Source organism: Metopolophium dirhodum, chromosome 8, assembly GCF_019925205.1.
Source record: "Metopolophium dirhodum isolate CAU chromosome 8, ASM1992520v1, whole genome shotgun sequence".
Lineage (NCBI taxonomy): Eukaryota > Metazoa > Arthropoda > Insecta > Hemiptera > Aphididae > Metopolophium > Metopolophium dirhodum.
Window position 1 is genome coordinate 19,761,535 of NC_083567.1, and position 275,051 is coordinate 20,036,585.

General features: G+C 32.9%; 2 protein-coding genes across 14 annotated transcripts; both read right to left on the reverse strand.

Annotated features, from left to right (window-relative positions):
* Window positions 1–19,007: 19,007 nt before the first annotated feature.
* On the reverse strand, window positions 19,008–22,279 carry LOC132951185 (uncharacterized; the record flags this gene model as incomplete). Its single annotated transcript, XM_061022947.1, has 5 exons — window positions 19,008–20,052; window positions 20,249–20,359; window positions 20,432–20,537; window positions 20,901–21,054; window positions 21,915–22,279. Coding segments are annotated over 5 exons (1,359 nt in total), but the record flags the coding sequence as incomplete, so codon positions are not given.
* Window positions 22,280–34,305: 12,026 nt separating this feature from the next.
* LOC132951149 (CUGBP Elav-like family member 1) lies at window positions 34,306–228,483 on the reverse strand. 13 transcript variants are annotated; one of them, XM_061022882.1, is made up of 16 exons: window positions 228,258–228,483; window positions 207,816–208,335; window positions 152,803–153,011; window positions 116,653–116,735; window positions 103,563–103,611; window positions 61,755–61,880; window positions 57,003–57,253; window positions 54,045–54,174; window positions 51,415–51,621; window positions 47,570–47,641; window positions 46,194–46,223; window positions 44,425–44,463; window positions 44,240–44,260; window positions 43,139–43,309; window positions 39,639–39,812; window positions 34,306–36,062 (listed from the first exon to the last, which is right to left on the reverse strand). In XM_061022882.1, the coding sequence occupies exons 2-16, from the start codon at window positions 207,992–207,994 to the stop codon at window positions 35,935–35,937; spliced, it is 1,869 nt and encodes a 622-aa protein (XP_060878865.1). In that variant the 5' UTR covers window positions 207,995–208,335; window positions 228,258–228,483; the 3' UTR covers window positions 34,306–35,934. The 13 variants fall into 13 exon arrangements, with proteins under 13 accessions (XP_060878865.1, XP_060878874.1, XP_060878873.1 ...); XM_061022891.1 differs by having other exon boundaries at window positions 47,570–47,638; window positions 51,415–51,516; window positions 228,008–228,483; XM_061022890.1 differs by having other exon boundaries at window positions 51,415–51,516; window positions 228,008–228,483.
* Window positions 228,484–275,051: the final 46,568 nt, after the last annotated feature.

Here is a 275,051-nt window from a genome sequence, read left to right on the forward strand (position 1 = left end):
ATATGACCATAAATCCACAATAATTTTTTATGAGCGTCTGAAGTTAAAATGTTAAAACTAATTTCTTCAATATCACAAAAACTAATAAATTATTTCTAGTTAGAAATTCATGAAAATTTTGTATTTATATCTCAACTTTTAAAATGTAATATAAGATTCCCCAGCTTTTCTACATAATAAAAATTTACTGAAAAGTCAAATTAATTTTTTACGAACTTTTGAAGTTAGACATTGGATATTTACTTGTAAATTAACAAACTCTCATACAACGGTTTTCTTATTTTATTGTTATTCAAAATCTAATAACTTAAAATTTTCAAAAAAGTTATCAAAATCTCAAAAATTATCAATTATTGTAATAAAAAACAAATATAAAATGTTCAATTTTTATAGCTAAGGATTGAAATTTGAAAAAAAATATTCTCATTAATAGTTCATACTGTAACCAAATAATCTAAAAACATATAAACAGTTATTTTTTACAGACATTTTAAATTCAAATTTGGTTTTATTAAAATCAAAAATAATGATTTTAGTTATTTTGTTGTAATTTAAAAATATTATTTGTGGATACATTGAAACTTCTTAAGTTTATTATTATATACAAATATTGAAATATAATAATATGTAAAAAATAGGTATTAATTCAACTTACTACGGCTACTGGATAAAATCACCCCTAAAAAAATTGTGTTTATGAATTTTTAATATTTTTTAAATGTCACTGTAACGATATAGTAGGAGTCTTATATTAAATTTTCAAGCTTTTTTTCCCAACAAATAAATTTTAATAGACATTCATAGAAAAAATAAACTAATAAAATTGGAAACTGAAAATGTCCGTTAACAGTTCAAACAAATCAAAATTATTTTATTATATTTAATATTTAATCGTGTATAGAAAATGTGAATATAAACAACTGGTGAAAATTTCATGTATTTATTTGTTCATTTGTTTTAGAGTCACACCAAAAATCAAAATCGATTTTTTCAAAACCCGTTTTTGCTTGAAAATTCCCGTTTTTTTGTGTATGTTTATGTTGTTTTTTTCGGCGCTTTTGAAAACTATTGGGAATTTAAAATTTTGATCTCTCAAATGGACCACTATTGGGAATTTAAAATTTTGATCTCTCAAATGGACCCAATAAGAGAATCGAACCAGTTATACTGCCCCACATGCTGATGACACAAAGACAAAAAAAACACACACATCATTGTAAAATAAATACGCTCAGAATCTAAAATATATACCTAGTTCACCCGAGCAAAACGATTGGATTTAAATAAGACTTAATTTGTCTCTACGATAATTGGACAAATAAAAGTTGTGCACCTGCTAAAATATAATGAAATTACGCCAATGGCTTTACCTCCGACACATGGACACTGTGTCACTGCGTTTTTTATTAATATCGGCGTTGACTAGTTGGGTCCCAGTAGGGGGGAGGGGGTGTTTTGGTTGTTAAAACACCTCCCCACTCGACCTTATTTATATCAAAAATATAATGTGTATAATATAGGAATACAATCATTAATTGGTAGTGGTAAAATGTATTCTGTTATGCCATATTCACACACTATCATTGTTTAAAATAAACTTTATCTAGTGCACACGGTGTCGTATTATTGCACTCGCGCAGATAATATTAAATTACACCTTCATATGGTAAAATAGAGCATTAGACTGATACTATTGTTAATATTTGCATTATAATTATTTATAATGTATTGTATAAACTACAATATTTATGATTTATAGTTTATGTCCATACAATGCGTGTTGTTTTTTTTTAAATATGATAATGACATTTTTAGCGTTGAGTAATATACTAATATTAAAGCAATATAATATAAGTAATACATTTATAATTTTATTGTTTGTAACATTATTCAGTTGATTATTTTTCAGTGATTTTATTTAAAGGCAAATAGTTTGAATGTTTGATGAAAGAAATATTATAATATTTCTAAAATGGGTTTTAAGAAACGTATGTAGGTATAATGTCTAAATATTTATATTATTTAATAACATGACAATGTTTATTCAATTATTTCCATTTATATTAATAATGACATTTCTGCTATTAATGGTTCTGACAATATTCTGTTATATGTTGACTTGTAGTTGTATCCTATTTTTCAGGATCGAGTTTCCGGTTTTGGATCCACGGAGAATCTCCGTTTTGGACTGCTAATTTTATTTAACATATTATTTTTGTCAAATAGTGTTTCATTTATTTGTCACGCCCAACGTCACAACGACATAATAATGTTTATATATTTGATACCTAACCCGTTTTTACTACTTATGTTTTAATCATTGTTTAAGTAAGCATACATAATTATAACTGGTCTAACTACTTCATCAGCAATCACCTATTGGAATAATTGATTGTATAATAATAAATTATATTATAATAATTTATATAAATAAATAATCTTTAAGTATAAAATCCTGCCCAACGTTAAATAAAATTAAAATATGATCACTATTGTAATTTGTTTGTAATATTAGTAAGCTGAACAAAAGTTAAGTAATTTTTCTTTTTTCATTTAACGTTTTATTTCCAAAATTAAATTTAAAACCGATGGCTTTTGTGACTCAAAATAATAAAAGGTATCCGTGTGTAATAATAATTCTCCTAATGAGATTATGAAATAATGCTATAACCGATCATAAAATATTTTATTCATTTTCAAAAAAAAAATAAAAAATAAAGCAACATTAATACGTGTTACATAATATATATATTATGTACAACGTATTTATATTTACGTTTAAAATTTAACCGAAATTACGTCAATGTTTTTCTTTTGCGGCAAACTTTCGACACACATTTTAAAAAAGACTCATTAAATTGATGACAAACAGATTATGGTTTATTAAAAATGTATAGCTCAAGCGAATAGCTTCTTTAATTTTTCTGGCGTTAAAAACTATTTAATGACGTACAAGCAAAACATCTGCGTTTCGTCCCGAGGACGCCAAAATCATTTTTCGATAAAATACAAAACTTTTTATGAACCCCCGACGGGATCTATGGTTGTATCCTCGCAAGTGCCTGTAAAACAGTTTTGAAGAAATTTAATACCAATATTATAATACTAAACTCCGTCAGCCACAACTAGTACAACAGTAGCTGCAGGTGGTTTACGCGACAAAAATTAATGCGCTGTATTATAATTTATAATTATCGGATTTTACGGGATAATGTGTATATGATATATAGGTAGGCACCGCATCCACGTTTTTACAAGATAATATTATACCTAACGGTTTTGCGGCTCTAAAAAAATTAATTAAAATACATAATATTATAATATCATTAAAAATATTATTAATTTTTTTTAAATGCCCACAATAAATTTTCTTTTCCTTTTTAATTCGCACGAAACTATAATGTAATATATACATTGCGAAAATTTTTGTTCGAATCCAATGTGGCGATGAATTTTTATTTTCAGTTCCACGAACTCTTCTCTTATATTTTCTCGACAACTTATCGTTATAAATAATATAATACTACTTTATAGTATAAGTCTTATACTATACGTCGCGTAAAACGTGTACAACAAGCGAACATTTTTTTTTAATATTATTATACGTCACATCCTAGCGACCCGGACTGCTTCTGTTGCGACTGTTGTCGGATAAAATATTTCGTGTATAAGTACCCCTATAACATGAATACGTTTCGTGCGCATAATGTAGATTATAATAATAATTAGCATGCAAAGATTCATATTTTACATATTATAGCGGAATGCACATAGCACATATTATATTATAATAATATAGTAACCAGCGCGCCGTATTATACATAGGTACCCGGGCACAATACATTGGAGACGGGTTTTGATTGTAAAACAAAAGTAAATAATAAAACCTTTATTACTCGACGACCTGCAGCCTATACCTACCACCTCCTTCTTCCTCTCCTCCTAATCCAACCGGCAAATAATTACTTAGCGTTACGCGCGCACTTCCCTTTAACATTTAAAGGGGAGCTGTGCCACACGCTAATTGTTTTTAAAATTCTAGCGAAAGCCATATCATTATACCGCCGCCTCGGCACAATGCTGATTTTTCAAAGGTACTTAATCCGGCATAACACACACCTGGCGTATCAAACGTTAATGTTTTTCGCTCTATACACTTATACCAATATAGGTAGTAGGTACCCGCCCACTTTACATTTTACAAGTCGTACGACTGCACGCAGCGACGAACTATATAAAAAAAAATTTAAAATACAGCATATTATTATTATTGCAATAATTATTAATATAACGTATTTCCTTTGAATGACGGAATTTTAAAACGCAGAGTGATGAAATAATAATGTGTATAGGTACGAATATTCCTTTATGACACAGTATAATTAAGTTTGCTGCAGTTCGGGATCGAATTCAATTTTGATTTTATACTCGATATATAATATATACATACGTCGCGTTCTATTGTTTGATATTTCTCATTGTTGATTAGTTTAAACTTAATTTAATTCATCTTTGGCTGAGTTATAAATTGTTCGACATTTGTATTGTAAATGCTTTTGGCACACTTGACGTGACGTGATCATCAATAATTAATTGCAAGTGCATTCGTTGTATTCGGTACATTTCAAGAAACCGAAGTAGTCTAATTAGTTTTCGGCACTCGATCGACAACAAGACAAACTCCGAAACAAACAGTGCGGAAAACGGGGCAAGCGGCCAAATTGGGAAAATTAAGTCATATTTTCCGGACGGCGGCGATAATTAGTGTAATCACTCAAAACACAATAACATAATATTATTATTAGATTTTTTTTTAAACGTTTTAATTTACGTTTGCGACCAACTGTATCACGACACTGAGGTATACATAGCTTCTATATAAATATAGTACTATATGGAAGTAAAGTACGTGTGGTCGTCATAAATAGTATTCTGCCTATGGCTCGAGTCAGCGCTCAGTACTGTGCTTGTATAGTGTTATACCCTGGTCCAAACGCTGACTTGCGAATGAATAAATTATATTATTCGATTACAATTTTGCAGAATGATATTGCAATAAACAATTTGTTCAAACGGCAGTTATGATAAATTAAATAAACAACATTGGTAACTAATCCCCTTATTTATTTCGAGAATATAGTAAAATATGTTTAATACTGAAAAGTTTTGTAGTATTTAATCAAAAATCACATCAGTCATAGTACCTATACATAATATGAAAATATAAATTATATTATTCCATACAATATATACTTATTTATATTATGTTCGACTACCAATAGATGATTTAGATGATGGTTTATTCGTTTCATTTCATTCAAATGCAGTAGGTAATTAATTTAAAAAAATAACTTAAACTAATAACGGTCACTCGAATAATATATACTTTATTTATAAATTAGGTAGGTATCAACTGTTGATGTTTAACTTAAAAATTATCTGGAGCTTTGTAATAATATTGTGCGAACTGTATAGTTTCAAAACTCATTTATTCAACTTTCGCGTTGTGTAAAATATTTACCTATACAAATGTTGCAATTAAAACATATCCGTATACACTGCAACGGTAAAATGTATCAAAACAAAGTATAATTATAATAGTATCAATAACGAGGTATAATAATAATATCATAATTGAATGTATATACTCATTAAACATCGAACAAACTAGGTATACAAAATATGTCGAAATTCCAACCGACAATTAATACACACGTCTACAATTATTATATACCTACGTAGCCTGAGATACAAATTGTGTGGCTGGTACAAAAGAGACCTCTCAAAACTATTTTCTATCCCTAACTCGCCAAAGACGATGCCTTTGTAGGATGTTTTTGCCTAAGACGTTGTTTTGACTGAGGCTATTCACAGCAGACCAAGTACGATTCACACTGAAACTATTGATAAAGTGGTGGTCAGTTCCTGTTGTTCTTGATGACTTTACACTATCGAATTTTGAAAATAGTAAATATCTATAACTAACACGTTTTAGTTATAACCGATTTTTACTTAATAATCGTGAGTGTTGAATTAGAATATTGTACTGTTGAACCTGTAATTTAAGTAGGTAAGTACAACTATTTTGATACAAATAATTTTATTTATACATTAGTACAAAATTATTATTTGAATTTAAATCGGATTTATACAATAATCTGAGACTAAGGATTGACCATTGGTGTGACCAATTACTGATTAAACAATTAATTAATTATCTTTGTTTAACCGAATTAAGTTAGTCATTTTACCCATATTAACATTAATTTGTATAGAAGTTTAATGTATTAATTGTTGATTATTCGTTTAACAACACTCATGTAATATAACACTTACTCGACAAATTATTTTCATTTAAATTATTTAATATTAAAATAATCTCTAACTCCTATTTACAACTATATTTTACTAAACATAACTGTATAACTATAATATATATAGTATAATTGTACATACGATATAACTATGAACTAATTCTTACAACCCAGAGAAACTTAGTAACAGTAAATTTAGAAAATTATCAAAATTCAAAGTATATAATATACCTTATTAATCAATAATTTATTTTCTTATAGAAAAAATGCTCTCATAATCCACTTTAAGGGAGGTTTCAGGTAACAAATTGGTTCTTTTTTGCACTTTTGTTGGATAAAAAGTAAACGTTCCTAATAGTATCTCTCTAGTACCTATATTAGAAAAAGTGTCTTCAGACAAAAATATAAAAAAAAAACACACATCATTGTAAAATCAATACATTCTTCGCCCCGCCACGAATCTAAAATAAAAAGAATATAACTTGAGCCTAGTAAGTATCTTGTTTTTCCAGCATCAATCATGTTCGTTAAAGTATTAACAAATAAAAAAAATATACAAAAATTGAGGCTTTCAAAATTAGACACCAGATGGTCTTCTAAGACACCTAAACACTCGCTGAAATCAGGATCTCTACTAACTCTCTCTCTCTCTATATATATATATATAAATACCAAGAGAGTATTACTCTGAAAAATCGGGAATAAAATAAACAGAAAGTATTGTTAAGTATTTAAAAAAAAAACTACAATTCATTTAAATGGACTCGCAGAATCTTTGTTTATTGTTCGAGCATTACTATTCGTTTTTATTTGGATTTCACCAAGATTAATATTCATGATGTGCTTTAGTCGGTAAATTCAACAAATGGTTTTTATTTTACCTTGAAGCACAAAATAGTTTATACTTAAATGTGTATCAAATGATTGTAAAATAATCGTATTGCATGTCGGCTGATAACCCACCAAAGTGCTTTCGTATTTTCGTTTCTATTTACACCTTCATCTTGCATTTCGTTGCATTCCTTCACATTCAGTTAATGTTAAACGAAATACTGTATTGCGTTCTACTGGAATAATTAAACACACATATTAGGTTAAGCACATAATTTAGGGCAAGCTGTAGGCGTTAAGTGTAGGCGCTCGTTTCTGAACGACAAATGTACGAGAATCGCACAACGTTGAACTGTCAAAGGAAACCATAAATTGTTTCAGTAAATAACCAAAAGTAATTCGATAAGGATGTAATTTCGTGGACATAGTGCCGTAGCTACTTGTGATCGCATTGTGATTGTTTTCATGGTTTTCATAGACCAATGATTCTCGACCACTACGTTGTAATGTTGATAACATATCAAATGACGAAAAAATTATAATTTCGTGCTTGATACTAGGTAATTTAATTGGGCGATAAAGCTATTTTCTTCTATTTGGAAAACCACACAGCTTTTATAAAAAGAGGAACAAGTACTCGCGGAATTCAAAAACACCGATCGCACTCTTCAAATTTATTTTAATACGAGCTCGATAGATAAGTGAATTTTGGGAATTCCTTAAAAATGAATATTCAAATGAGCTACGCAGTGTTATTGATATATTCGACATCTTAATTGTGTGAGGTGGCTTTTTCAGTGTTAAACGAAATCAAAATAAATAACAAGAAACGATTACCTAGTGCCGAAGATGTATTATGAGTTGCTCTGTCAACAAATTCACCACGTATAAATAGGTTATGTATTAATCCTCAAGTCTCAAGTGTCTCATTAAAAGCTGTTTTACCTAATAAAAATAAAAATTATACGAAATGTCAAATAATTTAAGCTTTAACAGTTCTTCATGGTATATTTATTCGAATGAATACATATCTAATAAAAATAAAATGTGTCTACAAGACTGTAGACTCTACATAGGTAAATAAAAATATAATGAAGTAAACAAAACTAATGGTTATTTTTAAAAGATCATCTTAATTTAATACATGACATGTCGCAAAGTAGGGAATATTATAAAAGTGTGTTACCGTAATTCAAATGCTGAGAATAACACTGATGTAGATGAACGTCTGCTGTTCCCTACAGTTAATATGATCTTTTTAAAATCAAATGTTTATCAAATTAAAAAAAAATATTTTTTATCAAACTGTTCAACCATCTTATTATTTTTCTTTTTATGAATTGACCCATGGCTACATAATATGCAATTGGGTGAAGGTTTTTTTTTTTAAGTTGGTTTTTTACTGTGGGGTAGGGTACGGTTGGTTTGAACACGTGAAGATATATGTGGCGAGGATTTGTCACTAAAACCCGGGTGGTCACCCATCCGGGAAATAGTGACACCGACTAGTGCATTCACTCAGAAAACGCTTTATGACTGAGGACAACCAATGTGACACAACGGGCCAGCTATCTTATTATAATTCAAAAAATATTAACCATAGAGACTGTAAATTTTTCACCATAACTTAAAACTGATGTCAGATATTATAATATTTTATACATAATGCAATTTGCAAAATATTTAAACTAATTAAAAGTTCTTTTTGCCGCGCACCAATCTATACCATACTCTGGCAAGTTGCGTCGGTACCACTTAAAAACGTGATTCAAATATTACTCTTACCGAAAAGGTTTGATTACTAAATACTAAAAAAAATTACACAAAAATAATGTCGACAAATTTATTAATTTTAAACCACGTACTACTCAAGCTCTGAAACTCGTGAAACTCAAATAATATCGACTTAAGTGTTTCGTTTTAGGGATCAGAATAATGTTTACGGTAATCAGTTAATCACTAAAAACTTGTAATCTTGTTAAAGCTCTATATTAGTTTTACCTCGTCCCGCGCACCATTTATAACTGAAATGATTTTTTAAAACTCATGAAACCTTTTTAAAAGTCGTAATTACATTACCTAACCTTTTTAATGACATTGATTAATGATATTGATTATTCTAAGATCAATGGAAATAGTATGGCCACAACCAACGAGCTCTATTATAGTTCCAATGTTTATCGCTCGTGACTAGAGTTATTAAGAAACATATTCTTCTAACCCGAGTAGATAGGTAACCGTGATCAGTAAAAGCAAAATGAAGGCATTTTATTATTGTATTGAATAATATATAAATTGTGCTGTGTGTACTATATCGCGTGCATTTAATATAGTAAATCAACGTCTGCTTTAGACCACGCCCAGTTGAATAAAAATGTATGTTCATTGATGCGCCCTCTATTTTTATGCATTTTTTCAAACGTCATATTTATCGAAAAATAGATTGTAAAATCGACTGATTGAAAATATTTTTATGATTATTAATACAATTTCACAAACACCGTAAAATATAAAAAGTAGCTACACTTCAGATACTTGCACAGGCAATCAATAAATAGACAGATAGTCTTATTTGTAAATAATGTTCTGGCCCATGCGAATGATGCTCTGGCCACCACGACATATGTATCATACTATTAAGTGTTTATATAGTAAAGGTAATCGATGTTTATGATATAGGTTACGTACCTATATATTATTATATATATATAATATATATAATATATTATATATTAAGTTTTTACGAAAATATTTCATTGGTCTATAGACTTGCCTTTGTATAATAAGTTTATTTGCGAATATGTTTCGTGTGTGATGTATACTATAATACCAGAATTTTGTTCCGGATTCGAGATTGTATTCGTAGGTAGTTTGTCATGTATGATAATATTCACTTAATTCAACACGAACTACTTTGGAACTGCCAGCCAAATATGTATTTACTATATAATATAAAACACAATTCAAATATGCCTCATGCCTGTCACTGTGCGTGTTACTAATACCCATATAGGTCGATATCCAAGCTTCATTTTTGTATTATAAGGGTTTAGAATTCCCTTAAGACTACATTTATATGTCACGTATATTGACATGTCAGCTTTTCCAATGGGGAATAAATTGATCCGATTCATATTTAATAAACACACCAGACACTACAATTAACGCCTATATGTATTTAAACATTGAATAAATTACTGCTTATGCTAATGATATTACTTATCATTATTCAATGTTTCAATATTTATTTAAAAACACACACACACACAATTATAAAGTTATTTATTCAGGTGTTTAGTTTATTTATAATATATGAACCAGATTACAACATTTTAACATGTGATGGCTGTCGTTCAATATATTATGCCATCTACCTATATTATGTATACATCCAGTACGGTATCCACGATCCACCTATAGTGTTCAACTATTTATGTCTAACCATAAATGATTTATATGAACTTTTGACACTGAGAAGTGATGACATTAGGCATGTTACAAAAGTAGGTTACATTAAATTGCCATATTGAAATGATATGGCAATGCTGTTCAGCGAACGTTATGATTTCTATCCATTTGTGTCCGGTGTGACTGACGACTGTGAAAAGTTTCACGAAGAAGAACTTTCCATTACAAACAAAAACACATCATAGGTACTGGTTTAAATACACCTGGGGAATAATTTTTTTAAAGATTAAAAGAAATGTTACCACCGGAGATACCTCAAAACACATAATAACGGGAAACGTGTCATTGACACTATCAATCTATGGAATTTTCCAAGATTTTCAACAATCAGTAATAATACAATTATTGTATTGTCGATTGTAAACTTGTATTATACGAGTTGTCATGTTTGTCGTTATTAAAAGACAGTTTTAGCGTTCATTTAAATGGTCATGACCTCCAGATGGAGATGTAATTACATACTACCTGCAAGTATTGCTCAGTTTATTACACGACAAACCATTTGATAATAATTCAACTTATAGATGACTGTGCACCGCATCCAAGCACCATGTACAGATATAAAAAGCTCATTTGCAAGTATTTCAAATGTGTCGATGTGTTGGATAGCAAAGATATGAGAAGATAACTGCCACAATCAAAAAAAATATTCACTATTTTATAATCTTGACAATCTGTATAATCTAATAGCGGTCAAGGAAAATTGGATTTCATACCGGTATTAACTCACCATTACAAAAAAAATGGGACCAAATCGTTCGACGTTTAGTTTTGAGTAGACAAATGAGTTTAGATGAATCTCATATTATTCCTTTTGATTGTGAATAAACTGCAATTCAGCAGTTTTTAAAAAAAAATTTGTAGATTATGGTTAGTTTTTCAATGCCTGAAAATAATTTCTAAATATTACGTCGCCGAATACCTCTACATTTTCGTAAACCATTAATGGTCATGACACTCAAATCGTTATGAAGTTTTCATTGAGCTGAAGTCGGCTAGTATTTACCATATCACAGAGATCGCGGAATTTCAGACAAGTTACCTCTCAACGTGAAACGTGAAACGCGACCAACCATAATGTTACAGTCCTAAATAGTATCTATTTAAATAATGGACGGGATCTATCACACACCGTAGTTTTCATCACGAGGAACAATAATATCTCCTTTTCCATGTGGATATTGAAAAAAGGAATAGACCGATATTGACACAACTTATTCAACCTAAATCACCGTTGAAAAGTTCAGCCCGAGTGTGATCTTTAAAATCCAATTCTGACACAATATGCAAACGCGAAGAGGGAGACCATACGAGTGCATGGTAGTTAATTTACTTGTTGTTAGTTTCATTAATGTGTTCTACAGAAGTACCTAAACATGCTATTATTTAAATCGTTCAGATCCATTGTCATTTATACATCAACTTTTTGAATAGTCTGAATGAGATTTTAATGATTAATGACAGACACTTGATAATAATATGTTTAATCTACAACGCAGAGCCATTCCGATAATAAGCAAAGTAACATTATAATTTATCGAATTTTGTAGAATTCCACAACTTTCTACTATAGGCCGAATCGTTTTTACTTTGATCATTTAAATATTTACGTAATTTATTACCATGTAGGCAAATAAAAAATACCGCATGTATCATTTTTATAATCCAAAAATCAAAATTAACGAAATTATAGCGAATTAACCATCTTCAATAATAATACACCGAGTTAAACAAGTATATAATAATAATATATTAGATTAATTTTTTTTTAAAAAAATCATAAATTTGTCATACTTACATTTCAGTTTTTATTCTTATTATTTAACATAATTATTAAAAAACTTTGATTTTATGACATAACTAATACTTAATTTTATCTATTTATATTTAATATAGGTATAGTCCACCCTTTTAATTCAAATCACTAAATAAATTATTATTATTATTATTATTATTACCCCACGCTAAAACAAAAACGTATCATTACATAAGTACATTACTAACTTTGTTTATTATGTGTCACTACTGATGATTGATCAAAAAAAGGAAATTTCCAGTACTTTTAGTGCTCTCTAGTGGAAAACATTAAACCGGAATATTTACGCATCACCAGTTTTCAACAAAAAAGATTTTCTTTTTTTGTCGTAATTCAAAAAGTAATAGCTTGTTATAGGGCTTATAGGTACTTGCTTTGAATTTTTACCAAAAATACTTGTATTTTACTATTCTAGACATGAAATAATTTTCAATTAATACTATAATTTACATCACGAACATATTAACACCGTTATATGATACGTCGAAATTGACTTGTAAGGTTAATGTTATCAGCAAAAATTGTACCTGTAGGCCACTGAATTAAGAAAATAATAAATAACACTCAATATATTATATAAGAAGCTCGTCTCATTCACTTAAAATATTTTTCTCCAATACAATAATGGATTTTTGTACCATAATCGAATTCAGTTTTGGTAGACCAATGACAGCAAAGTGACCTAAGTACTCATTTACGAGGTTTATTCAAATTATAATATAGGTACATCAAAGTTAGTTTCTGATTTTATCAATTATACGGATGATATTATAATTTTGATAGTTGATTACAAACTCTTTAACCTTAACCTAACCTGCAGTAATATATTATTTATACTACTTTTTTAAACACTTGAATACTATTTTAGATTAAAAAAATAGGTAAAATATGATTATAAAAAAAAAAATGTGTGAAAATAATCTCATATACTTACTTATAAAAATGTTCAAACAAATACAATTAGCATCTTCTTATGCACCATCATTGTTGATCATTGGACAGAAATAATTAATAAATAATTAATATTTTTAAAAGTTGTATGCAAATTCATTTGTAGTATTTTGTACCGAGCAATTGTTAAAACTATTTTGTTTGATATCTACTCATTGTAGAAAACATATTTTAAACATTGTATTACTGACGCGAGCTTATTACAATGGATCGAATTCTATTTATATTCGAAATAATAATAATGTACCTATCAATGTTTGAATCAAATCAAAAATGTGCTCGGTTGTTCATTAATTATAATTTATACATTTAATTGTATTTTAGTTTCTATACTTCCATAATATTACATGATTTAAATGCATAATATACCTTTTTACCTATATCTTATATTATATAGTTCAAATCGTTCGCGACATGGATGGGACATGCATTTAAGTGTGATCGAAGTGCATGATAGTTAACCAAAGTGGTTTCATGTAATTAGTTATAAGTGAAATCACAAGACAAACATTTATAGTATACTATTTTAGCCTATACATTTCAATAATAAATTAAAAACACTGACATAATAATAGGTTATTACAATAATTAATAGTAATAATAATAATATTAAAACAATCTTATTGGAGTTAATTATTTAATCAAAAAATTTGCAGTTGATGGGTTGATAAAAAAATCGTTTTTATCGTATTTAACCAATATCTAGCACCTAACCATTATGGTAAGTGGTAACTATAGTATTCGCTCACAGTATAACGTGTAAGTATATATTATAATTTATAAGGTATATGGATATCCTATATATGTACATAATATTAATTAATATTATCTATGTCACGCGTAAAATAGAACCGACCGAATCGAAAAAAAAAACCAACTGCCGATTTTCTAATAAATTATGTGAACGGTGTTGTACTGTTTGTGCGATCGGATTTAGGATCGGCTCGACTTTCAACTATTTATCGGCCGATAGTGGTCGATACTTTGTCTATAGAAAACAGTAATTAATTTTCAATCCTATTTTATCAACCATTTCGCATTCAATTACATCGTTTTCATAACAATATATCCATGACTCGTGAGAATTTTTAAACCATTCGCATAATACCCAGGAAATACAAAGTTATGATCAAATGCGCCTTTGAATGACTTATGGGCACATCGCGGCCAAAGGAAGATCAACATCCGTGCCCGGTATGCGGTACACTCGTTATGGTATAACTGGTAACTTATCGAATACCGGCGGTATACCGAGTTACAACACAAAATATATCATCAACTTCCAAAGATTCTACGATAAATCCTAGCACATGAAGGCGGGTCTGCACACGTAGTCTTATCAAATGTGTATTATAAATGAAACTGATCCCCGCCGACTGATTTAATATAATCTTAAATAATTTAAATAATATTATAATCGTATCAGTCGAACGATGACCTCGTCGTCGTTGATGGCAAAAATATGTAAATAAAAAAAATATACTGTTTCGCATTTTTATAAGATTTTAATTAAATTTTTATTACAGTGTTTCTGCGCGATTAAAACGCCCTCACTAATTAAGATTAATTATTTATCATTATAATTGAACGAATCGGACGAAGAGTTTTTATGGGAAACAAACCTTAAAATATTTATGAATTTTGGAAATCAATACAAGTCGCGGGCGAGCCCTCCCGTCTTGAACAGGAATTAATATTTAACGTTGATAACAATAAATTCGTTCGATATTATAATAGTGTAAGGCATAAACAACCGAACTTCGAAGTGGTAAGTACCTACGCTTTGTGGCTAAATCGTAACGACGAGTTAGGAAACCAATTCGTTTCGCTGAATATTAAATATATTATAATATTATGAGCAGTAGTATAATCATAGGTCATAATATGGATTTTCCATGAATCCAATCGCAGAACAAACTGTGTCGTTATTCAGACACAACAATGTAATAACTCTGGGCCACATAAGTCAAGTAACGCAAGTCACAAAAAGCAAATTTTACAGGAGAGACAAAACAAAAATGTTTTTTTGCAATGGACTTAAAATTGTATGCTTCAAAAATATTATTTTGTATTACTTTTCTTATGTATCACGCTGGACATACGTTTCTATTCTCCTATCATAGTTTAGGACTTAGGTTAGTATACTTCTTGCTATCTATGCATTTATTGTATATAAGACTTACGGTTTAATACCTTAAAAAAAATCACAAAAAGCATATTCTGATTATATAACTAACCCAAAATTTAAAATAATGGACTTGCGTTAGTTTACTTCAGCTGTAGTTAGGTTCTGTGGTATATTATGGTCTCGTATATCCGACGTCATTATAATATGTTCTTTCAGGCAATAATATTATTATCAAACGATACGTCTCGATAATAATCATTGAATATTAATTCATACATGCATGTCATACACAAAACCATAGGTTCGCGTGCAATATTGTTCTCTCCTAATTTTGCGATTACCACTGTATTTCGAACCCATCACGGTCATTGGTTTCACATTCGACGTCTGCAGACGAAATACGAACCTGTCCGTATAGCGACACAAAAAGTTATTATCACGCAAGTCCGAAAGTTTTTTTAATCAGACGGTGGGACTTGTGAAAATAAACACTTATTATGTTTATTTCAGTATTGCGATTGAAATAGACACTTGCAGGAATACTATTGTAAATCTTGTGTGACAAACGGGTCGGTGAGTAATTGTCTGTTGTTTTAAGTTGATCAACAGTCACGACTCACGACGATATACTCCTTCACAGAGATACGCATTCCTTATCTGTAAAAAAGTTTCCTACTCTTAACAGTGAAATTAAAATGTAATAAAAAATTATATACATATATGAACATTAAACTGTGGTGAAAACGGTTAACGAAACGTAAATGAAATCGCTAAGAGTCAAAATATAATATACAATAAGATATTAAAAAGATGGGTAAGTGGATGTCGCTCTGCTGTAAAGTAGGTTGCAAGTGGGTCACTGTAATGGATGGTGTTAAATTTGAATTCAATGATATAATATCATTGTATAAGAAAAACGATTCTGAGCGAAAACGGTCAGTCAGCCTATGATATTACCAAGTATATTTGTTGATATTATTGTGAATAAATATTCATCATATTTACGTGGAACTTTGTTTTAAATTTTCAATCCTTAGCTATAAAAGTTGAACATTTTATACATTTTTAACTACAAAATAATTATTAAATTTTGTCAAAATTCGATCCTTAAATGATATATATTGTTACAATAGCCTTGCATTAAATTTTCACGCTTTTTTAGACAATAAATAAAATTTTATTGATATTTATAGAAAATAAAATTAAAAAAATTGAAAACTGACAATGTCCGTAAACAACTCAAAAAGAGTCAAAATATTTTCAAAATTGTATGGTGTATAGAAAATGAAAATATAAATATTCAGTAAAATTTTCATGTATTTATAGTTATTCGTTTTTGAATTACAATAAAATAATAAAACCGCTGCATGAGAAATCCAGTGAATGTCCAATATTGTAAAAATATGAATTTCAAACGCTCATAAAAATGTTAACGGACATTTTTTGTTTGATAAAGGTAGACAAACTTATGAGAAATCTTGTAATACATTTTCAATTCATAGATTTAAAAAAAAATTTTTATGAATTTCTAACTCAAAATAATTTGCGTCATTTTTGAGTATTTTGTCAATATTTGAACTTTAAATGCTTATAAACAATATACTAGGAGCCTTTTATTAAATTTTCAAGCTTTTTTAACCAACAAATAAAATTTCATTGATATTTATAGAAAAAAAAACTAAAAATGTCCGTTAACAGATCAAAATAAGTCAAAATATTTGGAAAATGTTATGGTGTATAGAATATGCTAATATAAACATTCAGTCAAAATTCCATGTACCTACGGTACTTTGTTTAAGAGTTGCAGTAAAAACCAAAATCAGATTTGAGTACAAATTCCCGTTTTTCCTTAATTTTTGTTTTGTTTTTCATGGCGCTTTTGAAAACTACTGGGAAATTTTCACTTTTGACCCCCAAAGTACCAACTAGATTAACTTTCCTATCAGAAAAGATACTGTTGAAGAAAATCTAAACATTTTTACTGTCCTAAAAGGTGATGACTGACACAAAAATAAAAAAAAACACTAACATCATTGTAAAATCAATACACTCATCGCTCCACTCAAAATCTAAAATTGAATCAAATCACAAGTATAAATATCAGTGTGAAACAATACGTAAGAGTAGACTACGAAAACCACAGTATTGCAAATGGAAAAAAAACACCCTAGGTTATCTACCTAGCATGCATTTTGTAACCTAACATAAACCAAGTCATAATATTTATTAGGTAATTGGTTTTTTTCCTTTCTTTTATATTATTTTTCGTATCCGACCAGAACTATATTTAACATTAATTAGGATTCGGGAATATGTAGGTATATAATATTTATAATTCAAATAAGGTTTTCTTCTTGTTCAGTAATCCGAATACCTGTCTTTAAAGGAAACTCTCATTGGTCCAGTTTGACTTTACTCTGCATATACGAGTTCTGAGTTTCAATGTAATATATAATGCGTTTTGAAATAATATTATAATGGCGTTTTTTTCCCGTAGATTCCTTCATCCATAAAAGGAAAAACTCATTAACTAACTTTGAATGGCACTCACAACCGTACTTTCACATGCACATTCGCATTCATTGATCAAATAATACATAATATTCTGGTTATTCGTTTTGTTTAACTTTTTCTTCTTCGGTTAAAAGTTTTGTGAAAATTCTTCATTACCTACCTCCTATCTGCACGTTCTAAACGCTTTGAATCCTTAAAAGAAAATGTGTAAGACTACCTACATTTAATTTCGCTCATTATGAATGTACTTAAAAGTTTTATTTTATTTAATTGGGTACGTCAATTAATAATATATTTTTATCTTAGATTAAGTCCCTGAAAAATGTCATCAACAATTATTTTAACAAAACTCCTTATGTTTTTCTAGTTACTCGGAAAATATTGTACTTTAATAGGAATGACTAGAATAAAAAAATTGTATGTACATTTTCTAGCATAGAATACATACTGGTCCTTCCCAAATTGTATATTAACATCTTTCTAAATTATTAAATAACTATATAAATAATTGTAGTTATTATAATTTATTAGATATGTACCATCTTTTACATTATATTGTTATACATTTTATAATCAAAACTATCTTTTATTTATTCATCAAGCGAATTCTAGCGGCGAAAATGGAGCAAAGGCCAAAACAATAGTCGGATATGAAACCGTCCGATGGCGCCACGAATACAGTCGAAATAGTTTATAACTCTTTAAATTTTTTCTGCTTAACGATAATATTATTATTATTTGTTTTTGAGATATTTATAAAAAGAAGCACCCCTTAACCATTACTTCCCCGAAAAGACGTATCTACCTACCCTAACCTATGACTGTAATTTGTACTCGTCGTTTACGATCGTTCGACTACCAAATGCAATACTATAATATAATGTGACAACTGACAATATTATAACATAATATTATATTATTACACATATTTTATTTAAACAAATGTTTTTATTTGACAATAAAATTGAAAAGTTGACAGCGAACGGGCTCAGGACGAATGACGTGTGCTTGATGACGAGGCTAACGTAAAAGTGTAAAATAACTGTGTGGGCGGTGTGCTGTTTTTTTTCGCAAGATCGACAGGTTGCAGTACACTATTTGCAGTTGCCGGTCACCGTCCAAATAAGACATCTCTGTCGGTAGATTTTCCATGAATAGGGTGCGACAATAATATTATGTCATGATATTATATCAGTACTAGATAATAACTATATAATATTTAGTAATTATTTTATAATGTTACCACATCGTGTTGGAGCGAGTTATTTTTTACGGGGCGTGCCCGGGTTCGCGGTTGTATAGAGTTTGAAGTCGCGTCCTCTGGATAAAAAAAAATAGCGGAAAAATTATAGTGTGTGATAAAAACAGTTCGTCGGGACGTCGAAAATATCCTGTCGGACGCCTTCCTTAAGCATCACCCAGCGGGCCCGTTTGACTCGCTTCGTCGGCGGCAGCAGCGGCGGCGACGTCATCGTTATCGCGTTCGGTCCGCATCGCCGCCGCACCGCACAAGACATCTCCACGGTCGTTGCTGATGTCGCACAGGCAGTTCCTCAACATGCCGATGAGGTCCATGACCACCGAGTCGTCGTCGGCGACAGTCGGTTCGCGGCGGTCCAACGGGTCCGACGTGCAAGCGTGCGGCTGGTCGCGGACGATTTCTGCGTCCGTCCCGACCGCCGACTCCGACGACTCCTCCTCCTCCTCCGCCGGCGTCGGCGGCGGGGTCTGCTGCTCCCGCTCCGTTTCCGGTTCCGGTTCCTTCCTCTCCCGCTCCTGTTGCGGCCACTGCTTCTGCGCGCCGCTCAGCACCCACAAGGTCCACGCACAGTCACCGCCACCACCGCCGTTCACCACGGTCGTGCACGAAATCGGAAACTCCGTCGTCGGTACTCCGTGTTCGGACTTGTGCAGCAGCCACGGTGTGCGTGGCACCGAGCAGAACCGCAACGTCGCCAAGTCACCCGGTTTCTCCTCGATCTCGGACCATTTCGAAAAACATAGTTTCGTCAAAAACGGAAATCTGGACACTGCAGCAAACGGTGTTTGCCGAAAAACAAACGTATTATTTTAGGCGTACGCGAGTGACGAGCCGGAGCCCTACTCTGTTTTACTAATAAAGTATGAATACAATACAATACCGATAACATTGTATCAATTGTCGTTGAATATTTTAAGCGTATATTGTATTAAATATAATATATTTCTATAATACATAATATTCACCTGTCGATTCAATCGTCATGTGGTTCGACAGTAATACGGTCCTGGCCGCCAGCGCCATACTCTTCAATTCGATCAAACCCGTCGAACACTTGGCTTTCGGTTTTTTGGGGACTGAAAACGATATATTAAGAAAAACGGTAAATCAGTGGTGCGAAACGTTCGAACCCCGACGATAATGCATACGGATAGTTATGGAACGTATTGCGTCCGTACGACAAAGGGCGTCCGATACGGCTCTGTGAACTGCTATGCCGCAAACATCGGTCGGCGCGTTAAAAAAATGTAAAATCTGAAAAACAAAAATCTGAATATAAAACCGACGATATAATTCAGAAATGTAACTAATCTAGAAGTCTAGACTATGTTTTTATTCGGAAAAAAATTATTTTATATTAATTATTTATAATTATTAAATATTATGTAAAAAATGCAATAATATTACTTACGTACTTTGTAAATATCTCATATCATTAGAGTACAATAGATAATAATGTATTATGGCATTGGATCGTTTACATATTTTTAGAACAATTATTATCATGCATTGTATGTTGCGACTATGCAATTTATTTATAAGTATAGCAGCAGCTGTACAATTTGATCGGGCAATTTTTACACCTTTCAAAATATATGTAACTCAACGTTCGCTTACTTTGGACGGTGCTGCGATACGACGTTTGTCCGGACTCAATACGTTTGGGATAAATCTGTTCAATGTGCTCGACAAGTAAACTTTTTGAGCAGGCGTACCGTCAGCCAGTTTGTTAAAATTGACTTGATCGTGGATAAAATTATGCTTGGAATACCTAAAAAGGTCGAAACAGTAAATCAGAAAACGGTCGACCGGTGATGACCGTGTATTATATAGTTTCAAAAAACGCATAATATAACAGTTAATAATACTACAGAGTACAGTTAAGTATTATATGACTTGGCAATCGCGGCGACGAGGCGATTCAATCGATTTGTCACATCATTACCTACTTATAGCGTACGGTCAGCATTGGTTATGTAATATTGGTTAGGTTAGGTATTACATAATAAAAGTATGATTTTTGGAATGTTTAGAGCGAATGAGCGGCGTTGGAACTTGGAATACGAACGCAGCGGAATAGATAATGATAATTACTACAACTCTAACCATATATGATAATAATAATATTATAATCCCTTCAGCTGTGACCATAATAATTTGATGAATCACTCGGTATCAAATTATTCAACGTAGGACGCAATCGTTATTCAAAAAGTATTACCTAATAATTTTGAAAATATATTTTTATACGATTTCAAGTTTTTTATTATAAAATTATATTTTTAAATGTTGTATTTTAACGACTAGTAAAACTAGGTATGTAAACAATTTTTTTCAATACATTTATTATACATTTTGAAATAATGAGTGTTCGATAATAAAAGGAATCATCCGCGGTATGGTATACACTATACGGCATGATCGATCGTTTTACCACCAAAATCGTAATATTGATATTATGATTTACGGAACATAATAATAATAATAACTGTCTCGCGAGTTATATTATTCCCGAATACAGTTACTATATTATAGGTAGTCCACCGCCGTCAAGACTTTCAATCGCCCAGAACCCGCTATACTCTTACGAGCGACGTGCACCCAAATCGGGACTCTATTGCGTGGACTCACTTGACTTTCATGTTGACCTCGTCGTCCAGCTGGAGCATGTGCAAATTGGACACGCACCGTCTGGCGGCTTCCGCGTCCTCCAGCTCGACGAGCACCTTGTCGTCCCTCAGGATTTTCACCGTCGTCACGTTCCCGTACAGGCAGAACAGGTTGAACACCCGGTCGCAGTTGACGGGCACGCGGTCCAGCCCGTGCACGAGGAGCACTTTGCTGGGCTCGGGCGCGGAGGGTCGTGACTCCACTGGCGCTGGGTCCGAGTCACCGCTGGCGCCGACGCTTCGAGGATAGCCACTGTTGTTCGCGATGTCGACGCGACTAGGTCCTCCGGTGTTCCTGTCCAATGATAACACGCACCCGCGGGCTGATTATTATTTGTTTTTTATTTGCGGCGAAACGTCCCGGACGTCGTCGAGAGGACGCGCGGGCGGTAATTTACGATGGACAAAATATTAGCCACAAATAACATAATAATAGTATTATCATAAAGACGACAATACTATAACGCTGCAGTAGTAATAATGATAGTAATAATAGCGCGTAATTCAGTACGTGACCATGGTTGAGATTAGAAATAAGAAAGTATAAAGTCGAAATAGAAGCTCGCGGAAGGCGCCTGGCGGGTTATGCGGTGCCGAGATCCAAGGAAACCATAAAATCAAAAAACCATCGACGAAAACCCTTGAGAGATACGAGAAAAAGTTACTATGCAGTGCGAATAGTTAAACGAGTGCTCGTGTTCCACACAAACCTTCAGACACTTATAATAATACGAGCGTACTTACTTAGTAAATACTAGTAATACTGGTATAAAATACCATGCACAATATTTTGTTATAACATTACGTTTATTAACACGTCAGTAAGTTTAAATCAGCAGTGAGATAATATTATAAACTATAATATCACTATATATATTATATAAGACATATTCTGTTTATTTTCGAATCGATACGATTAAGGAACCAGACTGAAAGGGTGCTGGGGGGTAAGACAAGAGTATTGTCACACCCCAGGCCCAACATAGCCGCATTCCCGTGGACCGATTATTCTCGGGTGGATCGACCCTCAAATAATATCGTTGGCATGACATCAACAGCAGTATATATTATTACTATGCATTTTTAGCCATAAAACGCCTCCCCGCGTGAAACCCGTCTAAAAAATCGTCTCGTTACGAAATTCTTACAAAAAAAAGAAAAGATCTGTGTTGGAATGCATATTGTTGGTTGCGTTCTCGATAATATATACAGAGTATAATATTACATTATATTAAATAGATTTTCGCATTCGGAAACCCGTATCGAACACGCTTACACGTACGGGTTTCGATTTTAAATTATTGTTATTATTATTATACATTTCGAACATTTTTTAAAAATAATTTTTAGCATAATAAATTTTAGCACTAAGCTTATTAATATCATTATATTATTATTATTACTCTCTGCAGTTCAAATCGTGTCCGTTCGATTCCCAGATATTGTCTTGACGACAGCCGCATCTCTGCAGTTCAGTTCGGAACATCAGTCGGCCGGAACCACAGCGATTTCCACAGTATAAAGAGTTGCTATTGTCGTTGTCCATCGCAATCGTTATGCTAGGGAAGAGTATTTAAGTGGCGATGATGTTTTATTTTTATGTATTTAAAAAAAAATATGTTGATATATCGTAAGTCGTCTGTGTGAAATCACGTGTACGTTGAATAACTCAAAACTATGCTCGTCTGACAAAATCTAATTACAAACTACCATTTTTACGTATACAAAATAACAGTCATCGTGTACATGTATAAACAAATTCGTTTTCATGGTTTCGTCGTCAAAGGTCGACCGTCGTATTATTATTATTATGTACATTGTTCATTGGTTCAGTATTTAAAATATTTTGAAAAAGAAACTACAGTTATAATTAATTTGTTTAATAGTAATTGTCCTCATTCGAAAACACAAAAAAATACATTTATCTTGTATTATAGTGATGTGTGATAAGTGTTGAATATTTTGTATGTAAATAACAAGACGTATGATAAATATATGAAAATATCACTAGCGCGAAAACATCTCCATCCGTCTAATACACGCACTCCGAATGCTGTACTGCCATAGTATAGTTGTAATAACACTCAGCTGTTTAGAATACTATTTGGTTGCTGTTATTTTCGTTCGTACCTTTTAACCAAAACCTTTTTACCACAAGTAATATATTATTATAACTTACAAACGTTAGTCGGCGTAGTATATAGGCAATTCCGGTACATCGACGTGGTGGTTACATTCGAACGGCTTCTGAGTGAAACGCCCTAAGCCACCAATAATAGTTAAACTAACTACAGTTCAGTTGTAACAAACGACGGCAAATGCGCGGGTTTACAATAGATCAACAACGGAGTGAATATGTTTAGTCTTATTACTCAGACCAATCAGATTTTCGTTACAAATAGCGTATAAAGTATTATATTATATTATCATTAGAAATGCATCATTTTGACGTTGAATGAATTGTAATAAAAATGTAGGTATTTATTTTTTTATACGACGTCTGTTTTTACTGGTACAGCGATATCGATACTCAATTGATTTTGACGAAAATCTCAGAGATTGGTTTTAGAGATGTCACAAAAGTTTAGAGAGTAAGCTAAATCCAATCCGCGAATACCGAGAGACACCTATACAGCGTACCATATAGGATTTCCCTCAAAAATACTGCACACGGGCGAAGCCGTGATTTACTCAATAGAAAACCGTGAAAACGCATAAAATTAATGCATTTTGAATTCTTGAACTTATACTAATATATTATATTTATAATATTGTCAAATATCGGTTTTCGCCTGAGGTGACTTTGTCCGAGCAACGCCGAGTGGGACAGCTATAGTCTATTATTATAATATTATTATACTAGCTGACTATTACAAAATATTATTTGAAAATATTTCTCTTTCCGAAATATCACTCGGTATAATTAATATTATTATATGTGCTGTTCTACGTGAGAAAAACACACCCTAAATTTAATGTGTATGTATATTATAAAGTATGTATGGTTAAGCGTCTATTTCCTAATTTACACACAAATAAAATCGGAGAAACGGATCCCCTTGAGGTAGGAGTGTGACTACTGTCTATTATAAATAATTGTAGTGACATCTTCTTGGTGTAATAGGTACTTATCATAAATAATTCATAACAACTGTAAATATTTGAAAATTACATAATAATTTTGTTTTTTTAATGATACATAAGGTTCGGTTTTAAAGGCTCTTGAAAAAAAAGTTCGCTGTAACGTATATTATGCTATAGTATGGTACTTAAAACACATTTTTTCTTGGCAAGCATCGTGTCAAGTATTCCAGGAAACAGATACAAATGCATTGATATCCGAGCCCTAGAACTGATATACAGGGACGAACCGAAGGGGGGGGCATGTAGGGCGGGTGTTACACCCCCCCACTCGGCAATATTTGATTTTCAGTCTGCAAAATTGAATTTATTTTCACCTGAATTAAAACAATTTTTTTAAGACGAGGAAAGGAAAATTAAACAAATTGTTTAAATGTTAATATTGTTTTAACTCAATATTTTCGTAATGGGTTATGGAGCGGATTCGCAAAAGTTCTGCGAGAATCGGCAGTCGGCACAAGATAAAAACCTAATGAACGGCTCATAGCACAACACGCATGCTTATAACGATATATCTAGGTACTTAATAATATTATATCATACATATGATATACAGTAGAAATTCGACAGTCTATTTCTGTCATCCGTCATCGCATTAAGCAATGCAGATCATACGGAGCCACAGCGTATTAAATCAATAAAAAAAACGTTGCCGATATAGCGACGAGTCACCGAATTAGGTGGTCGATATACGCATGCGCAACGCGACTTCTCGCAAATTTATCCACATATACCTATTGTACCTATGGATAATTATGCGAGGAGTTGTATTGCACTTGCGCAAATCGATCACCTAATTCGGCGACTCGTCGCTATAATATAGGCGACAAAATCATATGCTGCATCTACCATCCATAGTATATGATCTAAGCATGCGGCGACGGTTGAGGTGGGCGACTATAATATTATATAATACGTTATCATGTACCTACGTATTAATTTTTTTTTGGAATATCCAAAATACTCGATAATCGCGTATCGAAGAAACACTCAACAGACGAAGATTACGGATTATCTTGTATCGTATATAATGTGTATGTTTGACGTCTGTATAACTGTAGTTGACAACAGTCTGTTGTACACCTTATTCGGTATTTTAATAATTGTGCTTACTTCGCGAGTTATTTTCCGGTACAAGGCTTAGAAAGTACCACGAGTTGCAAATTGTAATTTTTCATTTAAAACCTACCCTGTTTATTTCAAGGCTTCAAATATCTTATATCTACATAATATGATTTATCACTTTTATAATATGCGAAGTATAGATTATATTTATATAGATTAAATATAAATTGAATCACATTTTTTAATAATTAGATTAAAACCATTGGTAAATAATTAGGTACCTACATTTTATGCAAATACAATTATTAAGATTATTTTACATTTATATAGGTTATACATTTATGATTGAAGAGGACGATTCTTATAATGTAGCTAATGATTTGACAACAATAATAATAAGTGATGAATTATAATCATTACCTATTTCATATGTTTGTTGACGTTATTTCATTCTGATATAAATTAAAAATAGTAAGTTAAGTATTTCTAAGTTCCAACTTTAAATTTAATTTAAACTAAAAAATGAAACATAAGCTAATAAAGAAATTATAAATGTATAGCATGTAACTAAAAAAAACTTATTAGTAAATAGTTAACAAAAATTTGAATTTGAAATTCTAGTCGGCAATTTTGAATATTACACCACCCCCCCCCCCCATGATTTTTTTTTGTTATCGTCCCTGCTGATATATATTACAGTGATTATATAATATTATGTGATTATCATTATTCTTATGTAATTAAAGTTTGGTTAGTGATAAGTGTTTAAAAAAATGATAGTTCTTTACCCAACCCTCCTTCCCAATGTAAGGTTGACAGAGCAGAACTTAAAAGTCTGAATAAAGTATAGTAAAGTTTAAACGCGAATACTTAAATTATCTCTGACTGTCATATTGATAGTGTCAGTGTGTATACGTTTATGCCTTGCCGGCTGCAGTGTACGAGCCCCCCCGTCCGACTGTCCTCGATATTGTCCTAAATCTCCCGAAATTCCGATCGTGCTCTTTACAGGAGGATAATCTAAAAAATACAGTCAAAGGCGGATCTAAAGTAAATTTGCTTTACCCGGATTTTATACGAATTTTGGCACAGGTCCGATACCACTGCTGTATTATAGGTACATAGGCTGGTTGGTAATAAAATATCATATAATATTCATATATTATTGTATGATATTAAAATATGATTGGAATTTATGATATTCGATTTTGCTGAGCCTTCCGAATTACGAGGACCAGGATTACCAGCCACAGGGCCCAAAATGGTGCGTCGTGAGTTGTACAAATACGCCCACTTGATATTAAATATCTATAACCCCGAGTTGCGTGAAATTACAAATAAGCTCATTGGATTGAATTGACACGGCTTATTTGAAATATTAAAAGTATGGTTTAAAATAATATATTGTTATTATTATTAAGTTTATTTTATTGATCCCGCTGGCACTTCGTTGCCCGTTAAATGTACCAATTCTATATGACTCAAACTTTGTTCAATTCGTTATTTAATATTCAGTGTATGGTGTATGGTGTTCAACATTTATCTTAACTTTTCTGTTGCCCGGAATAAAAATTCTGATTCGCTGCGGTAGATCGCGGACCCCGTGCTGTTTGTACGTAAGTGTATGATTTAACTCTAAAGTATCAAAATTGTACAAAGTTTGTCATTTTTACTTAATTCCACCTTCGGAAGATTAATACGATCAATTAATACAAAAGCCTAACGTAACCGTACTAAAATCCGATGAATAAAAAAAAAACAAATTTAACACTTTTTAAATTAGCCTATCTTCTTCCCAGAGGTCTAATCTACACACAAATAATTATTTTTATCTATACTATAAAATGATAGCGTTTGTTTGTATGTTCGGGATAAACTCCGAAACTACTGAACCGATTTCGAAATTTCTTTCACCAATACAAAGCCACATTCTTTGTGAGTGTCATAGGCTAATTTAAAAAGGAAAGTGATCACCCCCGGTAGGTGCTCAAACAGGAATTTGGAGATTTACGGTAAAAATTTTATCACGTATTGGCAGTGAATAATTATAATCGTTAATTACTCCACTAACACGCAACATTTTTGAAAATCCTTTCTTATTGCACGGTGAAAATATGAGAAGAACCTCTATTCCAAATTTCGAGTCCGTACGTTAAGTAGTTTTTGAGATATAGCGATCAGTGAGTCAGTGGTATTTGGATTTTATATGTATAGATAACTAATTATTGACTAACATTATCGGACTTTATTTATGCCTAAAACCTGGTCCGTGATATCCCCTTTCATTTAAAAAAAAATGTATGACAATTGGATAAGAAGTTTCGAAGCCAAACCGTAACAAAGATTTCCTCTTTTGCTTGATTTCAGTTTTATATATATAGATATATTTGATAGTTCATAATAATAATATAATGATATCAGTCTAGCAACAACGTTTCACCACAAACGCACGCTCTTCTAAAAAAAATATTATGATATACATAATATATATATATAATATACATAATATTATATATGGTAACTCGGCGCGGCGCAGTGGCTGAAATCAATCACGCGACGTGATTAAGAGTAAGCAACGGCCGCTGCCCCTAGTTCTCGGATGGGTGACCATCCGGGTTCGTTGTGCATAAAAACCTTGTCACACATACACGTGTTCTTAACCGACCGTACCAACAGTCCCAACCCTACTGCACCAACCCTACCAACCTTACAGGCTAATGACCTCAGTCGTCGAAGCCTTAAAATCTAATAAAAAAAAAAAAAATATTATATAATATGTAGAATATATTATAACAATATTTATTCTGTAAAGGTTAGGTCTATCAATGATATATTTTGCAATATAATAATATTGTTTTAATTTATTCTGGTTGGTATTCGAATACTATATTTAACATATTATACACGCAAGTAATCGTAATTCATCAGATTACACTAGGTAATATAACTATGTACCCCCCCCCCCCCCCCCCATCACCACCACCACCACCCAAAATTAAATCATGTATAAGCCTCTGTAATATTATATCGTACTTGAGTGAAGGTTCAAAAGAAAAAAATAATTGAACGATTTTTTATTAGCGTTTTATTTAGCGAAAACCAACCTAGTTGTGTAATAATAGTCAAACCAGTAAAACTCCGCGGCTTCTATAACCCATGACGCCGATGTCGAACCTTTGCTATAGGCGTGTTTTTTTTCTTCTCTATATTATTATGTGATTCGAAAAAATAAATATCATCTAGACGCATAAGTGTAAAGTGCTGTTACGTCGAATTCTCGTTCATCTCGCGGAGTATTCACCATTCCTGGGATTATACAGGGCGTTTCAAAAAGAATTCGCCGACCTACCACCGGCGGAACAGAGACTTTATCTTTCCCAGAGCCCGACAGAATAAAGTCAGATGGCATGAGGTCTGGTGATCTTGGAGGTCAAGAATTGAGACGCTGGTCATCCTGGTTACCTGCAGGACCTTTCCTGCGGTTGTGGATATAGTGGCGATTTAAGAAGCTGCGAACGAGTTCGAATACTGCCTCGATATTGTTCATGTAATACGACGGATAATGGCCATCATAAACCCCCAGTTTTATTCGTAGCTTGCTCCCCCCCCCCCCCCCCCCCTAGAAAAATGTCCCTAGTTGCACTTACGATAGTTTTCCCGCGCATTGAATACATTTGTGGGGACTTATGAGGATTCATGAAATTGTTTATTCACTTTTTCTGTAGGTACCTACCATTTTTTAATAAAGAGTTACATAAAGACTTAAATCGGTGCATTCTTTATGAAACGCCCTGTATTTATATCGTTCGTCTACCTATCCGCCCAGAACCAAAGAATTACGGCGAGAAAAATTGTACGACACAACAATGACACGGTCAGTGTTTGACAGTTCTGCGGCTGTATAATTTTCTATTGTACCTACGCACTTTAGTACGACGGTGACCGCCGAATACGTTCACGGCGAAATCGACGAGGGATGAGCAATTATTGTATGTCGGCGGGTGGGTGGTTGCGACCACGACCATAAGTGACAGATTACCGTGGTCATACACAATCTCCGGGGTTGACGGGTACGATATGACGACGGGTGGTAACCAAATACATATATACAGACATAATGACCACAGACCGCGAAATCCACCCCCTCCCGAACATGTTATTATTGCGCGACAACTGTATATCGACTGAAACATGGGAGAGATAGAAATATGCGTTGGTGATTTCATAGAAGAAAATGTATATTGATAGTTCCTTACCCCGTAGACAGAATAATAATGTTGTGTTGTTATTGTTGTTATTATTATTATCATAGGGCAAATACATAACATCCAAAGTGTTATTATGTGTACTTATGTCTATGATATCATCGATTTAGGTATTACGATATTATAATACTTTACCAATGGTCTAAAGCTAAACGGAACATTATTGATAATTGCCAATTTGGTATTAATCCATTAAATGTATCAATTATTTTGTTCATCAACTATCGGATTGAGTAAGTACCTATTCAAAATTGATTCCTTTATACTATAAAGTTGACTTGAGCTTGTTAAGTTGAGTGAATGGTTAGATATATGAGTTAAAAGTTAACAAATAATATAGTCTAAAATAAACTCAAAAAAATGAGGACAGGTGGCCGGTACCACTCTGTAGTACGGACATTGAACTTTCTTGATTTTTAATTTTTAGAAATTTATTGACTGATAATCATACCCAAGCTGTATAACAATTTAAATCCAGAAAAATACCGGTGTGAACAGCCCCACAAAAAATCATTTTCATTTTCATTTAGTGTGATAGATCTCCAAAACCAGATAGCGGATTTCGTTGTTTGGGTACTTGTTAGGTTCACATTGGTGAGGAGAAGTGCAGTGAAGGTTTTCAGAACTTTATCTTAAATAGTTAATTCACTACAGAACATTAAAAAAAATTAAAACAAATTTTATTGGCCATTATTTGATGTTTTTCAGCTTTACAGCTTAGTAGTAAATTAACGATAAGAGATAAAGTTCTGAAAATCTTCACTGCACTTGTCCTAGCCAATGTGAATCTAACAAGACCCCAAACAACAAAATCCGTTCACCAGTTTTGGAAATCTACCTCACTAAATGAAAATCTAGCGAAAAATAACTCTTTTTTATCTGTGAAAAATTAAATATTTAAAAAAAAAAAATTTAATTCCACATTTAGTATTTACTTGATAATTACTTTTTATTGAGCTATCAACCAACTTTCTAGCTATAATAGCTTATGAGAAAAGTTAAAAAATAGAAATTTTGGGCTTGTTCACGCCGAGGTTTTTATGGAATCAAGGTGGTTATACCGCTTGGGTGTGATATTAAATCTCTCTCATTATTATTTTATATTAAAGTTAGCTAAATTACCCACCTACTTATCATTACTGAGTTAGATTTTTATTATTTCTCTATTTAACACAAATTCTTGAAGTTTACAAAATTCAGACTTTTTTCATTTCAATTACCATACTTACTTGATTAAAAATCAAGAAAGTAAAAATAGTTGAAGCAGATGAAAAATATTAAAAATACATATGCACAATTTATTTTTTATAAGGATTTAAAGTTCGAATTTTGACAACATTTATTAAATTTTTAAATTTAATAATTATTTTGTAGTTAAAAATGTTCAATTTTTATAGCTAAGGATTGAAAATTTAAAACAAGGTTCCACGTAAGTAGTTAATTCTGTTACTAAAAAATCTAAAAGATACATAAACACAGTTTATTTTAATAGCAATTTTAAGTTTAAATTTGGACGAAATTACATATTAAAAAACCTAGAATAACTATTTTAGTTATTTTATTGTATTTTTATAATATTAATTCAACTTTTATAATTTTATTCTTGGAGGAATAGTTGAACTTTCCGAAAGACCGCGGCACACTGGTTTGAAAACCACTGGTCTAGAGTTATTCCGCCGCAAGACTGGGCATTAATGAGTTTAAAAGTTAAAGTTAAGTAACTTTTAACTAAGTCGAATAATGAGTTACTTTTTTTTTAGAAGTAACTTTCAACTTAACGAGGTTAATTTTTCCATGTTATTCAATAACTAATGAGTTAATTCATCTTATTGTCACGTTAAGTTAATTTTATTCATAAGCCACGGATTAAAAATATATTCAATTTTGTAAAACTTTATATTATAAAAAATAAAATATCAAAAATCCAAAATATTAAATAATAATTTATAATAATAGTTATTATAATAATGAATATTCATAGAATATATTCATATTATATACCAAAATTATAAACAGAAATGTTATAGGGGACACGGGTAACCGCGTCATTAATAAAAGAAAAATATAACTGTTTTCTTTCAGTATCCTATACACGTCTGTATACTCATTGGTCATTATTAGTACCAGCACTAGCGCTTCTAGTGGACTATTTTTTTCCACTTGTAATTTACTCATCGTATTAATGTCCTTACACTAATTATTAAATATTATAAGTAAATAACAAAATTTACCATATAATTATTAATTTATATTTTTAGTTAACTAACATTTTAACAAATTTTACTTTACCACCGGTATAGCTCTGGATAAAAAAAAAAGGTCACCAGACCACGTGACTTGGATTCATATACCGTCGGTCGTGTCGATGGCACTTTTAAAACGGATCATTTGGCTACCATACTATCCTAAAACGTGCTCCGACCTAAAGACTCGCGCGCCATGCCTCGTCACCGGTATATACAATATTTTAACATTCTTCTCGAGTTATTTGTTTTGTAACGCTATAGCTTTGTTGGATTTAATTGCATTATGTTAATGATACACTATTCGTATTCAATTATTATTCCCGACAAAAAACCAAGTGGATTTTATTTCTATTTAAACACGGCGGTTTGCTTTACCATTGTTGGCACAGAAATCCACGATAAAACCCGGGCTGCTTTAACGGGTTCATCCAAATCAATCAATAACCCCAATGGTTTTTTTTTATTTCTCAAAACGCCGCTCTTAAGTCCGTGTTGATTATCAAACTCGTAAATAATTTTTAAACATAACATTGGAAACGAATACCTAACCAAGTTTAAATTTAACCAAGCAGCTCAAGTTCTTCTGGTAAGTGCGACAAAGTGTTATTTTACCCGCAAAATAGTAAATATTATCGTCTCCGTAAAGTTTATTTGACCAAAATATATACCTATCATTTGTTACATTAAAATGCTAAGCCATTGGGCAACATTTCAAATTATTCATTGTATGCATATTTTTTTTTTGAATTGTGAACATGTTAACCAGTGGCGCACCCAGGAATTTTGTATGGAGGGGGGGGCTAAGTATACAAATACAACGTCTTTTTTTTATTAATATTGATAAAATTCTAAGTTTAACAGTCAATGGAGGAGGGGCTATAGCCCCCTTGCCCCCCTAGCTACGCCACTGTATTAATTATACAACATATTATTAATCAGTGATGCACAAAATCACTGTGAATGATGATTCATATGTTAAGTAAAAATAAAATATAAGTTTTTCAGATGAGACTTTTGACTAACACGACAAAACCACAAATTGCTCTGCAAATCTTGAAAAATAACAGTCAGGTTTTGTGTTCGAACCACTATGAATTTAGGCTACCGCCGTCTGCTAATAATAATTGTTCGATATAAAAGTTCATTATAGATCTATTTAAAGATTTATTTTACGCGCACCGCCCCATAACTACCATATTTTGTATCAATTTCTTGTATCATTTACAAATAAAATTAATTGAAATTGATTTAAAATTATAGTTATTACTTGTTGTATTTTTAATTTTGATAGATAACATAATGAACCATATTATATTGACAGATGCACCGGATACAAAACAATAGCAACGCATTGTATAAGTACATACAAGTATTGCAGAAGACAAACACAAATATCAACTCGCAAACACCAACACACAATGTAATTGTACGGCATTATTACATGCAAATGTATTTGTATTAAGTATTCATATATTATATAACTTCATAAAAATGAACAGAAAAAAATATGTTTAAACACAAAAAACTTTTCTTTCACAAACATTAAGTGAACATCAATAAACATAATATTACAACGTGTTTTATCTAAATATATATAATAAGAGTCTTCAAAAATTGGATGGGAGAATTATTTAGAAACAAAATTAAAAAAAAAAAAAAAAACAAACAAACAAACAAACCATTTCACTTGGGCTAGATACCTTAACCTAATATTACATAACATAATATGGCCTAATGCAAAAAAAAATAAACAAAAACATGTTAAAAATCGCTTTAGCACCAAAACACTAGTTTTAAAAAATATTCAATACATTTTGACTAAGTTACTAGCTTACGAGTAGCAGTGCTATAATATATATGTATATAAATAAATATATAATATAATATTAAGTTTCGATGCTTTTAATTAATGGAAAAAAAAAACATTTTAATAATAATAAAACAAAACAAAATTAGGCTATCCTTATCACAATAATGCCTGTCAACGATCGTGATGATTGATATCATTATAAACATTTATTCAACAATATTATTACTTTATATAATATAAATGCAAACGGGACACAAGACAAAAAAAGACAAATTTTCATAATCATAACACGTGATTTTTTTTAGTGTTTTTTTTTTTTTAAGCACAAAGAACATAATAATATCACCTAAACAAAAATGTAAGTCTTTGTAGTTATTGAAAATGGCATCAATTGGAAAAAGTCTATAAAATTATTAACACATGCAAAAACAATAAATTAAAATTAATACTGAACAAAATTTAATTTTATAAGTCGTTGCAATTAAAAAGAAAAAACAAAACAAACATTATTATTAGGTAGTTATTACATAATTATGAGTATACTATTTTGACCACTTATTTTTACAAAAATGTACGCTAAACATGTAATTTTTTTGTTTTTTTTTTTTTATTAAACTACAGGAACCATTACGGGGCGTAATTCAAACGTTATTTTAGTACATTATTATCATTATTTATCAAATAAATTATATTTCTTTAGGGGTATACACTCTTAATACCCTGATTGCCGAACAAATAATTTCAAGGGTATACACGATTAGTTCGAAAACGATAAAGAAAACATTACACATTAATAATAAAAGAGCAGTCTAGAGATGTCATTTAACGATCAAAAATTAATTAATTTAAGACTACTGTTCAGTGTTAAGTGTAAAACCATACATACATAGAGACAGACGAGTCGAAACGGCGTCCCAAAGAATAATAAATAATAACGAAAAATTGGTCCTTTTGTTAAGAAATAAAAACATTAGAACAAAACAAAAAAAGAAATTATGAAAAAGAAAAACACGGAAACAAAACAATATTAATAGTCTGGCATATTCCCTTATACATATTAAAGACATATATACATATACATTAAATAGTTCAAATGAGAATGCCAGTACCTATGTCATTAAGTTATACTTCGATTTTTCGTAATTCAGTATATAGTTCTTTACATCTTTCTTTTTCGAATTGTTTTACCTCAAAAGCTGCGTTAAAAATATCCCTACCATTCTGTGTCATGTAGAATTACATATTATTTATATATTATATAGATATATATAAAAAAAATAATAATAATAATAAACGAAAACAAAAACAAAAAACGAAACAAAAGTAAAAGAAACCAAGTATTATTATGTACACACATAACAAATTTTATTATTAGAAATTTTCATGTCTTCTTCAACAAAAACGACGCGGCGCGATCGGTCTTAGTTGTTGGTCGGTCGGTGGTTGGCGCCGTCGTTAGTACGGCCTGGACGCCTCTTTGGGTCTCTTGAGCTGCACTTTCAGCCTCTTGTTGCCCACCTGGTACGAGTTCATCGTCTGTATGGCCGCCTGCGCGCTGTACGCGTTGTCGTACGACACGAACCCTACATAAGAAGGAGACAACAAAAAAAACCTGTAAGTATTTTGTACGATGCATCAATGTAGATATTATTAAATCATTGTTGTTATCAGTAATATGCTAGAGATTATTATGTATTAATCGTCGTGTGGGTTATAACTTTAGTAGACATAGAACGACTATAGATTATTTAAGTATATTATTCTGAATGGTGGTGGGTAACAAAAAAAAATAATATCATCCGTGACTGTTCTGCCCCTCCCCCCGGCTAGTGTAACGGCCAGTACAGTTAAACTTGGTTATCTCGAAATTGAGGCGAACATATTAATGCTAGGAAATATTAACGCACATATATATTTTTATGTTATTTTTATTTTTATTTTTTGATTTAACATAACATTTTACTATTGAGCGATTAAAAATATACCTAGGTAGTTATTTTTTATTGATCTTATATTATGTTGATCACATAACACGCCCGACCATTTAAATGCCCGCGCAATCATGTCGTTGTAAATTTTAACGTGACGCATGCGGTTCAAGTTTAATTCTCGATTAAAATAATGAAGTAAAATATCGAAAATCAAAATTAAAATTCATTAACAAAAAAAAACCCCCGTTAAAAATATTTCGTGTCTTCCGAGAAAATAAATCATTTTGGACTATGCCCTTTGTCGCGTATTATAATGAAAAAAATAACATCAAATGAAGCACAATAACTATATTTTTTGTTTTTGTTTTTCATACACTATTATTATATCAAATAGGAAGTACGCCGAGGACCGGACAAAAAGTTCCGAGTCATCGTAATACTCGATGACGTATTTCGAGTTGACCAAGTTCAACTGCACTATAGCTGTACACGGTTTTCACAGTAGTAAATACAAATAGATACACAATAGTATATTATTATTATTATTATTATTATTATTATGCATGCTCGCCGTTGTGTTTTAGGCGGACCCACCAGCGCGACAACCTACACGTCTCGCGCAGAGGTCTACAACGTGAATTATTATCGGATCTACGCGATAAAAAAACCAACCCCGCGGGACGAAACTGCGTTCGGGAAAAAAATATATATTACACATTGTTCGTCAGAATATTTGATACGTATGTAATTTTTTTTTTTGCCGAACGATCGCGCTATATAAAGAGGAGGTTCGAATGTTGTGACAAAAAATCAGTACGAAATTCTTATTTGCATCGGAGTCTACTGAGACCGCCCGCGACGATGCCACCGGTCGCACCGGAGTCGGGATTATCCGGGTGTAAAATATCGATAAAATTGAAAATCGACATTTCCGAAAATTACTCGTAGGTATTTCACGCGAGAGTGAAACACCCACCACCCACCCCCCTACACACGCAGTTCGAATATTGAAATGGCCTTATACGAAAAGAAAAATATAATATTAAATTCGTTTTTTGTCGTGCAGTATAATATTATTAATACTTGCGAGTCATTATAAATAGCCAACAACGAAATAATAATACAATCTTTATGGGGGACCATTTCAGAGGGAACTACGTTTCAAACGTGCCTTTTCGAATCCTGTGACTCGAAAACATTTTCCTCAGGCGAATGCGCACACGACTACGAGTAACAAAATATAAAGTATGAAATGGAATGTTGTAGTGTGAACGAAATTTACGCGCCGGCAGTAGGAAAAAACAAATATTAATTTAACCGTCGAATTTCGTTCTACGACGGGCAAATGTCCATCGTCAATTTTTATTGCAGCTGAAGTTTTTCGAAACAGTAGGTAATAATAGCGTACTTTTGTCGTGCTCGCAGGGCGTAAGATTATTAATCGCGCAATATCCGTCGTATACAATAATATCATATTGTACTCGCTGCGACGGGGACGCAACCAATTACTGAGCATTGTCCCACAGACGTATTTGTTGGTAAGACGAGGGGCGCATAGTATAATATATTATAATATGGTGTAATATTATTATTTATTACAATGCGCGATTTGTTGTAGATTCGATTATTATTATTTTTACTATTATTATATTAATATTATTATTGTTACCAGATGCGGCGATTAGATCAATACCGCTGAAAGCACTAAATAACAACTAAGTATATTCTGGAATATTGTAAACCACGGGTCTACGGGAAGCATGCATTGTTATATTATTAACTTAAGAGGACGCAACCACTCGTGTATATTTTGTCTTCATTGTCTAGCTCACGTGCAAGTACGGTCTAGTACTCCAGCAAAATATCTACGGACGAGCCCCAAAACCAAAAGTTTTGTTTCAATTTTGAAGCAAAGTATCAAGTATATAGGTAGGTACCTAGTGAAATAGTTCGTTTTTATTTCGACTACTTTTACAGTTGAAACACGCTATGGACAATATCACGTGCGCGGTTAAGAGGACGTTACACGGACATTAGTTGTGTACGTCTTTTACAATAGTGCGTAACATAGCAAATTTTAAGCTCAAAAAAGTTAGTTTAGCTCTATCAGTTTAACCTAGAGTGAATTTATCTGATATAAAATGTCAAGGTAAGATTACTATCTAGGGCGGGGCGTCTCAAAGGCTTTTTATTATTTAATTTTAATTTTAAAGTGAGTTATGAGTATTTTAAAATTGTAAGTTGTTTGTACATCTTAAAATACTCATAACTCGCTTTAAAATTAAAATAAAACAAAAAGCCTAAGGATGCCCTAGATAATAATCTTAGTTATAAATTTTATAAGAAGTAAATTCACTCTAATTTTTAAACTGACGGATCTAAACGCGATCTGTTGAACGTAAATTTGCTACGTTACTCCACTTGTAAGACGGAGGCAACAAAATATTATGTCTATGTAACGTTCTCTTAATGTTAATGACTAAAGTTACCGACTAATGCGGTATGTTAATTTATCGAACTTGCGATAAAGAAAAAATAGGTCTAATTAACGGTTGTTGCGTCTTCTTAACGGTCGAATATTGCTTGTCAGGATGGATAAACTGTATACTGTTTATTTAATGCTTATTTTTATTTGCTTATTTTTTCAGGCATGTCTATAATATAAGCATAGAATACAGTCTAATACTATTATTACTTATTATTAGATAAAACTGCACTACAGGCAAAAGCAGGACAATACATTACAACATGACAGCATAATATTATGATATATGTTTAAATTATAGGTAGTGAAAATAGGTGTACTGTAAACAGGCAGGTTTATGTTGACTGCGTAAGTGAGCAAGTGCCCCCCACCCCCTCCCACCCAAAATTTAAAAACTAAAGTCTGAAGAAACATAAATGTTGGCCGTTAACTGGAGTAAAAAAAAAATACGTGTTTCCCGTTAAAGGTATCGGTGACCAACCTCGCGGAGCACGCACGAAAGTATCGACACTATCCTCAACTATTTCACCAATCATGATTTGTTTACAATGTTATAGTTTCAATGTCACGGATACAAAATCATATATAGTATTGTTTGACGGAATACAAAACGTCTCGTGTCTACGCTTTCAATAATTTAAAAAAAAAATAGATAGAAAAATAGTGATAAAGATAATTAGTAAAACTTAACGCGTAATTTTTCACCGTTTTTTGCTCGTATAATGCGCACCTGCGCGACTTACCGAAACACTTGGACAGTTTGGTCTCTTTATCAATGTAAACCTTTGCCGATATAACGTTACCAAATGGTAAAAACATGGTCACGAGATCAGAATCAGCGAAATCCTGGGGGAGATGGTATATAAACAGATTGGCACCTTCCGGACCTTCAAGCTGCTTGCTGGACACTTTTGTCGCTAAACAAAACAATCACGCAACAACATAGTACATAACAAACGATACAACAAACACAACAGTATTAAAATAGCATAACAAAATGTAAATATAATAATGTAAGGGACAATCAACCATCTAAATTAAATATAGTGAATATAAAAATTTAAAATTTAAAAAAGCGCATTGTCAATTTAAAAAATGAAGCCGGTCAAGACGATCACAAAAGTTCGTTCAAATATAATTGATTAATTAATTATTAAATAAATAAAGCAAAGCGAAAATTTAGCAGCCAACTATAAGTATGGAAGTTTGCGATGGCGGTGTGGGAGGCATGGGGGGAAGAGAAAAGTGACGTTTATATAATTTACCAGTGAAAATACTGAGTGACTGACAACCAATGTCACAATATATACCTATATATTTTAAATACATGCATAATGAATGTACAATACGAATCCAAAAGCTAGTAATACAAAACTTACGAATTCATGCTATAAAGGTAAGTACACTTTATATATTGGCGCATTAAAACTTCTAAAATGATTTTCAGGAGACTTTCTGGTTTTACGGAACGCGTTGAATTATTTTACTTATTAACTACCCATTATAATATACGATATTAAGTTTTGTTTTGTAAACGTGACACACTCAGAAATCACAAGCATTTTCAGTTGCAAGTAATTTTTTATTTTTATTTTAAATTATTATGACCATTACCAGTCTTGAGTGTAATTATCGCGCAACAAACCCAAACAAATCGATTAGAGATACAAAAAAAAATGTATTCAGGCGAATCTAAATGTTTTGTTTTCAAATTCAATCCTTGTCAATCCTTCTAAACGAAACGACGTAAGACTGATGACAACCCACGGCGAAAACTACAGTTATTACGAATACGACTTCGAATGTTCGGCACAATAAACGTAACTGATATACATTGAAGGTTTTTATTTAACCTAGTTAAAAGATAAACACGACTGAACATAATTTGTTTATTTTATTTATTGACAAAACACATTTTGTTCGCAGTTACTTTTTTTTTATGAAATATCATTATACATGCATTTGTACCGTGTAATTACAATGTGAACTATATATAAAGGCAAGTTTTACTAGCTTAAAAATATGTGATATTCCACTGATTTTATTATAGCTTTTACGTACCCTTATAATAGTAATTTGTATAATAACATTTTTTATTTTTATATTTTAATTTTTGCTGACATTTAAACGGTTGGTTACAAAAAAAAACAATTATTTTACCTCAACAAGATAATAACTAAAATAAATTTAATAAAATAAAGAAAATTATGAATTTCGAATTTCGAATTAAAAGAAGACATCAGATAATAGTGAATGTATTTATAAATATATATTTTTTTAGCTAACAGGGATATTTTAATAGGATCCTCAGATTACTATTTTTATATATATATTATTTCATAAGATTTTAGCACTTAATATAACATACATTTTTATCTCAATATTGTATAATGGTCAACTAAAATTAACTTGGTAATTATTATTGTTCAACTGAAAATTGTAAATAAAAAATATAGTATTTATTTTAAATATTTCTATAACACGCTATAAAATTGTTGAAAACAATGGACACGTACATAATATTATTATGATATATAATTATTAATCACTAGGAATCTACATCGTATAATAACATATAATGTAATATTATAACTGAGATAATTGTACAACATTAAACTATTTAATATTTCACGAGCATAACAAAAAGTTATTTTAACATACTTTCGGAGAAACAAATACGTTTTATATAAAACACAAATGGTAATTTGTTTACATGGATTGGTTGTAACATCAAATCATCAAAAACGAACTCAATAAATAATTATGTTTGATTGAGATGCCATAGGTTGAAGATTAATATGATATACGTGGAAAATGTAGTTTATGAAAATACTTAGGGTCGTATTAATCAGGGTAAGTACTTTAACCATGAACCGAATAATTTATAGTTTATTTTTCCATAGTTAAATCCTGCGCTACATAGTGTCATAATTCAAAACGTTCCAAAGAACACTAAATAAATTTTATGTTAAGAGCATTATGAACAATGTATATTTCTCAAATGTTAATAAAAGTTTTATTTTGGACATTGTACAGTACAATCTTTTAAATTGTTTAACATTTACGTTTATTATATGAGCCTATAAAATATATTATATTATAAAGGTAATATTTGTAATCTTTATTGGAAATATCGATAATTCGGTATCACGGGCGTGTATCTAGATAGTTTTAGTTCAGAGGGATGATAAAAAATAATGACTACCACGAGGCACAACAAGCCAAGCGTAGATAACACATTTTACGTAGTCGGAAAACATAAATGCGTAGGTACTTGAATATCAATTTTTGAGAAGTTGAATTTTTTCCAGGATTGTGTCGTAATCACGTAACTATAATATTTTGTAATTCAGTTTATCCGATCAATAAAACTATTTCGAAGACATCTTAGCGAATAGGTATACAATAAATACAATAAATACGAAGGAAATATATCGAAATTATACGAGTGCCCTGCACGTACTGACAAATTAATAATCCTTATACAGAATTTAATTTGTCGTTATATTCTCAATTAATATCTTAGTACCTACTTAATAATTGTTATCATAGTTACAAAATATGTTTCGGAGACAAGAAGTCCACAACCTTATTATACATATTATGCCAGATTGTAAACAAAATTTACGAATATTCATGTTTTATATAATAATAATTAATGTTATATTTATAAATTATTATGTTTCACAACAATATTTTGGTACTATATTTCTTAAAGGTAAAATGTGGGAATTGTTAACGATAGAATCTATCTCAAACAAATAAATGTTTTTGTATTATTTCGGACACTGGGAGTTGTTTTTCCGCGTTGTGTGTACCACCACTTCATCGATATCGCATTGTTGTGTACTATAATACGAACAATGCGGCAGCCCCGCCACGCTACTCAAGAAAGTCAATAATTTATTAATCATAAAAAAGAAAAGTTTATAATAATAACTCGTTCAAAACACATCGGACAATAAAATAATTGTTCGCTTTTTGAGAAGAATTAGAAACCCTGGAACGTGAAATATAAACGCATTACTTCCAGTTGTCACGTTTACAAAAAAAAAAATAATAACCCTATCATTGTGTTATTTTATTTCTCCCTCGGACTAAACACCACGGTAGAGTGTATATATTTTATCACTTCCCCTGCTAAGCTCTTCGGATTATCACCGGCGGCGCTTTGGGCGGGGGCGCGGTAAATTTGGTTTTTGTTTCCTTAAAATACGTCGTTCCAATTAATTGTTGTACTCACGACTGTTGTTGTTGTTATTGTTGTTGTTCAAAAAGTACAGCGGCGAACTGGCCGGTGGCGATTGCGGCATGGCGAACTGGTTGGAGTTGAGGTCGGCCAGCGTGAGACCGAGTGCGTTCAGCGACGAACCGTATGTGCCACCATTCGTGCCGTTGGTGCCCGCCAGAAGACCTACAAAAAAAACAAAAAAAAACCGCAAAACGCACGAGTTTAGAACGATAACACTTGTGTTTCACGTTTCGCTGTATGTTAATGAGAAGAATTCACTCTTGACAAAAAAAAAAATCGGATCTGTGTTGATTGTGACGAAGTATAAAGTGTATATGGATAGACTCGCGGAAGAGACAACAACATTGCTCCGACGATACAATAATTATTGTTTTATGGCCAGACGTACGCAAGACACATTACACGCGTTATATCATTATTATCGTCTCGCTTGCAAGTTACACACGCTACATTATCGCACATAGTATTATTATAATACAGGGTATAACCGTGTAACAGGTAGAACTGACTTTTGAAATAACTTTTGTTCTAATCGATATTTAAAATTTTTTTTTATACATATAATTTATAGTCACTTCCGCTACACATATATTACCTATATAAAAATTATTTTTATTTGTTAACACTGAAAATTTAAAATTTAAAATTTCATTTAAAATTTTTTAGATATACTCAAAATTGCCAATTTGTGAATCTAATTATAAGAACAATTTTGATAGTAAAAACATTTATCTAAGTCAAGTAGTTTATTTTTTAGAATGTTTTTAAATATCAATATTTTTTTTGATTAAATGAATTTGGAACGTAATAACTTTTTTCAAAATATTTTTTTGAGAAATTACTGACATGAGTATATTTCTTAACTAATCATATAATTTTAACAATTTTTGTCATGCGTTTAAGTAGCATCATTTTTTTATTTTTTTCGTCAGGTCTTTCTGTTACACCTTGTATATACCTACATGTTTGGGCTAATTTTTTCGTAAGACAAAAGGAAAAACAAAACAAAAGGAAAACAATAACAATCAATGCTTATAAATACAATCACGCGTACACACACACACACACACGTCATATTCCAAGACCACTTACCAGAATTTTTCCCAAATAAAACTAAAAAAGAAAAGTATGGAGTCAAATGAGAAAAAAACAAACATACAACGAAACAGTAAAAACAAAAGGAAACGCGAGGAGTATGTATTAAAATGTAAAATAATAATAATAACCGGACATGGGAGACAAAAATATATACATAAGAAATACTAAATTGTACAAACCTGCAGCGGCTGCAGACGTAGGCGACAAACTCGACAGAGCTGAAACACAAATTCGTTGTATTAGAAACGCATCTTTAAATTTCACGTTATTATAATATGTAACAAAGCGTTAATATGCAAAACTATATACGTATATAAGTAACGTGCTAAAATTCCAAACATAAAACAAAAACATTAAATCTCATATAGGTAACATATTATACACTTTTGGATTATGTAATTGTAGGTAAGCACGGTTTGAAACATATTAAAATATTTATTCCCAGTTAATTTTCCAAAAACAAAAAAAAACAAAAAATAAAATAACCAAGTCGTAAATGGATTTCAAGCATTTACGTGAAATATAATACAAATACAAACTATTATTGATAAAACAAATCGCTAATATTATATGTATTATATTAATGTGGGTAGGTACTTAATATTATTAGGTTCCAATGGTATAATATTTACAATAATAATAATAATAAGTAGTTGGCACTTTTTACACATGACATTTCCTGAACTTCAAAAATAATGTGCAGTACAAATGCATATTCAACGGAAGTATAAATTATCATGAATAAAATTATATTACGCAAAATGTAGTACTAGGTATATTCCAATACCTAATATCTAATATAAAAAACATGCAATTTCTTACCTAATAAGTCATAAATTCAATTGTTACAGACAGGTAATTGTGTATAATATGTATTGTTCAGATGACTTAGACATAATGATGAATTAATAATAATTTATAATATACATAAAATAAAATAAATATTTTTCGGCCATTAAGAAGGAACGTAAAATAGCTGGTTATATTGTATTTAAAATTAATAGTCTTTTCATAATTATACAATTAATTACTATAATACGTATCATTTATTGATACTTAAAATATTAATATTTATAGGGATAGACCCTGTGCGTTTATTTAAGCCATCTCAAAAGTTTTGGTTAATTTCAAATAAAGCGTTTGTTATAATAAACAATAAACTTTAAATTAAGAAAAAAATATTTGTGTTAAGCTAAGTTAAATAATGTACACAGTCTTAAAACAACCTTGTCAAAATCAGGTCAAATTATCAAGCCTAGCACAAAATTATCTTTATAAAAAAAATCCAATTTACCGAAATTAAAACATACGTATGTTCTATTTCTATTTTATTTTACAGTAGAATTTTAACATTTTGCAACAAAGTTTAAAAACTATAAAATCATGTGATTGAATAATTTATATTAATAAGTCATAACTAAAAAATATGCCACCAAAAGTATAATAAATATTAAATTATTACAGTATGATTTTAAATTAAATTGTTTAAACAGATTATTTACAAATAATAATATTTTTATTATATTGATAAGAGTATTATTATAAATATATTATATAATGATCAAGATGCATATTAAGTTTCAATTATCGGCCTTTTCGGTGTAGTCTAATTCAAATATAAAAGTAAAAATATTAATTGATTCAATAATATATATATTGCGTTCATTGTTTTAATCAAAAGATAACGAATGGTGGTCGTAAAAGTAGTATTTATATGATAAAATCTAAATAATAATAATAATCGAATATTCAAGGCAAAAACATATTAATTATTGTTACACCAAATAAAAATAAAAATCATGCAAATGCATTACATTAAGCAAAATGAACTTAGAAATAATCAGGATACAAAACAAATACAGACACATAAAACAAAGTGGCCGAAGATAATTTCAGTAAAAAAAAAATAGTATATGAATCGACATAAAACCCTGTAAAATAAACCAACCTGAACTACTTAGACTAGACGAACTGGACCCTAAAATAATAAACATGATTTGATTTAATTATTGTTTTTTGAGATTTATTGTTTAAATTTAATTTGCATGGATATCTTATACAATCATATAATATTAAAACATACTTCATTAATAATAACATAGCTTTCTCGACCGGTTAAAGTGACTTTTTTAACATGCTAATAAATCACAAGTTAAAAAAAAATTATCGTTTCAAAAATATTCGTCACTGGTAGGGTACTACTCGAGCAGCAGACTCAATGTGTATTGCAAAAGGCGTGTGTATAAAAAAAATGTAGTGTTTAAAAACTAAAACGGTGGTCGTGGGTTCCACACAGCAACACTATAATAAAATATAAAAGGTGACGGCACATCGAAAAACATTTTTGAACATTGTACGCTCATATTGTGTACCAGTTATTATTCCATTTTCCTCTAATAACTTTGTACTTCCATAAACTTGCAGACGACATTCAAAAGTTTTGAGGAAAAGCTCCGATGCGAAATTGCATTTCTAATTAATTAAAACATGGAGTATGATTTCGATCGACTGACATATAACACAATATATTATAATATACATCTATTGTAACTAATTTTCGTTCAGAGTAATGTATTAAATATTATTTTATGCAATATCTGGGCTCGTTAAAAATTTAACTACACACGTCGTTTATATTCCGAACAACATTTAGTTGAGTTTTAAGGATTTTTTTTTTTTTTGCTAATTACATTTAATTTTACCAATTGTTTAAGCCAATGTCGTACCTAAAATAATATTGTGAAATCACATAATTGTTTTGTACTAAAAAATTTTTTTTTTCTTTTCATAGTTTTCGCATGACATCATTTTGACTTGATATTTAAAAAAATATATATTGATTTAATTCAATATGATTTTATATAGGTATATAATTAAATTATTATTATATGCATCAGAATAATGTCTATTCAACCGTTTTATTATTATGTCTTGTAAACAAATAAGAAATATTTTAAAAAATCTCTCGGACAATTTTATTTTTATATTGATCAATGATGGCTAATAATAATTAGCAGAGTTGATTTGAAATATTTCATCGACCACTTACCTAGTTCAAAATTAGTATTATGAATAATATCGTCGAAGTTTCGTCATATATCTAACGCCTAAAATTCGTTATTAATTCGTTATATAAAATTCAATAATTGTAATAAAAACTTAAAAACCAACCAATACAAGGTCAATCGGATTGTGTCCGTTTCACCCATCAACTTTTTAATTAAACAGAAGTCGTGTGATCGAGAAAGCACCCCCCCCCCCAAAAAAAAAAAATGTATAAGATCGATAATAAAGTATAACGATAATTTATTAATGGTGGTTTACCTGTAGGCGAGACGGAATTTGCTCCCATCGCTGCCAACGTGACTAGATTCTGCATGTTCACAGAGTTGACTACTGGAAAATAAAAAATGATTATGGTAAAACAATAACAGACAACACAGATATAACATTACATCATTATAGAACACGAGAACGTAATTTTATGAAAAACATACGCCAAGTATCGACGTGTCCGTTACCTGCTGCCAACCGATCATGAATAATAATTAATATAATTAACGGAAGCCGAGGGGTAAAAAAAATGGCGCCGTTATGTCATATTCAAATAATAAATATAATTCGGTTGACGGTGACGACACAAAGAGACTGCCAATCGACCACACGCTATACAAGGAAAACTACTTCCGGTTCGAGTATTATATATGATTATTATTATTATCGTTTGTATTATAATTTTGCTGGTGCGCGTCTCCGGTTATTTCCGCAGACACGTACACGGCAGCGGCAATGGCACACACCAGGACAGTGAATTTAATGATTGAGCATATCGATGAATTTCATTACGAATTAAAAATATTATACGAAAAAAAAATGCTATCAAATAGTCATTAATTATTGCCATACTAAATTCAGAAACACATTTAGCATACTTTTAGGCGTTAGTGCAAATAACCGTTTATTTTTTTTGCATATTTCATCATTTTTATGTAGCCATCCGAATATCCGATAGGTCGTTACCACAATAATTAAAAAAAATAAGATTTAACATTTTACTATCGTACATTAATTTCATTGTGGTATTGAGAAATATCGGGTAAAATCGATTATTCTGTATTTTATTTTACTCATCGACTTTATCAAGTAAATAATGTAGACCATTTCCTACTTAAGTGTAAAGAGCGTATGCCCACATGTGTTGTCTCCGTCTTACGAACGCTACGCGATTTAAGATAATATTTTACTTGTAATATTTCGGCTTCTGATAAGGTGACATGAAAAGACAAGTAAAAAATAATGTGTAGCGCTACATAAACGGTAATATCATAATGAACCGTAAACCTACGATTATAGATGTATAAAAAGTATTTATTGGTTCTGAATTTTGACATGGGTCGCAATTAGTTATTTTGTACAGCTATTTTGTACAGTCATCCCATCGCAAATCAATTCAAAAGCCTTTTTATTATATTGCGATGGATAACCTATATATTATATTAAATCATGCTTACGAATTTACGTACCTCATGACAAATGTACGTTCAACAGAACCAATTTTGTATTAATAAGAGTTAAATGACTTATTTATTTAACTTAAATATGAGAAATGAGAACAATATCTAACTACACTTTGTAGGTACTATTGTTTTTACAATATTTCAATTTTTAAGCAAATTACGAGTATATTTTAAATTGTAATATTATAAGACTCCCGAGTTTATTCATTTGTGTTTAGTGGATAACATTAGATTAGTTGCTGTTTTCGGGCGAAAAGGTGTTGTTATATATTTTCAACAGCGGTAGTATATTAATTGTATAAGTACAGATTATTTTATTATTTATTAGTAAGTACGCCATATCAATGCATGTTAATTAATTATTTTTGAATTTTTTGTTCATTAAATTCGCAGTCCAGTGCCACCAGACTACCAGAGTTGCAGTTATAGTGGCAGTGGTAGTAGTAGTAGTAGTAATACTAATAGTAGCGATATACGTGACCGCGGTTGTATGATATACAATACTACAATGCAGTTAAATGAGCACAGACACATTCAATTGTATCAAAATTATCGTTTGACACAAGTGAAGAGATACCGCTTCCAAATTTTCACCAGAGATGAACGACAACTTCATCTGGTCGGCTTAGTAGCAGGTCTACATTTTTATTTTCGTACGTTTGACTTCTCCATTTTCAGATCTTCGTCGGCCAAAGAGTAGCAATGTTGCCGCTTTCTCGTTTGTCAGGTGGAAGGTTCTTTTTATCACCGCAAGAGGTTCTCCCCAATTAGAGGACATTGTACAGTGGATGGTTCGTTCATTGTGTTTCACCGCATTCGCAGTTGGTATGTCATCATTCTTGCGACACCTGTCTTAAACTGTTTAATGCCTTTACTCCCCTCTCCCCGGCCCACTAAAAGTCGTGTACTTCAGGCAGTTTTTATTTTATTTACCTCACTGTGTTTTGTATTCTCATCTTCCAACCTGTTAGGTTATTTCTTTTTCTGGTGAGCTCTGCGTACTGGGTTGGATTGTGCCAATGAAACTTTTTCTGGATTTAAGTCGATATATATATCTTTGACTGTAAACGAGTCATTAATTCTTTATAACCAGGATTATGTTTACATTTTTAAATATGTTACAAGTATTTTTGTTCGTGAAATGACGGTTCGGATGTTGCGTTGATAATTAAGAGTTGTCGTCCGCATCTTGTGTCGGAAAATAATGACAGTAGTTCTACTCCACGCAAAACCGGTATGGTTTTTCTATTTAATCTCGTGACCACGCAACGACCATAATAATGGTATACCGACCACATACAACGAACTCGAATAGTGTAGATTTTTAAATGTGTCATTTAATTTATTGTAATTTTTCTTAATACTTCGGAGATCTTCGTTTAGCACTGGCTGCGTCAATAATCGCCCTTAAAAAGCCGACGCGTGAAAAAGCTACTGTTTTCCAACTTTTCATTCTTGGCTCTTATCCAAAAATAGTAAAGGCAACGGTTTTAAATGCAGTCAGCACATATTATTTCAATAGGCGTGCGGTCGTCACGTGGTTGCCGCACTTGGAATTCGGGCGTACATTATTATTAGAAACACATCGCGACGGCGACGAGCATTTATAAGAAACACCGGTGCAATCGGTCGGACGGGAAATGTGAAATGTTTAAAAGTCGGCTCGTTAAAAAAAAAAGGTTACTGTGGGCGAAAGGAAGGAAAATAAAGCCCTAACTGTTTGTTTCCTTGTAGGTAAACGAGTGAAATAAAATACGTGTATAAAAAAAGGTAGGCAGGTACAGAAAGTTCTAACGCCGTGTCATCTAAAATTAAAATAAATTTAAACTTTACGTTTGAACACATATATAAAATAAAAATTATTTCACTAATTGTATATAATTTATTTTTACTTTCTGTGCGTTACACGCCCGATACTTAACTATACACTATAAGTACGTACTACACAGTACTTAGCTCGTCTCGGGATTCTATTTTTATTGTACTCATATAACAATACAATTTTTTTTATTTAAATTCACAATTCGTCACCAGTTATATACAATGCCATTGTATCATTGTGCTAAAACTTTAAACTTTAATCGTAATGTACCAGAAGCATACTAAACCTAAATGATTTCAACTGTAAATAATATAATACGAATATAAATATAATATATTATTATAGGGAGTTTCGCTAACCAGCATGAGCCCAACGATAGTAAATGGAGTGTTATTAGCTGGTTCGTGGTTAGAAAAGTACTCGACCTATTAAACAAGTAAAATTTGACCAGAAATAAGACGTAAACCTAAACATTAAACAATAATTCACTAGACATCTAAATATAAATTGTAATAGTAATTAACGTGGAATAGTTAAAAAACAATCGTTAACATAACAGCTTATAACAGCATGTATAATGCCCAATTGAATTGCAGAAAAGTAATTATAATTATATAATTATTATAAGTAGGTATACTTAGGTATAACTGTTGATTTTTATATTATTATTTTAGCAACCTATAACGAATGTCATATTGCCCGTTATACCTATATTATGATGTGTATTATTATGTTATAATAACAACAGATACGCAAACAAACGTTTCACACAACATAACAATATAAAAACCCAACACGATAACGACAATATTATGACACGTTGTACTCACTAGGGTTTCCGACGGACAAATTGGCGAGCGTCGACAAGTTCTGCAAGTTTCCAGGGTTCAAGTCTCCCAGGCTCGGCGGCGACGCTGACAAATTCTGGTAGCCTGTATAGAAAGGATCGGTGTAATCTAAACGCCGAGGTGACACGGTATCTACATGTGTGGGATGGTAATGGGACGTCTGGACATGATACGGGGATTTGAGCGCACCTGAATATTGGGGGTCACATGATTTTATTAATGATATTTTACAAAAAAATTATAGTAATAAAAACGCCCGTTGTACAACAGTATATAGTACTATTATTCTATAGGTATAGAACAGACGAATATATTATGACACCGCCACCGACAGTTAATTGAGCAACAATATATCATAAATATTAAATAGATTACATAATATTATAGTAGTAGGTAATGAAAATATAATATATTACAATGTACTAGACCGGAGGGCTAGTATATTTTAATGAATTAGGTAGGTCATATAGGTACCTAATGAATAAGTACATATTATAAGTGATATTCACTTCCCATCATGTTCTAAGGATAAAAAAAACGTTCGTCCCGACGCGCGACGTTTCGTATTACGGGTCCACGGTAAGTAGCGTTTTGAATATAATGTTAAACTATACTTAAAACTTTGTGTAATATTATATATTATGTTATTTTAAAATATTGACATACACTCGACGACCTAATAAAACCAACCCATGTAAACGGATATATTTCCAACAGAATCGTCATCGGTTAAAATGAGCGTGACATTTCAAAAAATAAATATACGGGGTGATCTATTTAATGAAAGACACTCTTTAACATTCACTAACGTTTTCGTAAATATTTCTATTTCATATTCAAAAGCAGATTATTATTAAAAATATTACTTATTTCGATCTATAAAAATCAAACTTCGAACAAGTAGTTTATTAGTTATAACTTATAAGTACTAAGTAGTTTATGAGTTATAACTTATAAATATTTTAAGTTTTTAGATGTGTGGAGTAGTGGACCAGCATTTTGAGGGACGCTGCTTATACCACTACCACTCCACTCACCACTCATCTAAAATATAAGCACTTATAACTCATAAACTACTCAGTACTCGTCCAGAATTCGATTTTTATGTACACCTAAGTACGCCAAAAAATAGTCTCCTTTGTATGAGGAATTAAAAATACTTATTGTCATTAACCCTTTCACTGCCAAACGATTTGTACTCTGTAACATGTCCCTGCCACATAAATTTGACTTTTTTTTTTTCATACTTTAATATTTTGAAAGATGTAACAAACCAACCTATAAAGTTCAAAAAACTCAAAAATCATTATTGACTTAGTAATTCAAAAGCTTTAAGAAATGTATGCCATGGTTTCCCAAAATGAGTTAATTAACGGCTATTAGAAATGAAATCAACATAAAACATATTCAAACAATTAATATGTATTATGTTATGTTATACACTTTTGTATAATATAATTATATAAATATATTATGCTTTTATATTACATTTATAATATGTGTGACTGTTGAAAGCATGACACGTGCGCGCAATAATATTTTACCACATTTTGGGACTACTTGCAATACAAATTTAAATTAACTGAAGGTAGAAACGAGATTTTGGTATCATTAAATTCGTTATTTTTTTATCTAGATAATGAACTTTTTCCCGCACTGATAGTTTTCCAAAATATTTTAATTGATTAGAACGTAATAGTACGTCGGCGGCAGTGGGTGGTGTAATGTGTTTCGACGTAATAGTACGTCGGCAGCAGTGAAAGAGTTAAAAAGTAATATTTAAAAAATAATTAATTTTTTTAAATATAAATTTCAAAATGTTTAATAATTTTTAAACTAATAAGACTAGTGTTCTACGTTAAATGGATCACCCGGTATTAGCAATGATCGAGAGCATCATAATATAAATAATATAGTTTTTGATACATTTATTGCACTTTGACGGCTATAGGATGATTGCCGTTTATGTATTATCGAAACGGCATGGGCCGTCGGTAAAGAATTACGACAATAAATTTTGATGTCCTTTTTACGTTGTATAATAGGTTTTAAACGATCATCTGCTTTGGGTGTGTTCAATGAGAGATCGGCGGTGTATACGAATTACAGTCTAAGTTATTATGTTATTTAACATTTGTATGCGCGAACACGACGAATCATATTCGTGTCTACATACATAGTAGGTATTCAAACGTTCAATCGTCGTTGTTGTATTATAATATGTGTTCCGACTGATAAGAAACAACAATATATTAAGTAGATATATAGTGAGTACCTGCGTACCGGAAACGAATAATATCGGAACGAAATACAATAACGTTTTAGAATAATTTAAATAAAACGGTAAAACGAGTCGTAAAAATCGAAAAAAATAATACATAATATGCTGGTGGCGATTTTTTTTTCTCTACCTAACAATATTGCGAGTTTTCAAAAGAATGCATCGTACACTCGTATACATAATAATATGTATTATAATATATTATTATGATTAGTAATAACATATTGCCCACTCTTACGCGTCACATCTCACACAATACACCGGTAATTCGGCTGTGTACCGTGACGTTTATACACGCAAATGGTCCATTTATTACCCAAGAAAAACGCACCTGTGTTGCTGGTCAAAAGCAGATTGTTCAGCTGGTGGTGGTTGTTGTTGTTGTTAGCCGCCACGGCGGCGGCTGCGGCGTTCAGCTGGATCTGCTGGAGCACTTGCGACGACAGCGAATTCGTGTCATTCTGCGGATCATAAAAAAACGGAATCGTTACGCATCGACGGTCGCACAACGGTGCGTGCACATCACCGTCGGCCGAAACACTTCCGCAACTATACAACAGACATGCAGTGCGCGGCACCGTGTTCGTTCGGAATTGTGGTTGGTGAGGGGGGGAGAGGAATATGGAGGGGCCGTCTATCGAAAGTGTTTGCCGAAAACCGCACGAAAAAATCCTATACCGGTCGCGTTACATTATTATAACAATATTACGATGATGTATTTCTTATCACTCGCATGTCAAGTTATCGGATGAGAAAAAATACCGGTTAAAAAATCTAAAATACGTACAAATGGCGTGTAATATTTTACAGTTTTCAAACAATACACGATAAGCACGTGTCGACGTATAAAACACTTTAAGATGTAATATCAATGACGTGCTAATTGGATCTGCTATTGTGTGTCTCTATAATAAATTATCACGTATAGAAATTTTTTTATTAATATCAACAACGTTAAGTTTAACGACAAAGAACGGTTGCGAAGCGGCTGCACCTCCAAGCATGCAGGTTTGATCTAAATTTTCTAGCACCACCGAGTAGAGACAATTAATAAAATTGCGCTAACGCCCGTACGGTGTAGGTACGACATCGGAGGAAGACAACGATATTAATAAGCGACGCGATACTACAATATTTAGATTAATGATGGAACAATATTTTTTATATTATGACTGTTGCCGCAATGAAAAGGGCCCCGGGATCCACACACATTTGTCGGTCGTCTTCTGGTCGGATCGATTCGTCTGAAACGCGGAAAGGGCGAGTCGCGTTGAAATGTAATTTAGCGGAAAACGCGTCTGCGGTAAAAATCAATAAAATTCGAGTTTCGAAAGTAAACGCAATATAATATTCGTATCGTATTATAATAAATATATGTATATTATATATATATATATATCAATCCAATCGTTTTACTCGGAGACAGAAAATATGTTAAACGATTAACGTCGTAAAAACGATTTGCAACCTAACCTTTGTCGCCTACAGGCTTTCCAACCATTTCGAATTCTATGAACCGCCGTCATCCACCTCCTTCCAAGTAGCATACGTATAGCTAGTACTGCTTACCAAATGGGTTTTTAATTTAAAATTAAAGTAGCTGTTCGAAACGAATCAAAACCAATTTCGGAATAGTAGGCCATATAAATGTATATGAAATAATATATTACACAATATAATACATCATAATAATATTATACTGTATATGGATACAGGCGGTACAGCATACGTATAAAATAAATTTAAGTTTCACATAATATACACAATCAGGAGCGGACTGAAAAAAAATGTACGGGCCCCTAATTAATTTTGCACCCTGGACTGAAAGTAGCCAGTCCGCCCCTGTAACATAATGTATCAAATATTCGAATATCAGGGCGTGGAGGTTTCTCACACACGTTGACTTATCACGCAAAATTAATTGTCGATGAAAATGTTGAAGAAGTTGGGAAGTTTTGATTTCACCGTCGAACGAATGGTGAATAAGATTTTTTATAATTAACATCGTAAATCTACACGCGCCGATGATTTCTGCTGAGACGTGTAACGACAAACTCGTTATCATCCGCTGGGAGAAGACATGACGACGGTCCAGAGCGTTTATAAAATGGACGAAATTATTTTGGCGAATTACCCGAACAGGCAAAATACTTTTACGGTCAAAGTTTTCGCGGAGTCGCTTCGAATCACCAAGTTTATTACATTGCCATTTACACCCACGGGAGCATTGTGCAAGGGGTTAGTTTCAATACTAACTTCATAAAACGCGCATAAACACGGCGCGCTGCAGAACAGTTTATAAGTTTAATTAGAAAACGATTAGGCGAGAGGAGGAGGATTTGGTCGAACGCCGTGCTGTGAGCGGATTTTGCAATCAACGCAGGCAAAGTGCACCGTGCATTAGTATAGGTAGACGACGTAACGAGATTTCTGCACGATAAAGATGTTTGCAGCGTTTAAACACAATAATAATATAATATTATTATTATTATTAGGAACGGGCTAAAAGTCCGTCATTATATAATTATTCGCAAACCGTTTTAGTACACTGCATCTATATTATAATATAAAATCGATAGTATAATAAGTGTCATGTGAAAATGTTATTATCCCGGTGTAACGCGCCGCACGGGGTGGGAAATCACGGGAATTCCCTTCAAAACGTCAACAGTTATTATAACACCGACGCGAGAGGGTGCCGCGAATGACTTTTTTAACTATCCATGGCGTGTGCTTATAGACGGAGGATATTACGTCCCGCATCCGGGGTATACCTAAACAAGAGAAAGAGAGGTTTATAATAAGTTTGAACACTACGCACTGCAATGTATAACATTTACCGCAACGACGCGACATATAATATGTACCTATAATGGTTTACAGGATGCACGCATCATCTGGAACATGACATCACGACTTGTTTAAAAGATATTCGAGCGTATAACTATATAAAAAAATGTTTCAGAAACACGCTGTACGCAGGCGACGACTTTGACGTTTGCGTGTAAACAGTCAACGAAAGGGATATAGACGTTTGCTGAGGTTTACCCGACGACGATGGACGACCGAGACACACGACAGAAATATGTAACATCATTAAGAAAAAAAGTTTTTTAAAAAAACGTGTCTGAAGCCAAAACAAATCTTAAAACGTTCCTAGTTACATCCCCTCGTTATTCCTTTCCGTCCACCTGTATCGAGTACAAGAGAGGGTTGTCGTAATACGCGTGTTTCGTCGAAGAAAAACGGTCGCGAATAATCATATCAAATATTGTAATATAATAATTACGTTCATCTGCTGATTGGCCAGCACGCCGAGGGCCAAGTATTGGGCGGTGGGCACGCTGTTGCCTCCGGTCGCTGCCAGGCCCCACAGATTCGCTTGCATCTGCTGCATGCGTTTCTGGTCCTTTTCCTTTTGAGTGTCGGCGAATTTCACCACCAGCGGACACGTGCAACCCTCCATGGTCTGCGAGTGATGCATACCCTTGATGGCCGCGATGGCGTTCTGTTTGGTCGTGTACGTGACGAACGCACAACCTGCAAACACCAGAATTGACACCGTCGGTCGATTAAATTGTATAATTTAAAAAAAAAAAGTCATTCACCAACAGGTATTGCCGCTGCTGGCTAGCCGTGTTATGCAGTACCAGCATACAGAGCTCATTGTTATTAAATGGACATTAAATCAGTACATTTATACATAAAAACATATTATCAACGAAACCAACGCGAATCTATAACTGCAGGAAGTATTCGCTTCTTGGTGTAATGTAAAAATACCGCGTTTATCTTTATATATTATATAGGTATTTATTTTATAATTAAACCCTGAACATAACATATTTTAATTTACAATACCCGGAATACACATAACAAAAAATCGAGGAAATTGTTCAAGTTTTTTTTATGCAAGATTAATTCAAGCGAAATGTTAAATAGGTACCTCGTCGTATTAACGAACACATACAGCTTTCAAACTCTATACCCACATAGAAATATTTGAAAAAATCCAACAATTTTTAAAAGTTTGTTCCGAAAAAAATCCTGAACTGAATATCGAATAGCTCATTTTAAACTGACGCTATATTATATTCATGGTCTGTAAGTTAGAAAAAAGCTGAAAGTTTAAGTTGTATATAGAAAAACATTAATTTTTATAAAACGTCATGTACACATAGCATGATAATACTATGCAATACTACTGTCAATGTTTAACCGGTGTTCAATTCATGAACAGTGTTGGGAATAGATAACTAAAAAATTATCTAGATAAGATAAGATAATTTTAACAAAATATTATCTAGATAAAAATAAAGATAACATAAATGTAATTTATCTAGATAAAGATAAATACAACAATACATTTATCTAGATAAATATCATTTTTTTACACTTATTTTTAATGTTTTTTAGTATTTTTGTAATATTAGATATATATTAATATAATGACATAATATTTATAATAACAACGGATTAAGCCTTCAAATGTAACTATTTGAATATTATAGCCATAAGAATGAAACATCAAAACATTTAAACCAATACTTGGAATACTGGTATTGGTTTGAATGTTCAAAATTATGTAGTTAGCTGACTCTTTCTTCTTTAATAGGTACTATAATAATTCTACCCCTACTTAGTTATACAAATGCATACAATAATAAATTAATAATAATTTATACATTTTAATACAAACTAATCAAGTAAAAAATTATTTATTTGTATTATCTCAAGGAAAAGTTGGTTCTAAATAAATATTGTCAAATGCCTCTGTATGCACTTATAGGCTATAGCCACTTGTAAATCATATTAAACCAATATAAAAAAGGATAAACTACACCTCAAATATTTAAAAAACATATAAATAGTAAATATTACATTATAATCAATGTTTGGTAAGAAATAGTTGAATGCTAAAATATAGGCGTATTGTTTTATTATTGAATACAACATTTTTAATAGTTTATAAAACAAAATATAAATTATAAAATTACAACTGCAAAATATTAATAAAAAAAAATATTTTCAATAATTTTAATAATAATAATAATAATAATAATATTAGTACCTGTATACAATATATATAGCCTTGTTTAAGTTACTTAGATCAGTTAGGCGTAGCTTTTTGGTTATTATTTTTATACTTATTTTAAAAATATATTTAATATAACTATAATGAAAAGTAAATTTCAATTGTGATACATTTTATGTAATACAATAATTGTATTAATACATTAATTATTATTTAAATACAAATGAGATCTAATTATTTTTATACAAAGTTGTTTTAGTATCATATATTTAATTAACATATTATAATAGGTACTTTGATTAATCGTGATGTATGAGTGTATGACTATTTTTTTATGTATATTAAGTTTTCATTGTAAAAAGTAAAAACTATGATATCAGTAAAACAAAATTGATTTGTTAAGTCAAAAATATAGGATTTGTGACCATATAAGTATAACTACATTTTTCTGAAAATCAAGCCATAGTAGCAAGTTGCTACTATCAAGTAGCAAAATGATATTGTATTTTTTAAATTTAAGACATAAAACTGCCTATGTATTTTTAGATACTGAACATTACCTAGTATAATAAATTTACATATATTAAATTATGATGGTATGGGTAATCAACTGATCAAATAAAATATGAGGCTACTAAACTATACTACTATGGTCGATGAGAATTGAGGGGGTAATAAACTATACTACTATGGACTATGGTCTATGAGGGGTACCGATCTAAATTGTCTTAACTTTAAATTTAGTCTTATGAAATAATATGCTATAAAACTATTTCAAAAAACGCACTGCATCGCGCATCGACGCATCGTTATCAGAGGTTCAACCGGTTTTCATCAGCGTTCTGGTGCATTCTCATTTCAAGTTAATTTTAATTTATTTTTAAAATGGATGGGGAAATAAACCTATACCTAATTAATTGTAATAAGCTCATGATTTATGGCTAGTAGAGAACGATGTATAGTGCATGCCCGCACACAGGTTCTCGTATTATCGTAATACTGTCGTTAACAATAATAACAAGAAATATATTCTTCTAATTTTATAAATAATTTATATTATTTAAGAACTTAGTAACATTGGTTTTATAATTTTGTAGGGGTACTATAATATTTATCTAGATAAGCCAATTTTTTATCTAAGATGAACATTAGATAAATCGTAACATAATTATCTAGATACTCTAAAAGATAATTTTTTTTTAAAAATATTATCTAGATAATTCCCAACACTGTTCATGAATAACTAGTTAAGTATTGAGAATTAAAGTAATTATCAAATATGAAATTTGATAATTAAGTATTTAATCGTTCCATCTTGTTAAATAATTTGTTTTTAGTTTAAATCTCTCTAGCAGCTACTTCTTTAATAAAATACTACTAAAAAAGTACCAGTGGGTAGAGGGTTCCAACCCATAGTAAGTAGTGAAATAAAAAACCAAGTAAAAATAAATACATAATTAATATAAAAAATGCTGATACAGGAGATGGGTTGGCCACTATAATATAGTGCCTTTTCATTAGCAACAACAAATCGTATATTCAGTTTTTATCGAAGAATTTTTAATTGATTACATTTAATTAATTCTGTGCTGTATTATTAGCAAATAACCATAATGATTAATGAAAAATGTCGATGTCCTATCTCTTAGTTATAGCTAAAATAACCTCATGTTAATCTTGGATTAAATTATAATAACTTTATCGAAATCGTTTTTAATAATACTATACTACATCTATAAGATACTAAAATAAAAATCGGTGAAAATTGCAACTGTCTGAGATGTTCAAAAAGTTGTAAATAATGCAAAAAGTTTAGTTCCTCAGTGGGAATCTAATGGGAATCTCCCACTGGGTTTCCTGCAGTGAGGGCTCGATTTTCAATAGTGTTTTGCCATTTTCTAAAAAAACTACTGGAAAAATTTCCGAAATAACCTAATGCTAGTGGTAGCATATGTGTCCAAGTCCCAATCTATATGGGTATATGAAACTTTCAGCACATCCATTTTATACGAAAGTGATAACATCGTGAAAACAAAAACAAAAGAAGTCACTATCATTGTAAATATCTAATATAATTCTCACCCTACTATTCTAAATCTAAAATAAGAATTTAAAGCAAACACCCAATTATGTAAAGATTTATTGAAAATATTATATAATAATATACTATATTATGTCTGCAAAACAAGCATAATTATTTAAGTATACATCAGTAATGGTATATTTTAATATACACGAAATGTTACACAGCAGTTGCAGCTTTTTGAACGATCGAAAAAAAAAATTATAATATTTTTTCATAACAGTGTCAGCCGACGACTCCGGAGGAGCACTTAGGAGAAAAGAGCGTACTGGAGGAAATTTAATAAATATAGTAGCTCAGAAGCCAAAAATCTGTCCTCGGCGCAGTCTAAAATGATATTAATTCATTTTATTACGAAGAGCACAAACGCCGCCTCCAACCCGACTTTGTTAAACACTTACATTAGTTATTACACAATATGGTTGATGTTAAGATGAAAAAAGAAGAACCTTTATCGCTCACTCTATACAGTATGCGACCACCAACTATATTTCATAAGGACATTTAACTACACCACGATGAGTCACAACATGATATTAATATCCACGCGCAACTAATAAATACTTGTTAAGTGGAAAAAGTCATATATGATCATGCGCGCTAAAATCGGAAAAGAAAGATGTATGGCAACCATAAAAAAACCCCGATCGATAGCTGCAAACTATCATAAAAGTAGTATAATACTTCTGTACACACTATATCAATTATAATAAGTTAAAAGTGCCAAACGAACATACACCCAATAACAACACGTGTTTTTTATAAATTAAAAAAAAATATAATGTATAACGCGTTGCACAGCGAACGGCAGCCATACCGTTTCGCTAAATTGCTACCTACGGTTATATATTTTTTTTCAAACGTCAAATCATATACCTACGTGTAGAGTGTAGTATTTTATTTTCAAACGAAATGTTTTTTACCTTTGCTAACGCCATTTGGGTCCCGGAGCACCGAACACTCTTCGATGGCTCCGAAAGGTTCGAACATCAGCCTGATGTCGGGTTCGGATATTTTTTTCGACAGCATTCCGATGAACAGTTTTCTTTCTGCAACAAACACGGAACAAAAAAACATTAATAAATTAAATTGCCTTCGTTCCTCTGATATAATATGTAGGTAGATTAAAAAATATTATTATAGGTTTCGTCGTGATGAAAAAAAAAATCGCCCACTACAATAGGTGTAGGATCTGGTCCTACCTAATTTATAATGCTTTAATATTCATAACATCGGAAAGCGCGTTTAGCTTTACCTCCCCGACCCCCCCCCCCCCAACAACCCTTCAACCATGACGATGTATGAACGAAGTCTCAATAATAATATTATCATCGTCGCGGTCGTTCACACGCTATATATTTTGAACGGTCGGGCGAAACGCGCATAAACGACAAACGATCAGTCGGGCAAGAGACCGTGAAAAACGGTATGCAATTTTATCGCGTCGGGTCCGCGCGGGTATGATTTATCATTGTACACACTTAGGTACATATAATTTATTACGCGTGCGTACAATATATATATAATATGTATAAATGCGCACGTATATCGCGTCTACAATTCGCGAATCCGAAAAGATACCGAGGAATAATGGGCGCCAAATGATTTATATTAAACGCGGGCGAACAACGATCGCGGTGCTGCCCCATTACTGTAATAATAATATAGTGTAGGTATATGTGTGGCCTATATACACAACCGTAAGATATATTATTACGTATTATATTCTTGCACTCGTATTTATTACAATATATATCGTTTCGGTTTATTACTGAGGAGACACACGACCGCCGTCAACGGTATACTCCCACCATTATGTGTGCTGCTGTGGTTGTGCTGCCGTCGTAATCGTTATTATTATTATTATCTTTTTCCGAGCGTATACGGTTCAACAAGACGAAACACGCCACAGCGGTGGTGGTGTTAAAGGGTGAAAGGGCGCGGTGGATGAACACAACAGGCTGTCGAATTTCGTTATACTCTTGTTACAGTTATAAGAAGTTAAGTTACAGAATAAGACTCACAAAACAATATGCAAGCACCTCCCCACGTCATATTATCCCGCGCCCGACACGTGTTTTGTATACATCGGAACTAAGCCATTATCATATTTTACCGTCGTCCCTACCGATCTCCTCCACCACGTTTGGTACTCGCGAATCGACCGTAATACTCAGTGCTTACACTTGTCGGGTGGATGGGGATGGGAGGGGCACAACTTTAGGGCTGGCCTCGTCGTGTATAAACAACACATTTACGACATATTCTAATAAAGCACCGCGTCGGATTAGAAATTCTTGATGCGTTTTTCGAATGGCGGAACAGAGTTGGGTGAGAAGCGGCTCGGCGAGTTGTTTTGGGTACCGAAAACACGACCTAGGTCCAAGACGATAATCAAATTCAACATCATAGGCGTACAATATTCACGGAGATCTTACAGCTGCTGGCTCATCTAGCGCTGTTCGGCCCACGTTCGTATTCGGTTTCACAGGCCGGAAACGAAAACAATATAAATTACTTTTAAATTCTCTCCGTACGAGAGTGTATACACACACACACACACACATACATATATATGATATAGTATATATTGTATACGTGAACGGACGCACTCGGACCGAAGAGGGCAAACGCCACGGCGCGGCGCGAATGTACACGGGGTCCCTGGAGACGCATCACGTCCCATCACATATTATTCTCCTCGCATCTGTTGTTTTCATAACCGAAAACCAATTATTTGGATAACCCCAAGCTGCGGCGGCATCGTGATTAAACGAGCTCAGCGATAAATATTTTCGGTCACCGCGGCTCAGTCTCTCTCTCTCTCACTCGCTCCTTTCCCTCGCTCAGTATCTCTATAGTTTTTCTCTCCATACGGTTTTATTGTCTAGTGTGTGGCCCCAAAACCACGCTAGCCGTTAGCAATATACATTGCTTATGTGTATTATTCTCGACCCCTTTTCCTCGGAAGCTTTTCAATAAACAAAAACCAGCTATTGGCATAAACCCGTCTGGCTAAGTGGTTATTGTTGTAAAGGCTTCCTCTCTCAGTCATTCAAAAACCCGCCCCCAACCACACCTCATCGACCAACACATACACCGTACATCACACACGGGCGGGACGATGACGCAAAATACCTTTCCTTATTCGATAAGTTATTTTTCCGGGCAGAACATATTATTATAGATATATTTGTATTATATATACATATAAGTGGCCGGTATATGAGCGAAAAGCATTGGGATGTCAATAAAATTTATATATATATATATGGATGGGATTTTCGGTAGTGGATGGAAAATTCAAAATAATACAAGTGTTTACCACGCGCTGTGTACTCATACAAAACCCCGTTTTTAACGAAATGGATGATGGCAAATTGGCAGTGGCAGAAACTGTTATGTATTTGCTTCGCATTATTCGTTCTTTTATATTATAATACATAATAATATGGGGCCTATTTGTTTCCACAACAAAAAAAAAACATTTTAGTTCCCATCTCATTTTTGCCAAATGTAAAAAAAGGTTAGTTTACAATTGCATCCAAACTTATATTGTACCTCAATTATAAACCTTTTTCATATCAATTGGTTTTAAACGATTTAACATATAGGATAACCACAAATTATGATCATGTATAGACATTGTCATGAATTTCATAAATAATAGATAATTGACAAATTGTTATAAACATACCTACTTGGTTATGCAACAATTCACTGATTAAATACATTATTAATCAGCTGTGCCTTTAGTATTATATCTATTGAAGATTATAACCTTATTTTAAGCAAGTAAGTCGTTTTTATAATCATGGTACATTTGTCATTCTAAATATTCCATAGATATGTTTCTGGACGCTTACAAAATTTAAACAACTTCACGAATTCAACTAGTTTTCATAGTGAGATTGATTTTAAAGTTATAGTAGTAAGTTATGGTTTAAAGTTATAGTATATATGATATATAATCATAAAAATAGTAATGCATACTAAAATATACATATAGTAGTAGGTTAGGTTACTAATACACTATACCTACTACGAAATTTACAGCGAGTCATTAAATTTTTGTACTACTTTAAACAATATTTAGCTGAGTTATCGTTAATTTATGAACATATAGTGCCAATAAAATGCACACGTGTTATAAATATATTATGAATATGAATACACTACATTTAAAAAAATAAAAACATTTTTTTTTTTCGACACGGTAAACATTAAGTTTTTAATAGTAATTTTTAATTGTTTAAAAAAACACATTAAACATATTTTGTTTCCGTTCACCATATCATAATTACTGAATTCACGCGATACGATAATATGAAACCGAGTATGAAACATTTCGAAATAAATTGTCTGATGTCCTTAGACGAACTAAGACTTTGTTTATTTTAAAATATGAATAGTTATCGATGAAGTAATGGAAAAAGTATTTTTTATTTTTTTTAAAAAACCATTAAAATAACATTTTATTCAAATTTTGAAAATTTAGTAAATTTCTTAAAATATATAACAATTAGATTGCTTGTACCTATTTAATTACTTGGCATGTATTGACTATTAATTGTAGGTATATATTAATAAGCAATTCAGTATCTACTATAGGTTCTTAGTTAATTCAGTTGCTTCATGAAACTGTTCAAGTTGGATTTTTATGTTCATCACACGTTAAAAAATTGTTTTAAAAAAATGATAGAAACTATAAAAATCTATAATTGTAAACGCTACACTGACAAGGAAAAAAAACTGAAAACAAACGTGTTTCGTTATGTTTTTTTAATGAGTAATGTTTTGTAGGTCTAATGAGTAATGGCATTATTTTACTAAAGTGTAACATGAAAGCAAAAAATTATTATTATTAAAAAAAAAAACGATTAAAAAACAATATGTAAAAGGCAGGGGAAAGGCCATCTGTATCATGTTACTGACCCGCATATTAATGTCGGGGACATTTATCTTTTTTCTGTCCCTCCGAGCCAGCGTGGGATGAAGATAACTCGGGAAACAGCCATTACAAAAATATGACGTTAGCTCAGTTATAACATTTTAAACGGTTCAAACAACACATTCAAAAAATTAACCCAAGTTGTGATATTTACGAATTGCTAGGGCAACACGTGACACGTCATGCAGGATAATTTAATATTTTTAATAACGTCGGACATTATTCAGACATTAATATGATCAAACTTGAAACAAATTACAGTATTCAATTAAAAACTTGAAACAGACAATGGTTTAAAAAAAATTCACGTGTTCTTACCTTCTACGTAATATTTAATTGTCCTCTAAAAGTCTAAACCGTATTACAAGTTACAACCGTCTATCATCACTTGTACAAATAACTCTACTTTGTAATTACATTTCCACCAATTTAATATTTAATAAGGAAACATACCTAAACATATAACATATTATACACATAATCAATATTAGCCAGTGTTGTACGACTTGCAAATACTACCCATAATAATTGAGACAGTTATATTGACAGAATCCGAGATTATTATGTTCTTTATCTCATTTAAATTATATATAGTTAAGATAATCCAAGTGTAATTATTACTTTATATCCTCGTATTATCTTTATGGGCAAATCCACATGAACCTGCTTAATACTACCTACCTCCAACACGTTACCTAAAGGCCATATATCCAGTTAAGTTTACCTATTCTTCACGGTTCTATAAAGATGCATATGCCTTAAATGATGATCAATTATTGTATCTACCTTATATCCAGACTTTCGAGTCTTAAATCACTTAAACGATATTATTACTTATAGTGTGTCTACAGAATAGTTTCACGTTTAAACTGTTTACAAATAAAATAAAAACAAAAAATGCAGAACGCTGAGAAAAATCTACCATTTAAAAGAAGGTACAATAATATACAACTGTTCACGAAATAAACAGCAAAAGCAAAAATATCTACTTAAAAAGACAACAATTCACAACAGGCACGCACAAACGAAAAACACTATAAATAATTATAGTATGTTTTTTTTCCATTTTGGTGACCAAAATTACATATATTATATCTCAATCAATAATAAAGGTAAAACCAATAATTATTTATATTGTATGAAACTAAAACACTGAAATGTAAATTTAAAACATAAATAATAATTTTCATTTGACAGGATTTTTGCATAGATTGTTTATAACAATCATTTGTTTGTAATTAATCTGAAAAATAGACAAATATGCAATTAAAAAGTAAAAAATAACTTAATGTTTTGATAAATACAGTTTAAAATTTAAACTTTTTATGTTATGACTTATGATACACATTTGAGTTTAAATAAAAATAATTTCACGTCAATCGCAGTGTAGTTCAATCATATTATAGTATGAATAAAGTATAGAGCAATATAGAAATTGAAACATAAAATTAAAAGTATAAGACCGAATTTATGTAATCAAATTAATCATATATTGAAAAAATCGTACATATTGTAAGTACCTAGAAGTACTTGCTATAATAATAATTTGTCTATATTAGTTTGTAATTATATTGACATTCTCAGTAATGTATACAAAATGCTAATATAATTTAATTTGAAAGTTATATAGTTCATTGTTAAGGTGTAAGCAAATAGAAATAATTAGATAGTTGAATAATCTATTTTCTTTCTTTGGGTTGGCTTTCGTTCAAAAGTGTGGATAAATTTAAAAAAAATCATAAATTAAGAAAAGTTACCAGCCAAGTTTTGCAGAAAAAAAATCAAGAACTTTATACGTAAATTCAAAGTACCTACAAAAATGTAATTAACTTGAATTGTATACATACGAATTTATATTTAAATACAAGATACATTGCTATAGAATCGAGTATAGAATCAATTTAAAGTTTAATTATAAATACTACGAAATACGATTCACAAATCACAATTAATATCGTATTAAAGTACTATATTTGTAACAATTATACCATCTGTTAAATTTTTAAACTAGAAAGGTGTTACATGAAAATCAACTAATTAAGCCTTTAGTATTTTCACTACCCCAAAATGTTCCCAAAAACACACATCAGCGGAAACAAGGCCAACTGAAAAACTTAAATCTTAAAAGAAAAGTTCAAATATTAATCTGATTAGGAACGAGACCGTAAAATACAGTTAGTTTAGGTTACGACACGCTAAATCGCTAAACTAGAAGGAAGAATTAGAGATGAATCTCTGTGAAAATTATGATAATATTTCAAATGTAAATTATACTATCATAGTCAAGTGCTTACATATAAATTATCGATTTATAATCAGAAAAATATATCGACTTTTAAGCTATCGGTATTTGTAACTGCGTCATATTACATACAAAAATGAGATACCTAATTCATATTTAAATCGTTTTAATACTTTAAAATTACATATTTTGACGTTATCTAAAGATTAACAAGTATGTTACAGCTTACTGTTTTAAATTTACGCAAGACGAATTAAAGAATAAGTACAAACAAGTTACGTTACCAGATTACCAACAATATTAGGGAACGCAATTCTTCAATATTATAATATTATATTTTAATAAAATTATAATATATAGTAGTTTTGACAATAGTTTTAATATAATTGTTCAGTTGAATGACGGCCAACAGTATCCCACCAGTATATACGAAGGGTTAATTAATACTAATCTACGTCTAATGAGCAATAATAAAACCTAAGGTTTACTTTCTTGCATTTTGAAAAAACATCGAATTCCTACACATTGTTATCTACGGTTTTCTATGAGATGAAGTAATAAATATATCAAATTAATACCTACGTATGATAGGTACTTATTATTACATTGTTTGGAGTGCAGCCGTAAAAACAAACGGTAAGAAAACAATCGAGACACTTTTTATAAAATAAAATACGCTTAAATATATTATTGAATGTACCCTCCTAAAACCTGACACGAATTTTTTTTTATTCTTTGGTGCGCCTCAACACTAAACGATCACGGGTGGATGGAGGAGAGGGGGGCTGTTAAAATTATCAAAGGATTATTTATATGTTTTCGACGCCTATATGGATATTTGTGATCGATATTGTATTACGTGCGCATGGTTCATATTATTATTATTATATATTAAATACATTTCGTCATTTCGACGACACAGCGGAATTTAGGTTTTTTTATTTCCAATGCATTTTTCAGTATTTGCATTTATTTGCTCGTCTGGGAATTCAGTTTAAAATCAAAATATCCAACTACGTTCTGCATATGCAAATGACAATGTTCTAAATATATGCGAAACCTAAGTGACACGCGAAATACCCAAACAAGATTTCTGAGCGTACGCGTTTATCGTTGATACACGATTCGAGTGCGCTTGAAACACACACATTTTGATACACATACATAATATATATTTTCAAGCACAGTGAGAAGTAGTGTAGTTTGCACTCGGCAAGAGTATACTCACGAGTTGACAGAACGAGAGAGAGAGAGAAGCTCTAAAATATTTCCCATTCGAAAGATCGCTTTTTATTTACTCGTACAAAAAGCTTTATATCTTATACACCTACACAATTATTATAGTGCAGCAGCATACTACAGGGTCGCGCCTGATTACACAAAATTATCCAATCGGAGAACGTTTTAGAATTAATATTAATATTGTATATTAAATATAATCTGCGAAGATGGTATTCGAGATGGCATAGAATTAATATTGAGATAAATCGATAAATCTTCGATAAATGAAATGTTTTTCTCGGAAACCATGTCGAAAGTATATAATAGCAACAAAAAAAGCTCGGTCTTTACATTTTAAATATTACGTAATATATTCCGCTAACATGGAACCCTGGATACAATATAATTAAAGAGAACACATTTTCCGTGCAAATGAGTGTAAATTCAGTACTTACTTTGTATTTATAATTACCGAGTGAAGCGAGAAATGGGCATCTATAAAATGAAATGTAATATAATATAATATTATACAATAAAGAAATATTACCATTTATTCAAATTCCTATCATACCTCTGCAGCAATAATATTCATGAAAAAAACTTCTTTAAAAAATAACATACGTAGTATAGAAAATTATAAAATGAATTATTTAATAAAAACAAAAAAAAATATTGACAATTTATTTCATAATATTATAAGTTTATTATCTTCAAATCTACATATTTTGGGAATTCATGAATAAAATCTAGACTCAAGAGCGCAAATGTTCATCATTCATTATTTTACGTTTATAGAAAACACTTAACATAGTTTATGCCGTTGACGGCTTACCTAACCTACTTATAAATGATATCGACGAATTTAATTCTTCTTATCCGTGTCCAGGCTGTTGAGGTGCTTTTTTTGTTAATGAATATAATTTAATTTGTTCTAATAGTTTACTTTTTATATACAAAATAATATCTTACTATATTTTATTTTTTAATACAACTACTTCTTTAATAAGTAAATAATATTACTACATATTAATCATAATATTCTAACTGGATTTTAACATTAATTATATTAGTACTTGAAAATAATTTGTATTTTATTTATTCCAAGAATAGGAACAAATTAAGAGATAAATTAATATGCTTAATTTTAATATAGTTTTATTTTATTATGCGAAGAATAATGACTTGTAAACAAAAATAACACAATAAAAACAAAAAATAAAATATTTTATTTAAGTATACAAAAAAAGTACAATAATACCAAGATCGAATTCTGCAAAAGATTCTTTACATGAAAACTACATAGTTTTATTCCAGACATTTTATAAGCAATTTGCATACTGGGTACGTGCAATCACGTCGACAGTGACAACAAATCACAATACAACAATACATAGTACACAATTATGTATGTTAAAAACAAAAACTGTACAAGTTACAAAAGATGACCATCCCAAAAGTGTATTAGTTTGTATATCGGTGCAAATCTAAATTCAAAGCACGTCCAAAATTTGTTTGTTTTTTTTCTTCAAATGGCTGAAACTTTCTTTAGCATAATATAATATATTATTATATTGTCTATGTTTTAAAACAGTTTTTTATTTATCGTATTCTCGGAGAACACGTTTTGTTAACATTCATATCGAGACCTCGGATCGATTCTAGTGTGTACTGTCGTGTAACGAGTATAATATATGATTTACCCAAAATGCGAATAAAAAAGAGTATTTTTCAATATCCGTGATTGTTTATATACGAACACGACGAATGTAGAACACAATATTATTATAAAATTCGGATTGCATCAATAATACTTATTGAGATGTTATTCGAGTGCGACGTATAATATTCACAATTATTACTATTTTGAAAACCGTAAATCGAAAGACTAGTATATTATTACATGCAGCACACAACACAGTTCGGTTTCATCACGTATGCGTAAAAATAATATGCAATTGGACGGAGAGTACTAAATTAGGTTTATGTTTAATTTGGCTCACGATCGCGCCACACATTAGTTCGATAGTAAAAATCGTATGCGGACCGTTAAATTTAGCCACTACTTGCGATCACTGGTTTGAATCACTTCAAAACTCTCGTACATAATATTTGGTAATGCGTTTTCAGAAATAGATCAACACATCACGAGGTTCGCCGTGTATACATGTATTTTTTTTTTCATACTGGATTGGAAATAAACAAACCGACAGCGGGCACGTACAACGCGGCCAGAGGGAGAAAAAAGTTCGGCTCCCCAATAATAATTGATGGAATTTATTGTTGAATTAATTTTTGTTGTTTCGGACACCACTGCAACACAACAATGAATATTCAAACGTTTCACAATCTATTTTTATAACATGATATTTGAATGCGCGACGATGGCTGCAAACGTCGTCATAGTGTCGAACGTTGCGGATTCCAACGAGAGCTCGAACAGAAAATTCCAAAAATTTAATTTGAATTTAGTGCAGAGGCAAATAAATAATTTGTCATACCCTATTGTTTTTTCCAGGAAACGACAAGAGCGTACTCACTGAACATGGCGTGTGTGTTTACAATGTTTATAATCTAAATTGCGAATATGAATATTTGAAACATCGTCAATGTTGTTGTAGTATGTTGTTCTACGGAAGTAAAACTATTACGAAACATAGAAGAGACTTCTTCTCTCATTAGTCTCCCGGCACGTGATATATATTATATTATATACCTACTACATAATACAGTATGTACATTTTACACGAACTTTGAATACAGTGCCGAAAGAGTTACGAGAAAAACAATTTACATAAAACGGAAACGGGACACGGGAGACAGAACGGTCCTAAAATTGATTGTATTATTAATTTCGAGATGAAAACACAATCGTAAAAAAACTTAGGGTAGGTATAAATTTAATTATACCGCAGAAACACATGATGGGCAGTCGAAAATCAAAACCTCAAAACTATTATATAAAAATATAATATATCTGTATGTTTTAGATAACGTTACGACCTATTTTAATTTTGTATGTTATAGCGTTGAATAGTGAATACCATAATATAATGTTGAAATCCACGCGCATAGTTTATTTACAATATTATTTCTGATTAGTATATAAAACTAACCGGACCGTGTAAAACCTCTATAACTTATATAAGTTGAAAACATGAGAATTCTGCATGTTTGGTATTGTACTTGTAGAATTATTGAAATAACACCGTCTAAATATAATCCTATTATCGAATTTAATTCATTGATCACGACTCGCCACGGCAACATTGATTGCAATAATTATGGCAGACGGCAGTCTATTATCATTTTTTTATCTTTGTATTTTATTTTGTATTGGGTTTTGGATAAGAGACGGAAGTAATAAAACAACACCAAAGAGGCCAAAAAAAAAACAGAGCGACTTAGTTCATAAAACCTATAGAACATTAATACTTTATTTTTAAACACCATAAACCGAGTTAAGTACACCAAACGGTTTCTTCCAATCTTTCAAATGTTACTTATTTTAGTTTTAGCCTTAAAAGGAAGTTGTAATTTATTAAAATATTCAATAATTCCATAATTTTTGTACGAATTGAGTTTTAAACTAATAGCACACAATAAACCTATAACACATAAACCTACAACTACAACTTAAAAAAAAATAGTAATACCTATATTAACTATAATAGTCATTCATAAAAAAACAACCGATCGAAACATCACAATATCAACTGCAACTCGCTTTAAATAATAAAATATTAAACGGGTTTTTTTGAATTTTAGTGCTGAACGAAAGTTTAAAAAAAAATAGGTCAGATAATGTGGGGTGATTATGTAAAAATTGTGCACAGACGCAAACGACCCTGTTATGAGTACCTACGTAATTCTCGGGAGATCTAAGCACTCACGCTTTTAAATTTAAACACTTCCTATATACATAGTTTTACCCGGTTGTATCTACTTACTACCTAAAGTATATTGTGTAATATTATAAATATACACGCGCGACAGTGCAAGGAGTGTATAATATAGATTATGGGACGATATGAATTGTTGGTTGTGATGAATATAATATGGTTAGGCATTTCGCAAGACATTGTTTCTACATTAGTGGTGGGTACATATTTCAATCTTATCGAAAACGAGCAAATAGGCGGAATACAATATTTCGTGAACAGTGAATGCACAAGGACAAGGTGGTATTGTAGGTACACACAACTCTTGGAGGAGGACTACCGCCACCGTCGTTCTATCAATTCAAAAACGATCGAATTACCACATTTCGCGATTCGCGCAGCGTCGCAGCGAGTAAACGATTTCGTGCCGTTTCGATCACAACTAGAACATAATATTTGATTTTCATCGCAAGACACCGCGCGGGGTGTGCTTATTTAAAAGCGAAAAAAATTCTTACCGCTGTGCGTACAATATATTATTATATAGACGACGGGCGTCGTTTTCCTCGAAAGATGTCGAATGTGTAAGTCAAAAAAAAAATAGAAAAAATATCCGTAAACTCGATATCGTACGCGCGCGTGAGGTGTGGTGTGGCGGAGCAAGCGTTTACGTTTTCCGCGTGGTTTAGTTCTCCGGCGCCCGAGTGGGGTTGTTGAGGGGATGCAGGAATAAAAAAAGCTCGTAGGCGACAAATAATAATAAATAATAATATGATATATATATATATACCTAAGTATGACGAGCACGACTGGTGGGGAAAAAATCCGTATGTAATGAAACCGAGGCGAGTTCAGTTCGGAAATAAAAAAAAATATAAAATATACATCGGATAGGTGTTGCACGCGTGTAATATTCTAGGTTTTAGGTTATAATATTGTTGTCATTTGAAAACGTATGGAGAGCCCTACACACGTTAGGCAAACCGACTCGGCGGAAAAGGCGTGCGAGAGGAATGGGTTCTACACTTCTCCGATAAACGCGAAGAAAAGAGGATGATAACTGGAACGTATTCTACGCGATCGGGAGAACAACGACAACGGAGACGGAGGCGCGGCGGACGTTTATTAGTATTCATGGACGGGCGGCGGCGGCCAGGATGTGTGTCACCTGCATACGAACAGCGAGTGTAAAACGCCCGGCGCAGAGAGTAGTATAATAGTAATAATAATAATAATAATAATAATACGGTACACACGCCATTGGCGGCGGCCACACAATAAGAGAAGACAATAATAATTATTATCAACGCGTGCGTACGTCACCACAGCGTTTATTATTATTATCATTATTATTATCGTTATGGGTGAATATCACTACCGGTGTTACACGCACGCGCGCGGGCACGAGTATATAATATCACGTATGACGTGTAACATTCAATGCGGCGGCGGCGACAAAACTCTGACTTGGAGCGAGCGGCGGCTGTCATTAAGCGACACATTGTTTCGTTGCCCGTCGAAACGAATTTCGCGCGGTCGACTTACCCGGCGCAGTTGGTATTTGGTGGGTGGGTGGGTGGGATGGACGAAAACGGATTGCGTACCGTACGGGGTGTGGATGGGATAAAGTGACGGCGGTTATCCCGGTGAAATTTTTTGTCGTCGACGACCGGTTTGGAAAAAGGACAATCGATTTTCGTTTACCTACGGCAGATAATATAAGACCATAGTAAGAACATTGTCGATAACAATTTATTAATGCAAGGGAATACGAGTAGTTTTTTTATTTCTTTTTTTTTTACTCGGTTCGAAGCCATATACCATAATAGTAGGGACACGTGTTTTCCTGGTTCAAAGGAACGATCGCTCGCCTTTGACACAGCTCTGCGTTCAAAAGAAGAACATGCCAATCGATAGACTCCTAACGTCCCCGATCGGCGTAATAGCGGATTCATCACTTTTTATTTAGAATATCAAATGTTCCCTCGCTTTGAGAAACACATATTTTATTTTTATTACTATTATTATTATTTCGATAAAGCACCGCACACCACCGCATACGCACGTCGCAGAGACAGTTACCACTATAAAAAAAAAAACGGAAGACATACTCTAATCATCGAAATTGGTACGTATACAGAAATAAAAGAAAATAAATGCGTGACTACTACAATGGTAATTATTTGTTTGTTTTTTAAGTATAATAATGTAGGAAAAGGAAATGAAAAAAAATCTATCACGTCTCTTTTTTGTCGGATAAAAACGAAGATAAAAATGTTTTCGTGGGCAAAATCCTTAAAAGTATTGTTTGAAAACACGGAACAAATAAGAAGTTTCATTAAAACTAATGAATTTTTAGTTCAATTTTCCATAAAATACATATGAATTTAAACTATTTCATATAATTAAAAAATAAAAATCATTCAGTAAGCAGAACTTTTTAAATATTTTTGTGAGCAGCTATTTAGTTAGGCGTTTACAGGCCAATGTGTTTGAAAATAATCACAAAATTCAAAGTCAAAAGTTTAATATAAACTTAGAGGCAAATATAATACACATATATATATATTTATTTATTTTAATTATATTCATCTAAACTCGTTAAAACTGACTATTTGAAGTTATTCGTCTAAAAAAGATAACATAAATTATGGGGGTAAAAATAGAAGGGGATGTCAAAAACAGTTTTCCCGTTTTCAAACTGTTCAACAAGCCCACACATTTCTCATTTTTTTGCATGCTAAAATGAAATTGGAGCTACTCCTGATAGCTTAGTTAAAAGTTACATACAAACATAAAATGTTGGTACCTATTTGTAATAATATTCAATGGGTTATTTTTAAAAGATAACTAATCGCAATTGACGTTACATAAAGCATAGGTACTAACTGATTACGCCATACTAAAGTCAATAATCAAGTTAAAACTTACAAGTTATCTACTGCTGTAGCTTAACAAAATATGTACGGATGTTATCAAACAAATGATATTAACGGATCTAGGAGTGAAGTATAAAATTGGCTAAAATTCTAAAATCAATTGATTTAATTTTATGCGTATATATTATATACTATCTATATAAATTTTGATTAATTTTAAATGCTAATGTCATTCTTCATCAAATCTATTTTGTAACATTCACTAAGTGTTAAAATAAAATAAGTTTGTTTATTGTACCTATTGATTCAACAAATAATTGCCCAGTAAATTAATTAAACATAAAAGGTTAACTATTGTCAATAACTAAATTGTATATACTTTCTTAGTTTCTTATAATCTAATCAGAAAATAAATTAATAATAATAACATTTCAAGAATATAGATAGGTAGGTACAAGAAGTTAAGTGAATTGTTTTTTGAACTACTTATTCAAAATTACTAACGTTTAATAATCTAAGGAAATACTATAAAATTTAACATTTTTAAAATACACATTATAAGTGAAAATATAATATATAACTCAATAACAAAAAAAAATTAGAACAACTTGAATAATTGTTGTCTCGGCAAATAGGGAAGAAACCTCAAAAGAAAAGTAATATTTGTCTATTGATTTATGCATAGCAAGGGGAAAGGGCAAGAACAAAAGACATTATAAATGTATCTATTGTTTGAAAGCTGTTCGATTTTTCTCTACTTGTCTATGAGAAATAATTTTGAAAACAAGAAAATTACAAATCACCGTGTCATCGAATAATATTCTAATTTTTTTATAATTGAATTTCAATTGAATGATGTGTATGAACTCTTTTTCAAAATATTTTGGTGACATTTAGGATCAATGTAATAACTATGCTCGTAACTATGCAATACGTTTTTAAATATTTTCATTCAAACAACTTTAAAAATAAGTCAAGAAAAAATAAAGGAAGTACAAATTAAACGTATAAAACATTTTTAAAAAGACAGTGCATATAATATGGAATACCAAGGCTGAGCTCTAAACAACCCAGCCACTAAAATTTCAGGAAAATTGGTTTTAAAAATAATACGGATGACGTTTAGTTTTTCAAAATGTTTACTATCTTAAAATGTATGGTACGTTAAAAATAATATTTGTTTATACTATATTTTATTAATTATAATTTATCAGACACTACGGACAGTCTAAGTTTTCTATTTGTATCGAATATTTATTACAGAACGACATTTACATCAAAAATATAATATCTTAACGATAAACAAAACGCATTGCGTTTATCATTAAACTGTATACCTATTAAAAATACAAAAAATATTTTATAGACCACTTCTGAATAGTTAATATTATCATTTCGATATTCTGATTCACATTAGACATTTTCAATAATACTTTGTATAGTTAACTTCATCGACATCTCTCTATAATAATATTATCATAGTTACATTGTTTTAAATAATAACTATTTTTTTTTTATCAATAATTGTCAATACACGTGATTATATAATATTATTATTCGTATTATTAATACGACCTATATATTATTAATTATTATTATATGATTTTCCCAAAAAAAGTAAAATTAACAAAAATTATCAATAATATAATATGAGTATTGTGTTTAAATAAATGTTGATAGATATCATTTTTGTTAATTTAGGATAAAGTAATTAATTATTCAGAATATGAGAATTTAATATTATTTTTATATATAATATAAGATTTTAACAATGTGCTGAATACGGTACAATTACGGTCTAAAATTAAAGTGCGAACAGAATTGTGCATCAGATGCGAAACGATATGAAAGTATGGTACAATAATTTGCTTGAATACAATATCAGATTGCAAAAGCGTGTAATAACTAATAAGACATATTCGTTTTTTTTTAAAAATTACAATAAAGCACAAATGTTAAGAAATATGTTTAATAGCTATGTTATATCATATTAAATTTAACTAAAACAAGTAAAATAATATAATATTCATATCTTCAATAAGAATTTCAAGGTTAAGGTATGTTTGGTTTTTTATAACGACCCCATTACCTAGACATTAGTTATTCTATTCTATACAATTTAATTGATCTTTGATCACTACATCACTAAATTCATTCTTAAATGCAACAATTTTTTGTTTCGGAAAAATATACCTACGGTATAATATTATAAGAAAACACAAATAGAAGGAACTGGCAACATAAAATGTCCATAGTTGACACAAGTACAGCGAATCTCTGCAGCCTGTATAATATCCTATACCAATTAAATGTCTAGATATAATATGACATATTATGAATAATACTTACATACGTACCTAATATATATTATGACAATAATATTATGAGTTAACGATGCCACTTGAACGAGAGCAGTTAAATATTAAAATCAAGCGCTTACCATAGTTAATTATGACTTATTAGTTGTAATTTATAACCAATTTATTTATATTTAACTGTCCGAAGATATTTTACTACGCTGTATAATAATTATACTAAATTGTACGGAGCAATTTCCGAGCATTGTTTTACTATTTGACATTATTTTGTACCTGTGTACAACAAAGTTTTTGTTCGTTCTATTTGTTAAACACATTACCCCAAATATATTACACCGTGTCACAGTAAACAGCAATAGAACAAACAAAAAACATTTATGTATTCTGAGACCGTGTAATTATAGGGATATTTACAAAAACGATTTTGTCCCCATGAAGTTATTTACAAACGAGTAACAACATTATTATATTATGTACCTAAAAATACGTCATTGATATAGAAGCATCTCAAATTCACAAATAAACTGAGAAATAATCCACTGAAACCGCAAGGCTCATCAATGTACAATTTATAAAATATTCCACAGCAAAAAATATTTTTTTAAATAAATTGTATCGTTAGACGACCTTATCTCATATTATGACGGTGAACTCATTTTCTATTTATTATAAAAAAAAAATAAAAATAATAAAGGCACACCAACTGTTGCTTACACAAGTGTTTTGATGGTAGCTATTTTTTTGAGATTTGTTAAATTTCTAGAATCATTTATTATTGTACACATTAGTCATTACTCATTACTCGTTATTATTTTATGCATTTTAAAGTCCTTTATTTATTTAATTATAAAATTTAAAACAAAAGTAGTAGCCAGTAGGTACATCTTATAAAACTGTTAAGATTATCAACCTTAATATTAGCCTTTATACCTTATTATAACCTTATATTTTAAATATAAGCGCCCGGGTTAATGATACATAAATCACCCTTATTTAATTGAAATTTCGATCGAGAACAACCGACAATTCAAATAGGTAATCCATTATTATTTATTAGTATTAATCTGAGTTATAAGTTTTTTTTATTGAAAAATAATTTATATTTACAATCTTTATTTACAAGTTATACAATAGGTAAATTTGATGTTGTTTAATTGACGGGAGGGGGAAATCACCCAATGGCGGCACCACGTGGGAGAGTTATGAGTTATAACCAATAAATAAATAATTTAAATACAACCAAGAGACTAAGATTTTGGTTCTCTTCAATAGGCATTAAACAATTAGGTAATACTCGAAAAAAAATTTACATTCGCAAAACAATATTTTTCATAATTGTTAATTGTTATCATCATAAACCATAGAAAAATGATGAGGTCCATAATCGATCAGATATCTTGAACCATGATATTCATAATTATGAACTATAACAGGTAACCACTCATTAATTTTCCGAAAACGTTTCCAATAAATCTATTAGTGTTGCCAGGTCTCACACGATGTATAGTAAAATGTTCCCCTTATTCATTAAAATCCCGCGTCAAAAATCGCAGAGCACGCCAATATTCAGCAGATATTATAATCCTTTTAATATTAATATTGTAACATGATTTCAATTTCTGTACAGCGTAACTATTCAATGTTTAGAAGGAGGACCCGTATAAAAAAAATTGATATTTTATCCCGGTCCGATAAAATGTTGTTATTTGCAGATAAACCGTTGTCCGACCATCTCGAAGATCGCGAAAACTATTTAGTATTTACCCAAACTATTTCCCGTTTCGAGCGTAAAATATCGTTTTGACGGAACGTTTCCAAAAACAAAGCATTGTCGCGCACGTTCGGGGAGGATTCTTGAGACGACCCGTGGGGACTATAGGGCTTTTTGGCTTAAAACTTTGGAACTCATCATTATCGATAAATCTTGCCCCAGCGGTACCACCGCACCCCGTCGAACAACCGGCATACTTCGACGACCGACGGTGTCCTAAGTCCTTTCAGAAATCTCCCTCAGTTACTCGCACCTCGTGCCATGATAAAAGTAAATAATATTATTTGACGCAGCAGTCCACGAGTGGCGACGGACAGTCATCATTGCCGTTCGCCGCAACGAGTCCAACTGATTGGTGTGGTGTACTGGTGTGGTACGATGTGGGTGAGGGGGAGTGGGCGGTGGATGTCTCGACCTGTGATGATGACGGTATTATTGTTAGGGAGACTGGTTTTTATAGACCGTCGAGTATAATTATCGCGCGTCGTCGTCGTCTCCGGGTTTCCCCGGTGTATTAATAAAACAACCCGGACGTTCTATGTTTGGGCGACCAACCCGAGAGGAAGCCCGATAGTGGGTTCGTACGTCACATGCCGTTTTCAATAATAATAATAATATTAACGATACAATAATATCAAGGCATCGAATATTATATTATATAACTATTATGATATTTTCGGCAATTTAAAAACAACCGTCCTTACCGAAGGCAGACACGGTACCTATAATATCACAGTTTTATTATGTAATAGACACGGAACAACAAGTGTTGGGAAAAATAATAAACTCACCCGGCGAGGCGTACGGCATCGTGTACGACAGAGGTGTGCGGCGGCGGCGGCGGACGTTGAATGAGGTAAACGTGCTTGCTGGCGCGCGCGTCTTAGGAACTTCCGAAATGGCGATTTCGGAAAATGTGTACCGCGCAATGGTCGTGTTGTGTACCAACGCGGTAAACGACGGTGGTTATTGTTGCTGCTGTTGTTGAAACAATAATATCCGCAAAAAACGAAAGACTCGTAAAAAAAAACGGTTTTAAACGCGACGAGCGACGACAAAGGCTTCTTAATACACAAAAACAAAAGACGGAGCGAAGGCGATCGTGGTAGATACAGGCCACGAGGGAGTGATACGGGAAGACAAAAAGGAGGGGAGGGGGGCGAGAACAATAATATATGTACACTAAAACACGTCTATTATGCTATCATAACTTAATATTATTATTATTACATATTATAATAAAATTATAACACGAATTGACTGCCGAGGTAATGAAGAACGTATACTTATATTATACCTATTATATTAAATTATTAATACGATTAGGAGGTATATTATAACATATTATTATAATTACTATTTGTCTGCGTATCGACGAGAACAAAAAAAAGAAGAGAGATAGGTACGCCACGGCCGACGGGGACAGGAAAGAAAGAATAATATCAATATTATTGCGGTACAAAACAGAAGCGAACGGACAAACGACTACGCGACGGACACGGAACACACACGGACACGTAACACGACACACGGGACTGACGACTGTAAATGAAGTATGATATTGTTATGTGCGGACGGCTCCGACGACGGCGATAATAATAACAATAATACCGACCGGCAGCGGCACGCACACACAAGCGCGCGCGAGCCAGCACGAACGGTCGCGCCCGCACGTACGCACACACACACGGGCGCGCGCGGCAAACGCGCACGCACGGACGGACGCCGCCCGACGTACGATGATGATGATGCCGATGATGACGATGATGATATTAAACGCATACGGCGGCCGCGGCCGAACGGTTCGATTAGCCGATTTGTTGCTAATGGGTCGAACGGTGGGTGGGTGGGAGGGTGGTGGGGTGCACGTCGTCGATGCCGACTCGTCGTTCGCCGGGCACGAAAATTAATAATAATAATATCGTAGCATGTCGACGGAAATAGTATATCGGTTTCGTCGTCGTCGTCGATCTTGGAATTTCGTATTTTCGTGTCTTTTCCGATAGCTCATACCGCTCAAAACACGACGAAAACAATGCATCGAAAAACATTCAGACAATAATCATCGTGTCACGATTATAATTTATAATAATAAATAACAATAATAATAATACGATAAGCTCTGGTAATGTGCTCGAAAAAAAATGCCATTATATCAATTATCAGCTACAGCTGTCGAGATAGGTTACACCTTTATACCCATGTTCTCGTCGTTCTCTACGTCTTGTACAAACATTTATTTTTCAAATTTTACGAATCGTAGAAACTAGAAGTCTGCGACGATAATTGTACAGATCATGATAAAACAGTGAAAAAATATTATTATATATTAATAATAATCATGCGTTTATAGTTTATTATTTAGTATTTAGTTAGTTTGTATGAAATTAAATATTAATATTATAAAGATTATCAGGCGACATACGAACGCGGTCATATTTTCGGATGTTATTGTTATAATACAATTGTTACGATGGCTATTATAGATTCTTCGTGACACGAGTTGAACACGTTTACTAGTGAATTAATTTTACGCACCATTCGTCGAGACGAATAATAATTTCAATACAAATCCAATAATTATTATTATCTACAAAAGCCGTTGACGTTTTAAGATATCAGGGATCATTATTATATTATTGTAATTTCAATTATTTGCGTAACTTTGAATAATCTAGATATGTATATTTATAGTTATTTTGTATTGTTTGTGCACTACGTTTCTACCACGGACTAAGATAATATAATGGACTGGAAACGAGCAGCTTATCACGGCCACGAATGTATGTACAAGAGGCAAAGTGCGGGGGGTCGCTATGTGTTCCTGGAGTTCACAGCGCCCTCTGTATTTAACACGGACTAAGATACAAATTGTGTAGCCAAATAAAACCACCGGTAGCGCTGAAAACTTCAAGAACAGTGTTCTTATCAGCTAAGTGACACCTTTTCGTGGCCGACCATGTCGTTTCCAGTCCATTATATTATATTAGTCCGTGGTTTCTACTCAGTTGCGGTCAAACTGTAGGATGGGGTAGATCCCCTTGATTTTTTTTTCAATATTTATAATTACTAGGTTTATAGATATAAAACGGTAACCATAGATTGTATTTTTCATGATCAAATACAACTCACTAACCAGCTACATCACCCCATGACAAAATCATTCTACCGCCACTGCTTCTACAATTCTACTATAAATTCTATAACATAGGAGTATATAGCAAAACACACAGAATATAAAAAATAAATTGAGGAACTTAACTGTATTATTTTACAAAATTCGATTTATTGGTAAAATAGTTATAAGACAAATTTACAAGTCACTGTGTAATTCAATTGTTGGGGAGGCATTAATACATTGCAAATTTCCAACAAATATTGTAAAAGTAGCATACTCCCTACCATTAAAATACCCATCAGAGGAATTATTCAACCATACAAAATATATTATAACCTGTTTTTAAATTATACATTAGACAAATTTTAGTTAAATCCATACAAACCCACACACTCAATGCTACAGAAATAATTGACAGAAGAACAGGAAAATACATTAAACCGTCATATTCATTATTAACTAGTTCAAGAAACTCTACCAATTACACGGGGATAACTATATACAACAATCTTTAAATAACGAAGTAGAGTCTAATAAAAAGTTTATGTAAAAGTCAATGATATAATATTAATAAAAATCAAATAAAAAAAGCAATCAATAAAATAATAAATTAGTAACTTGATGATAATGTATATTAATAAAATTATAAGATGACAAAGATATTTTATTATTTTAATCACAATATATTATTAAATCTAATCTAAAATGATATTTAAATAAAATATATAATTAAAGATTCTTTTAATCCTTATGGCCCAAATTCATTCTATTTAAATTATATTTTTGTATTTGACACATACGACTAAAATGCATAATGAATATTGTTTTTCTTTATAATATGTAAAACATTTAATTTGTATTTAAATAATCAACTCTACGTCTGTACGTACTTATGTAAAAATTATGTTAATTTTATCATTATGGAAATTGAGAATCATAAGAAAACGGTATTGTATGAATATATTATTATTTCTATGCCCCGGTTTAATTACAAGCAAATATCATCATTATAATACATTTGTATGTTCATGTGTATTTATTTTTACCCTTAGGTTGAGAAGAAAATTTAAATATTTGGTTACGTTAAAGATGATAAAAGATGATAAACATGTTCACCTAGAGTCTAGACAAATTGTATACCATATTATTGTTTTACTTTATAATGATCAGTGTTATTGTAATTGAAATCATAATCATCATAATTATCTTATATTATAAGGAATTATTCAATTGAATTAATATTCTACATTTTTACTCGAGAATTAATTTAGATGGAAATATATTATATTATTTTCTTGTTTGAACACATAATAACTCGTAAGCCATAATTTTGTTATTTCTACCCAGCCGTTTTAGGACATTATGGCATACATCATAAGGAACGCTTAATATATAAGTACTTATAAAAAGCCAAAAACCGACCACCGGGGAAGTCACTCTGCCACAGGAGATTTGGCCCACAATTTTCTGACCCCTTTAAAATGATAAAATTTCACTATAGATATTTTTTATTTGGGGCAACTGCCCCCTTGTTATCCCCCCACACCAAATGCCACCTATGCACATTGCTGTATACCAGATGACGAGTGTAACTGGGCATTGACCATGTCACTGTAATGGGTGTTAACCTTGAACCCAACGATAAGTAATAAGTCATTGTATACAATGAAAAACGATTCTAAGCGGAGACGGTCGTCAGCATATTATTATATTATGTCTACAAAGTAATAACGTTTTTGACGAGTTTCTTTAAACTTTGAAATTATAAAGCTCATAAAAAAACTGTGTTAATATGTATTATCATTATTTTGTAATTGCGGCAAGAAAAACTTGAGATAAACCTTATATAAAATGTTCAAACTTTTTTACTCTCAAACAAAAATATCATCATACTCAAGTCAAATAAAAAAAGTCAACAATTTCGAATGTCTATAAATAAATCAAAAAGAGCGAAAATATTTTTAAAATTGTATCATGTTCAGAAAATGCTAATATGCTAATATTCTACTAAAAACCTCTCTGGAAGTTGAAGACCTGAGCATTTTTTGACTAATTAAAGTGTCTTAAGACACACACAAAAAAAATGTTAAAAACACATCGTTGTAAAACAAATGTATTCATCGCTCCGCTCAAAATCTAAAATATGTTATTAAATATTACGTACAATTATATGTGAAGAAAATCAATTGATGAATATTGAACTTATTATAATATTTCAGATTTATTATTATTTCAAAAAATTTCTGAATAATTTAAATATATTATTCCGTGTAATGTACTTAATAAAGTAAAAATTATAACTATTAAGAATTTGAGATCGAATGAAACGTCCAATCTAATAATAATTTAATTAAATTATTTATTTATTTAAAAATAATTATAGTAGTATAATTTATAATTATATTATTTAATTATGATAATTTACAATATTCTATATAGTTGGCTATATGGTATATCAAATGATTTTTTTTTTCAAAATTGTGTCATTGAGACGTAGCAAAATAATAAGTGTTATAATTTATAATTACATAATTTTTTAGAGCTTTTATAAGATGTAAATGTAGGCCAGCAATACTTGAGCGCACAAAGTATGGTATACTAATATAATATGTATGTATACGAGTGACAGCTGACAAGTCGTCGGCACATTTAAAATGCGACTGGAAACGTTGAAATTTAATCTGACATTAACACAACCCAACATTTAGAGTCTAAGTACACTGTATAGATATTAGTTATCTCTGTTGACGAGCAAAACTAAAGTTATCCTATAAGACACCAGTCTGACTACTGTCAAAACATTAACTAAAGCTATACATTTTTAATTCTGATTTTGAAGTAATCCCATTCTCATTTTAATAATTCATAATCAATATAATTTTCTTAACTTTTGATTAATTCATAATTCCTAAGTAGTAGTGAAGTATGAAAGCAATTTTGAAATTACTGCATCAATCAAATGTTATCATTTCAGAGATCTAATGAATATTAAGAAATATCATATCTCAACATTTCGAAAATGTTCAAACACATCACAGATAATTTGAAATTTTATACTCTCAATAATTGCTAAAACAATATAATTAGTAAGTAAGAAACTGTAAGTAGTATAATAATAATAGTATAATAATATGTTGTTTTAGGCAATGTCAATAATTAATTTAATTGAACAAAAATATTTTAAGATTTTTAACCGATAGGATTGTCATTGACAAAACAATAATATGGTGCGGAGAATTTAAAATCGATATTTTTTTGTAATGGATTACAATTTATTACATTTCAACCACCATGGTTTAACATTATGTAGTAAAATAGAAAACTATTACTCAATGAAGTATAAGGATTTATTTATAAATTATAATTATTAATTAAGAAATACACTTGTGAATGCCCCATAGGACGTGTCCACACTACACTGTATAATGTATAATATATTATAATACCCCAAAATGACGGACACGAAATATTTTATGAACCCATTAGGACCACGTTTGTATAATATATTCTACCTTTTATACAACGACACTTTATTCACGAGTTGTATCAAATGCTTACTACACATAATGCACCATTATTATTATAATAATAATAATAATCGGATGGGTTCGAATTTCGAACGGTCTTAAATAGTTACTGATAGCTACAAAGGTATTAACAATAAAGTGCACAATTTAACAATTACAGGAAATCGGTAAGAAAATATTGCATTTTATTTTATTGACCAGTATTAAGACGTGTAAAATAGTTATTTATTTAGCTTCGGCTACTTAGCCACGAGTTACTTAATATACACACACACTATCAGTTTGGTCAGACCACATTATACACAATAATATCGTGTGCTCCACTAAAATGTAATCAATTTCCTGTTGCTTTCTGAGGGCCGAGCACACGTCTGCACACGGTATACGTCCACATCGCGGTCTACATCGACGCGCAGCAAAGGTAAACGAAATAATATTAGCTTATACAAGCGACGACTATCGCAGCACAAAGACAAAACCTGCAGTACGCCATCCATATCGATTATCACACACACACACACACTCATACACGGATACATCTACGCGTTATTGTTATTTGATTAAATTGTGGCAAACCGAAATGGGAGAAAAAAAATACGACCGTTGCGACTTGTGGTATTGGATTGAAAAAAAAAATGCGTGTCCACCGCGCGTGTCACAAAGGCTCGACGCGACAATAGCTTTCCGTGTTCCGAACTCTCGGTGGCGCAGAGTCTACCCTCTCGCGCACAACGGGGAGCCGATATATTATTATAATAACAATGTTATTCACGATGCACGGTTGTTCGGTATCGGGACGAGTGGAAACGACGATGACGACGATAATGATTATTATTATTATTAATATTCGATCGGTTGCGCGCTTTTAGGAAAAACTGCGCAACTTAAAAATAAAATATAACTGTATACTGCCGTCCTAAGGAAGAACGCCGTAAGTTTCCTTCATGCCATTTCGAGAAAAATGAATTTTTATGTTTAGTAGTTTTTGGTAGTTCTATTTTCATAAATATAATATTTTTCAAAGTAAAATACATATTTGCTTACGGAAATATACTCAATGAATGTAATGGAACTATTCAATTTTATTTAAAATTTTTAATTCACCAAGATATGCTTGTTTTGATATTCATACTAAGTACGTACTTAATTATTTAGAATAGGTTACTTGGCAAAAATGCCGTAATTCTAGTTACGGCTTTTTTCCGTAGCATACCAAAATGTACTAATCACTAACAATTGAAGAAATAACGCCGTATATTATCAATACTAATTTTTAGTTTTAATTTATAACAAGTAATTACAATATCTTTATCTTGAAATCAAAGTCATCTAGTCATTATACATTTTTAATATACATAAAAATTAAAATTAAAATTAAAATATATGCAAAATGAGATACACAAAATAAATTATTAAAAAAGATACATGCAGCAGTTTAACATATTATATAATTTAGATGAATTATTGTTTATGTACCGTTATATTTTCCCAAAATTGTTTTCTATTTTTTGGGAGAATTTGACTCAAATTTGAAAGAATATCGTCACGTTTTTCTTTTGGTATTCCACAATTTTCTGTATGCGAAGATGGCCGCCTTATGCGTGTGATCGTGTGCAAAAGGGTCAACACTTGATAAAATATTATAAATTCATAGGTGGCGCAAATAGAGAGGATAGACCCCCCCCCCCAAAAAAAAAAAAAATGTCAAACACTATTGGCGCCTATAATTGTAATATAATACAATATACCTAGACGTTATATGATTTTTATAGAATGAACCGGTATCGTAATCGGTAACGTTTTCGATCGTGTTCGCGATGAGAACGATCACGAATAATATTACGTGTTTTATAATAAAATTCCTCCGGAAACCGAAACCAAACACGGGTGTTTTATTGTTTTAATGATTGCCAACTATGTTATAAGTACTGCAAGTTGTTACGTCTTGTTAGTTACCCATTTACCTATTAAGTTCAGTAATCCATTATCACCGAGCGTGCGGTAAACAATAATCGCGAGGCCCGAGCGTTCTGCAATATCCAAACTCATCAGATAAATGTTTTTTTGTTCTCAAAATCTGGTTATTTTCTGCATTCATAAAACTATAAAAGATTATCATGATCTCTATTTCCTGACGATTTCTGCGACATGACTTTAAATTTACATCGAATAGATAATACTATATTAAAATGGGAGCATACTACTTGCGTCCGAAATTATTATCAGTAGGTGAGTTGCGTCCCGCAAAAAAAGATTCAAAAAGGGTCATAGTCTATTTGCGTCCCGAAAATATCGATATAAATATATAATCGATATCAATATGTTAATAAACAAATACATTGATGTTTATTTTAATTTACATTATAAAAGTATAAGTAATAAATAAGTTATGTATATAATTCCAAATAATAAAAAAAATCATGTTTCAGATTTTTTTAGATTTTTGCAAGTAATATGCAGCCATTAAAATATATTAATTTTATCTTATCTTATATAATAATACATTATTAAAACATTTAAAACGCGAAACGATTTTTTTGTAGAGCTGTATCTGAAATTCTAACGAACCGATTTAATTGATTATTTTTCTGAACGCTGTGAAAACTTCAAAAAATTAATCAATTTAGGTAGTTGTCGTCGTTTTTGTATCGAGTTTATAGTAACAAAGCGACGAGTGACACAATAATATGTTCATAACCCCCACTACTACAGCCTACGGATACGTCTACTGCTGCGTCGTCGTCTAAATCGTTTTTATAATAATAGACGTCTTGCTGTGTCGTACTGTCGTCGTCAACCGCGGTGGCGGCTCAACAGCAGTTACGACAATATGGGTTTTAAAAATTCGCACAGCTATAACAAAATGTTTGCACGGGTCAGCAAGAACTTAAAATATTAAAAATAGCACGTAAGGACGTTTTATAAGACCATTAATATTTCAAAATTTGACAACATTAATTTTATTATTTATTTATGCTAATAAAATTGTTATGCAAAATTTTCAAACGGGTTACAGATATGACTATATTATTATGAGCTAGGTGCGTTATTATTAAATATCAGAGTATTATTTAATCAACGGCCATTGGTCACAAGTAAAAACCTCAGTAATAGTGCTGCATATATTTTCGTTTTCATTGGCTGTAAAATTTAGAAAAATTGTCAGCATAACAAAACGACCGTACGTAATACATACTATTATTATATTCTTTACATATTGTCTCGGTGACGGTAAACAAACAGACGTTGGAAGATTGACGACCACGACTGCGATCGTCGAATTGCAAAGGTCCGCCGCCGCTTTTAATTTTTAATAGCTAAAATCGCCGCTTTATATTTGCGAAGATTAGTGATTTATCTTGACGCATAATAGTGGGGCCGTGGGGGGAGGGGGGCAAGACTGCCAAGACCTATCTCTCAACTATATTGTTAAATTTTTGCCACGAGACGAAAGCCATTAGTCCGCCGTCGTACAGCCAGCCGGCGCTAGCACGAGCGCGTCAAGCACTTGTGAACGTAGGAACTAGGAACGTCATTCAACCGCCGGTCGCAGGCCATTACCGCACACCCATCGCCGTGGGGGCCGTCACCACAAGAATCGTCTATTCGTGGAACAGTGCAGTACATAAACACGGGCCACCACCCGACCAACGTGGGTCTCGGATGCGATTTATTGCAGAGAGCGCACCCCCCCCCCCCCTCTATCCTTGTCCACGTATTTCACTTACTGAAAAAAAATAAAAAAATACACTTCTCCTATTTATGCAGGTGTAATAATATTATAATGCAGGACGGGAGTAAAAAAAAGTATGACGTTTATTTTAAAAATAAATTTCAAAAGTCTGTTGCAGACATTTTAGGTGTATAATATACCGGCCACCGGGTGCTCATCATCGCGACGATATTTTGCCATTAAAGCGGTCGGACTATAATAATGATATAGGTACCGTGCTACTACAGTACATGTGGCCTGCCCCCATCACGACCTCTTCAAGTTTGTAAATCGACGTGGACACACTCTGTGTGTTTATTATATCAGTTTTAATTAGAATACTGCCTGTATTTTTGATTTGTTCATATTATTATGTATATAGCAGTGGTTAAAAAAATGTAATGAAAATGAATTTTATTTAAAGTATTAGTTTCTATTTATAAACCATTGTAAACCGAAACCTTCAGTCGGTGCGACGTGCGAGTAAATAACAATCGAATGCAGACATTGTAGAGTACGGATAACACGATAAACATATCCAGAAAGTAAAATATTACAAATATAAAAGTCTCGAACGAGAATTTGTAGTAGAAGATGACAAAGGTGTATACGATGTGTAGTTATTGTGATGCAGTGTATTGGAAAAAAAGAGTTGTCGAAAAATGTCTATTCACTATTGTGACAACGGAAAGATGTTATTGAAGTCTGGGATTTTCAAAATATTTCACCGGGCTATATCTAAAAACGAAAATAAAATAAAGTAGATAACATGTATTATAGAGCCTTTTTTATGCGATATGTATGTTTCTATTAGTTTTCTTTTGCTTATTACATTAACAACGTTGTTTCATATTTTTCAATTTAAAGTATACAATATTATTATGTTTGAGTGTTTGATAAATTGTGGAAGTATTGCGTTGCATTCAGTTGTGTTATTTCGAATGTCGTCTCAATGAAATAATATATAACTATTATAATTTATAACTAAGTAACTTAATATTATGGTACTTGATTCACATGGCTATCAACGAAAAATTATTAAAAACAAATAATCTGAAACGCACGTAACAACTTCCAACGCTATTGGTGGTGATAATAAATTATCACATAAAGAATATAATATATTATAATGTTACGATTTCTTACACGATATGTATATTATTTTATAATATTTTTATTACTAATAATAAACATTTGTGTCTGTTATAGTATTAAATATTATTTTTTTTCACTTCGGTAATTATAACTTAAAAATTAAATAAGTTTTACTGAAAACTAACTTTTACACGTATTTTAATTTAAGTAATTTTCATTATTTATTATGTCATTTTTATCTCAGTAGTTTTTATTTTTACAACTAATTTCAACAGCATTACAAATATAATAGCCAAGTTACAACGATTTGAGTTGAAAAATTTAAAAAATAAAGTTTATTCAAAATTGTATGGCAAAACAAATGGAACTATGGAACAGTAGTTTACTAAACAGGCCGACGGTTATAAAAGGGACCACTGGATTTCAACTACTATAATATAGCAAACGCCACAAAGAAACTATTATTATTAAAATACATGAGCGCATTCGGCAAGAACCACTCACAGCTCGCATACGTATACAAACAATACATATATGTATCTTTACTCTCAATATAAAGACCACATTGAGAACCACAATAATTAACATGTTATGCAATAATTATACAACGTCAGCGTATACAATACACGCATACATTAACCAGATAATAATTGGACGCGTCGAGTACTGTCGATATTGACTTTTATAGAAAATAATTAATCTTTATAACAATATACAGATTAATTATTACTATAAACACTTTACAAAGTCACCGAGACACAGTTAAAATAAGCAACGATTATAACGATGTACGTATTTTTTCGTTTTTAAACAAGATGAACGAAAACAATTTTATCATCGTAATTCAATATACCGTCGTATGTATTAAAATATTACCTAAACAGCTCTTTGAACAAAAATGATTTTCTCGTTACTTACGTTTTAAAACATGTACAGAAAAGTCTATATTTTTTATAGTCACTTGTCATTACCTATATTAAGTAAAATGACAACGTAATCTACCTATATATGAGTATGTACCTAAGTACCTTTGTATGTATTTAAAATGCTTGTGATGTAATGATCGTGTTCTTATTAACAACAGCATATACACAAGTTTACCGCTTACGTTTTCGTATTATTAACTTCACTGACTTATTATCTACATACTCCAACATAAACAGTCTAACGGGATACACAAAAGTCGAAAATTCGCAGCAAAACAAGAATTTTTGAAATTGACAACCAAAGTTAATATAATATAGGTATGGTTGTTCCGTTCAGCATGTATATATGCGTAAGTAAGCATAACTAACAAAAAAGAACGTAGGTATGTTGTAGTAGCGTGGTGGTCGGTAAAGGTGAGGGTTCTAATTTCTGTATTCCATCTTCCCCCTCCAAGATCCGAGGTTTAGAAAGAAAGCTAAACTATACATTTATTCCTTTTTTTCAATATCAAATTTTATAGATACCATCTTATAAGCACAATTGAATGAAAAATTAAGTATTAACACGCACACGTGGTAAATTCAACATATTTTTTTGATTATTTATAATTTATATCGTTTGTGATACGTATTTAAATTCACTTATGCGTTATGCGTAGCATTGGAATGTGCGCGCATTGAGTTCAAATGTTATTATCTGATTTTGCTTGTTATTATTAATGTTTTGGAAGTTTAGTTTAACCTCTTATAGTTTACATTATACTGTTATACATGATATATATCTTACCCGAGATTATATCAACTGTAGAATTTCCAATTGATACACGTGTCTTCAATAAATGATGGAAAAAAATGTATTGGTAAACACCGGAAGTCATTTAGCATTGAACGCTATACGGTTTTCCATTGAACGATGGGCGATACTACATTATAGTTACAATATACACATAATAAAAAAAGAAAAATCAGACTACAAAAAATCATCGAGAAAGGCAGGTGTCTGTAGGATCCCGGGCGAACAATAATAATAATAATATAGGCCAATGTTCAAACGACAATGATCCTTGGTGATGTTCTGTGTGCTGTGTAGTAAAGCGACTACTTCGGTAACACATATTATAATGAATATTATTATTATTGTATTCTACCTATGATAATTACTTGTAATATACCAAATGACAAATATTCTACGACGCTTGAACGGCACCGATTTCGAGATTTGAGATGGACAAATGTATATTATATTGTAATAACTATCATAGTACATGTTTAGTACTCTACCTATGATAATATTACCAATTAATATTCTTATGACAATCTTTCAACGATTCTGAGAATCGTGATGGGCAAATTTTAATTAAAAAACGATATAATACCAAGGCCATTGCCCCCCCCCCCCACCACTTGGACATTTTTAACTGCATGTTTATATCACCATCACTATAACTATTATTCGATTGTAAGTAATTTTTATATCTTGCCCCGGGTGGGATTTTATCCTGCGGAAGCCTTAGTATAATATCATATCGCCAATATGGAAACCAACACTTGTCCACACACTTTTAACACTATTCAATAAACATTAAAATATAATAAGTATTCTAAAAATACTTGTGTCTTCATTGAGCGTCTACCTCTCTTACGTAAGTTCTGATCACACCAAACGTCGAGAACTCATGATTTTATAAACGTTGGTGAGAGATCACTATTACTGCAGTATACATCAATAAAATAGTAAGTAATATCAACTGTCCTTTTGTATATATACAGGTCCACCACTAGCCGGCTGGGGAGCCAAAATAGTGGGAGGTCGTAGACCGGGTTGACCAACCGACCAACCTAACCAACCGACGTCAACTAAAAACCTAGTCGGTACCACAGGAGAGGGGAGCCCTATTGCGCGCTGGTACGGCTAGCCGAACCGGCCGCGATACCCCTCAAGGTTGAGGAGCCTACCTCGGCTGAAACGTGGTGGCTGTGGGACAGGCGCCAGATAGTAGTAACAAAACCACACGACCTAGTGGGAAGACGGTACCCAGGTGGCACTTAATTGAGTCATCCCAGTCTTCGAGAAAGGTACGGGCACAAGCCCGGTGCTGGTTTCCATAGAGTGACGTGTACAAAACTCAGAGAATACCCTAGTCCGGAGGGAGCTCGCTCCTGACGTTCTAGTTCCTCTCTCGCCCGTAAGTAGCGCCCCGCGCTAAGGCACGAACGAGTAGTGGTAAGGCGCAAGCCAAAAAAAACCCGGAGACTCCATGTCCTTTTGTATACTTAACCGTTCGAATCGCGTTCGTTTCATCTAGTTTAGCCGATGGTGTTTTACAAATTATATTGGCCGATTAGTCTTGACTTTAAACACCTTTAAGCAATAATTTAAAACCGTTGTTTAACGTTTTAACTGTTTAATATTAGCTACGTTGCTACCGTTTGTTTTTGTCTTTAGTAATTAGTAGTATAATAGCTAATAAATATATTTTTGTTTTAAACCTTAAGTGATTGGAAGCGGTGTTGTTTCACACACGCGGAACATAGGAATTTAGACGTGCTTTCATACCAAAGTACAGATCGATCAAGTGAAACGATAAGAATTTTAAAAACAGATTTTAAATTGTAATCATGTCTACTTGAGATTGAATTTTCTACATTTTTGAGTTTATCCCCATAAATCCTAAAAAAAAATCGTACTAAAAAAGGAAAAGGAATATTTAAAGTTTTGGAGAAGTAAAAATCAATAAATTAAAAATCCTGGAAAGTCGATCTCAAGTAGACTTGACAAAAAATTCAAATTCAAATTATCGCCTCACTAGAGCAATCGGTACGTTTGGAATGAAAACACGTCTAAATTCATATGTTTCCACGTGTGTTAGATAAAGACAGAAAATCACCGCTCCCTTAAGCTACCTTAAGTACAAATTTCAAGCCAATCATACAATTTTTTTTTTATTCGAACCCAGCATTTCAACGTTTATTCACATGCAGCGTGCACAATTAGGTTATAATAGTATAAACAATATGCATTAGTACAACACACATAATATACTATACATTTAATATTATATATTGTAAGGTTGACAAACTTAAATTAATTTTAAGAGCTAAGAAAGGCACTAGAGTGCTTTTGAATTTATATCATTTTAAAATTGACCGTAATAATACCGTAGAGACATAACATATTATCTAATATATATATGAAGTTGCAACGAATGTTTTTTTTTATAATCATAAACGTGATACAATGATAGTAGTTATGAATTATGATAATACCAAATTAATATAACATTTAATATACAATTCTTATTTCATATGGAGTCACATACGAATAAAATAGTTTTCGTGCTAAGTTTGTTCACATTTAATTAATGTACCCAATTTTTTTTTAATATTAATTTTGATCATTATGATCTTAATGAAGAATGTGTGCCACAGATAACAACAGAAATATCATGGTATGATTACTCTTATTCAATATACATCCGTTGTGGCTTTGCGTCGTTCTGTATAGAGATTTCATAGCTAATATAAATATATAATATTACATAGTAATAGAAAAGCTATTATTATTTACCTACTTAAGGTATATACTATAATATTTATATATATTTTACAGACTAATCGGATGAGGCGCAATTCGTGTGCGCAGTTCATCAAAATACAGAAACAATTTCATCATGAATTATATATACATGTAATATATGCATAATGCATATATTATAATAATTGAACTAATATAATTCTAACTAAAAAGAAAATATACAAATCCAGTTTATTTACAAATTACAATAACTCAGTAGATTTTTGCGTATCGTACAAAACAGTCCTTAAATCCGACACGATGACACGTAATACAAATATTATGTATGTAGAGAATAATTTTTTGGGATGACAGGAAAGATAAATGAGCAATGCCAATAAAAACGAAATGTTTTTTTTTTCATGTGCCGTATATAATATATTATAATATTATATAAGTAATGTATTATAATTTATAATACTATGTTGTATACTTGTGTATATGCAAATGCCAAGTCTTTAATATCGCGATAAAGGAAAGTAAAATAAATGTAGGTATAAGGAATAATAATGAAATCGTACGTCATTTATCATAGAGAAAAAGTCAACGGACACGACTTCGATGACGGAGAGGAGGGTAAGTAATGCGTTTTTGCTTTTTGTTCGAATCGTTCTTAGACAAAAAAGAAATATCTATCTACAAAGGTTTTGTTTCTTCCTACAACTACAAAATATACCACTATTACTACCACTACGACAGCTACAACAGTATACTACTTCTAAATGATAATAATAATAATAATAATAGTAATGGAAAAACACATTTCCTACTTATAATACGCACATACATACATGCGCGGGGTTTTAAAAGGAAAAGAGACGTAACCTTTGCTCTGGTAGATTAAATGACTACAACAACAGAAAACGGAAATATTACTAATGTCATAGGGACACGGCCAAGAGCAAAACTATACACTTATATTGCCATGTCACGGCATGGATGGGGGGGGGGATCAAAGAGAGGGCTGAGCTGGTATTTTAAACATACGTTTGAGAACCATGGGGAGAAATTTTCAACTCGAATGTGAATGTGAAAACGTATAATACTATCTTTTGTAGTTTTGTGCTGGGTCTCCACCAACGCGTGTAGTGTTCTCCGGTTCGGGGATAATATTTAATTCGGAGAGGCGTACTTAGAACTGAATTACGGTGGAGGGGGGGGGGGGGTTATTGGTGGTTAATATTAACCAAAATATACATCTCATAAAAAATAAATTCTTCCTGAAAATGTCTGGTGGGTGGGGGGGTTATCTCCTACCCCGTCAGTACGTCACGTGACGCGAGACGTATAATATTTCTATGATAATAATTTATATTATAATTAATTGATGGTAACATAATAATATTATTATTATTATTATTATTATTAGGTACATGTTGTAAAATTGCGCTCTTTGTCCAATCCCTCATATTGGCTCATAAATATTTCGCGGTACGTTGTCATCATCATCACACACTATGCAGGTACCTATAGTGTGTATATTATGATATTATATTAAACTGTGGTGATCGCGTCTGCTTGCGAGTGTGTGCGCACGCGCATATATTTGTATAATGATAATATACGAAACCATTATAACCATAATACTAGGATAATAAATTCACGGCGGGCGCGTGTGTCCCGTAGGGCTGGCTCCGTTTTTCCACAGTTTAGAACCCCATTACCAAGAGAATTAAATTTAGCTTCGGATATTATGATCCATAATTCCGGGGACATACATACGGCGTATAATGGTACGGCAGACTTATATTATATTATTATTATACGTACATTATAATATTATTGGATCCGATAACGTTCAAACGAACCGTGTATAACGACCTTTCGGAAGTCACAAACAACCATTTTCAGGACGACATTTTGTGCGTGAAAAAAGAAGATGCGGCGTTATTATTATAATCATTATTATCGTACAAAATATTATTATCAATTATTATTATTATGAACGACGACGACAAAATAATATATATAATTGTATACACCGGAGTACGGGATATATGTCACTACTCACTAGGTAAGTACTCACTATTTTTAATTTCACTTTTCACATTTTTAATTTTTTGTGTTAATTTAATGTTATAACGGTTTTGTAACGGTCAATTCCAAACAATTCAATTACCTGATATTTATTTATATTAATTAATTTCAATAAATATTATTGTTGGTAAAAATAATTTGCTTGGAAATCATTATTATTTATATCATTATGCGGGTTCACATTTTAATACTGTAGAGGGTTTTTAATTAATATTTAGTTGAATCGTGAATTAAAATGTTTTATTCTATTGATAGAATAATGCAATAATACACCCCTCGATTATTAACAGAAGATTTAATATTTTGTTGTATCGTGCAAGTTAATTGGGAGCACGATTTAAGATATACAGGTTAAACATCGGCCTATAACGAATAGTGCTTTATGGTGACTGGTGAACCAACTATCTGAAACAGCTGAGGGCCCAGAATCACTAGCGCTCGTTATGGTTTAAATATATATATATAATATCATAACCATATAATCACTTACCATGGTTATCTGCTTTTGATACAAATAATACCTATAGTATATAGTATTATTGAATCTATAAATTTGTCCTCAGGGTGCGATAGTAGTACTGGGAACAGCTGTTTCAGATAGTTGGTTCACCGATAAAATTATTGGAGTTCGATACGGAACCTGTAATTATCTTAAATCGTGATTGGCAGTAATTCGTTTTGAATTTATATTATTTATATATTTATTATTTATTATTTATTTATTTATTATTATTTATATTATTATTATTATTATTACAACACCAGTATAAAATAATCAATAGAAAACATTAATTTTGTTGTACATCACTTAAATACCTACGAAATTATATTCAGTCGTATATTAATCATTTAGTCTTTTATTGTAAAATATTTGTCATCATTAATTATTGAAAAAACTAATAAAATGTAATTAATAAATTGACTTGGGTACATAATATCGGTGTACGGTTGTCGGTAATAGTTAATTTAAAAAAATGTTGATTCGAGGCGCTTCTAAGAATTATTTGTTCACGATACACTTTTAATCGAATGAGAAGCCAAAACGATGATGAGTAAAATAAAACATCTAATCAAATTGCGAACAAATTAAACAAGTAGAGGGGAATCAAAAACTTTCCGGAAAAATAAACAAATAATATTTTTTTTTGTTTTGAAAACTTGAAGGATTACGAGATTTTATTAAATATACAAGAATGGATGCTTATCAAATATAGACCTTTTATAGCCACCCGCTGGGCTTTACTGAAAAACAATAATATTAAGATTATGAAATTGGTTAAAGAAAGAGCTGTAATACTGAACAAAATTAACTTTTCACAGTGTGCGAGTTATGACGTCTTATTAACGTTAAAACGAACCATAAAAGCATAAAATAAAAATCATCACTATACGATTCCACCCATATCCCACTCGCAATATTATTTGTCTCCTAATAAAAGCGATGAACATTTCACGCCAATTATGTTTCTTAACATAACTATTATATTGTGATTTGTGTTATAGGCGACATTTAAAATATTTTTGCATGTCACATTACATTGATACCGTTTCACTAAAAGGGGTTTTATATCAACCCCTAGAATCTATATATTAGGTTTGTATTTACACATAATGTGTTAAGTTGCAAAACTACAATATGTCACGTAATATTAAGGGTTGAAATAGCTTATTTTTATTGGTTAAAAGTGAGACTCGTTAAAATGCATAAAAAATGGTATCTAAAGCCGATTTAAAATTCGGGAGAATTATAATTTACAAAACTCGGTTAGGTACTTATCATACTCAATACTGTCTATTAATATTTATATTTGGTTTAATATTTTAGTTTTTTTTTTATAAATATTGAAGTTTAAAAGTCGGTATTATAATAATTATTATGTATATTTTACCATCGTATGTATAGTTGTAACTTGTAATGCGTGTTGGGTAGAATATATTTATGCTTTTAGAGAAAAGTGGAAAATATATAAGAATTATCAATAATAATAATAATAAATAAATAATAATAGTAATAATGATAATAATGACAATAAATAATTAATTCAGCAAAATTGGTTCTGAGTAACTTTTCTTATTATTAAAATTACACAAGTCAATGTGAAAATTAATTAAAAGTGTCGTCTGTGATATTTAATATTCATTATTAATATTTAATAATTAATATAAAAGCAAAGATAATAATATTAATAATATCGTATTCAGATTCAGAAATATAAATTACACGTTATTTTCGTTTGTTTTACAATATGTCCTAATAATACCTATTTTCAAGTCAATTTTAGTTGATCTACTTAAATTTGCCATGGATTATTTAAACTACAGGCAATTTACAAAATATACAAAATAGGCAATACAGTATTTCATCATGATTAGAGCATTAGAGGCATAATTTATTGTTCAATGGTAGACATTTCTGAAAAAAAAAGAAACGGTTTAAAATGTGAATACAAATTACAAATTGAAAATGTAAACATTTTCAAAAACATTAAAAGTGAGAAGGCTAACTTGTACATAAAGGTAATTTTTTTTTTTAAATTTTTATACCCAATTGTTATAATATATCGACTTGGTACACTGAGAAATTTATTTGAACTTTCTCTTGGATATTTAGTAAACTAAAAAAGTCCATGTTAGACACCAGCGTCTCTCATGATATTATATAAAAATAGTTTCTTGAAAATAGGTCTGGTAGCCAACTTGTTAAAATATTGTTCTTTACAAACTACGAGTAAACTGTATACCTATCTAATATAATTAATAAGTAAATTTGAAGACATTAATACTTGTGACATAAGACGTGAAAATTAATGAAAAAGGAGCACATTGCAGGCCGCAGGGACACCTGAACATGAGTTATTGTGAATTATATTTACATAAGTCGGCCTAATTTGTTATTTGTTGCACTGTATTTATTTAGAGGCTATAGGCTATAAAAGGTTAATAAAATATTATTCGATGATTTTAATTTTAAACCATATTTAAGATTTAAAAATGTATTAATATTTTTAAATAATATTACGAACAATGTAAATAATTAGGTATTCTTTTTGGAAATGTGTTTTTTAGTTTGATAAGATGAAGTATTATTTTTGTTATTGTTTGTTGGATAATGCAATACTATATAAGCATTACTGCGTTAGGAAATTATGTTGAATAATATTCGTTTGGATTCCTTATCCTACCGTACCTATTTAGTACTTTGTAACGAAAAGTATCATGTTAAAATACATAATATAAATTAGTAAAAATGAATATTAATAAATAATGTTATGTTTACACAGAAGCAGTATTTAATTTTTAAAGTTTTCGACAAATGTAGCTCTTGAGCTTTAGAAACCGTATTCTCAAAATATTGCAGGAAAAAATAAAATGTTCATAATCGTTTGTTCAAATATCACTCTAATCGTAAATAATATCGAAGAAGTACTAATTTTGTTTGAAAAAATAATGGGTAAATAATATTAAGTATATACCTACCTAAGACGTTACGGAACTATTCTCGACGAAATTTCCGCAGCCTTGGTAGTTGGCATATACTATATAGTACTACCTATAGGTTTTTGTATGTGGTACCTGATAAGTATAGGTATTCACTATTCACTAGCATTCAATATTCAGTACAGCAGAGTCATAAAACGCAGTTCGATCTGATCGTGATAAATACCTTACATATAAGATAAAAATAAATAACACATGCCTACAATAGTTTCAAAGGATTTGGTCGTAGATGTTATAGTTATTTGGTTATTATAGTACTTTACTAACTAGGTAACGTCGACGACTGCAGTGGCGCAACTACGATAGTGCTATAGCCTCCCAAAATAATTGTGTATATAATAATTAATAATCTTATAAATTAAATATTGGAAATATGTCATGATTGAGCAATGCAAGTGATTCATAATTTTAGCACCCCCAAGATTAGAAGTGAGAACTCTAATTGCGCCACTGCAGGACTCAATGCTCCACAACAGCGTCCGAATGGATGACATCTGCTACTATGCGAACGATGAATTTCAATAATCACTACGAGGCAAAATCAATAGTCAATAATTTTGCTTTGCTTGTATAGAAATTGCTACAGAAATATACGAAATAGCATATTTTGTATTATGCGTTGTGACTATAGATGGTTTGAGTGATGAGTGAAAGGGCGTGGAAATTTTTTTCATTTTTTATATAATTTACTGAAATTAGCCAATTATATTATATAGGTACTATATTATAAAGGTGAGTAGACCACCAGTATCTTTAATCAGTATCTTAAAAGAAAAAATATGTATGTTCTATTGATTTATTTGGGGGGGGGGGGGAGGGCATCATAACTTTGTCACATCTGCATAACTAGTGTTGCATTTAATATTTTTAATACTACCCGTCCAATCAATAATTGCGAAGATCATATTATTATTACTGAAATCGACAACAGCCAACAACCGATTTCTGAAAAATTGTGTGGAATATGATCGTCCGTGTGCGATTAGAAGCGGATTTTCTTTTTCGAAATTGACAAACGTCTTGCGACGCGGAACGGACGCCTCCATTATCCCGTCCGAACGATTCAACAAAGTCGACTCATCGTCATTGCTGACGGCCATGATACTGGTAGGTGCGCGTTAGCAAAACGAATACAACATAAATCTCCGGAAACGGACTCCGATGAGACGGCAACGGCCCCGCGGGTTCACGGCGCGATACATTAATTATCGTTCAGAATAAAGCCATTTTCGCGGCCGCGGGAATATTATGCGCGTCTAAGAGCAAGACGACGACGAGGGGCTACCATAATTTTATTTCGATTTTAAAACCGCGTTCAAATCATTATTTCTGGAGTCCATCGTGTGTTTTAATACTCTTCCCGACCGCCGCATCCGACTCCCCCTGTTATTCATTTATTATCATTATTATTATCACCCGGTCATGTTTTATGATACGGACACCGTAAACGTATATAATAAAAGTCAAGTCGGTTTTTGCAGTTGTTATTTTACTGCTATAGTATTTGCGTTTCTCGTTTAATACCGTTTGCGAACCACCACCATACTGTAATATTGGCGCCGATTCACACTTTGGGCAAACACATTCAGCGGGGGAGGGGGGAAGTATGGAAACTTTTGATCGCCGTATCAATTATATTCTTATAATGTAACTACAACACCGATCGTGACACACCGTAGTTAACGTTGATTTTCTATGTACACGTTGTGGATAGGGCGAATTATAATTATGTTTATCGAGTGCATTTTTGGGATCGGAAACGTTTCTGCCGATTCAGTGATTGAATTTGCTCCGTGTATACGAACCGATGAATGACGACAATATTGCAGGGGTTGAATTCAATAAGAAGACGAACATCGGCAAAAAAAAAATCGACAAATAATTTAACGTAATGCGTAATGTGCATACCTACTGTGGCGTTACCCCTTCCCCTTTCACATGTGGGAAGTTTTAAATGGTTTCAAATGTATACAAAGGTACTCACCACTTCGATTTTCACTGTCAGCGGGCTTCATTTGTATCGGGTGGTGCATCTATAAAAATAAAACAAAAAAAAAGTACAACTTTTATTAAATGTAACTCGTCAAAATTTGATATTTAATGTCAAACATAAATTCAACAAACAGTAAAAATTTGAGCCAGTGACATTGATACTTGACAAGATTTAAATAAAGCTTTACGTACAAAATCTATAATATATACGCGCATGAAACTACTTGACAACATTTATAGTTTTTCGGTAACGATTAAAGATGAACAGAAAACGGGTTTGGCAGCTGCTAACACTATTACACAATATTATATATTTGTATGAAATATATTATGTATACATGTATGGTATAGATCAGGAATGGGCAATTCAATGTTACTTGACGGTCAATTTTTTGAGTTTACAAATTTAGCAAAATGGCTATGTTAACTTTAAATAATAATAATAATATTAAGACATTTGATAGTTAAATATTAGATAAGAATTCATATCTACGTTTTACGATAAACATTATATCGATTTTAATAATTAAAATACAGAAAAACATTTTATATTTTAATATTAATTTGAAATGTAGGCATGTAGCACGGGCAATTAAATTTGGTACGCGGGCCACCAGTTGCCCATTCCCATATAATAAATGAGTTGGTAAAATGTATAATATGATATTAGAATATAATTTACGGCTATTAAATCTCCGCGAGGGCAGAGCCTTTAGTTTTGTAATGCGATTACGAGCCGCGGACCAGCCTCACGTACTGCATATTATTCGGTCGGGTTTTCTAGGTAGGCATTATCATCGCATAATAATATGTACAATACTACAATGTATAATGTGTTGTATTTGTATACAGTATATTTTATAGGTTAAAGGTACACCGTCAAATCGATAATAATCGAATCGCATAAATCGTCGATCGATTGTTCTATACATAACTGTTACTTTTAGCTGTCTAATCGTATCAAAGGATTTGTACGTTAAAAAATGATGAAAGTGAATAAACTATATTACATTTAGACTGTCATAGGACGGCGAAAACAGACGACGAGGGACTACTATACCTATTATTAATAATAATAATAAAATAAAATCGATACTCTCGACCATGCATAGGTATAGAGTATAGACTATATAGGCAACTATACATATATGCTGCGCGGAAACATGAGGTGGACAAAGGGCCTATTTTTTTCTTGTAGTTCCCCGATGACCTCGATCGAATTGTTTTCACATTGCTTTAACGAAATTACAAATGGTATGTTATAACTTATAATACTTTATGCATGTGTGTTTGTTCGGCGGATCATAATATACCGTGTATTGAACTAACTGCTATCAGGTATCTATTATATCGTACGAGTATATTGCTAAAAGTGAACAAATGAAGCCCACATCGGTATTATAATATAGATCATAAAAAAATATTATTTTATGGTCGGGGTTATGTGAATAGGTTAGTTATGTGGGCAATATCGTTCGCAACCAAAGACGACGACTTTACCAGAAAATAAACGAAATTTCATCAATTCTATGACCGTAATAATAGTGTAATTCCGGATCCATCACAGCCCGCGTGACTGGGATCAAAATAACGAATGCGTGCACGTGATTCGCGGATAAACACTCACCGATAGATGGTCACCATCGTTCACCATTGGTAGTTGGTACATATGCAGCGAACGCCTTTAGTGGCGTCTCTCTCTTTCTCTCTCACTATATATTTAGTACAGTAGACGCCGATTATAAGACTCATCATGGAGACAAGGTTCAGTCGCTTATTAGACTCAAAATCACCCGGAACTAGTCCTGACGTATCCAAATACATGAAATAAATTCGGTTATAAGACTCGAATGTCGTAAGAAAAATCGTTGAGAATAACTTTTGTGTTTGTTATGCTTATGAATTATTACTGATTTCTAATCTAGTAATATAATCTAAAATAAAATATGTACAACAAATTTTATTGCATTTCAAATTCATCTTAATATTATTATTGTGTATATTGTATTGTATTTGTATTCATTTAATAATATGTGAAAGTAGCAAAATAAATCTAATGGGTAATTAATTTCAAATTTAGTTTTTTTTCACAACTTTGTACTCGTACTTATATAAGATTAACTTGGTTATAATTAAGACTCACTTTGTGCTGGGTCCCAACATGAGTTTTATATGCGGCGTCTACTGTTTATACATTATACATCTTACATATATATTATATATATATATATAAATAAACACCTCTTTATATAATAGTTAGTATAAATAATTATCTTTTTATTTATTTTTTTATTGTAGACCAATACTTAAATGGATAAACATTAAACACCCTATATCACCATTGTATTTCTGTTCATTGACGCCCAGGATTAAAAAAACACCTCTCGTGGGAAAAACCCGTTAATCTAAATTATATATTATTTTATATTGGTTTGGGAGGGGTTCGGATATTTTGATTGACGAGTGAAATATTTTTGAATGAAAAAAAAACAACATTTAATTCGATTCTCTTCCTCTCACTATCTAACGACTTAAACTTGCAATAATAACTCACGATTGCGATTTTGTATATAAATTATGTTTTCTGTTAAATATATCGATCTTAGCTTGTGATTAAGTTTTACGCATGAATGATTTGATAAACTGTTTCATAATATTTTAATACTATGACATTGAGTCTATTCGAGTGAAGAAAATTCGTTTACGTATATTATCGTTATATAATTATACGTCACATTATCATAACAGGGGATATAGGTATATCGCATATAGCTTTTAGGACAATGAATATTGTAAAATATACTTTAGAGGTAATTAGTGGTACGATTTGAGCAAGATTGCACTATTGAAGTATATACACATAACATGTATAGTGTCTATTATGTTGACATAGAGAATTTATTTATTATTTACATTGCAAACACCCGTATGGGCCAAGTATTAAGTACATTACATCATATTGAAGTATATAATATTTAATAAAAAACGTTCATTCAAAATCGGATAGTACGTCAGTATCTACTACTTATATATGGGTACACGCTTTTAAAGTATAAACGATTTCATATAGGTTAATAATTGCGAATAGCAGTATAAAGCTCTGTATATTACGATTGGTAAACGCATAAAAGTTATCTAACCACCATAATAATATACAATTTCTTAGGTTATAGAAATAAAATTTAACGGTTTAACGTGATGTGTACATACACGTATTTAGTACCTTTTTAGAATGCTTAAAAAATCTAGGATGATGTTGGTGCAGTTAACTAGGTATATTAAAGTATAGGTAACTACATACTACATTATTTCATGTTTAGCTTATTCGTTTCTACATGATAAAATGCTATTCAAATATTCAGGCGCGGACTGGTAAAATAGGGCACGGGATGCTACACAATTTAAAGTGCAAATAACAAAAATTGTGGGGGCAAATTTAAAACATGTAGATTATTTATAAAATATTAATATATTTTAATTTGTTTTAAAAAATATTGAGTATACGTTAAAAACATAAACAAGTACCAAATTACAACAAACTTTCAATCAAAATTGTACAATATTATAGATTACTAATAATCGTAGGTCGGTAACCTTCTGCTGTTCATTAGGTGTCTAGAGTGTTTAAATATATAATAAATAATATTAGGCAAATATATTTTAGGGCAAGAGATGCTGTAGCATCCCAGCATCCTAGCAAGTCCGCGCCTGCAAATATTATTACAGTTAATTAACAATTTGTGTTTTCAGCGTTCATACAAATCTGTATAATTTAAGGTTTTTAAACTTACTAAAGCTATTATGAGATGTACTTCACTATACAAACGCTTCACTTTTATCAGATCCGTTTTTAGTTGGAATAATATATTATTGTTTTCAAGCTTGGGTTAAAAAAAAATAATTATCAGCTTTAAAAACTATATTATTTTCAGCAGCTCTTTATCAAGTTCGGAGTTATCCACAAGGGATATTATATTATTATGTTTTTATGCTTATAGGTAAAAATAATTTTGAAAGTGAGTTTCTTTAAAAGAAACATTTGAACATATTACAAGTACATACTATTAGATAATAGTTATAGAAAAAACATTAAGCTGTAGCATCGTAACATAATATTGAAATTTGAATTTTATTGTCCTGAAAAATTAAGTTTAAGTAAGTCTTAATATTTTAATTTGTTATTAAAAAAAATTATAAATATGATAATTAGTAGCTTTTCTAGATCTCGTTATGTGTGCTTTAGATGTTTATGCATTATCTATTTCCGATAATATTAAATATTTGAAACTGTGAGTGCAAATGATTTAAGCATACGTTTGTACTTTTTACAGATAGAATAATATATGTACATTGTGTAAAATCTTGTTGAGTGCTTATTCACTTCAGATTTTTTTAAACTAATCAACGTCGAATTAATTATCTATAATCTATATTCTATAGTATGGATTCTATTCGAACGTTTTACATTAGTCGCTACGTGCTGTATGCATTTCGGTTGAACGAAATGGCCAAAGATAAAAAATAAAAACTATGTCATTAAATCTTTTTCATAAATATAGAACAAACAGCACGTGATACATCGGGTGTTCTATAAAAAATCAATACGCGATTTACTTAGATGGCATTTTATCATTTATTATGAAATAAGACGTTTGGCCTATATATTTCAAGTCGTTAAAGAATAATACATACATGCATACATAAATCGGCACATATGACGGTATGGACCTATAATATATTGTTATAAAAGGGAGCATAAATTAAAATATTGATTTTATTATGGTTATACTTTTTCACAATCTACTTATGGTATCCGTTTTAGAAAAGAAAAAAAATACCACTAGACATTTCTCCGGGGAACTGATATGTTCTTCTTTTACGTGGAAAAAAATTCACCTAGGTAACATGTGCGCTTGGACTAGAGAACTGAGATTCTCGGGGGAATACAACGTATACACACGCGGACGAAAAATGTATGGAAAAAGAAAGGAAGAAACTCTAACTGACGGTATAATAATTGAATTGCGACAGGATAATAAGAACGCAAGAAAACGGATAAAGAAATAATAATAAAAATAAAAAAAAAGGATAGAAGATGAAATTTGTGGCTAAACTTTCGGTTTGGATTCTGCTACTTATTATGCAGGAATAAAAAAAATAACTGAAGGTTATCCAAGACCGAATGTTTATTTACATACATAAATACTATATATATAACTATAACAGTACCTATATAGTATCTATACACACATATATAAGACTTGAGTAATTTCGTAGTTAAAAAGTTTTAGAACGACGAGAATTGTAATAATGCCGTTGAACGTTTCCGGATAGGATTTAGATGGAGATTGGATATTATGAAAGGCACCGCAACATGGCCTCGGCTCGGCGAAAAGAATTCGGAAGTTGACTGAGAGATTTTTTAAATAAATAATAATTTTATTGTATATATTATTATATGGTTCAGGATTGCGTATTTAAAGTGGAATGTTAAGTCGCGACGTCGAGTACATGCCGTTAACCAAAGTAATTTACATATACTAATACGGTATTTCAGCAAAAACGACGTATTAAAAAATATTTAAAATAAATATCATTTATTCCCAAAAATTTTCATAAGGTTAAAAAGTTTTAGAAAATAAAATTGTATTTAATTTCGTTTTTATTGTATATTGTATAATTATTATATACCTACATACAATTTTGACATGCGATCGCATTCTTACTTCTTTCAAACAAATAATAATAATTAAGAGTACCTATCACGTCTCATCCTCACGTGTTGTCACTGTCCTACAACTTCGTAATATGGCAAATTTACGTTCAGCGGTTGTAATTTAGTTTCGTTAATTTTAATATTGGAGTGAAGCCTCGGGTCTCCACTACAGCGAGTATAGTGTTTTGTAAATTTAATATGTAGGCAACAAAAGGTCGGTAACACGTTACCTACAAGTTTAGTATATTAGACATTCAGACACGGTAAATTGGAAACCCGGCTTGAATTTACCTATTGTTTAACTTAAATTTAACATCGTTGTCTGTGGTTTACGGTTCACTGGAAGTGCAGTGTTTTCGATATTTTAATTTTGAAGCTAGTTATGAGCATTTTAAATTTGTCGTAAATAGGTTTAATATCTAGGTAGTAAGCCAGACGAGAGCTGCTGCTGAATACAACTTGTCCACGGTATATGCACTTGTATGACGGGGATATCATAATAATATACGTGTGAGACATAAATAAAATGCAATTATAACGTTTTGATTGCATACTTTCTAACTGCGGTGACCGAGTGACGAAGACAATGATAATAATAATAATAACAACGATATTATATTATAATATAATATAATAATAATTAATAAGCGATTTATCTTGAAATCGTTTGCTGAGCCGACTAAATACATATTTAATTAATCGTTTTCCTCTGCGGCATTAAATCTATAGACTCTTAAATAATAATAATCATAGTAATTCCGTTTAACGCGTTCTATCAAAGGATTTTCAGTTCTCTCCGTGTTTATACAAAACATACCCCGGGGGCCTTTGAATTAAAATGAATAATTATAACATAGAACACAAAAGACACAACGGTAAATACGCATAACATTAATATGTTTCGTTAGAAATAATAATAATAACAATAATAATATAAATTCATTTGGCCGTTATATAGAGCTTGTCTCCATAAATTGAGCTAAGCTCTTTAGATTCGTTTACCTGTACGGCTATAATGTACATATAAATTTAGAAAGCGCTTTAATCACATTAAGCTGTTCACTTAGACATTTACGTGCGTAATTTACAGCTTGATTGACATTTATTTAATGAAATATAAAATAGATTATAAAAGTTTACTTCGCTATTGTACAAAGAAAGAAACCGTCTAGAGTGTATATGTATTTACTATATACTATAGATATAATATGGAGTGGTCACGCACTCATACACAGAAGACTCAAATATATATAATAATATATAAATTATGTATACATAATTTACGTCGTAGTTTATCGATTAACTGTCTTCGAGGACTTTAAGTGAATAAAAAAAGGTTATCATATGAGGGTTTTTTTTTAAATTTCTAATGATTATTATTACTATCGTTGTATAATGTATAAAGTACCTTGGTAAAAAATAAAAACAGTGCCTATACAAAATATACATTAGAAATTTTCGTCGAAACCGATTCATTATTGAACGTAAACTGTAAGCCATTTCACCGAGTCAAACATAGGTACTCTCGTCGTGTTTTTATTTTCATACATTGGCTTATTCAGATTTCAATGGCACTATATAATATGTCAGCCCTCGTGCTTTTAAGGCGTGAACTCTCCCTCGGAACCCTAGTGATCATTCTTCTCTCTACATACTTCAGTCGTGTGGGAGGAAAACTAATGACTTATTTTTTTTTGTTATTACTGAAAGGACGTGGAACACATTGAATTCAAATTCATGTGCTTATATCGAGTATTGCCATATAACATCAAACGAAAATAAATAATAATACACATTCGGTTAAATATGATTAATTAAACAACCTTTTCATTCGAGGTAATAATAGTATACCTATAGGCTATAATTGTTACGGAACAAACAACATCAAATCTAAAAAGGTCTTTTTCAAGACCACCAAACAAAATGATAGGGCAAAGCAAGACAATGTGACAAATAAAAATCACACATTGTAAACGGAAATATCCGAACAACGGTGTGATTTTCATCTGTCACACGAAATCCCGCGGACCAACCAGCACCGGAATAGATTGTCGAAGAGGGTATAAATACCGGACACTCTTGACAATCTAGTCATCATCAGTCATCATCCAGTGTTCATTCAGTGCAGACGTGAGTCAATAGACAACTTCATTGACACATAAAATAGATTTCCACACTTTCTCCCTCGCCGCTGACCGCCAGCTGAAATTAGTTATCAAAGGTATTCCTACTGATATCTCTGCTGATGAACTCGAAAACGAACTGGTAGTCCATAACTTCGAAGTAAAACTAATAAAACGCTTCGGGCCGGCAGACAAACCTATGCCCATCTGCCTCGTTATCCGGCACCCAAGCCAAACAAATTTATGAACTATCCGAATTATTCTACCTAAAGATCACTGTTGAAGCTTATAAGAAATCCGACCCTTCTCAATGCCACTCCTGCCAAAAATTCGGCCACGGGTCGAAAAACTGCGGCAACTCTCCTCGTTGCGTCAAATGTGCAGGCTCGCACAGCACCAGCGAATGTACCAAACCCCGCTATCAGGCCCCGACTTGTGCAAACTGCAATGGTGCTCACACAGCAAACTTCCGCGGTTGTCCATCTTTCTCCGAAATAGCTAAAAATTTCGCAATAAAACCATCCATGCCAAACAATCCATCGGCAACCATTGGTTTGTTGTTGCGGGCGATCTTAATGCTAAACACCCACTCTGGCACAGTCGTTGCCCAGACGCCGCCGGCGTGATATTATATAGCTATGCTCTAAATGACGACTACACCGTTACAGCCCCGGACACACCAACGTTTTTCCCGGCTGTCACAGGTCACAGACCTGACGTATTAGAAATAGCTCTAGTCCGCCTCCCTCAACTCTCCTGCGATGTAAAAAACCTCAACGAACTTTCCTCCGACCCCAATCCAGTGCTACTTACACTATCCGACTCACCAATCACCTCTTCACCACCTCAAACCTCAATATGCGTCAACTGGAATAAATACTTGGCCACAATTGGCTCCATATCTCCGTCGATTAACCCGCCAATCAGAACGCCCCGAGACATCAACGCGGCTCTCGACCATTTTAACACGAACATGTTAATAACAGCAAATACTTAAAAAATAATCGAACATTCAAAAACGCTCTACCCCTCGAAATAGTCGAGGAAATCGAATTAAAAAACCGTCTTCGTCGCGAATGGCAACGTTTTCGTGATCCATTGGTCAAACGCTGTCTCAACAGCAAGATCAAATTCATACGTCTTATCCTCAAGACACACCACGCCGACGAATGGGATAGAGTATCGAATCCTCGATACTCTGGACGTCCAAGACGGTTCAATTTACAAGTTAAATAAAAAACTCCTTAACAAAACCCCTGCGGTCCATCCGCTGATTGGCCCAAATGGCCTTATGTACAAGGATGAAGAAAAGGTTGAATTATTTGCTGACACGTACGAACACCAATTCAAGTCAACTACAGGCCCTGTCATACCAGAAGTCACCACCTTCATCCACTCCCTTCGTTCATTCCCACAAACTATTTGTTACACATCACCTGGCATCGTTCAACAAATAATCAACCAAATCCCCAAACGCAAAGCCCCCGGCGCAGACTCCATCACTAATACCGCCATCAAACTCTTACCCAGGAAATCAGTTTTGCTCCTCACTCACATCTTTAACGGATGCCTAAGAATTGGCCACTTCCCAACGTTTTAGAAGCATGCTATTGTCATCACTATCCCCAAACCAGGAAAGGATCACCATCAGTCACATCCAGTCAACTACCACCCTATTGCGCTACTATCCTCCTTCTCAGCTCGTCAGTCTAATTGATCAATTGGCAGCAAATTCTAATAGCAAATTGCGCACAGCCGCCGTCTTTCTGGACGTCGAAAAAGCTTTCGACCGAGTCTGGCACGCAGGCTTATTGTACAAGCTCCATACCTTAGGCACCCCTACCTCACTACTAAATATAATAAACTCATTCCTTACAGATCGTTCTTTCTCGGTAAGACTAAACACCACTATATCTAGCAGCAGGCCGGTCCTTTTAGGTGTACCGCAAGGCTCATGTCTCTCACCCACACTTTACTTGGCCTACAATAACGATGTCCCCCTCAACCAAAACGCTCGGCTTTACCTATTCGCCGACGACACTATGTTCACCACCTCGAATAAAAACCCAAAAAGAGCAGCCATACAACTGCAAAAACAATTAAACGTATCACTAGCCTGGTGTGACAAATGACGTCTCAACATCAACGCTCAAAAAACGGTTGCTGTCATGTTCAACGGTCCTAACAATTTTGCTTCACACCACCTGAACCTAAACGGTCACCGAATCCCCTGGTCTCCTACATCAAATTACCTTGGCGTAACCCTGGATCGAAATCTCACGTTCTCAGCTCATATAAAGTCAATTATCAAGAAAGCCACCGCCGTCCGCGGAATGGTGTACCCGATCCTAAACCACTCCAGCCCCATTTCCATCAAATCAAAACTTTTAATATACTGCAACTGTATATTAAACCTATTCTATCATACGCCGGTCCACTAATATCGAAAGCGAATCGGTGCAAACTCGAAGCCGTCCAAAATATCGGCCTCCGTACTATTACCTCCTCCCCATGGTTTGTGACAAATAAAATAATTCTCTCTTCAACCCGTACCTTCACCGTCAAGCAATCAATAATAACTAACAGCAAGAACCTCTTTCACCGCAACTCAAATTCAACTTTCGCTCACATCCGCAGTCTGGGACAATTCACTTTAGCTACCGTCCCAATCTCAAAATCCACAAAGCCACGCCCCTTTTTATGGTCTAACTCAAACTAAATAAAATCATTCACCGCATCTTACTCAACTCGTCATAGGCAATCGCCTGGAACGAGTATATAGGCACATCGCCGTTATATAAGCAATGCAATGCAAAAAACAATCTAGTCAGTCCATCTCAAGCCTTCAAACTGTCAACAGCCAACAAATTCAACAAAAGTTCCAGACAGAAGAAGGACCCTGACCATTCACTCAACAGACCTACAGTCCAACAACGACACCGCCGCTCCACGGCTAACAACATCAGCCGCCCGCCGACCATCCACGAAGCTACCGTTCAACGGCAATAAGACCCGTGTCGACCTGCAGCCCGGCGACGATAACAACGTTTCACGGCTACAACCGCCGTCCGCCGACCGACTGTCCACGAGGCTACCGTTTGACAGTAACAATACTCGTGTAGACCTACGGCACGACGACGATAGTGCCGCTCCACGGCAACGAACATCGTCCGTTCATTGACCACCGTCTAACGACTGGTGTCGACGCAGTGACGAAGAATCAACGGTCTCCGTCATCACATCAAGAAAACGGCCCTTTTCAGGGCCACCACCTCACCTGACAAGGCACTTAACTAAGTTGTTCTTACCGAGCCAGGTTCGCCGTCGGGATACCGCTTTACTAAGTTTGTACCGACGATGGCCGGCTCCCCCTCACCATTATTTGTACCATATAAACTGGACTATCACACAACTGTATAAATAGAGTCCGGTGATTGCCCGACTAACCCCAAGCGCCTCCGATTGTGTCGACTCACTTATATAAGTCCGGTCGACACAAATCGACGCTTTACTCAAACCCTAATAGTGTAAATATATATATTTATACCATAGAAATAGAGATACGAGATACGTCTTATTATTTATTCACAATACGGGTCTATTCGGACGAACCGCATCATAATATTATATACTTTTTAATTGACAATTTTTACGTTTTATATTATCCGTTGATTTAATACATATATTATCCGAAATCACAGTCAAAATGTATAATAATAATGTACCTGATTATAATATTTCATAATATTATATAACAGGTAGGGTACGTTATCATCGGATTATATTATAAAAAATAATAATAATAAAAACAATATATTATATTTACACGTAAAACGTAATTTCACGACCAGTTATATTTTACTATGTCTATACCTGTCTAATATTGTCTTAGTCGTACGTTTTGAATATATTTATTTTATTTAGCTAGCTAAATTATCCGCGTTTTATTTTGCTTAGGTGGTAGTAAACCTCGTTGTTACTTCGAGCATTTGATAAGCGCATAATATTTTACGGTAAATTTGATGAGTGAGTGGCCGTCATACCGACACCAACTCCCTTTGGACAGGCAAATAAAAAGCTGTAATTTCGATATAATATCAATATATTGTATTTATGTACGCGTAGTTATTATTGCAGTAACTAAAGTCGTCGAAAAAAACGAAAACGTTATGGTTCTCATAATCACATCGTAATAATATAAGATCAATAATATCATATGACGATGATCATTAAATGGCGTTAATACAGGATGTACCTGGTCCAGGTAACCTGGAATTTACGAGCATACGACATTCTCGTATTTAAATATAATATCAGTGGACAATTTATTATTATTGTTAAATCCTCCATACGAACCTTATAATATTATACACAATCATAATTGGAGTATATGTATATTTCGTGATATATTTTTATATTTCCAAAAGTCCTCAACTACATTATAGGTACATGCCGCGTGATAATGCGATAATATGCAAATTAAATTTTTCCCCTTTCTGAACGATTTACTCGCGCGTTTAGGTGTGCGCAAAAGTCCGCAGTGGCATGATGGGTGGACGGGTTGGTGTACAGGGAATGGCGCAGGGTGGCGGTGAGAGATCATTATAAAATGCTCTGCGGTGAAAAATTCCTTTGTGTTGAGAGCGATTTTTTTTTATCTTATCCCTTTTGCCCCGTTTCAACGACGGTTTTTGTGTGTTTCGGTCCGCCGGTTTCCGCGGAACGCCTTGTACCAGCTTTGTAAAAACAATGTCACCGAACCGGCGCGGGGGGCGCACCCGCTATCGAAACGTCCCGCCGGCGGCGTGGCGATTAATCTTGCTCTAATTGATTTAAAACGGCGGAATTAGCTGTGGAAGCGATATTATTATAGAGACGTAATTAAAGCATTTCTGTCCGTCTTTCGTGGCAGTGTTACGATATAATAATATATATATATATAAAAAAAACCGACCCAGAATCATTGGATGAGCAAATAATACGAGTTATGGTGGATGAGAAGGAGCCTGGAGGAAGAAGAGTAGGAGGTGAAAGGGTGTGAGGAGGAGGAGGAGGAGGAGGAGGAGGAGGAGGAAGATACATTTTAGAGAAATAATAGAGTATAATTTGTATACAGTGATACTATATATATAATGACACAGTATAAAGTGTGCTAATGTCATACAAACAAGTGAATTAAAAATAAATAAATACAATTATATATATATATATATATATTTATTGAGTGAGAGTGTGTTTCTTACCCCTGGCAGCGTCTTGATATTGTGTAGAGCATTTTGAGCGTCGAGAGCGGCTTTTCTCGTATAATACGTTACGAAACAACATCCTGCGAACAAACAAAACGATACAATTAGTTAATTGTTAACAAATCGCGCGTGGGTTTCGTTTAAAAGCGTTTCGAGAGAAGGACGTTAATCTTACGTATAACTACATCGGTACCTTTACTCGCCCAATCTGTGTATGGTAAATTATTGGTACCTTTATACCATGTATAATATATAAAAAATATATACCTAATTTTATTTATTTTATTTTAATTGTTTTTAACAACATTACACCACATCTAATGGTGTAATGTCGTTATTATTATTATCGTTCCAACACGGTGTTGACATTTTATTGAATTGTTAATATATAGAGACAAAGCGGGTACTGAGTATTAAATAAATTAAAACAAAAAAATCACCATGTCGAATAACACAATATGACTACACCACTTTAACCCTTGCAGGCGAAATCAAAATGATCAAAACGTGAAATGTCACTGTTTTTTTATTGATTTTATTTTTAGGCAGTTAGCTACACTGCGGGGAGAAACAGCAGAGTATGTTAAAATTTAGATTCCAGTTAAATTGTCAAACGACTCGAAAGGTTGGTTAAAACGAGCATATAATTTTCAGTAAATACAGTAATGGCTAAATCTCAGTATATATAATAATATATTAAATTTGTTTACATTCAAGAAACGATTGTAAAAATCGCATTTTATAAGGACGAACGATTTTGTGCGAGTTTCTTTATATTATATTCGCTATATATATGTATTATAAATCTTTGAATCGTTTTCTAAACCGTCCCCCATTCCATCAGGACAAACTTCTTTCAAATTTCTTTCTCTTCTATACTATATATACAACATACTATATAGGTACTATAATAATGTATACATATATACTGTGCGCTGAATGCATTTATTTCCCCCCGTTTCGCTTCGTTTGGCCCCTTCGCGTACGGTACCCTCTTTAACTGCAAATCAGCGAACTGTGTCGTTTCCTTTACGTGGTCAGCTGACTTTTCTTATTATTATTATTACTTTTGTCCACAGCGAAATCCGTAAGGAATAAATCAGAATGAATTATCGTCAAAGCTATTTCGCCTTGTTTTATATTACTTCAGAGGAAAAACGAATGCGTGTACGTATATGTGCGTCAACTCACCGTCTACTGATCCTTTTTTTTTAACCAGACGCGAGTTAACTCACGACCTACGAAATATAATATATTAGGTATTTACCTCCCCCAATAGAATTTTTGAGTAATAAAAAAAGATAAAAAAAACCGATTTAAGATTAATGAGTGACGTAGGTAGGTACTTTGTTTTTTTTTACGTATAAACAGTACAAATAATACCTGAAAATAGAAACGCAAACGTAACGAATGTTTTTCATACGACGCAGATGATACTATACAAGCATATTAAGTATAGAGCCAACAAAAACGATTAAACGGAAATTTGATTGTAAAGTTGGTTGCTTTCTTTAACTATGTGAGTGTACTTCACAGTTCACACCTCAGGTATGTGCCATGTTTTTTGTTGGAATTTATTTTCAAATCATTATATAATAGTATAATACTGATATGATATTTACTTTATAATATAAAATATGTCAGAAGTATCTCTAGGGAAATATATAGTTTAAACAGTTATGATGCTACTCTTTATATAAATAAAAAACATATACCGTTAATATTTGTATGCACAGATACATTGTTATTCTGTCATCACCTGTGCTATTATCACCAGGCTATATGATTATCCTCAAGTATTATTTCAAGTGAGAATTTCTGTTTGAAACAAAATAAACCTGAATTAGAATGTACTGGACGAGAACTTCAAATTTTCAGTCGATACAAATCGATTTAATATTGTTTTTTAAACGTGAATATGAAATGAAAACAATTTTGCGAATAATAATTATACTAAACAAATTAGCATTGTAGGTAATTTCATCAGTGAGAAACGAGAGTAAAACCCAAGAAATTTATAGTTCGCTTATAATATCAAACATCTAATTATTGTATTTTTCCTTTGACGTTTCCGATTTTCTATGGTTTATCTGCACCAGGATTTTTCCTTTAAAACATTATTCTTCTGTCGCGCTCCAGTGAAAATTGATTCGAAATTCTACGAGACGTCCAGGTCAAACCGTATATACACTGTGCGCGACGTGTGTTTTTCGACGGCGGTGGTCTATTTTGATATCACAGACGGGTTCAAAGGTGTTAAGATTGATGGGGCAACACGCGTGACAAAGTTAAATCGAATCTTCTGAATAATTCTGTTATTACCAAAAGAAAAAAAGAAACCTTTTGAAAAATCGTATTTCCCCACACACACACACACACACACACACACACACCTATACTATACATTATACGGCTACGTTTACGTACCCTATATATACGTTCCAGACGAAACACGTGGCGGCTGCAGTTGCCTGGGCAACCGGTACGGTGATTTATGGAGTCAAGGTTCGACAGTATTTGCCGGATACACATGGTTGTTTTACACGCATGGTGGTGGAGGTGGTAGTGACGGGAAAAGAGACGCTATGGCCAGAATAAGACGGTGACGGTGAATCGGTGGAGGGGAAAGGGTCGGCATGGGGAAGGGATAAGGATAATCAAATTGTGTGTGGAGGGGGAGCAAAAAGAATTCGGCGCATTTCCATATTATTATTATTATCATTATTATTATTATTATATATATATATTATAGTATATACGTGTTACGCTAACGGTAAAATACCGTCGAAAGTCTTTGAATTAATCAATTCGCGCACATTCCGATGGAATTACGTTCTGCGATGCTGCAAAAGGATTGGAGGGGGGGGGGGGGTACACACGTCGTTATACTCTTCCGATTCCGTTAAAGCTCTCGATAAATTTGACATTAGTCGGTAGTCGGTTCACGAACATAATTTTTCTTCTTACCATATAATGCCTTTATTATACGTATATACACGCCGAAAGTAAAATAAATCTAGAAAAAAATCATATCGGATAATGTACCATGTACAATAGTTTGTCAGTAATTCAAACGTACGTGATCGATTGTCGCCGTGGACGCAATCAATAAATTACAACACAGCGTCAATACGATATAGGTACATATAGGTACTGCTCGTATATATATAAAATATAGGTGCTTAATATATTATTCTGCGATGTAGAACCATACACACTTAATTTAGTTTATCGTTTGACAAATCCGATTTCATTATTTCGTCTCGAAAAATCGTTCAACTGCAGATTCCGACTACACTCACACATATTTATATATACGCGTTTTATAATGATTTAAAATTGTTATCAGTGATTTAAAACTCACAGAGAATAAATCTTCGGATTACGCCGAGATTATTTCGTTGGTGCTTTTTAAACGAAACGCATAGAGAATATTATTATTATTATTCGAGTACCCGGTCTCATTCAAATGGGGACATAGAGATTATGTCTGATAATTCAAAAAAGGAATTTCGGTCTTCTTTTACATCCCACTGCACGCGCTAGCACTGCCCTTTCGCCGATTCATCACCAATAACAACCGAAAAAAGATTTACGCGACTGGAAAGAGATATGGATTAAATCTTAGATTTAATTTTATCGTCGTTATTATTATTACGTCCGTCTCCTGTACCACCGGAAATTGTATATAGAAATGCCAACGTTTTTGTTATAATACATTATTTGTTTCAGTGCGGTTCGTTCGTCGCGGCGGACGAATAGCCTCGACAATCGATGTCAGTACAAATTTGATATACAGCGACCGGCCAATAATATTATACAACATAATGCACGGTCAGCACATATTATGTATGATATCGTTGATAGTGCAGTGGATGGTAAAGGAGGTGTTCGTCGGGCGACGGTGAAGATGACCTGCATGGGTCGAGGGAGTCTTACGCCGTACACGCAAAATGTGCTATTTTCTGTAACGCGAATTATAATTATTATTATCCTTATTATATCGTCTCTCTCTCCCTCTCACTCTCTCTCTCTCTCTCTCTCTCTCTCTCTCTCTCTCTCTCTCTCTCTCACTCTCACTATTCCCCGACTAGGTACCGTCCGCTGAGCGTGTCGAGCGGCGCGGATTTTGGCGAAACGTAATTGGATCTTACGTGACGCGATTAAGATACTTGCCGGAGACTGACAGACCATAAAAGCTATATTATGCACCGCTCGCGAACCGGTGCAAGTGTATACATATACAATATATACATAAACATGTATATAGGTATACAGACGACAAAGATTATTGTATGGAAACTAAAACCGTGTAACGAGACAAATGTTCGTCGAAGTTGGACAATGAAAGTTTCCGTCGAAATGAGCCCCCCAGCGCCAATAAACAGAGCGTACCACCGCCACCACCTTCTCTTCGTCCCCTATATAGTCTACCACCCCGCGCGTATATAAAATACATACATATATATAAACCCTTTCCTTCCGACATCAACGAGCCGTCCCTCACTTTCTTCCCCTTGGCGGCCTTCTAATACACTCTACAACGCCATATATACCTTGCCACCCAATACCGAAAACACTAGAATCTGTCACATCACTGCCGCCGCCACCGCTTTAATATAATACAGCGACGGCGATAACGCGGTTTATATTATTATACACTGAACAGGACGACATTCGGTCGGTGAATCACGATAATGTTACACACACAATAATACAATAATAATAATAATAATAATAATAATATAATACGGTGCGCTTTCGTCGATAAGGACGCGAGCGCCTGCGACGACGGCCGTCGGAAGTTTTGAGTCGAATTTGTAAGTTCCCCCGACGTTGACGTTTATTGTCCGCGGAGGTGTATGTATGATATTCGTCTGATATTAAATATTACGATGACAATACACGACATTATATCCACGACTTCAGAAAACGTCGTTTTCATTTCATTTCATTTCGGAACCGAAGTCTGTGAGAAGTTTGTGGAAGGACATCATAATATAATATTATTACATTAGTCGGTAAATAGATGTAACACAACAACTTGAAAACTCGACTTTGGCGAACGTGACCAATCAGATTTTAACAATCACGCTGGAAAATCACGTCTGCCGTATAAACGGAAATTTGATGGCGGTAACACGCCAAATCAAATGTATACCTACGTAGTTTCATATTTAATTCGTTTGTACCTCGGAGGAAACAAGATAACAACCCAGCGCCTCAGTATTTACCACCACCCTACTACCACAAGTCCGATGTAATGAAAAATTACTTTTTTTTCTTTCACTACCTATACATAATAATCGTTTTGATCTGATTATTTTACCTCGGACTTACGATATTAGTTCGGATAATCTACGCGTACATGCGTTTCCGGGCTATTTCAACCGCATCAAATATAAAGTTTAAGTAATTGGAAATGTTATTTCCTGTTCTAGTTTTCGTGTGTTATTTTTTCTTCCGATTGGATTAAACAAATAGGGTACGCGTCGTTGATTTTAGTCTGTGGTATTTCATTTTAATAAATTATTTATGTTATATTTCAAGTGATATAATATAAATGAAATCAATACAAAATCAAATTCATAAAATGTATTAAAAATATAAAGATCTATTTAACTACCTATAGTTTTATATATTTAATGTATATAAGAATAACCCAGATAAATCATAACTAATTTTTATACACTTATAAAATTTTAATATGAATTAAATATTACGTATGTAAATGTATGTAAATGTATATTATTTTTAGCATGAATATTTATATGTTTATCAATTTAAAAAGCGAGTAAGTTACACAATTACCCTGAACATAAACAACATCATATTTTTAACTCAAGGAATTTAATAACTCGTATAAAACAAAATGCTTAAACATTTTTTTATAACCACATAAATTAAATATAAATATATATTACAGAATATTTTATGTTAATAGCGGGATTTAATCGTAACGATGCTGGATTAAAATACCTGCGCGTACAAATCCAATATACTTTATTATTTCATATTATATATCATATAAAAAAACACGGTTTTATAATATTGAGCGATATTGCTAGGTTAATACCAGAGGCACCACTCCGCCCATTTGAAACGTATTTTCATTTTTTTTCTTAAGGATATCCTATAGGTTTGAACAAAGAAGTGGAGAACGTAATATTTTACCTCATTTCTATTTTTCTACCCCCGAAGAGTAAAGCTGTATTGTTGAGAGTTGTATTACTGAAAGGCTACCACAAGAACGATTTATTATATTAGAGAATATATCCCAGACCCTAATGAAAGTCGTATTTTTTTTTTTTACTTTTTCCCTCGTGCGCTTCTCTTTTTCCTAAAAAACTTTGGCGCTATTGCGGTAATCGGAAGCTCCCTGTCGCGTATAATATCGTTATTTCACAAGGGAGAATACAAAAAAAGAAGAAACATTATGCCTCAACTTGAAACACCAGTGCACCATTGTTTTCAAAGTTTTGGGGTCCTCGACGATAAAAAAAAAAAAGAACACAACATTTTTTACGTTATTAAACACGCGATGACTGTAATAATTAATGTTTAATTGAATTTCATAGTGGTACTGTGCGCTCGCGTCACTAGAGTTGGGGAGAAAAACTAGGGACGATCTTATATGTATATACATGTCGTACTACCGTCACGTGCTTAACGAATTAACATATTATATTATGATGTACTGCAGTCGGACGTTTTAGTTATGTCGTTTAGCCTTGTTTGGTACATTGGTTTTAAGACACGATTTACATTTAACGATTATGCGTCGAGCACATATTTTTTCAAAACTCGAAAATTAACTAAACATTAACTCTTATTACACAACCGTACAATATATTTAATAATTTAATATATATACTAGCTTTAATAGTATACCATATATGCTACCCAAACGTAAACAATATACTGATATTGTGTAAGTTTGGGTAGGTATTTATGAAATATTTAATTCAGAAAATATTCTTGATGTCTTACAACAAGTGTTTATAGTATTAATTAAATTTTCGTTTTTTATCTCTACGGAATGGAGCTTTTTGCTTATTTTCAAAAAACATAATCCAATTAGTATATTATATTACATGATAGTTTGCAGACGTCACTACGATAACTCATTTTGCTCGTTAAGTGTTACATAGTTCGTATGAAAAGCATGTACTTTAACACTCGTTTGAGAATTAAATTATTTTGGAAACACGTTTTTAGGTAAATTACTCGTCGACAATTACATAATTTCACCATAAACGTTAGTACACGTATGCCGACTGATTGTACATACGACGTTAGAGTGTTAGACATAAAACTATACTACAGTAACTATACTTGCGATAATTAAGTACATATGGGCTTCAAAAATACTGTTACCTATCAAAAACCTTTTCAGATATTTGAAATAGGTAAGTAAATCAATCCGGAATAAATAGCAGTTTGCATTAAATTGTATAATATTATTAAACATGGCTAATGGTGACTGTAATGTAAAGCAAACGAGTGTGCCATATATTACTACAAGTAGCATTTATATACTTGAGTTTGTGTTTATAATAAGTGTAGACGACGTTCCGTTGTATAGTTTTTTTCGGACGTGACAGAAGTGTCATGTTAAAAAATAAAAACAGTCGGTACTAAGGATTAAGTTAATTTTTTTTTATCGCGTGTTATTGTGTTTAGTTTGTCCGTCAGTCGCTTTGTTCGTGTAATTTTTAAATCACGTGACGTATCGACGGTACAGGGTTTATACCGTATGATGGGGATGTTGCGTCGTTAATGAGTTTCGTCGTATTTGGTGATAGGAGAGGGTGGTTGACTACTAGGATATCATGGTCTATGATCGGGCGGAGGGGGAAACGGGACGAGAAGGAGGAGTAGCAGAAAGTATATGGCAGGAACAGGGAAACGGATCTCTCCGGCGGTCCTTAAAAGACACCCTTAAGCGATGAAAAATTGAACCTGCCAGCCATCAAAAACGAAATGTCTCGCACACACGCACATACACAACAATCGCCTTAAGTCCACCGGAGCGATTTGCTCCGGTTTCCGGAATCCTTTTTATTGCGCACCGTCAATAAGATGACAGGCCTCCCTTTAATTTTCCGGTTACTATATATATTATATAATATGGTATATACGTACATCGTACACATACATACTAATATATATACGGTCTCATCGAAATTCCATTCCGACCATATAACCTAATCCGTGCTGCCGCCATCGGCGTGTGATTCGTCATCCATTTTCGAATGGACGTCGGATTACACTGCAGGCGGCTGTAAGGGTGCTTGGTGGACTTTAAGCGGACATTCCGATGGAACTATACATGTACGGAAAGTCCCTTCTCCCAAACGTAAAATATTATTTTCACGCGAATGCCACATGCGTATTTTTAGATATTATATTGCATATCGAGGCGAATACCATGAATTGCGACTCAAATAGCCGAAAAGCATCGGTAGAGGTACTACTAGTTCATTAGAAATGTCCGGTCTTTAATCGAATAGCACCATAGTCCCGTAGGACTAACGGTTGAACAGAGAGAGCATTTCGCTCAGTTTAATGAACACCAAAATATCGTGTAGTGGTGGGATGGCAGTGGCGGTGGCAGTGGTGGTGGTGGTAGTGGTGGTGGTGGTGGTGGTGGTGGTGGTGGTGGTGGTGGTGGTGGTGGTGGTGGTGGTGGTGGTGGTGGTGGTGGTATTGACGCTATAATATATATAATATAATATTATTATATACAACTATACGTAGTGAGTTATCTCGCGTTCGGACGGAGGAGGAACGCACGACGATAAAGCTCTCCGGTTAAGCCGGGGGCTCCGCACATCGTTGCATATCATACGAGTTTGGAATTCGATTACGTATATCCAAATGCTAACCGAAGTCATACTAGTGCAGACAGATTTAAACGTTATTTAGAAGATAAGTCAATTAAATATTCCCGTAACATAACCCACGTCCCACATATTATAATGATTTGCACTGGTAGGTATACTAATATTATATGGTTTGTATTTGTATCGTATTATTTGTTTTGGGCTTATATAGACATACAAATAATATATTATGTTTATATTTATATATATAATCATTAAGCCCTTAGGTTGTTATAATCACTATGGTACGCCATACTATGTATTATGTATTATATGTATATAACTTTTATTTTAATCAGTCCGCGGCATTTATGGCCATTGGACGTAAAATTAAATTACGTTATTAATATTATACTGTGTGGATAAGATATAATATATATTATATATATAGACTACATAGTTAATAATTATAGTAACTTTGATTGAAAATAGTGCAGAAGAGGATACAAAGTAAAATTAAATAACATCATACGTAAATATGATATTATACAGTTTTTGTATTGTGTTGATTTACGTGTTTTGTTACATTTGGTTGATAAGTTGTGTATCCGATAAAAATTGTATGCGTTTGGAGATATCGCAGCTTGGTACTAGGTTTAATGATTCACCTAGATTTTTGGATATCCTACATTTTCTCCTCTCCTCGTCTTGTATTCTGTATAGTGTATTATGTTTTGATGTGTGTTTAACTATGCGAGACAGACACCACGGCATGATCAAATGCTGGAGAGAGGCTATTCTGTCTTCATTAAATACTGATGGGTAACGCGTATATATCCTATTCTGAGTTGGTTTATGTAGGTTTCATCTATTTATATTATGTATTTATGTGTGGGTAAACGTGAAAGTACAACTGTTATTTGTGTCGCTGGTAAACGACCGACCTAATTTTATATACAGTCGACGTTTACGGGGACTGCGTTCGATTTCATTATCTAGAAACAAAAATCGAATTTCGAATTTAAAGCGGAAACAACGATTACTGTTCGGCGTAAACATCGTCGGTTAGAATTCCAGTGCGCTCCCACCAGAATGGTGAACCGGGGTTGTATCGCAGGTGCATTTCAAACTATTCGGTCGTGTGTGATCGGTCGGCGGGTCCTCGGCCGATACACACGAGGAAGAGTCGATCAACCGGAAACACTTACGTTTAAAGGTGTTTTATTTACTAAAGAGTGTATACCGAGAACATGGTGAAGCCCATAAATAAATCAGGAACGAGAAACGACACGGAGAGGAGAGGAGGAAAAAAGAAAGGAAGCTAACGGCAAACAGCGAGATATAAAAGTTTCAAAGCTGCTTTGAACTTCACTATAATCTGGGGTTTTGCCCTGTTCACGTGAGAAAGGAGCTGCAACATGATCCGATTACGCTAAAACGAAAAACATTATAAAATGAATACAAAAAAAATTTCACTAATAATCATAATATGCGTTCGGTGTAGAGAATACGAATAAGACAATCGAGGTAAGGTTATAAGTTTTGAAAACACGTTCGTCGACCAAATTCGTTTGATTTTCACTGGCACTGCTGATACGTTTTACTGGGATTAAATCTACGAATAAAACGCGTGACTATACTGACGAGTTTTCTCATAGAAATAAAAACGTAAATATTTCAGAATCGTTTATATTAAAAATTTATCTTGGTTGGAGTAGTTGGACCAAAAATATTTAATACAGTATCTTATGTAAACGAGTATACCTTTATAGTATGAATAAAATTAATTAATTTTTTGATATCGATCTTCAAATTAGTATTGTTATTGTTTGTATACAAAATTTATAAAAATCTAATTAATCGGATAATATTAGTATTATTAAGAGAGATTCGCTGTAGTATAAGATCAATAAGAAAATTATCCACCATCTCCCCCACTTAAACGCGAAGGTATATAGTTACTACGATTAATGCGCATTTGCAATGACGAGTCTATTGTGGGATTAACTCTATATTCGTTTGGTAGTATATAATGATTTGCTTAAGCTCCTTAAATTCGATTTTGAATTATAATCTCCAAGTAGACTACAATATATACATAAGTATACAATGGGGTACGGCATCGACCCGCTTAATAATATTATATAATACATGGAACAGGCGAATATCAATCTAAGTGTGCTTGTGCATTACACACATCCATCAATTGTTTTCGAGAATTTGTAATTATGCATCATGAATCGAGTAATTATGTTATTATCCGTATATGCTCATTAAAACGGAATTAGCGCTAACGTCATGTCGTTTAGTAACAATAATGAATAGGTGTTTTATTTGTTGATATGGATGACATATATTGGTATACAAGTTGTCTATGATAATGGTAGACCAAAATACCAAACTATTCAATAGATAAGATAGCTGAGGCCTGTGAGATTTGAATAAAATTATCATAATAACATTATTATTAGAGCTCGTGCGGTGGGCCGAGAACACTAATGAAATTTGTAGACAGTAGGTACGTAAATAATGAGAAAACAGTTTTATTAATTTATTTTACCCTTCATGTGTATGTATCGTCGTATAATATTCTAAAGACAACATACATCCAAATGTTATTCAGTGTACAAATCCGATTACATAGGTATCGTGGGCGTTCTGTAAAAAGGTGCGTAGAAACAAAATTTAATTTTGCGTACTTTCTAATGCAACTATACAAGCTATACTTAGTATACACCATAGCTATACTGCCTATTATAAGTACTTACTATAATACTAGTTGTAATTTTTAATATAATTTGTATTTGATAAGTATAGTGCTATATAGATACTCCATTAAGGTTTCAATTATATAAATATAGTAATGTCTATAATGTTAAATAAGAACTAATTTGTTTAAAAGAACTTTACTTGGCGTCTTTTAATTAAACGACGGTGAATTAGTATTACCTACCTACGTCATGCAACGTATAGTCGGTAGAATTTATTCGGAAAATTGACGTTGAAAATATCGGTGTGACAAATAATAATAATAATAATAATAATAATATTGATAGTTGTAATAGCAAGCCACCGCTATAATAGGTAGTGAACATTGATATATTGTATATTATATATAACACGCAGTCGTACTAATTGGATTAAAGACTACATTTTAATTATACAGGATACTTGCATTTTGTGCATTTATATTATTAAGATGGCAAACCAAATTATCTAACGTGTTATATACGTAATACGTATATCTACCAAATTCACGTATTATCCAATGTAATATATCATATTAACCATGTAAAAAAAATTGCTTTGAATTGAATAGGTAATATAGTAAATATATAGACGATCCTATAGTTTAATAAGTATTTATTATATATCATACATATATTATAATATAAGTATTAAGTATACTGTATACATAACCTAAGCCAACACGAATTAGAATCCGTATAAAAAAAAAAAGTTTTCTGAATAAAATTAATATCAAGTATAAAGCCGACTGATATAGATTTCACTCACAAACTTTTCTTCGGATCACTAATCAAATTATATAATTTTCTTTGCAAGTCAAAAATCTCACAAGGTTCAAATTGAATACGAATCGAGTTATATAAAAATCAAGATGCTACTCGTTGCAGCTATACTAAACAAAATATAAATACGGTTTTATTTTTTACAATGTTTAAACGTTTTACCTGCTGCCTTTGAAATAACGAAAAATAAATGAAATACAAGTAGCTAGAAAAATTAATATAAAACCACGTACCTATTATTAATATATATATATATATATATATGCTTTATTCATTTATTTGTTAAAAAATAAAAAATGTTTTCGTAGCGAACAAAAGGCACTATATATCGTGCTGCGTCGAAACCTCGGCACGCGTTCACATATATAATATATATATATTGTATATGTATAAGAAAATTTAAAGAGGAGAAAAATTAACGAACACAACAATATAATATAGGACAGTATAATATGTATACAACTCTCACAAACCTATTCTCTCTTTTCATTCTCTCTCTCTTCATTTTTGTTTTTTTAAAACACACAAAAGAGCACAAATTAATTGTATTTACCGCTGAATTATTATGAGCTTTTGTTATCTGGTGTCCCATGCTTATAATATTATCGTGTGCCATGAAACAATAAAAAAAAAATTTTTTTCATTAAATATTTTTTGATAATATTTTAGTTGCCTTGCGATTGAAATTAGATAGAGGTAGAAAAGTACTGGTGAATATGACGTCATATATTAATCCCCAGAAAAATATTCGGACATAGTTCCAGAGTTAAGGACAGTTGTGAAAAATGTGAAAGTGTCTAATGTTTAAAATTAGAAAGGTTTTCGTAATTTTTTTACGTCCTATGTACTTTTGGGGATGAAACGAAATAATTATCTTAATCTTGTATTATAATTATTTAATTGTTCAAAGGTTTTGAAAGTTCAGAAGACATTTAATTTAGTTTATGAACTGTTTTCCGTGTTTTTAACTATGACTATAAATTAAAAATTTTTTTTTAAATCAACATAAAATCAATTTTTTTACAGTGTTTTTAGTCAATTTTTGTTATCTATTATAAAACAATCACAGATTAATACTGTGGGTTAGTTATATTTATTAATTTTAGGGAATTCTGGGTACTGCCTTTAAACCTACTCTACACAAAATCGTAATAATTATGTTTGTGTAAAAATGTTTTCAAATAATTTTGATTTTACTTCTAACACAGTAATACCTTCAAAGCGTTGTAATGGTGCTTAGTATATTACAAAAAATTAATTAAAACAGTAAACTATTGTCCAAATATTAATTGAATGTTTAGGTTATTCGTATTTTAATTCAATGGGTATATATATAACCTAAAGGTACTATCATCCAACAATATGACGATTAAAATTCTTGATATCCATCTATTTGATGTACTATAAATTATAATCCATTATTATCATTATTAATTCATATACGTTTTCATATTTTCCTGTGCATTTTATATAATATTTAAATTATGTATACAACCTTCATATTTTATACAACTATAATCACAATTAATATTGTTATTTTATTTTTTATTTAGCTACTAGTCTAAAATTGTATTTTTTTAAATTAGTATTAAAATTAAAATTGCATATATTATATCATATTTGTAATACAGTGAAACCTCTCCTAACGGACACCTATAAATTGTGATAAGCTCCGAATACCGGACATTTTCTTGGGAACTCACTTTCTACAAACTAAACCATCTGAATGGCGGACACCTCCAAATAACGGATAAAATTTCAGCGACTGGCAGTGTCCGGTATTTAGAGGTTATATAAATTCAATTTTTTATTGAATATAATATACTATATTGCATTTTGTCCGTAATTCTCTATTTATCTATCTCCAATTCAAGCATCGATAAAGGGAAATATATAAACCTTTTACATAATTATATTGTCCACATGTATGTTAATATGATCGATAATTGTCATTAATAAAAATACGATACCATTTATTTTTATTCTCAGTCGAAACCAGCAAACAAAACACGTATTTGCGGAAAATGTTTAGCTGTATCAAAAAATGAAATTAGGACTTAATACAAAGGTATCAAGCGTGTTAATTTCTGTATCCGAAGTTAAAAAAAATTGTACACAATGTCATATCATACATTATACGCGTAGCTTGGCTTCATTTTACCGATGGTCATCGTCATAAATCAGTGTACTTACATCGAAACGAGTATTCTGTTTGATTGTACGCTGAACGCAGATATTATGTTTGTTCATAATTATTACAACAGGGCACACACGATTTTTCCGAAACAAGTATAATACAATTTGACGTGTTAATTAAAATTTTCAGCGGTATAAAACTAACGGCGTCATTTACACGCACGTCAAAAATTAATTTTTCCAAACAATAACCGGCGTGGTATGTAATTTCGTTCGACGTACGTGGTGGGGTGAGTTGGTTTATTTAAAACATGAGCAGGGAAAAAAGCTTCGGACAAACACACCACTACACCATAGAGTGGTCGATGGCGCAGAATCCATTTCTGTATGTTTTTCGTGGGTAGACTACAGCACGTCACGCGCGATGGCGCCGTCGCTGTTTTGTCGACACATGCACCGACGGCGACCGCTGTTTACACAATAATAATAATAATAATATTATTATAACCCTTCGATATAACCTCCGTTTGCATAAAATAGTGTGCTGTTGTTATTAAAATATACGAAGGTAGCTCGTTTACTCCGTTATCCGAAACGCGATAGTATTTCCATCAGTCCCGGCGCGATTTGTCAATGATCATTACTACGGAGCGGATGTTTATATGCATTTATCATAATTAGTTATAACATCTAAATTAATGCCGAGTAAGATAGAAATTTGTTTTATCACAATGAATTCAAATTTACCAATTTAGTTTTGCATATTTGTTCGATTTTTACTTGCTTGATCGTATCTTTATGTTCATCATGTTTAATGGATATTTGAGGTTTTTCGAAATATATTTATAGACTCGACACGACTAATTAATGGATAAAATCGTCCCGCGGCTGTAGGCCTATGGTATATTCACGGTGGCCGACCATGAATATCTAGTTTCCGTTCGTAGCACCGGGAAAGTGGGGTTCTTCTAGACATTTCTATAATTGTGCCTTATCGCCTTAGTTCCACAACAGAAATAAATAATAAAACACCGTCGCCATCGGAGACGTGTCCGAACAATTTCAGTTGTGTTCCAAGATATGTTTTAAAATATTTTAATGCTTAGTTAGTACTTGGTTTCTAATATATACCCATGTATATTATTTTAAGATTAACGAACAATTCAACAACAGTTCACAAAGAACTTTTTAAACTTTTAATTTTAAGAATAATTATTTTTATATATTTAATTTTTAATAAATAAAATAAGTTTTAAATAAAGAATTTTATTTATGCATAGTTTTTTACTGTATAGTGCACAATTGCATGCATATTTTAAAATTTTTTGTAGCATAAACATCCGTTCTCTTATGATAACAATAATGTTGATTAGGTATATATTTGTTATAGGTATCTGCGTGTCAAAAGCTCGACGACATTTTCGGGTCCACCTGCAGCTCTTCCGATTCTGGTTGACATTATCGTTCATAACTTTTTACAGCCTTTCGACTCGTTTTAATTTTTCGCAGCCGTTGACCGCTACACTCTCACTGTCATTACTTCAGTGAAAAGCGTCTGGGATAAGCTGAATATCGATATTAATAGTATAACACTACCCTTGGGATGGTCTCAATTTTTACTCATATTTTGGGTGGCGATTCTATACTGACGATAGGATATCGTTCCCTCATTTGAGTCACTGCTACCATATCAATAGACATAGGAAAATAAATAGATATCGAGCGTTAATAGTATGTTTATTTAATATATATACAGGTGTGCACGCTGAAATTAATTTTAATCGTCGAAATCGTATGTTAAAGTTTCCATACCGTCACATGTGACATCACTGGAGGCGTATTAAATATATTAGTATACCTTGAGTTAGAGAAATACATTTTTCTGAGCAATTCACCAATATATAAAAAGGTAGGACACGGTTTTGATTAAACAAATAAAAAGTACTACCTTTTCGGATACATTTAAATAAAATAACATTATTACGTTACGTTTCTATTGTTATAAAAACTCATAAGTACAATAATTATATTTTGAACAATGTCAATATGAACATTTTATTGTAATGGTTTTTGAAATATTTTATCTGCATCATGCACTTTGTGGATTTATAATATAATTAAAATATAATTTTAATAATTATAATATTTTTCATATTATTCGTTATTGTTTTGTAAATAAATAATAATATATTATAATATATAGTATATTAGTATGGCATATATTTAAAATTAATAATAATTGATATGGGCAGCTAGCCGGTGCGGTTGTATGTACAGTTTGCACGTTTACCATAGTAAATGCGCAAAAGTATACACTGCACAACCCACATGTACCCACACATAGTTTAATGAATCCAAATATTTGTTTTATTAATTATCGATCAATCATTAATTATTCGAAGTATAGTGCGTTGTGGGATTATTCAGAAAATCCGCGTGTCTATGTGTGACAGATACACTTATGCAAAAACAATATACCCAAACATACATAGTTGGGAATTCGTCAAAATTAAAACCGACAACGTTCGGATCTGATGCGCCATGAACCATATAATACGGTAACATCAGACACGTTGGCGCATATTACAGTTATACAACAATTCACCGAAATACACAAATAATAATAATAATAATAATATACATTTTATCTCACGTGTCGCCGGGCGTAATCCTCAGAAGACGGTTGGCATATTATTATCGAGATTTTCAAGGAAGAAATCGGAGTGTAACGATACGTATCGAATCAATTTTGACCGTTCGAGAAGTTACACGTTCAGTATACATTAGCGATACGTATACCGACCAGTACGCATCGGTACGTAAAAATTCCTCGTTGATACGTATCGAATTTTTCTTCCTGGAAATCTCTTATGTTTCGTCGGGCCGGAGACTCTTAGCGTTTCACAACTGCGCCCGGCATTATAATATTATTATACATTAATTTATACGCAATAACGGTGAATTATAGTTCGAGATACGAGACCGGAATTTCGTCGCATTGCACAACTCTGTACACACGCACTCGTGGACGCGAAACAAAACAAAAATAATACGAAAACCGCAGCGACCGTTTTATAAGACTGACCGACGGAAATTAATACCGTGGTTACTCCCAGCTCGCCGTGAGTATACCGCGTAAATTGTGTATGGTCGGCGGTCGCCTTGCCTGTGCTGAACCGCGGTCGTGACGCAAGGGTTTAGAATCTCCCCGGATTACGGTGCTAAATGTTTTTGCGACCACTTTCCGAACTTGCCTGTTCACGAATTCCACTGTGAACACCCACCTTCACACTTACACCGTGTCGTGTCGGGTCGAGTTTTTAATAATCATGTGCCTTCGTGCCGTGCGTTTTTTTTATCTGTATACCAAAATCAGCCAACCAGATAAAATTATTTTACGTAGTGTACATTTTTATGTAGTGTAAACCCCGTTTGAGATTATTAACATAAACCATGAACCGCGTTAAACTTGATGGAGGAGGCAGTCGTTCGTATTGCAGTATACCACGGTATACTCGTGGCGACCGTGTTACAGCGATATTTTCTGTTGGTCATCAGTTTTACGATATGGTGGACCACGGATAGATTTGGTTTACCCAGTTTTCTTATCGTCGCCGTTCTTTTCGTCGTTATTTTCTGTTTTCGCGTAGCTGTCTGCGAGTGCGTATAATATACTATAATGTTATGCAGTGTGATGAGATTTCAGCGGAACGAGTCTTCGACGAGCCTCCATTTTATCACCACCGATTCGACGAAACCACGATTAGATATACAGGTTACTCAATGAAACTTATTTTTTGTTGCACGAAACGTTAACGATTTTATCTTAGCAAGGATTACAGTTGGCGCTTTTGCATTATAGTAATTTATCTTGGTATTATATCAAATATATATAATATATAATATAGGTTGTTGATTGATGTTAACCACGCTTGGAGCGTTAGTAGCTTTTCTCCTATCGTCGATCAGCTGTTTGAAACCAAAATGTACGCTCAAAAATGTTGTTATGTATTTGCATAGGGTCGTTGAGTAACCTGTATATCTTAATTCGTGGATGAAATACGTCGTCCAATTCCAGTGGATCGTAAAGGTAAGATGCACATCATTATAGTCACAAATGTTATATTAACGAGTGTTCCGTTCCTTGTATGGATAGCGACATATTTTCATAAACCTCTATACCACATTATTTAGATTTTATCAAATTTACGTATAATATGAATTTATACCTAAATATTATATTGCAAAGGTTTTTAAAAACCATGAAAAAATATTGTAAAATAATTGCGTGACACGTAACCCAACATTACCCTATTTAGCAACTATGCGTGATTTTTTCTTCTCTTTAATTATATTAATTTATTATTACTTTTTGTGCATATTGTGCAAGTATACAGGAAAAATGTTTAAAAAATGTATCTAATTGCATTTTTAAAAAATTTTAAATTATATAGTATAACTATATGGAAAGATTCCGAAAATGCATTGTGTTGCTCACGTACCAAGAAAATATATAATGTCCAATGATCAATTCCACTTTTCCACATGCCAATGTAATAACATTATAGTCAACATAAAAATATATTTTTATTTATAATGATGATATCATACATTAATATTTTATTTTTTCAAATTGATGAGTTATAAAAAAAAACTGTGATATCAAAATTCGTGTTGCACAAAAACATATTATGTAAAATAGTATATCTATATTGTATCATTTATACTTTATTTTGATAGTATACTATACAGCATTTTTGATACATTCATTTGTAAAATAAGATCGTATTAGTCATATTATTAACTATTTTATATGAATATATAAACAGATTGTTGCGAAGAGGCAACACTATGCATTGTCACCTATAGGCTATAACCATTATTACGCATCATAATAATTTTGAATATTGTCGTATAGAATTTAGATCACGTACATAATAGATCTGCAACGATATTATATTGTTGTATTTAAACAGTTTATTGTGTTAGAATGTGAATTTGGTGATCGAAAGACAAGTGTACCCCGAGTATAGCGCGTTTTAATTGTTAGATAAAAGTGCATATTGTATGGGTAGGTAATATTTAATATATTATGTAGTTATTTTGATAATCGCCGATCTAGATACTAGAACGTATTAAGTTACTTCATAATTTATTGTAAAATCATAATTAGGCGTTGTATTATACAGTTTTGTACCCTTAAACACTATGTAACAAATAACAATACAATCTGTTAGCAAAGATTATCTACAAAAAAAATTGTTAAAAAGGGTTATTTAATGGTTTTAGAAAAACTATTGCTTTCCAAATTCTAATGATATTATAACAATAATTGTTCCGAACAGTTTGTAGTTATTTCATTAAATTATTTGTAACTGATTTACGATTATCCAAACCGATTTTTACAAAGATCGTTTTCATGCGAATCGAGTTCAATGTGGTTCAATTGGTTTTTGTGTATATAATATATATAATATGGGTTCGTAAAAAAAAGTGAGACTCTAAGACCATTAGTGGCAACCTATTTTTAAACGTATAGGTTATATACCTAGAGTCATTCGTTATGTATGATATTATTAAAGTTGTTAGCGAACAAGTTAGTTGCGCTCCAGCCTCCAAGTCTATAAAAATATATGATAATATTTTTACTAAAACATTTTACCGGATGTGGTATATTTATATCTATTGTTATAAAATACGAACACGGGACGAACGCTGGCCGGAAAAATTAGCTCCGGTGGTAAAAAACACATTAGAGTGGATAATAAAGACTGATGCGGTCGTATATAACACTATTTTTATGAAGACAAAAGCACGATTTTCATGGAATTCGTGCGCGAAAACTAGAAGTGGAACTTGGTCGGCTGACGGGAAAACGTCGTTATATCTACATAATTATATTATGATAATAGTTATGAGTAATAACAATCGAAAATAATTTTCTCCTCGCTGGCGGTGTCGGTGGCGGCGGCAGTGACGGCAGACAATAATGATATAAATAGTGAAACAGCGTTTTAAATTTTAATCGACGAGCCGATCTTAAGTCTCATTAGCGTTGGACCGACTCCAATAAGACACGCTGACGCGCGCGGGTTAGAGGTCAATTCTCTGCTGGGTGATCGTACGCGACGGTGGTGACCTCATCGATTTATTAATCTGGAACAACGCATGTGATGATGGAGGTGTAGGCGGAGGTGGGTGCTGCTGTTTGGCTCGGTCGACCGGAAGGGACGACGACGACTGGCCGCTGCTGCATTTCCTAATGATCGGATGCGAAACGCCGCTCCGGGGTTGTATTAGAGCTGTGCGCCGGTGATGATTATTATTATATACGTTTCGATTTTCACGCTAGCCTTTGGCTTCACGTAATTGACCAACAGCCATCGCACACTCGTAAAATAATAATAAAATAAGACAATTTCCGCCGAACCAGCGCGTCTTTAGAGGATTTCAATAAAACATATATATATATATATTTATTATGTATAAAATACAGTTTCTATGGGATCAGTATGGACGGAAATTTCACACACATACACGTATAGACATATGACAATATCAAACAATTGTATTAGCCGTCACCATCATATATATATTATATATATATTATATATATATAGATATAAGATTTACAATATTTTGGTACGGGCTGCACGCGAAACTCGAACGCGCGGGGATCAAGTGGAATTTGTGCGAGTTGTGTATTTTTGAAAATTCTGCGTAAAAACAATCGCCTAAAACCACTCGGCCGGGGGGATAAACGCGGGATACGTGACGTGACGTGTTGCAGCATACTCCCTATCGTTCCCGCCGTCTCTTCCGACGGCCGATCCACGTCTACTGCACTCGCCCCGACGGCAGGCGGATACGAACGTCGACAACGGCGACGGCGACGACGAACAAATCGATTGTGGCGGTGTCGGGTGATTGGGTGAACGGTTACTTCTTCCACTTATTATTATTATTATTTTTTCCTCTTTCCAAAATCGTTTCTACACAATGTAAATACTTCGTGGTAGTTGAATAATGCCGATACGCTTACACACACACACACACACACACACGCGTACATACATACATAGATGTATATTTATCTGGCAGTGGAATAAATTATTATTGTGTGGCGTTGTCAGTACATTCGCCGACAACAAATCTTAACGCTACAGCCAACACGCGCGTGCATTACGCACATAAATCTCAAAGCCATACTTTTGAAATCGCTATTCTTCCTCCCGCCCACGGGCCACGTGTACATATATTATATATTATGTGTGTTATACGAGTATTGTGCCACTGTGCACTGTGTGATAGCTGTGTGTACGGTAATATAATTGCGCGTGTGTTTACTACCAAATACAAAGTGTTTTACGCGATTTGTCAAGGAGACAAAAACAGGAAAAAAAATATAATATAAAAGTCGATTAAATAATATTACTATGACGATTGTGTGGTGATGTTGTGTACGTCTCGATATGAGTAATAAACACAATGGTAAATAGTATTATGTTCAGGGTAAAATAATATCTTGGTGAGTGTGAGGGTAGTGGTGGTGTGGTAGAGGATGATGTGTGTGTGTGTGTGTGGGGGGGAGGGGGTGTGTTATGAATCTATTCAATACAAATGCATGCATTTGATTTCTGAAAGAAACTATGTATATGAAGATTAAGACGAATTTTTATATGCGTGCGTTTGTTTTTAAACAAACAAATTTAACTTTAGTGCGTTTATATAGTTTTCAATTTATATTTTACGATTGTTATGCTTGTTTTTTTGTTCTATGTGAGTACTGCATAGGAACGTTTAGTAGGGGTTATGAATTATAATGTGCATTTAACATGTGAGCCATTCAAGTAAAAATTCATAATATTATGTTGTGGTGTACTATAATATTATACAATACTATTGTTTAAAACAAAATTATTAAGGTACGCAAGATAACTGTTCGATATTATTATGCTACAAACATTTTTACGTTGTTTGAAAAAACGTTAAAAAGGGTTTTGAAAAAGAAAGGATCTCTCAAATTGTTATTTGATTTACGGGCTAAAAACAAAACAATAGTTTTCATTATTCGCTTATTTTGTTGAAAGTTTTAACGGAAGAAACTATGCGTTTTCAGGAACAATAATTTTGTCATTATTATTCGTTTTAACCAATAATTTATGACGAATAATTTTATTACAATGTGGATGTAAATAACCGAAAATTACGTTTTAATAAAAACATTTTAAACATAAAACCGTAACAAGACGCGTCGAGTAACTAAATATTGGATACTAAATAATTGGCTGAGTGATGATTAATAGATACATACATTTAATCAGACCATTACTGAGACAGCAATCGAAGTCAAAACATTCGTATTATTGACGTTAATTTAGTATATTAATATAGTACACCAAATGGCAGCTGAAACGATACGATAAGATACAGGCGTGGGCTAGCGGGCGATGATACCTATGTGCTTTAGTTAAACAAATTAATATTTTTATTCGGGTGGACGACATATGGAATTACTACGCGTAAGACAACGCTTACTCCGGAATGTGTGTACAACGATGTGTGTACAGCACGCGTCGCGTGGTGGACAGTATTTTAAGCGAGAAAATAATAATGGTCACGACTTGACGTTATATTATATACCCACCCTTTCGTCGACGTGATAAAAGAAACGTACCGCACTAGTCCGACGAACGTTCGTCGCAATTATGCGCCATGTGTTACCGCACTTCATTTTACCATCATCGACCGTAAACGTATATTATATTATATTTACGTTCCAGCGAGAAATCCTGCCCAATTACGTTTGTTAACATATTATTATCGTCACACAATATTGTAACGATATTACGTAAACAAAATTGAAATTTTAATGGTATAGCAGAAATTAAGAAAAATATATTAACGAAGCGATAACCCTATACATAATGGCAATTGTAATTTGTAGTACAAAATGTCACACCGCGCTAAATAATGACCAAAATGATTACTGAAGACCACGAGACGTTTAAAAATGGAAAAATTATCGCGATAATTTTGTTTAAAATATTCATTTTCAAATTAGTTATATGCACCGCGTTACAGATACTTGAAAAGTTTTAGAAGTACTTATAGTTTTGTTAATACTGTGGTCTGTAGTAGTTGTTTTGAATCCTAAAACGTTTACCTAGCTATAAGATAAATTATTTTTAACTTTTTTTTTATCAAAAGTTACCCTTGGAAGCAGCAGGAAAGGTATAATCTATTATACTTTTTAAATAATTATCTGTAAATATGGGTTAATGTAAAATTTAATGAAAAACTTTGCATTTTTAAGATTTTTACCAATCCCATAAAATGTAAACCATCTCTTTAAATTAAAATACCTTGAACAAATATTAAATATTTTACTTGTGTAGTTTTTCTTTTTATTAATGACATTTAATTAAATATTTCATAAAATATTGTGGAGTAACATTATAAAAATAAAAAGGTTTCTCTTTAATCACCAAAAATATCGAATAATGGTTATAAAAATTAGTGCATGAGGAAGGGTCAAAAAAGGTTTCATTTAAAATAACACCAGTGACTTAATTTAATTTATTATTAACAACAAAATGTCAAAACGTATACCTAGATGATTAAAAATTGTGCATCAATTAACTATGATAATAATACATTTTACTAAAATTGATTCAGGTAGTAAAAGTCAACATTACGCTGTTAATAAATAAAGTATAATGGTTAAAAGTGTTCAGTAGATTCATTGAACTATATAATAAGCAATAATAATACCTAAACATGAAACAAAAAATAAAGTCGGGACTATTTCACGATTGTTATTCATGTATTAATTAATATTCGCACGGTATGCACAATATATTTTACGCTTACAGTTTCGCATATAGGTAGTAGGCATTGAATAGATTAGTATCAATATAAAATATATCAACTTCAATGTTTATTATCTACGTTAATTAAAACAATAATGTCATGACAACATTTTAAAAATGCAATAAAATATTTAGTTGGAAAAACCATTTTTATTTTTTAGAGAAAGAGGTATATAATATAATAATATTGTAAATAAATAAGTGTACAACAGACATCTGAGAATTTTCAGTGTATACAGAAATATTTTATCGAATCAATAATAAACATAATATTATATATTTGGTATGCATAAAATTAAGTCGACAGAGTGGTATCACTGGATCACAACTTGTATTGTTGTAATACTTTGTATTGGTACCTATAATCGATTGTTGTTTGTAAAAAAAAAAACAAACATATACAATAATATATACAATATTACGTAATACTTTCCACCTATAGCTACGGGCCGAATCGATCATCGTCGCGGCGATTGGTAGAAATAATTCAGATACCGAAAATAAATCGTTCTTATATTACAATAGGTATACATGCGCGTTTGACGACGATGACGATATTGTTGCGCAGTCAGAATATAGGTAAATAATAACACGTAATGTTATTATATATTTTTCCATCGATCAGCATGATGGTGAGTAGGAGGTCGTACGGCGGCGAGTTTATTCAATAACACAACATACGATGACGACGACGACCTTACCTATACGCGCAGCGACCGTTTAACGTCCGTCGGATGGCGCTTACACCCCACGCGTGTGGTTACTGGTTATGCACATACAAGTGCCTCGTGTCACGGAATAATTCGCAAAAGTCGTAAAGTACCCACACGCTTGTCATGTAATCCGTCTTCCGCATCGCAGTATCTCCGGCTGCTGTTAATACCGAATATACTAGTTATTACGCGTTGTAATAATAATAATAATAATAACAATATCCCATGGTTTCCATTTTGTCGTCGTTCGCAAAGTCGATCGCGATGTAAGAAGGGCTTTACACGATATTTTTAGGTCTTTATTACGCTAGATCTTTATCAGGCTTTGTAATTTATCGAAAATTATTACAGTTCATTCTCGGTTCATGGTCTGATACGCGTTCTAATCATGACTGTAATTTACGTAGATATTTTCCGGACACTGCAAATGTTATATCCCTGCTATTATAAGTATAATAATATAATATTATGACTTATATTACCTACCCAGTAACTTGTTATAATGTAAAAGTACGTGACGAGAGTGCTCCACCGAGTAAAAACCACAAAAGACGATTTACAACAATATTATATATTGTGGTCCGAAACGTATCGGTTTGTGTGTAGTTGTACGGCGAGAAAAGAATCGAATGGACGGTCCCGATGATTACCTAATCTAACGGAAAAACAACAGTGGTGTAGCTAAATTGCCTATATAAGACGCCGTGTTACCATTGGCAGATTATGGAAATGCACAGCAGAATAAAATATTACGTTTTGTGCTTTTTCGTCGGATAACTGCAGTTCATACTGTTTTTATCACATTATCACATTCACAATATTTATGATGAAAATACACAATACGAAAAATCGTACAGAATTATTATATTTTATTAATATTAGTGAAAAAATAAACGTTCGCTCTCATTAAGAAATACCTGTAAATCATTTTTGTCTCTGCACATTTGTTCTTAAATGGACAAACATTAATTTTAAACAGATATTTTTTGGGTTGCTTACAATGAGTAAAATTATATAGACTACATAATATGTATAAATTAATTTTCTTAATCAACGTCGAAAATAAACACTCGGAGAAACGTACGACTTATACAAGTTACAACATTTAGTTAATGGTACATTGCAATAGAGTTTTTATGCATTGACTAAAGTGGATTATCAATACTAAATAAATCAATGAATTATTAAAGTAATTCTTCTTTTAATATTTAAATTATTATGTATACAATTGTTTTATTAATCACCTGCAGTATATTTTGGCGAATGAAACTATGTATCTTATCGATGAAAAGCTTAAGTTATAAATGAGTTAAAGATTAATGACTATTCACGACTTTTTTCGAGAAACCTAAATGGTTTATTATTATTAAATCAATTTATGATACTAAGAGTATTAAGCTAATTGAATATCTCAATGTTAAATTTAAACGTTCGACTGTTGAGTGTATCATGGAAATTGTAAATAAACAATATTATGCCGAAGGGACATAAAAAAGTGAGTTGAGAACAATGCGAAAGAAATTATACACACTTTGCAATGGAGTTTTTAATTAACCGTGACGGATATGATATAAATAAATTGAATTTGTTCAAGAGTGTTTTCAAAGGAAAAATAAACGATGTTTATCGGTTCATTAATTCACAACATTTAGTAACGAGAATACCTACGCGGTCAAAGCGTAAAGATCAGACAGATGGTAACAGTTGAGTGACTTAAAAAAAAAAATTATTTATATTATAATCGTTACAAAACACGAGATAATGATCGCAATACATTATATCAAAGAAAATTCAAGATCTAAGGAGAAATATAAAAAAAATGTGTTATACAAATAAAGTGTAGCACTATAATACTATTATAAATACATGAAAATGCAACGTAATGCGAGTTTTTACGAGGAACCCCCAAGTGGTCGCCGCCCATCCACGTCAAACTTACGACTCAAGTCCGCAACTCGGCGTGCTAAATCCTGTAAAGTCTTCTTCTCGATAAACTTATCTCGCGTATTTGTCGTCGTAACACCCGACTTAACTTATTTTTCGAAATTTATTTTCTCCCCATTCTCTTTCTTTTCCCCGCCACCAGTGTTAAAAGGCCAGTTCCGTTTTTAATAAGATTTTCACATATGCTGGTGTTTGTATAGCTATACGCACCGCCTCGCAGTGACGTCGTAACAGAAAAATGTATGAAAGTGACCGCTTTTGGTTTTGGTTCGTCAGAACGTAAAGTATACGTATATTATAATAATAGAACATAGGTATAAAATCGAAAAAAATTTATCTTAAATTGTCTTTTGGTGAGGCGCGTCGTCGGCGGCGACGGATATGAGACGGCATCTTAAACAATGAATTGACTCCGCACCCGGCACGTAAATCGATAACAGCTATCAACACTAATAGCTCCGCACTAAATGATATTATCACACACTGAATAATTGCGTACTTGTGTAACGCAGTTCATTAACAATTATTGCCATCGTCCGTCGTTAATAGGGTCTAATTAGAGTTTAGGCATATTTAATTAAATAAGGGTGGAACACAAAGAACAACAATATCACTCGTCAGTCCTGACAACCGCTGATACCGCATATATATGGGTATATAGGTAATACTACGAATTCGAACACGCGACTATGGTTTTCTAATACATCATTTTTAATGTTCATAAACTCGAAATACTAAGGAGAATTAGAATTAATTTTCCTACATTACGGTACTAGGTACGAAACTATTGGTTTGGCGTAAGCATTTATGCCGCTTCGAATGAGAATATGAGAACAATAATCGACGACGTCGAGAATCCGTGACAATACGCGAAATACCTAACTACCTATTGAGTTTTTCCTAATTTATTGCCATTTTGGAGTACATATTATAAATCAATATTATGTGAATTTAGGGATGCTGCGTATTCCTTGAGCGTGCTTTTTTGATGACACTATGGGAGAAAGTCAAGTGTATACTTTTAACGCTTATGAAAAAAAAATATGTTTGCATTTTTATTGTAATTTTAGAGCAGTATTACGCGTACCACCGGCAGGGTTGAATTTACGCATGTGGGACGTTTGACGTGACATCTGTTGCCCTACACCGATGTTTTGGGAAAAAAATTCTGCGAATTATTAGGACAAAGTCTACTGACAATTTTATTTAAATTAATTAAAATATGACTAGTGAAAAATATGTTGTATATTATATTGTACTTATAATTATTTGTAATTATTGTGTTATTTTGCAAATTCAATAAATTCAATTCAATTTAATTAAAAGAACCTTCAACTTTCATTAGCCATTCGTTTTTATATCGCGTGCCATTATTGTTGGTTTTATCGAGGGTTGATACCGCGGGGTCTTTGCTTTTCTACCCTTATCCCACCCATTTCTCCTTTGGGAAATCCGATTTTTGATATTTCCATCGATCATGTTTTCCCAGGAATTTTTGTCTACCTGATCGCGGCTGCGGATAGACCATTGTCGGAATTCATTCAATCGGATCGCGTGCGTGTCGACGTTTGCGCTCAAAGGCACATACACTCAAACACACCTGCACACATACACACAAATCTAAGTATTTTTCATGCTCTTCTCCCCTGACTTCACCCTTATTTCACCTTACCATTACAATGTTAACACATCAACAAAACAATGATTAATTTTCCTAAGGTACCTGTATAACCTAATTTTAATAAACGAGTGATTTACCATGGACGACAGAAATAGCTGTTACCTGAAAGCCAAAATATATGCATGCGTATTGCTGTTTTCAATTTCTTCAAAATGGAATATATTATTGACATTTATTATTATTATTTTTAATATAAACTTCCTATGACGTGTTATACGTACTGTCCTACTGTGTGCATATAAGGAAACAATGACAACTGACACGATCGATTCTAGTAGGTAGTCATACTATGTATAAGTAAATATATATATATCGATTATTAACTATAAGGTATGTATTTGAAAAATAACTCGAATTAAAATTTTATTTTGTTAATTTTTTGTTTACTGCGTTGAAGAATACCTACATTTAGTTTCATCGCATTGAGTAAATATATTTTCATTAAATAAAAAAATTGTTTCGAGGTTGGAATTGATAAATTGGTCTGTAGAGTTGAAATATTTTTTTTTAAATAATTACATTTATTCCCCATGGCAGTATAATATTACGTAGTAAACATGTATATTATTCTTGTTTTAATTAAATTTTTCAATAGATTATTATTAAATATTCATTTTAAAGATTATTATTTATTTATAAATGTTATGTTCAGAATGTCCCAAATACAATTTAACCTAATATTATATTAGTATATATTTGAGATGATAATGATATGAGATGACATTTATCCGTATATTATTATGTTTGTTGTATTTCGGTGAAAAATTTAGTGCTATACGTCGCAAGTTCGATTATTGAATATTTGTACAACATAATACTTTAAAACGCCGCCCGTCGAATAACTACTTCAACTTGTAAAACGAAAAACGTAAATATTTGAAGAAAATTAGAATTTTTTTTCATTATTATTATTATTGTGCACGCGTATTGTACGAACGTTTGTCGAAAAAGACCGTTTCCGCTTTCGTTGCGCGTTTATTATTCATGTCGGACCAAGCGCGTTTCCGCTTTCGGATCGCACCGCTGCGGAACGCAACGGCGAAAGCGTGAAAATTACGCGAGGGGTAGCTCTTTTATATTATTATGTCTTCCATCCTATTCGCCACAATCTCCGTATCCCTGCGTTTCTATTATACAGGCGTAATATTAATATGTAAGATTTCAATTTTCGTGATTTGTAATCTAATTTAGTCACGGCGTACACGATTTCCAAAAAATAGTGCGTATGGGGTGCTCGTACATTACATGCCTATTTAATATTATGTAGTTCGCGCATTGAGAGACGTATTCAAACAATAACGATAAAAGTCGTCATTAAACAGTAAACACACAAATGCGTGTGTCATTTATTATGGTTCCTACATTTTTTGTTTATCTTGCTTACTGTCTTATAGATGCATAACCCGATTTTACCATCTAACCCCATCATCTTCGTAGCCCTGCGTTTCGATTATACAGCCATACAGCCATACAGGTTTAATATTATCAGTATTTAAGATTTATATTTTTTGATTTATAATCTTATTTAGACGCTGCGTTCGTGATTTCCAAAAATAGTTACCTATGGTGGGTCGTACATTACACGCTTGTATGCAGTATACCTAAGCATATTGAGAAATGTATACAGACAATAATGTTAATAGTCGTCATTAAACAGTAAAATGGCGTATACGCACGTACACTATATGTGGTGCTTACTTTTTTATCTTGTATACTGTCTAGCAGAATATCTCGACTTTGTCAGTGAAAAAATGAAAAAATATAAAATACGACACTACATTTAGGTGTATCTCGATTTTAGTGTATACCTATTACCTCTGCTTACGGGCAAATGAGTGTCTGTGTACCTAGCTGTGTGACCTAATTCAACCGAGATGGACAATTCGCCTCTGGCGGATTGGATATAGCACTTAGTATATTTTTTAACGTGGATAAAACTACTATCTAAACTTTCCAAATATCTCTAAGGACAATTTTAAATTTTCGCCAAAATCAGTCAAGTAGTTCTTGAGTATATTATAAGCTTCGAATGTACTTCCATTTTTATATATTATATATTACAATATTATAGATTACATAAACGTCTCTTTTATTTTTGTAGTGCACACTATATATTATAAACAAAATAAAATATTGGATTTTCGTGAGCCGAAAATGTGTGAGCCAGGCAACCTTTAAAAGGAGTTGAAAAACGAATCTATAACCACTCGAGTCAGGTCTCAAGGAATTTGGTGTCCGAAACTAGTTATGTAATTTCTAAGACTATAAAAACCCAACGTAAATTTATTTCTTAATTGATTATATATTACATATTTTTATAATATGTAGATTAGATATTTAATTTAATCTTTGCGAAAACACAGCAGGTATTTCACTCGACATATATGTGGTTTATCTTCCAGCCGATTGATCTAATTGTTTGTTACTACACATGAGATTTAACAATTCGTTATTGCCATCGTGATCCATTATTATATTGGCCGATCAATGAACATGTCGTTTTATCACTACCTCCTCCATTGCCCTATCAGGCCGCCTAATTTGTTAGTCTTCAGGCCTTTATGTTTATCAATCCTCGTTTGGGGGACGTTTGAAATTAGTCGTGGGACCCTTTTCACAAAGCACTGACCGCCGTATACCTGACTGAGCTTTCGTCGTTTTTGTACTCGGATTTCAAACGGATTTTTACGTATCAAGCCCCTCCTCCCCACCGCTTACTCACGTTTTCGTTCATTTTGATGTAAACAAACTGTGCGCTTTATGAATGAATCCGCAATAGATGTCACGGTTACTAGATCAAAGTGAAATACTAGTTTTATAAAATAACAGCAAGAGAGAGATTACTATTTCAATGTTGCAACCACGATAGTAAGATTATTTGTGTTTAATATACTACGGGTTGGATTTTGTTTTAAATATTACTGTAAATTATTAATTACTGTACTTGCCTAATTGTATTTTGAAGAAAAAATAGTAAATACCGATAACTATATTCTTGTAACAACATGAATATCATTCTTAACTTTTGTGTTTTAAAATTTATATTTATTAAAAATATATATATATAATGGGCACAATACGATTCTATAGTGGTAGGTGAATAGATCATATTATAAATAATTAATACCGTTGCTTTTTTGTACCTACTATTTTGATTAGTTTTATAGTAAATATTATCATCAGAATTGTGTTACAATGGATGGTTTTCTTATAATAGCTCACAAAATTAATATTCATAATTTATAAATAAATAAAAACCATTTTTTAATACTACTAGTTTTTGCCTCGTCGAACTTTAATCTCAAATCATAATTATTCGATTGTAATGTAATAAAAATTATAATATTTTCATCATACTAGGGTATGAAAAAAGAACAAACATATTTTAATAAAAAAATTGTAACATAAAAACCCTGAAAAAAATTTAAAATATTATATCAGACTACTTTTAACATGAAACCTTATTGGATTGTATTAATCCGATGTAACAGTTTCTTGACGGATATTTAACCGGAGGAAAGTAGTAGAATATATAACTGTCACTTAAATATAATGTTCGGGTAATTCATCAAGTGACATTCATACGGTTCCATACATCGAAGTCAATAATGTTTTATAAAGTATGACGTTTCATAAATTATATTACAATCACAAATATAGGTATATATTATTGAGTTCTTGAAAATCCAGAATATTACACATGAGAGGATTGGCTCACGTCGGATACATTCTTAGCCCGCATAAGTACTCTCGCGCGCGCTGAATTTCTCTCCCTCTCCCATATCATCTCACTCACTCTTTTCCTCTCACTCTTCCTCTTCCTATATGCCTCAGTTATTGAACAACTGTTAAATTATAACAGTTCGTTTTGTTCCGGCGCCATTCAGAACAAAGTGAGCGAAATCGAACGAATTTTCTGAAACTCGTCTTGTACTTTTATACAAGAAGAAAATAAAGTCTCTGCCGCACGAGGTTTATTATACGACGTGGACGCGAGAAATGAACGAATAAGGAACGCGTGGCAACTCCACGATCGACGATAATATTATATTCTTCTGTCAAATACCAGTATACTATTATACGATGCGGAAGTTATTGATATTGTGGCAGTTTAGGCGTAGGTTGTTTGCGTATGCGGGCACGGGGAAAGCATGGGCAATTTATTATCGCAAACGCGCGTTTTAAACGCGTCCGGGAAAGTTCACTTTTGCAAATTAAAATCCGAATAGGCCATATTTTACGGGCACGTAATCCCCGGGTTTAGCGTTGTCTTGCCAGACACGCAGGTCGCGACCGTCTTGCGAGGAAAAACGGATAGTACGCACGAAAACAACAACAACTGCTGTTTTAGTGCCTCGTCGTCGTCGTCATCGTCATCATCGGCGAGGATCAGCATCCTCCCCTGAAAAAACAATTTAATGTGTACGCGTGGATACACGGCGGGCGATGACGACGACGAAGACGATGTTATTCGGCCGTCGGATTCCGGTCGTCATCAATATTTTATAATGATAATACGGACGGTATTCTAACATATACCCCGCGCTCACATATATACATAATAATATCATTATTATAGCCGGTGTATCGCAGCCTGGCAGGAAACGCGAGCACGACGGATATAAATCACCCTGGTATATATATATACGGTATACCCGATCAAAGTTTTTTATCCCCTCTCCCCATCTGTGCACACGTATACACATATATTATGCGTCGAACAGGTTCGTATACTGCGCCGGTGGCGTCTCCGCCACACCGAAACGTCGGTGAAATAATAATATATACGCGTGCGCGTTGTCCCGTCTCTAAAGTTTTGTATAAACACGACGTAAACATTATGTGCGTGTGTATATATCGTGGATTTCAATAATACGAGCACGGGGTTTAATCTAGACAAATGTATACAACGATGTCGGGATTATCGTTGTATGCGAACAAAACAAATATATGCGCTGGCTCCGGTGTATATGTGCGCGCGACGCGGCAAACGTCTATCAACTTATATATATATACAACTACCGCGGTAATCTTTTCCTCGATCGTACAAAAGAATTACATGAAGAGTGCGGCGGCGGTGCGATGTGATCGTATCGGGAAAAAAATAAATACGATTTACGAGCTATGCGATAAAATGCCTACGAAAATTATATTACAGTATTAAAGTTAAGACATTTTGACCCACCGCCGTGGCACCGTCGAGACACGATATCGTCGTCACTGCACAGTGATATTATAATGGTGTTGTATAGTCATACAGCGCGGGGTTTTATTCGACTTTTTTGGTAATAATTAACTAAGAAAATCCCCGTAGGTATATGTGCAGTATTATTGGAGAACCGGAGAAGTCATTAAATCCAACGGCAGCAGTGGAGTACGAAAACTTTAGGACTGATCCTTATTATTACTGTAGTAGTAGGTATACCTCTGCACATCTTTTGCGACTACATTGAAACTCAAAAAGCTGCGTAAAGAGTTTTTGTTTTGTTTTGTTTTTTTCATTTTAATTACGAGTTTTGGAGATGGACCGATGTCACCGTCTTTCTCGTACTTAAAAATTAATTGCCGAAGAATTTCGCGGGGAACATGCACGTACCTATACTGACGCGTACTTTGCTCGCGATTTAAGTGTGTTTACCGTGCGCTGTCATTATTCGGCAATACACTCGTAACCATGTTTATTGTATAAAAAAAAATATTGTCTCGTCGCATAGGGTTTATTTTGCGTACGACAATAATAATATTATATAGTAACTTCGAACGAGAATCAAGAACTCAGGCTGCAGCGAAATAACGAAGGCATGTGAAAACGGGAAAAATAGAAATAAAACGTACATTAATTATAATAATAATATGCCCTCGTCGTTTGCGTTCCAATTCCGGCTGCGACGCCCACACGTGGGGTGATAAAGACGATTAAAATACCGACCGGACGGCCGACGGTTTAACGACGTGGATTTAGGTGTTGAGAAACGCGTACGATGGTATATAATATATAATATAATTGGCCGTAAACACAGCACTCGCGACGCGCACTCATTAATCGCCATGACGATGACGGCCGCCACCGTACTGAATCGTAAAAAATGTACGAACCTCGTGCCAGCGAAAAGCGCGTGCACAACGGCTCTAAGGTCAGTGATGTGCATTCACCGTGATAGCGGTACCTCAAGGCACTACGTCTAGTAATGTAAAATAATAATTTCAATTTCAAAATGGTAAAATGTTTTTGAATTTTAATATTTATTATTTAACTTAGAAAACCGGTCATTTTCTATATTTTAGTTGTTTGTGCTCAAATATTTACTATACGCAAATACAAATACAAATATACAAACATAATTTTATACAAGGGTTCTATAAATTGACTCGATGCGATGGGCAGAATTTCAGCAACAAATGATAACGCGAATACGGCGTTGGGTTAGGCTAACCTGAAATAGTATGTAACTTTAACGGTATAATCTGAAACTCATAGATTACAATACAATGTTATGTTAAGACGAAACGCGATAAATCCTAGTTCGCACCAGACTTTAAATATTTTATAATTTTTTGAATCTAATGTTTTGTATATTGACCTCGTAAACACCATATTACTTCGCATACCCAATAAAAACGTTTGATGTCTCGGATTTAGAACAAACTACGGTTTTAAGACATGATTACCATGCGACCATACCTATATAATAGTGGTATACTAATATTTCAATGGAAATGGCATAACATAAAAAAAATATATCGAACAAAACCAATGAGCAGAGCCACCACACTGTTCTAGTTGTATAAGAATGTCAACAATATTGTGCCTCGCGACGTGGTTATTATGTATCATTGCTTTGACAGGTATATTTAGGGTTATCGTTATGCGCGTCCGTCGCGGCTGCAGAGCGCACTCCGTATACTTGTATAATGGGTACCCATTAATACCTTAATATACACAGAGAGGAACGGTATGGAATTCGGAGACGATGTCGTGTCGTACGTAATAATTATGTCCCTGGTACTGTTTTGTACACATCGCGTCGTCGTGTGTAATTTGAAAACTTCTGCCGTTTTGGCCGCAATTAAACCGAAAAACTTTTCATCAAATGTTCATTTTTTTTATTATTATTATTAATTATATATAGTTGCAAGAAGGGTGGGCGTGCAGAGAGAAATAGAGAGAGAGAGAGAGAGAGAGTATGGCAAAACAACTATACAGTACGGCAGATTGAAACTTACGTTTTTGCGTTTTCGACTAAAATATATTGCCATACATATTATAGTGTTGTCGGAACACGCGACAAATCACTTGGCACGACGAACAACAACTGCACGAAAACTGCAGTGAAATGTGTATAATTTTTAAAACTCGGTTAAATCGTACCGTCCGCAAAATCCAAGTAAAATATTCAGATCATCTTTCCTTAAAATAATTCGTATATGAAATCCCTAAGATCTTACCTTTGCTGACCCCGGAGAACTTATCCCTGAGCAAGTTCAACTGGTACACTCGGCCAAACTCGCCGAACATGTCCATCAGGTCCTGTTCGTTCATCGCCCTAGGTATCTGGCCCACGAACATTTTTATGTAGTCGGTTTCCGGTTGTTCGCCGTCGTTGCTGCCATCGGCTGTGGACGCACATGGGGTTGGGATAGACATTTCTATATCACTGAAAGTAAAAATAATACACGTCTCAATTACATAACATTGTATAATATAATATCATATTATTATACCTATTCTACGGTCCTCAAAGAATTAATGTAATGTGATATACTTGTGTATATTATGCTCACTATTATTATTATCATTATTATTATTATTTTACAACGGTTACCTACCTACGTACGTACAATACATACGACCTTATATCATATAATAATAATAATACTATGTACCGATATATATTTTGTTTTTAATCAACCGTGTGTCGTTGAAACCCGTCCTGTCGTCATGATTCCTACGACATTTACCTCTTTATAATAATAAATATACGTGCACGGAGTATGTGTGCACGAGGAGATTTACCCCAAATTATATTCCTAGACGACCCCTCAGGGAGATTTGTGGGACCGACTGAGTAGTCACGGGTCGCCTCGACCATTTCACATTTTGCCCTAAAGAGGCTTAAGATCGAATTTCGCCGGCGGCGGCGGTGGCCGTTGCGGTGATTGTTGCGCGGTAGGGTTTATTATTATTGTGGCGCACGTGGCCAATCAATCGGCGAGCATTACGATAGAATGTCACCTGATCCGGCCGAATCCCGTCGTTGACATCGTATTATTATGTTATTTCAATATATTACGATGTAGAAGGACTAGGCAGTTGAATAAAAACAACGAAGTGAAACATTTTTTGTTGTTGAAAAGACGCGTGCGAAAAGAGAGAAAACTGATGAAGGCAATGCGTATTATTGTCGTCGTCATCATCGTCTCGTGACACCATGACTGGTTATTATTTTCGTAGCCTTTCGACGGCAAAATAAAAAACTCCGTCATACTTTTGAGGTTTCCCTTTGTGTTCGGATGCATTTTTTTCTCTACCAGAAAAAAAAAAACAATTGCGATCTCGTGAGCCGCCGAGTGCAAAAGACAGCGTTTGTATTTATTTTATACTCTTTTCTGTTTCGATTAAAATAAAATAAAAGCGTTTCGGGTTGAATAATATACTCATCGTACACTATAACGAGGTCGAGGGTGGTTGTGGTAGAGCGACGCATAAGACGTTTCGCAAACTAGAAAAAAATAAAAATAATAATAAACAAGAAAAGAAGAAAAGCAAACTTTACGACTATGCTAACTTTTTCGTTTCTATAATATGAACGTAATTTTGAGTCTAAAATAAAATATGTATAACCAATAATCAATGTAATACGGACGTCATGAAAATTAACCAGCTATAGTATAATACAAATTTCCATTATCAGAACCAGCATAAATAAAAATATATTCGAGTCTTCACTGTGTATAAACTACAATAATGCGTGTGCATGTGTGGTGAAATAAAAGATTGTAAAATTTACTTAATCTCCATAGTAAAATATAGTTTCATCAACGCATAAGTCATGGCACACCCAATCCTTGTCCCGTATAGTAAATTTTACACGGTAAATTAATTTCATGCCGCTATTTTAAAAAAAAATGTATTTATGTAATAATTATTTTTGATAATATCAATTACCTATAATTGTATACGTTTATTTTACGCAAGTACAAAGCACGACCCATGTCCAGATGAAATCCCAAAAAATGTATTTGTAACGGATAACGGATAACGGATTTGTAACCGTAGTGAAATACGTGTAGTTATCATAGGAGAAACGTAGAGACGTGTAGAGTATAATGATATGACGTATAGTATGTATTACAACTTTGAATGTACTCGAAAAAGAAACGGACAAGTTTAAATAAAAAAGCCGACATAACGGTTATGTATAGGTATTATATTATTATATAATATAGACGCGTAATACAAACTAACCATACACAGAAACCTAAAACCACAATGGGCCGCCGCTGCACATGGTAGCGGAGTGGCAAGGTGGGGGTGGGCAAGACTTATAATAGCAGTTATCTCCACCTCCCCCCACACACTCACTCGCGCCCTGAGTGTATGGGTGCGAGTGTGTGGGTTTTATGCGACGCGCCGCGTCCTTATCTGCTCGTACACACTCGAGTACCGAAATTGCATATGCATGAACGCCTCGTAATGAGCGGACAAATGAAACGAAATATTATACGCGACTACGGCGTATTATACCTGCTACGCCGCCGTCTGTATAATAATAACAACAATATATAATAATATATGCTGTAATAATAATAATAATAATAACAATTTTACGTCTACTACGGAACATAATATATAACGGAGCACGGATGGCTTTTTTTCCCTCGCGAGGGATGATAGATTCACGCCGAGCATAGATGTCTCGGTAAAATGATATTCATTCGGCAGTCGGCACACCCACCACGGCCGTTTTCGTACCGGTATAAAAATTAATTTACTTTTGGAAATATCAAAAACCACTCGACATCGTTCTTTTGCCCGACATTATATATTATATGTGCATAATATATACGAAATACTATCAGCTGCACTTTATACACGCGTAAAACAAATAAATTGTGATTTAACGAGTCGCACGCACCCCGACGCGCCGACGGCGACGACGGTCACGAATTTTGTAGTCGAACTATTTGGTTTTCAACGAGCGCGTATGTTCAAAAAAATATGTTCCTGGCACGGTATAGAATTTACCGCGTATGTCCCGGTGAAAATTGTCAAGGTGATTTGTCTGTATATTTTATACCTAACAAATCGGTAGTTTATATTTTACAATCTTAAGTACGCACGTTGCGATATTTTATTATGTGTATAATATTGTCGCGTCCGATGCGGAGAGATCTCTCGAGTGTTTGATTTGAAATTAACTACCTACCTACGCACGGCGACGGTCTGTTATTAAAATATAAAACATTAAAATATCCACTGGTCGGTCATGCGCATAATAATGATTTTATGGTAATTTTTATCGGATATAATATTATTATAATAATAATACTACGATACAAAATATTCGATCGTGCGCGAAATGGATTGCATTATTGTTTGTGCACCGGCGGCGTTTGTTTGTATGTTAGAAAGCTACTTAGGTATGCCGGCGAACTGATAGCGATAAAATATTTTTTAATGTTCTACTATAACAACGAAATAAATTATCGATTGGATAGAAAGACGCGACGACATACGTTTAACGATTCGTCAACTGTTTTATTATCGTACATTGATATTATGATATTGTCAAAACTGTATTTTCATTAATATTATAATAACTGAGGAATATGACATTTTCTTCGCCGTTATCGGAATTTGGAATTGTGTTTTCTCATTGATCAAAAGTGATGTGGGGCACATCCTTGAATTTCGGCTTTAATTGAAATATAAATAGCATAAACAAAACAATGATGCGTTGTAGGTATATTTTTCAAAATTTACATAATATCACAAATCATTTAGACTGTAAGGGTGCAAATAGCGTGATAATATAATATTTGATAATTTTATGTAAATTATTTTAATACGAATTTGGCGTTTTATGACAATGCTTGCGCGCTACGGTATGCTGATCTACCTGTTCGATGTCCGTCGTTCGGCTGCAGTCCCTATATTTTTAACCATAGTACCCCGAACTCACCCCGGGGTGCGTGTAGCGGAGTTTAACCGTAATAGTCATCGAAGAGGCGTATTAATTAAATGAAATGTCGTACCAAAATTTATATGTAGGAATTGTGAAAATCAGTTATAGAAAAAAAGCGTCATCCCGACAAAAACGATACTGACCGTCAACTGGTAACATGTAATAAATTGCACAAAATCATATAAAAAGGTATCAAAATGTGGACGGTGGCGGAACGACTATGTATCGATTTTGGTGGAAAACGAATATATTATATATATATATATATATATATATATATATACGTATAAGTAATCGGACAGGAGAGGTTTTGCAGGGAAATGGATACGGTCCAAAATTGGTTCGCGCACCGTATAACGTCGATACGAGTTAATCCGACCACGGTGTATATTATACCTACGCATTAGCACAGAAATAGGCGCACGCCCGATGCAGTCTCCCGCACGTCGTCGTAAACGTGGATTTGTTATCGGTTAAAAAAAAAACCCATCTGGTTATGATTTACGAGCGATTTTAATATTATAACGACGAAAAAAAAGAATAAACGTTATTATTATAGGTATTTTTTTTTATCGGGATTAACGTTCGAACACGTAATTGACAAACCCTTTTTTTCGTTTGCAATCTTTTGTCCGTGTAATAATATTATTATATTATTTTATTTTCAGACACAAGGATTACGCGCATTATCATTGTGACGTCGCGGGATTTAGTCCGAACGCATTTTCATAATTGCTCGATTATTAACATACAAATTAAAATGTAATCCGTGCGGATTTAGAATGACGAATAAGTTTTACGACGACATCGTTCTTAATACTCGCTAAAACGAAAATAATTTTTATAAATTGAGGTCGTACACCGACAATTACCGTCGGCGTCGGCGGGTTCGCGGTGCTTTCGCTCGGCCCGGCGCGCTGCAAACTTTTAGATTTATTCAAATTTAAATGATTTACAGCGCATTGTCGGAATTCGAGTTCACGCTAACCGCGTGGGTGTTTCATATTATACGTGGCGGAACGAATAAGTATTTATATTTTTTTGGTCGTTGAAGAAGGTAGAAAAAAAAATACACTTCGAAATTAAAGCAACTAATCAAAAGCGTATTGTTGTCGCGGCAGCGAGAGATCTCGGTCTTCGGCTACTTTATGGTTTCGTGTAGGGATAATGGCAGAGCGCAATCACAATACAGTGCAGGGGGTGAATTGCGAAAGAGTTTTCGGGGTCCACGTCGTGTCTACGTCATCATCGCCGCAACAGAATCATATTTTATAGATAGACTAAAAAAGCGAATAAAATACCGATCGACGGGCAGCGAGACAGTGCCGTGGTCAGTGGACCGAAGGTGAGGCGCTTAAAAAACCTGCTCGGTTCTTTTACTTTTTTCACTTTATTCGAAACACGGGGCGTTAGAAAAACCCGAAGCCACGGACGGCTTGAAAGTTTGAAAGTGGAAAATGTCCACTTTATCCATCCCATCATATGCGTTGTTGTGCCCAACAATCCTTCCGTGTACAAACTACAGTTGTAAGCCTTCGCGTTTGGTTCTAATGTGTCTAAAATATATATCATATTATATACGATTTCAGCGAACCTATCTGCAGTAAACGAAGCTCGCGCGGTTTTCCACCGGTAATTCGAGATTATTTTACTGGTGGCTGCGGCTTCGGTGTAGTGGTTGATTAAAAGCTATTGGGATAGGTCTGGTGTGAGCTAGGTTTAGCTCGTTTTACCAAAGTCTACACGAAACGTCGATGAATATACTATAATATATAATAGCATACTGCGCAGCGTGTGGCACGTGGTAGCAAGCAGACGGGGTAATACGAGTAATTAAACACACACACACAGAAATAGAGAGATAGAGAGAGAGCGATAGAGAGATACACACACACACAGAGGTAGAGGTAGAGTAGACTACAACTTAATAATATATAATATAATATATAGGTATGTCGTTTGTGAGTAACTCATTTACTACACATCACATTATATACGCACGCGATACGAGTGAACTCGACGCATTCTATAATAATATAATCTGTGTTATACCTACATAATAATAATAAAATAATGTATAGAGATCAGAGACCGCGAATTTTGTGTGCGTTTGCCGTATAGTACGAATTAGTTTGGGATTATCATCGTCATTGTTGTACTATACTCGTCCGGGTAACAAAGACGCGCGTACATGTCCTTTTGTTCCTCGCCACCAACGTTTACTCGAGTCGTTTTTTTAAACTCCCTTTTCGTATTATTTTATCCGTTGTAGTATATCGCACAGATGTGTGTTCACCACCATCTACTTACCCCTCTCTCCGTAACCCCTATACGGCACACTGTGCACATATGCGAAACTTACAGCGATCATTCTCATGCAATGCTGCAAAAGTGGGCGAGCGGGGGATTTTTGGTAAAAAAATTTTCCTCCGCGCCGCGCCGTACCGTTAGTATTATTATTTTTTTCATAAAAGACGAGAGTATTATATCATTCCATTATTCGGGTATTTCATGTGTTCAGTGATTGAGTGATAATAATAATATGATTTATCATATTTATACAATATTTACGTATTATTCGACGCATATCTATAACAATTACATATTTAATGATATACCGTGGTCTGCGAATCCAATAAAACGTGTAAATATAATATAATAATTCTGCTACCAATTTTCATTGATCTTACATATTACTCGTTATTTTTCAAAAGTCACAACTCTAACGTTATACGTATATATGTACTACAAGTGATTCTTCGACGTTTAAAATATGATTATTGTGCTGTAGGTACAATATAATATTTGTGTGGGCTTTTATATAATAACTGAGAGGTTTTTTTTTTTTGTTAAACTCCACCGTCTTTCCTACCTTTGTCGTGGAGAGTATCCCCCAGCGTACCCGTGCAGATAATTCTAATAATCTGAACAGTGCACAATCGATATACCACGTTGACCACATCTCACCCTCGTAAATAAATCGATATCGCTACGGGCAATGATGGAGCCTTGTGGGTGTATACATATATAGCACGCTTCCGCGCCGATATGGACACACTGTACTGCCGTTGTTGTTATTATTATTGCTATTACTACTACTACTACTACTACTACTACTACTACTACTACTATTACTATTACTACTTCTAGTATAATAATGCCCGCCAGTGCGGGTTTTCTCGTGACAGAAGTTCGATAAATAAATAATATGGATGAAACACATTTTTCCACTTTACTCCCGTGGAGACTATTAAAAATGCATATACCGTCGCTGGACGGACGTACATTATAGAAATAGACTGAAACAGGGTGAGTGGGTGAGAGAGAGAGAGCGAGCGCTGTCTCTCTATTACTGCCGTTGTCAATATTGAGTCCCTGTACATTTATATCTATTGTTGTGGTGTCGTGTATATATATTTACGATGAATTCGTATACAATTTATTATACTATGTTCGCTGGCGATCGTACAACGGTTACGACTGTGTACTTATTCGGTTCGTTGTTGCTATTATATTATTGTATTATGCGATTATTATATCATTGTTTTATATGTATTGTCGTTTTCCGTCGCCGGACCAGAAGAGCAACAACGATAATATAACCACGGACGGTCGACACGCTGGAACCTGAAGCCTTTGCGTGATATGAAGTCTGCAAGTGCCTTTTCACGCTTAACGCATAATACGGTCAAATCAATACCTGCTGATCGATAGCCTGCAGCACACCGCGTATATTATAATCCGGCGGCGCGAATGTTTAATAATAATAAAATGTACTTCGACGCAATTAATATTCCACCGCATAAAAGGTCTCTCTGCCGTATTATTATATTGCGCTATTATGTATATTATCCGCGATGATGCATCTTCATTGTTCGTTATTCGGTCAAACACACATACACACGTACATTATAATGTAATTAATTACCATGTAATCAACCTGTACAAAATGGGTTTTGGATCCTATATGCATATATTTTTATTTTTATTTTTTTAATTTAATTTTTTTTTTGCAACATTATCCATTATATAATTTTATCCACCATCCGAAAACCACGGACAGAGAACTATACATTGTGAAACAACATTCTATCAATTTTATTTTAACGATACAATAAATAAATACTATTCTGGTTATTGTTATTACGATTCTCGCATCGGACATTTCACTTTATAGGCATTTTCGAAATAAATTCTCGTAAAAACATCCACACATTTCACAAACTTTTTGTTTGAAAAATAAATACAAGTGGAATTGATTTTTAATTTTTTAACATAGTATTATTAGTTTTATTATTATTATGCTGACCATTGTGATCGACGTTTCTGTCTTCTCGTAAGATTGATTGATGGTACGGAGTCAATGAAGCAGAATGGCTAGTAGGTACATTTTATTAATAATATAGTGGTATATTTATTAGTTATTTCCATAATTTAAAAAAATATGGTTTGATTAATAAATTATACAAGGTAAAAATTATTTTTTTCCCTCATAAAAGTTGCTTAATAGAGATATTAGATTATTTAAATGGATATTATTCTTCCCGTAAGACATAGATAAGAGTTTTCGTGACTGTCATAATTAAACCATGATTAAATATTTAACCCGTATATTTAAATGAGGTTAATAAACAATCAATTTCGGAGTCATTGCGTGATACGTCAGCTCTTCTTGTGAAATAAGAATTTTGGACTGAATTTACTATTGTCAAATTGTATTTTATTGTATAGGCTAATCCGTCTAAACAATTATAAACGGGATGGAAAATTAACACTACGAAAAATATTATTTTTGCTGCGATAATGCGGAAAACCCCTAAACAACTTAACGAGACACTGACATTTCTTTTCAACTCTGTTGGACATCAAACATGCTAATGGATCATGTCCATGCTGTTATTAGTTTTTTATTATATTTCATAAAAAAAAATATGAAACGCAATAACGTTCCACTCGAATACGACAGTATGCCGAACGTCGGTACGTATCACGTATATTATATTATACATACATCACTGACGAATAAATGTCTCAAAATTCAAATTAATCTGTCATTGTATACACGAGCATGATGTATAAATAACAGTAATTATAAAATAACAATAATTACATTCTAGTGGTTATAACGTAGTGACAATTCGCAATCGTTTGAACAACAGAAATCGTATCGTATAATATAATGAAAACTAATAAAAACAAACTGATTTTTGTCCGTTAAAAACAAAACGAAAAAAAAATTTCAGTATCTAAATTAATTGGGAAATCAGTGGCTATAAAAATAATATAGATGCTACTGACTCTCCTATTAATTTACAAACTGTATAATATTTATGTGCGGTCTTATAAATCGTTACACGCGTATGCCTGTAACTATATCTCATAATAATATAAATTATATAAAGCGACTCACGGCACTGATACCCTGCGTAGTAATAATACTATTACCTAATAATAATAACAATACAATAAACCGGAAAATATAATATTATTATAGGTGCGTAGCATATTATGTCGTTGAAATATAACCCATATAGAACGGACAATAATATGCGTCGTCAATTTCTCAATAATAATCTTAATACGAAATTTGGTCACGTGCTGTCTGGTGCAAATGCGGTTTTCATGTACCATTAACACAAAAGCTCACGTTCGTTGATTTTTGCCCATTAAATGTATGCCTGACGGGCTCATATACCCATCACCACCACCGCGCCACCGCAGCCTTCGTCGTTACCACTACCGCCGTAGTGGTCGTCACCTCACTCTCTTTATATATACGTATATATATGCGCACACCAAATGCACATGCATTATTCCTGTCAATTGTCCGGCATTCCCGGAAGTTGTTGGTCGTCCGACCCGTGTCCACCCACCTAAATTCATTGTGACCCACCACCCGCCACTACCATCACGCAAGCCACACGAATCCCGTACGGCCATCATCGTCACGTCACCCTCCCTCCCGCCCGACCGATCACTAGACACCTCTCGCCATACTCTAACCGTCGTTTCCGAATTTAGTATAATGACATAGTGCCGTCGGCGGGGCTTATGTAGTATAATAATATTATAATGTGTACACTGCGCCATCATACTTGGAAAAGGTGACGGGTACGTTTATACGTCATATATTTGCGTAAACGCGTAGGCATTATAATATATATTATGTGTAGTGTGTTTAATATAATATAGTCGTTAAACACGCCGGCGCTTATCGTCAAGATGAACCAGTCCTTCATTTTAATCCGGACGTGACGTGTGGGGGGGGGGGGGGGGTCAGGTATGTTTTGGGACGGTGGAAGGGGGTGACACAGGGGCGTCCGGAATCGGAAAACGGAAAGTGGGAGACGTGTAGGTACGCGAGGAGGATTGCGGCGCATATACGCGTCCGTCCGTCCGTCCGTCCGTCCATCCATCTGTCCGTCGCACCCTCTCCTGCAGCTGCTCTTCGACCACCCACCCCAGCGGCAGAGAACTGACAGCGCCACTGCCGGTTAATTTATGCGGATTATATTATATATTATTATACGCGTTGCTATGTCAATTTGCACACTCTGCGCGATTTGACACCCCCGTCTCACGCCGATTGATTTGTGACACTGTGATGTATATCGTATATATAATATATAATATACTCGCCGAACCCGTACACCCACACATTATACAGTAGGTATATAATATATATATATATATATATATTATATATACCCACACGGTATATGTTATATTATATTATTATATATGAATGCTGCGGTATACGCGTGAACGGCGGCGCGACGTCTAAAACGCATTTACCCGTAAGTGTATAGTGTTCGCCTCGAGTGTGCGAGTGTACGTGCACAACGGGAAATCGGGATTTATGTGGCGGCCATAACTACAAGAGTATAATATAATATTGTTATATGTATGGCGTTCGGTTATATAATATATATATACTATATTCGCGAGCGGTTATGGTCGGAATGTATAAGTTTTTAAATAAACGACACATAATATAAATTATTATTTTGCCGCTGCAGGGAGATTCGTCATTTCGCACCCGTTTTCGTTAACCAGCACCACGCGATATTGGAGACTGGAATATACCTCTAGACCGGCGCCAAGTGTAACAATAGGTATGTATATATGTAGTGTATACAGTACCTATAAGTATAACTATACTAACTATTATATTTAGGACTATATACTGTAGTCGCAGCATACACCAGTAATAGTATTGGCCGTGTGTAGTGGCACATGTAATAGTAGTATACCATCGTTTGAAAGTTTTAAGTTCGTTTTCGTACGTCACCGACACCTGCGACTTGCGACATTTTCCTTTGTATACATTTTTTATACAATACCTATACATTGAACACAATTTTTTTTTACGTTAACAATACTATACCGGCGGCTGAGTAGTACCAACGATACGATATTTGTCGAGAAAAATTAACAAGGCAGATGTTTTTCTTAAAAACTCTTTTGTACCCACACTTTAAATTCTAGTTGGTAGGTACTAATGTATTGAATAAGCTTCGAAAAAATCACACACGGAAAATTAAGTAAGTCGTATACATATATGTTCTTAATGGTCAAATTTGTTGGTTGGTAGGGACTGAGATACGATTCCAAAAAAGGCGACAGTATCGATAAGGGGCGACTCGTGGTAGCGGCTGGCGATTTAATTTTTCCCCATTTTCATTATTTTTAAATTACGGAAAAGCAATATAAAATAATAACATGAAATAGTACTCATGTATTTTATTTCCTATCTCTTTTCCTCGGATACGTCGTTCTGCGTAATCAAATAAAACTTATATTAAAACAGTGAAGGGGAGAGCAAAAATATCAAATTGTTACTGGCGTATTATTATTATTTTTTTACTCCATAACAACATCCAAAAAAAATAATTGAAGTGTCTCATTATTGTGAAGTAACATTCAAACAGACGGAGGGTAAAGTCAACGATTATTGATTTTAGATAGCACTGCGGATATGAAAGCCAATTCTCTCTCACAATACCTATAATATTCGTACCTATATAATATAATATTATACTGTATATAGTTATAGAAATATGATTGTTTACTTGCAAGACTTCAAATTCAAAGTATTTCTTATTGAAATTCCTTAAGCCTTTAAACCCGTAAGCGAAAAAATGAAATCACTGTACTTCGTATACTTTTAAGACGAAAATAACTCAACGCGTATAAAATTAAAGTCCAAAAGTTCCCAATAATCAGTTGATTTAATTTAATTTGAAAAATATGGGACTGACATCGATTTAATTTCAATGTTGATAATTATAGTAATAGCGAAGCGCTTTAACTATTGACATTTTTTTTTTTAAACAACACTTATATTTCATCGAGTAAATAATTTTTACTTTGATTTGTTTTCTTATTATATTTTTTTACACAACCTATTTAAACATTCTTAATTTGACTGTAGAGATATTAAGACGTTTGGGCGGGTGAATATCTAAAAGAAAATAATATTTCTCGGAGAGTTTTAATTATTTAAGAAATTTTTTAGCTTTGGCAGCACAATGATAATTAAGGTAAAAATTTAATGGCAAGGGAAATTCTCGGACGTTAATTAGCGCGAGCCCTGAAAAACAAGTAATGCGAAGCTCCAGTAGAAGTTTGTCTGAAATTATAATAATGATTATTATTATATTGTAGTTGTTGGAAAATATTATTCTGGGTCGCCTGATTGCCTCTCGTTTGCCTAACGAACGTTATTAACTATAATGTCGTGCGCCAAATGTATGCCCTAGAAGGCAAAGTTTAAAAACCCTGTCGTTTTGTGATAATTCTAAGAACAATCGTCAAGTAGGTGAATTGAAAAGATGATTGTAATTTGTATGTGTGTAAGAGAGAGAGTGATAGAGAAATCATAACTCATTCGAATGAATATTTTAATAAATTGAACGCATTTAAGTATTTCAAAAAACGTACCTATAAAAATAAAAATTATAAAAACGTTATGAGTTATATTTTTTTTTAACGATAATATTGTAGGTTAGAAGAACGTTAACCAAAACAAGGACTTACTATATACATAATGCAAGGGAATTTCACAATAATAAATGCAAAATATCTGTGGAGTTATATCAATAGGAAATAATGAAAATAATAGGATAATTAAATGGGGTATTTTTGAAAATAGTCGTTATATAAGCATGGACAAATAGCTAGGGTTGAATAAAATATTGTACGACTATAGTTGTCACTATATTATGCAAACTGTAAATGAAATTTACTGCCGATAATAAAATACAATTAATAGCATTTAAATTAGTTAAGCAATTAACAAGTCTTTGTTTGAATCCATCCCGGTTACCACGCAGTGTTCTCCGGACCTCTGACTTCTGAGTGTTGATAGCAGTTATAGCATTTCGCAAACCATATTTACATAATTTGTCAATTCAACATCGCTTCACGCGGTACACCTTAATCGTATTGATATTTATAATAATATTTGAAGCGTTTGAAGCTCTTGGCTGTTTATGGATATAATCTCAAGTTTCCATTTGATACCGATTTAAATATTTAATCTCCACCACACCCTCTGTGCCACTGTTCGTTATTGCGGCATCCCTTCGTTATTTTTTACTCGGAGTCTATAGTAATAATATCTCTTTTTCTTTCTTCCGGCCTGTTTCCGAGCTACGGCTTTTCTCTTAAATTCCAACTGAGTGCCAGAACGAATAAATACGTCATGTATTTGCCGTCCAATTATTAATAATCCGATCTCGTTTTCGGTCACCGAAGATGAGCGGCTGTTGTGACTTGTGAATGACGGTTCGAGATCGACACCCGTATTGGATAAATGCTACGAGTTGGCGGCAACGGACATCGTTTTGAAACAATTAAATCCATCGGATTCAAGGGATCAATATAAAGTTACGACTTGGCTATTCGACTAAACTCTGATGTTATCAATAATAATCGGTGGTCCCTTTCACAGATGGGGTGGTTCCGCTAGCCGCAATACCACCGTCACGTCATATTGTAATTATTATTGTTAACACGACAAAAAGGCAAAAGCAAATGTCGAAAACTTAGTGAGCGCGACCGATAACCACTATAAAGTTAACAATGTTCGAGCGCACTCGTCGGGTGAAGGCGGAATCGTCAATGCGAGCAGCTTACGAGTACTTAGCATAATGTGTAAAAGTAATACGATCTCGTAACATTATATATATATCGCTATTGCCGCAGGCGGAACACTCGGTAAAAAAGAAACTAATAAGATTCGAATTTATTTTGATTTTACAAATATGCTTTTACACATAATAATAATAATATCATATATAGAGGCATACGTTTGTACTCCAAGCACACAGCCCGAAGCCGTTGATATTATTTTTAAACATCGTATTTGAAATTCGTTTTGCATGCGTATATATACGTGTATGCGTTGTAGGTTTATATTATATATGTATATTAATATAATATTATAGTAAGTTTTATTCAACACTGTGCGCGACGGAAAAAACGGCAAATTGTCGTGTCACGTATTCCTAACCGCAACACCCCAATTCAAAGAGTAAACAAAATAAATATTATTTCACGAATGTATCCAAATTGTTTTATAACGACAGAATAAATATTAAATCGTGTATATAGGGGGGGATTTTTTTTCCCACATTCTTTTTACTTTTTATTTTCGAAATGAAAGTGAACACCGCTCTGTATCGATCTTATCGGCACACGGTACACAGAATTCAGTTATATACTCTATACACACCGGTGCACGTAGGTACTAACTACAACAGCTATACTGAACCGTCATAGTGTGAAAACTGAAAAGTATAAAACACGTGCCGTCGTGGTTATGAAAGGAAAACGAGACGAACGTCGTCGGATTTCCCGATCGAAATCCGACACACGCGCGCTGCTGCAGGTATAATAATATTATACGTCGTGTACAACACAACTCGGGACATTAAACACGGTAAGGACTTCTTCGTGGGAGTCTACGGCGGAACTTGGCATTTAACCACCGCACAAACGGATATTGTTCGAACAAACTATTGTAGGTATGTATATAGGACATGAGTACCTAAGTGTACTTTAATAATATACTGTACAGCGTACAACACACTCGACTTGCGTGCTATAGGAGTTGTTACAGGTTAACGCGTTATACCATGTGCGATCTTCGTGTACCGATACCGAGGTATAATACCAGCGGTGGTTGTGTACCTTCTTATATATTATTATATCCAAACGCCACCCACGTGATTCGACGATGACAGCAGAAATGCATGATTGGAGATTTGTGTTCGATACTCCGTGGATGCGATAACTACAACACACCTCGTGAGTTGCACAGTAAAAATTGTTACCAGGGAGAGGCCGGGCAAACAACAAAAAGTCCAATATTTCCTATTATGTGCTTTGCTACTATATGTATTTTATACGTACGAGTATATATACACGAACCCCCGCCTTCGCCGCCGCTCCGGTCTGCCGTTTAGCATTGTAAAGGAATATTAATCAAAGTCGACCGGGACTAACCCTTTTACTAATAGATCGGCGCCGGTCGAAACGTTCATATCAACATCGCCTGTGCTCGAACGCTTCGTCGTAAATAACTTAACGAGCATAATATACTCACCCCCACATATACATACGCCGAAACGCAGTAGCGCACTCTGATAAGACGACCTTAAAACGTATTATATACTTATATATACTTATTATGGAAAAAGCAGCGGGTTTATCTAAAAAAAAAATATATATATTCTCAAATTCACTTTCTTTCACTTTTTATGGATGTAAATATTTTATGGTAATCGTGTTTCAGTTTGCCTTTGCATAACCACCACCACCGCCGATGGCTGTAAACAAAATATACTATTGTGACATCGTGATTTTTTTATGTTACATATATAGGTACCCAATAATGTTGCCCGAGATGGGCAAAAGAGTACCCTATAATGATGGAGCGCACCGACTTGATCGTAAATTAATCGTACACAGCCCCGTCCCGCGCAAAATCCCCATTTATCCTCACCCACCAATGATGTGGACGCGCCGTAATAATATATTTACCTAGACCACGTGGCGCCCTCGCAACTGTAATTAAAAGGGTTGCGCGGTGCAGTCTTTATCCCGTCCGACGCACACAGACCCAAACCTAATTTTCCCAACATTGATTTATGATGAAAACAATAACGATTCACGCTAATAATTATACTTCAATACGCCACCGTGTGGCATTGTTCCATTGGAGTGCGAGAGCAAACACCGGTACCTATACAATAATGGAATCGTATATATTATTATTCGGCATACAACCAAATATCATATCATTCGCGTGTATATAGCTATTTACACGGGAGGTTCGCGTGAAATCCATATTAATATTATAATATTATAATGCTATGATGGTATTACACTGCACACATACCGCGGTGTAAACCCATTAAATATATATTTTCCGTCCGAAGTTTAATTCACGTCGAAATAACAAAATTTCCTCGCAGAGATATTTTCGCAAATTTTTTACACAGCTGCAGCATCAACTACTAGGCAGGTATAATATACATAATAACGACTAATAATAACATTATACGTGTATGTATGTGAATAGCATGCCATGACGTTGTATTATTATTTATTAGAATTATATGTGCCGTCGCCAGATCGGAATTCCGTCAAATGATGTAACAATTAAAACGGAAAATAATTCAACGTTATGGTGCACCGTTACAGCCACCCTGTGAGTGGCTTTTCCGATGTATATAGGTATTATATTATTAAGTACGTATATGTATGTATGTAAGTATGCATGTTTTTTGCATATATATATATATAATACGATGTCGTGCAGGACATGATTAAGAGAAAATACGCCTAAAGACAATGATTTTATCTGCGCTCCAGCACCTACCCGAATGACGTACTCGACATTCTCTTTTTTTTCTTTAATCATGTGCACATTAACACGTCATATGCATCAACGCCCTCACCTATCGCAGTATTACGTAATGTAACACATCAGTTTACATTCACTAGAAGTAGTAATAATCACCCTAAATACATTATTATGTCATTATAATGTATTACCTAATAATAGTACACCCCTAAGCTATACGAAAATACAAATAAATAATTATTTTTAAGCTAGAAAAATAATATAATGATGAATAATATATTAGTATACAATAGTATATCCAAGCATTATACCGCGGTATTAATATATTAGTCGACGTAATATATTTTGGCGTCTTTGAAAACATTCAAGACCATAGAGCAACAACAAGACATCTTCGTATTTTGGTCAAAATAAGTTTTCGATTGCAGATTATAATGAAAAAAAAATTGAGTTGTTTAGTGTAACAGTCGGACATCTCCGATTGTTGAATACGGATATACCCATATAAAAATGTATTAATTGGTGATGTCTTGTTGTTGCTATAAGGTCTTCGATTTGGGCGTTCGATGCGATTGCCGACTACAACGACGACAGTGTGCACAGGTGTGCGTCTGGAAATCATTCGTGTCGTTATTATGATCGACGTCTATATAATATAACGAGTAATACATACGGATTTTCCGTAGAAAATTTCTAAACATTGTACGGGTGTGCTAACCGTTCTCGAATTCGGATCGCTCATACATTTATATACCTACATGGACATTTTATTGAAAAAACAAATATATGAGCAGTCGTTCACGATACAAATGTGTCCTCTACTATAATATAATGCATGATCGATGAATTCGTTCTCTTTCTTTGCGCGACGTGGACGGTTGAAAACACGAATCGGTCACGTACCAGTCGTAGAAAAAAGGGGGCAAAGTTTTTTTATTTTTTATATCATTAATTCGGGGAGAAAACTCCGAAATTCGGGTATGTTCTCGATAAAAATTATCAGTTTTTCTGCTGCTGCTGCTGCTGCTGTTGTTGTTGTTTGTTGTTGAAAAACTAAAATTACCTACACATAAGGTCGTACTGTCATAGGATTATGGGACACAAAAAGTTTTACTTTTTAAGCTCGTTTGTATTCATAGCGTTTATTTGTTCAAATATATATATTTCTCTTTTCAGACTTATTTTGTTCAGTCCCCGTTTTCCGATCTGGCGATGAATTTTAATTGAAACGGTTTTTTTTATCTCGTATACCACCCCCTGTTTCTCCCATTCCCGTCGTCACTGCTATTCCTTCTCCTTATGCTCCGGGGACAAATTAAACGCCGACAGCTGTGCCGGGGAGAAAACGTTTAATTAAATCGATAAAAAAGTGTTAATTTCAATTTATATAGGTATATATTTATATAGAGAGAGGGATAGAGAAACTACGAGATAAACACGAAATTTACAACTTTTCGCCGGCGCAGAGGGCTCCAATTCCCGCGTGTTTGGACGAGGCCGTATATATACTATATAAGAATGCCCGTCGCTTCGCTCAGGATAAAAAACATGCAATTTCGTCGTCGGAACGACACGCGATACGCTAGTGGATGATAAAAAACACAACTAAAATTAATGCACGTACATTATACGAACGCATAACTACGAAACTGCGATCATCACGGTTTTGATGAGACTGAAAAATATGTTTTTTTCAACACGAGCACCGCCGCCTCGAACCGTGTAAGCTATATGTGACTATTGACACTTCACGATAACAATATACAATAATATTGTGTACGTCTCGTGACAATAATTGTGTGTTTGAAATATGAATATTATATTATGGCTTCGGCTTTGTGTCACGTCAATTAAAAAAAAAACATACAAATAAAATAATTGTCGAGAGTACGTCACGTCATCATTGGACTGAGCGCAAAGTTTTGTTCGCCGTGAGATATTATACAGTAATATTTATAGGACGTATGTTTAACATATTTTTTTCGCCAGCACGCCGCACACGGTATGCCGGTAATGCGCATCTACAAACGGTTATAATATTGTTCGTAATAAAAATTTAAAATAATATATCCTGTCCACAGTTTGAATATTATTTAGTGGCTATTTCATTTATATAGAACAATAAGAACACTGCCAGTGGAAGTTATCAATCGATTTCGATATTATATTTAAATATATTTTATATGTTAATATTGAGTAATCACTAGACACGACAAACATAATATACCAATTAAAACGTTCGAGATTAAATTAATTCAACTTTAGAGTACGAACATTATTACATTACTAACTGCGAACATTATTATTTATGTATAATATATATTATTATTGTAATATTTTCATCTTGCGGAATTTTTCTCGTAAGAAATCAATTATTCTCCTGCAGGCGACGAAAATGGCATAATCGCATACCTTAAATGCTATAAACATTGTAATTATTATACAACATCGTTAGCGGCCGTAATAGTGTTTTGTATTTTATAACAATATGTATTATATGCATATAAATTAATAAATAATGTTTTATCATAACGCATTAGTGCCGTTTATCCCATCGGTATATTTACAATTTACATTAGATAAAATTACAAAATATACCTATCTCCTTCTAACAAAATATGATTTCTACATAATATATTATCTAGGTAGGTACGTAATAATATGAATAGTTTTCGTTACTTCTTAGCTGTACCAATTGAAGTATAATATTATAACGACTCCGTGTTTGATGTTATTTGTTTTTATTTCGTTTGTTATTGTCACGTATTTCAAAATAATTATTACCTTCCGGAGGTGATGTACATGATCATGCTCGACATAAAACCATTCGTACCTATTACTATTACTCTGACTAGTCTGATTACGTTGCTACTGGTATTAGTTATTAGTTATTACTATATTATACTGCGCCCAGCTTTACTACGCTTCCAGCAGCTACACTATAAACGATTTACGATTACGACTACAACTCGGCTATTACTGTGGTGCAGAATGACTGCAGTGGTCATTCGAGAAATTATAAAAAAATAGGAACTGTATTTTTTAAAACCAAACCTAACCTAACCTAACGTAGGTATATACTCCACCACCGTGTTGTATGCATTGGTGAAAATCAGGGGGTAAGGGCTTGGGAGGGACTTGATCCCCCAAAAGTCTTTCAAGCCCCTCTAAAAACAAATAAAAATAATTGTTATGTTATTTTTCTAAATAATTATTATCCAAAATGTCCATAGAAATGTATTATGTGTATAGAATATATTTTCTCAGTAGTATTGGTAAATAATTCTTCATTTTCTTTGAAATATTTTATGAACGGCAACCGATTGTCATTATTTAAAAAATAAATTATGAAACCGAAAAGCTTTTTTCTGCTGTATAGTCGGTTTGAATTTAATATATTATCATTGTACGTATACATACAAAAAACCAATCTGAGCAAAGGAGACCGACAATTTTAACTAAATACGTTTATCAAATAAAATTGTGCGCAATATGGATTTTCGATATTATTAAATTGCTGTAAAAACAACTTCAGAGAGAAATTGTATTACATTTTAAAATGTATTTTAAATTTTAGGTATTTGAAGTGTAAACGAAATGACTTTTTAAATATAAAATTGTTTGTGAAACTTTGGGATTTGAATACCTACTAAACAAAATAGAAATAAAAATGTTGCATCATTATCTATATAATGACATTTTAATGACGGTGGTCGTTCAAGCAAACCGAGAAAATTGTTCTTATTGTGTTATAAGTAGTTAGCTTGAGCTTTAAGCCATCCACCCCCTAAAATATAATAGTTCCCGATTTCCGCCTAGGCTGTATGCGATAACACGTGTATAAAACATTCGCGTTCTTTGAATATACTCGTGAGCATCCGGGAATAAAATATAATCAATGCAAAAGTTGACGACGAGGAAAAAACGTCCGGTCGGATGTATTTATTATCCAGCACCTCGTTTATATACTATTCGTACGGAAAATGTAGTCGGAAAAGGATTTCACGACAATCGGTGGGATAGGATAGCGGCCGGGCTAATTGCGATAGACTCGAACGTGCACCGAGAGCATGGTTAAGTGAATCGATCATTTTCGCCGACGACTGCTGCAGTTGCGGGATATATACGACGATATTTATAACATTATAATACGCTACACTCGTCCACGATGTAGAGGGAGAGAGGGAGATAGAGATAGAATGAGAGAGAGAAAAGAGTTTAAATACGGAGACGGGACTTTTGAAACAACCCCCTCCACCACGGACGTACCCCCGAACGGGTCGTCGTTTATTATCCCTTCGAAGTGTATATATGCGCGCACATACAAACCACCGTATACGTGTATATGTGCAGTGTAAGTCTACGACACGACCTTATATATTTAGAGCTCGTTATTATATGGGGCCGAAAACCCGAACGGAACGGAGGGATGATGGTCGGTCGCGCGGGTACAGGTGACGTCGACGACGACGTGGTGCGGTGAGTACAATACGATTTCCGAGTGATGCGCCGCGGGAAGGGTTGCGGGTGCAAAGAGTATATATAGTTCTGAGAAAACCGTTCTCATTTATGCCGCGCGGGGCACTGTGTAATAATAATACGGATGCGGATGATGGGGTGGGGGGGCGTATGCGCAAGGTTTATTCCACGTTTGAAAGGGACCGACGAGGACTTACAGCAGCATCAGCACCGCGGTGGCAGTGGCAGCAGTGTCGGAGGTTTAAACGTCATTAAAACCTACGCTTTGGCGAAACTTATACATAAATACACACACACACATACAAACGCACACGTCGTTTTATCTGAATCCTACAGCGCGCTGCAGTGACGGGGGACGGGGTCTGCGTTTAGGGGAGGTGCGAGCGAGGGGTTAAAGGGCTTGGGAATGTCACCGCGCCGCAGCAACCAACACCGCCTGCCGTCGCCACAACCACGGCGGCTTTTGGCCAGATCGCGTGCCGGTCCGCCGTTACCGGTCGCCACAAAGATTTTTACTCGTCCTGCCGAATCAATTTACGCGTGCGACCGATACGTCCGGCGCGGCCACTGCACGCGAGCGAAAAAAGTTGTGCGCCGCCGACACACCCATGATAGGCGCAACTACACCTTAGATTTGGGGGGTGTCAAAACTATAAACGAAGCTTACGAATAAATTACTGGAATACAAGTTTCAACTATAATATTATATACTTAACCGATTCTCCCCGTCTTCAACTGCAAATTTATCAACAATATATACAGTTTTTAATATTTTGTTAAATCTTTTCCAATAATATATCTTAACAGTGATACGTTTGAAATTGTTCTCGCGTGTCGTGCTAGGCCGTAGCCGAGTTTTTATTCGTTTCGTTATTTTAATAGGTAATTATAGGTAATACACTGGTATAGTATAAGTGGGTACATAATAATTAATAATGAAGTTGCAGGGGGTGTCCATAAAATATTTGAGGGCGCTGACAAAATATTTGAGGGTGCTAAGCACCTACATAGTTGCGCCTATGCGGCCACCGCACGACCTCGTTTTTAAGGTTGTAAAATGTATGAAAGAAATGTTTTCAATTCTCACCGCAAGTGTGGTGGACGAAAATATTTGGCGTCCGCGACAACCACCGTAGTAATATTGTTACGACCCGTTTCGTCTTAACTCTCTCTCGGTTACAGGTTGAAACAAGTGTTTTCCTCTCGCGACTGGTCGCATCGTTATTGTTTACGTGATAATAATATTATGTATTTATGTCATATTATACCAACCAAGATTACGCGACCAAACAAATTATGTGCCTCTTGCTTATGTGTAAATAGTACACTTGCTAGTCGTAACGTTTACAAATACTGTGAGTGAATTTCGATAAAGTTTGACTCTCCTCTACGGCTCTACCTAGAGTATTCCGTCGGATGTTAAATATTTATTCGAAATTACATTTTCAAAATACAAAAATAGTGTCTCTAAAATACACGTAGGTACAACTCTATTATATGCATTGTATAATCGTGTAAGGTATATGTATAAAAAAAAATAATCACCGCAGTTTACCTCACTTTTTCGACATTTATACGTGTGTATTTATTAAATAATTTAAAAGACGCTTATTTTGAAAGCTCTATTTAAAGTTGAATGAACGCATTGTACACATTTGTTATTTAAATATTATATTATTTATTGTGAACACGAGAAATCAGTAATATTTTTTTTTGTCTGTGTAACGCATATTACGTAGGTACGTAACTATTATATATTATATTATGAAATGTAATTTAACGTGAGTTTCGATTTGCTTTGAGGTTCGGGATTAAATCGTATAATTGTATCGTTTGTCAAGTAAAATTCAACAACAAACGTGAAAAATCGATATAAACAAAGAGTAAAAGCAAGCACTCTACAATAATTGCGGGTCTTTGTCAGTCACCTTTCGATAGCGTTTTTACGTTTCACGCAACAAACAACACACACAGACGTCCCACACACATAGTGAAATAAACTTAAACCTGTCGTAAGGCCGATCACGTGTAACGCTTGCGGTGCAGAAGATAACGAAAACTATTGGAGTGCCTAAATTCTTCGGGTCGAGCATCTATATAAATGCGTAAAAATCTTAATCGCACCTCTGCCCACAATATATTATAAAGGCGCTCGGCGACTTGGAGGACGGCCAGCGGCGCAGACCTTTGTTCACACCGCTGGCCGACGCCAATAATAATCTACGTGTGTGTGTGCACATTTCAAAAATTACGTCTGCATCACGAAAAGCGACATCGATTAAAATAACGCTCATGCCGCGGAAACGCTTGTACCGTATTTTAGCGTGCGGTAGGTACGAATTTAAAACTAATGCGTAGATGTAATTCCATAAAATATATTTCCAAAAAAGTTTCTTGTACTTCATACCACCCCCACCTTTGCCCACTCCCTCCACCACGACCATACAAGTTTAACACCCGTGAGCATAGACGAAGCGTGTGTGCCATACGAATTAACGCCTTGAAAACTGACAAATATATAAGTCGACACAGCTCTTGCACGCGATTGCATTGTGCATTGCACGAGTGCAAATTAAAACATCATCAAGTAAGACATCGAAATTTTAATAAACTAAAAAATAATAAAAGGCTCTCGACCCTATCTTGTCGATGAAATCACATTGTTTATCGGTCGCGCGTGTTTGTCGGGTTTATGCGTTGCGGCCACGTTCGTGGGCGGACGGTGCAGGAAAAGCGTTTGGAAAACCCGCGACAGAAACGCGCTTTCGGCCGATATACAACACGGAAAACTACTACGACTATAAGTACCAGCGCGGGTGGAAACCATATTTTTACTATTTATTCATTTATTTATTTTATTTGACAGTAGCTAAAAAAAACAAAATATGCATATACATAAAGGTATATTAAAATACGTTGCGCCCTTGACAATATAATAACAAAATGCAACAATTCACAACTTTTGATTTAGATAAAAAATATTATTATCATCGTTATATGTATAAATATTTCCAAGGCAGTGTGTTGTTTCCACCGCAGGTGACATCGTCCAATCGTACACATAATATGCGCCCAGTTCGGTACCGATCTCCGACGGGAGCGGAGGTCACGTCCTCCCGACCGGCGTAAAATGTCAATTATTTGGGAAACGCGAGTGTTTGCTGCGCACCGCTGCCAGTCGGAGACGACAATAATTTATAATATACGGTGGACTTGCGGTTCTGTGCCCACCCACATTATAGGTAGGCATGTACAACGATTGCGGTGGGTGCGTCAAACGGCGCGCCGACCGAGACACGCCGTATATACGCGTATCTATATATATAATTATTATATATATGGTATATGCGACGTCGCTTCTCCCCTTTACATCCACGTTAGTGATTAGTTTGGATTTTGTTTTTCATTCGAAACAACGGTAGGAAAATAAAAGAAAACCTCGAAGGCGGCGGCGGTGGCAGTCTATCTCCCCCGCCGTTTGTTTTCATCATTTCGATAGGACGACCGCGTTTCCTGCCCCCTTCACCCCGTCCCTCGCGGTACAGCGTTGTGTGTGCAGCGTGTGGTCACATATCCTTCTGAAAACGTTTCGCATCGCAGTTGATACGTCGAAGACCGCCCCGAAGGTTCCGGCGGACCATTTACGTCGTAAGTCCCTCGCCACCCCCCCCCCCCCCCCCCTCGGCGTAGCGTCGCGCCGTAGAAGCAATAAGCGGTCTTCTCTAATTAAATTGCCACACGTCAGAATAGACGCGCCAGACAAACAGCGCCGTCCGTCATAACATATTATTATTATACCTATATACAGGTCGTGTGTGTAGTGCTTTATTATATTGTGATTCGATAAAAATAACAAAATAACAATATTTAACATATATATATATGTTTTTTGTTTTTTTTTTTATATCAGTTTCGGAAATAGGACTCATGCCAGCACACGATCAATCCCGTGGGGTCGCTATAGTATTTTTTTATTCACATTTACATTGCGCGCAATGTATTACGATATCACAATACGTATAATGTTTTATAATATTATATATTTTTTTATTGCCATATGATTTATGATGACCGTTAAGAGTGGGTTCTTATATTATAATATTATACTGTACAGTCGGGAGCTTATTGTTTTTTTATCTCGAGCTTATATTATTTTGTACATCATCATCATTATTATTATTATTATTATTATTATTATCATACGCGTTGCTCGAATTATTATCGTTATATTATGTTTACCTGCGGGCCACGTGTGCTCGTAGATAATGTTAAATCCGCTAAGTGAGTCGTACGCGGTGTTGCGTGTAACGCAGATATTATTATAGTGTATTATAGCTGTTTCCGAATTCGTGAACACAATATTATTTTATGACCAGCCGCAGAATATTATCATAATAATAGTATGATATTGCAATACGTGTGGCGTTTTCGACGATATAGTAAAAAAAAATAAGCCGACTGATCGACCACCACAATATGAGAACGGCCGACGAAAAAATAATATATTTCTCGACGTAAATGATTGGAAGCATTAAACTAGAGCTTAAAAAAAATATATATATCTGCGTATAAAAAACCCACTAGCAAAACTACCTATAGGATTTCTACACAATAAGTTTGTGCCGCCACGCGAAGAAAAAATATGCACGATGCTAACCGTATTCGTATTTCGTACATGTCAAACGCATCCCTCGGCGAAATCATAATAAGAAAATATTAGTGAATGTTTAATTTGTTTGTGAAAAAGATGAAAACTCGATGATAAAAAAAAATAAAATAACCCTAAATCGACTTAATAAAAGAAACACATAAATACTATAATAATACAATATTATATTTATTTATTTTTCAAAAAGAGAATACCGGTCCCTATATAATAATATATTGTATATAATTTATTTATTATTATAATACACTAGGTACCTATTCATAAAGCATATAAAATATATATTATATATTATACTTTAACCCCGACCGTGGTTGTAGTATGTTATTCGTTCTTATTATCGACGTTTCATAATATTCATAACTGTATAATGTTATTACGTAACGGAAATATAAAGAATTTCAAGTATTGTATACATTTTCGAAAAGTATGATACTGTATAATACCGCACCGGTTATAAAACGAAATTTATTTGACGGAGTTATTTTCAAATTATTTAAGGTTATTAAGTTTAATACGTTGTGCGCAAACGTACAATTGCTGCAAATAATTATGCAACAATGTTCGCTAAATATTATTATTATTTCACTGTATCGTTAACCCCGACATTCGCGTCGAATTGATTAGCACTAAAATATACATGACTTAAATTATTCACAAATGGTTAAAGAAAACCATACCAAAAATATTCAACCCGAGTTCTGTTTTTATTATACATATAATATATAAACTTAACGAGACATCATTGGCTGTCCTGATTAAAAAAACGTCCGATTGAATTAGTCTATACGTGCTGCGGATAATTCAATTTGCAATGACCTAATGAACTGTTTGTATGCGAAAAATTACATTAGTCATTACGTTTATTTCAACGTTTTTTTCGGTTCATTTTGTTTTTAATGAAATACTTTATACTTACGTACAAGTTAGATATAATTTGATTATTAATTTAACAGTAGCTGTGTGTATAATACACGATAAACACTCAAATATTGGAGAAAATTAATTTTGGCTATAAAAAAATTATAATTATTACTAAACATTTAATAACTCGAGAACGTTGTCAAAGTTTTACAATAACGTTGAAGGATTGTACGTTTTTTTTGTGCGTGTGTGTTGAGCAATTACAGTCTAAAACATAATATTGATTTCAAGCTAAATAAAATTACATAATCCCATAGAAGTCAGCATTGCGCATCACAATTCTCGGTTGAACTGTACGGAACAAGAAGAATAATAGGTAATTAGAATGAGTGAACCCGCATTTTCCGATTTGTAAATTTTTTTACTACCTACTTAGACCAACACATTAGTGACTAGACAAAAAGTGAAAAACAAGCCGCTCTCCACAAAACACATAGTTCATCGAAAAATTAAAATCTGTTTTCGAAATTAAAATCGAAAAAAACCATTATTCAAAGTGATGGGCCAGAAAGAGTTACGTTATGTGAAAATGCTGCCAAATCGTTTCTGTTGACGTGCAAATGCCTATTCTTGGAAAAAATTATACTCCGACACGTCACATCGATCCTTCACGAGCAAACCACAATATACTGCATTTACCATCATATAATAATATACTATTATCTAGTATATAGAATAGAAAGATTTATAAGTATCATAGTATTTCAATGTAACATATTGTTTGTAATATTGTGATAAAAATAAAACCTTTGTGCTAATCACCTAGTCGCTTCATTGTAAATCGAACGACTCAACCGATTATTTCGATTTGTAATAATTATTATATTGTCTTATACAAACAGTAAATGATACTTTTAATGTGTCAATTCTCCGTCTGAAATAACCCAAATTAAAATTAAATACAAATCAGAATTACCCCTGTGGGTGAAATAAACGTAATGGATGGCTTTAAATTAGATAGACGATAATTAAATTCCCCCCCTCCTCTCATATGCCAACAATATACGTCTGTCAGTGTATTAAAGAATGTACATTACTTTACAGGTACTTCGAAACGACTCAATTAAATTATTTGGAAATGTACACAAATTACATGCATAGTTTCACCATAAAATATTTTCATTACTTAACCAAATTAAGATTTTTTTTTAGAAACTATTAAACACAGTTATAATTATATTATTTTTTTGTGGTGTTGTTAGAAGTATTGCTAGTCAACTGAATATTTTCAGTTATTTTGATACTTTTAAATTCTATAGTTGGGAGCTTTACAGGTAAAACAATATTAATACAATAATATCATAATATTATAATTGTTTTTTTAAATGAAGTTTTTTTTATTAATTCCAGGCTGTTAAAAAAATATTAACCGACAATAATTGAAATAAATTGTATATTTGACTAGAATATATTATGAGTGTCGATAGTTGATAGATTGAAAAATATGTTATTTTCAAATGAAATAATTACTTTTAATATCGTTTGTAAGTGAATTTTAAGTGGGTACTCTAAGAAACAAACAAGTTGATACTTTGATAGATTATTTAAAAGTTGACGTATAATGTGGGTTTACGTTTACTTTGAAAATTGTGTATTATCATAGTTTGTATTGTTTTTATTTGTTTAATTTTTGAGTTAAAATATAAATTAAATTCACTAATCGATGTTTTTAATTACTTTCTGTAAGTACATTTTTTTAAACTAAATACCTACATTTGTTTATAAAGCCAACAATAATAATATATAAATAATTGTATAATAGGTAAACTGAAATTAATTATTTCAAAAGCTGAACAAATATTTAATTTAAAAAGAAACGCTGATAATATTCAATTGTTTAAATGGATAAAATCAGACGTACTCAGAATTAAAAAATCAATATCTATATAGTCTAAATAGTTTAATAGAAATACCTACTGATATAAAATAATGGCTAAATTCTCTGGTTTCTTCATTCAGTAATTTGTGTTAAAATTATGTATTAGAATTATCTAATTATTAGATAGTTGAATTATACATTTATACTCAATGATTATAATACACAATATATAATGTATTATATATTTCGATTTGAGGTTCAAATTCAACTCAGTTCTCTGTGAAGCAATCAGCAACTATTTTATACGGTTAAGTATAAAGGGTTTTAATTATTTTGTTTCGATGAATTACAAATTTACAAATTAACTACCTAGTAAAAGAAAAAAAAATGATAAATTTATATACATATATTTAGACAAAATCACTCTACGGAAACAGGAGAAAAAAACGGGGCGATACGAGATTAATCGAAATCGTGGCAGTCGGCGGATGAAGTTTCAGACGAATTAAGTGATTTTCGGCGTTATCGACTCCAAACACGGACGACATAGATTGCAGGAGTTCGACCGCGTAAATAGTCACACGTACCTTCTCGGTGGTGCCTTCTCTTCTATCTAAATAAAACTGCAACGGATGGGATGTGGGGACGTACATGATTATGATATCACGTGAATTATAATATTAAATATGTATAACGCATGTGCTGGATGCGGTGAACACATGCCGAGTATAATAAAAATAATAATTTATATTATTATTATAATTGTTTATTTTACGCCAATCATCAATTTTACATAATATCACAACAGGAAGTTATCAAATAAAATTAAAAACATAATTCTAAGTATAGATATTATAGAGAAATTAAACGAAAGTGACTGTGTGGCCCAGGAATCAGTTATTATTGGCAGCTCAGAGCATACTATGAAGATAATGGTTGTGCTCATATATAGGAAGTCTTATGGATTGGTAGGTATATAGAATTGGGAATGATTTGTAGAGGGATAAGGAGGGACTCTAGAAGGTTTAGCAGCAAGGAGTTCGATAGCGTCGAGAGAGCCATTTGGTAATAGATAATAGAAAATCTAAGTCTGCTTTATCGCGCCGAGAGACAAGTGTAGAAATAGTGTTTGAAATATATAATCCATCAAATAAATTATAATAAATCGTCAAATTTCAACACAGGACGGAGCATATTATTATTGTAACATTTCGGTCGTTGTTATGAATCGAATTTAAACAAGTCGCTGACATCGGCTTTGGGCTTACGCGTGCGTACACGCAACACTGCAAAGTATTCACATTGTATGAAAGGACACAAAATAAAGTCCACGAAACTCATCAGCACGCGATGTACGTGGGAGTTTAAACGTCACATTAATTTCACTTGTGTCTGTCGTAAATCGGAAGGTGTAAACGTGCAGCAGGTTATATACCAGGTATCTTATAACGACGACAACGTGCAATATTTTTAAATCGAGTATTTCAAAAAATGAAATAAAAAGTTAAAGTAGAACTAATATAACCCATCTGCAACTAATACAAAAATGAAAGTTTAAAGAAACGATAGCATCATCTATCTATATATAGGCTCTTGCCTAAAGGATCACCGCTGGGTGCTTATTGATCAACAAAATCGTACGTCATACAAAAAAATCGTTGTATTTTTGCCGTGAAAAAATATGGTGAATTCGAATAAATTATGTTTTCCCATTACTATATAATATAATATAGTTCAACGACTTAGGAAACATTACGAGCGTAGTCATCTTAACTTTAAGGTTACGGTTTGAAGAGGAATATCTTAAAACAAGACTTGAAAACAATAACGGGACGGGTCACCCAACAATCAACATCAACAAAATTCAAAGTACTACACGTGTGGTTTTTTTGGGGACATAAATTTTGCTGTAGCTCAACTCGGGGAGGTTTCCTACGCCATTAATAAACACACACAAACACACACCCATGTATATAATATGTACGCGTTTTGAAAAAAATTCAAACGTGCGTTGGCAGTGAGGGGGGGCTGTAGGACGCAGGACTTAAATGGACCACACTCTCGGCAGAGTGAACGTGTAAGCAGCATTATATCATAATATTAATATGAACTTAGTTTACGGCGGTGATGTATGAGCGTCAGCCGCGTGTACCATATTATACGCTCGCCGAGATCGTCGTCGAAAGATATTTGTTTACGACACGCGCGTTATGATACAAAGTATATTTATTTTTCTTAGTGTGGTCGGCGGCGGCGTCGACCGTTTTATACACACACACGCACGCACACACTCAGACATATATATAATATCGGAGAAGGAGTCGACGATGAAAAAAAAAATGTAATAATAATAATAATAATAATAACAGCGGAGAGGAGAAGAAAAATCCACGGCTGTGGTGATGACAAGAGAGAAAGAGATTTGGGTCATTGCCAAAGCGGAAAACAGAAATAAACTCGAATGGTAGTGCGGCGGCGAAGGGCGCGAGTGCGACTTGCGCGACTGGCGGTGGCGTCGTCGTCTCCTCCGCCGTCGTTTGTTCAGGCCACATATTATATCGTCATCGTCATCATCGTCATCATTATTATTACTTTTCGACTTGCGTGTGAGACGACGACGATGACTCCTCCGTCGCGACATTCGTTCGGTTATACCGCTAATTATAAATCCCCGTTCCCCGACGTACGAGTATCATAGTTTCCGACCGTTTAGACGCGCGTCCGCACGCGATTAAAAAGGAGACGTCGAGCCAAAAATCGTTGAAATCCGAACGCGCATTTTGTGCGATATACTCTTACACGTGGTTATGGGTTTACCATACTGGTTATGGTTATGGTTTAGATAACCAATGAGATGGTAGTGACACGGCCACGGAGTTGAAAACTTAAAAAAAAAAAACGGCAATATAGTAATTGAAATAGTAAAATCATGTTAGGTACAGTTTTCAATATGAGGTTGTGCAGCGCAGTATAATGAGTAAATAAATGCACGTCTGACGGTGTGCAGACACATCCCATGGATATGCTCTCGAATAAATGAATAATACAAATTATTTAACTTGATTAATTTGAATTAACTTGATTATACTAGATTCGAATTCCATCAGTTGAATCCACACGGATCGAAACATCGGTGCAAAACTCGTTTGTCAAATTATTGCTTTACGGATACAAGCGCGTCGTGTTCCTTATCTTTTTAGTTTTTATTCACAATATTGACTTATGAGGGACTCTGAATTTCGGTGTTTAATTTTTACTATTTATCTACGTTTATTCTAAATGGTTTTGATTTGCTGAACTACCCTGAACTTCACATCTGCGACAAGTACTGTATGCACGATAAACGATGGCGAGATGAGTGGAATAAGCCTCATTTCAGAAGTATGGAAAAATCCCGAAACGCTAAAAAAATAAATAACGGCTGAGGTAGACAAGTCGACGATGAGTTTTTCTGATCATAAATAATACTATACGGATATTCATTTTGCGTAGGATATAAATAGACAATATATTATTATGTTATAATTGGTATGACTGTATCGAGTGGAGTTCAATTCCACCACACCCTCTCTTCACCCCGCCTGTCTACCGCCATTTTGCAGGGAATTTTAATTTCGAACTTTGTCGCCGGATATTGGACATCGATTGTACTAACTATTATTATGTGAATACACACAATGAACAAACGCGACACGAACAACGAACAACGGTAATATACTTGGTACAGTCTGGTATATACCATTCTACCTATACGTACCAAGCGTAGATGAGTAAAATGTTGATTGTTTTCTTCTTTTCAAACGTGATACACCCGCACAATTATATACATTTTGTTTACTTATAGAAATTGCATAAAATCAAATTATTCTTTTGTTGAAGCACTCATTCCACAGACGACACGGACAATATTATTTTATACTTCTGTTCGATTATTTTTAAACTATTTTGTGTAGTAAGTATCTCGTACCAACTATGTATAGTAATAACTAGGAAATGATTTTGTATAAAAATACATAGTTATATTGAATGCAGATTTTGTCAATTTTTATTACAAATGAGGACGGTTCTACCTTTAATAAAATAAAACAATTACCTATTACATATTTTTGTATATTTTTAATTAAATGTTTTTTCTTAAATAATTTACCATTGAGAACATAATTTTGTTAAATATTTTGTAATTTTAAATTTACCTATTCACAGGCATATTGACAATAATACTTATTCTGTGGGAAATATTAAAATATTGAACATAACATGTTATAAATTGTTATAGAAAGCGTCGAAATAAATAAGATGAAATAAGTAAACAATTTTTGATATATTATGCTATAAAATCTATCGCGTCTATAGTTGATATCGTTCATTCTCTTTTGTTTTTTAATGTTTTTAATTTATATACTCTGGAAAAAATAACAACAGTAATTTACATATTTTGACTTTTTTGTTAAGTACACACGAATCCCGCGCCCTATAGTTTTTTTTAGATTCTGAGTGAAACGATGAATGTATTGATTTTACAATGATGTGTGTTTTTTTTTTTATTTTTTTTTTTATTTTTTTTTTTATTTTTTTATTTTTGTGTCTGTGTACACGATAAGTAGTCGAAATAATGCTTCGATTTTCGACTTCAGTATCTTGTTCGATGGGAAAGTGAATATCGTTGGTGCATTGGGGAGGTCAAAATTTTAATTTCCCAGTAGTTTTCAAAAGCGATGTGAAAAACAAAAGAAAAATTAAGGAAAAACGGGAATTTTTACGCAAAATCGATTTTTAACAAAATCGATTTTGGTTATTGGTGTAACTCTAAAACAAATGACCGTAGATGCATGAAATTTTTACTGGTTGTTTATATTTGCATTTTCTATACACCATAAAATTTACAAAATATTTTGACTCTTTTTGAGCTGTTTACGGCCATTGTCAGTTTTCAATTTTCTTAGTTTTTTTTTCTATAAATATCAATAAAATTTTATCTGTTGAGTAAAAAAGCTTGAAAATTTAATAGAAGGCTCCTAGGTTATTGTTTCAAAGGCAGATGAAAAAAATTAAAAATCCTTAGTCACAGTTTTTAATTATAAGCATTTAAAGTTCAAATGTTGACAAAATACGGAAAAATCACGAAAAATAGCAAATTATTTTGATGAGAATTCATAAAAATTTTTCTTTTCAAATCTAAGATTTGAAAATGTAATATAAGATTACTCATAAGTTTGTCTACCTTTATCAAAAAAAAAATGTCTAGAAGAAACTTAAATTAAATTTTTATGAGCGTCTGAAATTTATATTTTTACAACATTTGATATTTACTCGATTTCTCATGTAACAATTTTCTTATTTTATTGTAATTAAAAAACGAATGACTGTAGATACTTGAAAATTTCACTGAATGTTTATATTAGCATTTTCTATACACCATAAAATGTTGAAAATATTTTGACTCTTTTTGAGCTGTTTACGGACATTGTCAGTTTTCAATTTTTTTAGTTTTTTTTCTATAAATATCAATAAATTTTTATTTGTTGGGTAAAAAAGCGTGAAAATTTAATATAAGGCTCCTGATATATCGTTCTAATAGCAGTTGAAAAATATTAAAAATACATAGGCACAATTTTTTTTTATAAGCATTTAAAGTTCAAATTTTGACAACATTTATCAAATTTATAATTTATTAATTATTTTGTAGTTAAAAATTTATAAATTTTTAACTTTTATGGCTAAGGATTGAAAATTTAAAACAAGGCTCCACGTAAATAGGTTATATTTAAATTACTTTATTCACAATAATATCATCAAATATACTTGGTAAAATCATAGGCTGACTGACCGTTTTCGCTCAGAATCGTTTTTCTTATACAATGATATTATATCATTGAATTCAAATTTAACACCATCCATTACAGCGACCCACTTGTAACCTACCGTACAGCAGAGCGACATCCACTTATCCACCTTTTTTTTTATTGTTCTAGAGCCCGGCAACTATCAATGGCCATTGTAGGGGCTACAGTTGGTAGGGTTGGAACGGTTAGTATGGTTGGTACGATTGATTGGCAACACGTATGTGTGTGTGGCAAGGTTTTTGCCTGCACTATGGACCTGCAGGGTTATGACTATAGTACTTATGGTTATGACTTATAAAATACTTATGTAATCTAATATTCTTATGAGGTATACATTTTAAATTCTATTATTTCGGTTATTGACTAACAAGTAACAGGTAATTGAAATAGTTAGAAAAATTTGATATAGTATAAATATATCAAGGGCTCTTTGGAATCAGTAACATTGTTATTTGTTACAAAAATATCCTAGGACTTTGTAGTGCCTATCAAGTGTGAATGCCTATTTCGTATTATAGTTTATCTGTATGCAGTACAAATTCGCTTTTATATATTATATTATTATAATATACAAACATGATATTAAGGAAATTCAAAGTCAGAGAAGTGGCTGCATACTCGTGATTCGATTCAAGGATAAGTCCTACAAACGTTGTACAATTTTTTTGTTTGTATTCAAACGATTGGCATGATCTGAAATAATAACGTCCAAATAAGGATTGGATTAGGGAAATGAATCCCTATCAGCTATCTAGCGCATCGCACTCATTGTGACAACACAATAAGTTATGTCACTATAAAACCACCATATTGTACGATTTTATTGTTAGCTGGTTATTTGTTAAACACTCGAACATCGAACTGATAATGCCTACAGTAAAAAGAAATATAGCGTGTAATCTTTCTTCGTCGATCTTTTTTGTTCAGTCATTTTAAAATTAATGAATATATTAAAAAAAATTAAATCTCTAAGTTAAAAGATTCCAATTATTACGACATAGATGTAACTAGAACTTAATGACATTCAGAACCTTAAACAATAATAATTATAATATAGTAAACAATAAACAATATGAATTTAAAAAAAAAATCACAATAAAAAAAACTAAAGATATTAATAAAGTTTGAATTAAATTATAGTCTCATCTAAAGTTAACATTTTTTTTTTATACGTCCGACCCATACGCAAATTGATAAGAATAAATTTAATAAGAGCTCCGGGTAAAATTACTTTGTATTAAACGTCAATTATAAAATTAAATTTATTATATTATTAAATAATGTAAAAATATATTGAGAGATTTATGTATAGTGCACTACGTTATTTATACTATGGTTGTTATTATTTATTTATATAACATGGAAGTAAAACAGTTGAGGCATTAAAAATGCCTCTGATTTTCTAAGCTTATGTATAATATAGGTACATTAGTGAGTTTAGTGCGTACGTTTTTTTATACTTTATTGGTTTCAAAAAAATCCATAATTTTAATGTCAAAATAAATTTTGAAGTTGTTAAAAATTATAAACATTGAATAAATATACTTTAACATGTGTTATTTATCTTAATTAAGTATATCCATATTCTAACAGTAGATAGGCAGTGTCGCAACTAGCAACTTAATGTGTATATGCATTTTGAAACTATTGCGTCGTTTATTAATAATACGCTATATAGTACACTTTATATATTGTCTCTCCCGGTGTACAGAAGAAAAATGAAAATTAAGAGAAAAAAAATTGGAAAATCAGGCTGTTTTCCAATACTAATAGTTGTTTTCAAGGTACAGGTGAGCATTGGAGCGAATAGAAATCAAACAACGCCGAGTAAAACAAAACAATTTCTGATACGTACCTACGGATGTGCCAAATTGTGGAAATATTTGGTTAGTTTCCCAAATTCTCCACAGAGCGTGGAGGTCACGAAAAAAATAATAAATAATAATAATAATAAATAAATATTGAAAAATAAATAATAAAACGCCCTTCGTATACTAATTATACAACTATAGGTCTGCCAGTTTTTCGTGTGCAACTTTAAATCGATAAGGCACTAAAGTGAAAAAACCACCACACGTTTCCGACAATTCGAGACGAAATGGTAATCTAAGTATCCAACTACCAATATAAGTACGTGTTATACATGTATTTTATTTACCGTCACAATAACGGTAATAGGTATATGCTATACAATGTGTTTCGTGGTACAATTTTTGTGCGATGATAAAAAATCAAATTTATAAAGTTTTTTCTCGCGGAGAATGACTTTAGGGAAAAATAAGGAATAACGCAAACCTCACGGTTTTTCATTTTTATTGATATACAAATTTCGATGTCAAAACTTTGAGGGACGATGGTCTCAATGCGTTTAAATCGAAAAAGCACGTTTTGACTCAATCTCCGAGTTTAAAAATCAAAACGTCACGATCAACAAATAAATAAATGCAGTCGTAGAATATATTAATAAGTTATATATTATACTACAATAAAACCATTACAAGAGTATTGCTGGATTTTTTCGCCCGTCTCGATACACACGATTTTATTTCATCACCGATATAGATCAATAATCTATTATACGCGCAGGGGTGTCTGTTGTGTGCACGGATTAATGGTAAAACATTCCAAAGTTGGTGAAAAAAAATATATCTAATTATAAATTACCTGCCTACACAATTATTAGTTAACAATGAACAGCGGTCTCAAATACGTATTATTTTAGTATTTTTTTTAGAGATGAATTTCTATCACAAAACCAATCATCTGTGCGATCGCATAGCACAAACCATCGACTAAAGCAAAAACAATGAGAAATTCAGAACCTGCCAATCATACGGTGAGAAGCGTCGATTTTTGTGCAAAACACTGTCAACAGCATAATAGCGGTACCTATACTTACATAGCTCAGATAAGCTTTGAGGCTTTTTAAGACGAGCTCGACTTTATAATTTTATTCGCAGCAATGTTCTTTTTTTCAATCGGACTTTTTTTTCTCCCGATATCATGCACACGCCTGTATGATTCACGTCATTGTCTCGTGTATTTTTACAACGATATAGTCGTTGGCCGAATCGATGAATGCGATTGCGGGGCCAGCCGTCGGTACGGGTCTGGACTACGGATTGATGAACTCGCTCAGTGTGTCGATAACGTCAAATCAAACCTCCGGTGCAGTGTACCAGTCGCATTACCACTATTACACTGCGGCAAAGGAGTGGCTGCAGTGCGCGTCGGGGTTGATGAAGCCGCAGCGATGTACACACGATGCGACCGCTTCGGCGGGGAAGGGGGTGGCAAGAAACATCCCCTCGCCGTGGCTCACACCCCGAATTTCCCGACGCCACCCCCCTCCCCCACAACTAAGTCGATTGTGGAGCGGAAAAACAAGGAGAAAAAGCCGTCTGAAAAATCGAGCTCGTATATGTGCCGCCGCCGATAGTCTCGAGCACGACAAATGGGTGCGACGTAAAGTTTTCGCCCCTACATATACACCAACACAGACTGTTATAATAATATCGTATATGTGTGTGTGTGTGTGTGTAGTTGCAAGTCGCCAGTTTGCAGTCGAAAAGAAAAAGAAACTTTCCGTCGGAATCGCCTGCGATTACTGCGTTTATGGGTCGATGAATCACACCGATCTATAGAGTGTATATTATTCTTTAAGGCTGACGTTTCGCGCAGTATGCGATAATGTTGTCCCAAGCACTCACGCGGTGCTGGTGATGCACAATAATATGCAAAACGCGTATACGCATATTATTATTGTTATCGTTATCATAATCGACATCCGCAGACAATGGAATCTTACAAGATTTTTCGGTAAAAATGTCTGCAGACGATCCGACCAAAAAAAAAACACAAATAAAATATTACGAATCACAACGATCTGGAGAGCTATAACGATACAACAAAATATATTCACGAGACGTTTGTTCCAGTTTCTATAAAATATAAGTTACAAATGTGGGTCCGGCAAGGTTAAAGTTTCATTTGGGCAGGTATATGGTTCTAGTGCGGTTGTTTCCATCCTATAAATTATTGGATTCGAGGACTGCAACAAACCAGATTCGTGTTTTTGTGTTTTTTTTTAAATCGAGCTTCTGCATTTTTTATACGTTTAGGTATAGTTCATGCGTTCTATGACATTTCAAAATTTTCGTTTCAGTCTTGTCCCGTTGACGTTGAAACGTGTTGAAAACGAAAATTCCAAATATAATATATATAATAGTAGGTATACCCACTCAAAACGTTACTCATTACACTGCTGCAGCACACTGTTGCGCTGCGGGTAAAAAACGCGTTCGACGTTTAGCTGTTTACATCAAACGATTCATCACGTGATCACGTAAACATAAACACGGAGAATATTTTAACGTACAAAGTGCTACTAAAAAAAAAAATTGTTTGTTTATAATATTGTACATAAACTGAAACCTCGCGTCGAGGCATATGATTTGTATTCAACGAATGCCTATTATACAGAACTCGGAGCGGCAAGTGCACAACATGCTTATGTAATCTGTTAAAACGAAGCCAAGATACTTTTTTTTTATTTTCCCAAAGTGGTTAATAGAATATGGTTTTAAGATATTATAATATGATGTGTTTGTGTTGTATACGCTGTATAGGGTTATTGGGTTTACTGATTTTGCATTTTTATAAGTACACCCTATAGACTACATTATTCATAATATATAGGTTCCGTTGTCGAGCACAAAATCGATACTGAAAATGTACGAAAAAAAAACGACATTTATTTCGCCTATATAATAAGCAGATGTCGTACTTACTTCAGTTTGTTATTGAAATATCAAAATTAACAAAGTTATTATATTAAAATCTGTGTAGAATAATATATACCTAATATAATGTGGACGATTGTGTTGAAGAATCGAATATTCGAAAAACATTTTCTTAAATATAAACTACCTATATATATATAGTTTCAAACGACATTGTTAGTTCGTGTAAAGGTTTTGCGTTGCATTTCGGGTTACTCTTCCTTATTAGATCAATGAAAACTCAACTGAAGGGAAATATAATTTACTGTTCAACAATCGATCAGCTTTATTAAAGAAAGTAAACAACAATTTTAAATAAAGGCTTTAAAACTAATTGTAAAAATAATAAAAAAGTTTCACGTCAGATATTTTTAATTCCATTACTATAGAAAAAAATTCTACGTGCCTGATCACAATGAAAACGATAAAATACCAAGTTTTAAAATCACAGAGATGATGTATACTAAAAAAAGGTGAAGTTAGTCAATAAACTATAAAATTCAGTGTCAACCCGTATTAGAGAGGATGAAAGCAAAATAGATAATAAACTTTTTTTTGGTATTAAAAACGAGATAAAACAAAACTTTTAGGCTTATCCGGTCAACGTGTCAAGTATATACACCCTTGGACAAACATCAACCCGCATCTGCTATAAAACAACGTATCTGTGATGTGTAAACTTTTTTTTTTAAATTTCTTTATTACATTTCTTTAGACGTTATAGTGTAAACAGTTGTGCATTTTTAGCTAAAATTAACGAAACAATACCTATACAAGTACACGGAGGTACATCAACCACGTTTCCATTACCTACATATCTAATCTAAATATTAGTAGGTATAATATATTATCATGACCACGAGTACATTAACAAGATATTATAATATTAATATCATAAAATGAAAACTTTACAATTCACTAAGGTATTGTTGCCCAGTACAATGCACTGGGTACACCCACATTTTGATTCATTCGAATAAAAACGAAATGTTTGATTAGCGTCTTGAAACAAAACGATGTTTTTTTGTTTTTTTTTTTGTTGTTAATATCTAGACTATACAACACAATAAAGTGAAATTTGTAAAAAAAACTGGTGCCAATTGGCGTCTGTAGTGACGGTATTTTTTTTCAGTTTTTTCCCCAGAGTGTTGTTTTTGCGCACTAATTTACAAGCGCCGTTTTTCATTAAGACCCCGACGGTGTCACGTGATATTTTTAATTATGGGGCAGACGAAAAAGTCTGTTTGTAGTGAAAACATCCCTCCGCAGGGATATTCATAACCGAATGGACATATACAAAGACGTAGAGAAAAATGTAATAATAATGTACATCAGAGTTCAGACGACTCGAGCTACACAGTTCATCATACTATAGGGGGAAATAACTATTATTAAACATAAAATAGTGTTAATGATAATAAAAAAATAATTTTAAAACACACTTTTTGTGAAAGTTATATAGAAATTAGTTTTAAAAAAACATCAAATGACAAACAGCGTGATAATACAACACAGAAACTAGTTTATTAATGTAGTTATAAGACTAAAAACTCGTATTTTTATAGTAATTTTTCGAGTTAAAAAAATTCGAACTAATTTTAAACAAACGATGTTGGACAACAACCTAAATAAAACATGATTCAAAAACTCTATTCGCCGTCGCTGTTTGTAGAAACGAACATTTGGGTGTCATTATTCGTGCAACTCTGAGCTTTTGATGCGAAATTATTTTTAGTTGTACCTACAAGTTTATTTTTTGTATATATCGACGACTGACGATTTATTGAACGGCCGCGTAAAAATGACCACTAAAATTAGATTTTAAAAATCCCAACAACAACCATACACTTTACGGAGTTCAAAAATCGAGTAAAGGATGTGTTTAGCTATGACGGATAGTTTTTTCCCCCTTTCAACTACGTGACATAAATACTTTAGGGATATCCAGCATCATAACGTCATATTAAAAGTTGTCCGATACTATACGTATTGTGTTGCGTTCAAAGTATCGTATTAAACTCATATAACTACCATAGATGCGCTACAAAAACAAAATTAAAACTAGATAATGAGTTAATTTAATAGCACTCTATTAATTACGCTATATACTTTACGGGAATATATTTTAATACAGACGCGTAAATGTGTTTAAAAGCCAAATCGGTCTACGATATTTTTCCGTAAAATTACTATTTTTATGCGAATCTTGATTGCCACCTACGTCGTAAAAGCTATATAATGCATTCATTTTGATATTCATATTAATCGGAATAAGCGAATGCGACTGGTTAGAAAATTCAAAATATAAAAAACAGACATACTTATCACGTTGAGTTAGGTAATAACCACGAAAAAGTTTTCGAGAAAAAAAATTAAATTAGGAATTGAAAAAAACGTTATGCTAATTAAAAAAATTTGAATAATTTTTGAACAAGACCAAAGTAAAAACAAATATTTTACTAAGCCATCACGTGGTTATAATATAATGAATTATGCATATTTACGATTAAACTGCAACCGCGATAACGAAACAATTACATTAATGCAACGCCTCACGATTATTGAAACTCATACACACGGATTAGAGTTGGTATTGTTAAATACAGAAAACAAAGAACAAGAAGATAGGTATAGGTAATACGAAGAAGAATCGAATGCAATATAATTTTGTTATCGTGTTGTAACTTTACAAATATAATATAATATTTATATGGAACGGAAACTCAAGTAGGTAGCTGGTCATGATAATAGGAGGTCGTCAAGCCAAATGTTAAATTATATATTATTATTATTATTGTTATTATACTCGTCTTATTGTGTACTAATAAAACAAATATAAAAATATTAATATTATTATATTGTTGCGAGTCGAACCGAAGCCAAACCGTTTGTTAGCGTATGCCGAGCGTATATATAAGGTGACCCACATCCACCATCGGTGACCTATAGGTTCGGTCCCCGTGATTGACGGTGCACTTGAAATTTAGTATTGTTATTAGACAGGTCGGACCGTTGTAATATTATGTATTTTACAGATGATATACACAACGCGCGCGCGTTTTAATTGGCCGGTAAAATAAATTTTATGCGCGGAACATTGGCGTCATTAGTCGTTATCGATCGACGTGCAATGTTATATTCGTTCCGGTGCTAAACGAAAAATATTCAACGGGCTCGTGTGCGGCGACCACCACACAATGTCGACGAACGCAATGTGATGATTGCGTATAACAATATTATAACGAATACTAATAATAATTAACCGTTTTTGTTACGACATAATATATTATTATTATCATTATTATTACGTGTTTTGAGCCTGAGCGCGGCGGCCGATCGGAACAACAATATATTATAGATATGACGCTATCTTTCATCGCAGGTCGCGCTAATCGTATATAGCGTGTTGTTGTGCTTTTGCCGTTCCAAATTCGACTTTAGGCCCCGATAGAAGGCACCAATAATTCATATAGGCGGAAATCCATTACAATTTCACGGCGGTGGCTAACATCAATGTGAGTGGGGGGAGGGGGAAAGCTAGGCCCCCAGTTTTCCGCTTATGACATGTATATGTTATAACGTGCGAGGTATATACACGCGCGTACGACGAAACCAGAAAATCGAAAAACCACGTCGCATTTGATTCGACCGGAAAGTTTTTACTTTAAAAAGTCTACCGCACCTCGATTGACAATCGACTTGTCAGCGACATGATGATAATAATAATAATAATAATAATATCAATATACGTTCGAGACTCATAGCCGAAAAATTTCGGAAAAAATTGATTTTGGACAACCGAATAATAATAAAAAGGAAACGACTCCTTTTTCCACCACATAGAGAAAAACCGCATTGTATAAAAATATACACTTTTCGCCGTTACGACTACTGCAGCAGTACTATATTATATTATTATTATTATTATTATTATACACTCCTCCTCCTCCTCCTCTTTCCCCTTCGGTGCGCATGTTTTATTCGGAAAGAGCGACGAAATTTCTTGCCACCAAGCCGAACACATTATTATATTATGTACCCATGTACGGCCGCTTAAATATAATAATATATGCTTCTGCAGGAAGTTCGCGCGGGACCGTTATTTCGCTTCGACAAAACGTCGGACAATAATGCTATACACGTTAGAGTGAAATAATATAATAACAGACGGATCGCGTTACGCCGTTGTACATATTACATTGTGCGAAGAAAGCTCGCGCAAAAGGCTCGGTTCGCCTCACTCGCGTGTAATGCGTATAATGTAATAATACGCCGACGCGAATGTTTTGCCACGGAAAAGTGTGGTCTCTTTGAAATCCACCCGCGACACGAAGAAATTTCGACGAGTCATGTCGGTAAAAAATGATATCTACTTTTCGACGTGAATAAAATCAACGATTTTATGCAATAATCCCGGCTGCAGTCTTTGCGCATCATAATACCTCGACTCGACGGTGTATATCATAGTGGACAAATTTCGCACGGTTTTTCTGATATTTCGTGTCGTAAATAATAATATATCGATATCGCGTACCGTACCAGCTGTCACACGATGTGGTGTTTCTCCAGAGGCACAAAATCGCGGCGCGGAAGCCCAGCCGCCGTCAGTACGACATAATATTATTATTATTATCTCATGATGTACCTACCGTCAGACCGGCGCGCGATTCAAACACTTTCTGTCGCGTCTCCGTAGAACGTATACAATAATATAAGACGATTGAAAAGAAAATTTCGGAAAAACGAAACACTATACGGCGGGCGCAGTGATACCACTACAAAAATCGTACTGAGAATTAGATAATGCGAACGGTGTATACATATATACAGCTACTGCATACCGCCGCGTCTACTTTGAAAACAAAAAATATATTACTATGATCATAACTATAGAGAAAAATGTACTAAACACGTACCGCGTGTGTACGGGCGCATAGTACCTATAGGTACCTACTGCAGGCTACTATACAGATTAGACGATTGCGTCATAGTTTAGGACGTTGTATTGGCCGAGGTCACACACACCATAGATTAAGCGCAGACGATCGAGTGAAACGAATATCGTTCGAAAAACCGTGTCAATGAAAATCCACACGCAAATCGTAGACCGCGGCTATGTAATATATTATGAAAACAATGATAGTTTAACATTATAGTAATTAATATTTGCGTTTCCGCGATCGTGATCGACGAGCCTAAAATACTGTTTTGAAAACGACCGCCCGCTGTTTACCTATAATAATATTATGTATTATAAAGTATAACACTATTGCGGCGGTTGTCGTTTGACGGTTTTCGTTTTATAGACACACCAATTATTGTTTTCACAGTTTTCACGGTTTTTATATTTTTAGTTTTTTCGGATTATATCATTATGGTATTATGTACGTTGTTAATTATTTAATTAGCTTATCTGGCACCTGCAGCTGCCGGACGGTAGGCCGCGCGTTATCGAGATTCATGGTATTTTCGTGAGATAAAAATCGAAACGAAAAACAACGAACAAGAATAACATCATTCCACACGAGTAACCTACCTGTCGGGACAACCAAAAATGTATTTGTTCGGAAACGCGCATTATGACAATATCGAATCCTGTGGAAATAGGTAGGTAATATTATATTATTGTATATACTGTATGAGTGTATATTGGCTATAGTATGAAATTCCAACATCATAATTGTTATATAATAAAATATTAAGTGTCGCAATGTTTGCATTTAGTCACGAAACGTGTTCTGAGTGGAAGCACCAGTCGGTGTCAAAAAAAAAAAATATGAAGATAACAATAGAAGTTAACAATCATGTTATAAAATAAATTGAGTTTTCTTTTCATAATATTCTTTTAAATATTATGTTTACTCAAAAATGTTGAGTTTTATTTGTTTTTATTATTATGTTTTTACTAAACAATAATAATTATATTATTTATTAAGATGACAAGAAGACTACCTTCTTTAAAAAATGTTTTATTTAAATAAGTATTATTTCATTGTAAAATACAGAATGAAATAAGTTGTGATATATTTTTATAATTTTTATATATCATTTAAAATTTAAAATTTAATTTGTTATAATATAATATAAAGCAGTTATAATATTAGGGCATTATTTAAATTATTCTTTGTTGAGAATAGAAGCAAAATGAGATAAGTGTTTAAGTTCACTGTTTTTTTATAACCAATAAGAGGTTATCCACTGCAGTGGTGAGTTGGGCAATTATACTCGATATTATTTTATTGTAATTGTACTTAAATGTATCTAGAGATGGCCAATAAAATATTAAAATTAATTTTTACATATACAAATGTGTTAAGTACCTATAATTTCTTTTAAAAAATTTTTTTTATGAATAAATTATGTTTAGTACAGATTTTTTTTTTTTGAAATTTGTCTTGAGTAGCACAATCATATTTGATCCTAATAATTAGGTACTCACTATAGTATTATGTTAAGGAAATATATATAAAACAACTTTCACGACGGTTAGTTAGCTTTTTGAATTTTTATAACAGTTTAAACTTTGAAATCGTTCTCCTGAACAATTATACGATAATCTGATAGTGTCACTATTACAATATGACGTGTGCGCTTTGCCATCGAATTATATATAATTTAAATGCGTACTGCGCACCGATTTGACGCGTTTGATGAGCTTGCAAAACGTTTCGCGCGCGTGTGGACGAATCGGATTTGGACTAATTATGGCTACGAGTTATAATATGTATCTACGTAATACGACTATACATCGTCCGACACGGTCATTGCCGCTCGCTCTGCAGCCATATTGTATTATTATTATCGTGGACCTAAAGCATCAACGAGATCAATCATTTTCCTCTTCTATATATATTTTCTGACAAACGACACGATGTTTAATCGCAACACCGTTCACGTGCATAGATTGTCCGAGGTATAAATTAATATAATATTGTAGAGCCGTACCTATAATACCTATGGAAATTTTTTTTTTTTATTAAAAATTAATTCGAAAATGAAACAATTACGCTTGTGGACCATATACTATTACCACCACCACCGCTTCTTCGCGTCGCTTGTTAATGGCGTAACAAAGGTCGGACGATTTGTGGTTTGTGTACAGAGTAGGCACAGACTTCGTACAACGGTAACAACATTAAATTATCATCATACGATGATTAACGAATATAACATTATGATTAAGTATCGAACAAACAATTAATGAAGTCCCGAAAATCTTCAATGCTTGGTGGTGTAAACCCTCGCCATGGGACTATAATATACTCTGTCACCCACGCGCTTTGATATAATATTAACCAAATGAATAAATATCAAATATAACAAGTCTATGACGTATTCAATACCCATGCGAGATAATGAGCAGAGTTTGAATCAAAATGCATGTAAAACTAAACTTTTGTTCAAATGTTTAAGACCTGAAACTACCTTTTTAAGTATAGAAATGTACCATGATCTGAAACGGAATGAACATATTATTATAAACCTCGTAACAAATAAATTAGTAAAAATAATGTATGCTTTCGAAGATCTAACTAATATCTTAGAACTCGAGTAAATTAAAGTAGTTAATCAAGTATTAATATAATTTGTAATAATTTTGACATTTCTACACGGATAACTATACTTATACAAAAATTATAGACTTTTTGAAAAAAAAAATAAAATGAATATTAAAAATCTTTTACAAAAGGACTAGAGATATCACACAAAATACCACTATGCAAAGAAATGAACGTATACTACTACCAATGAACAAAATTCTTCAAAGCTTATGCACTTTACATCATCAAATATAATAATCTCACTCTCAAAATTGAATATGGAGAATAATATCATAATACTAGACCTTTAACTAATATCAGTGTACCAACTGCGCATAGAAATCTAGCACAGACAACTTAAATTATACATAGGTTGGCCCAATAATATCTTATAATGTATTACCATTGGACATTGACCATATATTGTATCCCTTTAAAAATTCTTAAAAATAAAACTCTACAACTTGGTTACTGCAAGAACAAAATATAAAATATGTATTTCAAATTGATAGCAGTATAGTCAGTTTGGCATATTATAGGTTTTAAAAAAATATTAATAATTTTAACCGATTTCATATTTCTGCTGTACGGGCGGTATATAATATTATAAAAAAACAAATATTAGATATTAATATATAAGATAAACTCATTAGAACATTTTTTCCTCTCGGTAAATATATAGGTAATAAAAAAAAAATATATTATGATTTTTATTATGTGGGTACAAAAATGCTTAATAATGTACCTATGTAAAATTATAAACCGCAGTCGTTTGCGATTGCCGGCCTACGGTTTTCGGTTTCTGACGCGGCAACGTTTATTATTGCATTTTCTTCGTTAACTGCACGTCCATTTACATATTATTGAATTGTACCTACCTATTCGTCGTAATCATATTATAATACAATATTAATACGAGAAATAAAAAATGTTATTCAGTACGCGGTCGAGCAGAGATGCCTGCACAACACAACACAATGCTGCACGTTGTACTAAACCATAGAGTGCGGATTTTCGTTTATATACATATTATTATTATAATATTATATTGTATTGTATTTCGTCGGTCGTCCCAATTAAAACCGTTTCCCCGGACCGTTATTAATGCGGTATATACCACGCGGCATCGCGTAATTGGATATTCGATATTTTTCATTTCGAGCACGATGTATGAGTAGCGACGAGGTGGCAACGTACGTCGGATGCATAACAATATTAATATTAATATTAATATATTATAATACACAGATAGGACAAACCGTATATAGCTCGTTGCTAGTGTAGTTGCTGCTGCGGCTGATATAGATTTTCGTGTACGACTATTATAATATATATATATATATATAATAAAATAATATCGTAATAATAATAGGTGTATACACCGCTGCGTTATCAATTTTACTACCGTAATACGCGTTATCGCTTATTCCGTTTCTGCCGCTCGAAAATCCAAACGACGACGACCGCACACATCGTGCGTAATGCGTACTCCTACACTCCTACCGCCATCACTACTCCTCCTACTCCTACTACCAGTGTCTACCACCGCTACCACTACTACTGTATAGGTAACGTATGATGTATACAATGAGCCCGTGTGAGTTTGTATATGCGCCGGCAAAGTTCCAACAACACTTGCCGCTGTGTCCAAAATCAACAAATTACCCAACACGGTGCAATATACTGCTGATCCTGGTCCTGCCGACGCCGCACCGTTAGGTACATTTGCCACTTCGATATTATAATAAAATACCGAACACGCGAATCTATATACAATAATAATATGAATATACTACGTCGGAATGTAACTCCGATAATAACGCACGGCGAAGAGTAATTCGATAGGGTTACGCGGCGGCGGAAAGGTCGTCGGGAACAACATTATAATCGGGAAAAATCTTTTACTAACCAACGATAGGTTTTCGGGAAATACGCACGGCCCGTTCTGTTTCCGCTCAGCTCCCTCTCGACCACCGGTTATATTCACATCCCCCGACGTCGGTGGTGTGGGCTATTATCCGATGTTTTTACTTAGGCATTGCATTTGCATGGACAAATCCCAGGGATATAATATAAGCGAGACGAGACGCACGTGAATACAATATAATACCTATACGTGTATATGGAGCTAATGCCGTCGCCGCATAATACAAGTGAAGTGGCTCGGAATGCTTTTGAACGATTCGGGGACATAAACACCATAGAGAAAATCGAATAAAAGGGATTGCCGCTCGGCGATGTCCGTCTCGGGCTTTCTGCTAAAATCCACCCAGCCCGGGTTTCTTCGCTGTATAATATGTAAAGCATTATTAATCACTAATTTAATTATGCCCACGGCGAATACGCGGCAGTTTCTCTGTGCATATATGGGTCGCAATGGCAATGGGGACGCCTAATGGAAAAAAGGATCATAATATTATTCGAATGCAATGGAAAACGGCGAATGGAGCAAAACGTCATGTTCGTCATAAATGTTTCAATAGCTTCTAAAGTCCGCGTTCCCGGGAAAAAAAAACTTATTTCGAATCAAAAGAACCTGCAAAAAGGAGATATAATATATCTATATTGTGCATACATGTATACACAAATCTAAAACTAAAAATAATAATATTTAATCATGGTTTATCAGTCAACAATTTTGAAACTCAAATTAAACAACAAAAAATATGTTAAAACGGAAACACAAAGTGAAATTAATTAGAGAGAAATAACTTTAGGTACCTACCGGCGGCATACACTTTTTTTTGTTTCTAAACGAATTACGTGCCGCAAGATTAATAGTATAAGAATTTAATTTAAATGCTCCAACGGTAACCTACCTAACCTTATATTCTCTACATATTATTATGCGCTTGCACGTATTTTAGTGGGCAAGTACCTATATATAGGTACATACAAATTAAATGTAGTCGATCTCGGAAAAAAGTAGACTTGCTATAAGAAATCAAACTACACCATACCGAGTTTTTACATTATCTACGAGAATGGCAAACAACAACAAAGGAGGTTGAAAAAAAATCAGTACTCGTCATCTGCTCTGAGCTCTAAGCCCCGCGGTTGCTGTGCAGGAGGGTTTCAATGTCAGAGGAGTCCGCACCGCACACAAGAATTTTCGTCGGAGTCCCCGGGAGACTTGTCTACCATAAACATAGGGACACGGATGGATGAGAAATCGAGAAGCGGACGTGCAGTTGTGATGTGAGGGTGCAGGTGAAGGTTGGGAGGGATTTCCATTAAACGTGTGCGACCCGTCGTTAGCGCCGTCGCTCTATGTACAAAGTCGTCTTCGAAACGACGGCAACAATACGCGAATGGACAATAATTCATTACGGCGCAGGTACTCTATCCCAGAGTCATCATCGTCATCATCATCATAATATAATGTATTATAAATTGTGCGGTTGATGTACAGCTCCACCTGGCATATTATTCTACGGCGGTATACGCGTTTTAGTGATTTCTGAATCGAGAATAGGGGACCGTGCCGGGCATAATATTATAATAATTCGTGTTATTACACATAACACGATATTAATATTTGCGTCGTGTGTGTGTTGGCGTGCGTGTTTTTTATGCAATATTCCACCGAAAGCCACTCGTTGCACATCGTCGTCGTCCGAAGATTAACAACAACGTAATATTATCATTATTATTTGTATTACTATTTATTATACTCCTGTTCTTAATCGTCAACAGAACGTCTAAAACGGTGGAGAAATTCCTCCAGGGGTTTTTAAAGGGGGTAACTTAATGAGTTTAATACAATATATTATTATCTACGACGCGTATGGGGTGTATTTATTCACACACATGCCAACCAAGGCGCGTGATGTTGTTCTTAACGAGTTAATCAAGTGATATTCATCTGATATCAATCGATTAACACGTAATGATGCAACGCGTGCAACGGAGCCTTATTCGACAAGACTACAAAATCATACTATATCATTATGAACTATGAAGTCACGACTGAAGAACAGTGTATAGGATTGTGCCTAGCTGGTAAAAATAATAATAATAATCTGACTAAAAAGGTGTCATATTGTCTTGTGACCTAAATAACTTTGAACTTATACAATAGCGATTCCATGTTTAATCAAATATTTAATTACATGTTTAACTGATATGATATTGAATTATATACCTATAATACTACTAAGACAATGAATTATTATCACATCATTCGCATTTATTCGTGTCTAATGAGATATCGCGGTGTGAGGTGTTCAAATAATCATTTATCAGTAGTTTAATTTTAGCTGTAATTGTGTGGTAGTACCTACAACACTGAAGAATCGCGATGAACAAAATCAATTAAATTTAATAATAATCATAATACCTAATCATGATGGGTAATGGTTATAATTGGAATCCAATACCTGCAGCTATCACCTATGTAGGCGTATATTGTTTAATCGATCTGAACAAACTCTGATTTTGAAATCGGCAAATATTGCGTGGTATATTATTAATCGTGCTCGCGGAATGCTGTGTACAAAGTACATATTATTATAATATAGTGTCGCGTCTAATCTCGAAATTATCTTACGAACTTTCCGAAAACAAATGCACGCGAAACGTACATAATCGAGTTCTCTTTCGGTGTGTTTGCACATATAATAACAGGCGTATTTACATTAAATTTGAGCTGTGTGTAATCAAAGAGGTGCGAACGTATATGTATATATACGTATACGGTTAAACAAAGGTTGGTTTTACTCAGAATATTAAACTTTTGGCTGGTTTTATTTGCAAAAGGGGCATTGGGTGTACACTATGTACACACACACACACATACACTGGCGCGAAGGTAACCGACTGTAGCGTTAAAATAATAGCAGTGTTGTCCACCTGCAATGAGTGAATTATATTTCAAACGTTTCCGGTCGGAAATATAGTGAGGAGAAAGGGGACACAACATGTCATTGTTAGTGAAATTTTCAAAGATAATGATGATGATAATAGTTATTGATCGTACGTACGTGGTAAGTTCGATATAATTCATCTATCTTCTTAATATTATTTTATTTTTAGCCTAACGTATACGTGTGACAACACCGTCGAAAATCGATTTTCAGGATGTTAGGCGTATACCCTTATCGCTTTTTAAAAGGACGAGCAATGTAGACAGTCGTTAAGGTACTTTTTTTCCTCATTTCCTTTGACAGAGGAATCCAATATTTACTAATCTTAAGGTATACCGGTTGTAAATTCATTTGTATTCAATGGTCTCCGACGGTATATTTTATTTTCCATGGCCCACCATCACTCCCCTACACCACTGCAACGTCAAGTTCGTCGGATTGAAAACGATCGCTTTTGGGTTTTCACGAAATCCCCGTGAAACCTTTTCATTCCGTGTGTAAACGTACCTACGAATCCTTGGGATTCGGTATTCACCCCTGACTGTTACGACGACAGGAGAGTAATTGAGTTGACAGCAAAATCCCCGGTTAAATGTTTGAATTGACGGGGGCATAATAAAATGCTGGCAGTTATTGGTAAAGGAGAAAAACGAAAGCCAAAACCAATTAACCTGACCGATTCAAAGTCCTGAAACCACATATTATCAGACCACGTCCTGTCCGAGTGAATTGGACGGTATGTAAGCAAACAAGCAATATCATCGCGTACACTTTAAAATACTCCTTAATTAAACGGCGATGTTTAAACTCGCTTTGTTGCTCAAGTCGAAGTAATATGCACGCAGGTACCTGTCTGTGCCTCGTGGGTAAAATTTTTCAAAAAAAAAAAAAACGTTTTGTTCATCACTGCGCAGTCTTACATTGCGCGTCTTCGGCGTACTTCGTTATAACTACGGTGATGCGCCACATTAAACCGTAGATACACGTCAGGTGCGTTTAAAAATTAAAACGAACGAACACGAGCGGACACGAAGCACACCGTATATAATGTGACCAACCAGGCGGCGTTGGATCGGGGGGGGGGGGGGGTGAACCGCGGAGGGAGTAATAAGGCGAGTGAGTGGAAACGTAAGAGGAGCGTTCACAAGTGCGCACCGCATAAATCCTCGCGCTAGGAACATAAACGCAAACCACAAACTCCATCAGTGGCTCGCGACCCCGCGCGTTCACAAGGGGAGTAATTTGAATTAGTCTCTTAGGGTGCCTAATAATTGATGAACGGCAGCAGCCAATTAGACGAGAATCCGTCGAAATTTCGCAGAAACCCACCCCGTTTCTCGCGCGCACTGTGCGCAGTGGACTGCTGTAGTTGCGTACGATTTATTCGGTATACCCACACGACTACGCGACCCGTCTAGTGCTTAATCAACCGTTTTACGTGTTCCGCTCGCGTCTCCGGACAATCTAAATATTTTAACGCTGTTCGACGAAGTGCCGTTGTTTATGGTGGACATAATTTTGCACATAGACCCCACCGCGGGTGAGCGACAGCCGACGGTGTGCCTCTTTATTTTTTTATGACTTCGGTCATCGAAGGCCGAATAAGGGTCGTCGGCGTGTCACGCGAATACCTCGTTACCGTTTAATAAAACATAAATAGATATCCCCGACGACGACCGTGACGAGGGCGGCGGGGAGGAGTATTGATCTATAAAAACTAATAACTGCAGCGAGGTATAAGGACATGCTATCGTATTATGATGGGTATATATAGCGGCGGAGTGATGTTCTATACCTAACCTACTCAGTTATTCTTCTAAATAATAATAAGCCGGGACGTTTATGCATACATAATATATAATATTAATATATATATATATATATATTGTATTGAGGTCGACAGTGGTCTGAAGGTGGCTTTCAATGCTTTCATTTGCGTCGTCCTTATTTCCTGCCAACCATTGGTCAAACTCATGATATATTCATATTCTGCGTCTGAATTCTCGAAAAGCAGCACACACACGCACTTGTTTAGCCGCCCCACAACCTGACCCTACTCCCTACTTCCATATTCTTCGTTTCCTTTCGGCTACCCTTTCAAAACCTCTCTATCGTCCCTCCTCGATCACCACCGACCACGAATAATCCACGTCCAAAAATGGTCGGACGTCTACTGTTCGTCGTCGTCGTCGTCGTCGTCGTCACGAATACCAAGTATCCGGGTGGTGTACGAGGAATTTTAGAAAATGCATTAGTCTCTCTCGAAGACTGGTATTATATAATATATCAATAAACAACGCTATACTATGCCTCAGAGTAAAAAATATAATATACAATTTTAAATATTGCCCTTTGTTTTGCCTTTAAAGAGTTGTCCCCGGAGAATCATAAAAAGTTTTACATCCATTTAGTTTATTATATTATATTATGTAAAAATATTAGAAACAGTTTAAATGGTTTTTAAATTGTTGAAATTATTATTTCAATTATTTTCATATATTATTTTGTAGTTTGTACAACTATATTGTCAACATTTAACGCCATGCAATCTTTCATAGGTTTGTCATTTTTAGTATAAAGTCTCGTGTTCGCTGATAAAATAATATTTCCTCTTAAACACCTATTATGTAAATATCATTTTACTTGGTTTCCCTCTCTCTAACTTAACCTATGGCTGCTTGTTTGGAAATTACTCCCCAGCTCATAAATTGTTCCTTCTCTCGCGATCGTTCCGTTTCGATGTAATAATATTATAGTTTACTACTTAAAACAAAGCTTTAGAGTACAATGAGGTGTGTAACCCTGTGTAATTTATTATAACGCGTTTCAGTAAAATTATAAAATATTTAAACCAACACTTTTGTCCATTGCGCTATCTATATTAAAGATCCTCTAGTTTATTGGGAATGTTTTTTTCTTAAAGAAAAACACTTTATTTCACGGAATCACTAAAAAATAAATAAAAATGGCATTACATTCTAATAAAGATAGAGTAAAATAACTCACGGTGATTCAACAAAAAAACATTATGAAGGTACCTATTGTTATAAATAATAAATGAAAAATTAATTTTACATAAAAAAAATATAGTGACCATTGTTTTACATGGAAAGTTTTGTAATATTATTAAACAAAAACGGCGACCCGTGGGATGACCGACTGTAGAGGCTATTATTATAATATTAGACCACGGCCTTTTCATTTGCGTGCCTATTATATACTATGAAAATCGAACAGCAAGCGTGTCTCGGTAACCATTAGAGCTTGAGTGGCGTCCGAAATAGAAAAAGTAAAACCTTCAAAATACGATGATACCACTTCAATTATTATAACGCTCGTCTGCAGTGAATGAAAAAATCGAATGTAAAACCTCGCCGAACAAACGAAGGAAAACAGACGAAAACGCGTGTCCGCCGTGACGTGAGTGATAACACAGCTGATATCAGTCGCGTGTAATAATATTATAATGGTTGGTAGGTACCTGTTGCCGTTCAAAGTGGTCAGAGCTGTGGCGGCTGCAGCGGCGGCGGCGGCGGCGGCGATCCTGTTGGCGTTGCCGTCGACGTTCTGGACCTGCGTGGGCGACAGTTTGGCGGCCAACGCGTTCAGCGTGTGTAACATCTCGACCGGGTTCCGGGACGCTGGCCAATCGGGTCGCATGGGCGCGACGTCGGGGGGTGTCGGGGAGAGACTCGGACTCGCGGTGGCGGCGGCGGACAGACACGTCTTTGACGAAACTCTAAACTCGCGATGCACACACGAGTCGGACACTGACAATATAAAAGATTAGCCGAGATGAACGAGACGCGCGACAGGCAGATTTTTAAAACGACGACGACGACGACGACGTAGATTTAGATTATAGCACGACGACAAACGTTTAGATCCCGAACACCACCATAGCCTTCGATTGCTGTGCGGCGGCGTAGAAGACGAAGTGGACGCAGAAGAAGAAGGAGGCGACGACGGAGGTGTTATGCTCACGCACTTTTCAAGGCGTCCTGTTGAGAAAACAAAAAAAAAACAATTGTTTTAAAACTATATTGCGGAAAAAAAACGTATACGACTATTATATGAGATTTGATTATGATATAATATTATTATATAATATTTATTATATGCACGTGAACCAAAAGCCGACGCAAATTTGTCCCATGTACTATAAACTAGACATTGACTTTTACAGCTATATAATATTATTATTACATGAGGACCGTGTATGCATGAAAATATGTACAAAAAAATTTTTGCCAGTAACTGTCAAACGGGTAGCTAATTTCGTGACCGACGAATAAAAAAAAACCATCGTAACAAAATAAAACAATATTACGTATTTTATAGAGTCCGCAGTATGATGCGTTGCATATGTTATATACAATACCAAAGTGAGCGCCACTAAAACTATATTATGATATTATATTAAGTACACGATAACAGTAACAACACCGCACCACCACAGAGGGGATGACTGTCTACGACCTATACGTGCCTGCGTCATCGCGACGACGGAATGAGAGGGCCTCGGGACATACGCAGAAAGGACAGCAGGGTTAAAACCATCAGATTTAGAGTCTGATAACTGTAAACGCGGTCAAAGTTAAAAAAAAAAAAAATGATGCCCCAATAAAGTAAAGTTTTATTGCTTTTGATTTTATTGCATACGCGAGATCCCCCGAGAATTTACGGTGGGGCGGCGGATGAGGAGCACACACACACACACACACACACACACACTCTCTCTCTCTCTAGGTATTTATTTTTTTTTCATATTTTTTGTTCGCCTCTCCGGGAGAGGACGCACGGGGACTTTATTATTTGTTTGTTCGCTTATTTATTTATTTATTTGTGTGCGCCCAATTTTTATCGTCACCGCCGCGCCGTAGTACCGTAGTTTTCACGACAATAAAAATGAAATAATGACGAATAAATACAAGTCCTGCAGGACCTAATAATATTTCCTTCGCCGCCACCGTAACCGATGCCGTGCATCCTTGTGTATAAGTCTGCACGCGCGCGACTGTGTGTGGCTGGCACATATAATAATGTATACATATATATTATATACACTGCAATTTATACGCATATATAATATATTGTCGGATCGCGATTTTCACGGCTGGGATATTTACGTGCGCTCCAGAGGCGCGTCGTATTTCAATATATGAAAAAATCTTAAAGAATTCAAAGTGTATAATATTATATATATTTATATGCCGTCGGCGGAAAAATATACGACTGCTATACGAAAAATATCCATTTTATCATTCCCATTCCTTTGAAGCACGACTGTAATATAGCAACCCGCTGCTACTTTTACGTCAATAATATTCCTCTCTCCGTCAAACCACCACGTAAGTGTATTGTTGTTATTATTTGGCTGCGAGAAAAAAATAGGTTAGAACGCGTATGATACCGCGTCGTAATACCTACGCGAACGGTCACTGCACTGCTCGGACACTGTTTTCGTTTTAATTACGCGGAGGCCGCGGCGGAATTTTCGTTAAGTTTTTCATCGAACACCGATGCGGGGTTCGTAGTAAGACATTTCGGAAATTCCAAAATTGGAAATCAGAAAGAGAAAAACATAATATTACATATTAATAGTACTTAGGTATCGTTCTGCGCAGCGGGGGAAAAAACGAGTTTTCCAGTGTTTGCAGTCGTATTATGCATGTGCGCGAAGTCTTGACGTTTTATTTCTCAAATAATAATATGTAAATATCGGAACGCATCACGCTTTAAACGCTTGGAATTCGAGTGGTAATTATTTTCAAACAAACCCGAGTGTCGTGTAAACGCTTACCTACATACGGATTATTCGCCGTCGTCGTAAGCAGCTGTGGGTTACCTACCTAAAGTATAATAATCGATTCGAACGTTATTTGTATAATGTAATGCGTTCGGAAAATGCGTATGGCTCGAGAACCGCGCCGGAGTGCCTATTATATTATATAGTCCTGCGCGTAAATTGATTCGGTTGATTCCGGGCACGCGGTTTTCTGACGTTTTCCTTTTCACTTTCGGTATTAACTTTCGACGGGAACAACAACAACAACAACAACAACAACACAGTACGTGACTGCGCGTACATATTACACATCGACGTCGTCGTTAGGTACACTGCCGCCGCGTGTAATATTCGACGAGCTCGCGTGTTCAACAGAAAATGGTGGTGGGAAGGAGAGGGAGGGAGGGGGGGACGATGTCCGTCGTCGTTTTTTTCGGTCGGTTTTCGTAAATTATTAAGCCAATTATTGATACGCCGCGCTGTTACGACAGTTGCTGCACTAGGTATATAGGTAAGTTCCACCGCCACTATGTCTCCCGTCGCTGTTGACGCAATACACTAACTCTAATCGATACTATATATGGGGCAAGAACGCTATTTTTTTCCCCATCCGGGGTCCGTGTTCGGAAAGTCCGCGTTTTCCGATCGAACGGAATTTCTGTCCGCGCGGTAAAAACCACATACCGCGTCACATACCGTCGTCGTCGTCGCCGCGGACTCCCCTCGCCCTCGCCACGGCCAAGCCGAAAACGCGGCGGGTGCGTGTTTTTTCTCGTTTCGTCCGACGGGCGAAACGCGGTCGAGTATGCGTCACGCGTATATACGGCGCAATCAACTTGTCACGCGACAACGGCATTCTTCGGACGTAATTCGGCCTCCGTTTGTGCCCCCGACGACTATTAGGGCGCGCTTCAGGGGGGAGTGGGGCGGTCGACCAACGCGCGTTTTTGTTTGATCGGCGAAACGAAAGCACCCTCCCCCCCTCCCCCTCGCCGAACTGTGGAAATCCGAGCGACGGTTCAATGATCGTGTCATCTGCAGACCAGTGGACAACGAACCCCGAACGACCCGACCCGAAAACAGTTCTATACATATAACAGACGAGTACTCCGCGATGACGACTATTATTGTACAACACGCGTCGAGACGAATAATAGTGACGCGTTTTGATAACAATATTATAATAATATCGTGTTTCCCGCAAATGCGTTCACGCCACTAAAATAAGGATAGGTATAATAATAATATCATTAATCGTATACGACCAATAGCGTATCCAGAATTTTTTTTTTGTTGTGGAGGGTAGAGGGTGGTTATAATTAATTTTTGACAAATATTATCTAAAAATAATTTATTAATGAAAATGTTGTTATTATTTTTAAAAAAAAAATTGTTGAGAGGGGGGGGGGGGGGTTACAACACCCTAACCTCCTGGATACGCCACTGCCTGCGACAAATATAATATTATACGATTTCGATACCCGCATCACCGACCGCGACTGTAGAACTCCACTAACGGAGCAGGTGGTTTGGATCAAAATAATATTGTGATCGTATTGGCACAGCGTCTTAACTTACGTACCTATCTATTTTCAAAACTTTTAAATTCGCCAACAGACACAATTCGTAAGATTTAATCGAATAAAAAATTATAAAATCCCGTCATCGCCATGTCAGTTTATAAGACGTGCAAAGATTGGCCGCCAGAATTCCGCGATGCCTAGCAACTCTCACTTGAAAACTTTCGACATTTCAAAAACTGCGTAGACCGCGGTTATATAATTATTATTATTTTTTTTTTTTAAATTCAAATCGCTTATAAAATCTTTTCATCGTTTTAAGTACGCAAATCGTTCAAATGGCTGGCCGGGTAGTCCGCCGCAGCTGTATTATAATTCAGTTATCAGTTTGGTTTTCATACACGGTGCATTTATATTTTTTTTTAAAACGAGAAATTTAATTATAACAATAATTTCTTGCTAAAGATACCGTTGGAATTCGAAATAAATAAAAATATTTAACGATTAATAGCGTTCGTTATGTATTTGGTTGTACGTCGTATTTTATATACGTTCATTATCGTTATTATCATTATTATTATTCGCACTGGTTCATATAATATATTATAAAACGTATAAAACATAATTCAATCATTCATCAAAATGTTTCTATAGGTACACAGTACCTACTGTACTACCTACGCAGTTATTACGAAGACGAGTGATTCTGTTAATTAAAAACGATCTATATTTACGTGTAAAAAAATGCGTTCTGTCAGATTAAAAATACACATGTTGAACTTTTTTTTATAAAACAAATAATAATGAAGGGCTATTTTATGTTTATGAAAAAAAAAAAAACAAAACTGATCAATTGATCAAAACAAACGGTGTTCATTATCCGTACGCACATGTTGTTCACCCCTTTCCATTCCACCACGATCGCAGATGAACCCTGGGGAATATAATTTAGCTCGCATCGTTATTATAGCTCAGAGTTAAATTCCAGTTAATATCATGGAAAATAATAATAATACTATGTTGAAACTCAAGACAATGTGATGATAATAGTATAACCTTTGATGATGGTTACAACGTCAGAAATATTTTTGTACTATAATATTAATATTAACTAACATTTCAAGCTGAGTATTGATTATTATTTTTTCAACTGAATTATTAGCTATATTTTATAATTTCCGAGTAGTAAAAACAAAAAAATGCATGGTATATAATATTTTCGGCGTATAATTAATTCACTAAAAGAACTTTTGTAAAATAAAATAAAATGAAAAGTTTGACATTCGTAAACTGTAATGGTGCATCGAGTACTTTTAAGGCGGTCCAATTCCACGTATCAAACTAAATATTATTATGTAAGACTTTCGGGACGACCAAGTTTGTTCCACGTTTCCTACTTGAGCGCATTTTATTTTATTTATTTATATTTTCTTATAAAATTTCTAGAGGTTACCCAAGTAAAAGTGATATATCACGTTATGGGTATCCGATTTAAGTTTATAATAATAATTTTATATTTACCAAACAAAAAAAAGAAAGGAAAAAACAAATTTGTACTTTTATACTTTTGACCTACGGGGGGAATATAAATAATTTACAAATGAATAGAGCGAAACAATAAAACTGAAAAAATATCTAATGGGGTCCCCGGTTGTCGTGCTATGATAAATACATAGTTTTAACTTCGCAGCGTTATATATTAGGTACTATTAATATAATAATAATATAGCTATCATGATATAAGTATCCCGATGGATTTGCTCGGACACAGCAAGTCCGACGCACTCGTCGCGATATGTAAGGGGGGGGGGGGGGTCAAGTCGACCGAATGTTGTGGGTCGGACGGACTGAAAAGAGTAAACACACAATCGGCAAGCGCCTTTGGGACTTGAGACCCGCGGAGGGTTGTAAATACGAATGAGAGTAAATGCAGAAAACGCCGACACGTCTCGTCCGTTTCACGTAGCCCATTCGGCGGCGCGCCCTGCTAAACGAAAAACACTTATTATACAAATTTTAAAGGTCAACACAAACGCGCGCGGATGCGGGCCCGTCAGATATGCCTTCGTCCTCCTCTCGCCTAGGTCGTTGTTATTTTTGCGCACGCGAAATTCGACTGTAGGTACTTGTGTGTGTGTGTGTGTGAATATCAAGTGACATATATAGGTGTACTGTAGTGGAGAGCGTCTCGACGAAATGGTAACCGTTTGATGGATTTCGTTCTAGTCGATATTTTTAATAATATGACAACTTTATCATAACGGGCGCAATCGTCGTATAATAATGAATGCCCAACATATTATAATATATTATATTAAGACGAAAGACGATGTGTTTAAACACCACGCCACACCGACAACAAGGTGCAGTACACGCGGGGTGGTCCGCGGACAATCGCGTCCGTCAGTAATTGCTGTTACGCCCTGCTGTACGACTTCACCCCAACCACTCGCACCCAATCGCGAATTTTTGCCATTCCACCGACGACGTGGCTGACGGTGGTGTATTATATATACGTGTATAATAGGTGTGCAGTATAATATTACGTTTCGCGATAAATTGCGGTCCTTCGTCGTGTCACCCCCCTCCCCCCATCCCCCCGGAAAATCAAAACGTTTTTGGGGTGTGGGTGGGTTCAAAACTATGTCTGCGCGGAATCAGGCGGCAGTCGCGTGCGATGCATTTCTCGGAGAGATTTCCGGCGCACCGGTCGTCGAAATGTCGTCGCGATACGGACGATTTCTGCAGTCGAGAGGGAGAGGCGTCGATAATATTAAAAACTATATTATGGCAGAACCAATAAAAAGTCGACGAGTATCATAGTCAATTATTATCTCACCCCACGCGAATTATTATTTATCAAAGTAAAATGTATACCCACTCCGTCGCGCTCTCCTCCTCCGCCCCCCCTCCGTCCATCCTCGCCATACACACACTCGGCGCAGCAACACATATTATGACCCCCCCCCCCATCCCTCCACACGTCCATCTCTACCACCGAATGACCTTTATAAATAGATCTGCGACGTGTTGTTTCCCGTTTTCTCGTCGGTGTGTATGTGTTTTTTTTCTGACTTTCTTGTTTTTCTTTTTTCCATACATTTTTTTTTCTTTACACTAGTACGCAACACCGAAGGAACGTATTTATATTCGTTTTCGCTTCGAGTCCCTTTACTCTCTCGCTGTGTATCAGCCTCTCTCACTCTATCTCGCTCTCTCTCTCTACCGCACACTCTCTCTCGCTCGCTCTGTCACTCGCGCAGTACCATACATTTTCTCCTCCGCACGTCTCGCCCGCGGTCATTTAATTTTATTGCCTCCGGCGTCTAATTTAAGAAATCTCGCAGGAAATGATACACGACGGCGACACGCCGCGCAGCCGTGGACATCCAAACATGGGCAACGGGATAGGATTCATTACGTATAATATTGTTAATAACATTTATTTTTATGTATACATATTATTATTATGTGCCATGTACGTTTCGCTTTTCGTCGGTGTGCGAACGGAGGCGTCTCGTACAATCCCTTTAACCACCGGAGTAACACGGCGCGGCCAATCATGCAGCATAACATAATAGTGCTCGATCATGTTTGACATGCGTCTTTAATAGTTACGACGACAGGGCAATTAATTTTATTAAAAATTACAAAACAAAAGAAAACCGAAAAAAAATTTCTTCTATAATTTTTAATAGAAATAATGCGTACGCATGTGACTGTTGTCATAATAGGTATTTACTGCAGTGTAGAGAGTTAAACAGCACAATATTATTTCGGATGATTAAATTTCAAACGAAAAAATAAAACAATGATACCTAGTACCTACCGGCGTGTAAATTAGAATGGTTGTGATTCCGGGAATTAAATTTCATTAAAATTGGCTCGTTTCCACGATAAAAACTATATTTGTGGAGCATAAATTCTTTGGATGTTTTAATTTTAACAACATTAATATTATACTAATTTATAGCGATATGTGTAGATTTGTCATTTGATATTCATTTAGTTCAACTACGATAATAAGCTCTTTCTATTTCGTAGTATTTCTAATAAAATGTTAAAAAATCAATTATCGGTAAAATGTCACTATAATAATTCTATAATGGGTTCATTGAAATGACACACGATTGTGGAAAGGAATCTCGTACAAAGAAAAATATGCAATCAATTACACTAAAGTATAAAGTTGATTTTGGATCTAAACCCATTTCGTTAATAACATCGACATATCATACAACCTATAAGTGACTAAACCAACGGTTCTTTATATCACTGAATTGATTACCAGCCAACTTTGTAATTCTTGTAATTTTATAAAAAAAAAGTGACTTCAATCATTCTAGAGTCTATGTATAGGAGGTAGTCATTATTTACACAAAGTTATAGTTAATTTATTATTCTTGGGAATTTCGATCAACCGGTATTTACTTTTTGCATATTATCGAAATAATTTTTTTTTATAAACTATTAAGCGCGCTAATTATGCAAAACAAAATGTATAATTAGTAAATATTAAATATCTACTAACATATACCGTGAACGTATTCTTTTGTACCCAAGTAGATGATTATTCAATATTTCCAGTGTATAGATCTATAGCATATTGTCAATTTTCTGATCCGTACGTCAGTTGTAGGTATGCGTCTTATTAGGGTAAAAATGATGTACGAATATATTGAATATTCATATTGTTTTGAAACAGTAATTAGTATACGTTTGTACGATATTATAATACATTTTAACTTGGTGCTGAGTGTATATTATTTAACAATTGATAAACTTTAACGCTTATTCTGATGTAAAATGTAACTACAATGGAATATATAATATGAAATACTGATGGTTAACTGCATCCGCTGGTAAAAGAAGTTGAGAGTCAAAAACTTTTACTCAACTCCATTATCAACGGTGTCGGAATCGAGCTAGTTATAAATTACGGCGGCACTGTCAAATTGTTGAAAAGGCAAACAATTTTACGGCTCGAATCGAGCGCAAACAGGCGCTATTCGAAGTTTTGACTTTAATTTTTGAGCCACTCGGTCTGTGCATTTTTAACGACGACACGTTGGCTGCCGTTGTCTGCAGCGACTCGGCCAGCCGGAGACTTATAGAAATTCAAAACGAAAACGACAAAACACCACAACCACGTGGTGATCAGTGTGATCAGAACAGAGACGTATATAAAACAACTATTATAATACTATTATAGCCGACTGCCTATAGTAATATTATGACGTCATGAACACCTCTGATGCACGACCGGCATTTGTCACACAGGCAGTGCGTTCACATAAAATACAGCGATAACAATTAAAAATTAAAACGTTATGCCTATATTATATTTAGGTATCACTTATTAGTCTACCTGTGATAACTGACAAGCTGTATATTATGTAAACGTTGCCTGTGTTCTGTCACAAATGGCGGCCGTGCGTCGGTGATGAAATCAAGTCGGCTATCTATAGTAGTTGTCTTATATAATAATATGTCTGTGGATCAGACTCAGTCGGAAGTTCAACGACAGACGTTGGAAAATCAACCGTTCAGTGTAATCGTATGATCTTATATGGCAGCTAGGGTTGACCAAACCACGGGGCTCGCGTCTTAAAATGTTTGATAATTGTTAATAATAGGTAGGTACCATTTCTTTTCCCGCTCTTCTTATTATATTTCATCGTGATATTGTGCGGACCACGACTCCCCTCTTATCGCTGCAGCCACCCCCGTTGTATACAAATCGACGCTCAAGTCGCGGCCTGGTAGTAAAATAATAATATTATGACGTACGAGTGTGTGGTTGGACAGAGTACGCCGCCGCGCCGTGATACGAAATATTTCGACGAGGCGTAAAAAAAAGACGCTTGGGTACCCATTGGGGGGGGGGGGGGGGGGGTGGAAGTGCTGGGTGTCAGTGCGTTTCACAGGCCTATGTAGAATTACCGGGACGATGTAGGTCCTATACCTACCTATGCGTAGTACGGACATGGTATACGGAAACGTCTTCGGGGCCCCGCGAGGAGTCTTTTGTTTTTCACCCCTCCCCCCCCCCCCTAAATTCCGGTTCACCCGAGAGGGTCGTGTCGTCTGTACGAAATTCGCTCGCGAATACCCATCGACGGCGAAAATAAGGACTTGGGCGTTGATTATTATTATTATTTATGCGAATATACGAGCTCGACGACGTGTGCGCTTTTGTTACTCGCGGTCTGGCCGCGTCTCGAGAGTCGCACGCGCGGAACAAAAGAGGGATTTCGCGTACAGGCCCTTCAGGAATATAATACGCACTCGCGCACGGTGAATTACCCACTAGATTATTCACCATTTTTGCGGCGCAGTGTTCTCCCGCCCTTAAAAAAAGCACCCTTGTTTTTCCGATCGATTTGCCAAGGGGAAGTTGTACTTATATATTATACTCTATAGGTAGGTAAGTATATTACGGTGTGTTTTTTTTTTTTAATCAATTTTTCCACCCAAAACCCCCCTCCCCCACACTCGATTAAGATCACACGCGGCAAACGTACAATATTAATTACGTTTAATCGAGAAAACAATAATATTATTAATATTATATTGACCATCGAAGGTTACAGAATACAATATATAAGACGTATAATAGTGTAATATTATGTATGTCGCACCGCAATATAGGTATACGCTATAGAAAAAAATACTGTAAACAGTATATTGTTACTGAGAAGAAACGTATGGTCTTAAGTCAACGAGGCGCATCGGATAAAACAACACTATAATATAATAATAATAATATAATGATGGGTAAACTAAACGTCTGAGAGTGTGCGTGTGTGTATGAGAAATGGCGAACAACGGCAATTAATGTGTAACAGGTAATATAATAATAATAATGAACGTATATTATTATTATACTCAAATGACGACTACTAAAATAGTGTGATGGTGATAAAAAAAAAATACATTGAATGGTGTCGTTTGTTTGGATGTTTCATTTTTTTTATTGAGCCATAGCTCCTTCAGTAGGTTGTTTATTGCGCTTCTCTGTTGAGATTACATGGTGATAATCCAGATCCGACCCTCCCCGACTTTCCTGATGTAAAATTCACAATAAACCTTTTATTTGTTTTCCAATTAAAAATATATATATATATTCATAAATTAGGTAATACATTATTTTACACGGCTGTCGTCGGGTTAGTAATTTATTTAAATAAAAATGTCAACGCACACAAAGCACGAAACGATTATTAAATAGGTACTCTCCGTTATTTATGAAACGTTCATATTATTAATATATTTTATTTACTCGTTGTATTTTATTATTTGTGATTAATAAGACCCGGAGTTTTATGGTACCATAATGACTACCTACTACAATAATACATGTATCATAAACATGAATATTATTCAGGGTTTATATTATTATTATTATTATTACGTACAACTCGTTAAAAATGATATTAAGATCTAAAAAAAAAAACTATCTCGTGCGCGATGACAATAATATTGTCATAAATGTTTGAGATATTACTTTTATAAATATAAATCATTCAATATATTTTATTGATTTATACACCACATAAAGAAATACAATCGCTATGGGATTTCTTTAATATAGATGTTTAACCAATAATTTCACGAATGAATTGGTATTTTTTCGTTTTTGTAAGAAAATATTATCATGGCGTAGAATGGAAAACTGAAGATTCAGACATGGATAGATAATAAAATTTAATCCAACCATAATGCTATTAGTTATTTCTGTTGTTACTGAACTTTTACAGACATTGACATTCGTGCAGTTTATTTTCCCAAGAATTCACTACAACAATAATGTTAATAAGTTAAATTTCAATGTTCGATAAAATTGTTTTGGTATTAATTTATTAGACGTATCAGATAGGTACCTATCTGTTTTTAATTGAATTAATATTACAAAATAAAATTATTACAAAAAACACTTAAGTCGTACTATATAATATACGAGTGACGCAAACAATGAGTATATCGCAATACCGAGTTTAAAGAAAACAGTTGTATAATAAAGCTTTTATTATTTAAGACTTCGCATATATTAATATACATATCTCGTGTTGTTATCAAATATAAATATTTAAACAGTTGTTTAGTCTGTTTGAAAAATACATTTGTCTAAGTGGATATGTGTGTCCAGGCCACATAATATAGATGTATTATTCATTCGAAGCACAAAGAAAATAAACTTTCCGATGGTTGAATTGTTAATAATAGAGCAAGTATTAAATATTAATAATTTCGTGACAGCTGGTTAAAATTTGAAAAGTGACCGGTCGCAAGCGAAAATATAACATGAAAAGAAAATGTTTTATTTTTATTTTTTCAGAAAAACAGAACGTCACGAACAAACCCGAAACAATCAAAGGGCTTACTAGGTAATTATTATTATTATTATTTTTTTTTTAGCAAAACTATAAAAATAAAACCAGAATTAATAAAGTGTTATTATATAACTATATATAATAACATCATCGTAGTAGTTCCTATTTAATATTTAAAATGTCAATATATGAAAGAAACAAAGCGTGACAAAACGTTCGCATAAATAAACACTAATATGAAAACAATAAAAACAGAGTACCTATAAACTATAAAGCGTATTTTCCGCCGGTATATTATTTTTCTCGCACGTTCGCATAATAATAATAATAATAATATAGCAATAATGAACTTAATTCTCGTGTGGTACGCAAAAAACAAACTCAAAGTACAAAGACGACGGCGCATGCGCATACTGCGGTATAGATAAACCGATTGATTATAATTATTAAAAGAAAAAACCAAAATTCTGTAGTATACACTTCGTACCTACCTATATAATATTATACGTTTTGATTAATTTCTACCGATGGCCGACTACAGTTGAACTGTACGTAATGTAATGCTGATATTGTGAACAACAATATTACTGTCTTGTAATACCTATACGGCCATATACCTTTATCCAAAACGCAGTAAGCAAAGAAATAATGACGTGAGCCGAAAAAATTGAGAAATAGGTACCTACCATACAATATTATCAAGGAGTCGAGGAGTGTGATAGAAAACGATAATTATTGTAAAATGCAATAATATTATAATAATTATTGCGATCATTCCTAGGTAGGTACCTATATTATTGTATTACACATAATATCACGTCGTATAACACAACATGCACATTTTGTACCTATATACACGACGACGAAAAGGCGGGCGTCGATATTGCTGTTGTTGTTATTGTTGTTGTTGCATATTAGTATATTATACCTTTCAGGGACGACCTTTGGTGCAGCAATAAACGCCGAGATCGTATTATTATTATTATTATTATAATATTATCATCGTCGTCATCACTTTACTATCATTATTACGTAGGCATAGAGTGTGGTGGTGAGCTGGCCGACTTGCCGTCGCGCGCGTGATAATCCTCTCGGCCGCGTGGCATTTTAGCGCGCTAATCTCTTTGAGTTTTTCATTTACCCGTTTCCGGGTGCACGTGCGAGCTCTCGAATACACTTCCACCCCCCCCAACCCCGACCCACGAACCACCCCCCCCCCCCCACACACACACGCGCACACATATGCGCACACGAGAGCGTCATCGTTTTCAACACTCAAACGAATTTATTATGCTTATAATAATATTATAGTAATATAGATCCGTCTGGCGCAGGAAATGGAATACAACAATATCGACACAGTATAGCGAGTGAATCAATAAACGGTAAAGTGTTTTTTAATATTTTTTTTCTCTAAAAAGCCGGACAGGATACACGTCATAATATATAGATAAATAATCGCATTCGAAGTTGTACCGGTGGTTCTGAGCTACACTCTGTTTCCTGCAGCGTCGCGTAGTAATAATATATATTGTACAGTATTAATATATTTTAATACTTTTAATGGTTTTGAAAACATTCAATTCATGTAGCTAATGGCCTTTGTTGTCAATGTTAATTTTTTTTGCAGATCAATAAAAAAAAAACATTCAAAATACTCCATAAATAACGGTTGTAAAAAAAAAATAATAGATGTCTATTATATAATATGACAATATCAATCAAAAGTTCGGTGAAAATTCAAGTTCAACAATAATTGTTTTGTTGGTACGAGTGAATATGACGATTTTGCAATAATTATTGCATTTATGCGTGTAAGTACAATAATAACTGTATAGGTGTTATCTATTTCACTCAAAAGGTTATGATTTTTGTACTATGCTTAACAGTTTTATTTTGTATAGGTACACATTAAAGATAATATTTGAATAGCTAAAAAATCAATGTGGCAAATTGAGACCAACGCATAACAGATAACTCGTCAAATATAAATGATTAACGAAATATCATAATTATTACAAGTAGACAGAATTCTTTTCAAAGCGTTATCTGAAATCCATAAGAATTTATGCAGGCTTAATCAGGTGGTCGAAATGAACAGTTTTTTTTTTTAATTGAAATCGAATAAACCATTATTTTAATGTCAAAGTAGGTAACCTACCTTATACAATTATTGTCATGCACAGATATAAAATATTAAAATTACATCTGTTCATAAACACCAAATGAAATACACGCAGTTACACGTTTCAATGCATTTTTTTCATTTAAAATATTATATAATATATTTTTTATAAAAAACTTTTAAAATTCTTGATTGTGAAAAAGTTTCCGAGCCTTTGAGAAAAAATGTTTTCTTTTGAAATTCAAGAATTATTAACTTATACATACAACGTCAGCGTATTATCAATTTATGGAAAATCAGTACGTCTTTGTGGTGTAAATTGTACAATACTTTGTACAATTAAAACTTTTTTTTGTTTTGTTTCATTATTGTTGTACGCAGAATCACCATAAATCTTATACATAGTCAACCGCACAGGATTATCAACGGCACTGTAGAACGGTAATATTAGGAAATACGACAAATAGATATATATAATATTAATATTTATGATAATTATTATGATACCATGTGTGTGTTGTTTAGCGAACATTACGTGCATCCCATGCGAAAACTTCGGACACAAACAACGACATAATACGATGTATGGGTACCCGAACGTCGATACAGGGCGGCACCCGCCGACGACGGATGTTGTACGATATGATCATTCGCTATTTCTATATGATAATAATATAATATTGTACATACGACCATAATATTATCGACTTGATCGGTTTTGAAAGCAAACACGTGTGCATATTTTAACACAAAAAAAAAATTAGCGGTTATTCACGACGCGGACAGAAACACGCAGTTGTATAATAGTACAGGCGATAACCACACGGTTTGCTGCTTATCTCCTGTGTTAATATAATATATTACAACTGGCATCGAAACGACTAATAAACCGTGTACACTATCACTCTACGCCCCGTTATCAGTACACGCGCTGTGTGTGGGTGTGCGGGCGTGTATGTGTGTGTGAGTGCGCGTGCGCGCAACATGTCAAAACTGGCTTATCGTACACGCCCGAATAATATCCCTCGATGGTTAATATCGAAATTGAACGTACACGTACGCCGGAATATGATAATATTATAATATACACCGCGAGTCAAACGACTCAACGGGTTTACGACGAGGGGGTGGGCGGGGATGGGGTTGACTTTGTTCGGAGAACTTTTGTTTTGCGCATGATTGACGCGCCAAATGAAAGTGCCTGGAAGACTATAGATAGGGAGCTGTACTGCACCGCTGCAGCTACGGTGTACACAGCGGTAGCGGTATTAGTGGTGTCGGCGGCGGCAGTCATCGAAGCAGCGATAGCGGCGGTGGCAGCAGCGTGGTAGCGGTAAAGAGGGATTAGGAGTCAATGTAATTTGACGACGACAACGGCGACGGCGAGCACCCCGCCCAGTTATCCGCTATCCGCACTAATGATTGATGACGAGCAAACATCACCGCGTGCGTATATACCCCGCCGCCTCACCAAGTGCGCGTTCGACAAAAACGAATACGCAGACAACACGTCGATGGGCCGAAAGCAAATTTTCATAAAAGTCGGGTCGTCGAACCCGCCCCCAAGCCATCCGTTCCACCTCCACCACTACCGACCCTCTGCTCGTCACGAAGAATATGGTAAAAGCTAAAAAAAAATCCACGTACAAACTCCACCCCCCGCTACTCTTTATTTGCGCGCGGAGTGATCCGTATTACGTTCACCTACGCGACGAAGTACGCTGCAACACGGAGATTCAAAGCCCGCGGCCGGACTCGTCGGGACGGACAAGATATTGTTATTATTATTATCATACTTCCTGGTCCTATTATACAACGGGCAGTGAAGAATACCACGGGTGCACTCCGTCGATTCGACTCGAATACCCCTTATGTGGGCGGTTAGAAACAAAATAACCGTAATATTAAAATATATATCTAATAATAATATATAGGGATCGACGTTTCAATTATTCCGATATCACGATATCATCCTGCATATAGAATTATAATATCGTAAAACAATGGTATAATATTATGAATGTCAGACGATTTAAAAGAACACCCCTAAACCTCTTGCAGCTTGGCTCATGAACAATAATAATTGCATCGTCCTGCTCATTTTTCGGGCAACAGGGAAAAGTCCTTAGAACGAACCCTGATGGCTGATACACATAATAATAATATTATAATATACGATCGACGTGCAGACGGAATACTTTCCCCGTTTCGATCGAATGGTTATTATTGTAAAAAAAAAAACAGAGCGCTGATTGTTTTTCTGGGTGAAAAACAATATAAGCGTGAAATAGTTAACATTTCGCGGTCGTAGGATAAATAAAAAACAAAAAAATATCAATGCGCACATGAACATAACAATAATATGATATATAATAATGATAATATGTAACCGCTATAATATTACGACGGCTGCCGCAATAATGTCACGTCGCCGATTTATTATTATTCGCGAAATCGAAATTTCGCTCGCGTATATATTACAAGTATATTATTATACGTACCTAAATAAAATATAATACTATTATGTTTTATATTTATATAAACATACGAGTATATCGAGTGAGTTGTGTGTTGCGTTTCAATAATAACGAATTTTATATTATTTTGACGCGTTCGAAATATACTGTTATTGTAGTACAATATTGTACAATATAATATATTGTGTATGTATGTATTATTATTTATTATTATACAATTACAGTTCAGTTGTACACGACATTATATTATGTATATATTATACGCGCACAATATACATACAGCTTTCGCAAACAGTAATAAAGCGGACGGCCGTTTTTATCCTCCGCCGAAATCGCTTTATTGCTGCTATTATTTTTTGCTTGCGTAAACTTTAAATGTTTACGGTCCCGAAGAATAACATCGGAATAATATATATATACATAGTTACAAGGTATACAAGGTTAAGAAATGAACGCGTAAATTACGGTCTTCGAATGATAAAGTAAACGATATCATACTATAATATTGTACACCCGCGGTCGCATCTCTACAATAATAATAATAATAATATGTCCAGTGTCGCGGGTATTCATATTAGGTATATAGGCTGACCTGTAGGCGTTTCGAATAACCCCACATCGACGGGGAAAACGACAGGTATATCGTAGTGATCTCATTTGTGACGAGCGAAAAAATTATGTCGCGTCAGAATTTTTTCACCCTATTTTTTTGGCGTACGCCAGTCCGAATCGGCCAATCCAAACGGGTCGACTCGGTCGAGACGTTGTTAAATAATAATATTGTCGGCGGGCAAACACGAGACGTGTTTTATAAGACGGGTACGCGTTATGCCGTAATGGTGTTGTGTATTTGACGTTCGAGTGCCGTCGTCGTTACACGGAATATTGTAATATATATATTATACTGTCAGCGTTTCGACGGTTTATTTGATTTGGTTCTCTTTATCTTGGGTGTGCCGGCGGCCCGTTAGTGATTAATACTGAGCAAACAAAAACGAATGGTGTACGCGGCCGAGGGGAAAATATTATACAGTCGAGTGAGAAGGAAAAAAGACGAAATTTCCCATGGAACAACGTAATAACAATATATACCTAATCACAGATAATATGGCACTTTGTTCGTCACACTAAGACAATAGTAATCGATTGTGTGTACCATTGCATATGTACAAGTGTGCGTGTGCGTGTGCGAGTGTGTGTTGCGAGTGTGTGTACAGTCACGTGGAATCATATGATATTATAATGCTCTCACGGATTTGAAGGTTTTGTAATAATTTCCATGTGTGCGATACATTTTACAAGACGATAAAATTCACGTTATCGTACATAACCCCACTACTGGTTACACGCGTATACCGGAAACGTCGTAAATAAAATTGTTGGAAGAATAAAAATACGGTCGATATCAAATCATTTGAAAAAAATAACGAATAGAAAAACGTTGTAAATTAAAAAGGTGTATGACGGTTTGGGTCTTGGACGTATTATGTACGAGTAATCTCTTTAAAATTGAAATAATCGCATCTAACGTGTATTCGAGGTCAAAAATGCTCACTTACGATGAACCATTAAAATAGGTTCTACTCTCAAGTACAGTCAAACAAGTATTTGAGTATAATACAAGTTTGGAACTTTACCTCGAAACAATTAACCGAAGAGGGGTTGGAAAACCTCCTTGAAAATGCAAGTGAAATTACATTTTTTATACCGACTCAACAAAAACCGTTTTAAGTAGGCTACCTTTTAAGTTTAAAATTAGTACTTTGAAAATTGAAGAGATGCATGAATGTTATAGAAAAATTAATGTATGTAAAAATGATACAGAATATTTTTATGTTGTCATTAAAATTAAATGTTTTAATTCTAAAATATTAAAATCCTTCATTTTTTTTAAGACTAAACGCAAAGTACCAAAATTAAACTGTGACATGTAGCCAATATTTTAAAATTGAAAATTTTTAATCAAATACAATAATATTTTTTTAATAAATAGCTTATTTATTAAAAAGTTAAGTAAAAAATATTGTAAAATGAAAATGTAATATGGTGTAACAGTAATATAATGTTGAATTTATAAAATAAAATACTGTTACGAGGACACATTATATACGCTTCGTTTGAAGAGGCAATCATTTCTTTTTTGACATTTTCAATAAAGTAATAATAAAAAGAGAAGATGATTATTGGAACAAATAGCAATCCAATTGTTTCTGGCAAATATTAAATTCGCTTGTGGAACAAACAGTGGTGGAAACCTCAACAAGTGTTATAGAAACCGTACGACGACAATGACGAAGGCACATAACACTAGGGATTTGTAGGGTTTTGCTGGCATAACAAAGTCGACAAAAACAAAAAAATAAACTGTCCAGAGAAAGAATATAATATTAAACTGAACACAAATTGGCATTTTTTTTTCTTTTTACTGTTGAAGCAAAATTAATCAGTATTTGAAAGTTAGGGATGGGTAAACGCAATGGTTTCCGGGGAGGTGGGCAGGACGAGTGATGAATACTAAATGAAGACTACACCATCGATGGGGGCCGTGTTTTTATTAATTTAAACGGATATTTATTCTTTCGATTCCCAATAGCCGAAACTTTAAATGCCATGACAATGGACAGTTTTTATTTATTTTTTCAATATGATTTTAATTAAAATGTAATGATCCAGAAGATAAAAAAAAATTGAATATTTAAACCAATTGTTAAAATGTTGAGTTGGGCACGTAGAAGTCCTCAAGGCACAGTTAACATGTTTCCTGACCTTTGACCTCTTTCACCCTCTGCTTACGTTCACTATTACTACTGCTAACCCCATAATTTACCTTTTTTTCATATTACAGAGAACACTATCGCAGTACCTACCCTCGACCTTGTTATCTCTGGTGTATGAATTCCTTAGCTTTACACTGAGATAAACTGTAGGGGTGAAAAAGGCTCAGAAAAGGTAGGGAAATATACAAATTCCTGTTGTACCCCAAGGGATTACATTGCTAAAAAATAATATTCTCGAACACCGCCGGATAATAAAATGGGTTTAATTTTCCACTTGAGATTCTCGGAAAATCGCACTAATAATGTAATATTATGTTATATAACTGTACGTAAATTGTATTTTTACATAATATTATTTTCCGGCGTTTTTCTCGAATTTTGAATACATATTTTATTTTTGGACAAAACGCTACATCAGAGGCATTATTAGTCTACATAGTGAGCTTCGGGGTGCTTGTACCAAGCATTAGCATTTAGCTAACATTGAAAAATTTATATATTCAAATGAGTTATTCGATATTAGAATTACTTTGCAACCTGTTGTTGTTTTCATGTTTTTCTATAATATTTTCTTTGAACGGGCCACGCACCCCGCAGCCCACAGGATATCATAATATTTTAATGTACATAAAAAGTAAATGTGATGCACAAACCAATGGATAAAATAAAAATCCCAACTCGTCAGCGACACAATTAGATGACAGTAAATAAAATAAATAAAAAAAAAAAACAGTGACGGAAGGACGGACAGACACAGAGACACCACAAGTAAAAAAAAAAAATAATAATAAATTAAGAAACCGATTTAAGAGTATAAGAATAATATACAAGGGTTACACAAAATAAGAAAAAAAACTTTGTAATAAGAAAAAAAAAAGAAAAACCAAAAAAATTTATCCTAACTCATTTTTTTTTTGCAACGTGTATCCCGCGAATATTAAAAAAAAATTGTAAATAATAATAATATTATGTATATTGTATTGGAATTATTTTTTTTTTTTTTTAGACGCGATACGCACACGAGACGAACACGACGAAATTATATTTATACGAAATCGTGCACTGACGGGGGCGGCGAAAACGACGGCAAACTGTCGGCGCGACCCGGCGTTCGACTGGCCCGGCCCCCCACGAGTACGCGCGGTCGGCGACTTGTTGTAGACGCGCTACCCTCGTGCGTTCGGGCGCCGTCGTCGGTCACCGTCGCAGCGTTATCAGTCCCGTCCCGACGTCGGCGGCGGCGGCATCGGCGACGGCGGCAGCTTGGCGGTTTATTTTATTATATATTTTTCGGTTTTATTATTTATTATTTCGTTTTTATTTATTCGTTTAGGTCACCGAACCGACCAGCCGCCGCCCGCGCCTCCACCCCACCCTCGGCCCGCTCAGATAATAAAAGCGATAATAACAACAATAATAACAGCGCATTATAATATTATTATTGTATGCTGCAGCAGTGAATATGATAATAATATTAAAATAATAATAATATAATCACCGATAACGCCGCCGTGAAAAACTCAAAAAACGTCTGTAGGGACGTCGCCGGACACAGCCGCCGGTAGAAGGACACGGGCGCGGGCGGCGGCGATAATGAGAAAGAACCCTTTTTGGGTTTTATATCGTTTTTTATTTTATCAAAAGTGGTGGAGACAAAAACACACACCTTCGTATAGAAACCGAAACCGTATGAGAAGTCCGACGATGGTAGGTATATTATAATATTATAATCGCTAACAACGGAACACTCCGTTAAATGCGCGACCGTGCATGAAAGCGACGATGGACCGAGATAAGCCGTTTATCATCATCATTATTATTTTATTACGATCGTTATATTATATTATTATAATAGCTACTATCTTACAACTGAACTCATACTTACTTCGAGGGGAGTAAGTATTATAATGTGGTGAGCCTATATCGTTCGATTGAAACTCATGCGTGTTCGTTTTTTTGTCGCTTAAATATAATATCGTGCAATGTTTTTTTTTTTCGATTTTCAAATCACGATTTACGGATCATATTATTATAAATAATTATAATTATTATTTAACTATACACAACTCACCTAACCTAAACCAATAATTGATTTTGAAGACAATGATATAATATAAATTATAATGCACTCAATGCGATCCGAATATTTGAGATTTCTATGACATTATTATTATATATTATGATGCACTTAATACGATCCGTATTTTTGGGAGATTGCATACGATAGAATTTGACATTAAACATATTGTAATGCACCTGAAGGTATATCAACGTTATAGCGAGAAAAAACAAAAAAACCCTACTTTATGGCCAAAACTTCTATTCCGCCGTCGGCCCACAAATTTTGCACGTCCCATCGACATTTACTCGGTATAGCTCACCGATTCAAATGGAGGCTCGCCAATATTATGATATGCGTGCACGAGACTCGAGGTAAATCGAATTCAAACTTTGGAAATAAAAACTTTATTATGACGCGTCGTGTTCAATCAGCAACAGCAGCATTGATCGTTACATCTTATTATTATATTACGATAGCGCATAATATTGAGCCACGGGTAATATACGAAATAATCGGTTCGCAGCCTATACCCGCGATCATAATACTACCGCCGCCGCCGTTTGGGAGTAGTATTTTTTCATACTTATCTGTCCCATACTCATATTATAATTACATCTTTTGTCCGGCGATAATTATACATTATGTGCATAATGCTTTGCATTCAGTTCACCACCACCCCTCTAGGAATATTGGTCTAGGGACGCACGCTACTGAGATGGGGTGAACTAAATAAAAATAAATTATATCCACACGTTTTTGAATTCGTCACTCTGGTAGATCAGATTTCCGGGAGCCCTACATCGAAGATTAATCAAAGCCAATTTGATTAAGACAAATGACATATTTTTTTAAATACAAATACTTATACTAAAAAATATATAAATATACATAACTTAACGGAAAAATGAATGTCGCTTACGTTAGTAGATACGTGTATGTATATGTAATTTATATAATACCATCAAACAAATGTTTTAAAAATAACATATTATTGATGTATAATAAACATTTTTAAATCCGTACAATAATAAGTTTGTCAGAATGCTGATCTTTGAAGTACAAATTATTATAAAAAAAGAATAAATAGAATTATTTATCCATCTAATATGCGTCGGCAGCTTAACTGGCAGTTAATATTGTATTATTCATAGAGTATGTTATTGATTTAATAATTGAAAATTATTACAAATACTGTGCTGTACATATTTTAACAAAAAAATTACAAATTGAATAAAACTTTTTATTTTTTTATAAATTACGTTATTTACAAAAATAGTTTTAACGTGCCATGCACGAGAACATGATAATATTATATTATTTATGTTCATATTTTAAAAGGCACATTCTATAAAAATAAATAATAATAAAATACATGTACGAATATCAAAGGAGTCGACAAATGGCAGGTTTTGCTGCCATATGAATAAATAACTTAATTTGCAATGACGGATAGGTTTATTTTTACTCATTTTATAAATAATAGTGCATTATTTATACTAGTTTTTTATGACTGGTTTATAAATCATAAACTTATTAGTTAATAGTTACTATGAACAATCAAACTTAGGAATATGACTATTACGACTGGTTCTACAACTGTATTTAAATTTAAAATGAAGTTAAAATTAATTATTTGTAACCTAATACGAGAATTTGATTTATTTTTTCAAAAGTGTCGCTGACATGTTAAAAAAAAAAACCAAAAACTTTTAGATATTTTTACTTTTAGATGTAAGCAATGCAGTCGTTATAATTTTTGTAATAATTTAATAATATTATACAAATTACATATTGAATTAAGTTTTTTAGAAGTGAATATTTTACTATGTTTTCCGAGCGTAATAATTCCATTCCATAATTGAAAATTAAATAACATTTATCATTAATAATTATGTTTATTGTTATTGTGGGGAACCATTACAAATGCTACAATTTCTATTGGGGACGTATTAAATTTTATGTTTAAAATTAAATTAAATTATGCACTCCATACAGACCACCACAGATGTGGATCAACAATTTCAATTGAAGGGGTCCATTTGGAGGGTCTATTATACATGCAATGTTACGTATAAACTTCACGTGAAAGATTATACAAAAATAGTTTCAAAATATTATGCAATTACTATGGATTTTTTAGGGAGAGGGTTCTGTAGCCCACAGGCTCTTCCCCTACTCTATTGCATTCAGGCCAAAGCCAAAGTTTTCATAATATGTAGTTTCATAACATATTTGTATTAATATATGCAAAAAAAGATATTTTTATATTTTGAATTCAGTTATTTTTTTTTAAATAAGCAGACTCTCTTCAAAATAAGATATACATATAATTATGTTATTATTATAAATATAAAATTATTATTAATATTCATAATATTATCCTACAGTAAAATAAAAAATATCCCGATCAAATCGATGGTAAGATAGAAGTAGTAATTGAAAACAGAATGCAATGATTATTATAGTACGTATTATACCCAACGCGCGATAATCTCTATTTTAAATGTCAGCTAAAAGCCACCAATTATTAAGAAGAAAAAAATAACTTAAAATTTTTGTTAGGATTTATTTAGTTGCATACCTAGACTATACATAAATTAATCCTCTTATAATATTGCATACATTAAGAAGAAGAAGACATAAGAAAGATATTTTAAAAACAATATATAATATGGTATGTAAATTGAATTGAAAAAAAAACTGAATTAAATATGTGAAATTTAACATTGTTAACCCCAAAAACATATTTTAAACACCCCTCCTAATGTACCACATAATCTAACATTACAGAGTATTTGAATAGGGGACAATAGATAAACACGTATTTTACATTGAAACATTTTTGTTTTAAGTGCCTATTGAATAATAATATTAAATATTATTTTAATAATAGTAATAATAATAAAATTATTATACTTTTACAATAATATATTACAAGTATAACACGAAAAACATACAATAAATCGCGGTTTGATACAATCAGCGTTATGATATGATTTATAGTTTTTTAGAATGATTATATAATATTTACACAACATGTACCTACACCTAATGATACGTTTTGTAAATTTAAATTGAATACTCGATTTTATTGTATTATCACGATGGACATATTATCATAATTATATAATTAAATTTAAATGACCGAAAAGACCGTTAAAATTAAAAAATATTTTATGGAAATTAAAAACTCATCATATTATAATAGTTACGGATAAAACTTTCTACGCAATTATTGTCGATTGCAGTTTGTCAACATTCGTAATTTAATTAAAATACAACAATTAAATGTTATAATATTATGTAATAACCTTCCGTGTCCAACTGTCCGCGAATGTATTGTTGTATGAAACTGTAAGTATGACAGTGCGACAAGTGTTCGATGACGTGATAACGGAATAAGATAAGCAGAGAAACACGAAGGTTTGAGAGCATAAAATGATTATTGAACTGTACGAATCGAACATTATTGAAAAAATGTACCGACGAAATTATATTATCTTTCTTTATCTTGCACAAAAACATAGTTCATAAAATAGAAAATAGAAAACTTGTGGTTTTCATATAATACTCAAACAAATTTGACTGATGATGGATTCTGAAAGGCGTGTAATAATATATATTATGTTTGCACGAATTATTATATTTCATACGCTTAAGTATGCGATAATTTCCACACCGACTAGTGACCATATAACGACTACCAAGTCCATACAAACGAAAATATAATAAGGCGACAAAACTGTTAGGGTATAGAAACATATGCCAAATAAAAAGCTATATTTAGATTGTTTGAGCCACGTTTTGAATTATCGTATTTATAACTCAAGTGAAAACTCTAAATTTTCCTGCCTAATTATTATTGTACATAAACAAATAACGATTATATTAGTATGCCTACTACACGACAGAAGTATTATTATTTTTTTCGAAAAAGATGTTTCGGAAGATTTCATGACTCGTTCCAATTTTTTCATTTCTCAAAAAATGAATAAAGCCGTTTGGTTTGAATTTTTATTACCTTTTGGTTTTATTTTCATTACATCAAGTCCAGACTGTATTTAAGCAACTACCCGTAAATTAATCGTCATGATCAGTACAGACCATCACAGAATATATAAAATTATATACGAATATGAATCGATAGTTGTTTGTTTGATTTAATCATTTAACGGTGTGTATACACTATGTATTAGAACACCCCTCTCGATGGTTTTTTCCCCTTAAGTTACTATCTACACTATATATATATAGGAACGGTGTGTTAGTTGTATTACGATTAAAACCCGGCAGGGAAAATATTGACAGGACGCACATACCGAGAAAAACGCGCCACTAATCATCCTCGTTAATGAAAAATAATGATTCTATATATTACACTTTGTTCAAGTAACCGAACTTAATAACTTACTTGTTTTACGCTTAATTAAAATAATATTATTATTTCGGCTTATTTAAAAAATCTCGTAATTTTCTCGATATAGTTTATTAGTATAATATGTATTAGATTATAATAACGATTTTCCTATGAATCTAACTGCGGTATCTCCCTGGGTTGTCTCGACGGCCGTCATGTTTTAACCCATATAGTTAGTAACAAACCTCATTATAATATTATAATACGTCCATATGATATTGTATAATATCGACAATTATTTCAATACAAAAAAAGTTAATATTCAAACAAATATTATTACAATATTATTAAAATGTTCAACATCAAAAGTTGTATTTTTATAGCACATTAAATATTATTATTTTGTCCATGTATTGTTCATAGATATTTTAAATTTTTATCGTACAGCTATTAAAATGCCTTGGCAAATGAACAGAATAATGCTATATATTATATTTTTATTGTTAAAAATTAATTTAGTATGTTTTATTGTTGCTGCTTTATGTATTAATAAAAATGATTTTACATATAAAATTATAGAATAGAAATATTATTACACATGTATCCTCTTACACAGTGGCAGACAAAACTGAAGCGTGTAAATAGAAAAAGTAATAATATAATATTAATAATTGAGATTTACTGTATGTTTTAAATATTAAAAAAATATACATAATCTGTGAACCAGTAAAGTAATCAATACAAATAATTATTTCGTATTAATCGATAAACAGTTCATTTTCGTTTTTTGAAAAAAATTGCTCAATAAACCCATTACTTATCGCCTGCAGTCTAATTTTTCCTTTTTTTTAAGTTTGAATACATTTTTGTTAAACTTCATAAGTTTAAAACTCATAAGTCGTAATAATAATAAAAAATGTTTTTATTTAATTTACAGGTTTCTTACGCGAAGTACTTTCAGTGAATTTAAACAAACGACCTCATAACGAGTAGTTGAACACTAAGCTCCGTAAAAGTCGAGAGAAAATAACTACGTACCACGTGGCTTCGAAACGAAAACCATCGAGAATCGGTACACATCGGAAAAACAACAACGATATCATCCAATCGTCGAGTAGTGCAATAATATACCTATACCCGCGGTGTACGTTATTAAGATAGCTTACACCAGCTCGCGAGAACACTTTAAAATTCTTGTGAAGTTTTAATAAGAGTATAAAATCGTTGACTGCCGTCCAAATGTTGTCAAAAACACTTGCCACGGAAGGCACGCACCAAACTATAATATAGTCTTCATTCTCACATGTCCTAACCGCCGCCTTCGCCGCCGCCGCTACGACGACGACAACAGCAACAGCAGCAGACTCGGTTTTCTTTATAATATATAATAATAATAATAATATTATGTATAGTGTACACTACGGTGCTCGTTGTACCCTTCTACACCGCACTCGAACAACTACTCCATCCGCGCCGCCGCCGCGTGTAAATGAGGTATTAAAAACGAAATAAATTTATCGGACGTATAATGTCGGAACGCCAAGAACGCGATGCCAAAAATCTTTGCCGAGTCAAAAGTATATCTCCGCAAGCGATGATGTGAAGGTGCAACAATCTAACTTACATCCAACCATTATAATATAATATTATGGCTATATTATAACAGGTAATATCTATATGCACAACTCGTCAGTGTATTTCATATTTGCAGACATTCTCAAACGATCAATTGTTGTCGTGTTAAATTTTAAATTTTACATATTATTAGGTATATTATTAAACTTGTTCGTGTAAAATTGTTATTGCATCGCTGCCCATTATCCGCGTACTAACAAAATCATACAAAAATGAGTTAATTTTTTTTTTCAAAGGACCCGCGATGACGTTTTTTTATCGTAGGGACATTTTTAGCCACACGATTCCTTTACAACATACAGACCAAAATATTATTAAATTTAAATACCGAATCTTCGATGGTTAATCATAATGGGTGGTATAATTATTACTTAGTTCAGAATTAGTATGACGTATTAGTATGTGCGACACTTTTTTGACATTTTAGTAATTCAACTTATCCTTCCGGCTCATTACGCACTAATCGATATAATAATAATGATAATAATATAATAATATGATGTATTATATTTTGTCTCTCTTCTGCTAAACAGTGTTGTTTAAATACAATTATTTATAGTAAACCTATATTTTAATATTAATTTGAATCTCCGTTTAGATATTCTAAAAAAACACTGTTTCTAGGATACTTTGAAAAAATCGTATTTGCAGGATATAACATGATTAATGCATTTCCTGCAAAACCTAGAAATAGGCTTTAGAATTTTCAATAACTCTGAAAATCAAGACTAAACGGGACGGAAGTATGTTTATTTTTTTTTACTCTCTATGGTCTAAATATAATATTATATGAAAAAGCGACCGCTCCCAAACCCATTCTAAGATATCTATATTTTATACGATTTTTTCTTCTGCAATAAATAAATCATACGGTAAATGACAGCAATTACAGAAAATAAAATAAAATGAAATAGCAAAGGTCTATTATAAGTGTATGACGGTACATTATATTTATTATTTATTATGAAAACTCTTATAAAATCTAAATAAAGACATTAAGAACTATAATATAACCAATTTAAAAATTAAAAATGTAAGTGTGAACGTGAAAATATTTAAAACGAACGTTGTAAATAATGTAGTAGATTTTTGCGATTAAAAAAAACGAAATTTATTAAATTTAAACGTATGCGGTTAATACTTAATAGGACCTATTGTTCATATTATTTATTAAACGTATTATGTTTTAACTATTATATATTTTATTTTGAAATTGAAAAACGTGGTTTTATAACAAATCCCTTTTAAGTTTTAAGCGAATAAAGTACATTTTCACCGCACGCGATATTTTAATCAGTCTCGAGACCCTTGCTCATTTAAAGTATTTAAGTAGGTAATTAAATTAAATATATCTTAATATATATATATATATATCACAAGGGTACCTCTACTACTTGAGAAAATTGTATTTTTATTTAAATTAAAAATTTGTAAAATCAATTGGTTCACTTTTTAACGTTTAAAAGAAAAATCAATATTACCATAGTTAACTATTTAATATTTTGAAACAAAAATAAAAATAATTTTTTTTAAACCGATTCCTGTGTAGGTATTACTTATAGTATTTACTACCTATTAAATAATATAAGTTATAACTATGATGATGGACAACTTGTCGACAATAATAATAAGTTCGTAGTAATTAAATTATATTAAATTATTTTTATTGAAATAAAAAACATTTTATTGTATTAAAATTAACGAAAAAATTTAAATTTTTACGTGTGATTTCTTCGTGGATGGTTAGTTAGTTATTGTTACGTGGAGATAACTACCTAATGAAAACAATGTGATAAAAATATGTATACTGTTTTACTGAAGACGTTAATACTATATTATGGTTAATATATTATATTGTAGGCATATAATATTTACAATATAATAATATATACCTATAAATATATGTGATCTATTATTATACTGTAACAATTATAAATATAAATATGTTACATGACACCTATCTGTATATAATATGAACTGTACATTATGTACGATCAACTGCTGACCGAAACAATAATATTAACACTCACATAATTGTAAGGCAAAGTAAGTTAGTTCGCTGTGCACCTTAGACTTCAACACACGACAAATACCAAACTTCGCATGACTAAGATACACTCACGTCGTATGAATAACGTAATATTTACATATTTGTAAGTGTTTAGTATAGACAATAAAACTTAATAATAACTGAAATGGAATCATAGTTTAATAGTTATTTAAATACTATATATTTTAAGATTCTAATGTCTATACATATTATCTACCCCTGGCTACGGTAACATATCTATAGGGTCTTACGACTCTCTCTGGACATCATATTCAACTGGTCGTTCCCCCGACTATGGTACAATTTCTGAAACGTATATTATAATATATAATTCAAAATAAAATAATATTTGCCATTTTGTGAGGACAAAACTCAAATGTCGCAATTTCTTTCAATCATTATCAATACGGTACTTAATACTTATTACCCGTTGTCGAATTAAATTTTACGACAAAGGTAATAAATGTAACATATTCTTACAATAAGTAGTTTATCACTGTGACTTGAGAATCTTACCTCATGTCTGACTGCAACAAAAAGTAAACGGCTCTATTAGTGATAATACAATTGAAACGTTTTGGTTAAAATAACATGGAAAATTAAAAACAAAAAAAAACTTCAATGTGTAAGATTAATATATAATTGTAATTTGTACAACGTACGTTATCATGGTGATCAATTTCAAATGTTCTCCGAATGATATATTATTCCAGTTGAAATACCTACATTTAGTGATAGTAGTTTTACCAGAACTTATAATTTAAACTACGTTTTCGAATTTATTTATAAAGTATTCTATTTGAAATCAACTTTAAAAATAATAAAAAAGTAAGTGGGTAAGTGGATGTCGCTCTGCTGTACAGTAGGTTACAAGTGAGTCACTGTAATGAATGGTGTTAAATTTGAATTCAATGATTTAATATCATTGTATAAGAAAAACGATTTTGAGCGAAAACGGTCAGTAAGCCTATGATCATATTAAGTATAATTGATGATATTATTGTGAATAAAGTAATTTATATATAACCTATTTACGTTGAACCTTGTCTTAAATGTTCAATCCTTAGCTATAAAATTTGAACATTTTATAAATTTTAACTACAAAATAGTTATTAAATTTTTAATTTGATAAATTTTGTCAAAATTCAAACTTTAAATGCTTATAAAAAAAAATTGTGCCTATGTATTTTTGATATTTTTCAACTGCTATTGTAACAAAATATCAGAAGCCTTGCATTCAATTTTATAGAATTATATTATAGAAAACAAAATTAAAAAAATTGAAAACTGACAATATCCGTAAACAGCTCAAAATGAGTCAAAATATTTTCAAAACTTTATGGTGTATAAAAAATGAAAATATAAACATCCAGTGAAATTTTCTAGTATCTACAGTCGTTCGTTTTTTAATTACAACAAAATATGAAAATCGTTACATGAGAAATCGAGTGAATATCAAATGTTGTAAAATTATGAATTTCAAACGCTCATAAAAATGTAATTTGACTTTCTTGTAGATATTTTTTTTTTTTTTTTTGATAAAGGTAGACAAACTTATGAGGAATCTTGTACTACATTTTCAAATCTTAGATTTAAAAAGAAAATTTTTCATTAATTTCTAACTCAAAATAATTTTTACGTATTTTGTCAATATTTGAACTTTAGATGCTTATAAAAAAAAATTGTGACTATGGATTTTTTCATCTGCCTTTGAAACAATATACTAGGAGCCTTCTATTAAATTGTCAAGCTTTTTTAACCAACAAATAAAAATTTGTTGATATTTATAGAAATCAAAACTAAAAAAAAATGGAAACTGTTAATGTCCGTAAACAGCTCAAAATAGGCCAAAATGTTATGGTGTATAGAAAATTCCAATATAAACATTCAGTCAAAATGTCATGTACCTACGGTCATTTGTTTTAGAGTTGCGCCAAAAACCAAAATCGATTTTCTTAAAAACAGATTTTGCGTAAAAATTCACGTTTTTCCTTAATTTTTCTTTTGTTTTTCCAAAGGTGATATTCAAAGGTGATAACAGACATAAAAATAAAAAAATGAAATAAAAACACACATCATTGTAAAATCAATACTTTCATCGCTCCGCTCAGAATCTAAAATATTGGATTATTGTTTAATATTTTTACTTTGCTTAAGACATATCATAGTTTACTGAGGTTTGGTGGCATTTATTAAAATATATTTTATTTGTACCATTCCTCAGCATGCAGATTCAAAGACAAGTGTAAGTGTAACTATACAAATTACATTATCAGAGCGAAATGATTGTCCTTTTAAATTCTATCAGTGATACGGAATCTATATTTGATTTGATACCTACTTAAAGTCTAAAGGGATTTCAACCAAATTAATTGTTTGTATAATGTACATCCATAGAATTTATAACGCTGTATAAGCTCATATACCCCATAATTTAAAATAAACAAACAATTATTAATTCTTTAAATCAAAGGTTAATTATTATAATTCATTGCAAACAAACAATTATAAGATAATTAATATTTATCATTATTCTATATAATATTCTATATTAATTATATCGATGAGGTTCCTATCTAAATACTTATATTCGAATATAAAACTGAAATTGAACAATAATAATAATTATACAATATATTCCTATTACAGTACAATGTACAATAATATCTCAATACTCTATAGAAGCATTGAAAACTTCATATAGTGGTTGTATTTTATTAGTGCCTACATACATATTTATGACTATAGTTTTTGTTTTTATTTTAAATATTAATAACTATGGGGGGAGGGGCTATGATTATTTTCCGGACCCCAACCACTAAGGCAGTAAGAACATTTTACCACAGCCGGTTTTTCAACGAGCGAAAATCCGCCGCATGCACTCACGAGCAGAAGAACGCCGTTATAATTAAACCCCTTCGCTGCCACTCTAGCTCCAGCCCCTTTTTCCTCACTTGTATCGAAAAACCCACTGGGTCGTGTGGGTGCGCATTACACATGATTTGACAAACGCAGTGTGCTTTTGAGTGTGAACAAAATATGAAATGATAATAATAATAATAATGATAACAACAACAACAAAAACAACAACAACAACAGCAACAAAAACAACAATAATAATAATAACACTAATAACAACGATAGTAAAAATCTCATCTGTGTGTGTGTGGGGGGGGAGGGGTGATACCCAATCGATTGTGCCGGTGATGGGTTAATATAAAAAAATATTATTATTGTTACGGCACTCGAAAACGCAATTATTGTTTCCAAAATGTGTCGTGCGTAAAGAGTAGTGTAGAGTTGTAGTAGTATAGTTTTAGTCGCCGGTGGACAGCCGGTGTGGCAGTGGCTGATCACAATAATAATAATAATTATTATTATTATTATTCGCCCACGTCGCCGCGACTGATTTTTCGGTGGCGCCTCATCTGCGCGTCGATAACGTCCGCTTTCGGACGAAACACTATTATAATATTATTCAGTTTAATCGCTTTAAATGCGCTTTTCCATTGTTCACCGCACAATATTATTATTAGGTTAGGTTAGGTTAGGTTAGGTACATTATATTATATTATGCGAACGGTCTTGTCGACGTTCAATACGACCTAGTATTCTGCTTGGTTACTGATAATTGTGAATCAATGTATATTTTCTGGAAAACAAAATATGACCATGCGTTGTAATGAACGGCCTAATTGTATATTACCTTGACCATATTATATAATACGTATTATCGTACTGAATTTCATATTAAGTTTTTGTATTATATGTTTTACAAATCTGTTTTTAATACATATTATGATGATTAACACGCCCGCTAAAGAACATTTCGATGATTATACGATATTAAATCGTTTATAAAATAATTGTTAATGGCACTATAATATAGTGCTCCAATACCATACTATTCGTTGTGTAATCACTAATTGCTATACCAATCTTTATATTATGATGCGTGAATTACACTTTATCTGTATTTGCTTAGTACTACATATTATGCCATATTATGGTGCTATCTTTTTAAAAACGGTTTTAACGAGTTTATAATTTATTTAAGATTACAAAAATTAAGAATAATATTGACAGGTAGGCGCACTTACTGATATTGTAATAATATTATATTACGAGTTCAGTCGCAAATAATTGTTTTTATGCTATTAAAAATCATTTTATTCTCGATAAAACGCAAGTATGAACTATAAATAGTAATGATAATTATGAATCATAAATAATGTGTAGCTTTAATATACTTAATGCACACACACAAACATGCAGACACTTATATCAGACATAAGCTATATGTTTAGATTATACAGGATGTTTCATTAAAAAAATAATGAATTCATTTTTATATTATTTTAAGTATTTATAACACTGTATGCTCACAAAAGATTTTAATGTTTCAATATATACCTATACTAATATTATGATAATTATACAAATAATCTGTACATATAATTCCGACGCAGAATATTTTTATGTTTATTATGTTTAAAAATGAACGCAACGAATAAAATAAACTATACGTTTTAAATAATTATTAGTGAAAACTATTGATTTTATTTGATACTCATATGCACACAATATAGGTACATAAATGTGATTATAAGTTATAAGTTATAACAAAATATTCTGCTCTAGATAAAATATAAAATAAAAAAATGTAATTTGTTATATTTAAAATTCTATAAAAAACACCATGATTATAAAAAACACTATAATAAAAGTTTTTTTCTATATTTCAAATTAAATTCAAACATAACAATATTTTCTGCTACAAAGAGTGTTTATGCTAAACTAATCGCCAAATTATTTATAGAATAAAGAGATTGTCTTAGTATATTGTTTAAAATACATTTCAGACAAATCTCAATTCATGTATTAATGTGTTTTTTATCTTAAACGTAACGATAAACATTTAAAAACAAATAAAATATCACAGTACTTACGAGTTATTTTGAAAAAAAAAATCTGTGCTTTACATCCTAATATCCTATTATAGGGGTCAGATATTTTTTACAAATTCATCATAAATGTTTAAATGCGTGGTAATTAAGACGTATGATTTAGTTAACAATGACACCAAAATTACTCCATACTCATGGGTTTGTAATTTAGTATTTGCTTATACACAAAATGAAAATGACTGATATTAATTAACTATTGCAGTATTGCACATCCTTTAAAGTAAACATTATATACTATTTACATTATGATAAATTAAAAATGTTTTCCAATTAAACTTTTTTCATTCGAAGCATTTGTTTTTTAGTTGCGAAATAACGATTTCAACATTTCATTTCGTTATCATTAAACGACCCATTGTATAATATTACTCGCAACAATGTAACATAATATAAATAACTTTCAACGTAGGTACGTACAAATTTAAATCTGATTTAATTACGTATCTTAACAATTAATATTATTTTAGGGGGCGCGTTTGACGCATCCGCAACCCCTCTTGTTCGGTAATGTTATATTATATTTTTCAAGACAATTTCGATTTTAGAAGCTCGGTGTAATTAAAATGATAATTATACATAATGGAGCGCACAACAGAAATATTATGCAAATGTAAATATGATATTTACAAAACATTAGCTGAAAACGAGGGTACATAACGGTTTCGATAAAGTGCAATGGATACCTATGTGTTTTAATGGTGGTCTAATACTGTTATGGCGCTGCCACTGGAACGTGATCAGCAAATGGCGAACGGCTATTAATTTTCGTAAGCACTGTTTGCCGAATTAAGTACAACGAAACTGTCGTCGTTATACGTGTAGTTAAAGTTTAGACATTATGCAAAGTCTGCCAGCAGTGAATTTTCGGGCGCCAAACGCGAGTTAAATATTGTAATATTATTATCGCAATATCGTGTGTCCGAAAAATAACAATAATAATAATAACGTCTACATAATAATACAAGCCCGTCGGAGATTTTCCGAACAAAGTGATACCGATAAACACGCCACCGTACATATTATTATTATTATAGTCATAGCGGCGCGTAGATCGTTTGAGAAGGGTTACGGAAATGCATTTTTTTTCCACATCGGACACGTGTGGAAATGTACGGTAAACCAGAGGACTATACGGTCGGGTGAGCATTATTGTGTTGTCGTGTGCTCATTTATATTGTACAACATAATAATATCATGCACGCGTTTGGGGTCTGAAATGAAGGAAATCTCATTCATTATCGGGAAAGGTATTGTCATTTATCAATTTTAGATGTGTGGGGTGGTTTTTTTTTTTTTTGCTCCCGCCAAGACACGACACGACCAACGGAAGTATTACCATATTGTTATTAGTTGAATATTATGTATTAGTATTACACTTACATTTTATTGCTGTGCGACTTGTATACACGCACGCGGATCATCGTCCATGTAGTCTGTCAAGGCAACAAAACGATTAAGTCCTCAACCTAATCCTCGGTTCAAACGAACTCAGATAAGATAAGTCACATCGTTTTATAAAAATAAAATACAACTACACAAAATATATGATGATTGTAAGCGAAAACATAATAATATTCATCATTTTTGTGGATCGACGTCATAGTTTTCAACAATTAAGTTCCTAATGTATATTATTATAATAGCAAATAAACAATGATTTTATTCTGACGTAAAATTAATACTATTACCTAACCGTATAATAATATAGCAGTTTGTGACGTTATAATATAATACATGGTTTATAACTTGCTTGAGCTCAAAACAATGGAGTATTAATAAATAGTTTTGTATTTTTAGCATAAACTTATCATAACTTATTATGCTTGTGTAAGTAATAATTTCAATTTGTTTCAATGTTTCAATTACAAATGTGAAAGGGTTGTATCTTTGTCAAACATTTAAAATACAATATGAACTATGTATGAAAAGCATATTATTCAAAATGATTTAATAATGACGTGTCAATCTGTTAACACTTAACAGTAACACAAAAATCCTGATTACTTATGAGATGTTTTATCATACATTCAAAAAAATAGCATACGTCAATGTCAAGCTAGCCAGGAAAAACTTAAAATAAAATAATAGAAATACCTACATACAATAATTCCACGACGAAAATGATAAATGACAACTTGGAGATATTTCGAGAATGTTGATATTGTATTCATAGAAATCAAAAGCATTTTTCATAACTTATAATATTGTTTAGATGTTATTCGATGTGCACTTAATATTGATAAAATATACGTAATACGTAAATATCATCTATATAGAGAAAATAGTTTAACTAAAAAAATGTTTGCATAATATTATGATAGTAATTATATGATTAATATTTAACTTAAACGACATTAAAAACTAAATAATTGTAAATAACAAGATAAATATGTCGAGTGGCGTGTATCATAAAAAACTGGTGTTGCTCATAGAATGTTAGGTGACCTACCTACCTACCTACCTACCCCTCATAATATTGTTATACCGACCTATAAAATGTCTTATTTTACCCACCCGCCCATATTTAAGGTGTTACACGAGAAACACTTCAACCCTATGCTAAACGCCATACTGATTATGTTGGAATAAAATTAACACTTTTGGTATAAGTAATATAGTATTTTAATTTAAAAAACTATATTTTGTTTTTTATTTCTTTTTAAAGAAACACTTTAAGTCAAAATGTGCGCAACTATAACTATGTAACTCGTTAATCCACGTTTTTGTTTCAATATACAATGGTTTTTTTTCGTTAAATTTGTTCTCTGCGTTTATTTAATACAGTTTAATCAATAATTGAAAAATGTATCGAAGTAAAATGTACATGGCATTAAATTAAGCTTCAATTATATTATATTACACTTTTAAATGGTCGAGTATTGGCCTTGAAATTATATGTAATTTTTTTTACAAACATTTAATGCACACAGTTTTTAATAAGTTATTTAAAAAAAAATACTCAGTTTTTTCATGCCAATACAAACAACAAAATCATGGCCGGTAAGATCACATTTCTTAGACAATACTTTTTTTTAATGTTTATATAATAGTTATTATATAAAATATAGTATATAGTTATAATTTTTATTAGCTAATTATATGGACATTACATGTATAAATGCTTTAATCGAAATATATACTTATTAGTTATACTTAAATATTAGTTGATATAACTAAGGTTTCCATGAATAAGTAAACAGAAAATTATATTCGATGGTAATTAATCAATGACGTAGTTTGTAAACTTGACAAGAAAAATTATAAGTTTAAATATAGTATGGAATAACGTGCTTATTTAAGATTTTAAATTGAAAAATATTAAAAGCACATGTGCGAGTAGTTTAGACAAATGTGGATTTGTCTAAATTCCACAGATTTAAAAAAAAAGACATGGCTGAGATGTTTAGCAGAAGTTGAAATAATCACGACACGTGAAATATATTTAATAAGTATACACAACTATAATAGGTTTAAATAGCCTTTATTTAGATAACGCTAACCAGAGTTTAATAATATTTAAGTAATATAGTAAATAATATTTTGAGTTTTGTTTTCTGTTTTTTTTTTCAAAGTTAACCATTAGATAAACATTACACTTTCAATGGTTTCATTACACTGTGGACTGTGGTGTATTTTGAAAAATAAAATTATGCTAATTTGCTACTTTAACTGGTTTATTTTTATAAAAAACAAAACGCTTAATTGGTACATCAAATTTTCACTCAATTTTTTCAGTGCTCAGCCTAAATAATAATAATATGTCCAATTCAACTTAAAATATATAATATTACACGAATAAGAAGTCATCAAACAGTCAGAGTTGACAATATTTTAAATTTATCGATATTGATATTTTATCATTTTCATAAATTGAAATTATCAGGTAAGTACCTAATTCTATTTTGATTAAACTCAGATTCAAAAAATAAAAATAAATGTTTATTATGGCTTAAATAATATTAATATTGACAATATCATACTTACTACTAGCATTTAGTACACCACATTATTACAATAAATATCGTACACACGTCATATAAGTTATCTAGCATTATAATCTAGTTTCTGGTTCAACTGAGAATTGTTTTCATTTCACTCTGCGAAATAATGATGACTATATTTAAACATATATAATATTTATTTTGTAATTGTTTGCAGAAAATTCAAAAAAGCTATTAATTGATGAATAAACCGTGAAACTATCGCTCTTTTGAAAAAATAGCACATAAACACGAATCAGTTTAATAACAACCCGGCTCAAGTCTTACAGACCCTTTGGCGCATAAGAAGTTGACTAAATATATTTTTTATTAATAACAAATAAACCATCGTTTAAATTGTATTCTTTGTTCAATAGAAACTTACTTTTAGAGGTAGGTGCCTGGCAAATGCAGGAGTTTCGTGGATATAGTTTGTTTTGCATTCCGGATTGATGTGGTTACAAAATGTGTCAGAGGCCAATCGACGGTTGACCGGTCAAAAAACTTTGTAAGTAGATTATTCGGATTTTGTGGTTTTAACCCCTCTCCCTATCCGGATAGCGGCTTTGAAGTTACAAATCACCACGGCATACTGCTGCCATACTGCATACACTTTGCCGCAGGTAATCAATCGGATTTATCACTCGGGCTGTATACGTAGGTAACTACAGGGTTACGTGGATCGAGAAAGTAGATAATATTTTAGCACACCAGCATATCACACTTTACATCAATTTTGTAAGCTATTCACTTGTGCCAATTCTTCGTTAAAAATTTCGAATAAATCTGTGCAAACATAAAAGCTCATCGGATTTATCGCTCGGACTATATATTTAGGGCTAGTGACTATATACGTGGACCGAGAAAAGATAATAATATTTTAGGACAAGTACTGAAAAGTATCACACTTTGCGTAAACACAGTCAACACTTGACGGCTTGTACCTATGGTTTATTTAAAATGTTGAATACAACTATATGCAAACACGCGTAAAAGTATTTAGGCATCAAGTCCAAAATATGCACTTACGAAACACTAACACCAGCCGATGTTTGGAATGCGAAATGTAGAAGTAGACACATAGCTTACGTTTCTCGAACAACATTGTCCGTATCTGCAGCTGGCAAGCAAATTAATAAATGGTCGATACAAATGTCAGTCATGTTAGTAAAAAGTAGTGTAAAATAATATAACAATGCGTACAACGACTGTAATGGCGTTACTCATAACTCAGAACCGTAAATCATCGTTAAAAAAAAAAAAAACATTGAACAACAAAGTCTGCAAAAAGTATATTATGTACATACTACATAATATAGTACATAAACATAATATTGTGTAATGATATATGTATATAGGTACTATAACTACATAACTAACTAGATTAGATAGTTAATAATAAAACTGATAGTTATACCATGTATTTAATTTTAATTGTTGCAATGCTAACTTTTGTTATATTTTTTCAACCTCCTGAGGTTGAAATATTTTTAAATAATGAGGACGACAAATGATGTGATAAATTGTCCAAATTGTGTAGAATTTGTCTGTAATATTATGAGTGCTACGACCAGTACGACCAACTATTATAGTTTGTACATTTTCATACCTATAGGTACATTATATTATTATGATATCATATTTTATACAGTTAACAGGAAAATTGTATGATGAAATATAAATATTATTTTATTTTATTTTACAAAATTCAAAGTGCCAACTCATAACGGCTAAAGTAATGTAGCATACTAACAAAACTTCGGGTTGGTGTGTGAGAACACTTATCCGTGTTTATAGGATAAACGCAATATTATATGTTATACTTTTAAGAATTTTAATTATAGGTAGGTAGGTACGTATAAAATAATGAAAATACATAAATAGCGCTTAAAAACTATTTAAGAAAACAAAATACATATAACTTACAATTTAAATGCTTCTTTTGTTCCGAAAGTTTATGTTTGAAATAAAATAAAATGTTTTTTATCACTTCTATTATATGTATTTTTTAAATTAAATTTACCTTTTCTAATTTAAAAGTGGAATAGCTAAGCATCGTACCTACTTTCATTAAAGTGATTTAAATCATCAGGTACCTATTTTATGATTTCGCGGAAATAACAAAATAATAAAACGTGTGTACTGAATTTAACAAACAATTCAGCCTTTGGTGACGCGTGGCAGGTAATTATTTACCCTAGTCCGTATTTTATTAATATGGTATATATTGTTTTATGCATGTTCACATACTCCATCGAGTAAAGATTTCTTTTTAGTAATTATTGTACAATTAAAAAAATTTCAAAACATATTTTTTATTTGTAGAACACATAAAAATAAAAAATAAATTAATTCGTAAATAAAAATTTATAATATACGTCATCAATGTAATGTAAAAAATAATTTGTTTCATAATTTCTAATATTATAATATTTAACTTGGTGGCTTGGTGTGTGCACTCAGTCACGAAACGTGTTCTGAGTGTACGCACCAGCCTGTGTCACTATTTCTTGGATGGGTGACCATCCGGGTTTTTGGGAACAAATCCTTGCCACACACACGTGTCCAAACCAACCACACCCTCTTCACGGTAACAGGCTAATGACCTCTGCAGTTGTCGAAGCCTTAATTTAAAAAAAAAAAGAAATAAAACTGTAAAAATTGTACAATTGTATTGATAAATATACTATTATTCTTTCAAAACTTAACTATGCAGTCAGATTGATACCACGCGCGTCACAAAATGTTTTAAAACGTTTTGTAAGTTAACATACATACATTTTATAGAGGAATTCAACGTGTAAAAGACAGTGCAGGTCAACGTACATAATATTCTCTTGTACGCCTACGTTGCAGTCACTCAATAGTTTTGGTTATTGTGTCATGTCGAAGTTAAATAATGTCCGCCAAAGTATGATAAAACGCCCTAAATATTTGACGAAATGTGCTCCGCCAGATCTGAGACAAATCCTTAGAGACGAATAATAATTTACGTTCGCATGCGGAATGGCCGTTCTAAATATAATATGCAGCTGTGCACTAATTGTTCGCAGAAAGGTCATCCCTTGCAAACCACAATCGCGCTTAGATATTGGGCTAAAATATTGCCACGGACTTCGGGCGGTGATCCGTCTCCAAGGGCTGCAATCCTCGAACAACTATATAGATGCAGTATGTAATATTATCAATTTTTTTTTCGAGTTTTTAGCTTGCGACAGCATAATAATATGACATCGCGACTTCGGCCGCCGCCGGTTAAAATTAATAATAATAATCGTAAACAAATATTATGCGCGTATCACGTTTCTGTCATCTCCGCCCCCGCTGCGCCGAGGAGACGACGACAAACGTCTGTCACTGAAAACTTATAGTCGTCGCGGCGTCGTTTAAAAAGTTCTGTGTCTGTCGCCACCGCCGCGGACGACGGGTGTGAACCGTATTGTGTACAGTGTTCCGCCGATCGCAATAATATGAACACTTACTGCGGAACACACGTTAAGAAATTGTCGGTTGGAGGGGGGGGGGGGGGTGGGGGTGTAGGTCGAAAAGTGGATGGCGATAATTTTTAATTAGTAAGAGCGACGGACGGCAACGAACAGACAGACAGACAGACGGCAACGCCATCATATAATATTACAACGGCGGCGGCGGCGCGAAAACCGATTTTAATATTATAATAATACCGAGTTATATATAATAATGCGAATAATATACTATATAATTCTATAGAGGAAACATTTCATCGGCGCCCACCGAAAACCGCCGCGCAATATCGGTAGACTTGCCGTCCACCGTGAGGGCCGAGTTGATTAATGACGCAGCGAGCGCGTTGGCGAACCCTTTGTTTCAGATCGTTTAATCGCGGTGTTAAGACAACTGTTTTATTGCATCAGTAACAATACATATATACTATTCTCGGTGCATTATGTGGGTATGCGCCCCACCCGAATCGTGTCAAAGACTTCCTATCGTTTCACGCTTGTCTGATCCCTGTTGACGCGACTACTACACATACGTCGTCTGAAACATCTGAATACGATTTGACTGAAATCGGTCGTCGGTCGAAGAAAATCGTTTTCGAGTACTTACAGACATTTTGTGCGTCTCGCATTGTAACGCGCCGGCTTTTAGGTAAGAAATCGAATTTTCATATTATAATGGGCCGGGCTGAAGCAAAGTACGTCACATTTTCACCTATCGCAGCCACTTGAAATTTAAATATAAAACGTCGTATCTGATATATTTTATAGTTATTTCCCACAAATATTTGATTAAGGCACAGCGATAACGACTTTAAAGGGTCGTATGTATAGTAATCTTGATGAAAAATAAAAAGGTAGGTAGGTACTCAAATAAATTTTTAAAGATTTAAGAATTGGATACTTACCTATAGTAATATGTCAAAGACTGTTATTTCATAGTTGCATACGCGCGATTTTTTTTTTTTTTTGACAAAAAACATGATTGACTTGGAAATAAGGTAAGAAACACGAAGAAAGCTCAGTCGTATAGTATATGGAGAAAATAAATTTGTACTCGAATGAGATAATAATTTTACATTTGCAATGACAGTGTTATTATTATTTTTTTTTTTTAATAAAAAGTTATACACATCACAAAAGTCATAACATCACATATTATCCTTAAAATAAAACTGGGATGTATGCGGAATTTGTTTATTATTGAGCATTTACATGACTACATGCGTACTCAATTATTACATAATATTTTATCGTACATATTTGAATAACTTTTCAGCGAAAAGTATCGTGATTTACTATAATGATCATAGTTCAATTTTATTCAAAAGTATTAAGTCACTCCAATAAAAAGGTTGAATAGATTATCGGAATATAAGAATATTTGCATACATTTTGTGCAAAATGCGCTCTATCCCTAACGTTTTTTAGGTTATTTCACGTTTATTTTTATCGAAATATAATATACTTAAGATAATTGTTTGTAAAATTCTAAAAAATAATACCAATATAATAAAATGTGATACCATAGGATAGCAAAACATCTTAAGTTACAGCGAAATAATAAAAATGTTTAAAAACTTCCAACTAGAAAGGTTGTGTAAATGTAATCAAAATGTATATGTATTAATTAAATGGATAAGTACAGTTGAACAGGGTGTATAATTTTTTCACACATATTCAAACACGATGAAAATTTAAACTTTCCAAACACAATGAGTGAACCTATGATATGTATTTTGATAAGTTTTTAACTATGCATGACGTTACATCAATACTTTGATGATGGCCAATTGACCAGCTTTCTAGAAGATTCACGTTGAGTAGCTTCAATATTCTGAATTTTTTTATCGTTACCAAGAAATCTAATCAAAATTTAAGTCAAAATTGTTTGTTCTTAAATTTGATAGAACTTCTCTACATCAACCTAGAATCAACGGTCCCTAGTGAGTAGTGACTATATGTTTACTTGAGATATAAAACTAGGTCATATTTATTGAATATTTGCCTATATTAATAACAATTTCAAACATTATTCTTCAAGATGCCCTTAGCTGATTCAATTATTTTGAGTGTAAAGTCTGATAGAATATTTTGGTTTAATATTAATACAAATTATTGTATTTGAGTACATGTAAACTGAAATCCAATCTGCATCTGTCTTTTGTAATTTGTATTGACATATTATTATTATATTGTTATGCAAATAGTAAATTAATCAAGAGCCGTAATAATATAGTTACGATTTACCAGTAAAGGCTTATTTTTTTACTTCTCTAACAGTAGATTTGTAATTCTTTACAATAGTTTCGAGACCACATCAACACCGAACATAAATAAACGGTGGCTGACGGCTGTGTAATTTAAACAATCGAATTTTCAAATAACGAGACAATAAATGTGTCCTCTACTCTATTCTTCCCCACCCTCCCCCCGAAAAAAATACCTCCATTCACTATTTCTCTACTTCCAGTCTTTTTATCCGACGTCATAAAAAAAGCACAAAAAACCCGTTCGCTTATATTATTATTATTATTATAACATTAACGCTAACCATTTGTTTGTTATCTGCATTATTTTATAGGCGTCGCCCGCTATCTCCAACACTCGTATACTGTACATTGTAATATTGTATACAGATGGCAGTGACGAGACATGACCGTGGCGACACACAGACGACGTCTGTCGACATCGTCGCGTATATAGTCCTCGTCTTCCTCCCATATCATTATAATATTATACTGATGGACCGCACGAAAACCTGTGAAAAAGTCAAAATTAATATTATATATATGTGAAAAATAAAAAATAAAAACGATAATAAAAAAAAGGCGCGCGGGATGGAAAAAAAAAACAAAATAAATAATACAATATGATTGATCGAACGTGTGTGCGCGCCCCTCGGATGGCGTAAATTGCTTATCCGAAAACTTTGACCCTCCAACGCGCACACGCTTACAAAACGGGGAGCATCCGTATATACGTGTGAGCATCAATCATATCGGCAGCACTAGATGATAGCGAACCTACACTATGTGGACACGTCGATCTTGTGTGCTCTCGACAATAAACAGGAAGGTCGTGTGTACACAATACATGTAATATATTTGTACTTTTAAAATGAAATGTATCGGTTTTTTTTCCGTTTTTATTTTTACAACGTCAAAACCCGCGAGATAAAATTACACACACACACACACACAAACGCACACACGCACACAAGCACACGCGCACGATACGTCATTAACTTAATGGCGATGGGACACGACAGGACAAACGACGCGCCAGAGTTGCAAAATAATATACACAGTGATCACCGATCTACCGATTGTTGTTGACGGACGCGTATCGAAAAGCTGAACAGAATAGCTGGCCAAGTATTGAGGGCACACGTCTCGTTCAGCTCTGCACCTCGACGAAAGATTTAATAAAGTATATTGTTAAATAATATACGCCAGTGAGTTATTACGTTTTATTTGTGCGACCGATTAGCGGTCATTCAAAAAACGATTCCGAGCGTAGCTCTCATGGTTTGTCGATTATTCGGTATTTTTATTTATTGATACAATCACCTATACATTTTTATTGGCTGATTAATTTATAATTTGTTTAAAACGAAATTCGTTTAAGTAAGTATAGGTACTATATAGTATATAGTACTATATCGATCAACCACCTAAGTATTTTTTTTTTAAATTATTCTATTTTTTTTTTAGTTAATGATGTGGGTAAGGTATTTTTAGTTTTTAATACCCACTGAACTCGGAGCTCGCGACATTGTTTTTTCCGTTTGCATTATTAGCAAGTTTATTAGCAAATAAAAAATCGCTTCGCTCAGAATCTAAAATAAGTAAATGTGACCAAATAATATAGGTACTCACCAAGAGTTGTATTCAACTATGCGGTATCGCTTGGTAACCGTGATTATTTTACACGACACGGTGTAGTCTGAACCCGGCCTAACAAAATGTTATATTTTAGTTATTATAGGTACCTATGTGTTTATATAGTGTCCGTCGTCGGAAGCGATCGTCGTCGTAATGTGTTACTACTATTACTTAACGTAAGTATACTAATAATTAAATAATAAGATGATTAAATATTACTTTTCTTAGAGAATCGTCTGATGATAAAATAGAAACACAAATACTGTTCCTGCAATACCGAGAACAAATCGAGGAAAAATTGTGTTCCGGTGCTTAAAGTTATTATAACTATTTTATACTGGCACTTATACAAGCAAATGGGAGAATACAATTTTTTTCGTTATAACGGCTTCTGACAGCAGTAAAAAATGTATTTTCCCCCTCCCCATCTTTAAAAAACTTTCCACTCCATTGTACGGATAAGATTTAGCATTTTTCGTATTATGAACACGGCCGGTAAGAATCTAAACGTTTGGTATCGTTTATTTCCAGGTAGTTTGTGAAGGGTTAATTACTTCGACGTTTTTCGCATATTATATTATATTATCTACTCTGTACCTACAACAACTCTAATATTGACCGTATACTATTCCACTTACATAACATCAGTATTATGATTAAACCATAAATTTACCTCTTACACCGTGATAAATTTACAATTTATAAATTAAATTCGACTGTTATTAGTGGTCCTGTCCTATCTGGCCGCCTCTACGAGGCACTGCAAGTTATTCGTAACAACATAGAGCAAATAATTGCACAATAGAAGAATTATTTTTGTTTTTCACTGTTATTCATATTAAACTGCTGACAAATTAATTAATTGATTAATAATAATAAACTTAAGAAAACACAATAATATTACTGATGATTATACTTACCGACATGCCAAGTATACCTACAGCTTTCAAATCGTCATAGATCGCGGGTAGCTTTTACCTAATATTGATTTGTCTACTGCAAACTATAAAGCACTAAATTAAATAACGCCAAACCAATAATTTGGTTAAATAATTAATTTAATATAATTGAGTACTGTGTCTTTTAGCCCGAAAAACCACAGTAAACCGTCAAAACAAATGACAAAAAAGTCAAAATGTTCTGTAGTATCTCGAAAAGCCTTCGAGGTTGTCACTGCCTTTCACTATACGTTTACTATAATATTATAGTCGTTATCAAACAATGCTGTTTATTATTATTATTATTAAATTAATTTCCGACAGTGAACAATATCATGTTGAAAGCAATAAAACCCGGCTTATCTAGATAACTGGTTAATTTCAAGGACTACGGAGAAGATCCGAAATTAATATTTAATTAAGAATTACGAGCAACACAGGGCTGTTGGTTAGGGAGCAGAACGAAGATAGACGTACCAGAGCGTACTTAAAATGGATTTTCGTCCTTCCCAAAGAGGTCGTAAATATGGTAGTTTTACGCCAGGCACGTTGGATAATAGGGTTTTATTCGGACACAGCAAAACAAGTGAAACCCGTAAAATAAACATTACAAGGATTATATATTAAATAGGTACCTGGAACATACTACAAATCAAATATAAATACTTAAAAGTAAAACTATAGACGGTCTACATAACTTTGTATACTGCTTGAAATCGAATTTGTTTAAACTGTATTCTTATGAAATCTAAATATATAGAATCAGACATACAAAAATGTAATGTATTTTTATAGAATTTAAATTCTATTGCAGGTTAGGTTAGGTTAGGTTAGTTATAGATCGAATACCGAATTATTTAAATTTTACTACACTTAAGCGTGTAATGTTTTAGATATAAAATATTATAAATTGAAAAATAAATGGATTTGCACCTAATATTTGGCTGTCTCAAGTTTGCGATCACCAACAAATCATAATACAATATTATAAGATTAAAAACAAACTGCACAGAATACAGTGACCCTGCAGTATTTATGGCCTGCAAATTGCAATTGTCTAGCTGCACTGTCATTTGGAAAATTATTCCGAGTTGATTTCAAATTGATACCATGATTCCTGAGAAAATTTCAACATTTATCCACAGTAACAACAACAACAGCTGGTTCAGATGGCTATACAGTATACGGTTGGCTTCAAGTTTTCAACAATTTTAACGGTTTTATCTTATGCTTATATCGAGAAACAGACTGAGAAAATCGAATAATCACCTCTTCAAAGTTCCGACTACTTACTATAACCTAAATCAAATCGATGGCGGCGACGATACACATTTTTGGAACACTGCTTTTAGCGCCACAGAAAAACATACATTTTATAGAATAATATTATCACTATCGCAAGACCATTATTAGATCCATCGCGTTCAGTGTCTAAAACTACAAAAAGAAACAATATAGCACATTGGTTGACGTAAATAATTGTATTACGTCATACCGCGTTATGTTCAAAATGATCCTCAGGTGTTAAATAATATTATCGTCTATATTTCAGGGGTAATTGAAGACTAAGATAAACCGCTTGAATGCCACATAAGCAAAGTGTAGTCGCCGCTAATCTTCGTTATTATATCATAGCTATTTACTAGTTTTCGGCCTTTAAAATCGCTCGTGAGGAGTTTTTAAATACCTTTTAACTTCGATCAACACAATTAGTTTCACGAGGACAAAATTCTTTTGATCTATTTCATCGTTCGTTTATTTCGTATGTGGTCGTTTGAGTTATTTAACCACGGACAACTGACGGTTGTCGTTCTATTTTAAATACTACTCTTCGCGATCGCAAACTACGATGGACAAATCACTACTTAACTCTGTTACAATATTTAGGGTTTTTTCTTATGGTGTTTACCAAAGTATTTATACATTTTTTTACCTTCGCAACAAAGTTATTCCTATTTACCATTGTCCTGTTTACATTCCATCGAATTATTATTATCATTTATTTTGTTGAATACAATATAATATATTCAACCGATGTTTTATTGTTTACATTTATAGTGATTTAGTCCACTAAAATACGCGGTACCAACTACGAACATAATAAGCTATTTATAGTTTAAATTATGCAATTAACAGTTTATATCATACTCGGTATAATGCGGTAATTAAGAAAATAGACTTAAATGTATGTAATAATATAATATGTCCAATGGCTACGGCGATGGCAGTGCGATAAGGTAATTTAAGAGGTCATTGCCTCGCATAATAATATATAAATGGAGGGTGTGTGCCAGCCACTGGGTACTCATTAGAAGACATATGGTCCATCCGGGGTTATTATAAATGATAAATGTAATTTTATCCTGCCGTTTTCACTATATAGTACGCATGTGCGACTAACTTTAGATGCAGTTAGCGGTGTCAATAACTATGTGTATTTCGTCTCATGGTTTGGGGGGGCATTATAATATCAGAAATTTTATTTATGTATATTTTTTAAACGACAAACATTTTGTAAACTTTTAATAAAGCTGCTCGTCTATGTTGTGATTTTTATTTATTCTTTTTGGAGCAAAAAACTAAAACACTAGTTTACGCTCTCATAAATAACAACCGTCTCAATAAAAAAAACACGGACATTGTACAACTATTGGTGCTTAAACAGAAAATTAAATATGCCGTACCCAATCAGATACAAAAACGACAATACGGGAACCTTTAGGGACAGACGAACAGAATCTTATTAGCATCCCCCGAGGTTGTAGTTGTGGTTTTCGTTATTTTACCACTTAAAAATTAACATATTATGGAAGAAAATTAAACAATTTTATACTTATTATTCGTTGTTATACAATATTGTATAATAATTAACTACCTACAATTAAAATATTATATTGCTTTATCGCACAAACGTCTTACGGTGTTACGGAATTATTACCTAATGCTTTAATATAGGTACATTAACCTAATTAGCAATTTTTAAATGAAAACAAAATGGGTATTAGTCTTAAATCTATAATTTATTCCAAAGTTTTTTAATCCCATTTTAATTTTCCATAATATAATATTATAAAATATAGAAGAATTCATTTATTTTATATTTTACTTAACTGTCGTAACTGATATGTAATTACTAATTAATATAAAATACAACCTAATAATATACTATTATATTATTAGGTATCTATGTAATTTTTATGGTAACAAAGAAAATAGGTTAAAACTTAAATTAATTATACTATTAGTTGGGCATGGAGTAGTCATTGATATTTTATTTAATGAATAGGACGAAGGTTTTGCAAATTACGTTGATCATTTTTTTGTTGATCTTATTTAATAGGTGTTTATTTTTATTTTTTTAAAAAAATTCTTCAATCGATGCATTGATTAGAGCAGTTTTATGCTTTGAAAATTTGAGTGTATTTGAAAAAGGGTAGAATAAATTACAACCATCACATTCCTTAATGTTGATTAGTGTATTATCAATGTCGAATGAAGTTCTATATTATCAGATTTGTTACTAAATGCTGATTGCGCAATACAGAACTTATGATTTAATTGATATAAAATCCAACTTGTTGTAAACCTTTGTGTGTTGGTAACCCAAGATATTTACCAATTTTTCGATGCGACCTTTTTGAAAATTATTTTTAATTGGGTGCTACCTACCCTCCTCCCCTCATTTTCTCAATTACGCCATAACTAAAAGAACATTTTATTATTTTATTATATATCAACGTTTCAATTTCGACGTTCAAAATTATTCGCGACCCTATGGTTGAGAAACACCATTTTCTATCTCGGTATTTATTAGGATGTAGTTAAGGATTATTATACTGTGGAAATGTTATAATTTTTAAAGAAATAAAAAACGATGCCTATTTGACAAGTTATGCAGTAATAATTGTACCTACTTTATTGTAAGGTCTTATTATAATGCTAAAAATTGTGATTCAACTTTTTCACAGTTTATATTATTTTATGAATTAATTATTAACATATGGCACATAGACATTCACTTAGCAGAAAAAATATTTGATGCGTCTGGGGTTTTGTTATTTCCAACCAATATAAAAGCAATAAAAATATACCTATCATAAAATATACCTAGTAATAAAGGCTGACAGACCAGCTGTCTTCGCTCAGAATCGTTTTTCTTATAAAATGATTTATTATTGAATTCAAATTCAACAGATACATTACAGTGACTTACTCGATGAAGAGGTACACTCGACACTTACTCACAGCACAGCGGTTGTACAGCTACTTTCCTCCTTTTTTTTATCTTGTACATATAAGTTATAAATTAAAAATACCTGCTAAGAAATAAAACATTCATCATCCAACGACCAAGTAGGGCAAAAAAAATATAGCGCCTTACAATGCACACAATAAGGCAATACAACACGCGAAAATTAGTCAGGTATAATAATTACAAGAAGCAACACGATTCACGAAAAAAATGTCTTGAGAAAGCATAGAAAATTTGTAGTTAAATAATGAAGCTTGGAAATACAATCTTCTAATTAGAAATTTTGCGTAAATGTGCATGCTGTATTTTTCAAGTTATTTAAAACAATATCAACAGTTTTAGCAAATTTATTAAAAATTATTGAGTATTTTCAACATTTTATTAGATAATATTCTCCGCGGCCTATATCGTCTATCTGTCACCACCATTGGCTACAAATAAACAAAAAATTCTATTAGTTATTAGTAGTATTATAATCTCCAACCAATAGCAACCTTTAATAAACATCTAAACTTTTTTAATAAAATAATTTTTTAAATGCCGATAGTTTTACTGGATTTGTATGGTTTTTGTTTGATTCAAATATTATACCCAAATTATGTTGTGGTGGTAACTTTTTTTTTTGAACTTTTAAATTGTATACAAATTGTTAACGACAACATTTTTTACATGTACATTGACTCCCGATTAGAAATGTTTTAGTTCTATTTTAAAAAATATTGTTGTTATTTATTTAGTGTAGGTATACAATTGGGTACACAATAATATGTACATTTTAACATAAAAACTATATAAATTCTATACTTTTCAAGGAGGATACGTAGCTGATATATTTTATAAAAGTACAACCCCATATTTCAATCCAAAAATAATAATTATAAACTAAACGTTTATAGTATAATATTAATTATTAATAAATGCATAAACGTCTAATAATGTACAATAATGGTATTAAATAGGGTGAGTTTATAACTTACAATTTCCTATACTATAATTCCTGTTCAGTACAAAATCATCTGGTTTAAAAAAGTTTGAACAAACATAATTTAGACTCAGATGTAAATGTCCAAAAGTCCCCATAAGTTAATTTTATCTTGAATTATTTAGTTATTTAACCTATTCTTGAGAACTGTAGTTTATAATAAACACAATAACTTTAGTGTATTATTATTTATGAGTGATTTTCATGAAAAACAGCTACTTACATCATATTCAAAGGAATGAATGAATGAATGAAAAGACAACCTCTGTTTATTATTAAAATAATTTTTACAACCTTGAGCAGCGCATATTTTTTTAGATACCATTTTTAAGTTATTCAAATTGTCAAACTTCTACAACTAACTAATAAAGTTATCATGTAATAAGCAGTGTTAACTTGTATTGCTTGATAACAAAATAACAATATACAGAATATTATACAAGTATAATATATCATATAATATAATATGTAAATGATAATATCTTCACCCAATTTTTTAACGATTATGAGTAAAATATAGTCAGTCTTCTAGCGGGAAATATATAATACTGTTCGACTGATTTTAAAGTGCGTCGTATATTTGTCATGTATAGTAATATTTGCCGTAATTAACCTAAATATGATGGTTATTGTATTATTTAAAAATACTTCGTGAATAATTGTTTTATTAATATTATGGAAGCCAAAAAACAAAATTCTTAATATATTATATAATTTTTATATATACGTTTAGAATATATGATTTTTGTAAAATTTAATATTTTTTTTTTACAAAAACTGTATTTATTAGATAATTTAATTATACTTTCAAACGTACCAAACATTATGAAATAATTTAGATTTTTAGAAATAAATATTATTTTTGCTAGGTAAGAATAGGTATCTTATTTATTAATTTATAAATAATGAAAAAAAATACAATGATTGAATGAACGAATATTATATATTATTTGCAAGAGAATAAGTCTATTGTCTTCTACCAAATAATCGTTATTCCTTTATTTTGTTATTCACGTCATGTCACCGACCGATCAATAACCTTTGGCCTTTGACAATCTACAATTACCTAATTACGCGTCAATACTAATGAAGAAGAATCACAACATTTTCAAAGCACATAGTGGTTATATTTTTGACTAATAGTTTAACAATAATTAAACATTAGTAAATTATTGAAAAACTACAATATTTAGTTTAATTTATGTTGGTAATACCCATAGATAAAAGATAATAATACCCAAGTAATTTGTATTTGCTTTTTATTAAAAGAATTTTCCAGGGGGTTTAAAATATAATACAGACAATGGTGTAGGAAAAGACTGTTTTCTTTTACTAGGTAATGAAAATATTAATTTCAAAAATGTCAAAAACATGTATTATTTTATAAAAATAAAATCCCGTAGGGGTTGTTTAAACTCTATTACAAAGAAAAAAAATTATTTCTTTTTTAAAATAAAATATACATACTTACTTTAATCTGTAAATTAATCTTACGTTGATTAAAATGAACTCAACTTTATCTCAAATGTTTATTATTATAAATATACATTTTTTTTTATAAAATGTCTACATCAATAAACAAAACATTGTATAGCTTCCTTTGTACAGTATAATATCAGCATGTATGTTAAATTGTAGATTTTCAATTTCCAAACGATAGAATTGCACCAATATGAAACAATGCACGGTACAGCCTGATAAAACAATGAAATCAAATGTCAGCACAATTTGAAAATTCTATTAAACCTGACCCTTTTTACTTTTACTATAGATCGACTGCATAATCGATAAGTTTTTAGGTATCAAACTAACATTTCTACCCTTAATGATTTTAATTGTTTTTGTACTCGACAACGTTTGTTAATGCCGATACGTTGGTTTTGAATTATTTAGAATAAAATCCCATAAAACATTTACTTTCCACGTCATATTGAGTGAATACGCGGTCATTATATTTTGTAAATAATACAATTGAGATGATCACTGAAAATGGTCCGAGAGTTATTGAATATTATGTTTATATTATTGTGCGTATTGTGTACAACATAAATAACATTATAATATATTATTGCAATTTGATTTGGTAATACAAATTTTAAAACACATTTGTGACTTATGAAGTTAAAAGAACTAAATGTTAAGTTTGGGGAATGAGGAGCTAAATAAGCTAATGAATGTTATACTTTGTAGATAATATATATTTTACTTTTGAATTCGAATACCCGAAGCATTAGAAAAATTATTAATTTTGAAAAGAACAATCTAATTAATACATTATGTTATATTGTATTGTTAAATAGTTTTAATGTTATTTTAGATACTGACTTTACAATTAGTTCCAATACATGAGTACAATAATTAAAAGCGCTGAAACGTATTATATTATGATTTACATCTATCCATAGAGTATAATAGAAAAATAATAATATAACATTATAGTTAAAATAATGTAATCACAATTACATAAAAAAATATACATTAATAAAATAAAAAATTTGTGCGTGTATCTATGTTAATCAGATTAAGTAATGGAATAGTATATAGTTCTCCTTACCTAAAAATGTAAATTTATGAATAGCCATGTTTAAATGGATTATTTTTATTTATTCTAGTTATAAGGGTTTAAATTTTCAAAGAAATTTGAAAGCTTTGATATTAGGAATAACTTTCCAGAATCGTTTTCATAACGCGATTCAAATTTAGTATGATAATAAAATACATATTTTACTTATAATTTGTTTGTTTATCAACGTAGTTTTATTATTTACGTTTTCGAGCAGCCATATTAAACTTTACAATAATCCTAGATGGCCGATGGCCACAAGAAAATTAGTTGAGCTCCGCTCTTTTAAGATGTCTATACTGGAACAGTCTTAATTGCTAATTTTATTCAACTAACTAAACTGTTCGTTTATTATACATCTTAGGATATTAATTATTATCATGATTAACATTTTATAAGAAATTATATAATATTAAGTTAATTAACTACCCAAAATAGAATCATCTCTTCTCTGGCAAACCATTTATTTTATAAATTAATATTACAAAATATAATATAATGACGTAGAAATATATTTATAAGTGTATGTTTTTCAAAATAATAATAAAAAACTTCACACTAGGTTACGTCTTACTCACGTCCATTTGTGTTGCTTGTTTAGAACAGTGGCCACCCAACACACAATGAATTCTCTTCGAACACTTTTTTTATACATTTTTATTTTTTAATAACATTATATTTTAAAACAAATGAATATAATAGTTTTTTTTTTTTTTACTTTGTTTGCAGACGTAGATGGTAACGTATAATCTTACACGGAAATTGATTTTAAATATTATTCGATTCAAAATATAATATATTATAATATTACGAGACTAAAATCTTTTATGCAACTCAGTTATAATATATATGTAGAGTACCTACCTATAACAATATAACACTGCGTGTCCGCATAACAATGTTTCCCAACTCCATTATCTCAGCTTAGGAAACTTTCAGATTGTGCATCTATAACGGTATAGTTGTGGTGGCAGAATATCGAAAATGTTCCTCTATTAGCGTAAGTACGAGCTTTTAGTGAACAACAAAGATAATATTTTCCGACCGTTAGTTACGGGAAATATGGTTTAATTGATGTTTTGCGTTTAAAAGTATATAGTAGGTAGAAGAGAAAACGATTTTTAATTGCCCGTGGAAATTAATAAATCCCCAGCTGGCTATATTCGGTCATGAATATTACCGAGAACAACTCGTTGAAGCGCCCGGAAATAATGATATTTTCCCGAAAGAAAGATTTGAAGAAAACTTGTAAATAAACTATTTCATTTCATTTGAATTAATTATTCAACTTGGGTGTATGAGAAATATGAAGCAACTGATTTTACGGTGATGCATATGATTTTATTTATATTTTTTTTTTTATGACAGACGAGTTCAACAAGATGGAACACCCTTATCAATTTTAAATTAAACTCAATCTAAAAACATCACAGAGGTAATTTATATACTTCTCAGTATTTGAATTTGTGTAATTGTAAAAGTTAGACGAAACTCAATAAAGAACAACTGTAAGAAAGCATAGCAGCAAAAGCCAACTGCTTTTAAAAATCTATTGTGTATTGAATTTATATCTATGTCGAATAGACAACAATATAAAAATTCATAGAATTTATCAATATCTTAAAATATTGGCACTGTCGTGTGTCTTGTATATTTCTTGACAATATAAGTTGGCTCTATTATTCAATAATTATTAATTTCACACATTTTTATAAATTTAACTTAGATATATGTAGTAATTTTATGAATTAGGTCGAAATAAGGTTATTAACAAAAATGAATGCATTACATCATTTTATTCGTTTTTATCAAGAAGGGATAACAACCACTAATGTTCTTTTTTTTCCATATCCAATGAATAACTCAAATGTATTATACTACAGTGTCAAATTACATAGTATGTTCTTGGTGGTTTGCCAATAATGGTTAAAGTTAAATTTTAAACAGGAATTCAATATTTTTTGACAATTTTTTTTTTTAGATTCTTATAATATAATTTTTTAAGGATAGTACAATGGCGCACTCAAAGAGTAGCCTATTAAATAGTCTATTAATTAGTATCATATTTTTTTCACGAGTATCTAACAATATCTATTACAAAAATAAAAGGTCAATGATTTAATTTTTAAGCCTGGTATTATTAATTTACATAATTGAATTACGTATACAAAAGGAAAAAAAAATGTTAACAATAAGGTATACCTACCTCACTTTTGTTTTTTTTTTTTATTATTAAAACTAAACTCAAAGTTATTACATTGACCCTTTCAGAAATTGAGTGGTAGCATGCAGTAGAATAGCCTTGTGGACGTTGAACAAATTACATAAAAGCCACCGTAATACTTTATACGACTACATCTATCTATGAATATATTTATTTTATTTTATCTAAGAAAAATATATAAATGGATGTATCCATTTTAAAATTTCCAAGTACTTATCGACAATACCATCATATTATATTAGTCATTATGATATAACTACCAAATATTTAATGAATCAGTAAATGTTTTGAGTAACTGGAATAATCAAAAACAAAATCAGTATACACTCGCTTACTTATATACTTAGGTACTTACATATTATTATACACATTCTATATAATTTTCTACAGAAATACCGTGTTCGTTTAGCTTAAGTCCTAAAAATCTTCACCTCAGTTGTTGAGCTATATTTTTTTTAAATTTTTTTTTTATTTATAAACCTGCTGCAACTTAGGCCATTGGGTGGTTTTTTACTGTGGGGGAGGGTGCTGTAGGTGTTTGTTAGTTTGGCAGAATTTTCTAGTTTGCACCCGTAGGTATCTGCCATGCCCGGGTGGGGGATGGCGGCCTCTCTCTCCAGACACCGTGACTGCCCGGATAGGAGTGCCGACTGTGGCTGGGTTTCGAACCGGCGACGGTGCGCGTCGCAACCGACGCCTTAGTCCACTCGGCCACTCCGTCCCCCGAGTTGTATTAAATCCTGAGCAGAGCAAATAATGTATATTAATCTTACAACGATGAATTTTTTGTTTGTGTGTCTTTAACCTTTTGTAGTAGTAAAAATGCTTAAATTGTCAACTTTATAAGTGGTTGCTGGTAGCGAATCGGACTTACGTACTTGATAATGATTTCAGTTATTTTATTGTAATCCTAATAATTTGACAGTGACCTACTCAATGAAGGGCATCACTCGACGACTATTATACATTAATTTAACTTTATTTACATCCATCGCTCCAGTTGGTGCTTAGAATCTAAACAATAATTATAACAGCAGTACTTACCTACATACGTTTTTATAACTTTAAATTATTTTCCGTAAATGGTTTTTGAGTAAACTATATTATAAAAAGTAAAAACTATTAAAAAATAATAACAACGATGTGTGACACCGAAAAAATGAAACTACTGTATGGTTATGAAGCTAAAATGCCTATCTAAAACGCCGTGTTATGATAATTGTATTATTCAAGTATAGAAATAAATCTATGATTCCGAGATACCAAACCGATATACCCAATGATGGCGTAAATTTTATAGCCCAATGGTCAAAAATCCGCTGCTGCGATGAAAAATAATGTTGTTCGAAATCAATTCGATTATGTAAGCTTACAATAATAATAATAATAACAATAAAAATATTAAAAAGTTATTATTATGCCAATAAGTGAATAAATACAAATATACTCACTCAACAGTTTAACCTATATTCAATTCACAAACTAAGTCCCAAAACAAACACAATTTACAATATCATTCATCACCGGGGTTTGGTCCACCAGTAGAGGGGTTAAAGTAAAATATTTTTATTTGTCAATACAATGTCACCTGATATTAATGATATTAAATTAATCTCGGTGAAAATTGTAATCATCTACTATAATTCATGAAAAATCAAGAATATAATAATATAATAGAGTCTGTCTGTTGTTCTGTGTTGTTTACAATTTGAACCCGACGTCTGTGTATATCAAAACATACCTATATAGTTTTACATTTTCTTGGTATATTAATATTGAAAAATTATGTAAATATAATAAAATAATACTAGGTAGATATACTGATATTTATTGTTATTTAAATAATTACTTACTAAACTACTTATAACTTATAGATTATTATTATTATTATTATTATTTTGTTATTATTGTTATTGGAATTTATTCCGTAAGAAAGAAAGAATTATTATTATTATTATTATTGAGAACAATTTATTAATTCGTAACTGGATGCCGGCCTGTTGCTTACTGAGATTATTGGGCCTAAACCCTTCCGGTCAGCCCCTGCAGTGGCACAGTTATACACAGTGTATACGACAGGGATTGCCAAACGTACGTTATCCAGCCTGCAGACAAGAAATCTATTTTTAAAATTATTATTTTTGACGGCGAGTTAAAAGAGGTTTTCATTAATATAAATTTGATTTTTTGATTTTGCCATTACTTTCTTCGGACATATTATTATTGTACCTACTTGTATACTAAGTTTTGGTGGAAAACTTTATGAATTCGTAAAGTGGCACTCCAAAAGTAATGATCGGTGATATCTGCAGGTATACGATACAGGCGTAAATATTATAATATTATATATTATTATTATACTGAAACAGTGAACCGCTGTGGATCGACGCACGAATAATATAATATATACGAAATTTATTAACTCGTTCTTTCGTTCGTCGTTTTCGGAGCCGGCGGCGTGCCAGACGACGACAATCATCGATAATACTACTACTACTACTACCTCTAATAATAATAATAGCATATGTAATAATAATTACGTATCGTATAATATTATTATGACGTAATTCATGTCGACGGCAGAAAACCGACCTAATCGCGCGCGGACACTGCCGTGTCATCGATTGCGTCGGGGGTTGTAGTGAGGGTGCACGCACGTTATGTAAGCACGACAGTGCCGCAGCGGGGGGAGGGGGTGAGAGAGAGTGAGAGAGTAATCTCGACCGAAAATCCCTCTGCTGCGACGACGTTGGCGACGAACAGACGAAACGCACCCCCTCTCCGTCGCACACACCGCACGCTTACGATGGTATACTGCTTATGGTATACACCTATATATACCTACTGCGTACATAATAATATCGTGTTTCGTCCAAAACCGGAGCCGGTTAAGCATTTCCCGCCGCCGCCGCCCCGCAGAAGTCGAACAGATATTTTCATATCAACCCTCGTTTCGCTGCCACCCACCCCTGCACCACACGTAACCGGCGAACGCGTTTCCAGTCACGTACAGAGCAGCCATAGCGTATGGGATTTCCGAGAAAATTAATAAGTTTACGTGTGTGCGTGTGTGTGTGTACATTGGCATGTACATACGACCCTCCTGTATATAGAGTATACCTGTGCAGCTATCCTGATAGGCGTAGTAATTGATTTGGGGGGGGGGATACAAAACCCTTGGCGAACGTCACTCGACTTTAAGCACTTCAAAAGAACACAAACTCAGCGGGAGGCCTCGATTAATTATTTTCTCCATTCAAACTCCAGAATTTTTTTCACTGAACCGTATAATATTATCAATGTCGTGATATCGAAACGTTGGCTATACTTACAACGCAGTCCGACGACACCGTCTTCATTATTACAGTGCTTCGAGTGACTGCAGGATGAGAATAAATAAAACCATGAAGGATATGCACTTATAACCGACTTTGAATAATAGACTGCGACGCGTCGTTACTTTGAAATAAAAAAACTCGTCTTCGATCGAAAATTTAAAAATGATATATTGAATATGATATATTAATAACGCTGTGTCTTATAAGTGTTTACTTTATTCATTATAATATATACCTACGTGGAAATACTGTAAGGAAATATTATATATTGAGAGAACTCCACATAATAATTCATCCAGAAAAAATGATTTTGCGCCGAACAGACTTACGGACTAACCGTATTATTCACCGTTGTTTTTTCCATATTTATAGGTAGAAGAAAATATGTATTTATGTCGTAACGTTTTTATGTTTTTTGATAACATAAAGACAATCCAAATTATTCATTCGTATAGATTCGATTTTTTATTTGTTGTTTTTTTCGTTGATATTGTATTCATTTTATATCGAAAAAATGCTATACGACACAGTTAAAGTGCTCTTCTTTATAGTGTGATTATTTTGGTAAATCTACTGTAAATAATGTTCTCGTAAGTCTGTCTCGCGCGAAACCGTTTTTCTATAATATAATCTCAGCGCTACGCAATAATGATTGTTGATACTGACATGGGACTAAATACTTTGAATTAGTATTTAAATATATTTAAGATTAAACATTTTAATACTTTTCAAAATTTAATTAAAATTGCCTATATTAAACCCCTTAAATAGCGAGTGTATAGTGTATGGCGTCCACTTAAGGGGATCGACACCGTGATTTTCTGTTTTTGTCTAACACACACGCTATATAGGATTTTAGACTGGTCCTTGCCAAACATACCAATTGATCTAATGAAGCGATAAGAATTCTAAAAACAGATTTCAATTTGTCGTCAAGTCTACTTGAAATAGACTTTCTCACATTTTTGATTTTATGATTGTAACTTCTCCAAAAATTAAAATACGGCAACTTTTAAATACTCTTTTTTAATATGACATTTTTTAGAAATTTAGAGGATAATATAAAAAATGTGGGAAAGTCAATTTCAAGTAGACTTGACGACAAATTCAAATCAGTTTTCAGAATTCTTATCACTTCATTAGATCAATTGGTATGTTTGACAAAAAACACGTCTAAAATACTATGTCACGCGTGTGTTAGACAAAAACAGAAAATCACGGTATCGAATCCCCTTAAGAATACAATGATTTTGAAAACATTTTTTTGCAATTTTTCATATTACAAATTCCAATAATTTCATTACATTTTTAAAATTCTTTAATATATTTTAAAGACTGGGAAGTGCAAGTCATTGAAATGTAGGGTTTCAAGTAATGAACAAAGATAGCAATACATTTGTATGTTTCACGTATCAAACAGTGTTGCGTGGGGGGACGAGGTGGCCGAGTGGTCTAACGCGACGGATTTGGCACAGCCGGTCCGAGTTCGATCCTCGACCACTGGGCGGCATTTTTCTCCGTGCAAGTCACGGTGTCCGGAGAACAAGTGCCGCCATCCCCCCACCCCGGGGCACGGCAGAAACCTACGGGTGCCCCATTAGAAATTCTGCCAAACACAACACACACGTGTACCAACCTACCCAATATAAAACCTACCAAACCTACCCAATATAAAACCTACAGTGCCCTCCCCACACCCAATGGCCTATGTTGCCGCGGGTTACCCAATAAAAAAATAAAAAAAAAAAAAAAAAAAACAGTGTTGCCGTTCCAGCACAATTTTATTTCATACACTTCACTCGATTTCTTTCTTATTTTTCTAAACAACTTATTAGTTATTACAAATGTATCTTAAAATATTTGTAAATAATATTTAAAAATAACGAATATGTATAACTAAAATTATAACTGCATAAAAATAATGTTAAATGACAAAATATTTTTGATGCTTATTTATTTAAATTTCAACGGATCATAAGATCTTGTACAATATATTTTAATAGTAAAAACATTAACAATAATTCAAATGATAATTTCAACAAAATATCATACAGTATGCGCATACAATAAAATATTAATATTACAATTGCGAAGAATACGAAAAGTTTTATTCACATAATTACAAAAAAATTCAATGAAAGTAAAGTTAAATTACAAATTATAATTTTTTTTTATTAGCTAATGAGTAATGACATTATTCTATTGATAGGTGTAGCTAGATGATAGTTTGGTTTATACTTTTATGTGAATATACATACAAATAAATAGTAGTACCTAGACTTAGTTCTACATTGAGAGACATTAAAATTAACAAATTTAAATAAAAATTGCACATAAGTATAATTTATTTTCCTTCTTTCTGGTAATCCAACAATGTAAAACAAATTTAATAATGGCTGATAAGGAGAATTTGACACTCGATTAAATTAACATATTTTGAAAGCTAAAAAGCAAAGGAAACGATTTTGAACAACCGACGCCTAGTCCGCTCGGCCACTCCGTCCCCCTATTATAAAATTGTTAGCTTTGTTAGCAACATTTTAAAAAGTTTATATTTGTGGGATTTATAAAATGTATAAATAGTTTTCAAGTTTGTTATTTTAAAAGAAATATGTTTTTAGGTATTAATAACAGAAATAAATTCCGACGCAAGACGTATTATCATCACAAAAATATTAATTATACTTCTTATAATACTATAACTGTGTTGTAGTGTTTTATAAATAATTTTTTCAAGTACCAAAAAAAAATTACTTCAGATTTTAATATGATCTGATATACAAAGGCTATTAATTATATGGCTAATATTGCGTAGGTGTATGTATCACATTATAATATAGATACATTCATATATTATTATCAGGTATGTAAAATGTCTCTTCGACAATGCGGTATAATATTTTATTGTTCGTTTCATTCCATTGTGCGCATGATAATGAAATCGCAAAAGGAAACACTTTTGAACATTTTTTGTTCCATTAGTTTGACTTAATAATATACTACTACACTTGCCATCGATGTAAGTTGGAATTCAATATAAATTGAAAAAAAAAAGTATACATAATATGTATTTTGTTCTTCTCGTGTGTGCGACGCGCGCGTACATAATATAGGAATATTATTGTGCGATACATTCGTGCTCTTTTGACGGGGAAAAATCAGCATTCAGTAGAAGTGCACCAATAAATGTGACTTATTTTTTTACATCGGAATAAACCAAAAAACGAAAATGTAGGGTACGGCTTGTGTATACTTCACATGTATACAGAGAATTACGAAATATCACCGCGCGCGTTGTGTGTGTGTGTGTACACTTTTTTATGGCTTTTTTTTTTATTATTATTATTCGTTTGTATGTGTGTGTGTGTGTGTGTGTGTGTGTGTTCGTGTGTGTGTGTTTGCGAGACCGGCTAAAGTTTTTACAAACACAGAACTCCAGTTATGTCGATTTACGCATCTATTTGTTAAGCACGAGTTGAATGGTTACGTCGGCCAACACTTTCCGAAAAGTTTTTATGGTTATTTTTATCTCGCCGGCATGGTTAAATGTTCCGGCGTACCAATATCTCAGCCACCAAGAACTCTGGGGCTATACAAACTTATTATAACTTTATTGTCAAACTTTATCCGCCTACAACACACGCACTGCAGTCACATTTGTGATTCCACTAATCATTTCCGGTTGGCAGTGTCACGCTTAAGTACTCGTTTTAAATCACTTCGAGCGAGATAACTATACTTGAAAAAGGAGCGCGTGTATCAAAAGAGATTATATAATTTTTTTTTAAATAATCATTAATTACCATTCACGTGTAACTCACGCATTTTTTAATTGCTCAGAGTAAAATGAATTACCTAGTTTGAGGATATTATATTATGACATTATACTGCAGATCAGTAAGAAGTATTAATTGTGCTATCTGTGTTACCTTCACGGCTTTACATAATAATATATTGTCTTTAGTTTGTATGTTATATAATTACATACATCATAATGGTGTAGGCGTAACATCATAAAACTATTTCAGAAACACAAATGTTGAAAAAGTTTTTACTACCAATTGACTCAAATGATCATTCAACAAGGTAATAATATGGAATTAAAATAAACTTTATCAAAAGAAAAAATACATTATTCCAAGTATTACTTGTTATAAAAATATATAAACAATTTTAATTTATTTAAATTCAAAAAAGTAATAAATATTAATTAGTTTTTTATAGTTGTTTGAGAATAAGTATAAAATTCAAAATATTTAAATGTTATGCTCAAATAACACTGTTAGAACGCACTGTGATTCGTCGTGGCCTATTATCAAAATAAATAATATTGCATATTATGTAAGATCTAGTATTTGCATGTTACATATTTATAAATTTGAATTTTTAAACCTATTTTATAAGTACTCATTTATTGAATATTTTCCGAGTTGGTATGAGTGAAATTAATTGTTCGTACTTTTAATAAACACATTAATTTAGATAAAATAATATAGATCTTCCCATAGTGAATAGTATTTTTCACGTTTTATATACTTTTTAATATTATCATCAAAACTTAAAAAACTTTCGTGGATGCTAATAAAATATTACCTTTTAGTTTCTTATGGTATAATATCATTTCCATAGAGTATTTTATCATGACACCTATTCAAAAACTGAAGATCTAATTTAGTTTTACATTTTGCTGAAAAAAATTTTGGAATCTCTAGGCATGCTAACAAATAAATTGATGACCAATCTCTATTCATATAAAACATCATACTTCGTAAGGAATAACAATATGACATTGTAATAAAATATTATACAGTCACATACCTCATTATTAGTTGTCAATCTCTGTACCACTGGTCCTCAAACAAAGTCACACAAGATCAAATTCCGGTCGTAGTGTAGGTACCTATTTTCACTTTGACAATGTCATTTGGCCCAGCAGGATGTATGCAGAAGAACGCAGGAAATTGGAAACAACCAAATAGGGAATCGCGACGGCATCAGAAGTTTATGCGTATATGGAACAGGATAAACGGAAACACGATGTCACGTTGCAAAAGGACGGTGCCCACAGCGCTATATTGAATTCTCTATTCCGTCAAAGAGGAAAAAGGAAAAGTTGGAGCAATGGTCGGATAGAAGGGGGGTGGGTCATGGCGACCCCTCCTCGCTCATCGAAACACATCTTACAGTCGACCTGCCATTCACATATTTTCGATTACGAAATTATGAGGTAGGTAAATATTATGTATGCTCAAATTAAATATGCTAACGATTTCGAATTAGGCCTAATTCTAACGAGAGGAAGACCGATAGAGTCAGGATCAACCTCATCGAGGATATAACTACATCGTTAAAAAAAAATGGCAAGTGCCGATGGTCAATAGTATAGAGTTGGTGTGTCACTGGACGTTTCAGAACAATAATAAATAATTGTATTCGAAATTTAAGACTAATTCCAGTTAAGCTTTCAGGTTGACGACCAAAATTAAAACGATTATAATATAACTTTTCTATGTGGATAAACGTTTGATTATTTTTACAAAAACCACTAGTAAAACTAAAGAGTATACAGTTTGTATTACATTTCTAACATGCTTTTGGCCTACTGTAATATTATTACTGTTGAAGTTTTAAAAAATAAAGTTTACCATAAAACAATAAAATATAAAATTTCAGTGTAAAACTTTTTGGCTGTATTCCCCGTGGTATCTCCTTCAGATCTCACAACACTTGTATTTTATAAAAAAAATACCATAAATAGTATTCATTAAAAGTAATATTATAAATGTGATGAAGTAATAAATGGACAAATTTATCACTTTTACACAAGTTTTTATAATTTTGTATAATTCGGATTATTCAAAAAATAAAATTTAATTGAATCACTAAAATTAATAAAATCACAAATGCTTTTTATTACGAGTTATAATTAGCACTTAAAACGATTGTTCGTGTTAGTGAAAATATGAATTCAATGTTTTTTTATTATTATTATTATTAAGTCACAGAATAATTCGTTGCCAAATGTACGTAGACTATACATATTAGTTTAAATCAGTTTGTCAGTTTAAAAAATACATCAATTAAAATTATATACCTAATAATATGTACCTATTAAATGTGTGTCAACGTAAACCTAAATATAAATATATTATATTATCGTGTATAGTTAAATGTTATTAATAATATACTGCTAATCGGAATATTATTATTGTAAAAAAAAAAAAAAAATTATGATCTATACAATTTTTTTACAGACTAATATTTGTCAAAACTTGTTGGTACTAATTTAATCAAAATGATCAACACATATAACACATGACGTGCCAAGGTTAAAAAATATAAATCTCTGCGTACAAATAATTTCATCGGACTGCATCAAATGATATCAAAAAGGAACCTTCGACACAATAAATGGTCGGGTGTATGCAATAACTTAAATATAAGGGTTGTACTGTAACGGTAAAGTTCCCATACCGCATTGGTAAATCAATCGATAGAAGGTAATGTAGACCTGAATAGCCCGAGGTTCTAGGGAGTCCCTGTAGGATTATAATATGATACGTGATTCGTTTAATAATATTCGACGGTAGACTTCGATGTATATACCGTAGGTAGGTATACAGATTTTCAGAACAAACGAAGATTTATTATGAGATTTTATTTTAAGTACTCAAACCGAATACCGGCAAAAAGGTTAATACTCAATTTCCATTAAATCCAATTTTTCAGTTTTATAAAGTTCGGTTTTCAACTTTTCATTCAATTGGCGTATCCAAATATATTTAAATTTACATTTTGCATATTAATAAGACGAAGCTCAAAATGCAAATTAATTCATTCGAGAAGCTGAATCAATACGTTCATATTTCAGCATCGCTTGATAATAGATAGTTCGCCCGTGTGAGTAAGCCACAGTATAATATGAAAGTGCCTACTCTTGGTTTTGTATAGTTACACGCTCAGCATAATAACAGGACGACAGA

Coding starts and splice junctions, on each gene's coding strand:
- LOC132951149 (XM_061022882.1), bottom strand. CDS start 207,994: ATGCGACCCGATTGGCCAGCGTCCCGGAACCCGGTCGAGATGTTACAC. Junction 47,642..51,414: donor TTTGTCCGTCGGAAACCCTA/GTGAGTACAACG, acceptor TTTATTTTCCAG/TAGTCAACTCTGTGAACATG. Junction 36,063..39,638: donor CAAACTGTCCAAGTGTTTCG/GTAAGTCGCGCA, acceptor CTTCTTATGTAG/GGTTCGTGTCGTACGACAAC.